A 233,482-nucleotide genomic window follows, 5' to 3' on the forward strand; every position below is an offset into this window, starting at 1 on the left:
CACATGGACCCGGACCTGAGCACAGCCGTTCTCACTCCACAAGAGTCGTCTTTAAATCGCTTCTAAAGCCGAACAAAACTCGACGGGGCGCAAATTAAAACACGCTAATTTTCCCCCAACAAGTTAAGAATTAATGGAGTTGCATCAGTCTCGGACACAGGGAAAAAAACGCTCGTCATTTCATTTCCGACAAGGAAGTGATTCTACAAAAAAAATGTTCGGTTGCCCTAAAAATAATCCACGTTCGTCGGCGCAGAGAAAAAGCGCCGAGTTGTCCTTTTACAATCCAAAAAAAAAGAGGAAAGCTGCAACACCAAACCCGAAAATATTGTTGAGGGGTCGATTTTAGTGAATAAAAGTGGCGCCAAAAAGTCTCCGTCAAACCGTCGCCAAACTGTTTTTTTTGGAAACGTTTTACATAAAATCTTGATTATTTTTCAACGAGGAAAAATCGAGGGGAGGAAAGAGGGAGGCGAAACCTTCGGGGGTCGGGCACAAGGAGGGGATGGTCGAGGGCTGGGAGCTCGGTCACCCTCTCTTCCTTCCACGACCCTTCCTCCCTTCACTACCCTTCCTTTACTATCCCTTCTTTTACCACTCTCTCCCAGCTTTACTATCCTCAGCCCCTTCATTTACTACCTTCTCCCTCCCCTACCCCCTTTACTACCTTCTCCCTCCCCTTCCTTTTCTACCCTTTCCCCTTCCTTTTCTACCTTCTCTCTCCCTCCTTTACTACCCTCACCCCCTTCCTTTACTAACCTCCACCCCCTTCCTTTAACCTCTTCCTTTACTACTTCCCTCTTTTCTTACCCCTGCTCCTTCCCCTCAGCTCCCCCCTTCCCTGCATTACTATATTTCAACCTTCTTTCCTTTACTCCCCTTCCCTCACTACCTCCCTCCTCTCCCCGCCCGCTCTTCCCTTCCCTCCATCTTCCCAGTTAGGCCCTTGATGGCGGACTTTTAACCCCAATATTTCTCTCTCTCTCTATCTCTGTGTCACACACACACGCACCGGGCCGAGGCCACTCTCTCGGCCCCACTGCCTGGGCCTGGGCCTGTCGGCGGCTGTGTCGGGCCTGTAGCCCCGGCTGTGTTTCATCGCCGCTCTGCTTCTCGTCCCCATCCCGGGCCCGGGCGGCGCGGCCTCCATTTTACCTCCAGGCCCCGATCAACAACAACCCCCCTCCCTCATCCGCAACACCTCAACTTTCTTCTCGAAATTTCTCTTCACCCACAACACCTCTTACCTTGCTGCTTTTTCCAAAATAAAATGGGTTTTTTCTCCAATACACACACACAACACACGCAGGATATATATATTTTTTTTTTGTAGTCCCTTTTTTTCTTCTAGCCCGTTTTTCTTTCTCTCTTTCTCTGTGTCTGTCTGTCCGCCCGCGGTGTTTATTTGTATGTCCGTGGCCGTGGCCGGGTTTGATTTGACGGATGGGTTAGTTTGTCGGGGGGGAAGCGACGCTCGGTGCCGCTCCGACTGAAGGTGAAGCCGCCATCTGGCGGACAAAGGGCAGCGCCGCCGCCGCGACCCCTAGCGGCCGGGAGGAGGCGAGGCGCTAGCTAGCATCGCTCTTCTCTCCCTCTGGCCACACCATGCCTTGCGCTCCCCCTGCCGCCCGGAGGCCACCCATCCCGCTTGAAAACAAGCAACCTTCAGTCTGAAGAAGGGTTTCGGCCCGAAACGTTGCCTATTTCCTTGGCTCCATAGATGCTGCTGCACCCGCTGAGTTTCTCCAGCATTTTTGTGTACCTTCGATTTTCCAGCATCTGCAGTTCCTTCTTGAACAACCGCAGATGCTGGTTAACCAAGGGAATAGTCAAGTCACACCATGGTATAAATATACCATACATAACTAGGACATCTTTTGCAGTTCTTTTTGCATTAACCTTGATCATTTTAATCTTATATTCAATTTTGGAATAATTTGCGAATAGAAACATAGAAAATAGGTGCAGGAGTAGGCCATTCGGCCCTTCGAGCCTGCACCGCCATTCAATGTGATCATGGCTGATCATATATGATCCACCATAATGAACCACCTATTGAGTTTCCCCGCAAAGTTTCTCCAGCATTTCTGTGTACCTTCGATTCTCCAGCATCTGCAGTTCCTTCTTGAACACAAATAGTCAAGTCAAGTGAGTTTATTGTCATGTGTCCCAGATAGGACAATGAAATTCTTGCTTTGCTTCAGCATAACAGAATATAATAGGCATGAATACACAACAGATCAGTGAGTCCATATACCAATATATAAATATATACACACATCAATAAATAAGCAGGTAAAGTGGAAATAAACAGATAATGGTCTATTAATGTTCAGAGATTTGTTTCAGTTGAGTTTAATAGCCTGATGGCTGTGGGGAAGTAGCTATTTCTGAACCTGGACGTTGCTGTCTTCAGGCTCCTGTACCTTCTACCTGAAGGTAACGGGGAGATGAGTGTGTGGCCAGGATGGTGTGGGTCCTTGATGATGCTGCCAGCCTTTTTGAGGCAGCGACTACGATAGATCCCCTCGATGGTAGGGAGGTCAGAGCTGATGATGGACTGGGCAGTGTTTACCACTTTAACGGGTGAGATTATGTGTAGGAAGGAACTGCAGATGCTGGTTTACACCGAAGATAGACACAAAATGCTGGATAACTCAGCGTGACAGGCAGCATCTTTGGAGAGAAGGAATGGACGATGTTTCAGTTGAGACCCTTCCTCAGATTGGTAGAGAGGCAAATTATTCCAAAATTGAATATAAGATTAAAATGATCAATGTTAATGCAAAAAGAATTGCAAAAGATGTCCTAGTTATGTATGGTATATTTATATACTGTAATATATCAATATTACTGTAATATAAATGTAATATAAATCAATATTACTATAAATAAATATATTACTATATAGAAACATAGAAATTAGGTGCAGGAGTAGGCCATTCGGCCCTTCGAGCCTGCACCGCCATTCAATATGATCATGGCTGATCAGGATACTGAGTTGGATGATCAGACATGATCATATTGAATGGCGGTGCAGGCTCGAAGGGCCGAATGGCCTACTCCTGCACCTAATTTCTATGTTTCTATGTTTCTATATAGTAATATATTTATTTATAGTAATATCGACTCCACAGTCAATAAGGCACAAGAGAGGATGTACTTCCTACGGCAGCTGAGGAAGCACACTCTGCCACAGGCAATGATGGTCCAATTCTACATGGCCATCGTAGAGTCTGTTCTCACCTTCTCCATCATGGTCTGGTTTGGCTGAGCCACCAAGCAGCAACCTGCAAGGGCCAGGAAGCGAGCGGGCAAGATCATCTCTGACCCCTCTCACCCTGGCCACAAACTCTTTGAATCACTTCTCTCTGGAAGGCGACTCCGGATTGTCAAAGCTGCCACAGCCAGACATAAAAACAGTTTCATCCACGAGTAGTTGCTCTACTCAACAGCCACAAATCTGTAACCTCCCTTTGATCTGGTATTTTGTTGGTTCACATGCTTGATAAATGGTGTTTTATCATTAATGTTTTATTATTATTAATATTTAGTGTTTTCTGAGTCATTCATAACTGTCATTGTATGTCATGTTGTTTCTTGTGGGCGGAGCACCAAGTCAAATTCCTTGTATGTGAATACTTGGCCAATAAACGTACTTACTTATATTTATCTTTCGTAGATCTGAAGAAGGGTCTCGACCTGAAACGTCACCTATTCCTTTTCTCCCGAGATGCTGCCTTGTCCCACTGAGTTACTCCAACATTTTGTGTCTATTCACAGTGTAAACCAGCATCTGCAGTTCCTTCCTATACATTTTGTCTGGAGAGAAGGAATGCGTGACATTACGGGTCGGGACCCTTCTTCAGGTTGAAAAAGAATTTCATTGGGCAGCATGGTAGCGAGCGGTAGAGTTGCTCGGCCCGTCCTGTCCCTCCCCCTCTGCCAGGTCCCCGTTTGTTCTTGGCACCTCTTCCTCCCCCCACCGGGTCCCCTTCCATTCCCAGCACCCCAGTTCACTGTCACAGTCCACAAACAGGCCACTGAGAACTCATGCAAGAGGCGGCAGGTTATGGGGCCACTTTCAACGTCTAGTCTGCGCTCTCGTTACTAGCCTTTTAGCTGACAGGCAACAAAAAAGCTTTTCGCTCTAGCTCGATACACGTGACAATATTGAACTAAACTACGGATGCTGGAGTAACTCAGCGGGTCAGCCAGCATTCTTGGAAAACATGGATGGGCGACGTTTTGACGCAGGACTTTTGAGGAGAGAAAGCTGGAAAAGAGGTGGGACGGGACAAAATGTAGAAACAATGAACTGCAGATGCTGGCTTATACTGCCAATCTGCCATTAAACCACCCACACCCATTACAATCAATCTGAAGAGGGGTCCAGACCTAAGCATCACCTATTAAAGTCCTCCAGAGATGCTGCCTGATCTGTGGAGATTCTCCAGCAGTTTGGGTTAGTTGTTTTGTTGCCAATTGCAGATCAGCAATAGACACGAGCCAATGCTATTAATTAGTAATCTGTAAATGGTATGGAACAGTAGAGTACTGAAACAAGCTCTTCAACCCACAATATCAGTGCAACCCTCAATATCATGGTGTCAAGAAAAACTAATCTGCCTGCACTCGACCCATATCCCTCCATTCCCTACATATCCATGTGCCTATCGAAAAATGCCATGATTGTATCTGCCTCCACCACCAACCCTGGCAGCACATAATTATGGGCCAACACAGGTGGCACAATAAAACATCCTACTTCAATAATTGTGATCATCAATGCCATCTTCAAATACAGAATTATTAATACACACTTCATATACACACAAATATCGCAATTATCAAAATGCTAGTAAATGCACAATTCAATCGTTTGATAAGAATATTAAAAATTAAGATTATTAACCATCTGTAAGAATTAATGAGCATGCTATTTTAAAAATGCCCAGAGGCATCTTTTGTTGTGATTGAACAAAAAACAGATGGTGCAAAATGGCAGTTAAAAACTAACATCCAAATTCTTTCCTTTCTGTCGAATGGCCCTCATTCTTTTTGCAAATTTACCTAATCTGAATATTTTCAGCATTTGCTTTTCTGATCACCAATTATGAGTTTCTTTCCCCAAATGGAAAATGCAAACCAATCAATATAATCAAAACAACTTAATTCACCTTGCACCATACAGGTTAATATGTCCCACTTGTTGATTCCTTAAAAAATATCAGTTTAAAATTTAATGAAGAAGATGTTTAAAAAATTGAAATTAACATTTATATCTAATGTTGGGAATATGCTAATGGAGGAAGATGATACTTCCAGCTTGTTCAAACAATCCAAAATATTTTGCAGGACAAAATGGAAATATGAAATTGGAGCAGGAAAAGGCGAAATGCACATTCAAATCTGTCCTGTTCCATAATTATAAGTTATCAGCATAATTAGGCCAATCGGCCCATCAAGTCTATTCCGCCATTCAATCACAGCCTTAAATTTTCGAAATAGTGCAATGAAATCTTTTACATTAATTGTGTGAAGTTCTGGTCGCCCCATTCCAAAAAGCATGTGGAGGTTTTGGAGATGGTGCAGAAGAGGTTTACCAGAATGCTGCCTGGATAAGAAGGTATTAGCTGTAAGCAGATTCATAGAGTCTTACATTGTGGAATCAGTCCCTTCGACCAACTTGCCCACACCGGCCAACATGTCCCACCTACCCGCGTTTGGCCCATATCCCTCCAAACCTAACCTAAACCTGTCTTATGCAAGGCAGAGGTAGGACAAACTTGAATCGTTTTCTCTGGTGTCAGAGATTGAGGCGAGACCAGATAGACGTTTATAAAATTATGAGAGGCATAGATAAATTAGCCAGTCAGAACCTGTGTCGCAGTTTAAAGTAGTAGTACAGTACAAGTTATTTTTAATACAGAACGTGGTGAATGCCTGGAATGTGCTGACAGGGGTGATGGTGGAAACAGATATGCAACTGGCATTGAAGAGGCTTTTAGATTGCCGCATGGATGCAGTGAATGGAAGGATATGGATCACATGCAGGCAGTGGAGATTAATGGTTAATGATTAATGGCATCACGTGGGCACGGACTTAGCGTGCCAAAAGTTTTTTTTGTTTAGAGATACAATACGGAAACAGGCCCTTAGACTGACCGACTCGACCAGCAATCCCCATACACTAGCACTATCCTACACACTAGAACCAATTTACAATTTACAATTCTTACTGAAGCCAATTAACCTACAAACCTGTATGTACTTGGAACGTGGGAGGAATGTAGGCTCAAGTCCCACTCCGGAGACTGGAGGTCAAAGCTCCAGACTGACAGTGCCGTGTATCAGAAGAACGATGATACCTGGAGGACCTGGAGAAAATCTACATGGTCACGGGGAGAATGTACAAACTCCGTACAGACAGTACAGAGGATTGAACCCCGGGTCTCTGGCACTGTAATGCCCCTGTCCCACTTAGGAAACCTGAACGGAAACCTCTGGAGACTTTGTGCCCCACCCAAGGTTTCCGTGCAGTTCCCGGAGGTTTTTTTAAAATATTTTATTTTATTAGAAGTAAGTACAATCAAATGGCACCAAAGTGCCTAATATATATTTTCATAATACATTTTATGTACAGCTTCTTATTTTTTTTGTTATAATAAAGAAGAATAAGAATAAGAAAAATAAATTAGAGAGTAAAGGATAGAAAGATGTGAGATATATAGTGTGTGAAGAAAAAGAAAAAAGAAGAATGAATGAAGAAAGTTGAAGATAAGAAAATAGTAAAAAGAGAATAAGACATAAAGAAAAGTTTCCCATTTAGGAAACCTGAATGGAAACCTCTGAAGACTTTGCGCCCAACCCAAGGTTTCCGTGCAGTTCCCAGAGGTTTTTGTCAGTCTCCCAACCTGCTTCCACTATCTGCAACCTCCGGCAACCACCTGCAACCTCCGCAAAGTCTCCAGAGGTTTCCGTTCAGGTTTCCTAAGTGGGACAGGGGCATAAAAGGCAGCAACACTACTGCTGCACCACCGTGCCACCTGCCTCGCAAAAGACCTGTTGCTGTGCCGTACTATTCTATGCTCAACGCTCTACTTGAGAAAGCATTCAGGAACCTAACTGTACATCTCATCGTTCTACTGATACATAGCACTGTCAGTTTGGAGCTTTGACCTCCAGTCTCCGGAGTGGGACTTGAACTTACAACCTTTTTTGTGAGAGGGAAGGGTGCCACAAACTGAGTCAAGCCACATCTGCATGAATAATAACATCGTTGCTGTTTTTCCAGCCAGCCCGGAAAGTTATCTTCTGGTGTTGTCGTTTGAAACTCTATCCCTGTTTTGCATTAGTTCAGTTAACTGTAAATTTTTTAACCGGTCTTTTGCGCTGTGCGGCTTATTTTATTGGTTCCCAAGACGATTGCTTCAGAATTACCCTTACACCTGAAAAAAAAAGCGTCTCACCGGAGACAGCAAGAGACGATCCTTGTTAAATATCCCAATCTGTAAACCAATCAGAAATATACACTGTTGAGACTAATGCGGGTGTACCCAAGTCAAATAGCTTGCAAGCTATAATATTCCAAACTCTCAAGGTTATATTCGAAACTGTATTTTCTCCTGTATGTTTATAAGAAACCAAAATGGCAAAATGCAATCAATAAATTCTTTAAAAAAGGTGTAGTCACATTCTGTGGAGAGTTTGCAGCCCAGCAAGTATGTTTGTTAACCAACCAATAAAATAGATAACATTTCAATGGTGAATTTTCACTTTGAGTTGACTTACTGTTTTTTTTCCACTGCGTGGCGGCAGAAAAGCAAGGTCTGGCCTCTCTTTCTCCGATGAGGGAGGAAAACAAAAGATACTCAACGAGAGAACTCTTCAATAGGCTTTTAGAAGGCTGTGGGTGCCCTCAGAGATGCATTCCCGCAAGGCTAATCTTGAAAGATGTGGAGGTAAAATGGCAGAAAATTGGCAAAACTCCAAATCCCTTCATCATTGCCCTTAAAATCAATTCAGTCCATGCACAAGGTTTGCCGGTTTAAGCCAGAGGAGGTTTGACTCGGGAAATATCCTTAGAGACTGCATTTGCACGTAGAGAGTTTGGGGAATTCCAACTTGTAAGAGAGAGTGAATGTTGACATTATTACCTCACTGGGGACATCCTTAACCGTATGTTCCTACCTGTACCACTGGCTTCCATTCCCCAGGCACGGTGTATTATTGTACATTAGCCTGGCTCAAAGAGCTACCTGACAAGTATGATGCACCCCAGCTCTATTTGTTTACTACTAGACCAGGTCATAAGAATTTGAAACTTTAACCAAAAATCCATTTATTGAAATGGGGTTACACAAAATTTGTTTCCAGCTCCAACCAAACTAAATCCCAGATTTGTTCGTGCCTCAGATTTTTTTTCCAAAATCAAACATTAAGCATGCAATTAATGCTGCTTCTTTAAAACAAATGCACAGCTTCGTAGATCTGGGAGCAAGAACCTGGGAGCTAAGAGGTAGAATTTAAATGATAGCAATTGAGGCATGCAGCACACAAACAGTCTTTGGCCCAACTTGCCCATGCCGACCAAGATGCCCGATCTGCACAGGGCTCTCCAGCCAACATTTGGCCCATGTTTAAATGTCTTTTAAATTGTTCAATGGTTCTTTATTGTCACGCTCAGTGAAACTCTTTTGCATAACCCACAAATGCATCGTCGCCATATTTTGGCATAGTTTACAAATGGTGCTATAGTCCCTGCCTCAACTCCCTCCTCTGGCAGCACGCTCCATACACCCACCACCGTCTGTGCGAAAAGGCTGCCCCATCAGGTTCTGGCTAAATCTTGCCCCTCGAACCTTAAAAATCTCGATCTATTCAACTTTACAAAAATAAAAAGTTGCCAACAATGTCAGAATCTATACGGGGTTTCATTGAGAAATTCCCAGCCTGCATAGTGAAAAGACAGCCTACACATTTAATTATGATGTATAAACATCACAGCAGAGCTGATTCTATTTTAATCAGGTTACAAAACCCCCCACAAACCTCAAAAGGCAACGAGGGCCCCCATCTTCATGTAACTCAACAGATCACCAAGTTGTTGCTGTGTGCATTGAGCTGACCCATGGTTCACGGTCCATTATGACAACAGCATTTACAGCACTTGGGCAATTTCTGCACGACTCAAATACACTCATTGTGAGCATCGTAAAATCCTTTCAGATTTGGGGCAGCACAGCGGCGCAGCATTAGCGGTCGTAAGGAATAAGAGTAGTATTAGGCCATTCAGCCCATCATGTCTACTCCGCCATTCAATCATGGCTGATCTATCACTCCTAATTTCTCTAATAATAATAATAAACTCAAGGTCCAGGCAAGGGGCAACATTACATAAAAATGCATTGCATATTTAAAAAAATCATAAAGTGCATATAAAACCTTAGTATATCACTTATAAAAGCATTATAAAGTATATATTTAAAAACCCCCCACAATACATGAATTAAAATACAGAATAAAAGAATGATCAATGTCGTACAACGAGACGATACCAGTGTCTCCACAACTGGGATTTGTAGCATGTAGTGCTAAAGCTTATGTTTGACAAGGCCACAATCATTACATTTTTTTGAGTCATTTATCCATATATAACTTCAAGTAACCCTTGCTTTCTCTCTCTCTCTCTCTCCATCCCTCCCTCACCCCAGTTCTGACCAATTTCACTGTCCTCCTGATTAATATTTCTGTTTGCATGGCTCGTTGTCACCTTCCCCATAGCTAACAATGAAACATACTACATTTCCTGAAACATCGTCTGCTTTGATTTGCTGTTTTCACACCTTACCTTTCCATATCTCTAGGCTCCCTCTCCCCTGACTCAGTCTGAAGGAGGGTCCCAACCTGAAACATCTCCCATTCCTTCTCTCCAGAGATGCTGCCTGTCCCGCTGAGTTACTCCAGCATTTTGTGTCTATCTTTAGAATACGCACACTTTATGCAGTTGGGGACAAATTAACAATGAATTTGGAAGATTCTCCAAGTTTTTCTGTCAGGAATATTTGGAAAATAAATATTATTTTTCCTTAATGTACGCTGTTAAACTCACTTTTGATGCCCATTATAATATTATAATGTGAGAAAGGAAAAAGGGAGCAATTCTGCAGAGGAAGTTCATCAAAATAAATTGCTTCAAAAGACAGCAAGAAAACATCAATATTAATGTTAAGCCTTTTGACATCATTAAATTTCATGAGGTATCGTGGGATGAATCTCCATGGATGGCTCTGTGTCATCTGTTGTGGAAGAGCCGGAAATCTCTGTAAAGGAACATTAATAATAATATTTGCTTAATTTTCAGGGGAAAAATTTGCGATTTTGCTGCCAAAGTACTTTTGCTCAATCGGGAGAAATTACTCATTAGTTCAATCTCCCTTCCCATATCCACTATTCACAGTTTTACAGGGTGACTGCATGTTTTTGGTTTAGTTTAGTTTAGAGATACAGCACGGCAACAGACCCTTCAGCCCACCGAGTCCATGCCGACCAGTGATCCCCACAAGCTAACGCTATCCTGTACACACACTAGGGCCAATTTACAATGTTACCAAGCCAATTAGCCTACAAGCCTGTACATCTTTCGAGTGTGGGAGGAAACCAGATCACCCGGTGAAAACCCATGCAGGTCACGGGGAGAACGTACAAATTCCGTACGGATAGCACTTGTACTTCCGGTGGCGCTGGTGCCAGCAGCCTCCACCTTCAGCCCGGTATCTTTTTGTTTTTTTGTTTTTTTAATTATGTTAAAGTGTGTTTTTTATGTTTTTTTAAATGTCTTTATGTGGGGGAAGAGGGCACGGTGCGGGGGATACCGTCCTTCCGTCGCTTCCTGGAGAGGACGCGACTATTATTCGAGTCGCGTCCTCACCCCCCCAGCGGCCTACCTACTGGATTGGCGCGGCCTTTCCTGCCGGGATCGACCAGAGCTCCAGCAGCGGCGGGACAGCGCTGTAACATCGTGGGGCTGGTGATGCCTTACTGGGGATCGCCGTCTGGAGCCCGGAGTGCTGGACCTGCGGCACCGACATCATGGAGCTGCGGTTTGCGGAGCTCCCAACGCGGGCGGCGCTGATGGACAGCGCAGGGTCCTGCGACTCTGCCCGGCTCGGCTTGCGGACTCGGGAGCTGCGGACTCCGGCTGCGGGAGGCGGCTGATCAGGAGGTCCGGGACGCTGAGGAGGAGGATGTTCACCGTCCGGGGTCGGCGTTCCACCAGCCCGGCGTGAGGGCCTGAACATCGGGCCGCCCGGTGCGGCGACTGCGGGTGCTCGGAAGGCCCAGACCACGGATGAACATCTGGGAAGATCGGAGGGGAGGCTGGCTGGACTATGGTGCCTTCCTCACCTTGGTGCCACTGTGTTATGTTGTGTCGTGGACTTTCTGTGTTTGTGCTTTTCTTTTTTTAATTCAATTTTATTTTTAATATGTTTTATTATTTATTATTTATTTATTTTTATGATACTGCCTGTGAGGAAAATTCATTTCGTTGTCTCTAATTGAGACAATGACAATAAATTTGAATACAATACAATACAATACAATACAACCCGGGTCTCTGGCTCTGCAAGGCAGCAACTCTACCGCTGCACCACCGTGCCACCCAACAAGTCCTCCTCAATCACTGTAGGGACCTTCTACCAAATAAATAAAGTTAGTTAAATAAAGTACATTGAGAAACATTCAATTAAAGAATTCCAATTAATCCAAACACCACAAAGAAAGACTGCTTTGAAAAGTGTGAACTGTGACTTGTTGATGCTCAGTCTGCAGGGAATAGATCAGCACAGCTGCTTCTGGTCTCTCATCTTGTTCTTTAAAACATTCCTTCTCAAGAAGCCTGACAGTTATGAAATTTACTCCTTGACATCGACGACTGTTCAAAGCACAATTTGCAAATGCTCAGACAGCTGAGTGACGAATCTTTCACAGATGAGGTCAGCGAGGTGGATGCTTTTCTCGGGCGAAGAATATGCAAGCATTCAACTCTCATGAGTGGTCACCCACTTGTGCAACAGCTAACTACCTCAAGCTTTTCTCACAAATATTGACAAGGCAGCCTTTCACTGTACCTCGGTGCACGTGACAGTAAACTAAAAAATTCAAAAAGAAAACACATGAAGCTGGTGAACAAAACTAGAACTTTTATAACCTGACGGTTACGGCAACATTGCCCCCCCTCATATCACGTATTTTGGAAATTGTATGAGAATATATACTTACTTGGCAGGGGACAGACCATGATCAAAAAAGCACGAGGCTATCCCATTGCACTTCGGGTGTGCTGACGCCTGCCTTGTCACCAAATGCAGGATATCCGACTGCTAAATTTGTGGTAGTGGGGGACTGCGTTCGTGCTAATCGGGAGGCGCAATGTCGCAGCTGTAGAGTTGCTGCCTCACAGCCCCAGAGACCCGAGTTCGATCCTGACCACGGGAGCCTGTCTGTATGAAGTTTGCACATTCTCCCTGTGACCGCATGGGTTTTCTCCGGATGCTCCGGTTTCCTCCCACACGCCGAAGAGGTGGAGGTTTGTAGGTTAATTGGCTTAGGTAAAAATTGTAAATTGTCCCTAGTGTGTATAGGATAGTGTTAGTGTGCGCGGATCACTGGTCGGCACGGACTCGGTGGGCCGAAGGACATCTTTCCACGCTGTACCTCTAAAATTAAAACTAAATATACAATAAATTATATAACTTCAAAATGAGTAAGAGAGCATTATAGATGTATATATTGCAAACATTGGATGTTAAAGATGCTAAAAACACAACAAATTGAAGGCCAAATGCAAATTTATATAAATGACTATTTGACTCATATTCAAATTATTGTGTCCGGAACAAGGAAGGATGTGGATATTGTTTAAATGTTGGAGAAGATTGTCAGTTAACATTATGTCTTTCATTATGATGAATTATGAGAAAAACGGGTTGAATTCAGTTGGTAACAAGCAAAAATCTGATGGAGGTAATCAAGGCTGAGGCTTTTAAATAAAGCATACAGAAAATCTATTTCCGTTAGGTGCAGTAATCGGATTTAAATACAAGATCAATGCAGAAAAGCGAAATGTTCAGTGTTTTATAAGGATACTGTGTTTAGAGATACAGCGTGGAAACAGGCCTTTTGGCCCCCCTAGTCCGTGCCAACCAACGATCACGCATACACCAGTTCTATTCTCCACTCCAAGGCAGCACGGTGGCGCAGCGGTAGAGTTGCTGCCTCATCGCACTTTCAACGCCAGAAATGTTTTCTCCCAGATCTTCGCTTTCCTCCCACAGAGAATTTAATTGTCCTATCTGGGATACATGACAATAAAACTCTCTTGACTTGACTCTTGACTCCAGAGACTTACAGGTTTGTAGGTTAATTGGCTTGGTATAAATGTAAATTGTCGCGTGCGTGCGTGTGGGTGTGTGTGTGTGTGTGTGTGCGCGCGTGCGTGTGTGTAGGATAGTGTTAATATGCGGGATCGCCGATCGGTGTGGACTCGGTGGGCCAAAGGGCCTGTTTCTGCGCTGTATCTCTAAACTAAATAAAACTAAACCCCAGGGACAATGTTACAGAAGCCAATTAACCTTCAAACCTGCAAAGGCTTTAAAGTGTGGGAGGAAACCGGAGCACCCGGAGAAAATCTGTGGTCATGATCCAACTCGGATCTCTGGCACCATAAGGCAGCAACTCAACCGCCGCGCCACCGTGCCTCCCCTGTGTGTCATCTCCTGAAGTAATTAAAGTAGAAACCACAGTGCCTTACAATAGGGAAGTGGTAAAATATCATAGTATTCTTGCAAGGGCAGAGTAACAGTACAAGTTGGAGAGCTCTTCTGCAGAGCTGCAGAAAGATATCCACATCATACAAAGATCTTTCACAATGACTAAGACACACGTGTTTAAAGAGCAGGCAACATCTGAAGGATGTCCCTAAAGCTGCTTTGAATTTGCTTGAAAACAACAAAACCTGCAGCAGGTGTTAACTGCTTCAGTACTTCTGTTGTGGTACAGATAACACTTGTGGATTTGCTTCAGTAATCTAACATTGTGCAAAATGAACTCTTGGGTAAATACCTGTTTACCGAAAGTGCTTCAAGTCCCAAGTGGAATTGCAACATGTTTTGACATGCAGTCATATGATGTGGTAATGGTCAGAAACTGATTACTAATAACATGGGGCTGTGATGTTAAAACAACCAACGTAGATTCAGATTCTGATTAGTTTACTGTCATATAGATGCAGTGAAATTCACTAATTTACAAGTTCACAAGTTTATAGCGGAGTCAGGGGATATGGGGAGAAGGCAGGAACGGGGTACTGATTGGGGATGATCATGCATGAATGGCTGATTGGGGATGATCAGCCATGAATGGCGGTGCTGGCTCGAAGGGCCAAATGGCCTACTCCTGCACCTAGTGTCTATTGTCTATTTATAGGAGTAGAATTAGGCCATTTGGCCCATATGTCCACTCCGCCATTCAATCATGGCTGATCTCTGCTTCCTAAACCCATTTTCCTGCTGTTACGACTCCCGAATGCAAGTACTTCAGAGCCACGTAACACGTCAAAAACCAGGTTCAGGTTCAAAAAACAGTTTTAATTATTCATTGGAACACAAAACTCAAACCTGATTTAAACAACCCAGTCAGGGATATGGATAAACCGACAAACAATTTAACAATGCTCCAGCCAGCCACGCCATGGGCCGTCGAACCGGAGATTCCAAAACCTGCCCAAAGAGATACAACCCTGAAACCAAAATACACGAAAACTCTAAGGTCAGCCCTTATCCGTCCCAATTCAATATCTGTTAACAAGGAATGGTGAAAATACACAAAGTTCTATGCCATGTGGTCAGGCTTCCTCGGCCCCCACCAACAGTCTGCTCATCAGTCAGAGTCTACGACGAAGAGAAGAGAATCCTGGGAAGCTCTGGTATTTATACTTCAGATGAGTCACCCGTCACCTGACGCAGCTTGGCCAATCGGGTACAGGAGCCTTTAACCCCTCGATTCCAGACTCACAGCCACGAGGCCTGTACTTGGGAGAGAAACAGAGAGGTAAGTACATAGCATTCACCAGGGGGGGGGGGGGAGCGCCTAACACCCCCACCCAAAGATACTGAATAAGTTTCTGAAAATGAACTAAAAAAAACACCACCAAATTTCAGCAACTATTCAGTAGCGGACATCACTGGCGCGACAATGCATCAGCCAATACATTATCTTTGCCACGGATATGTCTGATCTCCAAGTTGTAATCTTGCAGCTGCAAACTCCAGCTCATTAACCGCCGGTTCTTATTCCGCATATTCTGCAAGAATACCAAAGGATTATGATCCGTGAGTACGATGACAGGGACATTCGAAGAGCCAACATAAACCTCGAAATGAGTCAGAGACATTACAACCGCAAGGGTTTCTTTCTCAATGGTGGAGTACCACTTCTGATGACGATTAAACTTCTTAGAGAAGTACAAAACTGGATGCTCCACCCCATCTGAATCATCCTGTAGAAGAACTCCACCAACCCCACGATCACTAGCATCTACTGCCAGCTTAAATGGACGCTCAAAATCAGGTGCCGCAAGCACAGGTGCGCGCACCAGAAGACTTTTGGTCTGATCAAAGGCTTGTTGACACTCTGCGGACCACACAAAAGCTACCTTCGGACTCAGCAAATCCGTCAAAGGGGCAGCCACCGCAGAGAAGTTTGGACAGAATCCTCTATAGTACCCAACCATAGCCAGATACCTACGGAGTTCAGTCCTAGAGGTTGGAGCAGGAAATGCGACAATATGCCCCACCTTTTCCTTGAGAGTGCGAACCTGACCCCGGCCCACTACCTTACCCAGATACGTTACCGTGGCCTGGCCAAACTCACACTTCCCCAGATTGATCGTCAGGTTTGCCTCCGCTAGACGATGAAATACCTCCTTCAGATGACCGATGTGTTCGAACCACGACCTGGAGCACACAACCAAATCATCAAGGTATGCCTCACAGAAGGACAAACCAGACAATACAATGTTCACCAACCGTTGGAAGGTTGCCGGCGCATTGCGCATCCCAAATGCCATTACCGTGTACTGAAGAAAGTCATCAGGCGTAACGAACGCAGAGATCTCCCTCGCCCGCCTAGTCAAAGGGACTTGCCAATAGCCTTTTAACAAGTCCAACTTAGACACAAAAGATGCACTTCCCACACGATCCACGCAATCCTCCATCCGTGGAAGAGGATAGCAATCCGGCTTAGTTACACTATTTAATTTCCGATAGTCCGTGCAAAACCTGTCCTCCCCATTAGCCTTCGTCGCCAGTAGACACGGAGAACTCCACGGGCTACAGCTAGGTTCAGCAATGCCATGCCGCCGCATATAGTCAACCTGACTTCTTAGACGATTACGCTTGTCAGGGTTGACCCGATACGGATGCTGTTTAATTGGCGTAGCACCGGCCACGTCAATGTCATGCTGCAGCACAGACGTCTGAGAAGGCACATCCGAGAACAGTGACACATTTGACTTCACCAAAGCAAGCAGGTCACCCCGCTGACTTCCAGTCAAATGAGCCAACCGCAAGGGAAGCGTCTCCAAAGCCTCAGAGTTACACAGCTTTCCCTGCGTCTCTGCCACAGACAACCGTGCCTCCCCCACATCACCACCCGTGTCAGGGGGCAGCACCACTGCAGCCAAAACAGGCTTAGAAGGACATAGCTCCGACCCATCAACCTCCACAGGCTCCTGCTCATGGTACTGTTTCATCATGTTAACATGACAGAGCTGAGTCTTACGCCTCCGATCAGGGGTACCAATAACGTAATCCCTCTCACCAACCTCCTTAACCACCTGATAGGGACCGCTATACCGAGCCTGCAGACTGGAACCAGGAATAGGCAACAACACCAGGACCTTGTCACCTGGAGAAAAATTCCTACTAGAAGCCTTCCTGTCGAACCAGTCCTTCATCCTAGACTGAGCAGAGGCAAGATTACCCATTGCCAGTTCGCATGCCCTCCTCAGTCTAGAGCGAAAGGTACAGACGTGGTCTAAAATACTTTGTTTTGTATCCTCCTGCAACCATTTCTCCTTCAGGACCCTCAACGGACCACGTACAGTATGCGCGAACACCAGGTCAGCAGGACTGAACCCTAAAGACTCCTGCACGACTTCACGCACCGCAAACATAACTAGATGAACTCCCTCATCCCAGTCTTTTTCAAACTCCAGGCAGTAAGTCCTCAACATAGATTTCAAAGTCTGGTGAAACCTCTCGAGAGCTCCCTGGCTCTCAGGATGATACGCACTGGAGTAACAATGCTTAATATCTAACAACTTCATTACCTGACCAAAAACCTTCGACATGAAGTTGGTACCTTGATCACTCTGCACAACCTTGGGCAAACCGAACAACGAAAAAAACTTAGTGAGAGACTTAACAATTGCAGGGGCAGTAATTCTACGCAAAGGGACCACCTCCGGAAAGCGGGTAGTCGCACACATAATTGTTAATAAAAACTTGTTGCCCACCCTTGTCCGAGGTAGAGGGCCCACACAATCAACTAGAATCCGCTCAAACGGCTCACCGACCACAGGGATTGGATATAAAGGCGCAGGAACAATCGATTGGTTCGGCTTTCCTGCCACCTGGCAAATGTGACAACACCTGCAGTGCTGTTTCACGTCCTTTTTCAACCCTGGCCAAAAAAAATTCCGTAAGATGCGTTCATACGTCTTATTGACCCCCAAATGTCCACCCAGAGGACCATCATGAGCCAAACAGAGTATCTCGTCCCTATACCGACGAGGCATCACAATCTGATCAACCACGCTCCAATCATCATGCCCAGATATATCCAAGGGAGACCACTTTCGCATCAGTAAGCCATCCCTTAGAAAATACCCCTTTGCTGTGGAATCCATATCCCCCTCAGGCACTGCGCAGTCGAACAGATCAGATAAACCTGGATCACTCTTTTGCTCCTCAACCAGCCGGTCACGTGACAGTGACACCGGCACATTTCCAGACACTATCCCATCTTGAGATGGACAAACACCCTTCACCACACAGGATCTATCATCCTGATCCCCAAAAATGCTCTCACTCAGGTCCACCACATCCTCAAACTTCGCCTGGCTCTTAGCCATAGCCCTCGTGACAGCACAAGCTGCGAAGACCTTTGGATGCTGCATAGCCAATCTATCAGGACTCTGCACCATCGGAACAGCCGTCACCTCAGGAGTGACTAAAACTCTACCTCCTGCCAAGTCATTCCCCAAAATCACAGAAACTCCCCCAACGGGAAAACACGGCCGTAACCCAACAGTTACCCGGCCTGAAACCAACTCGGACTCGAGACGCACGGTATGCAAAGGCACTAACATGTCATCCATCCCGAATCCTACCACTGGGACACTTGACCCAACCGATGATTCCCCAGAAAACGGCAGTACACCATCCAATATAAAGGACTGAGTAGCACCAGTATCACGCAAGATGGATACTGGAACTCTATCACCCCCATCCTCTAGAGAAACAAAACCATTCATGATGAACGCAGAATAATTCCTACACTCATCAGACTCAGGCACCTCAGGTACGACAGGTGCCTTCTGTGCACCCACCAAAGCCACAGGCTTTGCATTTTTCTGCTTCAGAACGGGACATGACTTTAACATGTGCCCTCTCCTTCTACAATAGTAGCACACAGGACCTTCATTAGTCCTCACATTTCCGTCAACCTTATCCGCTCGGACCTCCCCCTGTATCAACGTGCTGCCACTTGCAGGCACAGAAACAGCTTTGACACTGCCCCCGGCGACACCACCACGATCAACCGGCCGTGCACCAAAACTATAGGATCGCCCAACAAAATCAGATTTATGAGTCAATACATACTCCATCTGCCAACACCGCAGCCTTAGACACCTCATTCACATTCTGCTCATTAAGGTAAATAGTAACCCTCTCAGGGAGACAGTTCTTAAAGTCTTCCATAATCATCAAGGCCCGCAGTAGCTCAAAATCCTTCACTCCTTGAGAAGCGCACCACCTGTCAAAAAGTGCCTCCTTCTCCCTAGCAAACTCCACATAAGTCTGACTATCAAACTTCCTAAAGTGCCGGAACTTCTGCCGGTACGCCTCTGGAACTAATTCATAAGCCCTTAATACTGTAGACTTCACACACTCATAGTCCAGACTGCTTTCAACAGATAAAGACGAGTACACCTCCCGTGCTTTACCCACAAGGACACACTGCAATAGCAAGGTCCACACGTCCCTAGGCCACTTCAAGGACAAAGCCACCCGTTCAAACACTGTGAAATACTTGTCCACATCCTCCTCACGAAACGGGGGAACCAGGCGGATGTTCTTCCTCATATCAAACTCCCGTTCCCTAGAAGAAACCCGGGAATTATCTATTTCTTTTTCCCGCAGCTGAAATTCAGCCCTTTTGGTTTCCTCCTCAAGCTCAAGCCGTTTCATTTCAAGAACATGCATGAGCTCTTTCTCTTTTAACAAAGAGGCAATTCTCTGTGACTCAAGCTCCATCTCCTTCAGTTTAATGACGGCCTCCATGTTCTGAACTGGCTGAACAGAAGGTGGGGGACTGTCTGCACCACCAGGCAAAACCCCACCCTCCACCAACGCAGCCCACAACTCCGATTTAATGGAGTGTTTCTTTGAATGCTTGTCAATAGTCACGGCATAGTTCTCAGCCAGCAAAATCAAATGCTCCTTCGTACATCTATCAAACAACTCCTGACTAGGAGCCTCAACAAATTCTTTCACCTTAAATTCCATTTCTAATGTAGCACCAAACCTCCAGCTAAAACTTGGGCACTAATGCTACCACAAACAGGGAAGAAAAAATTCCCTCCCAACACACAGACTTCCTCAGTCCAGAAGCTTACCAAAAAAAACCCCCCTAAAACGTCTAGGGTCCTCAAAACGTAGGACGAGCCCCCATTTTGTTACGACTCCCGAATGCAAGTACTTCAGAGCCACGTAACACAAGTCAAAAACCAGGTTCAGGTTCAAAAAACAGTTTTAATTATTCATTGGAACACAAAACTCAAACCTGATTTAAACAACCCAGTCAGGGATATGGATAAACCGACAAACAATTTAACAATGCTCCAGCCAGCCACGCCATGGGCCGTCGAACCGGAGATTCCAAAACCTGCCCAAAGAGATACAACCCTGAAACCAAAATACACGAAAACTCTAAGGTCAGCCCTTATCCGTCCCAATTCAATATCTGTTAACAAGGAATGGTGAAAATACACAAAGTTCTATGCCATGTGGTCAGGCTTCCTCGGCCCCCACCAACAGTCTGCTCATCAGTCAGAGTCTACGACGAAGAGAAGAGAATCCTGGGAAGCTCTGGTATTTATACTTCAGATGAGTCACCCGTCACCTGACGCAGCTTGGCCAATCGGGTACAGGAGCCTTTAACCCCTCGATTCCAGACTCACAGCCACGAGGCCTGTACTTGGGAGAGAAACAGAGAGGTAAGTACATAGCATTCACCAGGGGGGGGGAGCGCCTAACACCTGCCTTCTCCCAGTAACCCTTGACACCCGTTCGAATCAAAATTTTGTCCATCTCTGCCTTAAAAAAATATCCACTGACTTCTCCTCCACAGCCCTCTGTGGAAATTAGTTCCACAGATTAACTACCATCTGACTAAAACTGCAGCTTACACAGTTAACAATATCCATACAGTGGTATAAGGACCACTACAAATGCAATGAGGGCAAACAGCAGAATGGTGTACAATCATAGTATAATCTGAAGTGGTGCAAGAAAAATATTTATAAAATAATGGAATAAGTGAATAAGGTAGAGCACCTCTGGGAAAGGGGGAGTGAGAGAGGCGAGTAGTTCAAGAGACTGGTCGAGGTGGGAAAGAAGCTTGGATGTCTGAGGATTCCATCTCCTGTAACTTCTCCCAGAAAAGTAGGAGACAGAAATGAAAATGGCCAGGCTGGCAGGCATTCTTGACGATAAATTCCAGTCTTCCTGATGTAACACGCTGCGAATACGAACTGGATGGAAGGAAGGGGTGAGCCTGTGATGGGTTGGGCTGTGTTCACCACTCTCTGCAGGTTCTGGCAGTCAAGAGCAGAGCAGTTATCATTCCAGGTGCAGAAGCATCCCGTCAGTAAACTTTCTAAAGTGCATCTTTCAGATAGTGCATCACATCTGTGTGAAGGGACCAGGTTAGATTGCTGGTGATGCTGATGCTGATGAAGCTGAAGGTGTCGACCATCTCTACATCAGCTGTTGATGAGGATCACTACCTTCAGTCGACAACCAGCTCTCAGGCTTTGCTGACGTTAAGGGCTAGGTTGTTGTCCAGACACCATGACACAAAGCTCCCGCTCTCTCTCCTGGACTTCATCTCATCATTGTTGACGATTTGGCTGACAACAGTGGGATCATCGGTGAACTTAAAGGTTGCATTGGGGTTGTGGACAAAATTGCTGGAGAAACTCAGCGGGTGCGGCAGCATCTCTGGAGCGAAGGAAATAGGCAACGTTTCGGGGCCGAAACCTTTCTTCAGACTGATGCAGGGTGGGGGGGGGGGGGGGGGGGGGGGGGCAGGAAGAAGAAACGAAGAGGAGAAGGGAGAAAGCTGAGGGAGAGCTGAGAAGGGGAGGAGACACCCCTTTCTTCTTCCCACGCCCCCCCCCCCCCCCAGCCTGCATCAGTCTGAAGAAGGGTTTTGGCCCGAAACGTTGCCTATTTCCTTCGCTCCATAGATGCTGCCGCACCCGCTGAGTTTCTCCAGCAATTTTGTCTACCTTCCAGCATCTGCAGTTCCTTCTTGAGCATTGGTGTTGTACGTGGCTACACAGCCTGTTTGTTTAGATTAGAGATACTGCGCGGAAACATGCCCTTTGTCCCACTGAGTTCGCACCGACCAGCAATCCCCGCACATTAGCACTATCCAACACACACTAGGGACAATTTACATTTACACCAAGCGAATTAACCTACAAACCTTTGGACTGTGGGAGGAAACGAAAGGTCCCAGAGAAAACCCATACAGGTCACGGATTAAGTCAAGAGAGTTTGTTGTCATGTGTCCCGGATAGGACAATGAAATTCTTGCTTGCTGCAGCACAACAGAATATAGTAGGCATAAATACAGAACAGTTCAGTGTGTCTATATAGCATAGACCACACATAAATAAACAGATAAAGTGCAATAGGCTGTTATAGTTTAGAGTCTATTTGATGGCGAGTTTAATAGCCTGATGGCTGTGGGGAAGAAGCTGTTCATGAATCTGGATGTACCACATTTCAGGCTCCTGTACCTCTACCTGATGGCAGCAGAGAGATGAGTGTGCGGCCAGGATGGTGTGGGGTCTCTGGGGCTGTAAGGCAGCAACTCTACCACTGTGCCAACATGACGCCCTCAAAGTCATCAGTGTAGAGAGTCAAGCAAGAGACTGCGCACTCAATCCTGAGAGGCATCGGTGATGAGGTTCAGGGTGGAGGGAATGTTATGAACAATTCCAACCAACTGAGGCCTGCCAAGGAGGAGGCACAGAAGCCAGTTGCAGGTGGAGGTCCCAAGACAAGCTCCAGAGGTTGAGTGATGAGCTTATTCTGCATCACGCTGTTGTAGATTGAGCCGCAGTCAACAAATAGCATCTGGACAGAGGTGCCCTTATCACAATGATCCAAAGCTGAATGTAATGCAAAAGGGATGGTATCTTCCATTGACCTATTTTCCAGGATGCAAACACAAAAGTTTCTGAAGAAAGGTCCTGACCCAAAACGTCACCTATCCATGTTCTCCAGAGATAGACATAAAATGCTGGAGTAACTCAGTGATCAAGCAGCATCTGAAGAAAATAAATAGGTGATGTTTTGAGTTGGGACCCTTCTTCAGACCGAAACATCACCTATTCCTTTTCTCCAGAGATGTTGACTGACCTGAAGAGTTACTGTAGCTTTTTGTGTCTATCTTTGGTGTAAACCAGCATCTGCAGTTCCTTCCTCCACATATTCTCCAGGGATACTGCCTGACTCACCAAGCTACTCCAGCACTTTGTATCCATTTTTTTTTTGTAAACCAGTATCTGCAGTTCCTTGTTTCTGCAAAGGTTCCAGATCGTTCAGAAGGCTGGTGTAGATGTCGGCCGATGACAATCTATCAAAGCACTTCATTATGGTCGATGTTAGAGCCACTGTAAGAGCCGAATACTCAACTCATTCTCTTACCTATCAAGAGGATGGAGTAATGGCTCGTGAAGAGACGATAAAACAGATCCAAAATTTTGCCAGGATATTACTGTATACCAGGCGCAACTATTAAATATTAAACTGGGAACAGTTTACATTCAGCCAAGAGTTGTGTTACAATTGAATGAGGAAATAAGTTCCAAAAAGTGTGATCGTTCACCCGAGTAGAACTTACAGTATTTGAATCGATCCTTATTTGTCCACTTTAATTTTATACTCGGGAGATTTTGTTGCATGGCTCATGACAGACAGATGCATTTTTGCAACAGAGGAGCATTTACAATTGTAAGAGCACACTGCGTCATGCTGAGTTATTGCACACAGTAATCCTTTAAACATTCTTCTCTATGGGCACCGCTGTGGTGCATTGCTCCTGTCACTATCATTTGCTCTGTAAGCCACGGTTTCCCTTGTTTTCTTTAGCTTTTTGTCTGCGTGTTCTGCCCAATGTATTTATTCATTGTATCCCTTGGTCAGCACCCTTCTGTTAGGATTTCCTGTTTACTGTCATTTGTGCCATTGTCAGTTCAGTGTCACCCCCATGCTCCCATTCTTCCTCTCATCATCTGCTTCTGTCCTTTGTTCTACCTCGGTCGGCCGGTTCACGTACTGCATTGTTCTCTCCCCTACTCCATCCTTTCCGAGTGCTTCACTTTCACTTCGCACCGTGTGCATGTTTACTCCTGAATCTTCTGCATTTTTCACCTCATTTTAGTCCTGTGTTCCATGTCCCATTTCATCACTTCCTGTCCCACTTCCTCAATGTGGTAAAAAGTGAACTAATTGTTTACTCATGTGACTGGTTGGTTGCTAAGTAGCAGAAGGCAAGAATGGTTAAATATAAATAAGCTTTCAATACTATTGAGATACAGACCTATCTATCCATCTTCAGTGGCACAGGGGTAGAGTTGCTGCCTCACAGCGCCAGAGACCCTGGTTCAATCCTGACTACGGGTGCTGTCTGTCCATTCTCATCATGACCTGCGTGGATTTTCTTTGGGTGCTCGGGTTTCTCCCCCACACTCCACGACGTACAGGTTCGTAGGATGAATGGCTTCTGCAAATAATGTGTAAGCTAGTGCTACTGTACAGGGTGATCGCAGGTCAGCGTGGACTCGGTGGGCCGAAGGGCCCGTTTCTCTGCTGTGTCTCTAAACCTAACTAAATCAAACTTCTGCTCATTAGAATTGGCTATCTTTCTCCTCCTGGAAGCCTCCCCACTCATTTTTCTATTAACAAATTTGAAATCTTCTCATATTCCTTGAAGGTGGTGATCTCCATTTAATTATAATTAGTTGAATCACAAAGTAATTTAAGTACTGTGATTATTGTAGTTCAAAGCAATCTTTCAAAAATATTCACTGTGTAATGAGCAAGGTACAATAATCAAAAATGCTGGAGAAACTCAGCGGGTGAGGCAGCGTCTATGGAGCGAAGGAAGGGTTCAGAAGGGTTTCGACCTGAAACGTCGCCTATTTCCTTCGCTCCATAGATGCTGCCTCACCCGTTGAGTTTCTCCAGCATTTTTGTCTACCTTTGATTTTCCAGCATCTGTTCTTTCTTAAACAAGGTACAATAATCAATTCTGTCCACTGCAAAGGACTCGATTATAATCATGTATTGTCTTTCCGCTGAATAATTAGCACGCAACTAAAGCTTTTCACTGTACCTCAGAACAGATGACAATAAATAAATTAAACTAAACTAAACTTAACTAGCCCTTCGGAGTCTGAAGAAGGGTTTCGGCCCGAAACGTCGCCTATTTCCTTCGCTCCATAGATGCTGCTGCACCCGCTGAGTTTCCCCAGCAATTTTGTGTACCTTTAACTAGCTCTTCAATCACTTTCAGTAGGCAAGAAAATAAAGAGCATTCCCTTATGCAAAACACTTAGTGCTGGGGGAACTATGCAGGTCAGGCAGAATCTTTGGAGGGAATGGACAGGCGATGTTTTGAGTCAGGATCCTTCTTCAGACTGGTTGTAGCAGGGGAGGGGAAAGATGGAAAGAGAGGTGGAGGCAGAACAAAGAAAGACAAGTGATAGATGGAGCCACAAAGAATTGTTGATGCTGTGTTACGAAAAAGACAGTGCTGGAGAAACACAACGGGTCAAGCAGCATCTCTGGGGAACGTGGATAGGTGGCATTTTGGATCAGGGCCCTTTCTTAAGACTGATTATAGTTGGGAGGAGTGGAGGAAGCTGGAAGAGATGTGGGGGCGGGACAAAGTCTGGCAAGTGATAAGAAGGAACTGCAGACGCTGGTCTAAACCAAAGATAAGACACAAAATGCTGGAGTAACTCAGCGGGTCAGACAACATCTCTGGAGAAAAGGTATAGGTGACGTATCAGATCAGGGCCCTTCTTCAGACAGAGTCAGGAGACAACCTGCAGAAGGGTCTCAAGCCAAAACATTACCTATTCTTTTTCTCCAGATATGCTGCCTCACGCACCCTATCTTCTGGAAAGTGATGGGTGGATACAGGCGGGGGCAGGGGGTTATGGCTGAGCGGTGGAGTAACTGATAAAGGAGACCAAAGAGTGTCACACTAGGTGAGAGGAGGGGGGGAAATGAAAAGCCAGAGGGAGCTTTCTCCAATACCTTGCTGAATAGTAATGCTCTACCTGCAAGATATTCATTTAGCTCTTTCTGTGGGGTGCTGCAAACTTTGATGCAATTGACAAAAATGTACTTGCAAAAACTTGAAGGTAGACAAAAGTGCTTGAGAAACTCAGTGGGTGCAGCAGCATCTATGGAGCGAAGGAAATAGGCAACGTTTCGGGCCGAAACCCTTCTTCAGACTGATCAAAACCTTGATATCTTAAGAATAAAAAAAGTTTAAAATTGCCAACACAAACAATGGACAATAGGCCATTCGGCCCCTCGAGCCAGCACCTCCATTCAATGTGATCATGGCTGATCATTTCAATTCCTCTTAACCGAGTGAATGGAATAGTTACCCGCGTCCAGGTGACAATGCGTCACATCTCTACACATGGGATCCGTGCAAAGAAACATTTCAGCAACAGGATTTAAATTTTGCACAGTTGTCTTCAGTGTCACTTAAAGAACTTGTCCCAATTTAAGAAAATGTAAATCCAAACAAAATTTGTACGCTGAATACGGAACAAGTGCACAAAAGAACATTCTCGTGCTGAACAAACTATGCTCACGTGTCTGATGTCAGCACCAACAGGTTCAGTCAAGACACTGGGAACTGCAGATGCTGGCAATGGGGGCGGCCGAGAACCTAAAATTTGGTACGTGAATGGGAAGGGGGGAGTTAAAATTGTGAGTAACCAGGAGATCCAGCAGACCTTTCTGGGCTGGGTACAAGTGTTCAGCTTGTTGAACATTTTAACTCTCCTTCCCATTCCCACACTGACATTTCTGTCCTGTCCTCCTCCACTGCCAGAGTGAGGCCACACACAAATTGGAGGAACAACAAGAAGGGTTTCGGCCCGAAACGTCGCCTATTTCCTTCGCTCCATAGATGCTGCTGCACCCGCTGAGTTCCTCCAGCAATTTTGTGTACCTTCGATATTCCAGCATCTGCAGTTCCCTTTTGAACACAACATCTCATATTTAGCTTGGACAGCTTAAATCCCAGCGGTATGAATGTTGATTTCTCAAACTTCATGCAACTCCTGCATTTCGTTCTCCCCCTCCCTCCCCCTCCTTCGCCATTCTACTAGTTCCACTGTTCGTATCCTTGTCGCCTTGTCGTTAGCATATCTTCCCCAGCCTACAATGGGCCATTACAGACTCCACCCTTCATGAGGTGTGTAGGAAAGAACCGCTGGTTTAAACCGAAGATAGACGCAAAAACAGTAAGTCGGCGGGACACGCAGCATCGCTAGAGAGAAGGAATGGGTGACGTTTCAGGGGGTGGTGATCCTTCTTCAGATTAGGGTGGTATGTGATTTTGTAAATAGCTGGTTCGAAGCTTCCCCCCAGTCTAGTTTCCGTCAATAAAATACTGAGTCAAGCGCTTGCGCATCTAAACTTTATTTTGGAAAAACACAATAACAGTTCCCCACTACTATAACTAACCACCGCGGGTTCGATCCTTGCATCTGCCTGGCCAAGCCCTCCTGGCCTGGTGCAAGCAGACACTCCAAAAGGTCATGCAGTCCCAAGCGTTCTTCCAGAAGATCGACACAGGTCCTCGTGGGAGCTACCTTTTATAGGTCCCCGAACCTTGAGGGGCCTAACCATATGGGGGTGCTCTCTATACTGTCCAATAACACATATCAATTAACACAGTACATGATAGACATTTCCCTAACCCAATAATATAGTAACCAATACATTGTATTCAAACGGAGCTTCTGGAAGGAAGCAAACATAGCAACATTTGCCCAGATATTCAAGAAACCCAGACAAGACTCAACACTTAACCCAATTAACATCTAGCAAAGTAAAGCTTTGCAACAATATTTACAATGCGTATGTCTGGTTTGCATTCACCCAATCCGTTTCATGCAATTTACACCTAATTGTAAGAATCTGTAGATGTCCCATTCTTTCCCTGCAACTCTTATCTAGGCTCTAGACAAACTGGCATCATTCTGCAGCTTGCCCCATTACTGCAGAAGGCACATTTAAATTGACCAAATGGCCTAGCAGCCCAGAAGCCATTACTCAATTTTAGTGTCCTGACATCTCCAATTTGGCCAGAATTAACAATTTCAGACTAGTCTGAAGGGTCTGTACCCGAAACGTCGCCCATTCTTGCTCTCCAGAGATGCTGCCTGTCCCGCTGAGTTACCATTCATGAGGTCATCTGCTGCCGGCCCTGATTTGTTCTGGCCTTCTCTACCTTTCAGTCCGAAGAAGAATTCCAACCCAAACATCACCGATTTCTTTTCTCCAGAGATGCTGTCAGACCCATTGAGTTTCTCCAGCATTTTGTGTCTATCTTCAGTATAGAAACATAGAAAATAGGTGCAGGAATAGGCCAGTTGGCCCTTCTAGTCAGCACCGCCATTCAATATGATCATGGCTGATCATCCTAAATCAGGACCCCTTTCCTGCTTTCTCCTAATATCCCTTGATTCCATTAGCCCCAAGAGCTATATCTAACTCGCTCTTGAAAACATCCAGTGAATTGGCCTCCACTGCCTGCTGTGGCAGCGAATTCCACTGAACCAGTACCTGCAGTTCCTTCCGACACGGTTCGTTCTGCGTTTGGTCTCGCCGATGTAAAGGAGGCCTCAATTTGAGAGTACCGACAGTTCCACAACAGGTGGCTGAGCATTATACACCAAATAATTTTTTGGTTCCACTCCAATTGATTTGGCAAAAAAGATCACAGACATTCATATCACCATAATTCAATCATCAACTTTTATTATAAAATTTTCAATTATAATTTAAAAATATTTACCAAGAAGTGTCAAATCAGAACAACTCCCAAAAAAAGTACAGGTTAACACAATTCTTAAAAAATATGTAATTAATATATTTTACTCATTTGGTCCATCACAAGTGCTTTACTGAAAAACTGATCAAACCCAGTTTGTACATGATCCAGAATCTATTTCATCTGCAGACTGATCCCGGTCAAAAGTTAATCAGCATTGATTTCTACATTCACTCCTTCCCCATCCACTTTAAAAAGGGACTTTCAACTTCGACATCCCATTTTGCAAATGGTAACTGAATAAAGTCTTTAGCATTTAAAAAAGTATTTCATGACATATCCTCAAAGCTTTGGCCCACTTTGGCAAAGCAGCAATGTCATTCTGATGATCGACACAAAAAGCTGGAGTAATAGGTGACGTTTCAGGTCAAGACCCATCTACAGACTCAGAAGGAATCTGAGGAAGAGTCTCGACCCAAAATATCACCTCTTTCTTTTCTCCAGAGATGCTGCCTGACCCACTGAGTTTCTCCAGCTTTTTGTGTCTATCTTCAGTTTAAACCAGCAGTTCCTTCCTGTACGTTGTCAGGTTTGCCAGAGTGTTACCATCCCTAATGGCCTTGGACAGATGACAGCTGTAATGATTTGCTCAGAACAGTTGCTGTTGTACAATCCAAGATTGAACATCAGATACAACTCTCGTAACACCGGCCATTGTTACCACAGTTGGCCCGTCTGCTGTTTCTCCATTGTTGCATTTAAATTCAACCCCTTTATACTTAATGTTTAAGAAGGAACTGTAGATGATGGAAAATCTGCCTACCTTTGTCTACCTTTATACTTAAAGTACTTTGAGCTCTGCTTTACTAAACAACAGTTCATTCTCAGCGCTAATCCTGAACAAAGATTTCACTATATTGTTATTAACCGGGGACGGAGCTGAGAATTCCTGTTTTTTTCACCCTCAGTTTGTTTTAATAGCATCTTCTTTAACTAAATGAAAGCATTTTGAAATATAGATCAGAATATGCACAGTGGATCGAACATCACAAAGTCACCACATGGCAATTCCACCACCACCTCTTTGTTACAAGCAGAGTTGCTGCATGACTACAGGTAACATGACCAGAACTGAATATTTTGTGAGGTTCTATAAAGTAACTCTTTAGTTCAATGCAGTTCTTCACCCCGAGTGTCCAAATGTCAATTTCCATTATATTAAAATTACATGCGTTGAATATTCCAAACTTCCAAGATCTCAGAAGTCCTTTCAAAATATTCCACTTCTTAAAGGACACCACTGCAAAAATCCTCTAACACATGTTTCATTAAAATATCAAAGCATCTGATCAATGGTCTTTTCAAACCAAAGTCAAATTTTACTTTAAATTGTACATATTGCTTAGATAGCCAAGTATTATTGTTACAATTAATTTGAATACCATTAAATCTATAATATAATGATTTGAATCCATCACTGCATAAAATATGTTAAACAGGGAATGTCAAAGTCATTTTCTTTTAAATCTAAATGTTTTCAGAACTTGCTTATTCAAGTTGCTCCTGTATTTATTAAGCCATGTATATTCTAACTCGCTCCAGAATTTTGGAACAACAAATTGGACAAGTCTTTACAGAGGAACATTCTTTGCACGTGGCGATATGGCCACAAGGCAGAAAGACAATGCAAACATCTCGATCCCAGCAAATTTTACAGGCCTTCTCTTCCTTCAGTTTTTTCAGTTGTTCTTCAACATTTGTCGCTATGAAAACAGACAGAAAAAAAACATCAAAAACTGAAGACACATATCCTGAAGATACTCTTGCTACTTCTGATAGAGCATCTTTGGTTTGAAATGTTAACCGTTTCACTTCCCATGGATGTGGCCTGACCTGCTGAATGTTTCCAGCATTTACTGCTTGTATTTTAGACAAAGTCGTGTTAACATATGGGTTTCAAGTGGAGAAGAGAGTGGGTAAATTCATTAAAAAAAAATCCTTGATGCAGTGATCTCTAAATTAGTGCCAGCATGACAAGCAAAATGAAAATGGAAATAGGAAGGCAAGGCAGATTAAACGTGGGACAAGAGATGTGTCAGGATGGAGGAAGTTGGTCTTTTCATCCTTGTGAGTTTGAGTAGTTTATTGTCACATGTACCGAGGTACAGTGAAGAGCTTGTGTTGCGTGCTAGCCAGCCAGTGGAAAGACAATACACGATTACAATCGAGCCATCCACAGTATACAGATACATGCTGCTGTTGGAGTAGAGATTAAAAAGAGTGGAACAATTATAATGCGTGATTACAGATTCACCACTGTGACCAGCACACACACACACACACACACATTTGCCTGGCGTGGGCGCCATCTTGGATGCATGGAATTTAGAGTGGGGATGAGTTTAAGATGGACATGTTTTGGGACTGAGAACTTGTGGGGAAGTGACGATGGTTGAGGCGCACTTTAAGTTGGCTGACTGCAGGGTAATAGAATGTAGTGGTGAAAAAAAGTACATTTAGCAATACGAATCCCAGTTGTGGAGACACTGGTATCGCTGTCTCGTTGTAGGGCATTGATCATTCTTTTTTATTCTGGATTTTAATTCATGTATTGTGTTTTTTTTAGTATATAACTTATGATGCTTTGTAAGTGATATACTAAGATTTTATATGTATTTTATGATGTTTTTATATGCAATGTATTTTTATGTAATATTGCCCCTTGTCTGGAACTTACGTCTGAAATAAAGTTTATTATTGTTATTAATAATAATATAAAAATAATTCAAGAATAAAAAGTAAATCATTTGCGAGTGGGAATAGAATAAGGACTAACATCATGACAGAAGATTCAAGATTCATGAGAGTTTATTGTCATGTGTCCCAGATAGGACAATGAAATTCTTATTCTGTTGTGCTGAACAGAATATAGTAGGCAAGAATACAGAACAGATCAGTGTGAGAATGAAGATGTGTGAACATCAAAAGAGTGGTGGGGAAGGTTGGCAATAAATGTATGCATAACTTGTAAGCATAAATCACATGGGATTAGTTTAGTTTATTGTCATGGGTACCGAGGTACAGTGAAAAGCTTTGCAATAAAGTGATAGCAAATGGCAATACAAGGCAGAACTGTGTTCTTGGTAATCCTGGATGGAAGAGCGTTCTCCTCTACAATGTGAAAATCAGAGTTGCACTTCAATTTGAAATGAGTTACCAAAGAGTGAAGATTATAGAGCAGATTCACAGGGAAATGACAGAGGTCGTGACATGGTCGTCACTCAAACCAATTATCTGTTAGTTGCACTTTATCAGTTTATTTATTCATGTGTGTATATATTTATATTATGGTATATGGATACACTGATCTGTTTTGTAGTAAATGCCTACTATGTTCTGTGTGCTGAAGCAAAGCAAGAATTTCTTTGTCCTATCAGGGACACATGACAATAAACTCACTTGAACTTGAACATTGGGGAGGGGAAGGAAAGTGTTAAGAGAAGCACGTGAAGAAGAGGAGCTCAGAGATGGAATGAGAGGGGGAGGTTAGATCTCCGGGATGACTGTGAAAAGAGAAAAGGAAAACTGAAAAAGGATGCGGAGTAGTTCCAATATTTAAAAATAAAGGGAGACAAGTGATTCGGAGAAACAAAGCTGAGCTCAAATAATTTAATAGAATCCATTTGGATGGCGCTAAAAAAATAGCAAGGGCAAGAACGGGGAGAAAAAAAAGTTGATAAACTGCACTGGCTGGAAATCTGAATTTAAATGAAAATGCTGGAAATACTCAACAAGCAAGGCATCACTTGGAAAGAGGATAAGAGAAACGCTGACAATATTAATGGCCTACAGAACCATGACCAGGCCCAACGATCATGCGTAACAAGTACCAATGCAGGAATTAGAGGTGCATGTAAGAAGCAGAGTAGGGTCGTCTTGAGAAGCATCCATCTATGCAGGTTGGGCCATTACATTGATGGGGTGGGGGTGGGGGGGGGGGGGGGGGGGGGGAAGAGATGGTCTCAATGAACAAGAAATACTTTGATTGCTTGGATTAAGGAAACAATAGGTGAGCAAGCTGTTTGGGATGCTGTGGGCAAATTGATAATTAAGGGGCATTAAGGCAACACAGATTGAATCATGAATAATTTCATGTCAAAAAATCAATAAAGGAGTTAAATACAAAAAGTCGTGGCCTTAACTGTTAATAAAACAAACTGAAAAGCCACGGTAGTATGACTGATAGATTGTCCCAGCCATTTTATGATACAGGTCTGCTACCGATTTTCCAGCATCTGATGATCCAGCACCTTTAATCCGGACAAAATTATGAGAGCACAGATGGAATCCCCCTGGAAATCCCCCCGAAAATGTGGCACCCAGGCCAGGTGACACATCCAATCTTGACCTCATCGGGACTTCCGTGGCCAACCAGCTAGTCGAATTGGTCCCCGTGACCAGGCCTCTGGAGCCGGCAGATCCGTTCCCGTAGCTAACATTGGGGGCTGATATCGCGGCACATTGGCACCTGAGGTAGATCCTTTAGGCAGTGACCTCTGATGGTCCGGCAGAACGGATAATCCAGAAAGGGTCAGGAAACAAGCAGGCCGGATGTCAGTGGTGGACCTGTGTCTTGAACATTTTAAGGCATTTAGGGATCTGCGTATTGTTGCGTGATGAAATCCCCTCTCTGGAAATCCCCACAAAACTGTGGTGCCCAGGCCAGGTGAGTGGCAAATTGGCCTAGATGGCCTGAACGACCACATCCTGCCTCCATTGATCTTGCATCACAGGAAATCAAATACAAAGAAACCAACCCTACACATGCCAGGTGAATAATTCCACTGCGAACAAGAACTAACATCATGAGCCAAGTGAAGAGGTGAACAATAGAACAGGCACTGAGAAGTAAACAAAATGGCATAGGATATGAAGGACACATTGATACTTTGAAGGACACTGGATTATTGGATTCTTATCAAATGAATTTAGAGAAACTATGTTCATGGTCTGAAAGAGGAGACACAGATGTCTTCGAAAACATCCCCTGACTCTCAGTCTGAAGCAGGGTCTCAACCCAAAACGTCACCCATTCCTTCTCTCAAGAGATGCTGCTGGTCCTGCTGAGTTACTCCAGCATTTCATGTCTGTCTCATGATTTCATAGATGAGGCTCATCAGTTGCAGGACTAAAATAGAAGTCAAATTGTTCTCTTTTAGTCAAGGAACAGGTCAAGGAGAGATTTGATCGATGTGTCCAAGGTCATTGTGTTTAGTGAGAGTCAGAGGAAGCTGTCACCTTCAGCGAGTACTTCCTGGGCAAGATGGACGGACATGAAGTGAGGAGAACAGATCCACGGGAGATTGGGAAATTCTCCAAACGGATAGGTGCATGTCTGTCAGGCTGGTGGAAACAGTCAGAGAGTCGTAGACTGATACAACGTGGAAACAGGCCCTTCACCCCAACATGGCCACACTGACCAACATGTCCCAGCTACACCAGTCCCACCTGCCTGCATTTGGCCCATATCCCTCCAAACCTGTCCGATCCATGAACCCATCTAACTGCTTCTCAAAAAACATTGGGATAGTCCCTGCCTCAACTACCTCCTCTGGCAGCTTGTTCCATACACCCCCAACCCTTAGTGTGAAAAGGTTATCACTCAGATTCCAATTAAATCTATTCTCCTTCAACTTAAAACTATGTCCTCTGGTCTTCGATTCACTTACTCTGGCCAAGAGACTCTGCGCATCTACACGATCTACTGTGAGTACGGAGGACGTCAGAAGAACACTCCTCAGGGTCAACCCCAGGAAGGCTGCTGGCCCAGATGGCATCCCAGGGAGAGTATTGCGGGACTGTGCAGACCAGTTAGCGGAGGTTTTCAGCGACATCTTCAACCTCTCTCTGTCAACGTGCACTGTCCCTAAATGCTTTAAGACTGCTACCATCGTGCCTGTACCCAAAAAAACAGCCATTACCAGCTTGAATGACTATAGACCTGTTGCTCTCACTTCAACGGTGATGAAGTGTTTTGAATGGCTGGCCCTGGCCCACATTAAGTCCTCACTCCCATCCACCCTGGATCAGCATCAGTTTGCATATAGAGCTAATAGGTCAACGGAGGATGCCATCAACACAGCTCTACATTCTGCACTGACACATCTGGAGCGTCCTGGCTCATATGGGAGGATGTTATTTGTAGATTTTAGTTCTGCATTTAATAGATCATCCCCAGCAGAATGGTGGACAAACTGTCTGATCTGGGTGTTAATGCAAACACATGCGGATGGATTAAGGACTTTTTAACAGATCGCCCACAGACTGTCAGGATGGGGTCTAATTACTCCCCAGTCCTGACGTTCAGCACAGGAGCACCACAAGGTTGTGTGCTGAGTCCCATCTTGTATACAATATACACTTATGACTGTATACCAACACACAGTACAAACAGGATCATCAAGTTTGCGGACGACACGACTGTGGTGGGACTGATAAACAACAACGACGAGTCTGCCTACAGGGATGAAGTCCAAAAACTGACCGGCTGGTGTACCAAAAACAACCTGGTACTCAACCCATCAAAGACAAAAGAGCTGGTCGTTGACTTCAGAAGGAAGAGGAGAGAGGAACCTGCTCCCTTATACATCAAAGGAGACATGGTGGACAGAGTCACTGGCTTTAAGTTCCTGGGAATAAACATCTCCCAGGACCTCAAATGGCAAATGAACACCGTCACTCTCGTGAAGAAGTCACATCAGCGGCTGTATTTCCTGAGGTCTCTGCGGAGAGCAAACGTCTCACAGCCGCTGCTGTTGTCCTTCTACCGATGCGCCGTGGAGAGTATCCTCTCCTATGGAATCCTGGTGTGGTTTGCCAGCTGTACTGTGGCTGAGAGGAGGGCGTTGCAGGGAATTATAAAAACTGCGCAGAACATTACAAACGCCCAACTGCCCTCCTTGGATGACATATATAGGGCCCGATGCTTGCGCCGGGCCACAAATATCAAGCAGGACACATCCCACCCTGCCAACCACCTTTTTACTCTGCTACCCTCTGGGAGGCGATTCAGGACTCTGAAGGCTCGCACCGGTAGACTAAAAAATAGTTTCAACCCATGTGCGATAAAAGAGCTAAATTCCAACAGAGAATGCTGGGGAAGCAAAATGTAATTCCAAGAAATGCCGCCAAATTCTTTTAAATTCTTTTAAATTCTTATAAAATACCTATTTATTATTTACTAATAAGTGTACATATGTGTTAATGGTTGTCGTGTTTGTATTTTTTTTAACCGGAGGAGATGTAATGGAATTTCGTTGCACAGTATTGTGCAATGACAATAAACGTATTCATTCATTCATTCATTCATTCATATTCATCATTTAGAATATTGTGTTCTGTTCTGGGCACCATGTTAGAGGAAAGACATTGTCAAGCTTGAAAGGTTTCAGAGAAGATTTATGAGAATGTTGCCAGGACTAGAGGGTGTGAGTTATAGGGAGAGGTTGAGTAGGCTGGGTCTCTAGTCCATGGGGCACAGGAGGATGAGAGGTGATCTTATAGAGGTGAACAAAATCACAAGAGGAATTGATCGGATAGATGCGCAGTCTCTTGCCCAGAGAACATATGTTCAAGGTGAAGGAGAAAAGATTGAATAGGAATCGGAAGGGTAACCTTTTCACACAGTGGGTGCTGGGTGTATGGAACAAGCTGCCGGAGGAGGTAGTTGAGGCTGGGACTATCCCCTCCTTTAAGAAACAGTGAAGACATGTACATGGATAGGACAGGTTGGGAGGGATATGGACCAAGCGCAGGCAGGTGGGACTAGTGTAGCTGGGACATTGTTGGCCGGTGTGGGCGAGTTGGGCCGAATGGGCCTGTTTCCACTATGTATCACTCTATGACTCTCCTGATTGTATACACCTCTAGAAGATCACCTCATCCTCCTGCGTTCCAAGGAATAGAGTCCCAGCCTACTCAACCTCTCCCTTCACCTCAGACCCCCAAGTCCTGGCTACATCCTCGTAAATCTTTTCTGTACCCTTTCCGGCTTGACAACATCTTTTCTATAACACGAGAGATTTTCCTCGTAACGGGACTGAAGTACTTGAGAGCAATGTGAAAAGAATCAGAGAATGGGATGATTGGATTGTTCTACAATTGAGGTCAATAGTCATTGAACTAAATTGTTCATCAATAGGTTAAATGGCCTGAGCACTAACCGTGCCATGAAGCAAATAAACCCATTTTAACTAATCAAGGCATTTTCAATCAGAATGCCAAGTACCTCCTAATTCAAAAAGGGGAATCAAATTTAATTCTAATATAGAAAGACATGCACCAAGCATGTATTAGTATTTAATACAATGAATAATATCAGACCAGGACATTTATAGGAACACATTTCAATGTTAAAAATGCATATTTTTATCAGCAAGTGTGAAGTTCTTGCACTTAATTGAAAAAATAAGCTACAAATTATTTAATTGTGCAAAAGAAGGGTCAGCTGCTGGGGAATGCTGCTTATTCAAAGCATTAATCAAATTTCACAACAGCTCCTCTGTTGTTATGCATACATCTTTGCTCAGTTAGATACTACACGACAACAGGTAAATAATATCCGTGTTTCAAACTGAAAGCAGAGTCCAGTTATGGATTTGGTTTTAGTCAAGTTTTGGAGCACGGGAACAGGCCGTGAGTTACACGTGACACTCAGTCACACGTGACAATAAACGCGCCGACCAGCGATCCCCACACACTAACACAAACCTACATGTACTGAGGACAATTTAGATTCATACCGAGCCAATTAACCCTCAAACCTGTACGTCTTTGGAGTGTGGGAGGAAACCGGAGATCAACCTACGCATGTCATGGGGAGAAGGTACAACCTCCATACAGACAGCGCCCGTAGTCAGGATCGAACCCGGGTCTCTGGCGCGGTGAAGCAGCAACTCTATTGCTGCACCGTGCCACCGTTGACTTAATGAAATTTTGCAACAATTTTGCCAAGTCCAAGATAACACAATAAAAGAGCGCACCTAATCCTCACGTGCCATAAAATCCACAGGCCAAATCCGTGAATAAACCACATGTAAATCACATGAAGAGGAATGGATGCCAGGGCTCAGAAGCCTGCACTCTTGACCTTATAGTTGGTGCAGTGCCATTGAAGTCACGTTCTTCATTAAAATTCTAGGAAGAGATTTAAAAAAAAAACTCTGGTACTTGGAATAATGCCACCTTCCCTCAGGACGTGCTAGATTTGAACACATGCATGACATCAGTATCGCATGCGTGGAAGTTTTGTATTAAGATTACAGATTTACTCTGGATATTGAGATTGCTCAAGTCAAAGGTAAAATAGGTTTCATTTGAAGCTGAAAGATCTCATCAATTTGCAGTTGAATTTGGAGATGTTCCAAAGCAGGATGACATTTCCCAATGCACCAGATCATTCCTAGTCCCTCTGCTAAAGGTCCAGCACTGGGAGAACGGAGCGTGTGATGGAGGAGAAAGGAATGAGCAAATTAAATGCGATCAAGAAAGCTTGGGGTACCTAAACAATGCTTGGACTAACGTATGTAGAAATGGGCCATTTCATTTTGGTTTAAAGTGCTGTCCCTTGATTAATTCTACTCGAGGAGGTTTGATGTGGGATGACCAAGTGGTGTATTACCTTCTTTCTGCCCATAGTGTTCCTGATCTTGTGGTTTTACCTCGGGAGCCAGAAGATCTCCAACCAGGGAATCCACAGACTTGTACGTATCACGCGCCACTTCAATTTTCTTTTTCACCAGTTGCATTATCAGCATCTTGTCAAATCCCATCTCAAGAGCACCCAAAACGGCGGGACTCTGCATCAATGAGCTTTCTGAAAAAGCTAATGCAAAGAGGACAAAGATCTATTACATTGATCTATTGCTCCAAGAATAAAGAATATTGAATGGGCTAAATAGTGCATGCTGAGGGATGCAAAGGAATCTTTATTTCATTAATATTCTAGCGGATAATCATACCAAAAATTAATGGTTCAACATATTGCCGATGTCAATGTTATAATATTGCATCTCAACATATGCTACGCATTAGGGCGGCACTGTAGCGCAGTGATAGATTTGCTGCCTTACATCGCTAGAGACCTGGGTTCATAGAAACATAGACAATAGGTGCAGGAGTAGGCCATTCAGCCCCTCGAGCCAGCACCGCCATTTAATATGATCATGGCTGATCATCCAAAATCAGTACCCCGTTCCTGCTTTTTCCCCCATGTCCCTTGACTCCGTAGTTCGATCGCGACTACGCGTCCTTGTCTGTACGTTCTCCCCGTGACCCGTGTGGGTTTTCTCTGGGATCTCTGGATTCCTCCCACACTCCAAAGAGGTACGGGTTTGTAGGTTAATTGGCCCGGTATAAACGTAAATTTTCCCAAGTATGTGTTGCATCGTGTTAGTGCAGTGATCGCTGGTCGGCACGGACTCAGTGGGCCGAAGGGCCTGTTTCCGCGCTGTATCTCTAACCTAAACCAAACTAAACAAAAATACCAACCGGATTCAGAATGAGGAGAAAGCCCATCTTGTGGCAGAGCTCGATTCTGAAACAAAAACAGTTACATTTAAGTTATGGTCAGTAGCAAACTAAGTTTGAACTTCACACACACTCAAACATCAGAACAAGCAGAGTAACAACAAGCATAATGCTCCTCACAGCAACAAAAACCCTTTACAGACAGGTCTCTTGCCAACATAATTCCTCAAAGCTTAAATGAGGAGTCAAACTGAAGGTTAATTACATGAAGACATGAGGTAATTGGTAACTGAGTTAGGTCGAGCTAGCATTAGCCAGTATATTAAAAGGCATATTTTGTGATATTGATTTGTCATCATTTCTGCTAGATATGCAACTCAGTTATATCCCCACTGATGGTTGAAGAATATCTTGAAAATATCAATCTGAAGAAGGGCCTCGACCCGAAACAACACCCATTCCTTCTCCCCAGAGATGTTGCCTGCCCTGCCGAGTTACTCCAGCATTTTGCATCTTTCTTTGAAAAATTACAAACTGCATACTGCTTCAGTGAGGCATTAACATTACTGGTCTGATATAAGTGACCAAAGTTAAACCATTCCAGGGGGAAAAAACAGGGATGAACAAAATATATTACTCTATGTAGATTATTTTGAAAGATAACACCATCATATTGATTAAAAAATGCATGACATTGTTCAAGTACTAGCTAAAGGCAACAAAATAAAAAAATTCACGACTATTAAAACTGGTGACCATATTTTTAATCGTTTGACACAGATCCTTTTTACTAAGTTAAGTTTTTAAAGATATTTATGGTTGTTTGGAGAAGGAAGCGACCATTTAAAATGTTATAACTCTGCTTCTCAAAGATCATGCTCTGCATTATATATCCAATAGTTTTCAGAATAAATCTGTACTGTCAAGGATGCAAGGGAGAGAATAAAGTTGAAAGTATCGACCTGCACGGATATTTTTGATTCAATTAGGGCGGCATGGTGGTGCAGCGGTAGAGTTGCTGCCTTACAGCAAATGCAGCACCGGAGACCCGGGTTCGATCCCGACCACGGGTGCTGTCTGTACGGAGTTTGCACATTCTCCCTGTGACCTGCATGGGTTTTCTCCGAGATCTTCGGTTTCCATCCACGTTCCAAAGACGTACAGGTTTGTAGGTTAATTGGCTTGGTAAAAAAATTATTAATTGTCCTTAGTGGATATAGGATAGTGTTGCTATGCGGGGATCGCTGGTCGGCACAGACCCGGTGGGCCGAAGGGCCTGTTTCCGTGCTTTACCTCGAAACTAAACTAAAATTACCTCAGTTGACTATTGTTGAATATTTGAAACCATGGATTAAGAATAACATTTGTTTCTGGCTCTGGAAATGAACCCAACAGTTAAACAATTCAACTCGTAGATGAGATTACTTGTGGTATTCTCCAAAGAATTTAACACTAAACTTTCAACACTGTCTAAATTAATCATGTGGACAATGAGAACGTTAATTAGATTTGAAGTTGACCTTTGTGCAGGCAGATGTGGAGAGGTTTCACATGTGACCAAGGAATCAATCACACAATGGAAAATAAGTAATTTGATTTAGATAAATGTACAACCAGCTGATTACATGCATCGGCTGCAAAGAACAAGACTGAATAAGAATGAGAACAAGATGTTGCACACGCACGATTGAAGAATGATTAGTTTATTTTATTTTATTGCCGCTTGAAAGGCCTGGATAGAGTGGATGTGGAGAGGATGTTTCCACTAGTGGGAGAGTCCGGGACCAGAGGTCATAGCCTCAGAATTAAAGGACCTTCCTTTAGGAAGGAAATTAAGAGGAATTTCTTCAGTCAGAGGGTGGTGAATCTGTGGAATTCTTTGCCACAGAAGGTTGTGGAGGCCAATTGATGTTTTTTAAGGCATAGTTAGATTCTCGATTAGTGTGGGTGTCATGGGGAGAAGGCAGGGGAATGAGGTAAAGAAGGGAAGATTAATCAGCCATGATTGAATGGCAAAGTAGACTTGATGTGAAGAATGGCCTAATTCTGCTCCAGTCGCCTATGACCTGAAGACTCTTGGATCTCAAGATGGGGGATGATGCGGTGTTCTTGGGAAAGATCCTGAAGTTTTCACTAACTGCTTAACTGAAGAATTGTATCTGCTGGATAGGACAGGTTTGGAGGGATATGGACCAAACACGGGCAGGTGGGACGAGTGTAGCTGGGACATGTTGGCAGGTGTGGGCAAGTTGGGTCGAAAGGCCTGTTTTCATCACTCGATGACTCTATGTTCAAAGTCAATAGTCCTGGTCGATTTTACTCAAAGCAACATAAACCTCGGTGACCCGATAAGAATGCAAACAAAGTATGAAGGGTGAAGGTGTCATTATTAATTATTTGAACAAGTTGAAGATATCTGGGAGCCCATTTTAAACCCTGCAAGTGTTGGAATACCATAGATGTTAGTTCCCCTCTAAGGTTTTCAATTTTCTGGAATACATTACTCCCTGCTGCAGTAGCTACCAACTCAAATACAGCCACATTTGTTGTGAGTTTAGGCCAGTGGTTCCCAACGTGGGGCATACGCCCCACAGGGGGGCAATTTGATTTTTAAGGGGGACAATTTGATTTTTCTTTTTTTTAACAATTTTTTAGTAATTTCTTGCTCAGAACTTTAACTGTCTTTTGTTTATTTCATTTTTCTTTTTCATGGATGCCATGTTCTTTTGAAGCTTGTTTAAACCAAGGTATTGGCGTTTTAAGCTTCTTCAGCTGAAACGGAGTTCACTTTTTAAATGATAAGAATTATATATCACCGCATGGGGGGGGGGGGGGGGGGGGGGGGGGGGGGGGATATCAGGATTTTAGAGGTAATTAGGTGGGGCATGGCCAAAAAAAGGTTGGGAACCACTGGTTTAGGCAAACATTATGAATAAAAGAACATTGCTCTTTTAGATAATATTTGCACCGTTTTGTCCATCAAAAGAATTGGTGTTGACTGATCGAACATGGAGAGCTCTGGAGAGCTCTTGCCTCAAAGAGATTACAAAGTTCTGTATCTAGCGTAATCATTGTGATCCAGGCATCACTGTGTGATTTGAAGCTGAAAGGAAAAGCTGAAGAAGGGTCTCAGCCCAAAATGTCATCCATTCCTTCTCTCCAGAGATGCTGCCTGTCCCGCTGAGTTACTCCACCTTTTTTTGTCTATCTTAGGAATAGCAGCTGTTTTGCTTTCCACTGGTTTCATTTATTCTTCAGCAAGATCACATTAACTTCAGAAATGGCATTCTTCTTCTTCTGTCCTATGTCTATTAGACCTCGTTCACCATTCGGTGGTCAGTGTTTGGGGCAACTAGTGACCATGTGCTCCACTGTCTGTGTTGGGTCCCCACACTCGCAGGAGGCGCTGTCCATCTCTTCATCGCTGCTCCATAGCGTCCGATGCCTGTCCTCAAGCGGTTGAGGGTTGTCCACTGCTTTCGGGGCAGGTCCTGGCCAGGAACGTCCATGGGGTCATTGATGTACTGGTGTAGCCTAGATGGTTCCGCTGACTTCCATTGGTCTATCCATCTCGTCTTGACCCAGGAGGCCTTAGAAGCGTCAGCCAGTGTTGAGGAGACAAAGACTTACAGGCTCATAAGCCCACAAAGCGAAACCAATGTCTTTACCGCGTCTGCAGCCCCTGAGGTGCAGGGAGTGGATGAGAAAGTGGGATAACATAGAACAAGTGTGAATAGGTGAGCCATGGTCAGCATGTACTCGGAGGGCCACAGAGCCCATTTCCACGTTGTATCTCTGAACTACACGGAAAAATATGGCTTAAACTTGCTGCTGCAGACGACAGATGGCACAATGGGCTAAGTGTTCGGCTGGCAACCGGAAGGTAGCCGGTTCGAATCCCGCTTGGAGTGCATACTGTCGTTGTGTCCTTGGGCAAGACACTTCACCCACCTTTGCCTGTGTGTGAATGTGTGTGAGTGATCGGTGGTGGTCGGAGGGGCCGTAGGCGCAGATTGGCAGCCACGCTTCCGTCAGTCTGCCCCAGGGCAGCTGTGGCTACAGAAGTAGCTTACCACCACCGAGTGTGACTGAGGAGTGAATGAATAATGCGATGTAAAGCGCCTTGAGTATTAGAAAGGCGCTATATAAATCACATCCATTATTATTATTATTACTAAAGTGCAGAGAAAAATCTTTATTCCAGGATAAAGGTTATGTTAGTTCATTAAATGTGGAACAGATGATCAAAAACCTGCAATTCACTCTAACCACTCGCATCCAATCCCCTCCCATCTCACACAAAGATGAGAATGTAAGGATAAGGGGGGGGGGGGGGGGGGGCGACTCTTGTGCACTGCTGAGGTGAGGTCGGCAGTATGATTTTACTAGGATGCATGCAAGACAAAGCATTTCACTGGATGTAAAACAAACTATTTCACTGTACCGAGGAACACGTGGCCATAACATATCATCGAATTGATTAGAATCGTTGAACAAATCTGGAACAAAAGTCTAAGGATGCAACTTACCGTGGAATGCTCATTGATTTTCTTCAAGTGAACATCATTAATAAAGTCTTGGCCCTTCTGTTGAAGCAGGAAATCACACCTATTTGGAAGAAAGACAAACATGTTCTTGGAATTTCTTTGCAAAAAACCATGCACTCCAAGCTAGAAGGGATTTTCTATGAGCACCAAATATTTCCCTTTAGTTTTTAAAATAGCCATCTTTTTACAGCTTGGCGGGACGACATGCTCTAACTGCAAACAGGTCTGGCTAACTGATTACAAAAAATGTGAACCATTTTGAGGCACCCAGTATACGAAGAGGAGGAAAAGTTACTATCCAAGGAAGTTTATGCGTGTAACATCAAGTACTGTCTCACATCCAGTGTTGTTGCAGAGATTATGATACTAATAACCTTTCACCTTTTAACCTGGTCTCCAAACGCTTATTTGAACTTGATAAGCCACTTTCATGAACCACGAGTCTTTCTTGGTAATTTTCCAGTGCTGATGAGCAAAGTTCCAGAGCCAAAGTAACAAAGAAATTAAAATATTAAGGGGAAAACTCAAGGGGAAATTTATGAGGCAGCATTCAATGAAACCTCTTAGCCCAGAGGCGATTCGGAGGATGCGTCACAGGTTCAGCCTGGTGTTGAAGCCTCTGCAGATTGCTGCAAGGCGTCTTGCACCAGTGGAGAAGGGGAAGGAGTGGCTGCTGATTGCAGTGAAGCTAAGTGCTCAATAATGGATGGTGAGCTTCTATTGTACAGTCATCCAAAACTGGATTTTTTTTTCATTCTTCTGGCCAGCAAGCTTTGAGGCTCCGCGTCAGATAGTAAGTGATTCACCATGAACAACTCCATCCCTGATTTGGTCTTGAAGCCACTGTGTTTAAAAGGCTGTTCTCCAAGCTTTTAGTCATTTGTTATTCTCAATATGCTTTGGTTTACTTTAGTTCATCAGTGCATAAGTGATTGGAGCAGCATTAGGCCATTCTGCCCATCAAGTCCACTCTGCTATTGAATCATGGCTGATCTATCTTTCCCTCTCAACCCCATAATCCCTGTCAGTTATAAATCAAGAATGTGTCTATCTCTGCCTCAGATATACAGCATGAAAACAGGCCCTTCAGCCCACCAAATCCGCACCAACCAGCGATAACTCTATACACTAGTACCATCCTGGGGACAATTTACAATTTACAGAAGTCAATTTACATACAAACATACGTGTTTGGAGTGTGGGAGGAAATCAAAGCACGCGGAGAAACCCCACGCGGTCATAGGGAGAACGTACAAACTCCGTACAGACAGCACCCGAAGACAGGATCGAACCGGGGTCTCTGGCGCTGTAAAGCAGCAACTCCAACGCCGCGTCACTGTGCAGCTCTTCCCTTCTCAAGATCCAGGCACCCAAACAGTCCTCCTCGTTGAAACCGCAATTCAGTTGCACTATTCCAGTGTTTTAGATTTGGTGTTAAGTTAAGAGTTAAGAGCGTTTTATTGTCATGTGTCCCAGATAGAACAATGAAATTCTTACTTGCTGCAGCACAACAGAATATGAAAACATAGTTACTGTAAACAATATGATAAACGAGGGCGAAAAAAAGTTCAATGTGTATATATACACACACACACATACTCACAAGTACAAGTGCACGTGCACACACACACACACGCACACGCACTCAAAAAACAAACAGTAGTGCAATAATAATGATAGTCTGTTGTAGTTCAGAGCCTCTTTGAGATTGTCGTGTTTAATAGCGTGATGGCTGTAGGGAAGAAGCTGTTCCTGAACCTGGACGTTACAGTTTTCAGGCTCCTGTACCTTCTTCCTGATGGCAACGGTGAAATGAGTGTGTGGCCAGGATGGTGTGGGTCTCTGATGATGCCGGCTGCCTTTGAGGCAGCGACTTCAATAAATTCCTTGGCAGGAAGGTCAGAGCCTGTGATGGACTGGGCAATAGTCACAACTTTTTGCAGTCTTTTCCACTCCTGGACATTCAAGATGCCAAACCAGGCCACAATGCAACCAATCAACATGCTCTATACTGTGCACCTGTAGAGGTTCAAGACAATCCTCTTTGACATACCGAATCTCCTAATTATTCACAGGAAGTAGAGGCGTTGATGTGCTTTATTTATAATTGCATCAGTGTGCTGGGTCCAGGAAAGCTCTTCGGAAATATGCACGTATAGGAATTTTAAGTTTTTGACTCTCCTCAATCAGTCGATATAAACAGGACCTCATCCTTCCTCTTACAGCATCAATAGACAATAGACAATAGGTGCAGGAGTTGGTAATTTTGCCCTTCGAGCCAGCACTGCAATTCACTGTGATCATCCACAATCAATACCCCATTCCTGCCTTCTCCCCATATCCCCGGTCTTTAAGAGCTCGGTCTAACTCTCTCTTGAAAGCATCCAGAGAATCGGCCTCCACTGCCTTCTGAGGCAGAGAATTCCACAGATTCACATCTCTCTGGGTGAAAACTTTTTCCTCAGTTCTAAATGGCCTACCACTTATTCTTACCCTGGTTCTGTATACCCCCCCCCCCCTCATAGTTCACACTGCCACCCAGTTTTGTGTCATCTTCAAATTTGCTAATGTTACTTTTAATCCCTTCATCTAAATCATTAATGTATATTGTAAATAGCTGCGGTCCCAGCACTGAGCATTGTGGCTCCCCACTAGTCACTGCCTGCCATTCTGAAAGGGATCCGTTAATCCCTACTCTGTTTCCTGTCTCCCAACCAATTTTCTATCCATGTCAATACCCTATCCCCAATACCATGTGTTCTAATTTTGCCCACTAATCTCCTATGTGGGACCTTATCAAATGCTTTCTGAAAGTCCAGGTACACTACACCCACTGGCTCTCCCTTGTCCCTTGTCCATTTTCCTAGTTACATCCTCAAAAAAAATCATGATTTCCTCTTCGTAAATCCATGCTGACTCGGACCAATCCTGTTACTGCTATCCAAATGTGCCACTATTTCATCTTTTATACGACCAGCATCTTCCCCACCACCGATGTCAGGTTAACTGGTCTATACTTCCCTGTTTTCTCTCTCCCTCCTTCGTTAAAAAGTGGGAGAGCATTAGCTACCCTCCAATCCACAGGAACTGATCCTGAATCTATAGAACACTGGAAAATGATCACCAATGCGTCCACAATTTCTGGAGCCACCTCCTTAAGTACCATGGGATGCACACCATCAGGCCCTGGGGATTTATCAACCTTCAGTCTCATCAGTCTACCTTACACCATTTCCTGCCTAATGTGAATTTCCTTCAGTTCCTTCAGTCACCCGAGGTCCTCTGGCAACTAGTACATCTGGGAGATTGTTTGTGTCTTCCTTAGTAAAGACAGATCCAAAGTACCTGTTCAACTCATCTGCCATTTCCTTGTTTCCCATAATAAATTCACCTGTTTCTGTCTTCAAGGGACCCACATTTGTCTAAACTATTTTTTTCATCTTCACATACCTAAAGAAGCTTTTACTACCCTCTTGGCTAGCTGACTTTCATACCTCATCTCTTCTCCCCGTATTGCCTTTTTAATTACCTTCTGTTGCTCTTTAAAAGTTTCTAAATCCTCTGGTTTCCCACTCATCTTTGCTATGTTATACTTCTCTTTTATTTTTATTCTGTCCTTGACTTCCCTTGTTAGCCACGGTCTCCTCTTACTCCCCTTAGAATCTTTCTTCTTCTTTGGAATGAACTGATCCTGCACCTTCTGTATTATTCCCGGAAATACCTGCCATTGTTGTTCCATTGTCATCCCTGCAAGGGTCTCTTTCCAGTCAACTTTGGCCAGCTCGTCCCTCATGCCTCTATAGTCCCCTTTGCTCAACAATAATACTTACACTTCCGTTTTTCCCTTCTCCCTCTCAAATTGTAGATTAAAACATCATATTATGGTCACTACCTCCTAATGGCTTCTTTACCTTGAGTTCCCTTATCAAATCTGGTTCATTACACAACACTAAATCCTGAATTGCCTTCTCCCTGGTAGGCTCCAGTAAAAGCTATTCTAAGAATCCATCTCAGAGGCACTCCACAAACTCCCTCTTGGGGTCCAGTACCAACCTGATTTCCCCAGTCTACCTGCATGTTGAAATCTCCCATAACCACCGTAGCATTACCTTTGCGACAGGCCAATTTTAACTCTTGATTCAACGTACCCTATATCCAGGCTACTGTTTGGGGGCCTATAGATAACTCCTATTAGGGTCTTTGTACTCTTACAATTCCTCAGCTCTATCCATACTGACTCTGCATCTCCTGATTCTATGTCACCCCTCATAAAGGGCCTGTCCCACTTTCACGATCTAATTCACGACCTCTGCCGAGTTTGCCCTTGACTCATACTCGCAGCATAGTCGTCACGAGGTCGCAGGTAGGTCGTGATGCTAGTCGTAGGTACTCGTGGCATCAAGTAGGTCGGGCATTTTTTCAACATTTATGAAAAATGTCCACGAGTAAAAAAGGTTGTGAATTAGGTCGTGAAAGTGGGACAGGCCCTTCAGGGACTTAATTTAATTCCTCACCAACAGAGCTACCCCACCTCCTCTGCCCACCTGTCTATCTTTTCGATAGGACATATACCCCTGAATATTCAGTTCCCAGCCCTAGTCCTCCTGCAGCCATGTCTCTGTAATTCCAACAACATCAAAGTTGCCAATCTCTAACTGAGCCTCAAGCTCGTCCACTTTATTTCTTATACTTCGCGCATTCATATACAACACTTTAACTTCGGTATTCACCTCCCCTCTCACACCAGTCACTATTGGCCATGACCTTACTCTCTTATCCATTCTCGAACTTTCTTTCCCATTAATTCGGGAGTCTTTTGTAACTGTTCCTGTGCTCACTTCCCCTATAACTCCATCTTTATACTCCCAATTTGTCAACCCCTCCTCCCCCCCCCCTTATTTAGTTTAAACCCACACGTGTAGCACTAGCAAACCTGCCTGCCAGAACATTGGTCCCCCTCCAGTTAAGGTGTAACCTGTCCCTTTTGTACAGGTCACCCCTACCCCAGAAGAGATCCCAGTGATCTATACATCTAAATCCTTGTTCCCTGCTCCAGCCCCTTAGCCACACATTCAGATCCCCTATCTCCCTGTTCCTGCCATCACCAGCACGAGGTACTGGAAGCAATCCAGAGATAACCACCCTAGAAGTCGTGCTTTTCAGTCTCCTTCACAACTCTCTAAACTCACGTTGCAGAACTTCCTTCCTCCTCTTCTCGACGTCGTTTGTGCCCAAATGCACAACTACTTCCGGCTGCTCACCTTCCCTCTCGAGGACGTTCTGAAGTTGGTTTGAGACATCAAGCAGCATCTCTGGAGAAAAGGAATAGGTGATGTTGCGGGTCGAGACTCTTCTTCGGTTCTGCAGTTCCTTGTAACACCTCATATTCTGTTAGTCTTGTTTCACCTTTCCTAACTCCGCGTTAAACTCCTGGGCCTCGGTCTCAGCGCCCTCCCATACAACTGGGTCTTTGACTTCATGACCCACGGACCTCAATCAGGAAAGACAGGCAACACAACATATTCCACGATAATTCCCGACACCGGTGCACGGCAAGGTGCAATTTCTCAGTGGCCAAAATACACCACGTTCCTACTCTGGAACACTAACAATAAAAATGAACACTTAAAACAACATGGTGGTGGGCAAATTGGAGAGATCACAATTGAAGGCAAAGGTGAAATGAATAGGAGGAACAACAAAAAGGCTTCACTAACATTTCTCTGGTTTAACCAATTTTATCCAGGTTGTTAATCAAGTTGGAGAAAATGCATTATTATTCTCTTTAGGCAGTTTGGAATAAAGTGATCACCGTACCAACCTGTTGCAGGAAATATCTGCACATTCTGTGGGAGCACATTAGTTTGGACTCGAGACATTCACTTCTTTTGTCCTACATTTGTTTGACGGGAAAAAGGGGCGACATGGTGGCACAGCAGTCGAGTTGCTGCCTTACAGCGCCAGAGACCCGGGTTCGATCCTGACTATGGGTGTTGTCTGTGAGGAGTTTGTACTTTCCCCCCCGTGACCATGTGGGTTTTCCCCGGGAGCTCCGGTTTCCCCCAAAGTAGGTTTGTAGGTTAAATGGCTTCGGTAAAAAGAGTAAATTGTTCCGAGTGTGTATAGGATCGTGCTAGTGTGCGGGGATCGCTGGTCGGTGCTGACTCGGTTTGGTGGAAGGGCCTGTTTCCATGCTGTATCTCTAAACTAAATTAGTGGACTACAAAACTGACTACATTGAAACTTTACCAACAGACACAAGGCCTGTCGGAACATTAGAATTCTACTCCAGAAAGGAACAACAGCTTGCATTCTGAGATAAATGCAATTAAATGAACCCAAACTAAACCGAAAACAGACATTAAGTGAATGATTTACATGGAAATAATACAAATAGTTGACAATGTTGAGCAGTTACCCTGGAAACCATTTTGCATGCTGCTCCCAGGCCTTGTCACCATGTTCCCAATTTCTAAGGCCTCCATCGCAGTGAAAACATTTCACGTTGTCACCGTCACCTGAAATTTAACAACAAAATTTAATATTTACCGTCAAAATTAACTGCATCATCATCTTTACTAAGATATGCAAATCAAATTTAATATATTCATTTTTTTCCCCCTCAAGTATGGCGCAGCGGTGGAGTTGCTGCCTCACAGCGCCAGAGACACGGGTTCGATCCCAACTACGGGTGCTGCCTGTACGGACTTTGTACATTCCCCACGTGAGTATTCCCCAAGTGCTTCGGTTTCCTCCCACATTTCAAATACGTACAGGTTTGTAGGTTAATTGGCTTTGGTAAAAATAGTAAATTGTCCCGAGCGTGTGTAGCATAGTGTAGGTGTACAGGGATTCACTGGTCGGTGTGGACTCTGTGGATAGAAGGGCCAGGTTCGCAGGTTAATTGGCTTTGGTTAAGATTGTAAATTGTGGGATAATGTAGGATATTGTTAGAATACACGATCGCTGGTCGGAGCGGACTGGGTGGGCTAAAGGGCCCGTTTCAGCGCTGTATTACTAAACTAAACACTAAAGTCAGACTCCCTTGTCAGAGCTCCCTTGAACAGTCCACCAGCAAGACTGGAAGGTCGGTTCAGACACCTGATACCAGACCATAGTTTTGTTTCCCAATCTGTCAGTGACCAACGACCGCAGTGGTGCATAGTAAATTGTTCAAAAATCCCCCGTCTTCATTACAAGAAATGAGCATGACAATAAAATTGAATTCAATGCTGTGGGTGTGAGAGAAATGTCATCCTTTTCCAGTCAAACAAACATCAGTCAAGTAACCTTTTAGCTTAGTGGGTCACAACTGGAATCAGTCATGCTGGATGTGAACTTTCTCTTCAAATAACAGTTCAGCCCAGTACAACTGTGTTAGTACGTTAGGTTTAAGGCGAGGGGGATGAATTTACCAGCAACCTGAGGGGCAACTTCACTTTTACACAAAGGGTGGTAAGGTATATGGAACAAGCTGACAGAGGAGGCAGGTACTATCACAATATTTAAGAAACATTTTGATGGGTACATGGATAAGTTTAAAGGGATATGGGCCAAACACAGGCAGATGGGACTAGTGTAGATGGGGCATGTTGGTCGGCGAATATACAACCACAATAATGGAATACCCGAATGAGGTATAGTTAAGATTAAGAGCACTGGTGGTGGTGGTGGTGGGGGGGAAAGAGATAAGAGGTTTAGATTTATCATTATCACATGTACCAAAGTATAGCGAAAAGCTTTGTTTTGCATGCTATCCAATTAACTCAGATATACAGTTTAGGGAACTGCAGATACTGGTTCAAACCAAAGATAGACACAAAATGTTGTAGTCACTCAGCGGGACAGGCAACATCTCTGGAGAGAAGGAATGGGTGACGTTTCGGGGCGAACTCAGCTATACCATACATTGATACAATCAGATCAGACTCAAGTGCAATAGATAGAGCAAAGGGGAAGAGTAACATTTCCAGCATTGCAGTTCCTTAGACAAAGTCCAATATCCACAATGGCATCGAGGTGAATCAAACAGTACCCGAGCTCATGGAAACACGGTCCACACATCTGATACCAGAGTAGGAAAAGCTGTTTTTGAGTCTGGTGGTGCACACTTTCAAGATTCCAATCCTTCAGAGAGGGAGGAATGACCAGGGTGGGACTAGTCTTTGGTTATGTTGCCTGCTTCTCCGAGGTAGCGTGAAGCGTGATTCAATGGTGAGATGTCTGATGGACTGGGCTGCATCTGCAACTTACTGTAAATTCTTGCAATCTTGGGCAGAGCCGTTCCCAAACCAAGCTGGGATGCAACCCAACAGAACGCTTTCTGCGGTGTATTTGCAGAGGTTTGTTAGTTTCATATGAAAGTGACTGGTTCAGGAGTCTGAAAGCAGTGGGGGAAGAAGCTGTTCCTAATTCTCGATGCCCGAGCTTTCAAGTTCCCGATTCCTCTCCCATAAGGTAGAAGAGAGAAAAGGGAAGAGAGAAAAAAGAATGGTCAATGTGACAAGTGTCAGATTGGCTTCGAGAGTGAACCTGCATTTAGATTCTGGCCCAGATCGAAAGCTGACTGCGTCTTCAGGAATTGAGCAGTCAGGGGTATTGACGGAAATCTGGAAGAGAAGTGAGAAGTGGAGGCAGGACAAATTATGGCAACTGATAGAGGGATAGAGGGGAGGAGATATATTGATTACAAGATGGCTGGACAAAATGCCAGAGATGAAAAGATGAAAAGTGAGAGATAAGGTGTGCCAATTGTGAAGCCAGAGGAAGGAATATTAGTGGAAGGGGACGGAGGAGGGGATGTTGCCAGGACTAGAGGGTCTGAGCTATAGGGAGAGGTTGAGAAGGCTGGGACTCTATTCCTTGAAGTGCAGGAGGATGAGGGGTAATCTTATGGAGGGGGAGGGGGGAGGGAGCGAGGGCTACTTGAAATTAGAGAAATCAATATTTCTACATTGCGGTTGGGAATCTTAAAAAAATAATTCCTGGGCTAATTTGGAAGATGGTACCTCTGCCAGTGTCACAGCTGAGCATGCACATCAGTCATAGGTGATAGGAGTAGAATTAGACCATTCGGCCCAACAAGTCTACTCCACTATTCAATCATGGCTGATCTATCTCTTTACCCCCATTCTTCTGCCTTCTCCCCATAACCCCTGACACCCGTACTAATCAAAAATTTATCTATCTCCGCCTTAAAAATATCCACTGACTTGGCCTCCACAGCCTTCTGTGGCAAAGAATTCCACAGATTCACCACCCTCTGACTAAAAACATTTCTCCTCATCTCCTTCCTGACAGAATGTCCTTCAATTCCGAGTCGGATGCCACATTAGAACCAATTCTGCGCGTTATTGCCAAGTGCCAATGCAAAGTTTTTTAATATAAAGTAGCTTTCCTTTCTTATACCACAGAGAGAGTACATTGGTGGTACTCCTTCTTATCGTTGCTCATCTGTTTGCATTACAACAGTGATTGTATGAAGTGAATTTAAAAGCTGACTATCCAAGTGCATGTTATCAGAAAGCCTTTATGTTAATTTGCCACAAGACAATACTCGCAGAACAAATTAAATTTCCATTCCACAAGTTAAAACTGACCAAGCCCATTTACTTCTGACAGCATGGTACCGGCTTTGAAGTTCTGGTTTCAGGCCTTGTATTTAGGGCTACATCCTTTCTCAACTAAAATAACATAATTTAAATTAATTGATAAAAAATAGCTACTGCCATTTATGAAAAGCCCAAACTTGAATCATCTATTACACATTTTGTCAAAATACTTTGCGGTAATGGTTAGGCTGATTCACCAATCCACCCCACCCTCCTCAACCGGTCGAATTAGCTTCTTGACTAACTTTGGTTTCCCATGGCAGCCTGTAAACTTAAATCAAATCACTCTCAATCGTCACATTCTCCCTAAATTTAACCCTTGGAACCCACTGCTGGTAAATCAAGGGAGATATCGTTCTCAATGTGGAGAAGTCCTTATTGTCCAATTTTCTTCAATGTGATCATTTTATTTAACTATCAATAAGATTATAATCAAGCTCTTGGATGCACAGATTTCCCCAGTCCTCGAAAATTTCTAGCATTTAGTTATTGATTATGCTTCAGAGTTGAAGAAAATCAGTCTTTTCTCACACTTACACCAATTCCTTTAACAATAGTATGTACCTTCCACCCGTGACCTGCATGGGTTTACTCTTGGGTGCTCTGGGTTCCTCCCACACTCCAAAGACCTACAGGTTTGGAGGCTAATTGGCTTAGATAACATTGTAAATTGTCCCTAGTTTGTGTTGGATAGTGCTCGTGTGTGGGGATCACTTGTCGGCACGGACTCGGCTGAAGGGCCTGTTTCCGTACTGTATCTCTAAACTAAACGGGGAGAAGCTTTGTCCATATGTTGCTTCAGTGACATTTTTCAATACTACTCATTATCGGTGGCATAGGTCCAGAGTTGACATTGAGATTAATTTAGCATTATTTGGCTTCCTCCATAATACTATTTACAATGCCATGTCAGCAAATTTCAACTCAAGGCTCTAGACTGTTCGAGAAAAGTAAAATTTAGGAATCATGAGCGGATTGTTTGAGACTTCATACCTGTACGTGTTGCAGGTAGAATTATTTCAACACACATACAGGTATGAAGTCTCAAACAATCCACTCCAGTTTCCTGAATTTTACTTTTCTCGAGCAGACACGAGTCTGGAGTTGAAATTTGCTGACGTGGCATTGTAAATAGTATTCCAGAGCAAGCAAATTAATGCCAAATTCTTTCAAAACACATGTCTGCCTTTTATCCCATCATTATTTCCAGGTATAAAAATTAACTTTTCAGCCAAGCCAATGATTTATCAATTCCAAGAGCCTCACCATTTTTACTGGCACTCTGTCAGGGAAGCTTTCGACAATGCCTATGGTTTAGTTTGGCTTAGAGATCCAGTGTGGAAACAGGCCATTCAGCCCATCGAGTCCGTGCCGACCAACGATCACTCCTACGCTGGTTCTACGTTTTCCCACGTTTGCATCCTAGACACTAGGGACACTTTACGGAAGCCGATTAATCTACAGACCTTGGAATGTGGGAGGAGAACTCCGCACCTGGAGAAACCCTACAGACGCAGAGAGAATGTGCACCATCGGTATCAACCGCCCGCACAGTCAGGATCAAACCTGGGTCACTGGTTTGACAACTCTACTGGTTTGGCAACTCTACCTCTGTGCCGCATTATAGAATTACATATAAATTAATAAAGGTATTTATTTCCTTGTGGTTCAAGTCATATCTTTGAAAAGCTCCACGAGCTGTGTCATGGGTAGGGTTGCCAACTGTCCCGTATTAGACAGGACATCCCGTATTAGACTGCTGAGTAAGGGACTGCCCTTGTTCCGTATTTGACTGCTGCTACTCAGGACGAAGGGACTGTCGGATCGGAGCGCCGCGCCCAGCCCCGCGGCACTGCAGCCCATGGAGTGCAGCTGCAGCGCTTCGCCCGTGGCCCCGTCGGTCTGCAGCCCGGCCCGCTGTCTGACCTTTGGACCTTCACTAACCACCGACACCACCACCACTCCTTCTCGTGGCCGATCATCGGTTCATGAGTTGGATGGGGTGCCGTACTTTTGCATGCGGGCAAAACTCCTCAGCTGGCCCGCCGGCTGGGCTTTAGACAATAGACAATAGGTGCAGGAGTAGGGCATTCGGCCCTTCGAGCCAGCACCGCCATTCCATGTGATCATGGCTGATCATCCCCATCCCCGTTCCTGCCTTTCCCCATATCCGCTGACCCCGCTATCTTTAAGAGCCCTATCCAGCTCTCTCTAGAAAGCATCCAGAGAACCTGCCTCCACCGCCCTCTGAGGCAGAGAATTCCACACTCACTCACCACTCTCTGTGAGAAAAAGTGCAGTGTGCTTTGTGTGCAGTATTTTGCTATAAACCAGCATCTGAATTCCTTATGTCTATCAAATTATTTAAAGTGTCCATTTCATTAATGCTGCATGAAAATCACATTTATGTTGTATAATTTACCAATGGAGTGAAACAATTGCTCCAGTTAGACAAACAGAATTAGATATTGATTAATCAATGAATTACGCAATGAGATTTCTAGTACCTGTGTTGTAAAATCCAGCTCCTGCAAGATCTTCAGCATTAAGCGGGAACTGCATTTGGTTTCGGAACGTTTGAAGCCGAGAATCAAAGGACTGTTTCTCTGGGTGTTTGGGGAGATGAAAGGGGCTCGCTCTTGGCTCATCTTTAACGTGCTGGTGAACGTCCGTGGTGCCACAATTCAAATCAATTGGTACATTTCCAACCGAGAGGTCAGAAACAAAAGAGCAGCCGGGAAAATGCCTCTTGTGCTCAGACATGGCACGATCCCCTGGTTCCCAATTTTTCATTAAGCCACCGCAACAAAAGCACTGAACATGGTCGTCTTTGCCAATGTAGTATAGTCCCGCCTTGGCCAAGTCTCTTGGGGTTACAATGCCATAACTGGGCCAGTTGGTGAAGGTCTTCAGTCTTGCCGCCTCACTGCACATGGTGGGATTTCTCGGCCGCAGGTGGGACATGTCTTCAATGCCTCCGCTTCTCACGGGATCGCCGGGAAACTGGTGGTTGCCGTTGGGATGCCTGGAGGGGCCGTTTATGGAAGAACATTGATTTTCACCCCGAGACGCGACTGAACAACTGGAGTTTGACACTTGTTCGTTTAACCACAGGCCGTTAATGAACGGACAAGCTGGGAAACGCTGCCTGTGCTTCCTCACAGCAGAATCGCCATGTTGCCAGTTTTCTATTGTCCCACCACAGCTGAAACATTTAACCTGGTCCTTGTAGCCGGTGTAGAAAAAGCCCGCTCTGGCTAATGTCCTGTCACTCACTGGAACAGCTGATGGAAAGTTTTCAAATGTTTCAAGTCGGTAAATCTCATTCGAGAGATTCTGTTTGCAATCTGTTACGATGTCCATTCTGAAGAAAAATTAATATGGTGGTCCTTCGTGTTGTTGACGTTGCAGCCTCCTGGACAACACTACTTTGTTCTCACAAGTCTGTCGGTCCAAAATGGCATCCAACAATAATGCAATCAGCTCCTTGCAACTGTAGTTCCACTCTGTATCTATGAAAGAACAAGAGGTCATCATAGCACACGATTCCTTAAAGATTCAATCCATATAGAAACTTTAAACCACATCTTGAGATATTAATATCCAATTTCACATTCTGCGTTAACTTAAACACGTAATGGTGAGAACAGCCCTGAGAAACATTTGAGGCAAACATACACTTTTGTTTTTTAGTTAATTGGCAAGAATTGGGTGAGAAATATCACATAGATAGCCATATTCAGCATTTCCACATCAATAGCAAGCTCTCAGCTTGAGGACAGTTCTGCATACCCACACTTAGTGATAAGCACGGGAACAAGCTCTCCGGCCCAAATATGAACATAGGTATGAACATTGACTTCTCTAACTTCAGATAGCCCTTGCTTTCTCTCTCCATCCCCTTAACCTTCCCAGTTCTCCCACTAGTCTTACTGTCTCTGCCTACATTCTATCCTTGTCCTGCCCCCTCCCCGGACACGAGTCTGAAGAAGGGTCTCGACCCGAAACGCGCCCATTCCTTCTCTCCAGAGGTGTTGCCTCACCCGCTGAGTTACTCCAGCTTTTTGCGTCTACCCAAATCGTCCATGCCGACCAATGTGCTCTATATGAGCTAGTCCCATTCGTTCGTATTTGGTCCCAACCTGAACCTTTCTAATCCACGCAACTTGGATGTGTGTGTATTTATTTGTATATTTGTTTCTTCGTCTGCGTTTCACATCTCCTCGAAAACACGATGCGCTAACGGTGAAATGTTTACATATTCCGATAGAGATTTACACCATGATGTCCAAAATCACCTCATCTGAAAATTTGATGCATTATTTCCCGAGTTATTTATGAAAATGTTTACAATTGTGCAGAAACCTGGAAAAAATAACTGCTTTTTCCCTGCACTTAGCCTTGTTTGCATCATTGCTGCTATCCATCAAGTACACCGAGTTCTGCCCACCCCAGCAAGTGCATTTTTTTTTTTTTTTAAGTTGAGGGAGGCTGAATAAGGCGAAATGAGCAGCCCCTGCGCAGTTGCCGGCTATGGGTGAGTGCTGAAATAAGGGGAATGGCCTCCCGTGTGACAAGGACCCAACGGGTCCCAGTTGGTTTGTTAACTATAATGCACAAGCACCACCATGATCTTCTTCTTTCGTGTGGCATGCACAGCTTAAAGTTGTAGGACAATTTGTTCTATTTGATCTTCTGTTTGTGCACGTCTAGTTGATTGCATTAGTCGAAACAGGGCGGACCACGTGAAGGTTGCAATCTTCCACCCAACCACCATGATGAATCCATATGTTATTCAAGACCACTTATGTTCATCCCGTTTAGAATACATGGCTAAAGAAGGGTTTTGGCCCAAAACGTTGCCCATTTCCTTCGCTCCATAGATGCTGCTGCACCCGCTGAGTTTCTCCAGCACTTTTGTCTACCTTCGATTTTCCTGCAGTTCCTTCTTAAACACTTTGTCAACTACACTGCGAAATCTCCTCAAGGTATGCCTACTTTGAAGAAGTTCTCCTCCTCCCTCCGAAGACAGTTTTACAACCACCTCTCTAACTGTTCGCCCTCTGTGATTCCCTCTTCCCTCCAACTCTACCACCACATCCTAACCCAGACCCGATACCACAGCCACATTTAGCTGAACGGTTTTGACCCAAATCGTTGCCCATTTCCTTCACTCCATAGATGCTGCTGCACCCGCTGAGTTTCTCCAGCACTTTTGTCCACATTAGAATACACGTTAATTGTTTAATTGATGACTAATATTTGGTATTTGTGGATGATTCAAAATATCAAAAACAGATTTTTGGCCGGTGGGGTAATACCTTTTTTTCCCCCCATTTGTGAAACTCCATGGTCGTGATGGTCGATCTTGCCTCTGTGGATACAGGCACTAATCTGAAGTCACTGAACTGTTTTAGTTCATTACTATCTGAAGGAGATTACTTGTTATCTCCAATCTGCTGGATTAGGCAGGGCTTCCTAAATCTGATGGTCTCGACCCAAAACATCACCTACACTGTACCTTTTCTCCAGAGATGCTGCCTGACCCACTGAGATATTCCAGCATTTTGTTTCTATTTTCGGATTAGGCAGGTACTTGGCAGCAGATTAAAAACAGCACAACAAAAAGGCAAGTTCATATAAATACCAGGGAAAGAGTAAATGTAACATTAAAAACTCTGATGAAAGTTACTTCAGACAATAATGGACTAAAGTTGTTCAGAGACTTCAGGGTAGATTCCATTTCCCCAGGAACCAAGACAGATCACCATCACCATGGACTTGTACAATAAAGGTTCCATTGCAATAAGTATTGGCCACATAGGTTTGTGAATCCACAGCAAGTGGGAAGAAACAATGGCAGTGGAAATTTCAAAAACATTTCTGGGGCAAGAAAGGGGAAATCCCTTCCACACATTAGTCAAACATTACTGAAAAGAGAACTAGGCCACGGTTTTGAAATTAAAGGGTATTGGTGACCAGTGTAAATGACTGCACAGATTGCACACATGGTCACATGCACTTTGGCCCACTAAGATTGTGTACACACACACACAGCAAAAGGTATTTATGCAATCCAATTATTTCCACTGGAATTGGAATGGAAAATGTATTGGAAAGGACAAGTAGACTAAACTATTTAACACAGGACTCCAGAGATACAGCGTGGAAATAAGCTCTTTGGCCCACTGAGCACACACCACCAGCGATCACCCCTGTACACTAGCACCATCCAATACACACTACGGACAATTTACAGAAGCCAATTAACCTATGAACCGGCTAGTCTTTGGAGGGTGGGAGGAATCTGGAGCACCCGAAGAAAACCCACACGGTCACGGGGAGAACGTACAAACTCTGAACAGACAGCACTCGTAGTCAGGATCAAACCCGGGTCTCTGGTGCTGTGAGGCAGCAACTCTACTGCTGCACCACTGGGCCACCCCACCACAATAGGAATGCCTACTTTTCCTGGTTGCGATGATTATCACATGGTCAGGGTGTCCAAGAGCAGAAGGTATAGTTTAAGGTGAGAGGGAATAAGAGGGGAATGTTTTTCCCACACAGCGTGCGAGTGATGTCTGGAATATGTTGCCTGAGATTGTAATGGAGAAAGACACAATCACAACATTTAACAGATACCTATACTGGTACTCAAATAGCGAAGACACATTGGGCCATGATCTAACATGGGCAAATGGGACTACTATAGATAGGCCAAATAGTGTCGTGGATTTGATGGACCAAAGTGACTGTTTTGTGCTATGATTCTACAATCAACTGAAAAGTATATATATATCCAGAGGACATAGAAACATAGAAAATAGGTGCAGGAGTAGGCCATTCGGCCCTTCGAGCCTGCACCGCCATTCAATATGATCATGGCTGATCATCCAACTCAGTATCCTGTACCTGCCTTCTCTCCATACCCCCTGATCCCTTTAGCCACAAGGGCCACATCTAACTCCCTCTTAAATATAGCCAATGAACTGGCCTCAACTACCTTCTGTGGCAGAGAATTCCACAGATTCACTACTCTCTGTGTGAAAGACATAGGTTTAAGGTGAAGGGGAAAAGACTTAATAGGAATCTGAGGGGTAGCTTTTTCACACAAAGGGTGGTGGATGTATGGAACAAACTGCTAGAAGAGGTAGTTGAGGTTGAGAATATCCCAACATTTAAAAAAAAGTTACAGACAGGTACATGGATAGGTTTGGAGGGATATGGACCAAATGCTGGCAGGTGGGATTAGTATATCTGAGACATGTGTGGGCAAATTGGGCCGAAGGGCCTGTTTCCACATTGTATCAGTCTATGACTACATATAAAGAGACTAGAGGTTTGATCAATGATCATTACCTGGAAACAAACACCCTCATTCTCTCTCTCTCTGCAGACATCCAGTCACATAAATATTTAATTAATTAGACCAATCCACAACCACAAATTGGGACAGTCTATCTTATTCACTATCAAGTAAGTGATTACCAGCTGTAAGTTTAAAAACATACCTCCTTCAGACCAAAATATAATAGAAACGCAATGAGGCAGTGAAACTGTCAAAGCACAAAGTGACATTTTAATTCCAAATACATACCAGCAATACATGCTTAGGGCTCACAATAATCCTGTAAAAGCTTGGAAACAAAACGAATTCACAATCTCTTCCCTATAGAAGAGGTGTACTATATATTTTGTTAATACTCACTCTGCATCCACTGTATACCAGTATATTCAGCATATGGCAGTGCTGGCTGGAAGGGCCGAATGGCCAACTCCTGCACCTATTGTCTATATCTTATCGATAGTCGCATTGCAGTTAATTATAAATGCTTATATTGCCTTGGCAATTAAGCCAACAACATTGCAAGTCCAAAAGAACTTCTGCGGCCTTTCGCCATTACAGTACTGAAAGTGAGAGGCAAATTCTTTAGCAAGGCGTGGCTCAATATATATATACATACATAAATAAGAGTCTGATTAGTTTAACTGAAAGGCTGATTGCAGGCAGCAAGTGACGACCTGATGCCAATGAAATCAGACACAACAGATAGACGCAAAAAGCTGGAGTAACTCAGCGGTTCAGGCAGCACCTCTGGATGGAAGGAAAGGGTCACACTGAAGAAGGGTCTCCTATTCTTTTTCTCCGGAGATGCTGCCTGTCCCGCTTAATGACTCCAGTATTTTGTGTCATATCTTCGGTGTAAACCGACCCGATCAAACACAGCAGTTTACCTTAATCTTGCAGGTGCTCCCACGGCATTTTTGAAAGTGTCTCTCGGCGCTGACAAGGGCGGCTTGATGGCTGGTCTCCTTGCCCTGCACTACACAGCGCTCTCTCACTCACACACACACACACCGTGGGAACAGCAGCAACAACTCGCTCTGTATCCAGTCACAGGCCCAAGTTGCGACAATGTCTGGCCGCGTCACGTGGTGCAGGCTCCCGCCCCCATCCAGCTCCGATTAGGCGGAGACCTCAGAGGTCAGCAACACCATTGGTGAACGTTCACGTCTATCAACCCCCCCTCCTCCTCCTCCTGATTGGTCCCAGCCTCCATGCACGACTCTCCTTGAGGTGCAAGTTGTTCCCCAACAAAGGTCATCCAAGATGCACACAAAGTGCTGGAGTCCCTGTCCCACTTAGGAAACCTGAACGGAAACCTCTGGAGACTGCGCCCCATCCAAGGTTTCCGTGCGGTTCCCGGAGTTTTTTGTCAGTCTCCCCACCAGCTTCCACTACCTGCAACCTCCGTCAACCACCTGCAACCTCCGGGAACTGCACGGAAACCTTGGGTGGGGCGCAACGTCTCCAGAGGTTTCCGTTCAGGTTTCCTAAGTGGGACAGGGGCGTAACTCAGCATCGGGGCAGGCAGCATCTCTGCAGAGAGGAATGGGTCGAGACCAACTAGTATCTTTGGTCGAGACCCTTCTTCAAAGTCGGGTGCCTCGACCCTAAACGTCCCTCATTCCTTCACTCCAGAGATGCCGAGTTACTCCAGCATTTTGTGGCTATCTTCTGTTTGAACCGGCATCTGCAGTTCCTTGCTATAACCCTTATCCAACAAAACGCCTTAATTCCTACACTCCCCTCTCATCATACTGCTTACCCTTCAACTCGCACATCATTCAGTCCACAAATAATAACAATAACCCCCGTTTAATTTAGGGTTGTGATTCATCGACCGCCAAATTATTTTGGACAGTGCCAGTGCCAGGAAACGCCCCCGTTCCTCTTATCTGAACAAGAAACTGTTGTAATAGAGGGATTCGGCCCCATTTGCCTACACCGGCCAACATGTCCCATCTACATTAGTCCCACCTGCCCACGTTTGGCCCATGTCCCTCAAAATCTGTCCTATCCATGTACCTGTCTAATTGCTTCTTAAATGTTGTGCTGGTCCATGACTCAACGACCTCCTCCGGCAGACAAAAGTGCTGGAGAAACTCAGCGGGTGCGGCAGCATCTATAAGCGAAGGAAATAGGCAACGTTTTGGGCCGAAACCCTTCTTCAGACTGATGTAGGGTTGGGGGAGGGGGAAGAAGACCTCCTGCGGCAGCTCGTTCCATACACCCACCACGCTTTGCATGAACATGTTAGTAGCCAGAATATATATTAATGATCTGGATGAGGGAATTGAAGGCAATATCTCCAAGTTTGCGGATGACACTAAGCTGGGGGGCAATGTTAGCTGTGAGGAGGATGCTAGGAGACTGCAAGGTGACTTGGATAGGCTGGGTGAGTGGGCAAATGTTTGGCAGATGCAGTATAATGTGGATAAATGTGAGGTTATCCATTTTGGTGGCAAAAACAGGAAAGCAGACTATTATCTAAATGGTGGCCGACTAGGAAAAGGGGAGATGCAGCGAGACCTGGGTGTCATGGTACACTAGTCATTGAAAGTAGGCATGCAGGTGCAGCAGGCAGTGAAGAAAGCGAATGGTATGTTAGCTTTCATAGCAAAAGGATTTGAGTATAGGAGCAGGGAGGTTCTACTGCAGTTGTGCAGGGTCTTGGTGAGACCACACCTGGAGTATTGCGTACAGTTTTGGTCTCCAAATCTGAGGAAGGACATTATTGCCCTAGAGGGAGTGCAGAGAAGGTTCACCAGACTGATTCCTGGGATGTCAGGACTGTCTTATGAAGAAAGACTGGATAGACTTGGTTTATACTCTCTAGAATTTAGGAGATTGAGAGGGGATCTTATAGAAACTTATAAAATTCTTAAGGGGTTGGACAGGCTAGATGCAGGAAGATTGCTCCCGATGTTGGGGAAGTCCAGGACAAGGGGTCACAGCTTAAGGATAAGGGGGAAATCCTTTAAAACCGAGATGAGAAGAACTTTTTTCACACAGAGAGTGGTGAATCTCTGGAACTCTCTGCCACAGAGGGTAGTCGAGGCCAGTTCATTGGCTATATTTAAGAGGGAGTTAGATGTGGCCCTTGTGGCTAAGGGGATCAGAGGGTATGGAGAGAAGGCAGGTACGGGATACTGAGTTGGATGATCAGCCATGATCATATTGAATGGCGGTGCAGGCTCGAAGGGCCGAATGGCCTACTCCTGCACCTAATTTCTATGTTTCTATGTTTCTTATCTGAACAAAAAACATGCATCTTCAGTCGATCTGTCAAAACAGAGAGTTTTCTGATCACTGGAGAGAAAGAATGGGTGACGTTTTGGGTTGAGACCCTTCTTCAGACTGAAGAAGGATTTCGACCTGATATGTCACTCATTCCTTCTCTCCAGAGATGCTGCATGTCTCGCTGAGTTACTCCAGCATTTTGTGTTTACCTTCGATTTAAACCAGCATCTGCAGCTCTTTCCCACATTAGTTTTCTGATCAAATGGGCACAGTTAGCAGGTGCAAAATCGACATGGGGTGGATTTGTACTTTCCTTTGCTTTTTTAATGATTAATTTGTTCTGTCTTTAAAAAAACTTTATGAACATTAAATTCTCTAATTTCAAGTCAAACCCCTCTCACCTCACCTCCTCTCATTCCAAAGAAAACCCACGTGGTCACAGGGAGAATGTGCAAACCCCACACAGACAGCACCTGTAGTCAGGATCGAACCCGGGTCTCTGGTGCTGTAAGGCAGCAACTCGACCGCTGCGCCACTGTGCCGCCCAAAATTACTTCCACCATTTCTCACCACCCAAATTACCCTGCTTTTTCCCCCCTCCTCTGTATGCTCATCTCCTGTCCCCATGTGCCCTATTTACCTTTTACCACACCTTAGTTACACCTTCCCACTTTTTCTTGCCACCTATATCCTTCTCTCAGGGTTTACATTTTACTCCTTTTTGTTACATTGAACACCTTTTTGTCTCGTTTGTTACTTACTGCACCCATCTGCCAATCAAACCCTTCCGCTTGTATCCACCTATCACTCCTCGTCTTTGCCCCATGTCCCATTTCCAGCTTTCTCGACTCAATTTAACCAAAGAAAGATGCTGCCTGAGCTGCTGAGTTCCTCCAGCACTATTTTTTGTCCCTCAAGATTCCAGTATATGCAGTCTCCTGTGCCTCCATGTTAACATTAGAAAATTTGCCTTGTCGGTTTCCTAAGCAAATCCCTTAAGTGACCTCTCAGTGTGAACTGTGATTAAAATGAAGAACGTGTGCAAAGGGAGTTGGGAGTGCTGGTGCAGGATTACCAAAAAGTTAATCTGCAAGTCGAATGGGTGGCAAAGAAAGCAAACTCAATGCTAGCATTTATTTCAACAGGGCTTGTATACAAAAACAGGGATGTAATGCTGAGGCTCTATAAGGTACTGGTAAGGCTGCATTTGGAATATTATGAGCAATTTTGGGCACCATTTCTGAGGAAGGGTCCAGAGGAGGTTTACAAGAATGATCCCAGGAATGAGTAGGTTAACCAATCATGAGCATTTGTCGGCACTGGGCCTGCACTCGCTGAAGTTTAGAAGAATGAGGGGGGACCTCATTGAAACGTACAGAATAGTGAAAGGCTTGGATAGAGTGGATGTGGAGAGGATGTTTCCACAAGTGGGAATGTCTAGGATTATAGGTCATAGCCTCAGAATTAAAGGACGTTCTTTTAGGAAGGAGATGAGGAGAAGTTTCTTTAGTCAGAGGGTGGTGAATCTGTGAAATTATTTGCCACGGAAGGCTGTGGAGGCTTTCAGTGGATATTTTTAAGGTGCAGATAGACAGATTCTTGCTTAGTACAGGTGTCAGAGGTTATGGGGTAAAGGCAGGAGAATGGGGTTAGGATGGAGAGATAGATCAGCCACGATTGAATGGCAGACTAGACTTGATGGGCCAAAAGGCCTAGCTCTACTCCTATCCTATCACTTATGAACATGATCCCATTGTCCTTTTGTAGTACTGGTGGCCGCAGGTTTAAGGTTTTGGTTAAGGGGAGAGAGCAGATGCAAGGAAGAGCCCCACATGCAGAAAATGAAGATGATGTGGAATGACAAGGAATGACCTACTTACAAGGGTGTTGGGAGCAGAAATGGTAGTAAGATGACTGAGGTCAGCTGGGAATGAAAAGATGGGGAGATGTCAAGGGGGAAACCCAAAGCTTTGATAGGTGGCATGTTTAACCCTCGGATTATCTTTGATCGGACTTTACTGGATTTATCTTGCACAAAACGGTATTCCCTTATTATGTATCTGTACACGGTGAACAGCTCGATTGTAATAATGTATTGTCTTTCTGCTGGCTAGTTATTGCGCAACAAAAGCTTTTACCTGTACCTCGGTACGCGTGACGATAAACTAAACTGGTAAAACTACATTTCTAAAACTAAATGGCCATTACAGGGTCACACCTACCTTTGGAACATTTCAGAGTTGGAGGAGATTTTTTTTTTAAAGGCAAAATTGCAATTGAATTTTGAAACAGGGGGGGTGGGACTTTGAATGTCAGAAGTGTTGCAGGAAAACAATGTCATCAAATACACAGGGTAAAACAGTGAGTGGAATTAGGACAGGCAATAGAGATGTTGACAGTGTCATATTTACAAGGTAGAACAAAGAAAGCAGGTAGCAGTGTGGTGAAGTGGTGTTGTTATAAATAAGCAAGGCATCATTAAGAATTTAGGCAGTCGATGGCTAGGTGTCAGCAGACAGTATCAAGGATATGAAAGAAGCAGTCTTTATAACAAGAATGGATATGTGGTAATGATGCTAATAGTATGAGAGGTAACTCCAAGAATGCAAAGCTGGGGTGACCTATTTGTATTGATCGTTAAATTATAGTTAATTAACCTTCAATGGTATCGATTTAATATTGTGAGGTCTAACAAGAAACGGTGCAAAGTTTTGTCTGTGTGCTATCCGGTCAGATGATACTATACACGACTAGGAAGCAATCGTACACAAGTACAACGGAGAGCAAAGAGAACAGAGATTTTAGAAAGTGCAGCAGTTGTAGTGAATGATAATAGATCCACTTCTTGGAGCAGCACCCAAAGAGTATCCGCACTCTAGTGCCATCTTGGTGCTTGGTGGACATTGGTGTATTTTTATATGTGTCATTCCTTTAAAAAAAATAGAAGGCCTGCATTCCTTTCATGCATTTAAAAACTTCCAAAAAGGGCTCTTTAGACATGAGGTGCTTTTGAGATTGTAGTCACAATTGCAGGAAAAGTATGGAAGATGGTTACAAATTGAATGACACCGTGAAGCAGACAAGTGCATTGACAGTGTTGATTGCATCTAGCAACAGGGGCAATGATTTCCCCAGCTTGATCTTGCCTGCACATAAAATGCTTAAAGGAAGGATAATATCAAGAAATGTATGCCAACACTTAAATGAAATGGAGGAACAGTCGGACTTTGGTCATCAGACGTACAGGTCCTTAAAGATGGCATTCTTTCAGGATGCATTTAGTGACGTACACTACTAAAGCTGCTTAGTTTGACCTTGGTTCAACTTCAGCTGCAAGGTTGTATATAGTCTTGAATTGCACCCGAGCAGGAAGGGTATGTGCAGTCAATACAAACTCGTTTTTTTTAAAAGGAGAGTAAATTCCTGTGGAGGAGTCCTGAGATATTCCATTCTGTCAGTTTTACAGAATCTGCAATTTAAACGTAATTAATTAATCTCGCTGCCTTCTGCTTTGCTATTAAGAAGCACATTCTCCGCTCTATCTCCTTATACTTCAGCCAGAAAGCTGATTTGGTGGTTTGCAGCATGAAGGTTCACAGACAACTACATGTGTCCCTGATACCCTGGTGAATATGAATGAACAAAAATCTGTTCTGTTTAGTTTAGAGATACAGCGTGGAAACAGGCCCTTCGGCCCACCACGCTGACCAACGATCTCCGCACACTAAAACTAACCTATATACTAGGGACAAGTTACAATTTTTACCAAAGCCAATTAACCTACAAAGTGGAGGAAAGAACTGCAGATGCTGGTTCAAATCAAAGGTAGACACAAAATGCTGGAGTAACTCAGCGGGACAGGCAGCATCTCTGGAGAGAAGGAATGGGTGACGTTTCAGCTCGAGACCCTTCTTCAGACTGATGTCAGGGGCGTGGGCGGGACCAACAGTAGCCTACAAATCTATTTGTCTTTGGAGTGTGGGCGGAAACCGGAGCTCCCAGAGAAAACCCTTACCGGTCACGGGGAGAACATACAAACTCCGTACAGATAGCACCCGTCATCAGGATCGAACCCGGGTCTCTGGCGCTGTAAGGCAGTTACTCTACCGCTGAGCCACTCTGCTGCAGCAGTTGTTATATAATTTCCTTATATGACTTTGCACAACAGTTTATTTAATATTACTCGTGTGAAATACTTAGGATAAAATTGAATTGTTATTTTCGTTCATTGAAATTTATTACACCCCGGATAATTTTATCTTTTGCTGATCTCCACTTCTGCCGTTCAATCTGCCATTTTTGCAAAGGTGACCTTGAACTTCCAGCTGTTGTCAGTTTAATTCACATTCTTTTTCCTTCTCTGAACTGTAGGGGCAGCACAGTGCACAGCGGTAGAGCTGCTGCTTTACAAGCATCAGAGACCCGGGGCTGATCCTGACTATGTGTGCTGTCTGTACGTAGTTTGTACGTTCTCCCTGTGACCATGTGGGTTTTCTCTGGTGCTCTGGTTTCCCACCACACTCCGAAGACGTACAGGTTTGTAGGTTAATTGGCTTTGGTAAAATTATAAATTGTCTCTAGTGTGTAGGATAGTGTTAGTGTGTGGAGATCGCTGGTCGCCGCAGACTAGTGGGCTGAAGTGTCTGTTCCCACACTGCATCTCTGAAGTAAAGAAAATCGTATTTGGCCTCCAACGGGTGTTCCAATGAAACGCAACAGAAACCTGAGAAATACTTTATCTTTCTACTTGGCATCATAAATCTTTTTGGACAGTGTTCAACAATTTAAGACAATTAGTATTTCACATTACTGGCATTTTTAAGCGTTTTCCTCAAATTTAATTCTTCTCTACATCTCTCCTCTCTGATTGCAACATCCTACATTCTTTCTTAAACTTAAAACAACTTATACTTTGTCTCAGGTACACAAAATTGCTGGGGAAACTCAGCGGGTGCAGCAGCATCTATGGAGCGAAGGAAATAGGCGACGTTTCGGGCCGAAACCCTTCTTCAGACTTTGTTTCGCTGTTTTGTTGAATAGTCGTCGGAACATTGATTGTTTCTTGTGCCGATCACAAATTGCTGGAGGAACTCAGATAGTCAGGCAGTATCTCTGTAGAACATGGGTAGGTGACATTTTGGGTCGTGACCCTTCTTCGGACTGAAAGTAGGGAATGAAAGAAATCTGTGAGGGGCAGGATAAAGCATGGCAGGTAAGAGGTAGACACAGGCAAAGGGGGGGGGGGATTGGAACAAAGGTTAGAGATTAAAATAGAATGTGTAAGACAGAATAATTGAAGAGTTACAAATTGTTAAACCAGAAGGAATGTAGTAGGAGGAAGAAGGGGAAAGGAGAAATAATCTCAGGTGGGGCACAGGGAAGATGAGAGGGATAGGGGGGGGAGATAGACACAAAATACTGGAGTAACTCAGTGGGTCATGCAGCATCTCTGGGGAAAATAGGTGACGTTTTGGGTCGAGACCCTCTCTTCGGTGTCTATCTAAAGTCTAATTAAAGATAGTTCCAAGGTCTCAAAATGAGGTAGATATGAAGGATGCATAGGAGGGAACTGCAGATGCTGGTTTATTCCTAAGATAGATTCAAAGTCCATTCTAACTCAGCGGGTCAAGCAACATCTCTGGAGAAAAAGGATGTTTCGGGTCAGAACCCTTCTTCAGACTGTAATTAGAGGGGAGGTCAGGACCGCACTCTAGTTGATGAGGGGACAGTCAGTTGCCTGTCCATATAATGGGATTTGACACAGGACAGGTATCATTTCTGGATATGAAATGGGTGACATTTTGGGTCGAGACCCTTCTTCAAACTGAGAATCAGGGGCGAGGGATGTAGAAGGGTAAGGTGTGAAAAAACAAGAGTTCAAAGGGGACAGTGATCAAGGAACAAGTACAATGGTACATTGTATGCCTCGTTGTCACCTTTCCCTTAGCTAACAATCAGGAAAATTAATCAGGACAGTGAAACTAGTTGGAGAACTAGGGTGGGGGAGGGACGGAGAATGAGGGACCGCTAGGGTTACATGAAGTTAGGGAAATCTAAATTCATACCGTTGAGTTGAAAGCTGCCCAAGCGAACTATGAGATGCTGTTCCTCCAATTTGCCTCACAGAGTGTGGCCTCACCCAGACAATGGAGGAGGCCCAGGATAGAAAGGTCAGTGTGGGAATGGGAGGGGGAGTTCGAGTGTCAGAGTGGGAATGGGAGGGGGAGTTCGAGTGTCAGTGTGGGAATGGGAGGGGGAGTTCGAGTGTCAGTGTGGGAATGGGAGGGGGAGTTGAAGTGTCGGTATGGGAATGGGGGAGTTGAAGTGTCAGAGTGGGAATGGGAGGGGGAGTTAGGAATAGGGCAGTTGAAGTGGGAATGGGAGGTGAGTTAAAGTGTCAGTATAGGAATATTGAAGTGAAGTGAAGGAATGGGAGAGGAGTTAAAGTGTAAATATGGGAATAGGAGGGGGATAATTAAAGTGTAAATATGGGAATTGGGGGGTGGGTGGTAGTTGTAGGCCTGGGCGACCTTCCTGACATGGCGGTGTCGGGTGCCGGGACCGGGTATGAGACGCAGGCACTGCCCCACCTCCCAGCGCGCACCGCGCGGCACGGTGGTGATCTCCGACCCCGGGCTGGCGGCGCATGCGGGCTGGGCGCGCAGGATGGTGTGCAGCTAAGATGGCGGCGATGGTCTTCCCTGGCGACTGGCTGAGGAACTGGGAGAAAGGAGGCCGCGCCGACTTGTAAGTCGGCCGATCGGAAAGGAGGGAAAAAACACTCAGCCCGGGGGGGAGGGGGGGGCTTGTTAAGCGCCGTTTGGTTGCAGGTCAAGCTCGGCGAGGAGCCGATATCGGATCAGCTCCCGAGCTCAGCTTTTGTGTCTTCTCTCCTGCAGCTTGTGGGGAGGTGGTGCGTCCAGGCCCCGGCAAGAGGCCCTCCCCCTCCCTCCCACTCTCTTCCTCTCCCCTCCTCCTTCTTTCTCCCCTCCTCCTCCTTCTTTCTCCCCTCCTCCTCCTTCTTTCTCCCCTCCTCCTCCTCTCTTCCCCCTCCTCCTCCTCTCTTCCCCTCCTCCTTCATCCCCCTCCCTCTTCCCCCCTCCCTCTTCCCCCCCTCCCTCTCCCATCCTCCTCTCCCCCCCCTCCCTCTCCCCCCCTCCCTCTCCCCCCCTCCTCCCTCTCCTCCCTCTCCCTCTCCCTCCCTCTCCCCCCTCCCTCTTCTCCCCCCCCCTCCCTCTCCCCCCCCCTCTTTCCCTCTTCCCCCCCCTCCCTCTTCCCCCCCTCCCTCTTCCCCCCCTCCCTCTTCCCCCCTCCCTCTTCCCCCCTTCCCCCCCCTCCCTCTTCCCCCCCCCCCCCCCCTCTTCCCCCCCTCCCTCTTCCCCCCCTCCCTCTTCCCCCCCCCTCCCTCTTCCCCCCCCTCCCTCTCCCCCCCCCTCCCTCTTCCCCCCCCCCCCCCTCTTCCCCCCTCCCCCCGGTCCGAGCCAGCATGGATTTACGAAGGGGAAATCAGGCTTGACTAATCTTCTGGAATTTTTTGAAGATATAACTAGGAAAATGGACAAGGGAAGGCCAGTGGATGTAGTGTACCTGGACTTTCAGAAAGCATTTGATAAGGTCACACATTGGAGATTAGTGGGCAAAATTAGGGCACATAGTATTGGGGGTAGAGTGCTGACATGGATAGAGAAGTGGTTGGCAGACAGGAAACAAAGAGTAGGGATTAACGGGTCCCTTTCAGAATGGCAGGCAGTGACTAGTGGGATACCGTAAGGCTCGGTGCTAGGACCGCAGCTATTTACAATATACAGCAATGATTTGGATGAAGGGATTCAAAGTAACATTGGCAAATTTGCAGATGACACAAAGCTGGGTGGCAGTGTGAACTGTGAGGAGGATGCTATGAGAATGCAGGCTGAGTTGGACAGGTTGGGGAGATGCATGGCAGATGAAGTTTAATGCGGATAAATGTGAGATTATCCACTTTGGTAGCAAAAACAGGAAGGCAGATGATTCAATGGCGTCAAGTTGGGAAAAGGGGATGTACAACAGGATCTGGGGGTCCTTGTACATCAGTCTATGAAAGTAAGCATGCAGGTACAGCAGGTAGTGAAGAAAGCGAATGGCATGTTGGCCTTTATAACAAGAGGAATCGAATATAGGAGCAAAGAGGTCCTTCTGCAGTTGTACAGAGCCCTAGTGAGACCACACCTGGAGTATTGTGTGCAGTTTTGGTCCCATAATTTGAGGAAGGACATTCTTGCTATTGAGGGAGTGCAGCGTAGGTTTACAAAGTTATTTCCCAGGATGGCAGGACTGTCATATGCTGAGAGAATGGAGCAGCTGGGCTTGTACATTCTGGAGTTTAGAAGGATGAGAGGCGATCTTATTGAAACATATAAGATTGTTAAGGGCTTGGACATGCTAGAGGCAGGAAACATGTTCCCGATGTTGGAACCAGGGGCCACAGTTTAAGAATAAGGAGTAAGCCATTTAGAACGGAGACGAGGAAACAGTTTTTATCACAGTGGTGAGTGTGGAATTCTCTGCCTCGGAGGGCAGTGGAGGCAGGTTCTCTGGATGCTTTCAAGAGAGAGCTAGATAGGGCTCTTAAAAATAGTGGAGGCAGGGGATATGGGGAGAAGGCAGAAACGGGGTACTGATTGGGGATGATCAGCCATGATCACATTGAATGGCGGTGCTGGCTCGAAGGGCCGAATGGCCTACTCCTGCACCTATTGTCTCCCTCCCTCTCCCCTCCCTGTCCTGCCCTCCCCTCCCTGTCGCTCCCTGTCCCCCCTCTCCCACCCTGTCCCCCTCCTTCCCTGTCACCCCTCCCCCCCTGTCACCCCTCCCCCCCTCCTTTCTCCCTCCTCCTCCCCCCATCCTCCCATCCCCCCCCTCCTCCCCTCCCCCCCCCCTTCCTGCTGAGTTACTCCAGCATTTTGTGCCTATCTTCGGTGTAAACCAGCATCTGCAGTTGCTATGTGTAGGAAGGAACTGTGTGGAATATGTGTAGGTTGGAGAAAATCCATGCATGTTCGCTTGGCAAGAAGTTAGAAAATCTAATATATTAAAGGGTAAATTAGTAGCAAGAGGCCCTGTTCCAACCTTGTTTTATTTACAAGCAAAAAATGCTTGTAGGTACAAAAAATGCTTGTATTACCCATAAAGTAAAATTGGGCTGAGAGTGTAATATGCCAGCAACAGGCCATGATGATGCCTGACCCGCTGTGTTACTCCAACATTTTGTGTCTACGGTGTAAACCAGCATCTGCAGTGCCTTCCTACACATAGAGAATGATGATAGAATATGTGAAGGTTGGGGAAAAGCCTTGCATGTTCGCTTGGCAAGAAGTTAGAAAAGCTACTATATTATAGGGTGAATTAGTAAAACTTCATATAATTAGCAAGAGGCCCTCTTCCAACTTTTTTTCCTGTGCTGTTTTCAAGCAAACATGCTTGTATTACCTGTAAAGTAAAATTGGGTTGAATGTGTCAGAGTTTTGAACAATTGTACCCAAGCTTCCCAATCCTCTAGCTTCTAGCGTAATACATTTTAATGATGAAGAGAAATTGGTAAGATGTTAATATTTAGATTACTGGAAATTATTTTTAAACAAATGGTAGAAAAATGTAATTTTAACTTCGATTGAAATGTTCTCTTCTCGCACCTAAAATACAAATTAAACAGAGCTATCTCTCTTGTCAAAAATATAAATGTATTGATTAACCTTACTGTGAACTCATTGCTACAACCATGAAGCTAAAATTACCTTCGCCATTATTTGAAACAAAATGAATTAAAAATTGGCTGAAGTGTCTTCATATCTGTTCATTTTATCTCCAATATTTGTGATTTTTATTAATACTGATTTGTAGATTTTTGATCAGTTGATAATTGTTTGTTGTCAAACTGGCTGAACTGGACACCTTAATAATGGGATAATCCTAAATGTAATGATAGAACAATCAACAAGGTGAGCTACAAGAACTCTAAATATTTGTTTTGGTATGTGCTGTCTGGTTTCACTTGCATAGATACTGGATTTTGGACAGAACCTCTTGCTTAAAAAACAGGCTTTGAGGATATTAAATTCCATGCTTCCTTGACTTCTCTAAGAAAAAGTTCATAGATTGTATCTGTAGATAACAACCAGTGAAAGGCTTTACCTATTAGCAATGACCAATAAAGCGTTGACCACGAGATTTACCGATATCCTCTTTATAAACACCGCACAAGTTGACAGGACCAATGTTCTTGAAGGGGCTGAATGTGCCTTTTTTTCCAGTTCATTTTGACGTGTGAAGCCCCTTGCAGTGAATTTTAGCTGGCACAACTGGCGTGGTTCACTCAAAAGTTTTTTTTTTTTAACTCTCACACATTCAACCCAATTCACACAAAGGCAATGCCTTTTTTTAATCCTTGAGGCAGTGAGCCAACTGCGATGAACTGAACTGAAAATATTCTGAAGATATTCCCACTATGCCATTGGTGAGGTCATCCCACATCTAGACCCAATGATGTAAGAGCAGTGGTACATTGAGGGGAACCTTCAATGCTGGTCCCTCAGGGAGTTAATGGTGGTTAAGCCACTGAATGTGGGTAATATTTCCAGTATTGCAGGTTTTTATTGCATATTTCCAGTATGTATGCTAGTACACCTTTGGAATGTCAAGGGTAGGTGATTCGACTCTCTTGTTAAGGAAGTCAATGCCTGGTGTTTTTGTAGCGCAAATGTTGCTGTCACTTCTTTGCCCGTGGCTGAATATCGTGCAAGTCTTACTTCATTTTCTGTTGATTCGCAATTAGAGATGAGCATTGTACAATCTTGAGTGAACGTTCGCACTTCTGACCTTGCACTGCATGCTGAAAGGAGGCCTTTAATGAAGCAGCTGGAACGCCTGTGAAAGACCTGGAATGATCGATTGCCATGTACCATACCAATATGTCTTCACGGCACCGTTTTCTCCTAAATGCCTATTCACTTTAGTTTTACTGTGGCTGCTTGATGTCACACTTGGCCCAATGCTTTCTCGAGAATGTGATGAAACTGCAGTTGAATGGTCAAGGTGAAACGTTAACCGGATCTTTGTTGGCAAGTTATTGGAGAGTAGATGCTTCTTGAAAGCGTTATTGAGCACATCTACATCACTTTACTTGTGGCTGAGGGGAGATCTGACGAAAATATATAAAATGATGAGATGCATCGATAAGGTAGACAAACCCTTTTTTTTCCCCTTGGGTGGAGATGTCAAATACTGGAAGCATAGCTTTAAGGTTAGAGGGTAAAGTCTAAAGGAGATAAACAGAGTAAGTTTTTTTTCGATAGAGTGGTAGGTGCCTGGAATGCACTTTCAGGTGTTATGGTAGGAGCAAATATGACATTGGCATTTAAGAGACTTTTATATAGACACATGATAGGCGAGGAATGGAGGGATACTGATCAAGTGCAGGCAGAGGCGATTGGTTTAATTTGGCATCATGTTCGACACGGACATTGTGGGTGAAGGGCCTGTTCCTGTGCTGTACTGTTCTATGTTCTCTATGTTCCATTAAGTGTTGTCGATCCTCGAAGTGTAAACTGATTAGCACAGATCTGCTGAGCAGGATTTGTTCTGTTCTTTTGTGAACAGGACATCCCGTGGTAATTTCCACCTTGGCCAGAGGCATGGCTGAAGACGCCGCACAAATCTTTAGAGTTACAAATGAGTCTTTGTCTGGACCCATGGCTATGGCTGTGCTATAGTACAGGTGCTCCGAACTATTTTTTTTGATTATGTACAGAATTAATTCAGTTGGCTAAAAATTGGCTTCTATAATGGTTGTAGTGTGAGCTGTGAGGCTTGGCTTCTATCTGGGTCAACAGGGATCATCTATATTTGGCATTTATGGCTAAATGCGGATGCAATGTGTCAGCATCTGGCATGTATGGTGTAAAAATTCTCGCAATTTTCAAGTGTTACCTAATTTGAAAATTCTCTTTGAAAATCCCGACAAGTCACGGATGTAATAATCGGTCTGTTTGCCCATAGCTGGATCCATATAGGGCCTCTTCATACTGGACCAGCCTCTCTAACCCAGCAGGCCTACATTCAATAGATTGGATGTGGGGGCATGATCCTGATAGCCCTCCTTGCCTCAGTGTGAGTGGTGAACTCCCCACAGTAAATAGGTTGCATCGTGTGAAGGCCGAGAACACGATTTACAAGCTTTGAACAAATACCCAGCTGTCACACGTAAAAGGCTTAAAGAATTTAGTTTTTTAAATGTCCATTATAAACAGGAAATCAGTTCAACTTGAATAGTTTTTAAGTGATAAAAAAAAAAAAGTTGTTAAAGCACAGATGTAAAGTATAGCAAATTAAAAAAAAAAATCTTGCTTTCCTCATTGTTTTAGATCCACAGACCTGGAATCCAATAAAAATAAATGATGTCTCCAATATTGCAGGACTAGTTTGCTGAGTATCTAAATGATTTCTCCACGGTACTACTGCTCAGTTCTGTGGATCCAAATTCGTTCTCAATATTTTAATCCATCACAGGAAGTGCCAAAGGACTTTTATATTAGATTAACTTGATTCCCCCCAAAATTTGGTGGTTGTATTGCTTTATATTTATTAAGATGTAGGATACCTGGAATTTTGTTCCATGTTTGGTCTGAATGTAGAATTAGAATGTGGAAGATGCTTGTTTTTAATGTTGGTGTTCAATTCATCATTTTTTAAGTCAATAATTTGCAGATTAATTACTTATTTGGTGTGTAAACTCCACCGGGTGGCGCCGCGAGCCGGCAGCCTCACCAGCAGCGTGTTTGTCCTTTCGACTATTTGTGTTATTTATTATGTCTAAATATATGTCTAAATGTATGTTTTAGTGTGGTGGGCAGGGAGGGGGGGGGGGAATAGGTGGAAACCGTTTTCAGTCACTTACCTCGATGGAGATGTGACTTTTCTCTTTGTCGCATCTTCGCCTCCCTCGCTGCCTAACAACTGGATTGATGCGACCGTTCTCGGAGACCGGTCCACAGCTTCAGCAGCAGGTGCGGCGTGGACTTTAACATCACGGGGCGGGGCGATCCCTTGCCAGGGATTGCCAGAAGAAGTGCTCCGACCGCCGTCCTGCGGACTATAACATCGTCTGCGGAGCTTCTAGCCATGGGCGCGGCGTGGACATTCCATTGCGGAGCGGGGCGTTCCCTTGCCAGGGATCGCCAGAAAAGAGCACCAACTGCCGGCCTGCGGCGTATAACATCGTGAAGCCGCGGCCTCCGGTAAGAAAGTGGCCGATTCGGGAACTCCAAGCTGCAGAGTGTGTGTTCCGATCCGTCTCGACGTCGGAGTTTCGATCATTCCGACAAGTGGGCTTGTACATCGGGCCGTCCATAGCGGCGACTACGGAGGGTTCATGACCCCGACCACTGTGAACAAAGGAGGAAGACTGACTGAACGTTATTGCCTTCCATCGCAGTGAAGAATGTTGATTCCACTGTGGTGGATGTTTATGTTAAATTTTTATTGTATATCGTTTTCTTTTTGATTGTATGGCTGCATGGTAACACAATTTCACTGTACCTTAATTGGTGCATGTGACAAATAAATGTGAACTTGAACTTGTATGAAGCAACTGCAGATGCTGGTTATAACCAAAGATAGACACAAAATGGCAGCGCATCTCTGGAGAGAAGGAATGCATTGTTTCAAATTATCTGCTTCACTCTGGTTTATTTCATCAGTTTTATGGTTGTAACTGCTAGTGGTTTCTATCCAAAGCCTTGTGGATCCATATTATTTTTGGTTTTATTAACCTAATTATTTTGGAGGTTCAGATCTTGCATTTGCAAGAAGAGCACAGCACTTTGTAGAACTGCTGCCACTCGGCTCCAATGATCCGGGATCAGTGCTGAGCTCCAATCTTGACTATGTGGAGTTTGTATGTTTTCACGGTGATTGTCAGCTTCCCTAGAGTACATGGCATTTTGAGAAGTTGAATTAATTTAAAAATCTGGTCACAGGCTGAAAGAGAAAGGGAAAATGCTGGAAGTTCTCATGGGCTCAGAGTGCAGCTCTGAGCAAAACATTAAATGTTCTCAGAATTTGGACAGAAAAATGAAGTAAGAAAGAAATGAGAAGCTCTGGACCCACCTGCCAATTAAACCCTCCTCATCTATATCCTTCTTTCATTTAGATAGACACAAAGTGCTGGAGTAACTCAGTGGGTCAGGCAACATGTCTGGTGAAAAAGGATAGTTAACATTTTGGGTTGGGACCCTTCAGGGAGTCTAAAGAAGGGTCACCTATTCCTTTTCTCCAGACGTGTTGTCTGACCCCCTGAGTTACTTCAACACTTTGTGTCTATCTTTGGTAGAAACCAGCATCTGCAATTTTTTTGTTTCTCCACCTATCACTTGCCAGGCTTTGACCTGCACCTATCTCTTTTTTCCAGCTTTCTCATCCCAACTCCTATCAGTGTGAAGAAGGATCTTATCCCTAAGCGTCATCTGTTCATTTCCTCCACAGATGCTGCCCGATTTCTGTTTAAGAAAGAACTGCAGATGCTGGTAGGATCGAAGGTAGACACCAAATGCTAGAGAAACTTAGTGGGTGAGGCAGTATCTATGGAGAGAAGGAATTGGCGATGTTTCGGGTCGAGACCCTTCTACAGACTTCTGCCTCGCCCGCTGAGTTTCTCCAGCATTTTGTGTCTATCTGCTGCCTGAGTTCCTCCAGCACTGTTTTTTGAGAATCACTGGAAGGCTGGTTTGGTTACATTTTCGAAAGGTTAATTATGTAAAGCAACAGAGGTTGACAATGGCATGAGATGAAACTAAATATGGCTTCAAGCATGTTTATTTGGTAATATCATTGTCAACATCTCATTGTTCAACTACACGTTGAGTGCAGAGGCTGTAATGTGCCTTGTTAAAAGAGGTGTTCTATAACTCGTGAAGTAAGAGCAAGAGAAGGGCACATTGTTCAGCCAGCTGAATTGCTGTTAAGGGGATCATGGTTCCAGTTCCTTGTTCCAGTTTGTACTCTGCAACCCTGGGCTCACACAAGGCAATTTCTACGTCCTGGGAATCAATCAAATCAGCCTTCTCCAAACTTTGTTTGGACCCAAACTATACACAATAGGTCAGAGTGGGCTAGCTACAAAAGTGGCACACTTCCAAAGTTGGATAACATAGAACTAGTGTGAATGGGTGATTGATGTTCAGTTTGGCCTTGGTGGGCTGAAGAGCCTGTTTCCATGCTGTATCTCTAAATTAAACTACACATTTAGTTGGCTGCAACCTTCCTCCATTGACAAACTGTACACTGCAAGGGCCAGGAAGCAAGCGGGTAAGATCATCTCTGACCTCTCTCACCCTGGCCACAAACTCTTTGAATCACTTCCTTCTGGAAGGCGACTCGGACCGTCAAAGCTGACACAGCCAGACATAAAAACAGCTTTTTTTCACGATTAGTAGCTCTACTCAATAACCAAAAATCTGTAGCCTCCTTTTGGTCTGGTATTTTATGTAATTCACATGTTTAATCAATGTTTTATCATTAATGTTTAATGTTTTATGTGTCATTCCTAACTGTCATTATGTCACGTTGTCACTTGCGGGCGGAGCACCAAGGCAAATTCCTTGTATGTGAATTCTTGGCCAATAAACTTATTCATTCATTTACAAAGCATGATCTGAACAACACCTTGTACAGTTGCATCAAGAATTATGACTTTTATCTTCCAGTTCTTTTGAAATAAACCCTAATAGCATTGAGGGATCCTGAGAGGTGTTACACTTTGGGGGATAAAATTTAAGGGGGAAATATACAATTAATGGCAGACCCTAATAGCATTGATGTACAGAGGGATCTTGAGATCCAAGTCGGGCAGTGCAGCGGTAGACTTGCTGTCTTGCAGTTCTTGCAGCGCCAGAGCCCCGGGTCAAATCCCGACTACAAGTGCTTGTCTGTATGGAGTTTATACGTTCTCCCCGTGTGGGTTTTCTCAGAGATCTTTGGTTTCCTCCCACACTCCAAAGAAGTACAGGTATGTAGGTAATTTGGCTTGGTAAATGTAAAAATTGTCCTTGGTGTGTGTAGGATTGTGTTAATATGCGGGGGATTGCTGGTTGGCCTGGACCTAGTGGGCCGAAGGGCCTGTTTCCACGCTATCTCTAAACTAAACTGGTCCATAACTTCTAGAAAGTGGCAACACAAGTTGATACAAAGGTAAAACTGGCATATCATATGCTTCCTTTCATAGGTTGGGGTATTGAATATAGGAATCAGGACGGCATGATGCAGCTTTATAGGATTCTATGGTTAGGTCACATTTAGAATTTTGTGTGCAGTTTTGATCACCCCATTACAGGAAAGATGTGGAGGCTTTGGAAAGGGTACGGAGGAGGTTTACAAAATGATACCTGGATTAGGGTGTATTAACTGCAGGGAGATTTGGGATAGACTTTGATTGTTTTCTCTGGCATGCTGGAGGATGCATGAGACCTGTTGAAGTATATAAAATTATGAGAGGCATAGATAGGATAGACAGTCAGAATCTGTTTCCCAGGATGGAAATATCAAATACTAGAGGGCATAACTATAAGGTGAGATGGGCAAAGTTTAAAGATTGGTGACTCATTTGTCCTGTATGTCAGTTCCACTCCAGTGATAAGCCCTGTTTGTCGTTTGTGGTGGTTACATAGCCAAGACGAATGACATGACTTTCCGGTGATGATAGACACAAAAGGCTAGAGTAACTCAGCTGGTAAAGCACCATTTGGGGGGGGGAAAGAATAGGTTACGTTTTGGGTTGAGAGTCTGAAGAAGGGTATCTGCCTGAAATGTCACCTATTCCTTTTCTCCAGCGATGCTGCCTGACCCGCTGAGTTACTCCAGTTTTAGTGTCTATCTTTGCTTTGAACCAGCATCTGCAGTTCCTTCCTACACAAGACTTTCAGGTTGTTTATATGAAGATGTGAGTTCACATTCTCCCATTCAGCTCTGAAATCTAAACTTCAAATAAACCAGGTTTACAAGAATGATCCCATGAATGAGTAGGTTAACCTATGATGTGCATTTGTCGGTACTGGGCCTGTACTCGCTGGAGTTTAGAAGAATGAGAGGGGACCTCATTGAAACATACAGAATAGTGAAAGGTTTGGATAGAGTGGATGGTACACACAATTGCTGGGGAAACTCAGCGGGTGCAGCAGCATCTATGGAGCGAAGGAAATAGGCGATGTTTCGGGCCGAAACCCTTCTTCAGACTGATGGGGGGTGGGGAAAGAAAGAAGGAAAAGGGGAGGAGGAGGAGGAGCCCGAGGGCGGGAGGATGGGAGGGTGGGAGGAGACAGCTAGAGGGTTAAGGAAGGGGAGGAGACAGCACGGGCTAGCCAAATTGGGAGAATTCAATGTTAATGCCACTTGGATAGAGTGGATGTTGGGAGGATGTTTCCACTTGTGGGAGAGTCTGGGACTAAAGGTCATCGCTACAAAATTAAAGGACATTCTTTAGGAATGAGATGAGGAGAAATTTCTTTAGTCAGAGGGTGGTGAATCTGTGGAATTCCTTGTCGCAGAAGGCTGTAGAGACCAAGTCAGTGGATATATTTAAGGCAGAGATAGATAGATTCTTGATTAGTACAGGTTCAGAGGTTATGGGGGGAAGACAGGAGAAAGGGGTTAGGAAGGAGAGATTGATCAGCCATGATTGAATGGTGGAGTAGACTTGATGGCCTAATTCTACTCCTATCGCTTATGACCTTATGAAAATACCAGATTTTTAAATAAGAATCTGCTTCTGTAGCAAGACTGCAGGGTTACTGTATAAACTCTATTGGTTTACCAATGTCCTTCGGGGATGGTAATCTACCATCCGTAAACTTGGTTTGTGTATCTCCATAAGAACTCACGTATGTAAGAAATAGTTACAAGAGAAGGACCGTCTGCCTCTTGATGTTCAATCAGATCATGTCTAATCTTTTATATCATCGTTACCTCCCTATATGTGCCCCACGTCCCATTTCTTCCCTCAATATCCAAAAATCCTGAATACACTCAGCAAATGAATCTTCACTGTCCTCTTATATAGACAATTCCAACGATTCACCACCCTGTAGCGAAGAAGTTCCATAATCCTCGTATTTTGGGACGATGATGCCTGCTTTATGGCACTCAGCCAGGGTAAATACCATGCCAGCTTCTAGCTGTAAAGCCTTCATAAGTATTTTGTGTGTTTCAATGAGATCACCCTTTGTTATTTTAAACTGGAGTGTGCATAGGTCCAGTCTACCTAATCTCACCTCTTGGAACCTCTGCCCTGTAAATCTCAGGAATGAATCTGGTAATCCTTCACTGTAATCCCCTTTATTAAAGTACAATTTTCCTTCAGGAGGGAGACCAGTTGTATGTGCACTGTTCCAGATATGCTCTTTCAGTGGGTCTTTGTGCATGATCTATGACATCTTTATCCTTGCACTCAAATCCTCTTTCAACGAAAGCTACCATACCAAATGCCTTCATAATTGCTTGTAGTAGGAGCACATTAACCTGGAGTGATTCATGTACAACTAGTTCCGCTTTAACAAATATTTACATAACGAGAAATTAATACAAGATGATCAGTGCATTAGGTAATATTATTTCTGTTATGCAGGCTGAATTGGTTACCAACGTGATTTTGATTGGGTATTAGGCGGCTACTTCAACGTTACTTTTTAAATTGGCAAGCAGAAAAAAAGCTGTCTGGAACATAAAACTGTTTCCAAGTAACCTTGCAGTGATCAGACACCATTGTCTCCTTGGAACACAGCTGTTACTTTCACCCTGTAAAATTGACAAACCATAATTATTCAATTGATGCTTGTGCAATATTACTGTATTAAACAATGTAACAGGCAGCTTTTAGTATTTTTAGCCTGCCGTATCAAAAATAAACGTATTTATTAATAATATATATTTGAAAATCTTAAAGGAAAATTAACTTTTATTGCCAGTCTGAAACTTTCAAGCCCCTATCTCCCCCCCCCCCCCTTTTGCCTATTAATACATTTATTATTATATTGCGATATTCTATAATATAAATTTTCTTATGAGCACAATTTTGTTATTGCAGAGCTACCTGTACAAGAACACCCTACCCTAGTCCTTCTGAACAGTTGTATTTTTCAACCTAGTCGATCCATTACTGTTTCTGTTGAGGGCAATTATCAATGGAAAATAAATGTCAGTATTGCTGTAGATCCACATCCCATGAAGGAATAAAGAGTTCAACATGTTATTCCCATGTAATTCCCATAAAAGTTGAAATGGATAAAATTGCATTTGATTGATGCATGGTCTCTCAACGACACCTATTTTTCAATTAATTTCTTTGAGTTTCTTCTCACCGTGTTTCTTTGTTAAATGAAAACACTGAGCTGGATGATTTCAATGAAACCTTTGATCTGCTTTTGCGCCAGCTTGTTTAACCTCTTGGCAAGTTTAAAAAAAAATTCAATAGGCAACATTGAATTTTAAAAGGCAACATTGAATACAACGGCGGTAACATTTTTTTTAGCACTTGGTCTTCAGACAGTAATAGCCTTTCAAGGTTTCTTTCTTCCGGTCGCTGATGTTTGGAATTCCTGTACAATTTTTTTTGCGTACAATAACATGTCAGCATGTGTCACCAGCAGGATTTCTGGATTGGCTTGCTTGGGTGTTTTTTTTACTAAGCAATGTTGCCTATTGATGAGACTGTATTCTCCATAGATGATAATATTTCATTATCTTCTTGACTTTATATGCTCTTTTTAATTAAAACAAATCCTAGAATATATTTGAAGCAGCCTCGTCGATTACATTACTTCCCTCAGATTTTTATCTCATTTCTGCAGCTTAATTGCAGGCACTCCGCTCCATATTGTGGCCGTTCAGGTTACAGAAATTCACCTCTGCAGAATCCGCAAAGCATTATCCAGATATTTGAGATACTGAAGAAAACAAGTAAGGGCATCAAAGGTTACAGGGAGTAGGCAGGAGAATGTAGTTGAGAGTGAATAATGGATCAGTTATGATCGAATGGCGGAGCAGATTCGATGGGCTGAGTGGTCTCATTCTGCTCTGAAGTCTGATGAACATGAAAATTCATGTTTGAAAAGTAGTAAATCAATCAACATGTTTAAGAAAGAACTGCAGAAGGTAGACAAAAATGCTGAAGAAACTCAGCGGGTGCAGCAGCATCTATAGAGCGAAGGAATAGGTGACGTTTCAGGTCGAGACCCTTCAAAGTCATTCCTTGACAAATGTGTAGATGATGTGGGCAATGTGGTCAGTTTCCTTGGAACGCAAGCCCATGTAATGCAGAAGCCTGCATGTATTGTATTGTAATTAATATATCAGCCAAATATGTAAAAACATACAAAGAATTTGATTTGCCATACAGTCGTACCAAAAAAGCAACAAGACACACAACCACATAAAAATGAACATAAACATCCACCACAATGCACTGTGATGGAAGGCAATAACGTATTATCTTCTTCCCACCCGCGTCGGGGCGATCGGAGATCCCGCGATCGGGGCGGGCGAAGCTCCTGCGGCTTGGAGCTCCCCAAGTCTGTCCCTAACCAAGGGATTGCAAGCTCCACAATGTTAAAGTCCGCAGGCTCACACGGTTGGAGCTCCCGAAGTCAATCCCCAGCAAGAGGCCGCCAGCTCCTCGATGTTAGGCCACAGTGCGGACGGAGATACGATATGGAAAAGTTGCTTCTCCGTCGAGGAAGGAGATTAAGTTGCTTCTCCGTCGAGGAAGTTTCCCCCACCCCCTCACATGATACTAAACTAAAGATACATTAAAACATACATTTAACTATACTAAAAAATCTAAAGAAGAAAAGGACGAGACAGAACGTTGGCGAGGCTGCCATCGTACGGCGCCACCATAGAGCGATGCCTTGCAATTGAACCCGGTATCTCTACCATTCTGGCCAGTTTTACACATCACTTTATAATGACGGCTTCCATTATTTTTTCTGGAGTGAAACACACTAAATATGATGACATGTCTGTGTATTAAATCTAATACAAGGATGCATTTCAGTTGATAGGGAACCTTTTGGACAAACAAGCTGATCAAAATAATTCCTAAAATAGTCTGTAATGTTATCACTAAATGATTGGCACTTGTTTTCTGACAACACCATTTGGTCAAGCTTGTTATTTTAAATGATTATCAAATCAGTTACAGGATTATTGGTACAATTTGCTTGCCCCAATACTTTTGGAGTTGTTAAATATTTTGCAATTTAGCAGTATCCATATTATTTTAATGAAAAGTATGCCTTGCAGCAATAATTCAACTTGGTTTATAAATAATTGTAATTGTGTTTATATAATAATGGTGGGTCATTCTATTCATGACAAGTATTTTATTTTGCAGTGTACAATTATGCCGCAATCTCAGTGAAAATCGAGGTTACAATGATGTCACATTTAAAGGTAAGAGTTTCTCATTGTGTTTATGTAAAGAGAGCAATTGTACCGTGTACAGTGTGAACTGAATCATGTAATTATTTGGCTAATAATTGCGTTTGACCTTGTTTCAAAACCACTTAGAGGCCCATGTTTATCATATGCTGCACATTGTGTAACAGCAATCGTTTTTGTTCAAGTTTTTGTGTTGGATGTAAGACATGATGTAGAATCTGAACTTTAAAATGTTGATTTTAAAACAATTCTATTTCTGTTGGGTGACTCATTTAATTGCCCTTGCAGTAGTTTGAAGTGCAGTTCTTGTTTTCATTGAATGTAAAAGGGCAGCACAATGGCACAGCTGGTAGAGCCGCTGCCTCACTGCGCCAGCGTCCTGGGTTCCATCCTGACCTCGTGTGCTATCTGTGTGGAGTATACACGTTCTCACTGTGTCTGCGTGGGTTTCTTCCAGGTTCTCCGGTTTCCTCCAAGATCCGAAAGATGTGCAGATTTGCAGATTAATTTGTCTTTGTAAAATTATAAAAGGACTGGACAAGCTAGATGCAGGAAAAATGTTCCCAATGTTGGGCGAGTCCAGAACCAGAGGCCACAGTCTTAGAATAAAGGTGTAGGTAATTTAAGACTCTTTCACCCAGAGTTGTGAATTTATGGAATTCCCTGCCACAGAGGGCAGTGGAGGCCAAGTCACTGGATGAATTTAAGAGAAAGTTAGATAGAGCTCTAGGGGCTAGTGGAGTCGAGGGATATGGGGAGAAGGCAGGCACGGGTTAATGATAGGGGACGATCAGCCATGATCACAATGAATGGCGGTGCTGGCTCGAAGGGCCGAATGGCCTCCTCCTGCACCTATTTTTTATGTTTCTATGTTAAAATTGCCCCTGGTGTGTGATGAGGAAGTGGAATAACACAGAACTACTGTGACTGGGTGATCAATAGCGAAAGGCCTTATTTTCATGTTGGATCTCTAAACTCTAAAAACCAGGATGATTTTTCCTTCTTTTGTTTCTCGGTGAAGAAGAATTTTGTGGCCAATTGAACACTTCTTCGGGTTTATTTTAGTTTAGCGATACAGCGCGGAGACAGGCCCTTTGGCTCACCGTGTCCATGCCGACCATCGATCCCCGCACACTAACACTATCCTACACGCACTAGGGACAGTTTACAATTTTACCAATCCAATTAACCTACAAACCTGTGCATGTTTGGAGTGTGGGAGGAAACCAAAGATCTCGGAGTAAACCCGCACAGGTCACAGGGAGAACGTACAAACTATACAGACACCGCCCGTAGTCAGGATCGAACCGGGGTCTCTGGTGCTGTCAGGCCGTAGCTCTACTGCTACGCCACCTGTTTGTAAAGTTGTATGAGAAGGCATCAAATCCATCAAAGCAGCTGCTGTATTAGGTGTTTGTCATTTTGAGGAGAGCAGTGATGCATCACAATAATTACAAGAATGAAATTCTTCTTTGCTTCCTTGATGTGAATTACACTCTTATCTAAGATACTTGCACAAGCATAGGCACTGATTACAACATCGAAATCTGCTCGACTCAAACATCCAAGTTTGAAGAAAATACATGGTTGGTTATGAATCTTGCAGTCTTTTTTCCACTGTCTTGCAGAATTTGTCATTTATGTATAATGTTTTCATGTGTTGTCTGTATTTGTGCTTGTAATATTGCTGCAATCAAAATTGTAATTGCACATGTAGCTCACTACTTGTGCACATGGCAATAACCTCAACTTGACACATTGACATCATCCTCTTAAACCTTATCATCAACATCATTTCCTGTCTTTGCATATGTTAAGAATAGTTTCAAGGTCAGTTTATTGTCACATATACCAGTTAAGGTACAGTGAAAATTGAGTTACCATGCAGCCATACTAAGTGAAAAGCAACAAGACACACAACCATGTAAAATAAAAGTTAACATAAACATCCATCACAGTGGATTCCCCATTCCTCACTGTGATGGAAGGCAATAAAGTTCCAGCTTCTTCCTCTTTATTCATACTCTTTATCATAAGTCCTCTCGGTTTTCTGTTCACAAAAGCATTTCCCCATTTGTGAATTTTGTTCTATTTACTTACTTACTTACTTTATTAATTTATTGAACATGTTAAAAAAAATACAAACACAAATAAACTTGTAAGCAATAAAAAAAAGAAAATAAAACACAAAGGAAAACAAACAAATAAGTAACTCAAATAATACAAATAACATTGTTCATGTTCAAAAGGGGTAAGAAGAAGTTCGAAAACTTTTCTGGTCCTACCCCCTCTTATTTTCTATACATTTTCATGGAAAAACAAAATAATGGGAACAAATGGACCCAAAACCTGTTGAACAGTCCACAAACAAGAAATAACCAAACAGAAAAGAAAATCACTGGTCATAACCAGCTCATAACCATTCATTCTTTTGCTTCTCAAGATTTCAGTGGTTTATGAATAGAGATGAATGAAGAATCTGTTTCTTTTCTGTATTGGTGCTTCTTCAGCTTCGAACATTTCTTTAGATTCCTTTTGCTGTGATGGAAAATTCAATATGTGAAATTGAAGCTTCAGCTGGAGTTTGGATACTTTGTTAGTTTTCAGATGCCATCAGGCTGCCTCTGGTAATTGAACAGAAAATGTAGAATTTTCATGGATGGTTTTCTTCTCCCATGTAATTTTATCGACTTTAATGTGAGATGAGAAAATACGAATCTACCAAAACATTTTTAGTTGTCAGCAGTTTCCATGGTTGATTTGTTTTGTTTATACGGGATATTAGAGAAAGCCTCTGGAAATTTAACTCGTCAACTCCAGAGAAATGAACGTATAACCACATTTGTAACAAAATGTTTATGGGCTGAAGAATAGAAAGCTGTTCTGATGAATTAAGATTGATTGTATCGCTGTTCCCATGAAGAGATTTTCTTGAAAGTGCATTCTATTTGATTTTGGTCAGAAACTTCTCCAATCCAGTGTGCATTCAAAGGGAATATCTTCAGTCATTGAAACTTGAGTCAATTAGGTTGTTTATTATCGTCACACATAGAGGTGCAGTGAAAAGCTTTGTTTTGCATGCTATCCAAACCGATCAGATGGACCATACATTGATACAATCAGTTCAATCTCGTGCAATCGACAGAATAAAGAAGAAGATACAGAGTGCAGAGTACAGTTCTATACTTACAGATAGATAAGAGATGTAAAAAAGGAGAGCAATGTATCGGATGGTATTCAGATCCTTCTCTGTAAAGTGTCTCCACGCTCCGGTGCCATTCTATCTGGAGCAGATTCAAATTTATCATCTTGCTCTTTCTTCGTATTCCTTTATTAACATTAATTTAATTTAATTGTAAAACAGATATCCAACAAGCTGTGTATGAGTTGGCGTGGCATGTAATAAAAGGAAATCTAAGACAAGAACAAGCTGCCAGTGCTCTGAGTGATGTGATGGTAAGTGATTCAATCTTTAAAAACCTGATTTTGCTTTGAATATAGAGTTCAGGAATTTGTAATTTGTAAATTAGTATTATTTTCTTGGTAGAATTTGGCTTTTAAAACATTAAAGTGAAATATTTAAAGCAGCTAATTACATTATTCAAGTCTTGCTTCCGAAAGGCAAGACCTATTTAAAATATATTATTTCCTCCAAGGAGCTTTTCTAACGAACTACAATTAGACAGTCTCTCTGCATCTTCTGCAGGAAGGTTTACCTGAGATCATTGTTATTAAGTTTAGCTATTTTATATTTAGCCGTTAAGTCAAACTTCTCCACAAGAGCCAGGGTGAATTTGCTCATCTTTTCCCACAAGCTTTTTTATGGCAGCTCTGCCAGATGTAAGGCTGAGTGTTTGTTGCAATGTACATCCTCATCCCTTCATCAGGGCATCACCACTCTGCTGCGAAATCCAGTGTTAAATCCAGCAACTGAACTGTTGTCCCGATGTGCTAGTATCTGATCTTTGACACAACTTGGAAATACATTTATCTGTGCTTTCCTGATGTGTACAGAGCTGATAGCCGGTAGATCCCTTAGCCATATGTTTGGCCACACTGTTTTGACACATTCACATGTCCTGTAATATAATAATAATACATTTTATTTATGGGCGCCTTTCAAGAGTCTCAAGGACACCTTACAAAAATTGAGCATGTATAGGAAAAACATGTAAGGGGAATGAAATAAATAGTAGAGACATGACTAGTACACAAAGTAAAGACAGAATTCAATACAAAACACAGCATGAGGCAATTAATGCACAGATGAAAAGGGACGGGGACGTGGGGCTAAGGATAGGCAGAGGTGAAGAGATGGGTCTTGAGGCGGGACTGGAAGATGGGGAGGGACACGGAATTGCGGATCAGTTGGGGGAGGGAGTTCCAGAGCCTGGGAGCTGCCCTGGAGAAGGCTCTGTCCCCAAAACTGCGGAGGTTGGACTTGTGGATGGAGAGGAGACCGGCTGATGTGGATCTGAGGGACCGTGAGGGTTGGTAGGGGGAGAGGAGGTCAATGAGATATGTGGGGGCCAGATGGTGGAGGGCTTTGTAGGTGAGGACCAGGATTTTGTAGGTGATCCGGTGGGAGATGGGAAGCCAGTGAAGTTTTTTGAGGACAGGAGTGATGTGATGCCAGGATTTGGTGTGGGTGATGAGTCGGGCGGCTGCGTTCTGGACCAGTTGGAGTCGGTTGATGTTGGTGGAGCTGATGCCAAGGAGAAGTGAGTTGCAATAGTCCAGTCGGGAGGAGATGAAGGCATGGATGTAGATGACCCTTTTTGCTAAACTTGCAAAATAATTGAGTTTGGAATAATTGCTCACAATTTTCTTGACTTCAAGTTCTCTTTGGTAATAAATTGTGAATCATTCTCTCAGTGACTTTATTGGATGACGTGTTCATGCCATTTCCTCACTCTCACCCCTCCATGCTTCCCCTGCCATAATTATGTGCTCTGTTTTTTATTTTGGATGCTTTTTTTGGCCTTGAATGTAGAGTCTATTATTACCATCTCTCTTCACTGGCAACTACATGCTTCTGCTGAGAATAAAGTGACAAAAAATGCAGGTCACCGTACATAATAATTATTGCACCCGGAGGGAAATTTGTTCTTTCATCCTGTAGGCAATGAGATGAGTTATTTGCAGGAAAGCGCTTTTTTTGTGATGAGAGTAAGAGAAGTTTTGTATGAAAGTACTTCTCATCTTTATTTTTATGGACAAGAATAATCTTTTAAACCATATTCCATTGCATGTAACCACCTTTTAAATTTGGAAAATAGTCAAGGAAAATCTATTTTTCTCTGAAGCTGAGAATCATTCCTATTTCATTCCTGTGGAGAACTATGCTGGAAAATACACCATTTGTGTAAAGACATAACCACAGTGAAATGTGAACACCTCAGTATCCAACTTCAAGCCCTGCATTTTGGAATGAAGACAACTGCAACCAACTCAATAAAGGCTGAAGTAAAACACAGTGCTGGGAGAAATCAGCACGTCAGGCAGTTACTGTGGAGGGAATGCTTTTTTGGGTCGGGACCATTATTCAAACTGAAGATCTGGGTTCAGCTCAGTCTGACGAAGAGTCCTGACCTCAAACATCATCTGCCCATTCCCTCTGCAGATGCAGCCTGACCCACTGAGTTTATCCAGCACTTTATGTTTTTGCACTGGATTCCAACATATTTGTGTCAACGTTTTAATGCTGAACCAACCCTACATAAAAAGCTATAATATATTGCACTTCTAAAACAGATGAAGAGATTTTGGTGAGGTTTTATTGCTGGGCTGCAAGTATGTATTTGGCCCTTAATGAATGTGTATCAGACATTATGATGCAAAATTATTGGGATTCTTGTGGCATTACAGTTGCTCTGTTGACTTCATAGAATACAGGGTCTCAACCTTGGAAACCTGCACAAATGAGTGATTCGAATTATCCTGTCATTGTTCATAAGAGTGATACAGTGTGGAAACAGGTCCTACGGCCCAACTCTACATGTGATGGGGGCAGAATTAGACCATTCAACCCATCAAGCCTGCTCCACCATTCAATCATGGCTTATCGATCTTACCCTCGCAATCCCATTCTCCTGCCTTCTCTCCATAACTCATGACACCATTACTAATCAAGAATCTGTCTCATCATTAAAAAATATCAATTGACTTGGCCTCCAGCCTTCTGTGGCAATGAATTCCACATATTCACCACCCTCTGAGTAAATACATTCTTCTTTGTCTCCTTCCTAAAGGAACAGCCTCTAATTTTGAGGCTTTGTCCTCTGGCCCTGGACTCTCTCACTAGTGGAAACACCCTTTCTGCATCCACTCATTGGATCACTATCCATTGCCCAGATATATACTTTTTAATTATTGCACCTTGCTTCAAAATGCCATGGATATATACATTTTCTGAAGATATAAAGTCCAAATCTAATATTTTCCACATGACGTACATTTGGCTGTTTGCTGTGTATGCTGGTATTTTTAGTTTCATACCTCAACGCTCACTTATTTCCCTTTTCTCTCAAATGGCTTCAACCCCCCCCTCCCACCACCACCAATTCTCCTGTCATTCAGTTGCACAAATGATCATGTACAGTAGCCAATTAACCTATGAATATCTTGGGAATCGTGAAGTAACTGGAGCAGTTAGAGTAAATCCATAGGAAGAATGTGCATGTTAACAGTACCAAAGGTTTTTTTTAAAATCATTTTTTATCATTTAGTATAGTCTATTGTCACATGTACCGAGATGCAGTGAAAATCTTTTGTTGCGTGCTGACCAGTCAGCGAAAAGACAATACTTGATTAGTCGGGCCATCAACAGTGTACAGTAACTGTGTCACTGATGTAGTGTAGCAGTATCACAAACAGCCATGCTGCCAAGTGGTTATCTTATCTTATATGAGGTGCAGATGGGATTTCTTAAGAATCTAGGAGAAAGTTTTATGAAATTAAGAAGCAGGTTTCATGCAAGCTGCTGTAATCCTTGTGGTGGGAATGTATATTTGCCATGTGTAATTTTAAAATGCCTCATTGCAAATGTTGCATTATCCATATATTAAATGAATATATGATCTTGGTCTTTGAGTGAAATTTAGTGAACATACCATTATCAAGATATTTTTGCTTTGCAAACACCATGGAGTGATATCTGAAAGCATGATTTCTGTCAACGATCAAAAATATGAAATTGAACTTTAGAAATGCAATCAATCTGTGCCAGTGAAAGTGTTAATGGAATTTTCTCCATTTTAGACTGACATGGAGCAAAGAGACATAGCTTAATTTAATAAAAGACAGATTGAAGTTTAATCTCAGAAAATGCTCAGGAAAAAGAATCAACATGATACGAGTTCCAAATAGAGCAACAGAAGAGGAAACCTGGGAATTACTAACTAATGAATTCTAGATTGAGTAACCTCGGGGCATTTTGAAATGAAAGACTGAGTTCCTCAGCCTAGTTAACCTATAATTATCATGTGATCTTGCATCTTATATTTATTTGGTCAAACTTGGCTCGTGAATAAAGGGAATAATTAATTAGGTTTTGGTTCCATCTATTTATTACTAGCTTCTTTAAATTGGTAACACTACATCTTAAAAAGCATTTGAATTATTTGCCCTGTTTATGGACGCATTGCTATAACAAGATTTTAGAGATAAAGCACGAAAACAGGCTCTTGAGATCACAGATTCCGCACCGACCAGCAATCCCCGCACACCAGCACTATCCTACACACTCGGGACAATTTCCAATTTTCCAAAGCTGTACGTCTTTGGAGTGCATGAGGAAACCGGAGCACCTGGAGTAAACCCACACAGTCACAGGGAGAACGTAAAACTCCATAAAGACACATCAGTAGTTGGGATCAAACCCCTAGTTTTAACTCGAGGAATAGTTTCATATCAAGGAACTAATTTCATCTCAAGGAATTTTGAGTAACTCTTTGTGGTATTCAGTTCACACATAACCGCAAATATTTTACTATTAAAATTAATTTTCTAGCCCTGGCAGAATTTGGCTTTGGAGTTCCCAGACGAGTCAAAGCACCTGCCTTCTCATGAAACTTTCATGTAGAAGAATACTTTTCAACAGGTAAACCTGCAACAAGTCTAATAATTAGAGTTTTTCACTTTTTGTTTTTGTACAGGATCTGCGGGATGATATGTCATCAATCTTGGCCGATGTTTTCTGTGTTCTTGGTGAGAGAAAAACAAACTTTTTTGCAGTTTTTGATGAATTTCAATTTTATACATTCTGAGTTAAGAGCAAGGATTAACCATATGTTACATACAGATTGTTTTGTCTAATTGTAGTCCTATAGGTCTGTGTCCAAGATGGCTGCCGTGAAGAGAGAGTGGACGCTGGCGCGCTTTGGCTGCCGCTGCTCCCTCTTCACACTGTGTTTTTGATTTTCTGTTTTTGGATTGAATTCTGTTTTTAATTTGTGTCTCTGTGATGTCTTTATTACTTGTTATATTCCGATTACTATGTAAGGTGTCCTTGAGATGTCTGAAAGGCGCCCATTAAATAAAATTTATTATTATATGTTCATTTCAGATATTGAGACAAGTTGCATAGAAGAAAAAAATAAGAGAGATCTTTTTACTCAACTGGTTTTAGCATGTTTGGTGAGTATCTTTCATACGTTTTTTTCCAACTTAGAAAATCAATTGTGTCAAATTTACTTTCATTATGGGGTACCCTGACTTACCCCGTTGATTGGGGAACACTAACACAACTGTGCTGCACAGTAGGGGCAGCGAGGAGTTGGGTACTTGATCTTTCAGTGTCAGAAAGGGAGAGTTTAGTTTATCGCCAGGTGTACAGTGAAAAGATTTTGTTGCGTGCTAAACAGTCAGCGGAAAGACAAGCGGAATTAACACCCAAGCTGTGGAAGCCACAGCTGTGGCCAAGAACATTTTCTATGCCTACCCTGGAAAATAAAGCTCATTCCAGAGGGATTCAATTTAGAACTTAACTTGATGCAAAAATAAGAGTGAATTGGCAAGATAGTTCTGGTTACAACTTTGTAACAAGTTTCTAGCCTATCTGATGAATGATTTTCAGCAAGGGCTGTATCTGAAAGAATTGAGCGGAGTTAGTATGGATTTATGAAAGGAAAATCATGTTTGATCAATCTTTTTGAGTTCTTTTGAGGTTGCGACTGGTAGAACGGATCAGGGGGACCAGTGGATTTTTTGTATTTGTGTTTTCAATGGTCTTTCAATAAGAGCCTTCACACAAGGTGAGTGCATATCAAATTGGAGGGAAAGAGTTGGGCAAACAAAGGAGAGCAATTGACGTAACCCGGGATCAGACAAGATATGAAGAGGGAAATAGACAGTTGACCATTCAGTTGAGTGAATGGGCAAGAATGTAAGAAGTGTATTGTGTCGAAAGGCCCGTTGCACCAAACAAATTCAAAGTCTTTGGGAATCTCTCCAATCCAATCCTCTTGAAATTCCATCTCGGATGGAAACTCCTCCACTTGTGCTGATCTTTGGAAAAGTGTATCTCCCAATATATTGATTTCCCATTCTCTTTCCTGTTTCTCCCATCAATCATTTTCTCTTCTATCCATCCCAGAATAAATTCACTTAAATGCAATTCAAAGTGAATTCCAATTGTTTTGGTTTTGTGATCTGGGGGTCACCATAATATTTCTGTAACTAACCCATGAGTTCAACTACATCCACACATTTGATCTCTTCCCCATTGAGACAGCAACGTATCCTCTCTATTCGCTGTCGGAGTAGACCAGGCATCAAAGTACCCCTCCTTTACTTCCCAAGAACTGGGTGTATTTTTGGGACTTCTTGTTCAACAATATTCCACCACTTCCATTGTACACAGAGCCATACATCCCTCTTGTTCCCATGTGGTAGCTCAAACACTCAATTCTGTCAATTATTTCTATCATCATGCTCTCAGTACCACATCTTGACTATGGATACTAGTAATGAATTGTTGACTGCCCAGTTCCAAATCTTTTGCCAAAAACTCTACGGTTAGAATGATTATTGTCACATGTACTGAGGTACAGTGAAAAGATTTGTTTTGACTTCAATCCAACCACACCTACAATACAATACAATACAAATTTATTGTCATTTGAGCCCCAGTGAGACTCAAACGAAATTTTGGATGATTTATAACTCGGCCACCATTTCAATGAACACTTGGGCTTGGTGCACCGAGGCCTGCTGGATCTCCTGGTTGCCAACCATTTTAATACCCCTACCCATTCCCATACTGACCTTTCTGTCCTGGGCCTCCTCCATTGCCAGAGTGAGGCCACACGCAAATTGGAGAAATAGCACCTCATATTTTGGTTAGGTTTCTAACAACTCAGTGATATGAATGTTGAATTCTCTAATTTTATGTGCCTACACTGCCCCCCCCCCAGAATCATTTAACCAGTTCCACACCTCTCCACTTTGTATCTCTCTTGAGATCACACCTTCCAGAGCCAATAATGGGCCCACCAGGCACCACCCTGCCTGAGGTCAGTTGTGGCTGGCACTGATTGGTTCTGGTATTTTCTCGCCTCCAGCTCTTCGCACATCATCCTTCTCACCCCCCCCCCCCCCCCCCCCCCACCGTCTACATTCAGTCTGAAGAAGGGTCCTGACCCAAAACATCACCTGTCCTTCTCCTCCAGAGATACTGCCTGACCAGCTAAATTACTCCAGTCCTTTGTGCCTTTCTTCAGATAATCCCTTGTACTGGCATCTGCCAAGGCCTGACTGACAATTAGCAATTTAACATAGAAACATGGAAAAATAGGGGCAGGAGTAGGCCATTCGGTCCTTTGAGCCAGCACGCCATTCAATATGATCATGGCTGATCATCTAAAATCAGTACCCTGTTCCTGCTTTTCCCCCATATTCCTTGAATCCTTTAGGCCTAACAGCTAAATCTAACTCGCGCTTGAAAACATCCAGTGAATTGACCTCCACTGCCTTCCGTGGCAGAGAATTTCACAGATTCACAACTCTCTGGGTGAAGAATGTTTTTCCCCATCTCAGTCCTAAATGGCCTACCCATTATTCTTAAACTGTGACCCCTAGTTCTGGACTCCCCCAACATTGGGAACATTTTTTCTGTATCCAGCCTGTTCAATCCTTTTAGAATGTTTTATCTTTCTATAAGATGCCGCTATCATCCTTCTAAATTCCAGTGAATACCAGCCCAGTTGACCCATTCTTTCATCACATAGTGCCCTCCATAATGTTTGGGACAAAGAACCATCATTTATTTATTTGCCCCTGTACTCCACAATTTGAGATTTGTAATAGAAAAAATCACATGTGGTTAATGTGCACATTGTCAGATTTTATTAAAGGCCATTTTTATACATTTTGGTTTCACCATGTAGAAAGTACAAGCACACCCAGGTCTCGCTGCACCTCCACTTTTCCTAATCTGACACCATCCAGATAATAATCTGCCTTCTTGTTCTTGCCACCAAAGTGGATAACCTCACATTTATCTACATTATACTGCATCTGCCATGCACCTGCCCACTCACCCAACCTATCCAAGGCACCCTACAGCCTTATAGCATCCTCATCACAGCTCACATTGCGGATGACACAAAGCTGGGTGGCAAACATGGAGATGTTGCGTTTAATTCCCTCGTCTAAATCGTTAATCTATATTACTAAAAGTCTGTTCCTGACCGGTTTTGGCCATCTGTGCTGCGATTTCCGAGAGAACGCCGCCACCTATGGCCGTCATTTTTGGCCATCTCGCTCAGAGCCCCCCTCCGCCGCATGTGTGCCGAGGATTTTTCCCGTCGATGAAAAATGACAGAGATATTAATGATTTTACAAAATTCCCCATTCTCTCTGCTGCCCCCGCTGGCGGCAGGGGGGATGGACTATAAAACCAGAAAGTGGTGTGCCTCAATTAGTCTGCAAGCTGGAGGAAGGCAGAGGGTCACGTTTCTCTGAGCTGTGAATAACACTGAACACATGTCCACACAACTGTGAGTAAGTACCCTTAATGTGGTTTGAAAATGAAATTATGGTTAAAGTAAAAAAGCACTGCCTGCAAATGGTTGTTTGGGGGGTTTGGGTTGAAATAAAAAGGCACTCTCTCTCCCCCCCTCTCCTCTCCCCCCCCCCCCCCTCCTCTCCCCCCCCTCTCCTCTCCCCCCCCTTCTTTCCTCTCCCCCCTCTCTCCTCTCTCCCCCCCTCCTCTCCCCCCTCTCCTCTCCCCCCCTCTCCTCTCCCCCTCTCCTCTCCCCCCCTCTCCTCTCCCCCCCTCTCCTCTCACCCTCTCTCCTCTCCCCCTCTCCTCTCCCCCCTCTCCTCTCCCCCCCCTCTCCTCCCCCCCCCCTCCTCTCCTCCCCTCTCCTCTCCCCCCCTCTCCCCTCCCCCCCATCTCCTCCCCCCTCTCTTCCACCCCTCCCCCCCTCCTCTCTCCCCTCCACCCTCTCTCCCCTCCCTCCCTCTCCCCTCCCCCCCCTCTCCCTTCTCCCCCCCCCCTCTCCTCTCCCCCCCCCCTCTCCTCCCCCTCTCCTCTCCTCTCCCCCCACCCTCTCCTCTCCCCCCCCCCTCTCCTCTCCCCCCCAGCTCCTCTCCCCCCATCTCCTCTTAGTAATTAGCGTGAGTGCGGGGGGTGGGGATAGTTAGTGTGTGTGATGCTGCATGCCGCCTCCCCCCCCCACAACCGCACGTTGGGGGAACAGACCCAACGGGTCTGCACTTGGTCTAGTATATATTGTAAATAACTGGGGTCCTCGCACTGAGCCTTGTGGCATCTCACTAGTCATTCTGAAAAGGACCCGTTAATTCTTACTCTTTGCTTCCTGTCTGCCAACCAGTTCTCATTCATGCTTCTGTACCTTTTCAACAGTCCTGGTGAAGCATGCCAGGCTAATTTTCACATTCAAACTACTGGAAACAATGCCATTCCAAATTTGGCTGCCTTTTTCTTGATAAGCTTGTTCACATACATCCTTCACTTCCATTTTGCTCAATGACATTGGCTCCGCAGTGCTGCAATTTAAAAATTCTTAACCTTGTTTTTAAATCCCTCCATGGGTCTTTGTTTGCTTTTTTCCCCTCATCCTCTGAAATCCTACATATTCCTGAAATAACCATGCTGCTCCAGTACTGCCATTCTGAGCATCCCTGATATCAATCAAAGCTCCACTCGTCAGGTGCCATAAGTTATTGTATTTAGTTTCGTTTTAAGATACAGTGTGGGAACAAGCCCTTCGGGCCACCGACTCTGCGCTGACCAGCACTATCCCACACACTCAGGACAATTTATGATTTTTACTGAAGCCAATTAACCTACAAACCTGCATGTCTTTGGAGTGTGGGAGGAAACCGGAGCGCCCGGGGAAAACCCACACGGTCATGGGGAGAACGTACAAACTCCGTACAGACGCACCCGTAGTCAGGATTCAACCTGGGTCTTTGGCGCTGTAAAGCAGCAACTCTTCCGCTGTGCCATCCTTGAACATTTTTGCAAAGGAAAAAAGAGTTCCAGGCCACATTCCAGCATCATAAATCGCATGTTGTTAGGACCCAGACCAGTCTTCACTTGTACCTCCACCAGCCTCATCTACTATATGTGCGGTTCCAGGTGTGGACTCCTATATATCGGTGAGACTAAGTGCAGGCTCGGCGATCGTTTTGCTGAACACCTCCGCTCAGTCCGCCTAAACCTACCCGATCTCCCGGTTGCTCAACACTTTAACTCCCCCTCCCATTCCCAACACTGACCTTTCTGTTCTGGGCCTCCTCCAATGTCAGAGTGAGACTCAGCACAAATCGAAGGAACAGCATCTCATATTTCGCTTGGGCAACTTGCACCCCAGCAGTATGAACATTGACTTCTCTATCTTCAAGTAACCCTTGCTTTCCTCCATCTCCATCCCTCCCCCTTCCCAGTCCTCCAAGCAGTCTGACTGTCTCAGACTGCATATTAATCTGGTACACAAAAATGCTGGAGAAACTCAGCGGGTGCAGCAGCATCTATGGAGCGAAGGAAATAGGCAACGTTTTGCTCCGAAACCCTGCATATTATCTCTTTGCTTTGTTGTTCCCTACTCCCAGCTAACAATGATCTATTCTACATTCTCCTTGATCTCCATCCCCTTTGTTTCGCTTTCACACCTTACACTTCCTTATCTGTGCATCTCCCTCTTCCCTGACTTCAGTCTGAAGAAGGGTCTCGACCCAAAACATCACCCTTTCCTTCTCTCCTGAGGTGCTACATGTCCCGCTGAGTTACTCCTGTATTTTTTGTCTATCTTCACCCATCTCATCTATTTCTTCACATCAAATAGAATTAACTGAATTGGCTGAAATTCGCCATTGTGCCACATCATTTCCTTTGCTTCACACCTTTTCTTCCTTTTACTTCCTTTAATATATTAAAACATAGTTTTCCTCATAAATCTTCTCATGTGTCTCTTTGTCAATTACTTTTGCTCATGTAAAGTCTCTTTGGCCATTTTATATGTCACAACAAAATACTACTACTCACTCTTGCCATGCAACAACAAATCTGACTTTGAAACGGTACAATCAGCAGAACTATTGAAAACCATTTGTGTGTGAGCAAAGCCTGCCATTATTTGGATACAAATCACCCACTGTATGTGTGGCGAAGACAAGTTTTTTTTGTGTGAATGCCGCATGACCAGTTTATTTTAGAAAGTGCTACAGAAAGTTCTGTGAAAACAGTAGCCGAACATTAAATTTACCAGGTTTCAAGATGGGTTTCAATTATTCACATGCAACCTAATAAACTTGCCATAAAACTCACACATTTGTTATTGGAATGAGACAAGAGCGTCCAAAAGGTGACTAATCAACCTCTAGTTTTTTGAAAGTTGATATTTCTATGCATGGATTCTCCATTCTTTCAGACCATGAACTCTTGGAGTTCTTAACATCAGTTTGTCCATTTTTTTAGCTTATGATTTTTTTTTCCTTGCTTGTGTACTTGATTTTGGCAGTGAATTCACAGATTCCTAGCAGCTTCACAATTTATTTTTCCAGTTTTAAAATAATGCAAAAATTTGGTAAAAACATTTTAATTCTCCATTTCCCCATGATCTCACATGTTTTGTTGTCCTTGCCATCGTGTTGCTAATCTAGCCTTTCACCATCTTACAGAGCGATATATTTTTGGAGTGGCAAGTGGAGATACGATAGATCACAGATAACACAGCCTTCAGAGTGTTATCAGCCAGTGTCCCTGTCTTTTATCAGTTAACCATATAACCATATAACAATTACAGCACGGAAACAGGCCATCCCGGCCCGACAAGTCCGTGCCGAACAACTTTAGGAAGGAACTCCAATTAGCTGCGTAACATTATGAGACCACAAGAGGGCACGGTTGTTCAAATGTTCAGTTTGTGTTTTTTATTTCATGTTCAGTTTGTGTGATTTATTAAGTGCAGAAGAACAATCGGATTAAAAAGGTTACGGTGAAGTGGAAAACGGGGACTGGGTCACTCAGCAGACCAGGCAGCCACTGTGTAGGGAATGGATAAGTGACATTTCGAATCGGGATCCTTCTTCAGACAAGACATTGTCTGTCCATTCCCTCTATAGATGCTGCCTGACTTGCTAAGTCCCTCCAGCAGTTTGTCGTTTTGCTCAAGATTTGCTCTGCAGTTCCTTTTGTCTCAAATTTGAAGGGGAGCTGGCAGGTTTGAGTTGATCATTGCACCTGTGTTTGATTTAATCAACAACTTCAGTCTGAAGAAGGGTCCCCTCTTGACAACATCACCTATCCATGTTCTACAGAGATGCTGCCTGACCCGTTGTGTTACTCCAGCACTTGGTGTCTTTTTATGTAAACCAGCATTTGCGGTTCCTTGTTCCGTCATTGATAATGGCTTACTTCAAAGCTCCTGGTGATGTAGCCTTATTCTACGAATTATTTGTTTGCAAAAGAGGAATCTGCCTTTTAAAAGGAACAATCAACCTGACACTTTCCTTGCATAAATTATGGTTTATATTTGAGGTTGAGATCCAATGATAAGACAGAGCTGAGGATTCATTGTAGCTTTTGGAAATGGAAGGCTCTTCGGTACAAAGCCGTGGATCACGTGATCAAATTGGACAATATTATGTCTTGAGCTGCAAAAGGCATATTTTGTTAGGAATATTGATTCGCATCCGATTGTGCAAAATTGATCACGGCATAAAACATGGCGCGTAGATGACAGGCACGTGAGGTTATTATGGTGGCTGCTTTGGAACTGCCGACTTTGAGCTGTTCCCAGGTAATGAAGTCCTGTATTTACAATGGACTCTCCATGTCTGGAGCATGCTTTGTTAGTGGACTCCATGTGCAGTTGAGTGGCAGAACCTAACAGCGCTGGGAGAGGTGACTTTCTCCAGAACTGTGTAAATGAATAACCCCTTTACTTACTTCACAAGTGGAAACCTTGGTTATGTGAATATAGACTCCAGGCTTATTCACACAATAATTTATGTTGTCTGAAGAAGGGTCTCGACCCGAAACGTCGCTTATTTCCTTCGCTCCATGGATGCTGCCTCACCCGCTGAGTTTCTCCAGCATTTTTGTATACCTTAGACGCCAGGCTTGATCAATCTGAGGAGATGGGTTTTATTTTCAATTTTATCTCAACGTATTCCTTGATGTTAGAGATTGGTGTTACAGTGTAGAAACAGGATCTTCGGCTTACCGAGTCCATACCTACCATCGATCACCCACACACTATGTTCTGTGTTATCCCACTTTCGCATCTTATGCTCTAGGAGAAATTTGCAAATTAACCTTGCACGTCTCTGGAATGAAAAACATGCAGGTTTGAAATGTCTTTGATTAATTATTTTATTGTTTAAACAATCTTAATAGATTTTAATTACCACCCATGTTGGAAATGTTTATAAACTATTCAAAATTTTAAACAGAGGGTGAGGCCCATGCCCCAGGCTCACCAAAGGGTTTTAGGGCATTCGAGATCAGCACTGCATTGCTTGGTGGTAATCGGCTTCATGAAGCCCTTGTAAGTGAAGATTCTATAGACAGTAACTAAGTACAAATCTACCAGGGCTGGTATCAGCTTGATTTAGCATCATGACTCTGGAATGTAGAAGCCTGTACCTGATGTGGAGATATGCAGATAGAGCTGTTCAAATCTCAGTAAATAAACGAAGGAATATTTTATAAATAGAAAATGGCGCAAGACTTAAATTGTCTCAGGCAGTGATTGGGTTCAGGTTAATGTAAAAAAACATTGAAAATCTTAAACCATACCAAAAAAAATGGTTTTGAGGATAAATTTGACATGGACTAATGTTGTAAAACTCAGAAAGTGAGGGGAAGAGTTAAAAATAATATGCTGGGAATTTTGGATGAATTGAAAAATATTGTGCTCTGGAAAAAGGGAGATTTAGATTACTTTTACAGACCCGGCTATTGAGTATGCGTGGCTCAGGCAGAGCTCTTGTCATATTTTAGATACCATTAAATAGATTATAAACACTTTGGCACAGTGGGATTAAAATTGAGGAAGCCTTTGAATGATTCAACATGTGCAATCTTCTCCATACGATAGGTTGCATGATCCAACTGTTGTGGAACTGTTGGCAGGATTTACAGACCACTATTTAGTGGCAGTAGCAAAGAGTGCTGGTTTATTACAATATTGGCATACAGACAACTGTGAAGAGTTTACCTTGTGTTGACTGCTGTGTGAAATGGATTATAAGATTTGATTTGTTGGCTAATTAGATTGAGCAGGATCAAGGGCTATGGCAATACTAAAGAGCGACATTTCTTTGAAATGGCGTATATGGAATGATGTCTTTTGAGGTTAATTGTGTACTGATGTGGTTTAGAACATAGACATAGAACAGGACATCACAAGAACAGGCCCTTTGGTCTACAATGTCTTTGCTGAACATCATGCCCAGACCAACTCTTATCCCCCAGTGGTTTGTTCCACTGAAGTCATCATCAGAACATCTTGCATTCTCAGAGGAGCAAGTTGACCAGCATTATAGGAATTATGCGGTATACATTGACACTTTTATCACTCGTCCTGAGACGGGATCTGTTTGACAACCTGGCAGTCTTAAAGTAGGCAATGAAGTTTGCTGGTTGTGGGGCTGGGCAGGGAGCTGCACCATGGGGAAGGGTGTACTGAACACTGAGTTCCTGTCATTTTGAGTGGGTGAGCGTGACAGCCTACAGATGAGGCAATTGCATTCCATCTGCATTATGCCCTCTGCCCAGATTTGGAATTGAAGTTGTTTATCAAGCACCTGTTGCATGCAGAGGCTGGTGAGTTGCAATGGGAGGACAAGGGAATCCTTTTCCAAATCTGGGTGGAAGTACAGGGCTGAGAGTAAAGTTTCAAGCAGTGGAACAGATGCAGTTGAGAAGCCTGTCAGCCATGGTGGAAGGATACCATGGATGAGAAAGATCCATACCATGGATGAGGATACATGATGCATTGGTATGGATATTGAACAGGGTTTGTTTTTGCAATATTAGTCTGCATTGTGAATGAATTGATATATTGGTCATTTAAGCCGTGAGTTTCACCTATGTCGTATTGCCTTGTGTGGATAGTTTGTCCCAAAATCTAACTTGATTCCTTTTTCTTTGTTGCAGTGTTTGGTTTCAGATACAGTTCTCAAGGAGCGCCTGGATCCAGAGACATTAGAATCTCTTGGGCTTGTAAAACAATCTCAGCAGTTCAACCAGAAATCTGTTAAGATCAAAACCAAACTATTGTGAGTTATTGAAGATTTCATTTTACTGTCGGAATGAAACAATTTGAACTGTGCTTATAATACCGGGGATTGGATTCTCTTGAATTTTCAAACGGTGAACTTGTTCTTAATATGAATTCATACTGCTACCGCGGCATTTGCAATGTGCAGTGTCCATACAGCATTTGTATCATGTAAAGGCATACGGAAAGACACAGTCATGTTGAGAACAAGTAGTCTGCAACTGGTATTAGTTTAAAGCTTTACCTGCCTAATTGCTTGAGTGTTTTGCGTCGATCTTCATGTTTACATATTGTGCTGCAGCAAGTAAGAATTTAATTGTTCCGTTTCAGGACATTTGACTATAAAACATCTTGAAGTGGAAATACAAGCTTGGGATTCCAGATGTTTTTTAGTTCTTACTGCTCAACTATATTAGATTGTCATGTTTTGCAATTATAAATTCTCTTGTCTGGAACATATTGCATTAGGACAAGGAAATGTTTAAGTATTAAAATAAATTAAGAGAGTTAGACAGAAGTAGGCAGCAAAGAAATGTAACTAATTAAATCATTAAACAGTCATTTAAAATGTCATATACATTGTTATTGTTAATAATGTAATACATTATTACATTGGTTAATACATTTGAAGCGCTTTTTTAAACATTTTTATTTTAACGATCTGTGAAATAGCATACAATTTCCAATATGCTAGTGTTGTACTAGCTGGATAAGAGATGAGTTAAGTAACCTGTTCTTCATGTTAAGTATTGAGATGGATATTGAGTGCAATTGAAAGGAACCAGAGGATTCCTTGTTCAAATAATTGATGTGCATCTAGCAAGCAGATATTAACAGTAGTGAAGTTAGGATATTAACTGGTCATGACTAAGTTAGTGGTGCATGAGGTTATTTACATACCCTATGGTAGTGCCTTTTCTTTTTAAAGAAAAATATGAAAATAAGAAGGTAAAGACAAAGGTAAATATGAAATTGTAGCTCCAATTGGCTTGTGAATGACGTACATTCGCGTGTGCATTTCTATAATCCATAATCTACCTATCCACATTGTTTGTCACACTGCTCATATATTTCCCTTTACCTCCCCTGCCATCAAATTATTCAAAGACCCTTGTTCCCGTCCTGCTGTACATTAGATGTAGTGTTGTATAACAGTGAACATTCTTTTGTCTTGCACCTCGCCATCAGTGTCTCCCCATTTTGACTTGGAACCCCTTTGTCCCTTCTCTGACTTTGTAAAAATTAATTCAAGTTTCAAACATGCCTCTGCTATGTATTACTCCACTCGATACATGTGCATTTACCTCAAAGCTGTGCCTTGTCATCCTACGTAGCTTCTTGACCCTATGTAGGATTGCTACTTGTCTCTTCACCATCCAACTTCAATGACATGTTCCATCCATATTCTGCACCTTGGTTTGCAATATTTTTGGAAGCACTCATTTGCGCAAGAATTACAAATACCACCAAGTAGTATTTGTAATTCTTTCAGCCCTAAGAAAAATTAATTTTGCAGGTATTGGCGAATTCCATTTGATGAATCGGAAGGATAGGGTAGGTACCTCAACATTTTGTTTTTGAACAGTTGAAGTAGTCATCCATCATCGTTGAAGACATTAGCGAGGCAGTGGTGCTGGTTTCCAATGGGAACGGTGACGGATGCACCACACATCTCTGTCCTCCAGTTCCTGCGGACTTCCGCCGCTGGAAGTAAAGGATTTTGGTGTGTGTGCTTTATCATCATTCCTTATAATGCTATATACGACAGTGATCGCTACTTCTACTGAAGTGTGGATGGCCGTTGGCTCGCTAGGAGTTCATCCGCCCTTTGACAGGTCTTGTGTTTGGTCCTGCTGGGGGTCCACAGCCCCCTCCTCACCTGACAAACCAGATGGAGAGAGACAGTTTAGTCACCGACTATCCGAACATGGAGCAGGTAGCACGGGATTACTTGGTACCCGTGGCGGGGGGAACTCCCCCCGACCTACCAAGTTAGTGATAATAAAAGATGCACAATAAGTGAAGTAAAACTAAATTGTTTAAGTCTAGATAATATAATATGAAAATTAAACCAGTACTTTCCGAAGAAAGATAGTCCAAACCTTGCAGAAGTTGCAACCATCTAACTTGTTAAGAATTTATAACTAAGTTTCACAGTGAAGGTAAATTCTTCAGAAAAAAATCTTCACAACACAGTTTGTGCATTTGATTCTGGCAATAAATTATCATCTTATATTAAATTTTTGTTTGAAGGTGAGCAATGTAAAATTATCTTGCGGCTTATTCTGGCGATTTTATCCATGACGATTTTGGAGAAAGGGGGGAAAATCTGGGGGGGAAATGCTCTTCTAATGTGTTGTACACATTGTGAAAGATTGAAATCTCAGTACTGGTTTGTCATGTAATATTGCATGCTTGCCTATTGCATAAGGAAGAACAGAATACTTGCTTAAGTTTACAATTTATGTATAATTTGTGTCAATGAAAGTGATTAATGTTCATGTGTAATAATGTATGACTTGAAGTATCCTGGTGCATTGTCAGTGTGAAAAATGGTTTCCCTCTTCTCTCCCATATGCTGTGTTTTTAACTTGAGTTCATTTTAAGGATGTGCTAGTACTAGATAAAATTGAAATGTTTTTCCATAGAACGGGGAGGGTAATAACAGAGTCTGACTGTGCACCATTCACCAACCAATTGCAGATTAAATACAGCAATGTCACACACAAGTAGGTAGTGATCTGTGTATGCATGTACAATTGTAAATTAAGGAAAATGCCTATGACAACATAAGCAACTTTAAGATAATTCATTCATGCAATCTTTCATTCGTAGTTATAAGCAGCAGAAATTTAATTTGTTACGAGAAGAAAATGAAGGTTATGGAAAGCTTTTTACTGAGCTTGGCCAAGACTTATCTGGAAACCTCACAAGTGACCTAATACTAGAAAACATCAAATCACTTATCGGTAATGTACTGTGACAAAAATACAGCATAGACATTGGTGGCTAAATGTGATGTTGCTCATGATTATTTGACATGCAACCCATTGCATTTTCGACGTGGATTAAATTTATTTTAGTTTTCGCTGCAGAGATGGAAGCACTATATATTTAATACCTAAAGTTTGACATCTATAATTATCTGAGAACGTGTATGTCTATTATTGTGAAGAAGAATAATTGAGGATTTGCCAGATAATATGGCAGATAGTTATTTTGTTTCTAATATTATTAATCTAAAATATATTTTGAAAAATGAGCCCCACTGCAGTCACTAAGATTCATAAATTATTCTGTTACGGTAAAATATATTCTGATACTAATAGCCTTACTGTTAAGGTTTAGATAACTTTCCTCGCCCCATAGTAACTGGCTCACTTGGAGTGAAGTCGCAAGTTAATGTTGGAAGATGTGATTGAGTCGAGTAGCTTCAGTTTTAATTTTTGGCTTTGCCCATGAGCAGATCTGGAACGTTTTGTGTTGAGTAACTGAAATTATTTTGTATTATCACCATATTGATTTGAAAGCAAATTCTGCCGAGCGTTAATAAGTAACAACGTTATATGAAGCTTTTGTTAAATTAATGAGATTTGTTTTTGTTTTGAAGGTTGCTTCAACCTGGATCCAAACCGAGTTTTGGATATTATCCTGGAAGTTTACGAATGTAGGCCCGATCACGATGACTTTTTTGTACCTTTGATAGAGTCCTATATGTGCATGTGCGAGTTGCAGACTCTATGTCACATCTTGGGCTTCAAATTTAAGTTTTATCAGGTACTATTTTTTTTAAAACACCAAAATTCCTCTGTGAAATGTTATCACTTTTGCTCTTGAGTTTTGTTATTTCGATTGAGATCTTCGTTGACTTGAAGCAAGGGTAATGAATAGTGATTAACATTTGCCCATGGTAAGCCTTCTATATGAACTTTTCTTGGTTCAACTTGCATGGTTTTGTAATTATGACGTTAAAAAAAAAGACGATGACTGGAGGTACTTAGTTTTGATAGTATATTCTCTCGCCTCCCTCCTGCACTGTAGAACTGCTCAGCTGGTGCCTTTTAGTTCTAGACTGTGGGAAAAGGTGTTGAGAAGACAGCCTCTCAAAACCAAGGTAAGATTCAACAATGTAATCTTATCTGGTTAAAAGGTTGAGCAGAATCCACCTCCCCCACCTTGTTTCAAGAAGGGCAATTAAATTATTTGCATGATGCCAATAGTTTGAAGAAGTTCCATGGCTTAATTAGGCAAAATATATTTTTAATCGGTTCACTTAAAAGGACCAATTCATGGACCTTGTCTCAATTCCACGCTCAATCTGGAATTTTAGCAACAGGGCGTTTCCTCACTTTCAGCTATTTAATAATCATAATCATACTTTATTAGCCAAGTATGTTTTGCAACATATACGAGGAATTTGATTTATCATAGTCATACGAATAAAAAGCAACAGAACACATAAAATCCATTTTAACATACACATCCACCACAGTGACTCCTCCATATTCGTCACTGTGATGGAAGGCGAAAAAAAGTTGGATCTCTCCCTTCTTTGTCCTCCAGCGGTCGGGGGGCCTCTAACCTTCCGTTGACGGGACGATCTTACTCTCGTAGCCGGCGGTGGGCCTCCTAGTTGGGGCGATTAAGCTTCTGCATCGGTGGGGGGGAATCTCAGCTCCCCCACACCGGTCGATCTATCCCGGTTTGGGGCTAGTCGAACTTTGTGCGGTTTTGGAGTTCCCGACGTCGGTTTCTTACCCGAGACTCCGAGCTCCTTGTTGTTGAAGTTTGCAGGCGTCGAAGTTTGCAGGCGTTGAAGTTGGAGCGTCGATCCAAGTAAGGAATCGGCTCCGATAGTAAGCCCACGCCTTACTCAAAGTGGGGCTCAAAGTCAGTCCCGAGCAAGGCTTCCAACTCCACAATGTTAGGCCGCAGAGCGACCTGAGATACGATCCAGAAAACAATCACATCTCCGGCAAGGTAAGAGATTTAAAAAAAAGTTTCCCCCAACTCCCCCGCCCACCCCCCACATAAAACAAACCAGAGAACATTAACACAAACTTTTTAAACACGCTAAAAATAACAAAACAAAAGACGAAAAGGACAGACAGACTGCAGGCGAGGCTGCCATTGAAGCGCCACCCGGTGGTTTAATGCTGGCAGTGGCTAGCAGGTGAAGGTAGCGTCTGTTAAGAGAGAAACAGAGTTCAAGTTGTCATCTTTCATCAGATGCTACCCGACCTGCCGAATGCTTCCAGCAATTTGAAACCTATGGCCTTCAACTCCGTACTTTTTTATTCATTCACTATATGCGTCCAGAAAAATAACGCATATTACGAAAGAATAAAGGAAAACCAAAATAGTCATGAGCATTCTTCTTCAAGGATATAATGATGGAATTTGCAGTTCATGTTTAGTGGTTTTAATAATCAAGGTGTTAAGTTTCCGCGTGCTCTTTTGCAACTGAATGAAAGAAGACTTGAATGTTGCTGATATTTTACTGCATATTAATGTAGAGAAGAAAGATTATACAAATAGTTTTGTCATTTATTGGCTTCAGTCCTGTAAAGAAAGATTTTGCTGCTTAATCAAAAATAATTCTTTGAAATTTCAGGAACCAAATGGAGAGACGCCATCTTCACTTTATCGGGTCGCTGCGATCCTACTGCAGAGCAACTTGATAGAGCTTGATGACCTTTACGTCCATGTAGGTGAACTAAATATTAGAGTTGTGTTGGAAGGAACTGCGGATGCTGGTTTAAATCAAAAATAGACACAAAATGCTGGAGCAACTCAGGCAGCATCTCTGGAGAGGAGGAATGGGTGATGTTTTGGGTCGAGACCCTTCTTTAGAATCGATCCGCTGTCCCGCTGAGTTAATCCTGCATTTTGTGTAAATATTAGGGTTGATTGTCATGAGTGTAATTTCCACAAAATGAATCTGTTAGGATAAAGGGGAAATCCTTTAGGACCAAGATGAGAAAAACATTTTTCACACAGAGAGTGGTGAATCTCTGGAACTCTCTGCCACAGAAGGTAGTTGAGGCCAGTTCACTGGCTATATTTAAGAGGGAGTTAGATGTGGCCCTTGTGGCTGAAGGGATCAGGGGGTATGGAGAGAAGGCAGGTACAGGATATTGAGTTGGATGATCAGCCATGATCATATTGAATGGCGTTGCAGGCTTGAAGGGCCGAATGGCCTACTCCTGCACCTATTTTCTATGTTTCTATGACCTGAACTACAACAACAAAAGCACTGCTGGTTTGAAAGCAAATGGCAAACGTGTAGATGCTGGAAATATAAAATGGAATCTGAACGTTTTGGCATCTGTTAAGAGAGAAACAGAGTTCATGTTGTCATCTTTCAACAGATGCTACTCCACCTGCTGAATGCTTCCAGCGATTTGAAAAACCTATGGCCTTCCACTCTTAAGTTGAGCTTCAAGACAGTTACCAATTGAATTTTCACCACCCAAGTAGATAGAGTGTTAAAGAAGGCATATGGGCATCAAATATAATGTTCAGGAAATCATGGTGTAGCTCGATAAGACTTGGGTTTGGAATATTGTGTGCAGTTCTGGTCAACCCCATGACAGGAATGATGTGGAGGTTTACCAGAATGGTACCTGGATGAAAGGGTTAGCTGTAAGGAGGTTCGACAAACTTGGATTGCTTTCTCTGGAGTGCTGAAGGTAGAGGGGAGTCATGATAGTAATATGATATTATGAGAGGCATAGATAAAGTTGGTTGTCAGAACCCTCTGAATGTAATAATGTGATGGTGGACAAAAGTGCTGGAGAAACTCAGCGGGTACAGCAGCATCTATGGAGCGAAGGAAATAGGCAACGTTTCGGGCCGAAACCCTTCTTCAGACTATGATGTCATGTTATCCATTTATTTTATTTTGTGTTTTATCAATGTCCTCTTAAATGCATCAAGAGCCAAGAATTTCCTCCTGTCATTAAGTCTGCACTTTATACAAGTGGGTCCCTTGACTTGTCACAACGTGTTATGAATCTGATCGTCATTGCTGAGACTTTGTGGACCAGAAGGGCACTGCATGTGTAAATGCTGTTGGGGGTTTGGCAAAACAGACCTGACCCACAAAGCTGAACATAAATGGACAGCCTGCTAAGCTTAGCCAGCTGTCAAATCTGTTTATCTTTCCGAATATCTACTGACGTCCAATTGCTCCACAATAAAAAACTGGGCAATTAGATTTCAGAAATTGCATACAGCAAATTGCTTAACATTTGGCTGAATTAGTTTTATTTCCAAGAAAAAATAAATAAAACTTGCTGCAGCACCTCACAGGCACTGTTTTTTCCCCCCTTGTTATCAGCTGAAGTTGTTGAGGTAATATAGTGGTCCACAGTGGTTTTAATAAATGGACTGGTGATGGAGTGCCAGCAGGATAACAGTGGGGAACAAGAGACAGCAAATTTGGCACGTAGTTTTCATGTACGCATGTGCTAATTTGCTGTCTCTTGTTCCCCAATGTTCTGGCATTCTGTCGCAAGTTCACATTAAAACTACAGCAGAGAGATATCCAGAACTTGGTGGCATTTGACCTGGGGAGTGTGGGCAGCTCCAAGTCGATAAATTACTAGTTCCCGCTCTTGGCCTGTCTTCCTTCATCTTCCTTTGGACCGTGTATATTTCTTCAATTAAATTTCCTTTAGCTTTCATTGTGCCAATCCTCCTGGTGATCAGCTTGTGACACTGTGGAGAGCTTCCATCGAGCTGCAGTGTGCAGGTCTGCACGGTCTTCTGTACCTGCAGGCACTCTGAAGTGTGAATGGGTTTGACAAGTTATTTCCTTGAAAATGATGAGGTGATGAAGGCCCCCTGAAATGGGTTGTCTGTGCGATGATTGGGATTTGCTAATTATGCCAGATGTCAATTCAGCAAGGGTAGTTTCCTGGCGGGTTTCAATAAAAACTCAATTAGCCTGCTGCTATTGAAAGCTGCACAGTCCACGACCTCCAACTGATAATTGTCATTCGCGCTGACTTGTTCTTTCAGCTCCTCCCGTTGGATTCAAACATTCTTGAACAACATAAACGTGAAATAGTTGAAGCTAAGCAAATTGCACGAAAGCTCACTCTGGTGGTACTTTCTGCTGACAAACCAGATGAGAAAGAGAAGGAGAAGGAGAAAGAAGAGGAGAAAAATGAAAAGGTATGTTAAGATTATATGCGTAACAAAGAACTGCAGATGCTGGTTTAAATCGAAGATAGACACACAATGCTGGAGTAACACAGCGGGTGAGGCAGCATCTCTGGAGAGAAGGAATGGGCGACGTTTTGGGTCGAGACCCTTCTTCAGACCCAAAACGTCGCCCATTCCTTCTCTCCAGAGATGCTGCCTCACCCGCTGAGTTACACCTGTTAAGATTATATGTCAGGAAAGGGGTAAGGTATATCTACTGGGATCCTTTGGATCTAGGTATTGTCGATGAAAATGAATATTTTCAGCAAAGTATTTTTAATTTGGATAATGATGACAATGGAAAGGGCATGTATGGTTAACTCCACTTGAGCGCTTGCATGACATCAGTATGAGTTGGTTGTTGTTTTCTTCTCATTTCCGAGGCAATATCGGACAATTAGTTTCTAATTTGTCAGCTTCCGTGTCTTTCCTTGGGTTGTTAATTGAAGTTGATGTTCACAGCCTCCTGACAATCAGAAGCTCGGATTATTAGAAGCTCTGCTGAAGATTGGTGACTGGTATCATGCGCAGTGCGTCATGGATCAGATACCTCCATTCTATGCCACCTCACATAAGCCAATAGCACTTGCTCTCTGCCGGTTGATTCATATCATCACAGAACCCTTATACAGAAGGTAAGTAATGTCATGATTCCATTGAGCAGATTGTTCTGGTCTGCCCTTTTGAGTTTTGCATTATTTATATTTGTTAATGTGTATTCACTTGGAGAACTGGTTGAAAATAGGGAGTATTGAGTCCAGGTAAACTAGGAAACAAAGTTATGAAGTCCAAGATTCTATATGTTTGTATTCATAGAGTCATAGAGTGATACAGTGTGGAAACAGGTCCTTCGGCCCAACTTGCCCACACCGGCCAACAATGTCCCAGCTACACTAGTCCCACCTGCCAGCATTTGGTCCATATCCCTCCAAACCTGTCCTATCAATGTACCCGTCTAACTGCTTCTTAAACGTTGAGATAGTCCCTGCCTCAACTTCCTCTTCTGGCAGCTTGTTCCATACACCCACCACCCTTTGTGTGAAAAAGTTACCCCTCAGATTCTGATTCAATTTTTCCATTTCACCTTAAACCTATGTCCTCTGGTCCTCGACTCACCTACTCTGCATAAGAGACTCTGTGCATTTACCCGATCTATTCCTCTCATCATATTATGCACCTCTAAAATCACCCCTCATCCAAGGAATAGAGTCCCAGTCCCAGAATCTCAACTTCTGCCTGTAGCTCAGACCATCTAGTCCTGGCAACATCCTCGTAAATCTTCTGTGTACCCTTTCCAGCTTGACTACATCTTTCCCATAACACGGTGCCCAGAACACACTGGAACACGCTGAGGAGTTCACTACTCTTGCAATACACCATCTCCCAAGATCAATATCCGACTTTCATATCTGAAATAAAAAGGGTGAAAATGTTTAATTTTGTTTTTAAAGGAACTGTAGGATCGGGAAACTAATGTGATAAGATCTTGAAAGAGTAATGAGCGCAAACATCTGGGGTCTTGGGCTTTATAATTAAAGGTATTGGCATAAAAACAGGTGATTTATTAGCCTTCGATTTGGTTTGGCTCGAAGCATTGAGTTTAATTTTGATGAGCACACTAAGAAGGTTGTGAGGATCCTTGAAGAAATCCAGAGATTTATTACTAGATGAATTTATAGATGATCTACAAATGATCTATAGATGATTATAATCAAGCTGTCCACAGTGTACAGGATAAAGGGAATAGTTTCATGCAAGACCTCATGCTAAGGTCTCCAATGAGGTAGATGGGGTGGTGGGGGGTGGGGGGGGGGGGGGGGGGGGGGGGGCTGGGTAGATCAGGACTGCATCTAGCTTGTGAGAGGACGGTTCACTTGCCGGTGACAGTTGGGAAGAAACTCTTCCTGAATCTGGAGGTGTGCACCTTCAAACTTCTGGCCCTCTTACCTGAGGGGAGCAGACGGGGTGACCGGGGTGAGACCATGATTATGCTGATGGCCTTGCCGAGGCAGCATGAAGTGTAGATAGAGTCAATGGAAGGGAGGTTGAATTGCGTGATGTTCTGGGCTACGTCAACAACTCTGAAATTTCCTGCGGTCTTGGATGGAGTTGTTCCTAAAACCTTGCTGTGAGGTGTTCCAATTAAATGCTTTTTGTCTAACTCCGTTGAATTTTATTTTCAGAGTTGGTGTACCGAAAGGTGCCAAAGGAACGGTAATTAGATCGCTTAGGAATGAAAGGGCTCCGAAACCAGTAGAAACGTTTGAAGACTTGAGGAAGGAAGTCTTCAGCATGCTGTGTTACCTTGGTCCTCACCTTTGGCATGACCCCATCTTATTTGCTAAAGTGGTTCGCATAGGAAAGGCTTTTATGAAAGAGGTTGGTGTGACCAAATTTCCTACCATCAACTTCGGGTGATGGGCATGTGTCTGGCAGTTCTCGTATACCACAGAAACAAGTCCCACAACCCAATCCGTCCCTGCCGACCCAAGATGTCTGTTCAAGTCTGTCCCATTTGCCCGAAAATGGCCTCTATCCCTGTAAACGCATGCTATCTTAATTGCTGTCCACTTAATTGTAACTGCACCCACCTTTTCAGCTTCCTTTGGAAATGTTTGCATACGCCCATCAACCTCTGTGTGGAAAAAGCTGTCCCTCTGGTCCCTTTTAAATCTTACCTTTCTCACCTCAAATCTGTCTTCTGGTTTGAGACTTCCTAAAACCTGGGAAAGATCTGTGACCCTCCACCCTATTTATGACCCTCTTTATACTTTTTACCTTCATGAGCCTCCTGCATTCCAGCAAAAAAAAACCCGGCCTATTCAGGCTCTCTTTATAACTGAAGCCCTCCAGTCCCAGTAACATCCCTGTGAATCTGTTTTGCACCTTTTCAGCTTAGTGATATACTTCCTATAACTGGGTGACCATGCTCGAACTGTGATATGGCTAGTTGTGACATACTTGCGCTAATATAGCTGTAAAGGGCTGCCTTTTCTTTGATTTGCTGAATTTTATTATATTGGAAGAATTCAGCCTATTGTGATCATTTAAATCTCTGGCCTCTCACGAAGCTCCCTCTCATCCTTTCCTCTCTTCCTTCCTTCCAACCTCCTCGCCCGCAACTCTGGTCTCTGCTGCCCTCTTGTCTTCCCTCCCCTAGTGGTGTTGACGAACGTCATTCTAATTCACTGTTTGAAATTATTGTATCATCAATTGGCATCCAGCACTTGACCTGTTCAGTTGCTGTTGGGATTGAATAGAACATTTTCTTTGAAGTCTTCATTTAATTCTTGTCTTGTACTGCATTTACAGCATTCGTCAGATGGAAACAAATCAGATGACAAGGAACGGACGGTAAGTTTCCATAGTTTAATGGAGATAAGGTCAGTGGATACATTCTACACTGTAAGGATTATATTAGTCTAGACTTTGCCTAATGTGGCTGGCCATCCACATTTGCACTTGGGTGGATCTTGGCTTGGTGTTAACCTTGGGCTTATCCAGAAAGAAACAAATCTGAATTATTGCCTCCTGGATTTGTTTGCCAAGCCTCTGCGTGCAATTAGGACAACTTGGAATGTGTTCGGATCAAGACAGGCCAAGACATGTTCCACACACAAAACACGTGAGCAAGAAATTGGGCTTATGCATCCAGCTTTCCTGTTGACCCTTTTTTTTTTACTGAATGTCCCAATGGAAATGGACAGGCTTCACAAGAAGATTCCAAAATGAAAAATATCGGCAGCTTCCGTTGGAACCCAGCAATGGAGTATGTGCCAAGTTTGTGAGAAGGAAACTAAAAAATATGAGCATGCCCGTAAATGTCAGTAGGCCAGGCAACCTGGCCAGAGAAGCAGTTTCAGTGTCTCAAGCCGATTTCCCTTTATCAGAAGTGTTCAATCTCTGCGGTTGTTGCTTTCCACAGGGTTTTAGTATGAGGGAATTGGTTTATATTTGACTTTAATTCAATGTTACTTTATTGTCACATGTACATCGGTACAGTGAAATGCTTTGTTTTGCGTAAACCCGGTAAAATCGTTCAGCAGACCTCACCTAGGCAGTGCATGCGTCGCCATGTTTTGTCGCCTACGAAGTAACAAAAGTTCACCGAACAGTCCTATCAACTGCCTGCCGCAGCCACCAACCCCCACCCTTTCCGTTCACGTTGCCCCAACTCGCTCTCCGACAAAATTAATTCAGCAAAAATTAAAATAGCTGGAGATGCTGGAGATGGTCAAGCAGAGAGAGCAACAGAGTTAATGGTAAAGGACCTTTTACCAGATTTGCTTTCCTTTCTCAACAGAAGCTGCCCAACCTCCACCTATTTGTGTTTCTCTTTATAATGTGCACTTTTTTTTGCTATCCATTTGGCAAACTGATGGGATATTCTGCATCTCCCCAGAAGGCAACTTTAATGTCCCATTCAGTGGAAGCATTTGTGGATGGTGCTAATTCGTGATCCGTTCACAAAAAGAAACACAATCCTTTAATTTGCAATCAATATTAAACTTGTCTAATACCTGCAGCTTATTAAAAAAAAATCACTTTTAAATTCACAATGGATTACTCGAGCATGGAGCTGTTGCTTTACAGTGCCAGAGACCCAGGTTTAATTCTGATCTTGGGTGCTGTCTATAGAGTTCGCCCTTTCTCCTTGTGACCATGTGGGTTTCCTCCACTTGGTAGGTTAATTTTGCATAGTCAATGGTCAAATAGTACAGAATGTGTCGGGAGTGGATGTGAAAGTGGGATAACTCGTGTGTTCGGATAATGGGTGTTTGGCGTGGATTGGGTGGGCCAAAGGGCTTGTTTCCATGCATTCAATCTATCAACGAGCATTAAAACATTGCCACTTGAAATAATTAACTTTGCTGTTGTAATTGTGAAATGGCAGCTTGTATCTGGGCTGCGTTCATGGTTGGGTGAGCAAGGCATGAACTCTATTTAAATTGTTAAATATCAAGGCTTAACTTTGTAATTGTCTTGATCTCTCCAGGAGTCTCTTGTGAGCGGTTTTCTCAGTATTGCAGATCAGGTGCTGTTGCCTTCTCTTACTCTAATGGACTCCAACGCATGCATGTCAGAAGAGCTTTGGGGAATGTTGAAAGCGTTCCCGTACCAGCATAGGTGAATATCTTGGAGTAACATTCATATTAATTTATTCTTTTCTGTGCACCTGGGTTGTGGTTACCTAATACTATAACATGGTGTTTTCAGATATCGTTTGTACGGACAGTGGAAGAATGACACCTATAATAATCATCCTCTGCTGGTTAAAGTCAAAGCTCAGACGATTGATAGAGCGAAGTACATTATGAAGTAAGTATCTATATTTCATATTGAATAAGAAATCTATTGGAGCAAAACCCAGTTCAGATTTTTCTGATTCTATTCTGTGTTAATAATGGAGAAAATGAATGGGTTCAACTTGTTGAAAATCTCATCTTTGTTCAATCCATGAATTATTGCAAAGCCTTGCAAGTACATCATATGTGTGCTTTTTTGAAAAGCTAATTACCAGAATATAGATATTGAGCTGCTCTGCATTTTTGCACTCTGTCAAAATTCAAACTAATTGAAATATCTTGGCTTTCCGATGTAATTTTAAGATTTGTGAGGCATCATTTAAAAACACATAATATCAAGTTTCTTACTAATCTGCGCACGATTTCTGTGTTGATTTTCAATAATTTCAAATAATAATCTCGCAATCATGAATTGTGCTATACTCTAGGTCAAGAGCACTTGAAACTGCAGTAAATCCTTTCTTGCCAGCGACATCCAAACACTACACCCATTTGTAATATGAAATATTGTACAATAATAGTTGGTCAGAAGTTCCAAAATGAAGAAAGAGAAATGTGATAAATACTCAGCAAACTGGGCAGTAGCTGTGGAGAAAGTAGTGGTAAACATCTCGGGAGGAGGGTTTTAATCGGAGCTGAGAATAGATTCGGTCATGGAGGAGAAACCAGAAGGGAAAGGTTGTGATAAAGTAGAAGGCACTAGAATTTAAATAACTGGTCGTCTCCATTTTGGGATACAGTTATTTAAATTCCCTGCCTTCCACCTTATTGTTTGGATGACTGCTAGCTTGATCCTAAATGTGATGGAAGGAACTGCAGATGCTGGTTTAAATCGAAGATAGACACAAATTGCTGAAGTAACTCATCACTGGAGATTTGGAATGTGTGATGTTTCAGGTTGAGACCCTTCTTCAGACTTCTTGCATCTTTGATTTTTCATCTCAAATTGACTGCTCTATTTTTGGCTTGCTGCACCTTCCATTCAAGATTTAGGAAATGATCCTCATCTTCTGAGAAGGCCCATTACAGCTCTCGTGTTGAGAACAATTTCGTATCATGAGCTATTTCTGGGAATCTTATTTAAGATTTACGGGCTGTCTACTGAATTGCTTTGGTAATTTAAGACTCTCATTCTGTACACCTTTTTGGATTTGGTTAATTTTCAATGTCAAATCTTATGCATTTTATTTCTCCTGCTTTCCAGGCAATCACCACCCTTTGTTTTTGCTCGTGGAATCATCCTCATGGAAACGGCCCCTTCGGCTCAATTTGCCCATGCCAACCATGACGCCCCATCTCCTCCAGTCCCAGCTGCCTGCATTAGGCCCATATTCCTCTAAACCTTTCGTCTTCCCAATTCCTCCAATTATTCCTCTGGGTTATTTTTGCATCTTCTTGCATTTGAGGCAGCAGAAGTCTGCAGCAGGGTGATGCCATCCGGTTCGACATCCGTAGGTGCCCGACCTAAAAAGGGCGTATGCTCCGGGTTGGCGCCAAGCTGCGGCGACTGAGGTTACATTTCTGCTGCTGTCTCGGTTTGTTGACGTTCGCCTGACCGAGGTCAGTTGACATGGCGGGGAGGTCGACAACATGAGCCCCATTTTTTCATCTAAAAAAACTGTTCTCTTGGTCCTGATAAAAGGTGATCAAATTAAAAATTAACTCTCCTCACTCTGTGCTTGCTGACCAACTAAGTATTTCCATATATTTTTCTTATTCTATTTCCGACAACACCAGCATCATCTGCTGTTGTATTTTTGAAGCCAAATTCGTCTGCAATTCCAGCCTGAATTTCTCTCTTTTCCAGTTTATCAAAGCATTTTGGAGCTGAAACTTTGACTGTTTCTTTTTCCACAGATGCTGCTTGACTTGCTGAGTGAATTTTGGCATTTTCTGTTTTTATTCCAGCTTGGAGAGAAGGTTGGATTGGCACGGTGAAAGCTTTGAACCTGGCTTTGATTCTCTCCGCAACCATTTTTACATTAATACCTCTTTAGGTGTTATCTTCCGATGCATTACTGCAATCCCTTGGAAAAATCACTTTTAGCTAGTATTAGTTTTTTTGATAGTATCAGGGGTTTTATCATGTGGTAGATATTAGGGGTTATGGGGAGAAAGTGTGAGAATGGAGTTAGGAGGGAGTGATAGAACAGCCTTGATTTAATGGCGGAGTAGACTTGATGGACCAAATGACCTAATTCTGTTCCAATTACTTATATGATGACTTAAGAGCTGAAGAATATTACCACCTGATACACCAACAAAAGCTTGAGTTTGCTGAGGCGGGTTCTCTGGATGCTTTCAAGAGAGAGCTAGATAGGGCTCTTAAAAATAGCGGAGTCAGGGGATATGGGGAGAAGGCAGGAACGGGGTACTGATTGGGGATGATCAGCCATGATCACATTGAATGGCGGTGCTAGCTCGAAGGGCCGAATGGCCTACTCCAGCGTCTATTATCTATAGTCTAAAATTCGCATTATAACACTGTTTAGAAGTGGGAGAAGTATCATTACTCAAACAAATCACCTCCATCAGAATTAAACTACATATGGAATTGTGAAACCTCATAACTAATACCTCAGGATGAGTACTGTAGAGTTTGCTTTCTTGTGGTGTTGGTGTTTCTTCATTTAATTTTATTCATTGGCAATGCATCAGTCTTTCATGCCCGCGAGTTAGTTTGACAGCTGCTTACTCATGAATTATGAAAGAGTAATTTCTTTCTTAATGCGTATCCCTTTGCTTCAAGTCATTAGGTCTGTCGTGCACACTGGTTTCGCTGATGGATAAACTTCAAATTTGTTTTAATTGCTGATATGCAACTTGTACGTGCAATGTGCAACTGTACATTTTGCAGGATCTGTCAGCTACATATTCACTTTTCATTGTTCTTTCATTCCAGGCGCCTAACCAAGGAAAATGTAAAACCTTCTGGAAGGCAAATTGGCAAGTTGAGTCACAGTAATCCAACCATCCTTTTTGATTATGTAAGTATTAATCTTTGATGACCTTTGCCAGTGGAGATTTGGTCCAACTTGGAATTAAGTCTGTTAATTAAAATATGGAATTAATAAATTGAATTAAAATAAGTCTGGTATTGGGAAATCGAATGTATGCTGATTAAAAATAATATTAATTTCCACTGGGGCCAAAACCTAAATCTTGGCTTCACCCCCTCTCTGTTTTGGAGACTTGACCAATTTGTTAGTTTAGTTTATTGTTACATGTACCAAGGTACAGTGAAAAGCTCTTGTTGCGTGCTAATCAGTGAGCGGAAAGATAATACATGATTACAACTGAGCTATTTACAGTGTACAGATACATGATAAGGGAATAAGGTTTAGTGCTAGGTAAAGCCAGCAATGTCCGATCAAGGATAGTCAGAGGGTCACCAAAGTGATAGATGGTAGTTCACAACTGCTCCCTAGTTGTGGTAGGATGATGCAGTTGCTTGATAACAGCTGGGAACAAACTGTCCCTGAATCTGGGGGTGTGTTTTTTTCATACTGCTATACCTTTTGCCTGATGGGAGAGGGGAGAAGAGGGAGTGGCTGCGACACGTCCTTGGTTAAGCTGCTGGCCTTGCAGAGGCAGCGTGTGGTATAAATGGAGTCAATAGAAGGGAGGTTGGTTTGTGTGATGGTCTGGGCTGTGTCCACAATGCACTGTGGCAAGTTCAGGCATTATGGAACAAGAATTATCCTTCAAATATTTGATGGTTCTATGACCGCACCAGTTTGAAATATTTTCATTCCACAGTGGTAATGTTTTATAACTAGACAATATGAGAATTTGTGAGTAAGTGCTTAATAGGTAATGTTCACTGACAATTTGGGTATTTCAGAATTTAGTTTTAAGGGAGGATCTTATTATTGTTGCATTCAATTCACTGATTAAATTTCGGACAACTGATATTTTCAATACACAAATTTAATGTTAAGAATGGCAAACAAAAGCTTCTTAGTAAGTAATGTGCCTGTCCCACTTGGCGATTTTTTTAGGCAACTGCCGGTGACTGTCATAGTCGTAGCAGGTCGCCGAAAAACCGGCGACGACCTACGTCATCCTGGCGACAACCTACGACAGCACCTATGCCAGGAAAAGTCAAGCTACGACCATTGGCGTCAAGCACACTGTCGCCGCTAAACTTTCAACATGTTGAAAATTTAGCGCTGACCAGAAAGACTTTTTGCACGACTGAGGAGACAACTCGACCACCGGCGAACATATGGCGACAAACTAGTCGCCTGTAGTTGCTTAAAAAGTCGCCTAAGTGGGACAGGCCCATAACTAACTTTTAATTCTCATTCAAATCCTGTACACTTTATTAAACCTTGGATGTCGTCAGAAAATAATTAAATGAACAGAGATGTTTGTGCATTGGCAAGAGTAAGTGACAAACTGTTCAACCTTCAATTACACCCCAGAAGAAAGATTAGCAAAACTTGTCTCGTTCAGTTACAGACAATGCTTGCATTACACACACTGACACTGAGCCATTGTTGACACTTTCACTGAAGCATAGAAGAGGATAGACTTTCTCAAAATGTCCTTGCTTTATCACATTGTTCTCTAAAAATAAAGATTTATCTCAAGATCATGGAAAACATGGACCATGTCCCATATATCAGGAACTAACTCTTGGCAGAGTCAGATGTTGATGGTGAAAATCGCTTTGCCTTCAATGTGCTTTGAAGACCTCCAATCTGGCATTGAACTTGTAGTCTGTCAGGCAGCAGCAATCCTTGACCACCTTGACTATGCTTCAGAATTGTGGATAACCTTCAGCAGAATGTCAAAGCATCGGAAAAAGATCACAAACTCTGCCTCTGCAAAAATCCTCCATATTCACTGAAACAAGTGAGCCAATGCAATTGTCTTCTTCCTGGCCAACATATCCATTATTGAGGCCCTTCTTATACTTGGCTGGCGATAGTCGGCATACCAAGTTATGTGCATACCTGACGCCAGATTTAAGGAATGAATTACATTCTCTGCACTCTATTTGGGGAAGAGATTATCAGACAGGCAAAGGGAATGATTTAAAGCCTCCAAGGAAAAAAATGCTATTTTCTTCCACTGACTCCTTTGAATCTTTGGCTCATCAAACTCAAAGTGAACCATTTGGATGACATTTAAGGTCTGCATCAGGAGCACTGAGAAGCTGCATAAGGGGCTCAAGGCGCCCACCACTTGTCAAACTACCCAGTTGCTGGAGTAAAAACGTATTGCAGATGCTGGTTCATCCCGAAGATAGGCACAACATGCTGGAGAAGCTCATCATATGCTAACCCACTCATTCCTGGAATCATTCTTGTAAACCTTTGGACCCTCTCCAGAGCCAGCACATCCTTCCTCAGATCTGTGGCCCAAATTTGCTCACAGTACTCCAAATGCGGCCTGACCAGCGCCTTATAGAGCCTCAGAGTTTCATCTCTGTTTTGGTATTCTAGTCCTTTTGGTATAAATGTTACCATTTAATTTGCCTTCCTTACTACCGATTCGACTTGCAAATTAACTTTTTGGGAATCCTGCACCAGCGCTCCCAAGTACCTTTGCACCTCCAATTTCTGGATTTTCTCTCTCCATTTGGAAAATAATCTACGCCTTTTTTCTTATTACCAAAATGCATGACTCCACACTCTGCTATACTAAATTTCATGTGAGATGTGAGTGATCCTGATTATATTGGCTGCATTCCCGAGGCTGCATGTAATGGAGACGGAGTTGATTGATGGGGGGGAAGACTGGTTTGCATGATGGACTGGAATGCGTTCACAACTCTGCAGTTTCTTGTGGTCATAAGCAGAGTAGTTGCCATACGAACCTGTGAAGCACTCTGATAGGATGCTTTCAGTGGTGCATCTGTGGATATTGGGAAGGGGTTAAGAACAAAATCTACATGTTCTGGTTCTTCTCGACCAGTATTATCAAAAGTGGAATATTTAACCTCATTTTTGCAGCTTCCTTTGTAACCCAGTGTTGCATGAACCTTTTTCCCAGCAGTGTCTTTCTTTAAAAATATCCAATTGTCTTTGAGGATTACGGTTCCAGCAGGTGTATGAAAAATAATAAACATGCTTATTTATTGGTTTTTGTATCCTCCGAACTATCCGGTTTTCATGCATAATTTTTACACTTGTACAAGGCACTGAGTTCACGTTTAGTTGCTCACTTGTAAATTCATTTACCTTCATAAATCACAGCTAAATTAAAGCAAGCTTTCCTTGTGTTGAAGAATCTTGGTTGCTAACAGCCCAAATGTATAATTTTACAAACATATAAATATCTTAATTGAGAATTTGACCTCTTATTGTAATAGGTGACATTCTTTTTTACTTGTAAGTAGAATTAATCTTTATTTATATTTTTGTCCATTATAGATTTTGTCACAGATTCAGAAGTATGACAACCTAATTATTCCAGTTGTGGATTCTTTGAAATACCTCACTTCCTTGAACTACGATGTCTTGGCTTGTATCCTTAAAAAGCAGCTGAAAGTAATAATTATCTATCAGTGATGAATTGGAGATTTATGTATTATGTGTGGAAAATATTGTGGGATGGAGTGTAGATTACCTTCCAACTTATCATAATACTCTGCAGATAAGACCTTAAAAATGGAGGCCATCAATAAAATTGGTAAAATAAAAAATGTCATTCATTAACGGACTTGAATATTTTAAACTCTTTCAAATCAACATTGAATCATCAAGTTGCTTACTAAATTGAGGTGTTTAGTTTCGAGATACAATAAGGAAACATGCCCTTTGGCCCAGTGAGTCCATATTTGTACCGGTTATCTCAATTTGAGGAGTCCAGTGTACAACTGAATAAAGTAGGTGTGCGTTTAGTTACAGGGCGAGGCGGGGGGAATGCTTCAAGATGGAATATGTTGGTTCTCTGAGTTCAAAAAAGAGGAATGATTTAAGTTTGTAGTTTAAAGTAAACTGCAGATGCTAGTTTACACCGAAGATAGACACAAAATGCTGGAGTAACTCAGCGGGTCAGGCAGCATCTATGGAGAAAAGGAATGGGTGACGTTTCGGGTCAAGACCTTTCATCCGACTCTGTTTAGATTTGACACCTTTAAATTTGTGTCGTATTCAGACAAAATAAGTTACTGCTTCATTTGAAATTTCCAATTTTCATTTAACCTGTGAGAAGATTGCATCATTGAGGCCTTGGCCAACCCGGAAAAGGAAAGGATGAAGCACGACGACACCACCATCTCAACCTGGTTGCAGAGTCAGTAAGATTTTTGTTTCGTTTTGCAAATGTCACTTCCATTGAAATAACAGTTTCCAGGAGCTTCAAATGACAGCTTTTCAGTCCAGAGCACAATAAACTTGATGAATTGTGTACAAAATTCTAGAGAGATTTGTCCTGTTTTAATGCCAAAAAGAGAAGAAAGCAGTTTGATGAATGACTAGATGTTGACAAGATTACTATAAATGCATGAGTGTAACTTAAGGTCTAATTAAAATGACATTAATATGTTAGGTTTTTATTCTGTGAACTGCATGGAAATAAATGGGAAGGGGAAAAATAATAATAATGTAAGAATGCATTGGGTATGTAGAGTTATTGTTTACAACAGCATTTCCTGAAGTCCAGCTAATAAATTTTGTGAAGTTTAACTGCATCATTTATTTAGTTACTGTATGTAAAAAAAATTTTTTTTAAGGTTAATGGACTCGATTTATTTAATGAAGTATTTTGTCCTTTTGAAATGTATTTGAGACTGGAGTTTCTTTTTCTGAACAGGTCTGGCAAGTTTTTGTGGTGCAATATTCAGAAAATATCCGATAGAGCTCACTGGTCTTCTGCAATACGTTGCAAATCAACTAAAAGCTGGGAAAAGGTGGAGTTTTATTTGTTTGGGGGCTTTAGCATGTACTAATATAAGCATCTTAAAGTATGGTTTAGAGATACGGAATGGAATCAGGCCCTTCAGCCCACCGTGTCCGCGCCAACCATCGATCACCCATTCGCACTCGTTCCTTGTTATCCCAGTTTTGTATCCACTCCCTACACACGAAGGGCAATTACACAAGCCAATTAACCTGTAAACCTGCATGTCTCTGGAATGTGGGAGGAAACACTTGGAGAAACCCCACGCGGTCACAGGGGAAATGTACAAACACCACACGACAGGACGTTGTTTTAGAATGGCGATGAGGAGGAATTTATTTCGCCAAAGGATGGTGAATCTGTGGAATTCATTGCCACAGATGGCTGTGGAGGCCAAGTCACTGGGAATTTTTAAAGTGGAAATTCATCTGCTTCTGAGCTAATATCTTGTTCTCCAGCTTGTAATTTAGGAGACTCACAGCGCCAGAGCCCCGGATTTGTGTCTGAACTCTGGTCTGTTATCTGTGCGTTCTCCCTGTGACCATGTGGGTTTCCTCCGGGTTCCTCTCTCATCCCAAAGACGTGGATTTATAGGGTAATTGCCCTCTGTAAATTGTTCCTTGTGTAAGCAGATTGGATGAGAAAATGGGATAATATAGAACTAGTGTGAACGGGTGATCGATGGTCAGCATGGACTTGGTGGGTTGAAGGGCCTGATTCCATCTCTCAGCTACAATGCTACAATTGGTTTATTTTTTGTCATTGTAACGGTAATAATCTGTGGTACCAACTTCAGTTGGAATAACCAAATCTTCTAAATACAGATCTGCGGCTTGCTATTTTTGTGTGTGAATGTGTTTTCGTAAGTGGCTTGATTTCATTTTTAACGGGCAGCTCCAAGAAGACTAAATTGACATCAGGAAACTGAGGCACATATTTAATAGATAAACACAAAATGCTGGAGATACTCAATGGGTCAGGCAGCATCTCTGGAGGAAATGATTGAGTGATATTTCGGATTGTGACCCTTCCTCAGACTGCTTCCTCATCACCTTTTCACCAGAGATGCTGCCCGACCCGCTGAGTTACTCCAGCATTTGTGTCTATATCTTTGGTGTAAAGATGCCCAACCCGCGAAGTTACGCCGATATTTTGTGTCTATCTTCGGTGTAAACCAGCATCTGCAGCTCCTTCCTGCACTCTTTATATCCTCCTTGCTATGTATTTTGTTGGTAGACACAAGAAGCTGGAGTAACTCAGTGGGACCGGCAGCATCTCGGGAGAGAAGGAGTGGATGACGTTTCGGGTCAAGACCCTTCTTTCAGACTGAAGAAGGGTCTCGACCCGAAACATCACCCATTGCTTCTCTCCAGAGATGCTGCTGGTCCCACTGAGTTACTGCTGCATTTTGTGTCCATCTTCAAATGAGGTCACACGCTCCAGGCGGCTGTGCGGACGCATGAAGACACGCGGGATCGTCGCACCTCAACGCGACGACGAGGTCGAGTAATTAGCGTGCCAAGGGCACGTAAGTGGGACAGGGGCTTAAGGGAAATTAGAGATTTCGACGATGATGTAGAGAGATAAAGAACATTGAATGAAAGATATGCAAAAAAGTGACGATAAAGGAAACAGGCCATTAGCTGTTTGGTGAAAAGGACAAGCTGGTGCGAGGGACAGAGAGAGAGGGAATGACGGGGTTACTCGGTTAGAGAAATCAATATTCTGAATTTGTTGCTCATCAGTGAACATGTACATACTTGCTCAATTTCACTCAATTTTTGTTACATTGCTCACTAATTTGATATGATGTTAACAGTCGGCAATAAAGCTGATGCTTTTTTAATTGAGGTCAATGTTTTTGTGTAAAATATTTATCATTGAATTTGTTTAATCAAGTTTTGACCTGCTGATCCTGAAAGAAGTGGTGCAGAAGATGGCTGGTATTGAAATTACAGAGGAAATGACGACCGAGCAATTGGAAGCTATGACTGGTGGAGAACAGTTAAAAGCAGAGGCAAGTCATTCTTGCATAACTTTTTCAGATAAATTGATTGACCAAATATTGGCAAAGTCACTGTAAACACTTGTGTAACCGGTTTGATTGAAATGGCGACATTGTGTGTCAATTTTTATAATTCTGCGCACTGCATTGAATTAGACACACGATGCTGGAGTAACTCAGCGGCTCAGGCACCGTCTCTGGAGAAAAGGAATAGGCGACGCTTCGGGTCGAGACCTTCCTCAGATTCAGTCTCGACCCGAAACACCACCTATTCCTTTTCTTCAGAGATGCTGCCTGACCCACTGAGTTACTCAAGCATTTTATGTCTATATCTTTGGTGTAAACCAGCGTTTGCAGTTCCTTCCTACACATTTTTACTGCAGTGAATTAGCTGGCGGAGAAACATTTGTTAAATATTTAAGGCAAAGAGGTAAAGCTTCACATGTATGCAGTTATTACAATGGCATTTCTTCCGAAGTTAAACTAATTTACAAACTTGTATCTCAATGCGTAGGCTACATATATAACCTGATTTGTATGTCTAAGTGATTATATCAAAGAACAGTCATATCATAGTTTTTAAAATAACCAGTAGAAGAACGAAGAATAATAATAATGTAGGATAGTCTTTTCGTGCCTATCTTGTTACAAACGCTGGTCTCGCTGACATCATCCGCCCTGAAAAGGACGCAGACTTCCGGCGACAATCAGTGGGAGCCATCACTTGTCGCAGTAGATGATGGTGGTGGCAGACTTAGCTCAGGATATTTCCAGTTTCCTGCCCCGCGACGTGGGCGCTTCTGCTATGGGGCCATGTAGGATAGTGTGGAGGTTGAGATGTTTCTACTTGTGCGGAAAGCTCTGTAGATAAAAGGACGATCATTAGACAATAGTGGCACAGCAATTTCTGTTCACAGGAGGAGTGAATCTGGAATTGTTTTCCTTGGAGGGTTATGGAGGCTAGATCACCAAGTAAAGATTTCAGGAGTTTTTTAAGGGTCGTATTCACCGGATATGAACCTGCTGCAGCGTTACACATTTTTTTTGATAGTTGAGGGCCACGGAGAATTGCCAAAAATGAGTTGTGGCCTGTTTCCAATAAATTGTGGCACAGATTTGAAGGGTCAGGTGGCCTACTACACTGCAATCTTTTTTTAATTGTAATTTGAATTTGTTTTCTTTTATGGGCATTTATTTTCACAATGCAAGGGATATCTGTATCATTATTTTGTTGCTTTTGTTTACAGGGTGGATACTTTGGACAAATTAGGAACACAAAGAAGTCATCCCAGCGATTAAAAGATGCACTACTTGATCACGACCTGGCTCTTCCCCTTTGCCTCCTCATGGCCCAACAGAGGAACGGTGTTATCTTCCAGGAGGGGGGAGAGAAACATCTGAAATTAGTTGGGAAATTGTACGATCAGGTAAGAATTAAAATATGCAATTAATGAACCAATTAATTAATCAACCATGTACTGTAGTTTAGTTTAGGGACACAGAGCGGAAACAGGCCCTTCGACCCACCGGGTCCGCGCTGACCAACAATCCCCGCATCTTAACATTATCCTACACACACTAGGGACAATTTTTACATTAACCAAGCCAATTAACCTACAAACCTGTTCGTCTTTGGTGTGTGGGAGGAAACTGAAGACCTCTGAGAAAGCCCACTCGGTCACGGGGTGAACGTACAAACTCCGTACAGACAGCACCCGAGGTCGGGTTCGAACCCGGGTCTCCAGCGCTGCAAGGGCTGTAAGGCAGCAACTTTACCACTGTGTCACCGTGCCGATTTAATTTAGAGATTCCGTGTCTGCAATCCCCGTACACCAGCACTACCCGACACACGAGACAATTTACAATCTTTACCGAAGCCAGTTAACCTACAAACCTGTACATATTTGGTCGTAGTCTGAAGACTATTTCAGCTGGAAAAAATGTGTTTTGCAGCTGAAGGCATCTTGATCTATGATGAAGGTGTCACTGCCAAATTAATATTGTTTCTTGTCACATTGCTGGTCATTGTATCACTCTATGACTCTATCATCATCATCATCATCATCATCATCGTTGAAAATATTAGCGACGCAGTGGTGCTGCTTTCCAACGGGCACGGTGACGGACGCACCACACATCTCTGTCCTCCGTGCAGCTGACAAGCTCCTCTTTTGTCTCTCTAAGACATCTGTAAATGCTGTTTGTAGATGCAAACTCAATCTGCCCTGTTTACTTTTGCAGTGCCACGATACACTGGTGCAGTTTGGAGGATTTTTAGCTTCAAATCTAAGTACGGAAGATTACATCAGACGAGTGCCTTCAATTGATGTTCTTTGCAATCAGTTTCACACACCTCACGATGCTGCATTTTTCTTGTCTCGTCCTATGTATGCTCATCACATTTCGGTAGGTGTGCTGCTTTATATGCAGTTTGTTTATTTGTATTGCGGAATGGAATGTAGATGACCTTTTTTTCCAATTTATCAGTATATTTTGCAGACAAGTAGTCTTTAAATATGAAGACTTTCATCGATAAAACTGGTAAAAGAAAAATTCCTGAACTGGCTTGAATATTTTAAACTCTCATCGAGTTGGTTTCCATATTGAGCTGAATAGTTCAGAGAAGGCAACAGGCCCTTTGGCCCAGTTTTCCCGCCTTTGCATCCACTCCATCCAGAGGCCAATTAACCTCCAAACCCATGGGATGCGGGAAGAAATTAGAGCACCTGGAGGAAACCCACACGGTCGTAGGCAGAACATGCAAACTCCCCACAGGCAGCACCTGAGGTCAGGATGGAACCAGTGTTTCTTGCACTATGAGGCAGCAGTTCTACCAGCTGCAATACTGTGATGGTATTTTGTCATGGCCGGGGAATGTCATTATGTTGGAGAGCCCTTTTTTTCTTCTTTTTTTTCCTTTTGCCATGTGAGTAATTGTTCAGGTAACCAATGGACAGAACCTTGGACCAAGTCTATCTTACTTTTGAATACCTCAATACATTTCATTTCACTGGCAGGGGGAATACAGCATGAAGTATAAGTACAAATGAGGAAGGGACGACTTTGGCCACATCAATTGATTGTACATGAGTAAAATTTGATAGTCTCGGAGAAGTTTGGATTGTAACAAATTAAATGGGGCTAGATTCAAAAGCCCATGAAGAATCTAAGCCTGGGCTTTTCAGCTGCAGAGCAGTTTAAATTTGTTATAAAACGATTTATGTTTTCGGAAATTTTTCAGTTTGGGTGTTTTCTGCACGTTAGTTGTGTGCTAATGAATAAACAAAAACTGTGAAAAATGTTGTCAAATTAAGTTGCTTGGATATTGGATGTATTACCACAGCTATTAAGAGTTTTGACACTTCAGGAGAAATTGTATGCATGACTTTACAGGATGCCAGTTGGGCGTCAGTCAGCTGGGCTACCTGAGTTCACTCATCCATCTGTGGTGGTGATTGCTGGAATGATGACATTGGGCCCAAATATCTTTTCATCTGTTTCAACCAGTACTTTATTAAAATGTTGAGATTTATTTTAATACAAGTTATTTTATTTGCACCATTTACCAGAAGGATCCCTCTTGTATGCCTTTGGATTCATTAAGATCCCAAATTTGATTTTTGTACATAAACTGTTCCTTAATAATTTGATTCTTAAATACTGTTAGCAAGAAGTTTGTTTGCTCATTGAATCTCCCTCTACATAAAATAACCTTTTACACCCTTGGCTACCTCTGTCTTAAATGGTAGTGGAAGTAGTCTTTGAATACTTTTGTGGAAGGAGGGTTGTCTGATATGTGGCAGGATCCAAGTCTTTAAGTGCATGAGGCACAGAAGGTGAAATATAATCACAGCAAGTATTGAGGCAATGTTTTTGTGCTGAGGCCTGAGAGCCTTTGGATCTGTCTTCCTCAAAGCTTGACGGAAACAATGTCCATGAATATCATGGAGACAGAGGCAGACATAGCCTTGATTAAACAAGGGACTGAAAAATTACCACAGCTAGAGGAGATGCTCAGTTGAAGTTATAATCAGTCAATAAGGCATTATTTGTATGGCTGTATGGTAACCCCAAATTTCCCTGTACCAATTGGTGCATGTGACAATAAATGTCTCTTGAATCTTAAGGTTATCCTTTAATGACAGGACAGACTTGTGGGATCAAGTGACCACGTCTTCAATATATACAGTGCATATATTTGTAATTGAACTTAATCTCATTAAATGCAACAAGCATGAAATGGCGCCCATATGGATAGCTGTGGCGATGGATAGAGACAGATCTTGTGGACAATAATTACATTTTAATGAAATATTAACTTTTCTTCCAGTCAAAATATGATGAATTGAAGAAAGCTGAAAAAGGAAACAAGCAACAACAAAAAGTCCACAAATACATCAATGCATGTGAAATCGTAATGGCACCTGTACATGATGCTGTGGTTTCGCTTCACCCTACCAAAGTGTGGGATGATATCAGCCCGCAGTTCTACGCCACATTTTGGTCTCTCTGCATGTATGATCTTGCAGTCCCCAATACGAGTTATGACCGTGAAGTGAACAAATTGAAGATCCAAATGAAAGCTATTGATGACAATCAGGAAATGGTAAGGCTGCAGCAAGCACACCGTACATTTTCACACCCCTACCCCTCCCTGAGATATTGTTAAATGCTTGAAAGCATCGCTCTCATCAAAGCTGTACCTGCAACTTGCGTACCACGTGAATGACTGTTGAAAATTGAGATTTTAATTGATTATTGAGATGACTAATTCACTTATGTATTTGTGGAATCAAGGAACTGCAGATGCTGCTTTACAAAAAAATGGACGCACTATGCTTGAGTAGTTCAGCAGGTCAGGCAGCATCTCTGGAGAACATGAATAGGTGACTTTTCGGATGGGACCCTACTTTGGACGGAAATTTCAAGAATGGCCCAATCCAAAGCAACACCTATCCATGTTTTCCAGCGATGCCACGTGACCTGCTGAGTTACTCCAGCTCTTTGTAGAAACATGGAAAAACAGGTGCAGGAGTAAGCCATTCGAGCCAGCACCGCCATTCAATATGATCGTGGCTGATCATCTAAAATCAGTACCCCGTTCCTGCTTTCCCCCCATATCCCTTGATTCCTTCAGCCCTAAGCTAAATCTAACTCTCTTGAAAACATCCAGTGTCCTTTATTTTATTTTTTTCTTATGCATTTGAACAATTGAATGTTGAGATGCACTAGTTGCAATCTTAAAATAGCTATTTTAATTTAAAAAAAACTGTGCATAGATAATCCTGTGCATAATCAGTTGCAGTACATGTGAACAACTTTGACAGTTTATATTGAAGTATTTTGTTACTTGACACTCGTGTTTAAGTAACTTTAAAGTGCAAGTTACTTTGAATGTTTTCAACGTTTTGTTGCATGACCACGTTAAATGTTCTCGATTTATTTATTTTTTAACAAGCCCCTGAATAAAAAGAAAAAGGAAAAGGAACGCTGTACAGCATTACAGGATAAGCTTCAGGAGGAAGAAAAGAAGCAACTGGAGCATTCTCATAGAGTTGTGCAGAGATTAAAATTGGAGAAAGATAACTGGTTACTTGCCAGTGAGTATTTGAATTCAACATGTGGTTACTGTTAGTCATAGAGCTGTACAGCACGGAATTAGGTTCTTCAGCCCACCTTGTCCATGCCATCCAGATTGACATTATGGGCTTGTCTCATGGACTTGCATTAGGCCCATTGCCCTCCAAATCCTTTCTATCCATATATCTGTCCAAATGTCTTTTTTTAATTCATATTTGTACCCATATCAATAGCTTCCTCGGGCAACTCATTCCAGATATGAACTGCTCTGAGTGAAAAATGTGCCCTGGAGATCTTAAATCTCTCCACCTTTACCTTAAGTCCATGCCCTTAAATTCTAAAATCCCCTGCCATTAGTGGGAAAAAGAGTCAGCATACCATCACCTAAATAATCTTGTATCCATAAGACATTGGACCAGAATTAGGCCATTTGGCCCATCGAGTCTTCTCTGTCATTCAATCTCGTCCCCATTTTCCTGTTTTCTCCCTGTAACCTTTGACATCCTTACTAATCTAGAGCCTATCAATCCCTGCTTTAAAAATACCCAATGTCTTGACCTCCACAGCCGTCTGCGGCAGAGGATTCCACAGATTCACCACCCTCTGGATAAAGAAATATCTCCTGCACTCCATTCTAATCTCCATCATTCACCATCCATTCCCTGATATGGCCTCATCATTGACCACACCATGTCGCCCGTTTCAAAATCATGGATCCATTGATGGCAATCCTCGGTTGGGTAAATTACTTAGTCGTGCTTTATCTGCTTATTTGTGTTTTAATTCCCTCAGAATCTACCAAAAATGAGACCATTACCAAGTTCCTCCAACTGTGCATCTTCCCAAGATGCATCTTCTCGGCCATAGACGCGGTTTACTGTGCAAAGTTTGTGGAATTAGTTCATCAGTTGAAGACACCTAATTTTTCCACACTTCTGTGTTACGATCGGGTAATCCATTTTATTTTTTTTAAAAGATATATATATATGTATAGTCGGTCTCTTTGTCCTTTTGATTGTAAAGTCTGTTCATTTTGTTCTTAGGTATTTTCTGACATTATATATACTGTGGCAAGCTGCACAGAGAATGAGGCTAGTCGCTATGGCAGGTTTCTCTGTAGTATGTTGGAGACGGTTACTAAGTGGCACAGTGACAGAACTATCTACGACAAGGTAATATTGTTTTGGACGCAACAAGTTGTTGAAATTTGGTTCTTGTTTCATTCAAGTCATTTGCATAAGGATTTTCAGTGCAAACCAGCCGGGTCTCCCGTTTCCTTAACGTCCATCTTCTTCTCCCTCAGGAATGTGGCAATTACCCAGGGTTTCTCACGATTCTGCGAGCAAGTGGATTCGACGGAGGAAATAAGGCTGACCAGTTAGATTATGAGAATTTCAGACATGTTGTACATAAGTGGCATTACAAACTGACCAAAGTAAGCTTTGATTTTGTCATCGCTTTTTCTTTACTGGCAGAAATAGACTGCTGCAGTCAAAGTTTGGGGTGTGGGAGATGGTGTTGGTGTGTTAAAAGAGAGGGACAGAGACTGAAGTCGATCACATTTGCGAGGTGTACCGGAAGCTGCAGATTTTACAGCTATCAGTTCAATGTTCTGTCCAACTTAGGTTTAATGTTTTTTCAAAGGCAGTTGTGGGAAGCCAGTTGCATTATAGTGTAATTTAGCCATCTTGTTAGTAACTAAGGTGAGTTAGTTGGCCATTTTGAGAGTCAACTTCCTCATAGCTGTTCAGTTTAAAGAAACGGGTCCTTCAGACCCGGTTCCGCGCCGACCAGCAATTCCCGCACACTAACGCTATCCTGCAAACACTTGCGACGATTTGCAATTATAACAAGCCAATTATCCAACAAACCTGTATGTCTTTGGAGTGTAAGAAGAAACCGGAGAAAGCCCGTGCAGGTCAAGGGGAGAACATGCAAACTCCGTACAGACAAGCACCCGTAGTCAGGATCGAACTGGGGTCTCTTGCGCTCTAGGCTGCAACTCTACCGCTGCACCACCATGCTGTGGTTTGATGCTTTCCTTCATGTGGTTATTCAACAACCCATGCAATTTCCTGGGAAAGCTACTCTTAATGAGAGCTGAAAAATTGACAGCGAATCATTGTTTTAATGTGAAGAATGGGTGATTAACCTTTCGCAAGGATGAGATCAAATGGCCTAATTAACATTGCTCAAAGCTCTGGGATTTAAAAAGAAAAGCCACGTGGCTTTGGACTGAGTTTTACATGAGCTCTCAGTTGAAAGTTTAAAGGGTTAGCCTGTTTTGACCATGCACAGACGTTTCAACACTCTGTTAGTTTGTCTATTGCCACAGTTGAGATCAAGGCGATAGGAAGTTTGTGGGATCAATTGTTGACCGTTATACACAGAACTATTTTTCCCAGTGTTGGGGCAGGAGTTCTGTTAAAATATTTGTTGGATTTAAGGCTGTGGATTGTATTGTTGCAAAGATAGATCTGTGATGCATTGTATTGGTAAATTTTAAGTTTGGTTAGTCTGGTTGTGTGATTGCCTCATTTAGTGATTATGATGTGAAATTTCAGGTTTGTTTTGTATTGATGGTGAATGAAAATTAAGTGAGCGTTTGTACCTTTGTAAACGTACCTTTATTTCACGTGTGCTTAGCTATGAATACAAGGAGCAGGATACTTGTTCAGTCATGCCTTGTGAGAAGGAGATGGGAAAAGACAGGATTGGCAGAGTTTCATGACCTTTTAGTACGTTGGCGACAATATGTAACTGAGACATGCAGAATAGAAAGGCCAACATTTTTTATTTGTCTACACTTGTTTTCCGGCTGACAGTAGGTACAGACATGACTAAACTCTTAATAGATATAAATATAAATAGATGCCATCAAAAACGGAATGTAAACCTGGTTATAGGATAAATATATCGAAATGCTACCATGTCTTGTTTATGGGGAATAGCAGCTATTTTATGAAGTTGATGGTCTTATTTTTCCCATTCTCTCTCAGGCGTCTGTGCACTGCCTTGAAACTGGCGAGTATGTCCACATCCGGAATATATTGATCGTATTGACGAAGGTCCTCCCTTGGTATCCCAAAGTACTGAATTTAGGTCAAGCATTGGAGCGAAGAGTGCACAAAATTTGCCAAGAAGAAAAAGAGAAGAGACCCGATCTCTATGCTCTGGCTATGGGGTAACAAAGTGAAACAAATGAATGTGATTTTAGTGCAAAGTAATTTAATGGAAAACATCTGAGCTTTGGTGTTGGTTTATCATCATTGGCCTCGCTGCATTTGTTTTGGGTTTATATTTATAATAAACACATTATTGGTAGTATTAAAATACCATCAGAAAATCAAGTACAAAGGCCCGAACAATTGCTGTCAAAATATCTGATGTTAATGGGTGTCACCATTATAAATGTGACAATACAGCAGTGGCCTTGAGTGGAATAGTTGCACAACTAAATGTAATATTGAATATGTTGTAAATACACTGCTCCGCTATTGCATATATTCATCTGTATCAATCAAAGGCACTGTGCAATGTGAATTTCTTCTATTAGCAAGTTTTCACCTGATTTCGCATTGAAATGCTCTTCTAACCACTGCAAGTGAACCTATCTACCACTGAATATTATCTTTTGAAAATATGATGTCCCAAACCGTTGCATTTTAATTGTGGTAGTTATATATTTTTTAAATAGATCTTTTGCCCTTTAGTTTGGAGATTCAGTGCAGAAACAGGCCCTTCGGCCCAACAATCCCAGCACATTAACACTATCCTGTACACACTAAGGACAATTTACAATTTTACCAAGCCAATTAACCTACAAACCCGTATGTCTTAGGAGTGTGGGAGGAAACAGGAGGTCCTGAGGAAAACCCATGCCGATCACAGGAAAAATGTACAAACAAGCACTCGTAGTCGGGATCGAAACTGGCGCTGCCAGGCAGAAACTCGACCACTGGGCCACCACTCTTAATCTCTCTTAATGCAAATGTTTTCTCACATTACATTCTATATCTCATTGGATACTGAATTCATTCACTGTAATCTCTCCTCAGTCCTTGTGTCGTAAATTTGAGCACTTCAATTTGGTTGTTTAAATAAATATTTAGTTGTGGAGATAAAAGAAGACTGCACATGCTGGAATCTGAAACAGAAAAACAAGTGCTGGAAGAACTCAGCGGGGTCAAGCAGCATCTTTGAAGGCAACTGGACGGTTGGTGTTTCAGGTCGAGACAGCCTGAAAGTAGAGTGCTGACCAGAAATGTCGACCGTCCCTTTGTCTCCACAGTTGCTGCTTGACCTGCTGAATTCTTCCAAATATCTAATTAGATTTAAATAGTACAATCCTAAATAACCTGCAGAGGGTGCTGCACCATTTTCCATCTCCCACTTTTAGTCACTTGCGGCATAATCAAAAATCAATGCATGAGTTAACCTGAATGACCATGCACCGTTTTCTAACTTGTTGCAGCAATTTTTACACCACTATCTTCAGTGTTATTTAAAACTGTAATTTTAAATGAGAAGCTGAAGCTCCATTACTTACCTAGAAAAATGTGTATTTTATTGTAAACCCGCAATTAAGTGTGAAATTTAAGCTCTTAAATAATGACTAAATTCTGTTATTTTTAAAATAATTTTTTACATGGTCAAGAAACTGTACATAATTAGTAATGGAAATGCGGGCTGTGGTTCAGTTATTGGTGCTCTCGTCCTTTCAGTCAAGTGCTATGCTCACTCCAGCAATCTGAGCCCACAAATCGATGCAGGCAATCTAGTGTGGTGCCAGATGAATGTTATGTTGGTATCTTTTGGACTGGGCATTAATTTGGAGTACCCTTAGCACTCGGGAGGAAGTACTCCACTGCACCATTTTTAAAGCAAAGCAGGGAAGTTATTTATCCCTGGTGTCTGGCTCATAATTATTCCCAATCAATACTACCAAGAAACAAATTATGCGGTCATTTTCACACTGCTGCCTGTGAAAGTTGCAGTGCCCCAATTTTGCTGCAATTCCTGCATTTAAAATGGTGACTGTGCTCTTTAAAATGTGCTTAATTGCCTGCAAGGCAATTGGATGCTCTGAAAGAAACAAAGGCTCCTTATAAACGCAAATCTATCTTTAATGGAATTATTGATCTGGTCCACACAGTGAATTGGAAACGCAATTTTGACCTGATAGCAATGTGAAATTGCTGCTTAACATTGTGTAACCAAATTCACTAAGTATTGAATTTGGAAAGAAAAATATTTGCGCATTACCTTTTTATTATTCATTGGATGCCAAAACAAATTAAATTTAAAAAACGCTTATCTGTTAACCAAGGGCTAAAGATTTAAATCTGGAACCAATACACAGAAACATTGGAAGAACTGCAGCAAATGTGTCTCTTGACGCTTTACTGATTTGAATAGTCCTTTCCTTTTTTCGAAAGGGCAATGTGCTGGAGGGGTCACAGTTTAAGGATAAGGGGGAAATCTTTTAGGACCGAGATGAGAAAAACATTTTTCACCCAGAGAGTGGTGAATCTGTGGAATTCTCTGCCACAGAAGGTAGTTGAGGCCAGTTCATTGGCTATATTTAAGAGGGAGTTAGATGTGGCCCTTGTGGCTAAAGGGATCAGGGGGTATGGAGAGAAGGCAGGGATGAGATACTGAGTTGGATGATCAGCCATGATCATATTGAATGGCGGTGCAGGCTCGAAGGGCCAAATGGCCTACTCCTGCACTATTTTCTATGTTTCTATCCCCGCGGGAGAGGCAACATCTGCAGAGGGAGTGGACAGATGACGTTTCAGGTAAATTGCGACCCCTTCTGGCCTTTTGCCACCATCTCTACCCATCTGCCAATCATCACCTCTCACTTGTATTCACTTAACAGGTTTTAGTCCACCCCTACCTCTCTTCCAGCTTTCTCTACCCTGCTCCATTAGTTTGAAGAATGGTCCCGACACGAAACATCATCCGTCCATTTCCATCCACAGATGTTACCCGAGCCTCTGTGTCCGTCCAGCACAGTTTTTTATTGCTCAAGGTTCCAGCATCTGCAGTTTTTTGTCTCCTTTCATTTTTCAGTATGATTAGTTCACCTTTCAGTTTGTCAAGGGATCTATTAATCTTAATTGGTGGCCCAGAAACTAAAAACAGTATTTAAGCAGTATTTTGTATTTATTAAAATTTGAAGATTGAGAAAAGGATGTTTTTTGGCCCAGCCAAATTACAAGTAGAAGCTGTATTCTAAAAAAACCTTCCAAAGAAAGGTTAGTAGATTATTATAAATGTGTAGAATACCCCTGATTACCGTTGGTTATCCCAAAGGAGTCCACAGTGCCATTGTTAGCTCCACTGTAAGCCACGTGGCAAAGTCCCTTGATGTTAAAAAGTAGTACAACGTTTAATACGCAGCTTTCACAATTTCTGCTTGCGACATGATTGCAATGCTTCTGGCACGAATGCACGGTGGAATTATTCTGCATAAAGGCAAACAAGCCAAAAGAGGCTGTACTTGATTTCTGGTTGAAATTCAGGTGGGACTAGCTCTTGAAAGGGATTGTGGTTAGCTGATATTTCTCCGAGCCCACAAATAATGGCAACTTTCCTGAAATATTGGAGAACTGATATTAAATATTGATATAAAATCTTTTTCTGTGAGATTGGCCAGTAGCTACAGTTTGGGTGAGTAGCTACAGTTTGGTTTCTAATTGAGGTGGGAGTAGGCAGAAAGCAATATATTATTTTTATTTAAACATACAAATTATTTGCAATGTTTGCTGCCTCATAATTTTTATTAACCATTTTGCTTTAGTATTAATTATAGTTTTGCACATGTTTTAGTTCAACCTTCCCCACATGTCTCTCTTTTATTTATATGCTGTGGTGACTTTGGGCCAGTTAATAATATTATTGATCCATTTTGTAGCCAATGAGTGAACTGTGATTATTTTAATCATTTTTGGCCAAATCGTGTCTAATCTGCTCCAGTCCTGAATTACTTAATCTGGAAATTAGTTTCAGTTGACTTCTGGTTTTAAACTGGTTGTCTGAAGACGTGTTAGTGGGCAAATGATCATTGCCGTGTAATGAATGGTAGTGTGGGTAGAATAGAGTTCTAGTGGATAGCAAGAATGAGATTGCTGTGTAAGGTATACTTGGGAATAATACAACTGACGAATAGCTACACTGCAGAGCCATTGAAAATTTGGGAAAGATTGAAAGCTGTTTCATTATCATTTAAATGACCTTTTTGTTTTGCTTATTCTTTTAAATGCCAATTGAAAATCCATTATCAACGCTCAAAATATTTAGTTTTCACATTAACTCTTCTGTTCACTTTACCTGATGCACTGTAATAGTCTTCCGAGCGTTCTTTTCTCTGCTTAACACTTTGTGCGACTTGCAGCTACTCTGGCCAGTTGAAAAGTAGGAAAGCACACATGGTCCCTGAAAATGAATTCCATCACAAGGATCCGCCTGCAAGGAGTGCAACACCTGCAACCGTTCAAAATGGACCAGGCACAGTCGCGCAACCTGCTGCAGCAACCACCAATGCAGCTAAAGCTGATGAAAGCACAAACGAAGATACTGGTGAGAAAAATAACTTCAAAAATTTCTAACATTTGTAGCAACCTATCACCTTTTGCAGGCTCTTTGAGATTCACAGTGGAAGAATTCAGCAAATGTGCAGTGATTTATTGGTCAAGGCTGCTAGTGGCCCTGTGGACAATTCATCATCTGCATGTGATTTGATGACCTCAATGATAAAGAATGGATCGACTGGGCTTGTATTCACTGGAATTTAGAAGGATGAGAGGCGATCTTATGTAAACATATACAATTATTAAGGGATTGGACAGGCTAGATGCAGGAAAAATGTTCCTGATGTTGGGGGAGTCCAGAACCAGGGGGTCACAGTTTAAGAATAAGGGGTAGGCCATTTAAGACTGAGATGAGGAAAAACTTTTTCACCCAGAGAGTTGTGAATCTGTGGAATTCTCTCACAGAAGGCCAATTGACTGGATGTTTTCAAGAGAGAGTTAGATATATTTCTTCCTGTAGGCCCCCCTCGGTCATGACTGACCATGGGTGATGCATCCTAGTTGTTGGCTGCTTGCTCCAAACCTCGGCTGGAGCAGTGTCGCTTGTGTCTGAAGAGACTGATACGGGAGTGACAGTCCCTGTGGCAAAGGTCATATTTGTGTGAGGTCTCTGGTTTGTTGAAGTTGCTGCGCTCCTTTCTGTGTGCCCGCTTGTCTGCCGCTGCGTTCAACGGTTTCTCTTCCCCCGTTTTGTGATGTTGGGTCAGGGTACCTCACCACCTCGTGCGGTCTGCTGCAAGGCTCTCCCAGGACTCCACATCGATGTCGAGCGCCTTCATATCTCTCTTGCAGCCATCCTTGTAATGTAGCTGGGGGCGGCCGATGGTTCTCCTCCCAGATGTCAGCTCTCCATAGAGATGTCTTTTGGAATACGGCCATCCTTTATGCGGTGGTCATGGCCCAGCCACTGCAGTCTGCGCTGCCTGAGTAGAGTGTACATACTGGGGAGGCCAGCGCGAGACAGGATCTCGGCGTTGGACACTCTGTCTTGCCAGGATATGCCCAGGATACGGCGGATGCTTCTGAGATGGAAGGTGTTGAGTCTTCTCTCCTGCCTGGCATATGTAGTCCATGTCTCACTGCCGTACAGCAGCGTGCTGATGACACGGGCGTTGTCGACCGCTATCTTTGTCTTCACTGTCAGCTTTGGGTCGGTCCACATTCGAGTTGTGAAGCGAGTGAGAGTTGTAGCTGCCTTCCCGATCCTCTTATCAATCTCTGTGTCCAAGAAATTTCCTTCAGACCGTAAGGTCTGAATGACAATAAAGGTATTCAATTCAATTCAAGGAGAGGTTGTCGGTGACGGTGGAGCCGAGCTACGTGAACTGATGGACGGCATCAAGTTTGTAGCCGTCGATGGTGATGACAGGCGGCGCCTCTGTATTCTGCCCCAAGACATTCGTCTTCTTGCGTGCCCGATAGAAGCGGTCCATCAGTGACTGTAGTTCCTGCTGGGTGTGGGACACAACTGCAGCATCATCGGCAAACAACATGTCTCTGATGAAAGCTTCACATACTTTTGTCTTTGCTGTGAGGCGGGTGAGCTTGAAGAGCCTGCTATCTGATCTAGTACGCAGGTAGATCCCCTCTGTTGCAGTGCCGAAGGCATGTTTCAGGAGCAGAGCAAAGAAAATCCCAAAGAGTGTGGGAGTGAGGACACAGACTTGTTTGACACCACTGCGGATGTCGAAGGGCTCAGAGAAGCTGCCATTGAACTGCACTGTCCCATCCGTATTGATGTAAAATGATTCTATCATGCTCTGCAGTTTTGGTGGGCAGCCGATCTTTGCCAGACCCTTAAATAGGCCATCTCTGCTGACGAGGTCGAACGCCTTGGTGAGGTCAATGAAAGCAACAAACAGGGGCATCTGCTGTTCTCTGCACTTCTCCTGGAGCGAAGGGAGAAGAGCATGTCTACTGTTGACCTTCCAGCTCAGAAACCGCACCGTGACTCTGGGTAGACATGTTCTGCCAGCTTCTGCAGGCGGATCAAGGTGACCCAAGCAAAGACCTTGCCAACGATGTTGAGGAGGGAGACGCCTCTGTAGTTGTTGCAGTCGCTTCTCTCGCCCTTGTTCCTGTAGAGGGTAATGATGGTGGCATCCCTCATGTCCTGCAGTACAGCTCCTTGCCAGCACTGGCAGAGGACTTCATACAAAGGAAGCAGTAAAGTAGTCTTGCAATGCTTGATCAGGTCAGGGGGAATCCTGTCGCTGCCTGGGGCCTTGCCTGAGGCTGGGCTGTCAATGGCCTTGCTGAGCTCTTCTACCGTCGGCTCTGCGTCTGACTCATCCATGGTCGGCAGGCACTCGATGGCATCAAGGGCTGAGGGGGATACAGTGTTCTCTCTCTCGAGTAGAGGTCGGAGTAGTGTTCCACCCATCAGTGAGATATATCTCATAGGGCTAATGGAATCAAAGGATATGGGGAGAAAGCAGGAACGGGGTACTGATTTTGGATGATCAGCCATGATCATATTGAATGGCGGTGCTGGCTCGAAGGGCTGAATGGCCTACTCCTGCACCTATTTTCTATGTTTCTATAAGCAGTCTGAAGAAGGGTCTCCACCTGAAATGTCACCTTTTCCTTTTCTCCGGAGATGCCAGCCTGTCCTGCTGAGTTACCTCAACATTTTGTGTCTATCTTTGGTGTAAACCAGCATCTGCAGTTCCTTCCTACACTCAATGATAATAGAATTGGAAATGCATTTGACCGTGGTGCTGATAGATTATTGAGGGAGGTGGGAATCAAGTAGGCTTTTGATTCTTATCCAGCAATGCTGTGCGTCTTTGGAGTGCAAGAGGAAACTGGAGTACCCAGTGATAAACCCACACGGTCACAGGGAGAACATGCAAACTCCGCACAGACAGCACCCAACATCAGGATTGAACCCGGGCTTCTGGCGCTGTCAGGTAGCAGCTTTACTGCTGTGCCACTGTGCTGCCCTTATGTCATACGGGTATTCTCAATATCTAGAGAAGTGAACTCCAGCAAAATTCAATGCTGTCTCAAGGAGAAAGTAATAAATATGTTTAAATAAGAAATGCTTTGAGTTTAAATTTAATTAGTTGTATCGTAATTTCTTTGTGCTGGCGGTGAACAACTAAGAGGACCTAGACAAGTAATGTTGCAGATTAGTCTTGTTCCAGGGACTCAATTGGTTTCTCCCTCTCATGATTGTCATCATATATATCTTTTCTGTCTATGATTGTCATCATTTATATGATTGGCATCATATAAACATTTGTCAGATTTAAAATATTTCTTAAATTCATATTTTCCATTCTTGTGTCCCTTCACTGTCTGTAAGCATTCTTTAAAGTGATTATTTGCTCAACCAAATGCAAAGCAACTTTGCTGAGAGCAAGTGGTTCTTGAATCTGATGGAGAGTTAAAAATGGAGCTTCATTGTCACAGATCAGCGAACCTTTGCAGACGGCATTTTAAGTGGTTAGCTGGAAGTGCCATTGCCTTGTCACTGAACACCAAGTCCATCTCATAGACCCTATGTAAAATTCCAAATTGTTTTAATTGTCATGATTGTTATATGCATTAGTATTGCTTAAGTATTTATTATTTTAAATAGATGAGTGGATAATACATTTATTAAGTATTTATTGTATTAAATAGATGAGTGGCAGCTCGTTTACACAGCGGATGCTGATTTATAGAGGGTGTTTTTTTTAATTGCCAGAGGGTGGTGGGTGCCTGGAATGCATTGGGCTGGGTGGTGGAGGCAGTTGCAATTGTGTCATTGAAGAGACTATTTTTGCAGGCAAAAAGTGTGCTGTACAGTTCGATGTTCATTTTTTTCAATGGAGTGAGTCTAAAAAGTCTGTTCTGTTCTTTTTAACAGATAAACTGACGAAGGAGAAATCTCAGAGTGCCATTAAAAGTACTAACAAAACAGCTAATACCACACCCAAAGTTACAGCCAGTAATGGGACTAATTCTATAAACAGGTAAGTTTGTTTTATTTACCTGTTGAAATGTCTAATTGTTCCATGGATGGGAAGTCAAGTGAATTATATCATTTGTACAGTAAGGGAAGAGTCCATTTGACGCATCAGGCCCTTGTCGGCTCAGAGTAAAACGGTCTCCCCCATTTTATGTTGTGACTATTGCCCAGTCCATCACCGGGTTTGACCTCCCCACCTTCGAAGGGATCTATCGAAGTCGTTGCCTCAAAAAGGCAGCCAACATCATCAAAGACCCGCATCGTCCTGGCCACACACTCATCTCACCGCTACCATCAGGAAGAAGGTACAGGAGCCTGAAAACTGTAACGTCCAGGTTCAGGAACAGCTTCTTTCTCACAGCAATCAGGCTATTAAACACAACGACAAATAAGTTCTGAACTGCAACAGACTATTATTATTATTGCACTATATTTGTTATTTATTGAGTATGTGTGTATGTGTCTATATACACAGTGAACTATTTTTTTCTCCTGTTATGTACCATGTTTACATATTCTGTTGTGCTGCAGCAATGAAGAATTTAATTGTCCTATCTGGGACATATGACAATAAAACACTCTTGACTTATTAGACATTCCCATTGTCCTGCAAACTATTTCCCCTCAAGTCCTTATCCAATTCTTGACGCTACTTGACGGTTGGCAAATTCCAGATCATAACTGTTTCGTGGGTAAAGAATCTGAAGTCAATCAGTCTGAAGAAGGGTCCCGACCCGAAATGTCATCTGTTCATTCCCTCCCCAGATGTGCCTGACCCGCTGAGTTTCTCCACAACAAAAAAATTTCTTTTTACTCCCTTCCCCCTTGGACATTGTTTCCCTCCACCTTGGATTATTTGCTCATTGGTGCTGTTTCTTTTTGCTTAACTTATCCAAACCAGTCAAAATCATCATCATCTCCATGACCCACTGTCAAATTTCTTTGATGCAATGAGAATTACTTAGTTTCTGCATTGTTATTTTAAATGAAATTGCAGCTTACCCAGTGTTTCACATGGATTCAATGCAGCCCTCCATGGACTGAATCTCAGGATTCAATTGCTTTACTCCCCCTCTCAGCCCATCCTATCACTTTCATAAAAATGTTCCCGATGTTGCGGGAGTCCAGAGCCAGGGGTTTAAGAACAAGGGGTAGGCCAGTTAGGACTGAGATGAGAAACCATCTTTTCACCCACAGAGTTGTAAATCTGTGGAATTCTCTGCCACAGAAGGCAGTGGAGGCCAATTCACTGGATGTTTTCAAGAGTTAAATTTTGCTCTTTGGGCTAAAGGAATCAAGGGATATGGGGGGGAAAGCAGAGATGGAGTACTGATTGTGGATGATCAGCCATGATCATATTGAATGGCTTGGCTTGAAGGGCTGAATGGCCTACTCCTGCACCTATTTTTCTATGTTTAAAGAGGCTAATGCAGATTTGATTGACCTCGTTAAAAATCTAACGTATCTAATCACGAACATCACTTGGCGATGCTGATAAAAGCTTGAGAAATAACTCAATTTATTAATCATTTGCCTGCCTCCCACTCAAATGTTGGGAAATTTGAATACCTTTCCTGGCTGGCATAGTATAAGATAAAATCCTTTTTGTTTCTATTTAAAGTTTATATTGGACAGTGCTCTTCGTGAATGACACTATACTTTGGGATGAGTTTTTCCAAAAGAACCTTATCTTGCTTAATTATGAAGAAAACAAAATGTTATGGGTTTTCTATTTTTTTTTTTCCAGCATCAAAATCACAAAAGAGAAGGAAGAGAAAGAAAAAAGTGGGAAAGAAAAAGACAAAGACAAGAAAGATAAGACGACCTCAGCCGTTCCTCCAGAGGCTAAAGCATCCGCGAAAGAAGTAAAGGAGAAAGCAAAAGAAGAACGAACGAATAAAGATGAAAAAACACGGGAGGCGAAGGAGAAGACACCAAAGGCAGACAAAGAGAAGGAGAAGATCAGAAAGGATGAAAAGACACCAAAAGAAGAAAAATCCAGGCAGACGTCGAGCAGTGCTGAAGCAAAATCGCATTCGGAAAAGGAGAAAGAGAAGGATACATCCAAGGATAGAGATGCACTAAAGGAAGCCAAATCCAAAGAAAGTCACTCAGGCACTAAAGGAGACAAAACGGTCTCTGCTGGGTCCTTGAAGTCCCCGGTTCCACGATCAGAATCTTCAGAATCTGATAGGGGTAAGTCAATAAGATGCTATGTTCTCCCTCATTTTTATAGTTATTTGATGAACTTGAATGATTAATGAGGATGACTCCCTCCTGATTCAAGCAGTAAAATGCTTCTGAATGTTTAGTGGACATTTGAGAAAGGAATAAGCATAGTTGACCAAAGTGAGGTTTTTCTCTTGGGTAATTACATCAATAAATTCCAGAAACTTTTTGGAGTTGCATTAAATATCTTGGAAGCTATTTCAACGTCTTGATAAGCAGAAGTTTTATTTAGTTTATTGTCACGTCTGCTGTGGTACAGTGAAAAAGATTTGTTGCGTGCAAGCCAGTCAGCGGAAAGGCAATACATGATTGTAATTGAACCATTCACAGTGTACAGATACATGATATGTATTTATGAATTAAAAACTAAACTGGTGAAAATCGGTTTTCCATTTGGTTGAGGCAGATGCAAGTGCAACAACAGCAATAAGAAATGACACAAAAATTAAGAAAACCTTGTCCATAAGTTGGCAAATTCTGTCTGTCATCTCCCCTTATATTAAACGTAAAGATTTCATATCTCCCGCCCTACTCCTCCACATCTGTGTACGTGCTGATGAACATTGACCTGGCCTCATGCTGACAGTTCCAATATAGATCTTTTAATTAAAACTGCTGTTAGCTGATGTTTGAACTCCAATCTCTGGGCTGCTGCTTCCAGTTACGGCCATCAGATTCAAAGCCATGAATACACTGACTGACCCAATTCTCATTCGAGACCTCCCGGGAGAAGCTCAAAACGCAATTGTTTAATTTGTTAAAAACAAAAAATTTGATCAGACAGTAAAGCAACGTATGCTACGTTCTCCTCTCTATTTAGATCTCTACTAACCCATTTGAAATGTTAATGAAACGTATATTTTGTTACATTGTATCGCACAATGTAAAAATCGCCAAATTCTTTTGTATTCCATATTCTTCAAATAATTGCGCCAATATTAGAACCATCAGCTTTTAATCAACCACATTCCTGTTCATATTTCTTCATATGTAGGGGGGGGGGGGGAAGCAATGATCCACACCTTGTTTTTGATTGATGTTAGTGACATTAATTATATTCTAAATTGCCTAATTCTAAAGAGAATTATATATGATTTTGATCTTTTTGTATTTTTGCAATATAAAAATCCACAATCTACAAGACTTAAAATTTTTATATTACAGAACAAAAACGACGCAAGCTTGATTCCCACACTTCACCATCACATTCCACTACAGTAAAGGTTAGTATAGCCTAAGGAAGGCATCGTCAGTATTAGGCTGTCCTGTTTGGAATGCCAGTGTTCTGGAAATATTCATCTTCCTTCAAGTGATACAAGGTGCCCACTGGAGCCTCTGGAGGTTTCTTTTAAATGGAAAATCCATTCATTTTCTTTATTGGACTATTTTGTAAGCAAATTTTGTATTTAAAAAAAAAAAAAAAAGCTTCAAGGACCTAGCGAAAATTGTAAATAGTAAGAGGAAAATGCAAGAAGTTTTTTCTTCGAAGTGCCTCAAATTATATTAAGTGGTCAGTTTTTGAAGTGCAGTAATGCTACAAGCAAAATAGCTTCAAGGTGGCGTCGCAAAAAGGTGGCAGCGCTGAGAGTGAAGAGCGTTTCAGCACTGAAGAATGGTGGAGCTGTTCAGAATAACCGGATACCTCTGGATTCATCAGGCCCGCTGATGAGCATGCTACCAATTCGTGCCTTCTAGGAAGGAAGTAATGGAGAGAATTCCATAAAAGTCTTTAATATCCGCTTGGTGATCTGATCTCCTGTAGTTGGTGTAAATTCTGGCAGCGTGCAGCTGTTATTAGTATCCTCCCTTCATTGGTTTGTTTTCCTTTGGGTGTGCCAGCCTTTTGAATCCTGCCTTAGGAAAAAGCAAGTATGGCAGCCATGCCCATCTTCCAGCCGAGAGGGCCGATGAATGGTGTTCTACGCAGCACGAAACCCGGGTGTTTCCTAATAGAAGAATCAGGGCAGATGCTTCCTTGCACCGTTTGCTGTATTTATTTTAATATAGATGAACCCCCCCACGAACCCTTGAGTTTGCTGTGGGTTGAAACTTGGAGCTGTAAGTGCCAATTCCTGGATGCATTGCACTGGAAGGGAGGTTAAGGAGCCTACTGTGGTTTGTTGAGCTGCACCTCTTTACAAGATTAACATTTTTCTCATTGAAGTTAATTGTTCTCTTAGTTTACTCACACGGGATACAGTATTCCATAACATCACATATAAAGATTTAATTTACATTTTTATGTATATTTGATAAAAAGTAACATTTTCTATTTAGTGTTAAAAGTAATTATGCATTTTAGGGGAGTTTTATTCCTTAACTGGTTTGTAAATTAATGCTAAGTTGTAAAGTTGTTAACACTAAAATTGTGAACAACAGCAGCATCAGACAGATTTAAGTAATACATCTAATTAAGTTTGAGAAACCATTTCTATCAAAGTAAACTGTTTCCTTATACACAAACTTAAATGCACTATTATTGTTATCATGTTCAGTCAGCATTAACAATTCCCAAAAGCCTAGTTCCTAAAGGTGTAACTGCATGTCAGAAGCAAGACATTAGAGTGGTCGTCAACTTGCATCCCAAAGTCCTCTGGTATCTGAGAAGCGCTGCAGCTCATCTGTCATCTCCATTCATTCTTACAGGATGGTCTCGGTGATCACAAAGAATCATCAGCAAAGGTTTGACATTTGAGCCTTATTTAGACATCTTTTATAGGTGAACTTTTGTAATCCTCACATTGATTGGAGTTTCAAAAAAATTGTTTCTGTGGGTTAACAGTTTACAAATATGTACTGGTGTTCCAGAAATGCTTTGACCCAATTTTACATTTTTTGTCTTTTTTTGCTTCTTGAAGTTTTAGCTACTCCTGTTAAAAGTGAGCCCACATCTTCTGGTTGCGGACTGATTTAACATTATGCACATAGGATAAAATTTGAATTTGTACAGTTAACAGTCTGATAATACTTCACATCTCAAGCGGGCTGAGCTTTGAGAAGAGAGAATATTGGCAGAGTTTTAGCTCTGATTCCTAACCTGCGGTTTTTGCATGACTGCAGATTGTCAGAAGAGGTACACAAGCCATGATGAAGATACATACCAGTGCAGTTTGAACTCACTTGTTATGGATATTCTTGTGGTCAGATGGCACCGTAATAACATCTTGTATTTATTGAGGAAGGTTAACAAGTGTGGCGGGTGGGAAATTGATGGTAGTAATAACCTAAGCAAAAAGTCATCGATTAATTCAAATTTCACCCGATTAACTGCTTGCTTTTAATAACACATTGTATTTAAAATTGAGTCAAAATCTTTCTGGATTTATAGTATGACAAGGTTGTGAAATATGATTCCGGATACAAAGGAGATTTGTTTACTGTTTTAACTGTTCTTGATGCAGTTTTGGCAAAATACAATCCTTTGCAATGATAACATTGAGAAAATGTAATTCATTTGCAATTTGTGTGGTTAACTTTATCAATGCAAGTTCTGATGCTATGCCATTTTAGTTTCTGTTCATAGTGTAAAATATTTAGATTAAATAAGATGTCATTGTGGTTTAGTGTAATCTTATTTTGGGTGATGAAGTACACTTGCTTGTTAGCTTGAATTAAAATTGAAAGCACACATGAACTTTGTAACCAATGTCCATGGCAAATACCCTTGAGTGGATTTTTAAAACTGGGTTTCCTCTACATAATGATTTAATGGGATTGACAGTAAAATTAACACATCTTTCTGAATCAAATTTATCTATTCTGGTTACTGTTTGTGATCTTAACAGCTGCCATCACTTTTCAAAAAGTAACTCACATTTCGTAACAGTATTTTAGTTCGGCTATCTTTTTGGTCTGTTGCTCAATGTGGGTTTGTGCGTGGAAATCTGTTGGATTGATGACTTTATTGAAAACCTATGGCTGATTTTTCTTCCCTTGATCTACCCAAGTCATTTGGATCAGTATGTTTGAGTAGATCGGTCAAGGGGAGGAAAATCATCCATAGGTTATCAATAAAATAGCCTCTGGAAATGAACCATTTTTCACCAGTTTGTTAAAAGGTAAAATATTTTCCTTTGTAAGTCACATTTGTAACAATTTATATTTAATAACCAATTTGCTTCAGTATGTTTGTATTTATATGCTGAGGCTTAAATAATCACGAGGGAGTTCTTCTTAGTGATCATTTTAATATTATCAGCATTTTAATCTGGTACATTTAATTTATAAATTCTTCAGCTTTCCTGTGTTACTGGTCACACACAGCAGGGCTGCCTGGTGTAAGCAGCATTTGGACCCATATGTATATTCAATGGACATTTTAAAAACTAAAGCAGAAAATTTCACAGATGCTCACTGTGCAGGTCACACAGCATCTGTAGCAAGAGAAACGGTTAGCGTTTCATCTCAGATCCTTCATCAGATCTGCAATATTCACCCCGCTTCTCCCCCAACAGAATCAGACTGACCTGTTGAGTGTTTCTTACAATTTCTGTTTTTATGTTTAATTTCCAGCATCTGGTGTTTAAAAAAAAATAAAAATAAAAAAAAGTAAGAATTCACTGCAGATTTATGTTTGTTTATCCGTTCTATTTATGGTTTGATAAATATAGCTTGCTTGAAACCTTTTGATTAATATAAGTGCAATTCATGACTAACAATTTCAATTGGTGTAATTGGTATAATTTTCTAGTCTTTTCTCTTTGTTGGATTTCAATAACAAGAGAAGTGATTGTTTACCTCAAATGCCGCTTCCGGATCTTCAAGCAATAAGACTAGAAGAACAGTGGAATACTATTTAATTTAAGGAAGGCTTTTAATCGCCTAAAAATGCTATATGTTGGATTGCACAGGCTTCCATGGAGACTCGTTAGCTACTGCAGTGAGCGACTAAGTGTGTTCTGGGCTTGCATTCCAATGCACAGCACTGCATTATAGCACAGTGCAGTGCAGCACTGCAGTATAGAACGCCCTGGAGGTCAGAGATAAGCACATCTGAATCCTTGTTCCACCCCTGGATTCTCCATTGAGTATAACGACTTTTGGTAACTGATATGCTTGTGCCGGTTACTATTAGTAAACCAGCCAAATATGTTGAGCCCAGCCCAGCCCCATTCACTTTAATGGGGTTTCCAACCTTTGTTTCTCAAATTTAAGTTTAGCTTAGTTTTTGTTTCTTATTTTTGTAAGGTTATATATTAACTATAGTTTAATATGTATCTAAATTTTATTTTTAAATCAGTGCAATATTTTCAATGTCTCTAATTGAACGCAGTAACTCCATACACACAGCACCCGTAGTCAGGATCGAACCCGGGTCTCTGGCGCAGTAACGGCAGCAACTCTACCATTTCGCCACCATGCCGCCCAATAGTTAAAGAGTGCTGAGACTGGTGTAAGCAGCATCTGCTGTTCCATCCCACACATTTGGTGTTTTTATGTTGGACAACATGGTCTATATTAAATCCTGTGCAATCCTGTTGCCTGGAGATGCAACATCAGTTTGAGTTTTTGATCTGACTGTCATTCCACATAATTTTTAACATTCTTTGCATTTATTCCCATGGATCCCTTACAAAATGTGCTTACTTGATTGGCACTGTTTAATTTTGTATTTAAAAATCTTCAAGTTTCATTAATCTCCCAAATTAAATTTGGATCATGTGTCTTTGTTTGGTCTTACCAAAATCTCATCCAATATTAGTATGAAACTCCATTCTTGACGACTCTTCCATATGTTTGCAATGACATATTTAGAGTAAAATGTTATTTTGTTTTGTATTTCCATGGATGGTTAAGACATCTGAAAATTTACTTTTTATTTCTTCTTATTAGAATTTGTATATGATTTATCTGTAGTGGAATATGTTTGCAAGAAGGCTTTTTTTGGTCTCAGTAAATATTTGTAAATTAATATAAATTACATTCAGGGATTGTGGGCGGGTTATTGAGGATGAAGATGCATTAACGTTCCAAAACGTGAATGAGTCTTGTTTCTGTTTGAACAGTTGACCACAATATTAAGAGCTTCCAAATACACCATGAATTTCAAACTGAAAATTACTACCTTGCCCAACTTTGTAAAAGTGTTCTAAATCTGAGTGAAGTTCCATCTTAAGTACCGGCTGTTTCATTATTTCGTCACAGCAGTTTCTTTTTAAAAAGAGAAAAACCTAAAAGCAGCATTGTTCCATCATTGATATTGTTTATTTATCTTTGTTTTGTTCATTCAGCTTTTAATCATATAGCACATTGTGAGAACAAATCACAAAAGTGATGGCACAATTGGTTAGGTTGCACCTTGGGACTCCCCAAAGTGCCACAAGAGTGTGGCAAAGGTTTTATCAAGGTTCAGTGTTTGCTTTTTGGTCATCCAGATTTTATTTATAGAAGGGTTGCTAAATGTGGCACTAAATCATCTGTAAGGTTTCAGTCTGCATTGCATTTCCCTGAATTAAACTAATGCACTATACTATCTTGCAATCCTTCCACCCCTACTCTGCCACCCAGCACTCTTCTATCTCTGGACACTTGAAGGGGGAAATCAGCCATTTTTCTTTGTGGAGAGGGCAGATCTGCAAACTTCTCAGATCATATAGTCACACAGCATGGAGACAGGCTCTTTGCCCCATCCGGGCAACTATCTGCTAAATTTTTGCCTTCCCCACCATCCTATCTACTTTGCTGCCACTTGTATGTATATACTTGTACTGCTAGGGTCTTGTGTTCAACAACACTCTCCAGTGCCCTATCTTTCACCATGGTTTAACTTGCCAAAATGTAACACATCACACCTACCCGAATTTAATGCCATTTACCATTCTTGGGCAAATTGAACTAGGTGATCCGCCTACAATTTCTGGTAACTACCTTCACGATACAATTCCAGATATTTTAGTGTCTTCTGTAGATTTACTCAACATTCCTTGTATATTCTCATCCAAATTGTTAAACAGCAATGGGACCACCACTGATCCTTGTGACAACCCAACACCCAGTTCAAAATGCAATCTTCCATCGTCACCTGCTATGAGAATGCAGGGTGACTCGGAAGGTTGGGGGAGTGGGCAGATGCAGGGCAGATGCAGTTCAATGTGGATTATCCACTTTGGTAGCAAAAACAGGAAGGCAGATTACTATCTAAATGGCGTCAAGTTGGGAAAAGGGAAAGTACAATGGGATCTGGGGGTTCTTGTTCATCAGTCAATGAAAGTAAGCATGCAGGTACAGCAGGCAGTGAAGAATGCAAATGGCATGTTGGCCTTTATAACAAGAGGAGTTGAGTATAGGAGCAAAGAGGTCCTTCTGCAGTTGTATAGGGCCCTAGTGAGACCATACCTGGAGTATTGTGTGCAGTTTTGGTCCCCTAATTTGAGGGAGGACATTCTTGCTATTGAGGGAGTGCAGCGTAGGTTTACAAGGTTAATTCCCGGGATGGCGGGACTGTCATATGCTGAGAGAATGGAGCGGCTGGGCTTGTATACTCTGGAGTTTAGAAGGATGAGAGGATATCTTATTGAAACATATAAGATTATTAAGGGTTTAGAAACATAGAAAATAGGTGCAGGGGTAGGCCATTCGGCCCTTCGAGCCTGCACCGCCATTCAATATGATCATGGCTGATCATCCAACTCAGTATCCTGTACCTGCCTTCTCTGGAGTACCCCTTGGACACTCTAGAGGCAGGAAACATGTTCCTGATGTTGGAATCCAGAACCAGGGGCCACAGTTTAAGAATAAGGAGTAAGCCATTTAGAACAGAGGTGAGGAAACATTTTTTCTCCCAGAGAGTTGTGAAGCTGTGGAATTCTCTGCCTCAAAGGGCGGTGGAGGCCGGTTCTCTGGATAATTTCAAGAGAGAGCAAGATAGGGCTCTTAAAGATAGTGGAGTCAGGGGATATGGGGAGAAGACAGGTACGGGGTACTGATTGGGAATGATCAGCCATGATCACACTGAATGGCGGTGCTGGCTCAAAGGGCCGATGGACTACTCCTGCACCTATTGTCGATTGTCACCCGCTGCTGCCTACCATCAACCCAATTCTGTATCCAGTTAGCTAGCCCTCATTTCTATGCAATTCGTCCTTCAGACTAGCCTACCGTACTGGACACTGGCAAAGGCCATTTAGAAGTCAATATCAAGGAAGTTGAAATCGTCTACTAACACTACCCTATTATTCTTAACGCTATCTGCAATCTCCTGCTCTTCGAATTCATGCTAACTATTGTGGGACCTATAACAGTCCCATCAAAGTGATCATCTTTTGTTCCCAAGTTCTATCCAAAAAGCCTCTTAGGTGATTCCCCAAGTATACCCCCCCCCCCCCCCCCTCTCTCTCTCTCTCTCTCTCTCTCTCTCTCTCTCTCTCTCTCTCTCTCTCTCTCTCTCAAAGCACTGATACTGAGTTCTTCTGAATCAAATGGTGATCCCCAGTCTCACAAGTTTTGGAGTAGAATTAGGCCATTTGGCCCAGTGGGTCTACTCTGCCATTCAATCATGGCTGATCTCTGCCTCCTAATCTCATTTTCCTGCCTTCTCCCCATAACCCTTGACACAGCTCTAATCAAGAATTTGTCTATGTCTGCCGTAAAATTATCCACTGACGGCCTTCACAGCCCTCTGTGGCAATGAGTTCCACAGATTGCCTACCCTCTGACTACAAAAATTCCTCCTTGCCTCCTTTCTAAAAGAGTGCCTTTTAATTCTGAGGCTATAACCTCTGGTCCTAGACTCTCCCACCAGTGGAAACATCCTTACCACATTCACTCTATCTATGGCTTTCATTATTCTGTAAGTTCCAATGAGGTTCCCCCCTCAACCTTCTAAACTCCAGTGAGTAGAGGCCCAGTACTGCCAAACGTTCTTTTTGACCTGTACCACGGTCATGCCTGTAGCATCTGTACCTGGAACATTGAGCTGCCAATCCTGCCTTTCTCACAGCTACTTTTTCCTATATAGCTGTAATATCCCAGTACTCTGAGCTAATACGTACCCTGTGTTTGTCCACCTTGCTTGTCGAGCCTCTTGTAGACAATAGGTGCAGGAGGAGGCTGTTGGGGGCAGCACTGCCATTCATTGTGATCGTGGCTGATCATCCACAATCAGTACCCCGTTCCGGCCTTCTCCCCATATCCCTTGACTCTGCTATCTTCAAGAGCTCTATGAAAACATACAGAGAATTGGCCTCCATTGGCTTCTGAGGCAGAGAATTCCACAGATATATGGTACAATCCTGTGTGAAAATCTTGTGCTGGAGGATTCTGTACAGTGAAACACTACTGTGAAGAGCTATCAAATCTCCTTCCCAGGATACTGACCCTCCTCCAGTTCAGGTGCAGCCCACCCCTCGCACTGGTCATCTCTGCTCCAGAAGTAACTGGACTCCCAATGCCTCAAGACCTGTATCCCTGTCCCCCGCACCACTTCCTGAGCCACACATTCATGTCCCTTATCCTGTATGTCTACTCACCAGCACATGGCAGTGGGAGTAATCCAGAGATCATTATCCTTGATGTCCAACTGTTTAAAGCTAATTCTTTCTATTCACTACAGAGGAGTTATTCCCTTTTCTATTTATGCCGTCGATACCATTGTGCACAGCAATCTTTGGATGCATCCAAAACTTTACTGCACTCGTGCACTTGGACCATCTCTGATATCTCCCTCCCGTTTCTTATTCTCACCATCTCCATCACATGAGATAGACTATCGACTGACATCTATTATATACCTACTGACTCCCACAGCTATCGAGTACACTTCCTCCCTCCCTGCCTCCTGCAAAGACCCTATCCCCTACTCCCAATTCCTCCATCTGCACCCAAGAAGAGGTGTTCCACATCTGGGATGTCCTCACTTTTTAGGGAATGGGGGATTCCCCTCTTCCATCATAGATGTGGCACTCACTAGGGTCGCCTCGATATCCCGCAATTCCACTCCTCCCCCCAGTTGCAATAGGGACAAAGTCCCCCTAGTCCTCACCTTTCAACCCATCAACGTCGCATACAGCACATAATCCTCCAACATTTTCGCCACCTCCAACGGGAACCCACCACTATCCAAATCTTCCCATATCCACTCCATTCCGCAGAGGCCGTTCCCTCTGCAACTCCCTGGTTAACTCGTCCCTGTATCCGCTGTTCCAGGTGTGACATCGGTGAGACCACGAGCAGGCTCGGCGATCGTTTCGCTGAAGACCTCCGCTCAGCCCGCCTAAACCTACCTGATCTCCTAGTTGCTAAACACTTTAACTCCCCCTCCCATTCCCACACTGATTTTCTGTCATGGACCTCCTCCATTGTCCAGTGAGTGAGGCCCAGTGCAAATGGGAGAAACAGCACCTCATATTTTGCTTGAGCAGCTTACACCCCACCCCACCACCCCATTGACTTCCCTAACTTCAAGTCACCCTCGCTTTCCCTCTCTCTCCATCCCACCCCCTTCCCAGTTCTCCGAATAGTCTGTCTGTCTCTGACATTTTATCTCCGTTGTGCTTTGTTGTTACCTTCTCCTAGCTAACAATGATCTATTCTACATTCTCCTTGATATCCACCAGCTTTGATATCCCATTCTCACACCTCACATTTCCTTATCTCTGTATCTCGCCGTCCCCTGACTCAACCTGAAGAAGGGTCTCGACCCAAAACGTCACCCATTCCTTCTCTATAGAGATGCTGCCTGTCCCGCTGTGTTAGTCCAGCATTTTGTGTCTATAAACTAAACTAAAGCTTTGTCTCACCTGTACCAGCTTTCTGTCCCCTACTACAATCAGTCTGAGGAAAGGTCCCAGCCAAAGTTTTCCAACCCATCTGAGACACTCTTGACCCAGGCACCTAAGAGACTAAACACCATCCTGGCATCTCGTTTGCGGCCACAGTGTTTCCTCACTCTCCCCCTAACTAATGAGCCTCCTGCCACTAACGCTCTGTCTAACTCTGAGGCACCTCGGAGGCAGTCATGGTGCAACTAACCTGGCGGCTGCAGCTGCTGCCCTCCGAAAGGCCACTTCCTCCAACCTTATCCAAAGCAGTATACTTGCTAGTGAGGGGAATAGCCACATGGGAACCCTGCATTCTTTACCTGCTTCCTTTACCTTTCCTGGCAGTCACCCAATTACCTGCTGTCCACACCTTTCATGCACTCACCTAACTAAAACTCTACAATGCTCTCAGCGTCCCAGTTGACCCAGAGTGTGTCCCACTCCAGCTCCAGGTCCTAGACACTGCATTTTTGGACACACTTTGCAGGGATGGAGTTACCAAGGGCACCGACCCCCCTCGTCCTCCAGAGATTGACTCCAGCATTTACGTAAACCAACATCTGCAGTTCCTTCCTACACAACTTGTTCTTTTCCTCTGTTCTGCCTCCCCACCAAAGCCTCAGCATTTCCTATGTAAACATTACATTTAGTCTTCTAATAATGCAAAAACATCAAATGGATGGCTACCTGATAAAAGTAAATATTTCTAAATATGCTCAGTTACTAATTGCATTCAAATTTCATGACGCACAGGTTGTATAAATGATGTGACATGCCTTCCAGTGATGAACACATTCCTGGGCATGCAAATAAGGAAAGCCCAGAAGAGCAATTATCTTTTAATTTTCAAGACCGTTGATTTTATCAAACTGCACTGCAATCCATAGTGCATGTTAAAAGTTCTTGGAATCCCATAGTGTATCAATGCAATTACACCAAAATTGTTATATTTCAATCAGAAATTTCCTCAGGCTAAATTGAGTGAGCTTTCCACTAACATAATGTACACGACCTTATTCTGAATTTGGAGACACAAGGAACTGAAGATGCTAGAATCTTGAGTAAAGTATAAAGTGCTGGAATAACTCAGCGGGTCAGGCAGCATCTTTGAAGGAACACATATAAACGATGTTTTGGATCGCGACCCATAGTCAGTCCAGACTCGAAACGTCGCCCGTCCATGTCGTTCAGAGCCTGACCCACTGAGTTACTCCAGCACTTTGTTTTTTACTCTTATTCCAGATTTCCCTTTTAACCACATCCAAGTTCAAAATGTAAATTGATAAAGACAGCCCCAAAGAAATGTAAGGACTCCATTCCTGAAAACGGTCCATCTGCCAATTTCTCCGGCAGTCAGAATGTTTTTTTTTATATAGTGACCCATTTCCTAGCACTCGACATACACTTGCTCCCATCTTATTTCAGTGAATATTCACCCACACACTATCCATAATTAAACATGGGATATATAGACACAAAGAACTGCAGATGCTGGTTTATACCAAAGAGACATAGAAACATAGAAAATAGATGCAGGAGTAGGCCATTCGGCCCTTCGAGCCTGCACCGCCATTCAATATGATCATGGCTGATCATCCAACTCAGTATCCTGTACCTGCCTTCTCTCCATACCCCCTGATCCCTTTAGCCACAAGGGCCACATCTAACTCCCTCTTAAATATAGCCAATGAACTGGCCTCAACTACCTTCTGTGGCAGAGAATTCCAGAGATTCACCACTCTCTGTGTGAAAAATGTTTTCCTTATCTCGGTCCAAAAAGATTTCCCCCTTATCCTTAAACTGTGACAAAAAGTACTGGAACAACTCAGCGGGTCAGGCAACATCACTGGAGAAAAAAAATTGGGTGAGGTTTAGGGCCAGGACCCTTTTTTCAGTTGTGTGTGTGTATATGTTGTATCCAATTATTAATGAATACTGCAAAATGTATATTTGTTATTAATATCTTAAAATGCTTTAACAGTGTGTGGGAGAACTTGTGTAAGAGCAGATTTCCATAAGTCAGGTCATCTGTAACCCGGGGACCCCATGTACAATCAAAATTGAAATAAATCCTCGTGAATTGGTGGCACATCTGAAATCTCAATGTTGACTCTTGGAAGGTTGGGAGATTCTGGAATTTGGTTGTGGCTGTTAATTGGTCATGGAAAGTTCTGCCTTTTCTCTGGCAGGTTAACAAGTGACTTAAGTTTTGAAATGGAATATATTTTCATACATTTAAAGAAATTCTACATTTTCAAATTTTTAATTCAACTATCAATTGCAACATTAATCTCCAGACTTCAATGACTGACGTTCATTCTACATACTTTTAAAGCTTTTCTGTGAAGACCTGAGAGAAATTGGCCTTGTTTTCAACTGTGTATTTACACCATAAAGCCAGCTAGCAAGCAAATGTACTATTGCATTGACGTTGTCACAGTGTGAAAGTGGGTATTTTGTTTGACCTTCATGGAACGTGTTGTTTAGTCCCATTGAGATGGTGTCATCATAAGTGTGCCTTGCATCATTTTTAACAGCATCATAGCCCGCATCAAACCAACCATAGTACAGGCACGCAGTCAAAGAGTAAAGAAAGGGAGGTGGAGAAGAAAGAAGTGGAAAAGTTAAGGGATCGATCAAGAGAGAGGGAAAAGAAAGAAGATAAAGAACGAAAAGAGCGCAAAAGGGTGAGCTTGATAGTGGATCAGATATAAGCCAGAACTAATTCACATTTTTACACCTTGTGGGGGTTTCTGCCATTGACATGTATTGTCATGTTCAATATTATATTGAGCAATAATGGCTTGCTACCGTTTTTGCCAAGCGTTATTCTCTTCTGTCTTTTGACCTATCTTGGCTTGTATTAATGTATTGGAAGAAGCTTGGAGTGATATTAAATATATTTCTTGCATTTGATTTGATTAATCTGGGACTTGAGGATATAAAATCATGTATGTAGCATCTGCAAATATATTTCAGCAGGAATTCCCTCTTGAATGTTCTTTTGTTATTCTAGGTAGGATTTTTTGTTTTTTCTTCTCAGGATCATTCAAATAGTGAACGAGAGAGCATACAAGAATCAAAACGACGTAAAGATGAAAATGGAACGGGTAAGAATTCATATCAAATATTGTTAGAGTTATGAAGATTGGTGAACAGATCCAAATCAGTTTAGATTTAGATCATGTTCGGGTTTATTATTGTCAAGTGTACTGAGGTATAGTCAAATGCTTTGCTTTGTATGCAATCAGATCAGCAAAAATGTCATTGTCCTATCTGGGACACATGACAATAAAACTCTCTTGACGCTTGAGATAGTAGAATACAGAAATGCAACCAAGTCAAACTCATGTACAATAGATAGAACAAAGGGGAAGATAGAGTGCAGAACACAGTTCTCAGCATTGTAGAGCATCGGTTCCATAGACAAAGACCAATGTCTACAATGGGGTAGAGGTGAATGGGGCAGTACCCTGGTTTATGCAAGCCCAATAACCAAGGAGAAGAAGCTGTTGGTGCACAGGTGGAAATAGGAAAGACCGGGGTGGATAACTCCATTCGATGGCTGTCGAACATACAGTGCCCTCCATAATGTTTGGGACAAAGATTGAGATTTGTGATTTTTTTTTAAATCACTTGTGGTTAAAGTGCACATTGTCAGAGCTTATTAAAGGATATTTATATACATTTTGGTTTCACCATGTAGAAATTACAACTGTGTTTATACATCGTCCCCCCCATTTGAGGGCACCATAATGTTTGGGACACATGGCTTCACAGGCATTTGTAATTGCTCAGGTGTGTTTAATTGCCTCCTTAATGCAGGTACAAGAGAGCTCTCAGCACCTAGTCTTTCCTCCAGTCTTTCCATCACCTTTGGAAACTTTTATTGCTGTTTATCAACATGAGAACCAAAGTTGAGCCAGTGAAAGTCAAAGAAGCCATTATGAGTTTAAGAAGGAACTGCAGATGCTGGAAAATCGAAGGTACACAAAAATGCTGGAGAAACTCTGCGGGTACAGCAGCATCTATGGAGCGAAGGAGAATACCATTCGGGCCGAAACCCTTCTTCAGTCTGAGAAACAAGAATAAAACGGTTTGAGACATCAGCCAAACCTTAGGCTTACCAAAATCAACTGTTTGGAACATCATTAAGAAGAAAGAGAGCACTAGCAAGCTTACGAATTGCAAAGGGACTGGCAGGCCAAGGAGACCTCCACAGCTGATGATAGAAGAATTCTCTATAATAAAGAAAAAAACCCCAAACACCTGTCTGACAGATCAGAAACACTCTTCAGGAGTCAGGTGTGGATTTGTCTATGACCACTGTCCACAGAAGACTTCATGAACAGAAATACAGAGGTTACACTGCAAGATGCAAACCACTGGTTAGCTGCAAAAATAGGATGGCCAGGTTACAGTTTGCCAAGAAGTACTTAAAAGAGCAACCACAGTTCTGGAAAAAGGTCTTGTGGGCAGATGAGATGAAGATTAACTTGTATCAGAGTGATAGAGTATAGAGGAGAGAAGGAACTGCCCAAGATCCAAAGCATACCACCTCATCTGTGAAACACGGTGGTGGGGGTGTTATGACCTGGGCATGTATGGCTGCTGAAGGTACTGACTCACTTATCTTCATTGATGATACAACTGCTGATGGTAGTAGCATAATTAATTCTGAAGTGTTTAGACTCATCCTTTCTGCTCAAGTTCAAACAAATGCCTCAAAAGTCATTGGCCGGCGGTTCATTCTGCAGCAAGACTAGGATCGCAAACATACTGCTAAAGCAACAAAGGAGTTTTTCAAAACGAAAAAATTGTCAATTCTTGAGTGGCCAAGTCAATCAGCGAATCTGAACCCAATTGAGCATGTCTTTTATATGCTGAAGAGAACACTGAAGGGGGCTAGCCCCCAAAACAAGCATAAGCTAAAGATGGCTGCAATACAGGCCTAGCAGAGCATCATCAGAAAAGACACCCAGCAACTGGTGATGTCCATGAATCGCAGACTTCAAGCAGTCATTGCATGCAAAGGATATGCAACAAAATACTAAACATGACATTTACCTGCCATTGCTGTGTCCCAAACATTGTGGTGCCCTAAAATGGGGGGACTATGTATAAACACTGCTGTAATATCTACATGGTGAAACCAAAATGTATAAAAATGGCCTTTATTAAAATCTGTCAATGTGCACTTTAACCACATGTGATTTTATTTCTATTACAAATCTCAAATTGTGGCGTACAGAGGCAAATAAATAAATGATGGGTCTTTGTCCCAAACATTATGGAGGGCCCTGTAGCGAGCATAGATAAATGGTTTGTAGAGCGGAAAATGATCACGGAGTTTCATTGGGAGATACGATAAAAGACTGATCCAGTGGATAACCCAAAATCTTTCATAATTAAATGTAGTGTCTTATTGACCCTGATATGACCAATCTCAAATGAAAGATTTATGGGCACTTTCTCGGCAGATACGTTTTTAAGCTAAAATCTGGAGCATTTTGTTATGATTAAGTGCTCCACTTCTTTTTACTTAAAATCTGTTAATGGACACATTTTATCATCTGGCTCTGCAGCTCTCTCAACATTTACATGATTATTATGAATTAATAAAATGGAGACCGGATATATTTTTAAGCAATGCATTGTTTGGCTGTTAGTCAAACGATAAGCTGTCATGATAGTGTATAAGGTGGGCTGGATCATGCTGGACTTGGCCTGCAGCCTGGTATCTGGTTTATGCACGGCAATGTGAGCTGACTGATCTTACTGACCCTCCACAGCCCCAAACCCAGTAGTGTGGGCTGCCTACAGCTTAGTGTAGAGACCCCAGAACAATCCCTGACTTGACTGGCCATCTTTACCAGAAACAAAGCTGAGGGCAAGCTTTGCATGGGTCAAAGCTATTGATGATTTTAATTGTTTTTATTTTAACTATTTGTCAATCGAAGTGAAGCAATTAAATTTGAAGCAAATAAACAATTAAAAAAAAAGTAAATTAATAAGGAAATCAAAGGATATAAAATTAATTAATCATTAATTTAAAGCTAAGTATTTTTAGAAAGCTCACCTCCTTTGCCCTCTAAACCCTCCCAAGGTGGGTCTCAGTCGGCCTGAGTCGGCCAAAACCTCACCTATTCCTTTTCTCCAGAGATACTGCTTGATTCTCTGAGTTACTCCAGCATTTTGTGTCTGGCTTGCGTGTCTCGAATCGTTGAGGAGTCAATGATAGAGTTTTTTGACAGATTCATCCTGTGGAAAATGAGGTTTCTCCGCTAATGCACAAATTGGCTATGTCATGAATTGCCGAATGCCAGGAGTTCTGTTAGAAACTGCGGCTTGCATAATTTAGCATGCATCGTGCACCAGGCTGTGCCAACCTCTTCTCTCATGGTATGGGCTTCATTGCTCTCAGGTGACACCACCCATGTATAACCCAGAACATGTTGCCATCTTGCAGCATGTCATTGTCCCAATGGTAATTGTAAGTCATTCAGAAAAAGAGGAAGAAATTACCCCTATGAAGAGATGAGAGAGCGTATAAAGCATTGGAGTATCTGCAGGTCAGGCAGCATCTCACGAGAACAGGGATAGGTGATGGTTCGGGTTGAGACCCTACTTCAGACTGAAGACTGGCCCTGACGCGAAACATCACCTACCCTTTCTCCATAGATGCTGCCCGACCTGCTGAGTTACTCCCAACACTTTGTGTCCTATTGTGCATTCACCAACGACTGCAGTTCCTTATTTCTACAAGAGATGAGGGAATATTTATTAAGGTTGCTTGTACTGCTCTAAATATGAGTTTATCCCTACATTTATTTTCTCGTAGTTCTTTCAACCTAGAAATTAATTGTTTAAATAAAAAACTGAGCGATGTTTAAGATTTACATTTTTTATTTTGAATAACATACAGAAACATAGAACAAATCGTCATTAATGATGTTTTTTGAAAAAGTTAATTTCAACTTGGACCACTGTGGCCCTATGAACATTAGCCTTAAATCAAAATATTGAACTATAGGGAGTCGTGTACTGAAGTTGAATAGCTAAATCATATTAAGTGCCTGCTTTGTTTTGCCACTGCACTGCAAGGGGATTCAAAAGAGAAGATGCTATTTTCATTTTGTTGGCTTTTTTTTAATGATGCCATGGAGCTTCATTAATTTATTGAGGAGAAGGTTCATCTGTTTATTGACACCTCTATACATGTCAATATTGCATTGAAGCAGCCTACATTTTTGTGCTTGACTCAATCAAGCCTGTTACCACTTAGTCTGAAGAAGGGTCTCAACCCGAATCGTCACACATTCCTTCAATCCAGAGATGCTGCCTGTCCTGCTGAGTTACGCTAGCAATTTTTGTCTTATCTGCCACTTAAAGCAAGCCAGGTTGTTGGATTTTTAATGTTGTGTTCACTAAAAATTGAATTTTTGACAGGTGGCTCAGGGAAACGGAGCAAAAGTGAAAGTCCTGTGGATTCCCCACGCTCAAGTGAGAAGGATAAAAATAAGAGTTCAAAATCTGCCTCTGGCAAAGACAGAGATAAAAATGACTCCATCAAATTAGAAAAAATAGAGAAAAGTTCAACAGGCAGCAAAAAGGTACAGTTCTATGAATAATTTGTTTTTTGACAAGAAACTGCAAAGTTAAGAAAACATATTGCAAAATTTACGAGTTTATAATACTCTATTGTAAAGCAAAATCTCGCATTTGGCTTCGAACGTTGGCAGAATTAGCAGCTTCAGTCATGAAGCACTTGCTTTCTTCTGCTGGTACGGTTCAAATAAATGCAATTCCCAGAAACTAGATTAAAATTATATCTTCTACCTGCCTATAGCAGATCCATTGGTATCTGAAAAGAAATCGGATTATTGTTTCAGCTGTATATTTTTCAGTTCCATGATTATTATCCTTTTTGCTCTTGTCTTTAAATATGCAGCTGAACTATTGTATACTTTTTAATGTCCTGTACATATTGACACTGAAAAAAATAAAATTGAAGATCAATTGTATAGATTAGCCCTCTTATTTTCATGGTGTAATGTATTCAGTACACTTATCTGTACATTATATTAGAAATGTATATACGCAAAGAATTTGTCAGTCATAATAGTACATTTCCAGTTTATAATATGTGATAAGAAAAGTTACAGGGAATAATTTATAATTTAACATGCAACAGCCATTCAGCAAAGCATTTGACAAGGTTCTGCATGGTAGGCTGCTCTGGAAGGTTAGATCGCATGGGATCCAATGAGAGATAGCTGAATGGATAGAAAATTAGCTTCATGAAGGAAGCAGAGGATGATGGTGGAAGGTTGCTTCCTGGACTGGAGGCCTGTGACTAGTGGTGTGCCTCAGGGTTCGACGTTATTGTTAGTCACCAATAGCAATGATTTGGAGGAGAACATACACGACAAGATTAGTAAATTTGCAGATGATACAAAAGTAGGTGGTTATGCAGATAGTGAAGATGGTTGTGAAAAATTGCAGCAGCATCTTGATCGATTGGCCAGTTGGACTGAGGAATGGTTGATGAAATTTAAAACGGAGAAATGTGAGTTGCTGCATGTTGGGAAGTCTAACATGGGCAGGACCTACACAGTGAAGGGTAATGCTCTGGGTAGTGTTGTTGAGCAGAGGGATCCAGGAGTACAGGTGCATGGTTCCTTGAAGGTGAAGTTGCAGGGAGATCACGTGGTCAAAAAGACTTTTGGCACATTGGCCTTCATCAGCCAGAGTATTGAGTATAGGAGTTGGGAGGTCATGTCATGAAGGGCCTGTTGGGCCGAAGTTGTGCCGAAGGGCCTGTTTCCACACTGTATCACTCTATGACTCTATCATTAGTTGCTCCAACAAATAAGGACTGGAAATTGGAACCCGCTTTAAAGCTTGTTATCCCCCAACGAGCATGCCAGCATTCCAGCCGCCTTTCTATTTCCATCCCTTCATTAAATTTTACTCTGGAGATTCTGGGAAACGTCATCCCCTCAAATTTGTTCCCTACTTTTGCAACCACTTCCCAAGTCCGAGGCAAAAGCGGGGTTGCTTCATACCGAAAGGCCAGCCTCATCCCAATTCACCTTTGGCAGGTCAGGCAATACGCTGGGCTTCACCGTTTCTGTTTTTAAAGATTTGTTATTTCCTTCAAGTGGAGAAATGCAGAGAAAACAAGTTTAAAAAAAAAAAAAAAGATAATATGAAATGCCACAATGGAATGAACAAACCTGGTACATCAATTACTGTTTAATGGCAGGAGTGCTGGCTGAATACATGCATACTTGTTTGGCGTGTCAGAAATTGGGCACAATATGTTCTTGACAATGCAAAACATAGACCATAAAGCAGTACAGCACTGGAACAGGTCCTTTGGCCCACAATGTCTGCCCTGAACATGTACCCCATATAAACTAATCGTATCTGTCTGCATGTGACCCATATCCCCCCCCATTCCCTGCACATCCATGTGCCTGTCTAAAAGTCTCCTAAATACCTGACAGAGTATTCCAGGTACCCGCCACCCTCTTTGTAAAAGAAAAACTTTAAGCTTTGCCCCTCCCAGCTTAAAGTTGCGCTCTCAGTCTTTGACTCGAGTCTAGAGGGTATGAGGAGTAAAATGGAGTTTGTGAGAATAACCCACCAAAAGGGAACATGGACTGACTGATCAGAGCGGCTAAATGCCGTAGCTACGTTTGATGCTTGTGTATAAAAAATCTTCATATTCAGCAATTCTTTGCTTTTTTTCTTCTTGGAGGATGCAGTAAGTGTGGCCGAGATCAGTGTAACCTGTCAAGATTTGTAACATGTTTAATATGTATGAATTTCTAACATTTATTTAATATGCTTAACAGGAGTCCAGACATGATAAAGGCGAGAAGAAAGAGAAACGTGATAGTGGAGGATTGAAAGATGACAAAAAACAATATCCTTTTAATTGATTTTATGCTTGTGGAAATTGGCAGTTCAGCCAACACTAGATTTATTGACCTTTCTTTGAAATGTAAAATCTTTAACTTGTCTACATACAACAACTCCGAGACATCATAAATTATTTTGTTTGCATTTGAAGTCTCACCTCGCAGAGCAAGTTGATTGTGTCCCCTGGTCATGTATAGCAAACTCATGGACAGGTTGCACAATAGCTTCAGTTTTATAATGATGTTGTTTTCTTTCTGAGGTTTACAATAAACGTCAAGTGGTCCAGAAATTTTTCTTAACAATCTTACTCATAAATCCTCAGAAAAGCACAGATAATGAAGAATGACACAACTCATGGTAAGATATTGAGTTTGGTGTAAAATAGTCAATTTAGTTAAGATTATTATTTTTTTTTTTTGCATTAATGGGAAAGCAGGTCATTGCCAGTTTATTCCTGCACTTTTTGTTCTAACGTGATCAAAACTTGGTAAGCACAATGTTAAGTGAATCTGCCCAATCATTGTGCAGAAGGCAAAGCATCACTAAATGTATGTGATGAGATGTTGGGAAATATTTTTGTCCGAAAAGAGAATTGCATGCAGCGTTAAATGGAGTAAAGGTTGCATCATCGTAAATTATCAAACAGAAGCGAACATGGGGCTGTCGGGTGCTTGAGTCGGAAAATAGTGAAAGGCTTGGTTAGAGTGGATGTGGAGAGGATGCTTCCACTCGTGGGAGAGTCTAGGACTAGCGGCCATAGCCTTAGAATTAAAGGACGTTTTTTAGGAAGGAGATGAGGAGAAATTTCTTTAGTCAGTGAGTGGTGAATCTGTGGAATTCTTTGCCACGGAAGACTGTGGAGGCCGTCAGTGGATATTTTTAAGGCAGTGATAGATAGATTCTTGAGTAGTATAGGTGTCAGCGGTTATGCGGAGAAGGGAAGAGAATGGGGTTCAGAGGGAGAGATAGATCAGCCATGATTGAATGGCGGAGTAGACGTGATGGGCCGAATGGCCTAACTGCTCCTATCACGTGAACTTATGATGCCAGAATTTTGCGTATCACAAGGATGCCCCATGTATACTTGTAGAAATTCCACCTGTTGCTTTGGCGCAAGGTTAAGAATTCTGAGCCTGAATGACTCGTGTTTGCAGATTTGCGGATGACACAAAGCTGGGGGGCAGTATGAACTGTGAGGAGGATGCTATGAGAATGCAGGGTGACTTGGACAGGTTGGGGGAATGGGCAGATGCATGGCAAATGAAGTTTAATGCGGATAAATGTGAGGTTACCACTTTGGTAGCAAAAACAGGAAGGCAGATTACTATCTAAATGGCGTCAAATTGGGAAAAGGGGAAGTACAACGGGATCTGGGGGTCCTTGTACATCAGTCTATGAAAGTAAGCATGCAGGTACAGCAGGCAGTGAAGAAAGCAAATGGCATGTTGGCCTTTATAACAAGAGGAATCGAATATAGGAACAAAGAGGTCCTTCAGTTGTACAGAGCCCTGGTGAGACCACACCTGGAGTATTGTGTGCAGTTTTGGTCCCCTAATTTGAGGAAGGACATTCTTGCTATTGAGGGAGTGTAGCGTAGGTTTACAAGGTTAATTCCCGGGATGGCGGGACTATCATATGCTGAGAGAATGTAGCAGCTGGGCTTGTACACTCCGGAGTTTAGAAGGATGAGAGGGAATTCTCATTGAAACATATAAGAGTGTTAAGGGTTTGGACACGCTAGAGGCAGAAAACATGTTCCCGATGTTGGGGAGTCCAGAACCAGGGGCCACAGATTCACAGGAACGGGGTACTGATTGGGGGTGATCAGCCATGATTACATTGAAAGGCGGTGCTGGCTCGAAGGGCCGAATGGCCTACTCCTGCACCTATTGTCTATTGAGTCACTGCAGGAGGCTGTGAATTTCGTGCCATGCACCATCCAGGAACCACAGTGTTTATTATGATCGTAAATGGGCAGTCCCCAAAGTAAGGTAGACACAAAATGCTGGTGTAACTCAGCGGGACAGGCAGCATCTCTGGAGAGAAGGGATGGGTGACGTTTCGGGTCGAGACCCTTCTTTACAAGTCCCCAAAGTAAGCTGATCCAGGGCAATGGGAATCACTTTAAAGGAATGTAACTACCTGGGAATAATGCCATCAAGGATATCTAGAGTGAAGTGGGGTAAATGGCTGTTTGTGGGGTTGTAGACTGCACAAAAGGGAATGGTGTTGGGTCATTGACATGCAACTCTGCGATTGTCAGGAACTGCTACACTGCATTTTGCCAGTGCCAGGTGCTGGATGCTTTGTGTGCGTGTGGGAGAAAGGAACTTGCCAGGCGTAGTGATTATAATATAACCATAACAGAAAACGGACTAAAGATCTTAGCAACAGTGTTGGTAGGAAATTCAGGGACAGGAACTCCAAGATTGTAACCTCTGGATTGCGTTCGGTGTCCTGTGCTGGTGAACATTGGAATAGTTTGATAAACACAGGTTAAGACATGGTTGGAAAAAATGGTTATAAGAGGGCTTCAGGGCAAGGGACTAACTGGGCTGTATGAGACCAAAAGGACAAGTTGCAGGTCAACAAAGGTCACTGAAAGATTAATGAATGCAGTGAGATAAGGCTTCAAATCCCTGAAGGGTAAAGGCTAAACCTTATAAAGCAGTGTGTTCCAAATACCCACTACCCTCTGTGTAGAAATTGCCCCATCGGGTTCTATTAAATCTTTCCCCTCTCATCTTAAGGCTGTGTCCTGTGATTTTTTTTTTTTTTTTAATTCAATAGATCACTTGATTTAAATTGGGATTAAGCACTCCAAATCACAGTTTTACTTAAGGAATGTATCCCATCACATTTGAATAGAACTAGCTATGTTGTATATTTTGTTTTATTGTCAGAGGTTTCGTGAGTAGTAACTTGCCATTGGTGTCAATTATTACATATGCTGTCAATTCCTGTCAAGTGGTATTAAATAGAATAGCAGTTGACTCTACATGCGTGGAAACTTGTCAAAACGAGGTGTTTTAATTATTTTTTTGTAAATAGGCAATGTGACAACAAAGTTGTGAACAGAATTTTTCTTTGGAGTCATAGTGATACAGTGTGGAAACAGGCTCTTCGGCCCAACTCGCCCACACCGGCCAACAATGTCCCAGCTACACTAGTCCCACTTACCTACGCTTGGTCCATATTCCTCCAAACCTGTCCTATCCATGTGCCTGTCTAACTGTTCCTTAAACGATGCGTTAATCCCAGCCTCAACTATCTCATCTGGCACCTTGTTCCATAAACCCACCACCCGTTGTGTGAAAAAGTTACCCCTAGGATTTCTGTTAAATCTTTTCCCCTTCACCTTCAACCTATGTCCTTTGGTCCTCGATTCCCCTACTCTGGGGAAAAGACTCTGTGCATCTACCCGATGTATTCCTCTCATGATTTTGTATACCTCTACGATGAGATATCCCTCTCATCCTCCTACGCTCCATGGAATAGAGACGCAGCCTACTCAACCTCTCCCCATAGCTCACACCCTCTAGTCCTGGCAACATCCCCGTAAATCTTTTCTGAACCCTTTCAACCCTTTCAAGCCCAGAACTGAACACAATATTCTAAATGCGATCTCACCAACGTCTTGTACAACTGCAACATGACCTATTCCTTTTCTCCAGAGATGCTGCCTGACCTGTTGAGTTACTCCAGCATTTTGTATCCATCTTCGGTATAAACCAGCATCTGCAGTTCACTTCCTTTTTAAAAGAGCGCTCTTTCAAGATGTGTCTGTCTTCTGAAACATGAGCCTTTTCTTCAATATTTGCAGGTTTTTATTTCCATTGGACTACAAGCTGCTGCCGTGGATTAATTTGTGCTACTGAATTTGGAAGGCAAAGACTTCATTTGTGAGGATGGCAAATCAAGAGAGCGGAGCTAACCGAAGCCTATTAAAACCATTCTGTTGAATTCCTTTCACTCCTTTTCTGTTGGCCATCGTTTAAAAGTTAAGTTGTGTTGTCCTTTTTCACTTGCTGTTTTGTCTGTATGCATGTCATTTTCAGTATACAAGTGGTTTGCCATGAAATATAAGCACAATGTGCTATACGCTGCAAACCCACAACATGCATTTTGTAGTCATTTTGAGTGCAGGCTCATGCCTGCTACAGGCTGTCAACAACCTTCCATCTTCACCTTTACGGCAACGAAGATATTTGTATATTATGTATACAATAGTATAGTGATTGAGTGTAATTAAAATCAGCCATTGTTTAGTTTACTGATTAAAACTATCCCGTGCAGCATCTTGTGTTTATTTCATGAAGATTTTAAAACAAATTGCAAGTATTGTCCTCGAGAGATGAAATTAGGTTAAAATTGTACAACCAGAGGAGATTTCTATTTCCATGAATACCTATGTTTGGTCATAAATTTTCAAAATTACATTTGAATTTTTTATCTGCTGTATTCTACCAGTGTAATCTTTTTCTAAATAAATGGATAGTTTTCTCAGTCGGTCATATGTTGTGAAAGTTCTGCTCATTCTCTTGCTACCCTGCTTTTGAATTTAGCGCCAACTTTTCATGTTTGTCGGTTCAGAGACAAACGACATCAAATGAAAGTGGTCGAGTCTGAAGAGGTTCCCGACCTAAAATGTCACCCATCCTTTTTCTCCAGAGATGCTGCCTGACCCGCTGAGTTACTCCCAGCACTTTGTGCCAATCTTCGGTATAAACCAGCGTCTGAAATTCCTTTCTACACATTTAGACTGCTTTACGGTTTGTTCAACACAAACGTTTTGGTGCACGATACGATAGAACTTTATTCATCCCCGGAGGGAAATTGTTCTGCCAACAGTCACAACACACAACAAGGCACACGAAAACTTGAAATTAAAATTGAATTAAAAGTGGGGAAAAAAATAAGAAAGACAAGCGACTCTTGGCTGGTTGCTGTGTGCACGGCGCCTTCACCAGAACGAACGAATAAACAAACAAACACAGGCTTATCCCCTGGGCAGAGGATTCTAAATCTAGAGTGCCACCCCCCCCCCCCCCCCCCCCATTGTTCTCCCACCGTCCCTCACGGAGGTCCCCCAATGCCGGGTCCCCATTGTCTTCTCAAGCTCATCGGCCGCTGTTTGCGGGGACGAAGCGAAGGCCCCACCCACCGCCACCGAGGCCTCACTGCCGCTGCCGAGGCTCCAGCCGCCGCCAAGGCCTCATTGCCGCCGAGGCTCCTGTTGCTGCTGAGGGTCACGCTGCCACCGAGGATCACGCTGCCGCCACTACAGGAACATCATTGATTTTCCGGCACCCAATTTCACTCTTTGGTTGTGAACAAAACATTATTAAGTTTAAAAAGCGTTGGAGTGAGTCACTGGATCAGACAGCATCTCTGGAGAAAATTAATAAGTAACATTTCGTGTTGGGACTCTTCTGCTTATAAAGTGAAGTGCAGGGCCCTTAGATATCCTGTCAGTATTAGATGATCCAAAATGCAAATAGGGCAGTAGAGTTGCTGCCATATAGTGCCAGAGTCCCGGGTTCGGTCCTGACTACGGGTGCTGTCTGTACAGAGTTTGTGTGTTTTCCCGGTGACACCGTGGGTTTTCTCCAGGTGCACTGATTCCCTCCCATTCTCCAAAGACGTACAGGTTTGTCGGGTAATTGGCTTCAGTAAAATTGTAAATTGTCCCAAGTGTGTGTGCAGGACAGTGCAAGTATATGGGGTGATCATAGGTCGGCACGGACTCGTTGGGCCAAAGGGCCATTTTCCACGCAGTATCTCTGAAGTCTAAAAAGTATAGCATTCACTCACTCTTGTCTGGATTATATTCCACCTCCCATTGTTCTGTCCAACCTCCCAATTTATTGATGTCCCGCTGTGTCTTTAAGCAACCATCCTTGCTATCTATAATTCTGCTAATCTTTATGTCATAAGCAAAGTTACTTAAAAGATCACAGACGTTTACATCCAAGTTGGTTGCTTATATATTTATGGACTTTGATGACCTTCAATGCACCAGTGTAGATGTTAGTAAAACAATATTTGGTACAAACTGAACAGCACCTTACCTGGAGTTTACACATGAGTACACACTGCATGTTATCACTGAATGATTAGACGCATGTCTAGCAAGGTAGGTTTAATGACGGGTTATCTAAATATTAAAACATGTGAAAATAATCCAGTAAATGTATTTGGTATAAAACAAGAACTATGCGATACCTTATGGCAGCATGTTATTGCTTATTTTTTCATAGTGTTCTATGCTTGAAAGAAGCAGTAATATCAGTAATATATATTTTCCACACTATTGCAATACTTAATGATGCAATGACTCCATTAAACCAATCGGCCAAACGAAAATGTATGTAAAATATTTGCAGGATGTAGAAATACTGCAGACGAGGTGTTACTAGTAATAAACATTTTACAGTGCATTCAGAAAGTATTCAGACCCCTTCACTTTTTCCACCTTTTGCTATGTTACAGCCTTATTACAAAATGGATTAAATTCATTTTTATTATCATCAATCTACACACAATACCCCATAGTAAAGAAGCGAAAACAAGTGTTTAGAAATTTTTGCAAAGTAATTAAAAAGAAATAACTGAAATATTACATTTGCATAAGTATTCGGACCCTTTACTCAGTACTTTGTTGAGGCACCTTACAGCCTCAAGTCTTCTTGGGTATGACGCTACAAGCTTGGCACATCTGTATTTGGGTAATTTCTCTCATTCTTCTCTGCAGATCCTCTCAAGCTCTGTCAGGTTGGATGGGGAGCGTTGATGCACAGCTATTTTCAGGGCCCTACAGAGATATTCGATCGGGTTCAAGTCCGGGCTCTGGCTGGGCCACTCAAGGACATTCACAGACTTGTCACGAAGCCACTCCTGCGTTGTCTTGGCTGTGTGCTTAGGGCCGTTGTCCTGTTGGAAGGTGAACTTCTGCCCCAGTCTGAGGTCCAGAACGCTCTGGAGCAGGTTTTCATCAAGGATCTCTCTGTACTTTGCTCCGTTCATCTCTCCCTCGATCCTGACTAGTCTCCCAGTTCCTGCCACTGAAAAACATCCGCACAGCATGATGCTGCCACCACCATGCTTCACCGTGGTTATGGTATTGGCCAGGTGATGAGCGGTGCCTGGTTTCCTCCAGACGTGACGCTTGGCATTCAGGCCAAAGAGTCCAATCTTGGTTTCATCAGACTAGAGAATCTTGTTTCTCATGCCTTTTGGCAAACTCAAAGCGGGCTATCATGTGCCTTTTAATGAGTGGCTTCCGTCTGGCCACTCTATCATAAAGGCCTGATTGGTGAAGTACTTCAGATATAGTTGTCCTTCTGGAAGGTTCTCCCATCTCTACAGAGGAACTCTGGAGCTCTGTCAGAGTGACCGTCAGGTTCTTGTTCACCTCCAAGGCCCTTCTCCCCCGATTGCTCAGTTTGGCCGGGCAGCGAGCTCTATGAAGAGTACTGGTGGCCCCAAAGCTCTTCCATTTAAGAATGATGGAGGCCGCTATACTCTTCGGGATCTGCAATGCTGCAGAAATTGTTTTATACCCTTCCCCAGGTCTGTATCTCGACGCAATCCTCTCGCGGAGGTCTAAGGGCAATTCCTTCATCACATTGTCAACTGTGGGACCTTATATAGACAGGTGTGTGTCTTTCCAAATCATGTCTAATCAATTTAATTTATCACTGGTGGACTCCAATCAAGTTGGAGAAACATCTCAAGGATAATCAATGGAAATAGGATGAAACTAAGCTCAAACTTGAGTGTCACAACAAAGGGTCTGAATACTTATGTAAATGTGATATTTCAGTTATTTATATTTAATTTCTTAGCAAAAATTTCTAAACACCTGTTTTCGCTTCTTCATTTAGGGGTATTTTGATGGGTGTAGAGTGTGTAGATGGATCATTAAAAAAAAAATGTAATCCATTTAAAATAAGGCTGTAGTGTAACAAAATATGGAAAAAGTGAAGGGGTCTGAATACTTTCTGAATGCACTGTATGTCAACTCGGCTACAAAGGGACAAAAACAATTTGTCATCTTGGTTATTGCTGTATACCTGGGTGTGAAACAGATTAATGCTGAACCTTATTATATCAGTGATGTTCTGACTGGTATTAATAACCTAAATATAATCATGAAGGCCATTTGATAGGTGCACGGATATGCAGGGAATAGAGGGATATGGATCAAGTGTAGGCAAAATGAGATTAATTTAACATGACATTATGAGTGACATAAACTGCACTCCAGGTGTGGTGTCACTGGGGCTCTGTACAACTGCAGAAGGACCTCTTTGCTCCTATATTCGATTCCTCTTGTTATAAAGGCCAACATGCCATTCGCTTTCTTCACTGCCTGCTGTACCTGCATGCTTACTTTCATAGACTGATGTACAAAGACCCCCAGATCCCGTTGTCCTTCCCCTTTTCCCAACTTGACGCCATTTAGATAGTAATATGCCTTCCTGTTTTTGCTACCAAAGTGGATAACCTCACATTTATCCAAGGTCAAAATGAATCCAACAAAATAATCTTCAACAGCTCCCCATACTTTCCAGGGTTTTATTTATTTATAACTGCAGTCTGTTAGTTTCTTTCTCATATGTACGTGATAATTTATTCCATCTCAATATTTATTTGATTGAATAATATTAGGCAGCACTTTGGAAGGCAAAAGTTGCTCGAATCCAGGTCTTATTTGGCAACATCAGTTGACATCAATAGTGTAAAGGGTTGTCTCTATCATATCCAGTTTATTCCCAGGTTATCCAATGCCAAAAAAACTATTACAAAATTGTTTTTTATTTCCCGTTCATCCTGATTCCTTTTCATCCCTTGGGCTCCATTCATCAACGTTTGAGAGATTTTGCTGCATTGCATTTTATTCACGAATATTGTGAGCTTCATTTCAATCTATTATCAATTTTATTACTATCCAATTTACTAAGTACCATCCAATTCGTAAAATATCCTCAAAATGACTTGAAAATTGTGAATTTTGAGTTCAGTTTATGTCACGTATACTAAGGTAAAGCTTTTCACCTCTGCACGTGACGATAAACTAAACTCAAGATTCATGACTTCCAAGGCATTTGGAAGTTACCACAGATTGGATGGTACTTAAGTACTAAATTGAATATTTGGTATTTTCAAACCATTTAAAAAAAAAATTATGTCTGTAATACAGCATTTGTTCATTAGATTTCTGGAGGGCACTTCCTCATAACACCATAATTCAGCGCACTGCACGTTCGTGGTGTACACATTATTCTACGTAGATGTCTCTGCCATTAAGTGAGAAATTGAGATATCGATTTATAGATAGATGCTTTATAGATAGATAGATAGATACTTTATTGACACATGTACAGTGAAATCCTTTGTTTTTGCATGCACAGTACACAAATGAGTTGCCACTCTTTCCAAGTATTTCGCTTGGGCAGCTTACAGCTCAGTGCTATGAATCTTGATTTCTCTCACTTCAGCTAGCCCCAGCATCCCTTCTCTCTCTCTTTCTATCCTTCCCCCACCCAAGTCGCACCAGCTTCTCCTTTTCACCCAACAAAACAGCTAACAACAGCCAGTTTCCTTTATCATTACTTTTTTACATATCTTTCATTCATTGTTCTTTATCTCTCTACATCATTGTCTGTATATAGGGGTTGTCCCACTGCGGCGACCTAATTGGCGAGTTTAGGAGAGTTTGAAAAAGAGTCATGTAGAAGACCTCCTTCAACTATATTGAAGACTAGCTTTGACTAGCTTCGGGAAAATTGGACACCAAATAGTGGAGAGTGAAGACTACCTCCTTCGACTTCCCTTCGACTATGTTGAAGACTACCTTCGATTACCCTCGATTACCTATGAATAACATGCCGACCTACTTCGACTACACCTACGAGTAAAAGAAATATAGATTTATTTCCATGGCGACCTTTTTTTACACACGGGCATTTTTCAGCATGTTGTAAAATACGCCGCGACCTAGCTGAGGCCTCGAGTACGCGGGGACTACTCTCGAGCATGAAGGAGAGTTACAAAGACCTAGGACCTCGCGTCGACCATGCTGCGAGTATGAGTCGAGGGCAAACTCTTCTAAACTCGCCAATTAGGTCACCGCGGTGGGACAGCCCCTTAACTCTCGTTTCCCTTATCCCCAACCAGTCTGAAGAAGGGTCCCGACCCGAAACCTCACCCATTCCTTCTCTCCAGAAATGCTGCCTGCCCCCCTGAGTTACTCCAGCTTTTTGTGTCTATCTTCGGTTTAAACCAGCAAGTGCAGTTCCTTCCTACAGAGTACATTTAAATATTGTTGGTCCCTTCTAAGTTCCCCCCCTCAATCCCCGGATCCTCGTGTTCTTGGCAGCCCCGCCACATCGAGTCCCCTTTGTTCTCCTTGAAAGAACAAAGAATAGAACGTAATGGAAGTTATTCTACCAGCAAGATTTCAGTGATGCTTGTAGTTTAGTGTTATTTTAAGACTCTTTGCCGCTGGTTCATGCCCACTATGATCAGGCCAAGATATTTTCATGCACGTCTGTCCGAATCTGCGACAGAGAAGACTTCAAGTGTATAATTTTGGGATGCAATTGGAACTTGGGTGTCATGGTGATGAAAATGTATCTAACATGTTGCGCCAACAAGCTCTGAACATGTCGATCATTTTGGAGTCTAAAATCCTCTCTGTTCTTTTGGCTGTCAGCATGCATGTCTAGAAACAGCAGGTTCATCCTAAACAGATCATTGAAGCATCTCAAGTGATTCAGTAAACTGATAAAGCACTTCTGGTACTCTGGAAAAGCTCCAATGCGCAAACCATATTTGGAGATGACTATAGATAGACGCAAAATGCTGGAGTAACTCAACGGGTCAGGCAGCCACTCCGGACAGAAGGAATGGGAGATGTTTTGGGTTGAGCCCCTTCTTCGGACTGAGAGTCGGAGGGTGTGGGGAGGGGTGGGGAGGTGGGGAGTTAGACACAAATATGGAAGGGTAAAGTGTGAAAACGAGACATCAAAGAGGACAAAGTTCAAGGAAAATGTAGAACAGATCATTGTTAGCCAGGGGAAGGTCAGATTCAGCTTCAGATTCAAACTTTATTGTCATTGTGCAGTGTGCAGCACAGAGACAACAAAATGCAGTTAGCAAGGTGACAAGGCATACAAAGATAATGTTTAATTAGGTCTCATTCATAGCCAAGCCAAACTACTGAGAACGATAAGATATATTCAATTAGTGTACCAGTTCTACATTTTAACATGCATTTTTTCTTAGTTTATTGTCACGAGTACCGAGGTACAGTGAAAATCTTTTGTAGTGTGCTAACCAGTCAGCGGAAAGACTATCCATGGTTATAATCGAGCCATCTACAGTGTACAGATGCACGATAAAGGAGATTGCATTTCTTCCATATATTTATACATCATCTATAAATGCTCTACACCCATGCAAATGTTACGATGAAGAGACGCAAGGAACAGTGGCACAGCGGTAGAGTTGCTGCCTTTTAGTGCTAGAGACCTGGGTTTGATCCTGACTACAGGTGCTGTCTGTGTGGAGTTTGTGCGTTCCACATTCCAAAGAAATGCAGGTTTGTAGGTTTATCGACTCATTAGTCCCTTAGAACTAATGTACAGGGATCGCTGGTTGGTGTGGACTCGGTGGGACGAAGGGACTATTTCCACGCTGTATCAACTAAACTAAAGGAATTACAGGCACTGGAATTGTGAAATACCCAAGGAACTGCAGATGCTGGAACCTTGAAATATATCTTCAGGAAATGTACACCTGTGTGTGGATTTTTACATTGGCAAAATAATATTAACTGATAATTTCATGATTACATTATTATTGAATATTCATCTTGAATATATAGCTCAAAGTAGTGGTAAAGTGAATAATATAATCTCTGATGCCTGGTAAAACTTAAGAGATCATTTGCAATCTTTAATTGAAAACTTTAAAATATTGTTTTAAGATAGTGCGGTGTTTAAGTTGAAAGATAGTACAGTGGGCCAAAGGGCCTGTTTCCTATTACATTTTCCCCCTACCTTCAACCGATGTCGTCTGGCTCTCTATTCTCCTACTCTGGGCACGAGACTCTGTGCGTCTGCCCAATCTATCCCTCATGGTTTTACACACTTCTATAAGATCTTTGAAACTAATAATATATCAGCAGAATTAATGGAGGTGAACCTGCAGATGTGTATTTGGTTTTTCCAGAAGACATTCAATAAAATCCTACGTAAAAGGACTTTTACACAAGGCAGGATCTCAGTGAGAGAAGTTTATTAATGTGGATTATCACATAGAAAACACAGTTAGAATAAATGAATCTTTCAGATTGAAAGGATGTAGTTAGTTGTCTGTTTCAAGGATCAGTGCTTGGTCCTAGGTTATGTACTATTTATATTATATTAATTATGGTACATCATATTACTTCTCCGTGGTTTGTCACCTTGTCGTGGTGGAGAAGCTTGTGTGGTCCTGAGATCCTGAGAGCGATGCCGTCTGGAGCTATGCTCCTGGTAGGGCCACCCATGGCGGTAAGGTCGAGGGGGAGGTCTCTGACAAAGAGCAATCCAACCAAGACCTCAACGGTGGAGCAGGCGGAGGACGATGGCTGACCTTAGTGGAGCGTCACAACGGCTGGGAAGGCGGATGAAGGCTGCAGCAGAAAAGGGTCTCCGGTCGTCTTGGACTCCATGCCACTGGATCCTGACCCAGATCTGTCAAGGACCGTGGGGTGGCTGTCTGTGCACCAGTCTCCCCACGTTAAACAAAGTCACGCACAGGCGTCCTCCATGAGAGGATAGTCATACTCGTTTCGAGTGACCGCCGATTATATCATATTAATGATTTGGAAAAGGGGAGCAAACTAAAGTATCCATGTTTGCTGATAATCAGTGGAGAGCATGTTGCAGTGTGGATATTTAGACTCTGCAAACTGAATGTACAGTAGATAGTTGGAACGGTCAAAATCTTGACACATGGAACTTAATGTGGTAAAGTACAAGGTGATGCGCTTCAATTGGAGAACAAAAGGTCGACTATTCTCTCGATGGAGAGATGCTGCATATAAGAGGCCAACACCGGGATGTGGCTGTTTTTATGCACGCTACACAAACGTTTAGCATTCAGGTGCAGTAGGTAATTAGAGTCCTAGTCACACAGCGTACAAACAGGCCCTTCGGCCCAACTTGCCCACGCCGACCAACATGCCCCATCTACACTAGTCCCACCTGCCTGTGTTTGGCCCGTATCCCTCTACGCCAGAGTGAATTTTGAAGGCGGAGATTGACAGATCCTTGATTATGACGGGTTTCAGAGGTTATGGGGAGAAGGCATGAGAAAGAGGTTGAGAGGGGAAGATAGATCAGCCATGATTGAGTGACGGAGTAGATTTGATGGGCCGAATGGCTTAATTCGGCTCCTGGCACTTATGAATGTATGTGTTTTGAAATAACGCGCTTGTTCCTTTAATACTAGTGCTTGATTTTTTTTGGTATTGCTGGTATTTTGGAATAACACGTTCAAGTTTGCTGCTGACAGCTGACAGCGTACTTGAATATAGGTTAAATTTACACATTTCTGAACTTTCCCCTTGCTTTTTAGGCACGTAACTCCTGCGTACAATGTGAGGTGCCTTCACGCAATCTCTTCTTTATGCCCCTGGCTCCCTTAAGCGATTTTTTAATGGTCGTGAGATTTTTGTATGGTCGTGAGTCGTCCCCTCAGCCGCCCAAAGAATCGTAGCTTTTTTTTCTGGTCGCCGTTGGATTTTTAGATGTTCCAAACTTTTCGGCGACAATGGGTTTGACGCCAATGAGCGTAGCTTGACTTCTCCTGACGTAGGCGCTGTTGTAGGTTGTCGCCGGTGCTGACTTCGTTTTTTTAATGTTGTTAAAGTAATGAGTCTATTTCAAATTTTATGTCGAAGGGGGGTCCAGTCGCCGTTTTTTTCGGCGTCCTGCTACGACTATGACAGTCGCCGGCAGTCGCCTAACAATAGCCTCAGTGGGACAGGCCCTTTACAGTCGACTAACGCTGATTGATTCCACGTAATGTAATAGGTTTGAAACAAAGTGGCTGCAGATATAATGGTGCATTTGTAGTCTCTAGATGAGTCGTCTGCAGAGTTAAAGCTTTATTTTTGTTGTAGAGCATTATGAGCATTGAATAATGCTCCGTGCATCTACAGATAAAAGCTCCACGCTTACAAAAATCCTTCATATTAAATCTGCCTCTTTGTCAGCACATTTAGAAAAAGTACTTCTTAACCATCTTTGCACTTAGTGAAATGCCTGTTGCCACTTGCTGCTCATTAAAAAAATCCTTCACCTGCTGCTTAGTTGCTTATATGAAACATAGAAACATAGAAAATAGGTGCAGGAGTAGGCCATTCAGCCTTCGAGCCTGCACCGCCATTCAATATGATCATGGCTAATCATCCAACTCAGTATCCTGTACCTGCCATCTCCATACCCCCAGATCCCTTTAGCCACAAGGGCCACATCAAACTCCCTCTTAAATATAGCCAATGAACTGGCTTCAACTTCCTTCTGTGGCAGAGAATTCCAGAGAGTCACCACTCTCTGTGTGAAAAATGTTTTTCTCATCTCGGTCCTAAAAGATTTCCCCCTTATCCTTAAACTGTGACCCCTTGTTCTGGACTTCCCAAACATCGGGAACAATCTTCCTACATCTAGCCTGTCCAACCCCTTAAGAATTTTGTAAGTTTCTATAAGATACCCCCTCAATTTTCTAAATTCTAGCGAGTACAAGGCGAGTCTATCCAGTCTTTCTTCATATGAAAGTCCTGACATCCCAGGAACCATGGTGTTAAAAGTACAAGGCTCCGAAAATTCACATTGATTATAGTGTAAGTACATAAAGCACCACTAGTAGCAATGTTACAAAATTTTGAGATTTTAAAAATCAAGTCTGTAATTTATCCCATCAGATAAAGCATAAAAATAAGTTTAATTTGACACCTAATTCACTTTCATATCTCAAGTATTTAAACAGTTATGGCCATTTTCATACTCGGAAATGAGCATCTTGTTCCCTATTGATTTTCTATGGACATAACAAAAAAGTTGTGATCGTGAACAGTCAAAAGCCCATAACTTTCTTAAAAATTAAGAGAACTGAATGAAATTTTCAGTTATCATAGATTGAAGCATTCTGAAACAAATATAAAATAATCTTACTTGGATGACCTGAAATTAAAGCATATAATTAGTTAGTTACCTAATTGTAGCTAATTTCAGACTTCAATTACTAGATCTAAACATCTATCCATTTCTTAATAAATGATTAACATTTTTAAATAGCCTAAATGTCCAAATAATATTCACAAATAATTCACAATAAAACATGATTTTTAAATCTCATTTACATTAATTTATAGGCCAAATGGAAGGAATTCAGTGTTCAATTGCTGTAAATAAATGCCCATTTAAATCAGCTTTCCAGTGGGTCCCTGTGGAACGTGCTGGTTTAGAACGTTCACATTGCGGTAGATTTGTGCCCCAAATGCCGAGAAAAATACTGCGCGATATAATGGGCCCAAATTGAGCTACTCGCAATATTAAACTTTGTATAACGGGTTCTTTAGAAGCCCTTTTTAATGTAAAAATATACAACCTTCCTTCAGTTGTCTGCTTTATGAGACCCTGCGGTTGCTGGCGGTCGCGGGTTTAGAGATTGATTTTTAAACTACTATAACTATTATTCAAGGCCTTTAAACCTAATAATAGCTTTTGCGACGGGGTCTTCCAGCGATTTTTCGTTAATAATTAACTAGGCTGAACATCTTCGATTTGAACAGCCTAGAGAAAATCGCGTTTTAAACCCGCCCCCTCTAAACGGCGCCAAAATCGCGCACACCCGCACCGGCAGATTTTCAAAGACGCTTCAGGTAGGCTTTGCAACATACCTACCACTAGAGATACAGACTGCAAAAGTACTGAATATTTGTTCAATTTGCAATGTCACGTATTGGTGAATGTGCAATATTAACACTTGGAGTCATACAGCATCGTAACCGGCCCTTCGGCCCAACTTGCCCATGCTGACCCATCTCCACTCATCCCACCTGTGTTCATTTGGCACATATCCTGCTAAATATTTTCCCATTGTTTACAACTTTAACATAACATCCCAACATCTATACTCGGTATGTGTGGGAAGGAACTGCAGATGCTGGTCAACACCGAAGATAGACCTAAAATACTGGAGTAACTCAGCGGGTCGGGAAGCATCTGTGGAGAAAAAGAATAGGTGACGTTTCAGCCTGGAACCCTTCCATACTCAATAATGTGATTGATGAAGGCCAATGTGCCGAAAGCTTTCTTGACCGCCCTATCCTTGCAGAAGGTGCATTTATAACTGCAATGAAAGCAGCTGTACGTTTTTGTCAAGCATAGCTTGCTGTGCATGCATTCAACCGAACAATGTCTTATTATAAATCTCTGTATCTGTAGTTATAATACTGTAATACAATGATCAGTCAGAGTGTAATTGGACTGAGTTGTTTGTGTAGGTGGTTTCCATTAAAGGTGCAGATGGGGAGAACTTATAACGCCAGAAATAATGACTTTAAAATGCAAACTAAATTACATGTAAACAATCTGTTTCATTTGTATCATCCTGTCACCTTTAATCTGAGGACTACATATGAAAAGTGATGGGTTTAAAATCTTGTGGCTGCCTGCATTTCCTGTCAACATTTATCTGCCAAAAGTTGCCTGCCAAACTACAGTTGAAGATAGGCACAAAACGCTGGAGCATCTCAGCGGGTCAGGCAGCGTCTCTGGAGAAAAGGAATAGGTGATGATTCAGGTCGAGACCCCTCATCCGAGTGAGAGTCGGGGGAGAGGGAAACTAGGTATGAAAAGATACAAAGAACAAAAGAATGAACGGTATGAAAAGAACAAATCAAATGCAGAAAGAATGACTGAGGAAAGGTGGAGCCCACACTGGTCCATTGTTGGCTGTGAAGGAGGTGATGACGAAGGGGTATGATCAGTGGAACTAAGCAGGATGACAGTGAAACTAGCAGAACGACTAGGATGGGGGGGGGGGGGGGTGAGGGACAGAGGGAGTGCAAGGGTTACTTAACATTTGAGAAATCAATACTCATACCGCTGATATGCAAGCTGCACAAGTGAAATATGAGGTGCTGTTCCTCCAATTTGCATGTGGGCTCTGACAGTGGAGGAGGCCCAGGACAGAAAGGTCAGCATGGGAATGGGAGGGGGAGTTAAAGGGTTTGGTAACTGGGAGATCGCGTACTCCAAGGTGTTCTTGTAACTGTCACGTTGCAATTAAAAGTCCGTACAGACAAGAACCCGTGGCCAGGATCGAACCCGGGACTCTGGTGCTGTAAAAGGCCTGTCCCACCAGCATGCGACCTGCATGCGGCAAGCGCGACCTAAAGAGCCGGTCCCACCAGCATGCGCCTGCATGCGGCAAGCGCGACCTAACATGGTTGCTTGAGCCGTACGGCATGCGGCAAGCGCGACCAAACCAGAAGCGGGAGCCGCGCGGAGGTCGAGTGAGTGACATGGCGTCGAGGCGGCTGCGGGCCGGCAGGCCATTGCCGCGTGGAATTTTTAAACACGGTCAGTTTTTCGGAGCCCCGCGCGATGTCGGGACCAGCTCCGCACAACTCCATACGGCTCCGGCGATCGAAGTGGGACCGTCCCCGCGAGGCCGTACGACTCAAGCGACCACATTAGGTCGCGCTTGCCGCATGCAGGCGCATGCTGGTGAGACCGGCCCTTTAGGTCGCGCTTGCTGCATGGAGTCGCATGCTCGTGGGACAGGCCCTTTAGGCAGCAACTCTACCGCTGCGCCTCTGTACCGCCCTATATTCTAAATATGGATGATTATTTATGTCAGAATGAGCTATTATTGGCCAACCAGTCTTTTATCTGTGGTTGTTCCGTGATACACTGACATATTAATAATCTCTTTGGTGCTTTTATTTCACAGCCAAATGTAACCTTGCATTGATTATTAAAAATATCGGTTTGCATATTAAATAAAGAACATTAGCGCTGATCTATAAGAATTAATTGCAATCATGTTGGCTGTAATTTACATTGAATATTTTATTACCTGACAGCATTTTTAATCTGCTTGCTGTTAAATTATGAAGAAGCCTATGATTTACGGGATAATTGCTTTAAATTATATTTCCCCCCAATTTTTTGCAGATGAGTTATCACAGATTATAACATACTTTTAATATTTGAACTACTTTTCTCTAGACTGAGATCAGTACTTCAGACTTTAGAGATACAGAGCGGAAACAGGCCCTTCAGCCCACCGGGTCCGTGCCAACCAGTAATCGCCCCATACACTAGCACTATCCTACACACTTGGGACAGTTTACACAAGCCAATTCACCTACAAACCTGTACGTCTTTGAAGTGTGGGAAGAAACCGGAGCACCCAAAGGAAACCCACGCGGTCACAGTGAGAACGTACAAACTCTGTACAGACAGCACCCGTAGTCAGGATCGAACCCGGGTCTCCGGCGCTGCAAGACAATATAAATTCTCTAATGATAGGTGCAGATTTTCTCATTAGTGTGCTTTGTGCATTGACTTAGAAACACTTTATGGGCCTGTCCCACTTACGCGACTTTTTCGGCAACTGCCGGCACCCGTCATAGGTCGTTGCAGGTCGCCGAAAATTTTCAGCGTTGAAAATCCAGCGGCGAGCAGAACAAGGTACGAGTCTTCGGGCGACTACTCACGACCATACAGGCTTCACCCCGTGACATGTCGCCTGTACGGTCGTGAGTAGTTTCCTCAGTCGCCCAAAGAGGCGTAGCGTCTTTCTGGTCGCCGCTGGATTTTCAACGTTGAAAATTTTCGGCGACCTGCAACGACCTATGACGGGTGCCGGCAGTCGCCGAAAAAGTCGCGTAAGTGGGACAGGCTCATTACTCCTCAAAAGTGATTCTGTTCTCAATTGCGTGTAATCATATTATCGCAGATTAAATCTGCAGCTGAGATTGACACAACAAGTGACAAGGAACACAATTTCTATCCTGGCATTTCTTCAATTATATTCTCTAATGCGTGTGTACATCAGAATTAATTTGCTTGCAGTCTGAATCCAGTTTCTTTTAGCACCTGTTACCAGCATGAGTTATTTTCCAAGTCAGTACTGGCAATGAATTGATTGCTGTGTTCCAGCTCCAGCTCCCGTATCTTTTCTAGCTCTAGATTCAAGAGACCATTCCAGTGTATATGAAAAAGTAAACTTTTTAAAAAAATATATTTTATTTTATTAGAAGTAAGTACAGTACAGTCATATGGCACCAAAGTGCCTAATATATATTTTCATAATACATTTTATGTACAACTTCTTTTTTTTTTTTTGTTACATTGAAAAAAGATTAGAATAAGAAAAAGAAGTTAGATAGTAAAGGATAGAAAGATGTGAAATATATAGTGTGTGAAAAAAGAAAACGAGTAAATGAAGAAAGTTGAGAGAGAAAATAGAGAAAATAAAATAAAATTAAAAAGAAAAGGAGATCATTATTTATAATCTTGACCAACCCTCGTCCAGTCCTGAAACAGTTATTTTTTACAATTGTGTTGCACCATATGATTCCAAAAAACGACGAACTCGTTATGAATTGGTCTGATTTATCCATTAGGAGGAATCGCATTTCCTCACGATGAAAAAGTAAACTTGATTTGACTTAAGTTTAGTTTTAGTTTAGCGATACAGCATGGAAACACACCCTTCGGCCCATCGAGTCCATGCCGACCATCAATCTCCTTCCCACACTAGTTCTATGTTTTCCCACTTTTGCATCCCATGCACTCGGGGGGAAATTGACACAAGCCAATTAACCTACAAAACCGCACGTCTTTGGAGTGTGGGAGGAAACCTCCTTCTTCTGTCGTATGTCTTTTAGACCTTGAGGCGAGCCAGGCCAACGTGTCATCGTCCAGGTCAATCAGACCTCGTTCACCATTCGGTGGCCGGTGTTTGGGGCAACTGGTGACCATGTGCTACACTGTCTGTGTTGGGTCCCCACATTCGCAGGAGGCGCTGACCACTCTTCATCGTTGCTCCATACTGAGGAAACCGAAGCACTCGGAGAAAAATCCCACGCGGGTAACAGGAAGTACAAACTCCATACAAACAAGGTCATAAGTGACAGGAGTAGAATTAGGCCATTCGGCCCATCAAGTCTACACCGCCATCCAATCATGGCTGATCTATCTTCCCCTCTTAACACCATTCTCCTGCCTTCTCCGCGAAACCCCTGATACCTGTCCTAATCAAGAACCCGCAGTAAGGATCGAACCCGGGTCACTGGCGCTGTAAGGCAGCAACTCTACTGCTGCACCACCGTGCCGCCACTATTAACTTGACTGAACTTATCCTGACATGTGTTTAAAAAGGAACTGTAGATGCTGGAAAATTGAAGGTAGACAAAAATGCTGGAGGAACTCAGCGGGTGCAGCAGCATCTATGGAGCGAAGGAAATAGGCAACGTTTCGGGCCGAAACCCTTCTTCAGACCTGACTTATCCTGACTTATTATTCTTATCCTATTTACTGGGTTGTAAATCTCATTTCACCATTGGAATTTGTCTGCAAGATTTGGAAGTCTGCACTTAGATTCGCAGGTGACCGAATCTCATACTAACTGGCATTTAGTGGATTAAACGGCTGCACCAACAATTGCCAACAATAAGCTAATTCTTCACCTTCCACTTTATTTACAAAGAGTGGTTTAAAGAGCATTAGAATGTCTGCATGTCAGCCCTTTATATTTTGAAGCAGTCTGAAGCAGGAATAGGGTTAGATCTACAGTGGCAGTTATGCACAGAATCTGTGATTTGCTGTAATAACGTATTAATGCTGAGATCTCTGAGCATGTTGAAAAGACGATTCATTTTAAAAGGACATTTTACTTTTTATGTTGGATGGATTCTGTTGAAAGAGAAGCAACGTGTTCGGTGTAGTTTTTGCAACAGTTGTTCCGAAGTTAGATACACAGTGCTGGTGTAACTCAGCGGGTCAGGCAGCATCTCTGGAGAAAGAGGATGCATGACCGTTTCGAGTCGGGGACCTTGAGCTTTTCCTGGGCTTCTCCCGTCTCCAGCTCTTCATCCCCTCCTCTCCCCAATCCCCTACTCTCAGTCTGAAGAAGCGTCCCGACTCAAATCGTCACCCTTCCCTTTTCTCCAGAGATGCTGCCTGACCCACTGAGTTACTCCAGCACTTTGTGTCTATCTGTGGTATAAACCAGCAACTGCAGTTCTTTGTATAGGAAGGAACTGCAGATGCTGGTTTACACTGATGCTGCCTGACCCGCTGAGTTGCTCCAGCGCTTTGTGTCTTTCTGCAGTTCTATGTTTCTACAGTTAATCTGATATTGTGGAATAAGGATTGGAAATGCTGTCAATATTTTCCTCCATTATTCTACATTACCAACACATTCTCTACGCAATCAATTGTGAATTCTAAACTCCTTCACTTTCTTTGTTCAGGCAAAGTAAGTCAAGAGGCTTCATTCCCTTGCAAGTCTGAAGAAGTCAAGTCAAGTCACTTTTATTTCTATAGCACATTTAAAAAACAACTCTCGTTGACCAAAGTGCTTTACATTGGTGGAGGTACTAACGTTACACAACATTTGTTCATAGATTAAGTAGATACATAAATACATACATATAGCCCTCCCTCAGAGGACGTCAAGAAAGGCCTAGAAACATAGAATCATAGAAACATAGACAATAGGTGCAGGAGTAGGCCATTCGGCCCTTCGAGCCTGCACTGCCATTCAATATGATCATGGCTGATCATCCAACTCAGTATCCTGTACCTGCCTTCTCTCCATACCCCCTGATCCCTTTAGCCACAAGGGCCACATCTAACCCTCTTAAATATAGCCAATGAACTGGCCTCAACTACCTTCTGTGGCAGAGATTTCCACAGATTCACCACTCTCTGTGTGAAAAATGTTTTTCTCATCTCGGTCCTAAAGGATTTCCCCTTTATCCTTAAACTGTGACCCCTTGTCCTGGACTTCCCCAACATCGGGAACAATCTTCCTGCATCTAGCCTGTCCAACCCCTTAAGAATATTGTAAGTTTCTATACGATCCCCCCTCAATCTTCTAAATTCTAGCGAGTACAAGCCGAGTCTATCCAGTCTTTCTTCATATGAAAGTCCTGACATCCCAGGAATCAGTCTGGTGAACCTTCTCTGTACTCCCTCTATGGCAGGAATGTCTTTCCTCAGATTTGGAGACCAAAACTGTACACAAGAGCTTGAGAATAAAGACTAGTTTTAAGTCTCGACTTAAAAGAGTCGATGGAGGGGGCAGTTCTAATGGGAAGAGGGATGCTGTTCTACAGTCTAGGAGCTGCAAGAAGGGTCTCGACCCCGAAACGTCATCCATTCCTTCTCTCCAGAGAAGCTGCTGGTCCCGCTGAGTTACTCCAGCTTTTTGTGTCTATCTTCGGCTTCATTGCCTTGTTGGATTCCTGCTGGGAATTATCTGGTGTGGTCTCGGAATCTGAGGTAAACTCTTTAAGACTTTACTTTAGACTTTAGAGATACAGCGCAGACATGGGCCCTTCGGCCCACGGGGTCCGCGCCGACCAGCGATCACCCCGTACACATTAACACTACCCTACACACACACACTAAGGAAAATTTACAATTTTACCAAAGCCAATTAACCTACAAACCTGCACGTCTTTGGAGTGTGGGAGGAAACCGGAGCACCCGGAGAAAACCCACGCGGTTACCGGGAGAACGTACAAACTGCGTACAGACAGCATCAGAGGTCAGGATCGAACCCGGATCCCTGGAGTTCTAATGCCCCAGCCCCACTTAGGAAACCTGAACGGAAACCTCTGGAGACTTTGTGCCCCACCCAAGGTTTCCATGCGGTTCCCGGAGGTTCCCGGAGGTTTTTGTCAGTCTCCCTACCTGCTTCCACTACCTGCAACCTCCGGCAACCACCTGCAACCTCCGGGAATCGCACAGAATCCTTGGGTGGGGCGCAAAGTCTCCAGAGGTTTCTGTTCAGGTTTCCTAAGTGGGACAGGGGCATTAGGCAGCAACTCTACCGCTGCACCACCGTGCTGCCCTTCTGTATCTGAAACACTCACCCATTTGGGAATTGTGTGCCAGGTGAGAGGTGTGGATGAATGGGTGAGAACAGCTATAAGAAATCAGATAGAAGACTTGTGAGAATTTTGATTCTTGTGTCTCAGGTGCCAGCGATCCAGGAAGGCAGAGACCAACTTTAACATGCCAGCAAAGACCCCTTTTGATGAAGGAAAAGTCTATTTGAAGATCAAAAACTCAAAGACGGCTACCACAGCCTTCCACTTCTTTAGGACAGTAGGACTTCCTACAACATTTTAAGAGCGGCCCAGTGGCCCTGATGGTCGAGCCATGGCCTCACAGTCCCAGAGCCCCTGGTTTGATCCCGATTTCAGGTACAGTCTGTGTGGAGTTTGCACGTTCTCCCTGTGACCGTGTGAGTTTCCTCCGGGTGCTCCCGTTTCCTCCAACATCCCAAAAGACGTGTGGGTTTGTAGGTCAATCGGCCTCTGTAGATTGCCCCGGGAGTATTGTGAGTGGATGTAAAAGTGGGATAACACAATACTAGCATGAACAGTGATTGATGGTCAGCATGGACTCAGTGGGTCGAATGGCCTGTTTCCATGCTCTGTATTTCAATCCACCCACCCACCCATCCACCCATCCACCCATCCATCCAAGACCTGGACCACCAGTGCATCTCCACAAACTCTTGTGACAGAAGATGAAGGTCGCATCCCAAATATAATAACATTTAACAGGCTTAAGGTCAACCCTATCATTCACACTAACAAAATAACGATAATGGAGTGAGTGATAGTATGCTGTGCTATACTGTTATATGGTCATACAGCATGGAAACAGGCCATTCGGCCCAAGTTGCCCACGCCGACCAACATGTCAGGATGGCGGAACTGACAAATGATGAAAGAATGGATCGACTGGGCTTATATTCACTGGAATTTAGAAGGATGAGAAGGGATCTTGTAGAAACATAAAAATCTTCAGGGATTGGACAGGCTGGATGCAGGAAAAATGTTCCAGATGTTGGGGGAGTCCGGAACCAGGAGTCACAGTGCAGGAATAAGATGACTGAGATGAGGAAAACGAATTTCACCCAGAGAGTTGCAAATCTGTGGAATTCTCTGCCACAGAAGGCAGTGGAGGCCAATTCACTGGATGTTTGCAAGACAGAGTTGGATATAGCTCTTTGGGCTAATGGAATCAAGGAATATGGGGAAGAAAGCAGGAGTGGGTGATCAGCCTGTATCATATTGAATGTCAGTGCTGGCTCGAAGGGCCGAATGGCCTACTCCTGCACCTATCGTCTATGTTTCTATGTTTCTATCTTTCTATGTCCCATCTGCACTAGTCCCACCTGCCTGGGTTTGTCTCATATCCCTCTAACCCTGTCCTATCCATGTGCCTGTGCCAATGTTTTTTAAACATGAGAGTCCCTGCCTCAGCTGCCTGCTCGAGCTGCTCATTCCATACACCCACCAAACTCTGTGTGAAAAAGGTTACCACTCAGGTTCCTGGAGATCAGTGCCACTCATGTTATGAGTCATATGTTGTGGCTCCGCCCACTAGTTTAACAGGAAGCTTCTCTTCCCTTTCTTTCTTCCTCAGTCTTGAGTTATTTGTTAAGATGAAGTTACCTCTGCTGTTATGCCAATAAAGTCTTTGGATCTTAAGGGCCTGTCCCACCAGCATGCGTTTGCATGCGTCTAGCGCAATCAAATGTGGTCGCTTGAGGCGTACGGCCTCGCGGGGCCGGTTCCACTTCGGAGGTGTATGGAGTTGTGCGGGGCTGGTCCCGACATTGCGCGGGGCTCCGAAAAACTGACACTGTCCAAAAATCCCACGCGACAACGGCCTGTCGGCCCGCAGCCGCATTGAGGCCGTACGCAGCGCCTCAACGGGCTTACGTAACGTCTCGACGTCGTACGCAGCGTCTTGACGGCTTATGCCTAGCGCGTAGCGTTGCGCGATGACGTCACCGCCAGGCATGTCGTTGCGTGATGATGTCATCGCCCGACGCCGTGCAACGTCCAAATTCAGTCGGCCCGCCTCCTGCCCAGCTGATTGGTGAGTATGATGTCGGGACCAGCCCCGCACAACTCCATACGTCTCCGCGGTTGGAAGTGGGACCGGCCCCGCGAGGCCGTACGCCTCAAGCCACTACATTTGGTCGCGCTAGACGCATGCAATCGCATGCTGGTGGTCGCGCTAGACGCATGCAATCGCATGCTGGTGGGACAGGCCCTTAAATCGCTGTGCGTGATCTAAGTTATTTCAATAGCAGAGCTCAACAGTTCCTATTAAATCTTTCCCCCTCACTTTAAACCTATGCCCTCTGGTTCTTGATTCCTAAGTTCTTAAGTTGTCGGAGCAAAATGAGGCCATTCGACCCATCGAGTCTACTCCACCGTTCAATCATGGCCGATCTATCTTTCCCTCTCCTGCCTTCTCCTCATAAACTTTGACACCTTTACTAATCAAGAATCTGTCAAACTTGGCCCCTAAAATACTCAATGACATGGTCAGTGGCAATGAATTCCACAGATTCACCACCCTGTGACTCAAGAAATTCATCCTCAGCTCGGAATCAATTCCCCGACTCTAGGCAAGGATTATGTGCGTTTACCCGATGCATTCATCTCGTGATCTTATCTTGTTCTATGTTCTGTTCTATTAAGAGTAATATATCCTCAAAGTCAGATTGTTTAAGGGCGGCACGGTGGCGCAGCGGTAGAGTTGGTGCCTTACAGCGAATGCAGCGCCGGAGACCCAGGTTCGATCCCGACTAAGGGTGCTGTCTGTACGGAGTTTGTACGTTCTCCCCGTGACTTGCGTGGGTTTTCTCCGAGATCTTCAGTTTCCTCCCACACTCCAAAGGCGTACAGGTTTGTAGGTTAATTGGCTTGGTAAATGTAAAAATTGTCCTTAGTGTGTGTAGGATAGTGTTAATGTGCGGGGATCGCTGGTCGGCGCGGACCCAGTGGGCCAAAGGGCCTGATTCTGTGCTGTATCTCTAAACTAAACTAAAGTCCCAGAAGTGGAGGACAGTCGTGAGAAACTGATAGAACCCTTCCAATGTTTTTTTTAAATTCAGAGAAACTTACTTTAGATTGGGGAGTAATGCACCGCACTCCATAATGTTAAATAGCCGAGGGGGTAAAATTAGAAGTTAATGAATCATTTGGCTTAACATCTGTTGTCAGGAAATTATTAAAATCTATAATTAAGATCACGATGAATGAATATCCATGTGGATTTGTCTAACTGAATACATAACGATGATATGGGCCAAAGGCAGGCAGGTGGGACTGGTGTAGATGGGACATGTTGGCCGACATGGGCAAGTTGAGCCAAAGGGAGGGCCTGTTTCCATGTTGTGTGACTCTATGACTATGAACTCCACAAGGAGGTAAGAGAGTTAAGCAGATTGGAGTCAGAATCCTTAATTAAATATTTCTCAGAAAAAAAAGATGTCTTGTTCTAAAGCAAAAGGAAAATAAGCTCTCAAAGCCTTGGCTGGATTATAGAGTATTACAAGGAAGGCTCACAGTGCATCAGCTAGCTACAGGCCGAGATATCACTTCATACATATTCAGGCAGTTGTTAAACCTCAGAAAAAAATTATGATCCTGTGAATTTCAGCAGAAATTCACAATACATTTGTTGCTTGCATTATGTCCCCTTGCTGTTGTATTAAAATGTAATGTATTCACTTTCTCTGCAGGCTGTTTAGTTTAGTTTAGTTTATTGTCACGTGTATTGAGGTACAGTGAAAAGCTCTTTGTTGCGTGCTATCCAGTCAGCGGAAAGTCCATACTTGATCACAATCGAGCCGTCCACAGTGTAAAGATACAGGATAAAGGGAATAACATTTGTCGCAAGATAAAACCCAGTAATGTCCGATTAAAGATAGTCCGAGTGTCCCCAATGGGGTGGATGGGAGGTCAGGACCACTCTCTGGTTGGTGATAGGATGGTTCAGTTACCTTATAACAGCTGGGAAGAAACTGTCCCTGAATCTGGAGGTGTGCGTTTTCACACTTTACCTCTTGCCTGATGCGAGAGGGGAGAATAGACAAAAGACAAAAGGTGCAGGAGTAGGCCATTCGGCCCTTCGAGCAATTCACTGTGATCATGGCTGATCATCCACAATCAGTACCCCGTTCCTGCCTCCTTCCCACATCCCTTGACTCTGCTATCTTTAAGAGCTCTATCTGACTCTCTCTTAAATTGGCCTCCACTGCCTTCTGAGGCAGAGAATTCATAGAAACATAGAAAATAGGTGCAGGAGTAGGCCATTCGGCCCTTCGAGCCTGCACCGCCATTCAATATGATCATGGCTGATCATCCAACTCAGTATCCTGTACCTGCCTTCTCTCCATACCCCCTGATCCCTTTAGCCACAAGGGCCACATCTAACTCCCTCTTAAATATAGCCAATGAACTGGCCTCAACTACCACAGAATCACAACTCTCTGGGGTGAGACTGGTCCTTGATTATGCTGCTGGCCTTGCCGAGGCAGCGTGAAGAGGAGATGGAGTCAATGGAAGGGAGGTTGGTTTGTGTGATTATCTGGGCTGCGACCACAACTCTCTGCAATATCTTGTGGTCTTGAATGGAGCTGTTCCCAAACCGTGCTGTGATACATCGTGATAAAATAATTTCATCTGCGCATCTAAAACTAGATTATCTGGCTTTGGTATTTTGAAATAATTTTGATCCACCATATGTGTGTTCCACCCTTAAATGGCTCCTTCCTTCCTGTGATGAATTGACATCTACTGTGCAAAGCTTTCATCCTACATCCCACTAGAATCACATGAAATCTCACTGATGTGGTATATCAACCATCATAGACTCATAGAGCAGAAACAGGCTCCTTGGCCCATCTTTCCCACACCAACCAACATGTCCCCCCTACACCAGCCCTCATTCTTCAAGGAACAGGGGTTCCCCTCTTCTACCATAGATGAGGCTCTCACCAGGGTCTCTTCTATACCCTGTGACTCTGCTCTCACTCCCCATCCCCCCACTCGCAACAAGGTCAGAGTCCCCCTTGTCCTCACCTTCCACCCTACCAGCCGTCACATACAACAAATAATCCTCCGACATTTTCGCCACCTCCAACGTGATCCCATCGCTTGCCACATCTTCCCATCTCCTCCCCTGTCTGCTTTCTGCAGAGACCGCTCCCTTCTTAACTCCCTGGTCAATTCGTCCCTTCCCACCTGAACCACCCCCTCTCCGGGCACTTTCCCTTGCAACAGCAAAAAACATGTCGCTTTACCTCCCCCCTTGACTCCATTCAAGGACCCAAGCAGTCTTTCCAGGTGCGGCAGAGGTTCACCTGCACCTCCTCCAACCTCATCTATTGCATCAGCTGCTCTAGGTGTCAGCTGCTCTACATCAGTGAGACCAAGCGTAGGCTTGGCAATTGCTTCACCCAACACCTCCGCTCGGTCCGCAATAACCTCCCGGTGACTCAGCACTTCAACTCCCCCTCCCATTCCGAATCCGACCTTTCTGTCCTGGGCCTCCTCCATGGCCAGAGTGAGGACCACCATAAATTGGAGGAGCAGCACCTCATATTTTGTTTGGGCAGTTTACACCCCAGCGGGATGAACATTGACCTCTCTAATTTTTGGTAGTCCTTACTTTCTCCTCCCCTTCCCAGCTCTCCCTCAGACCACTGGCTCCACCTCTTCCTTTCTTCTTCCCACCCCCCCCACCAACACATCAGTCTGAAGAAGTGTTTCAAAACGTTGCCTATTTCCTTTGCTCCATAGATGCTGCCTCAACCGCTGAGTTTCTCCATCATTTTTGTCCACCTTCGAGTTTCCAGCATCTGCAGTTCCTTAAACACTAGTCCCACCTGCCTGCGTTTGGCCCATATCCCTCCAAACCTGTCCTATCCATGTACCTGTCTAAATGTTTCTTAAACGTTGTGATAGTCCCAGCCTCAACTACCTCCTCTGACAGCTTGTTCCATACATCCACCACCCTTTGTGAAAACGTATCCTTCAGGTTCGTATTAAATCTTCCCCCCTTCACCTTAAACTCATCAACTTGTTCTTGATTCGCCTACTCTGGGCAAAATCTACCCGATCTATTCCTCTCATGATTTTGTACGCCTCAAAAAGATCACCCCTCATCCTCCTGCTCTCCAAGGAATAGAATCCTTGCCTGCTCAACCTCTCCCTACAGCTCAGGCCCCTCTAGGCCTGGCAACATCCTCGTAAATCCCCTCTGCACCCTTTCCAGCTTGACAAAATCTTTCCTGTAACACGATGCCCAGCACTGAACACAATACTCCAAATGCAGCCTCACCAATGTATTATATATCGAAACATGAACACTACCCTACACACTAGGGACAATTTATATTTTTACACCAAGCCAATTAGCCTACAAAGCTGCACGTCTTTGGAGTGTGGGAGGAATCCGAAGATCTCGGAGAAAACCCCCGCGGGTTACGGGGAGAACGCACGAACTCCGCACAGACAGCACCTGTAGTCGGGATAGAACCCGGGTCCCTGGCGCTGTGAGCTCTTCCCACGATGTCCCAAAGTCCCTCTCTCCCACCTCTCCGCATCTCTGTAATTGATTGCCTCAGATTTTCTTGATCTATTAATATTTAATTCGCTTCTGCTGCGTAAATTAATGAGCTCCCTACTCGTGAATGTAGTCAAAGCACATGCAGTGGAAAATAAATTGAATGAAGTACTTCTGTCATCTGAATATGATAAACGGGCGAATGTATTGTAGATCATGAGTCTCGCATCTGTTCCCGTATTATACTGAATCATGATAAAAAATAGGCAGAAGATCTGGTGTAACATGTCCCCGACTAATTCATTGATGTCACCTTTCCATTGAAAAATCAACAGAATGACAGCAAATCCAGGGGCAGTAATATTTTCATTACGATGTTTAAAATTGCTTTTTTTTTTAGTCAAGGTGAAAACAAGAAGCTTAATGGACAAAAACTATTTCAATTTAAGAGAAGGGATTTAAGCTAATGTCACCTCGCCTGATTTACATGTTTTTCATGGATAATATATTTTCTTTCTAATAATAGTGTTTCGAGCGTGTTTTGAATTTAATAGATTGAGTGGATTTGGATTAATATATTTTTGTGATTGAGGCATTAATTTTCGGACGTGATTTTTCTGCTTTTGAACTGATTTAACAAGAAGCAGGTATCTAGGGACTGCAGTGAGCAGAAGGTCGTGATGAGAGGCAGCGTTGTACTCCCAGTGTTGTGTGACTGGCCGGTACTATAAAGGTCAGGGACTATTTGTTCACTGCTCTCTGCCCAATGACGACCTTGGTGAGCAGCGAGCGGCTATAAACGATCAAACCCTTCAGCTACCAGGCCAACTGAAACTCGGCAATAATAAACGTTGCTCCTCCCAAGAGGATGAGAGAAGGGGATGGGCAGCCGTAGAGTTGCTGCCTCACGGCGCCAGAAACCCGCGTTCGATCCTGACCGCGGGCGCTGACCGTATGGGATTTGTACTTTCTCCCTGTGACCGCGTGGGTTTTCTCCAGGTGTCCTGGCTTCCCCCCACACTCCAAAGACGCACGGGTTTGTAGGTTAATTGTCTTGGTATAAATTTAAATTGCCCCTAGTGTGTGTAGGATAGTGCTAATGTGTGGGGATCGCTGGTTGGCGCTGACTCGATGGGCTGAAGGGCCTGTTTCTGCATTGTATCTCTAAACTAAACTAAACTCCAACTGACCGGCCTATAACATCCTGAAGCCGCGGTCTGCGGAGCTTCTAGCCGCGGGTGCGGCGCGGCGCGGCGTGGCCTTAACATGCGGAGCGGGATCCCTCGCCGGGGATAGCCAGAGAAGAGCTCCGACTGCCGGCCAGCGGCCTACAACATCCTGAAGCCACGGTCTCCGGTAAGGAAGCGCCGATTCAGGACCTCCAAGCCACGGAGTGTGTTCGACCGTCCCGACGAGAGGGCCTGTACATCCGGCTGTCCGTAGCGGCGACTGCGGAGGTTTATGGCCCCGACCACGGGTGAACAAGGAGGAGGAATGACTGAACTGTGTACCTTCCACCACAGTGAAGAATGCTGTGGGTGATGTTTGTGTTAAATCTAATCGTGTATTGTGTGTTCCTTTTCAAGTGTATCGCTGCTGGCAAATTTATTTCACTGCACCTTCGGGCGTATATGACGAATAAAATTGACTATTGACTATTGACTAAAGGAGAGAACGATTTGATTGTTTTTAAGAACAATTTGACTGTGGAACTAGAAACAAAAATCTGAATAAGGCTGCCGTCATGAATATGTTAATGAAAAATATTATGTGTACATTACCCATCTACAAATCACCCTCCCCTGCCCCGTACCCCTCCCCTGTATCCCCTGCAACACTTGCCAGGTTTTGCCCACCCCTGCCTCGCTTTTCCAGCTTTCTCCCCCCTACTCCAACAGTCCAAATAAGGGATACAATATGAAACTCTGTCTGCCCGCTGATCATGCCTGACCCGCTGGGTTTCTCCTGCATGTTGTCTTGTCTTGGAGGAAATGATTATTGAACTGTTTTCCCCATGCCTAGATAAATCTTTAGATGTAAATAATTCATAAAAACTAAATGAATGCAATCAATAACACAACTGTTGCATAACTAAGCTACATAGCAATGAATCACCTTTCTATCCAGCCCAAATTCAATCGGCTAGGCAGAGGTTCACTTGCACCTCCACCAACTTCATCTACTGTATCCGTTGTTCAAGATGTGGGCTCTTATACATTGGCGAGACCAAACGCAGACTGGGCGATCGTTTCGCTGAACACCTTCACTCAGTCCGCCTGGAACTACCTGATCTCCCGGTTGCTGAACACTTTAATTCTCTTTCCCATTCCCACACTGACCTTTCTGTCCTCGGTCTCCTCCATTGTCAGTGAGGCTAAACGCAAATTGGAGGAACAGCATCTCATATATTTCGCTTGGGTGATGCTGTCTGTCCTGCATTTTTTATTCATTTATCTTCAGTGTAAACCAGCATCTGCAGTTCCTCCCTACTGGATCTGTAGGGATTAGGTTAAGTGTATATTCTAATTATAATTTCGTGAGGCAGGATGGCCTAGTCAGAATGAGTCTGATGAAGGGTCCCGACCCAAAACGTCACGTGTCCATTCCCTCCACGGATGCTGCCTGAGCTGCTGAGTTCCTCCAGCACTTTGCATTCTGCTCAACTTTCCAGCACCTGCAGTTCCTTGTGTAGCCATTTTATATCCAGTTTCTAATGACTGACTTGGTCTAGTTACACATGTCCTTTGTTCTTGATGAATAGAACTAACTGTTGAAACTTCCTGAGGTGTTGTGAGCCTGAAGGGCCTGTCTCACTTGGGCGTCATTTGCGCGTCATTTACGCGACATCATTTACGCGTCACAACACACGACGCACGTGATGGGCGCATGGTGCGCATTACGCGTGCATGGTGCATGGTGACGTAGGCAGTGACGCGTGGCTGTGCCAGGAGTTTGGGATGTACAAAATCTTCGAGTGCCACCTGCGTGACACGCAAATGACTCCCAAGTGGGACAGGCCCTTAACTCAATGAAACACCTGTGAAGGGAGGTGTCCACTTGATAACCCCAATGATATACTTACATCTACATGATCACTTTTTTTTTAATGTGCTTGTTAACATGTAGGTAATTGTTTTAATTGCATATGGAGTTATTGTCCTTAGCTTGAGTTGGTATAATCAGTTTAGATAGTACTTTGGCTTTGTACTTGGTCTTCTTGGTTCAGCACTTATCCTGGTGTTACAGCTCGTGCAAAGGTACTTTGTGCTTTAATAGTGGTTTATGCCAGCGATGTTTTTCCCCCCCTACTTTTCTGTAAATGACTCCTAGACCGATCACACCAGCAACGAATCATAAGCATTTAAGGCTGTGTTCAGATGGGCCACGATTGAGTTCGTTCATGTAGGCTTGTAATCTTTTGATCTGAGCAAACCCTTATTTCTGTTCATGTAAACAACATCCTGTTAGCACTTTTAATTTTAAATAATAGCATATTATTACACTAACATAACATTATCTCTCGCCCTCAAAACATATGAAGGGGTGTCGACCCGAAATGTCACCATTTCCTTTTCTCCAGAGGTGTTGTCTGACCCACTGAGTTACTCCAGCTTTTTGTGTCCATCTTCGGTTTAAACCAGCATCGGCAGCTCCTTCCTACACATATGTATTGACTAGTTGGAATAGAATTGCGAAATACAACTAAGAAAATATGAAACTCGCTTTGTTAGATTAGATATACAAGAGGGAGGAGTGCAGCACAAAAACAGGCCCTTCGGCTTCCAATGTCTGAGCTGAACATGGTGCCAAGACACACACTTATCCCTGACTCTCAGTCTGCAGGAGGGTCTCAACCCAAAACGTCACCTATTCCTTCTCTCCGGAGATGCTGCCTGACCCGCTGAGCTACTCCAGCACTTTGTGTCTGCCTGAGGTGTGTTGTATCGGCTGGCTCCACTTTCAAGGGATACTGCGACAAAGCTGTGGAGTAGAAACAAGGAACTGCAGATGCTGGTTTACACAAAAGGACATAAAGTGTGTGACTCAGTGTCTACCTGCAGCCTGCCTGCTTGTGATCCATACCCATGTGCCTACCCAAAACCTCTTGCAAGCCATTATCGTGTCTAACAGATATACCATTATCCTTTGTGGCACGATGGCGGAGTGGTAGAGTTGCTGCCTTACAGCGCCAGCGATCCAGGTTCGATCCTGACTAGGGGTGCTGTCTGTACAGAGTTTGCACGTTCTCCCCGTGACCTGCGTGGGTTTTCTACGCGATCTTCGGTTTCCTTGCACACTCTAAATGCGTACAGGTATGTAGGTTAATTGCTTGGTATAAATATTAAAAAATATCCCTGATGTGTGTAGGGTAGTGTTAGTGTGCAGGGATCACTGGTCGGCAGAGACATGGTGGGCCTGTTTTTGTGCTGGATCTCCAAACTAAACATTCGTACAAACTCAATTGTAGCCATATTACCAACTAAATCTGACAATAAGACAGCTTACAAGTTAACTTAACAATTGAGCTGAATAAACAAGGATTCAAGTACAAAATCCCAAGGATGTCAGAGAGATTGTACCCAGAATAGAATCACCAGGATTTAATGTTATTATGTACCAAACATGCAAATTAATTCTTGTGAATTACTCATCAAAACTAAAATATATTTTTCTGTGTAAACTTAACATTTTTACATGTTACAAAACATGGTGATTAATCTGTTGTCTTGACTGAGATGACATTTAATTCTCTAATCGATGCAGGCATTAGCAATTTAAAACAGAAAGCTATTTTTTTCATAGGGACACAGGGAGCTCTGATTTTAACCTTCAAACAGCTGTGCACAATCAGCTCTTAACACTTCTATTAATTTATAAAGTCCCAGTTGAGTTTCACTATATCTCTGGTATAATTTGGCTATGTTATTGGCCCAGTAATCTGGGACCTTATTCCTTATAGCGCAGTAGGATGAGGGGTGATCTTATAGAGGTGTACAAAATCATGAGAGGAATAGAGTCTCTTGCCCAGAGTAGGGGAATTGAGAACCAGAGGACATAGGTTTAAGGTGAGGGGGAAAAGATTTAATAGGACCTTGAGGGGTAACTTTTTCACGCAAACGGCGGTGGGGGTATGGAACGAGCTGCAGGAGGAGGGGTAGTTGAGGCAGGGTCTACGCACCATTCAAGAAACGATTGGACAGGTACATGGATAGGACAGGTTTGGTGGGATATGGGCCAAATTCAGGCAGGTGAGACTAGTGTGGGCCAACCTATGTTGTCAAGCTGGAAAGGGTACTGAGAAGATTTATGAGGATGTTGCCAGGACTCTGAGGGTCTGAGCTACAGGGAGAGGTTGAGCAGGCTGGTACTCTATTCCTTGGAGCATAGGAGGATGAGGATGATCATATATTAGTGTATAAAATCATGAGAAGAATAGATCAGGTACATGCACAGAGTACCATTTGATAGGTACATGGATAGGACAGCTTTTGAAGGATATGAGCCAAATGCAGGCAGGTGGGACTAGCGTAGCTGGGACATTTTGGTTGATGTGGGCAAGTTGGGCTGAAGGGCCTGTTTCCATGCTGTATGACTCTATGACTAAGACTCTACGGCTCAAAGTACTGAAAAGGACTCTGTCAGTTATCCAACAATAACATCTTTGTTCTCATGCTCAATTCCACGTCCCTATAAGTCCCTCCAGTTGATCATCACACAGGTGCTGAAGGGATAGTTCCTTCAACCAGCCACGTGTCTGAATAGCATTTCCTACTGAACATTGAACATGAAAATGTAGACACATGGAACTGCAGATGCTGGTTGACAAAAAAAAAGACACAAAGTGCTGGAGTAACTCAGTAGTTCAGGCAGCGTCATGGGCAGGCAAGTTAATATTAAGATGCAAGGAATAATTTCATGGTCCCAATTCAGTACATATGATAATAAAACACTCGTGACTCCTGATACTCTCTCTAGTGAAATTGCAGGGCAGGACCCTCATTGGACCCATTGGAGTTGGGGGAGAAAGCTGGAAGAGAGGTCGGTGGGAGTGGAGGAAGGGGGGGGGGGGGGGTCAGGACTGTGCCTGGGGAGTGATAGGTGGGGACAGTTGAGGGGGTTATCAATTGGCAGATTGTTAAACAAAGGTCAGAGATTCAAAGACAAAAGGTGTGAGATAAAGAAATAAGGATAGACATGGCGTAAAAACAAGAGAAGGAATATAAGCAATAGACAACAGGTGCAGGAGTAGGCCATTCGGCCCTTCGAGCCAGCACCGCCATTCAATGTGATCATGGCTGATCATCACCAATCAGTACCCCGTTCCTGCCTTCTCCCCATATCCCCTGACTCTGCTATTTTTAAGAGACCTCTCTAGCTCTTTCTTGAAGGCATCCAGAGAACCCGCCTCCACCGCCCTCTGAGGCAGAGAATTCCACAGACTCGCCACTCTCTGTGAGAAAAAGTGTTTCCTCGGCTCCGTTCTAAATGGACAGTTATATCAATCCAGATTAATCTAAATTAATTGTGCCAAAGCAAATTGGTAATAGAGTCATCAGAGTCTATAATTCCCCTGTCCCACTTAGGAGACCTGAACAGAAACCTCTGGAGACTTTGGGCCCCACCCAAGGTTTCCGTGCGGTTCCCGGAGGTTCCCAGAGGTTTTTGTCAGTCTCCCTACCTGCTTCCACTACCTGCAACCTCCGGCAACCACCTGCAACCTCCGGGAACCGCACGGAAACCTTGGGTGGAGCCCAAAGTCTCCAGAGGTTTCCGTTCAGGTCTCCTAAGTGGGACAGGGGCATTACAGCATGGAAACAGCCCCTTCGGCTCTCTTTGCCCACACCAAGCAACATGTCCCATCTACACTAGTCCCACCTGCCTGCGTTTGACCCACATCCTACCCTGTCCTATCCATGTACCCATCTAAATGTTCCTCAAGCATTGTGATGGCAAATCACCAGCAGTGATGATTACAAGCTTGGTGGTGGCATTAACATCAGAATGTGCGGCAATGTTAATATCTTGACATTTTTATATCAGAAACAGGAAGGCATAAATTTTACTTTGCAAGAAAATCAGGCTTTAAATTTGTGTTTAAGTCTGAAGGACAGAGAGGAGTGTGATTGCCGAAGGGCTGGAGTGTTTTACTTCAAATTCCAGATGGTCGGGAGCTAGAGCTTCTGACACTTCTCTGCCTCAGGTGGTTTTTCTACCGCTATCAGACGGGCTGCTACTCAACAGTAAAGAGCTCATCTTCAGAGGACTAAAAATAGGAGGCGCATTCATCTTGCTAGGTTATTCAAGACTTCACGTACGCCACGGATTGATGATGATGAAACATTATCGGCGCAGTGGCGCAGCGGTAGAGTTGCTGCCTCACAGCGCCAGAGACCCGGGTTTGATCCTGACTGAGGGTGCTGTCTGTACAGAGTTTGTACGTTCTCCCCGTGAACTGCGTGGGTTTACTCCGGGTGCTCCGGTTTCCTCCCACATTCCAAAGACGTGCAGGTTAATTGGCTTGGTATAAATTTAAATTGTCCCGAATAGACAATAGACAATAAACAATAGGTGTAGGACATTCGGCCCTTTGAGCCAGCACCACCAATTCATGGCTGATCATCCCCAATCAGTACCCCGTTCCTGCCTTCTCCCCATAGCCCCTGACTCCGCTATCTTTAAGAGCCCTATCTAGCTCTCCCTTGAAAGTATCCAGAGAACCGGCCTCCACCGCCCTCTGAGGCAGAGAATTCCACAAATGTGAGTAGGATAGTGTTAATGTGCGGGGGTCGCTGGTTGGGGCGGATTTGGTGCCCGTTTCTGCTCTGTATCTCGAAACTAAACGAAACTAAACTAAACCAGAACTGGGTTCTTGTTTTCAATTATCATCCAGTGCAAAGTAAACACAAAGTGCTGGAGGAAGTTGGTGTGTCAGGCAGCATCTGTGGAGGGAATGGACAGGCCTGTGCTTATTTTCATTTTACAGCATCTGCAGTTGCCTGTGTCTCGACGATTGGTACAAAATGTGCTGGAGTGGACATCGTAAAATGACATGGTGCGGAGACAGGGGAAATGGAGCAAATAGAAAGGGAGAAAAGACAAAACAGGTCCCCCCTAACTAGTCAACACTATCCAACGCTCCCTGAATAAATTATTAATCCCTCAAGCTAATGAGGGAGCAAATGAAAATTAAATAAAACTGCAGGTGCTGGAAATCTGAAATAAAATCACCAGTTCCATAGAGCATAGGACAGTATAGCATAGGAACAGGCCCTTCGGCCCACAATGTTTGCGCTGGACAATATGCCAAGATATACACATCAGCTTTGCCTGTACATGTTCCATATCCCACTGTTCCCTATCTAAAAGCCACTTGCACATCTAATGATCGATCCTGGTCCTGGATCTCTGATTACAGACACTGCCTTACCTGTTGAGTGTTTCCAAAATGTTCCATTCTTTAATATTAATAATAGACTAAGATTTGAAATATATTTACAAAATGGGTTTCTGTAGTTTAGTTTAAGTTCAGAGATAGATAGATTCTTGATTAGTGCGGGTGTCAGGGGTTATGGGGAGAAGGCAGGAGAATGGGGTTAGGAGGGAGAGATAGATCAGCCACGATTAAATAGAAGAGTAGACTTGATGGGCCAAATGGCCTAATTCTACTCCCATTCATTGTGACCTTATGACCCTATTCAGCGCGGAAACAGTCCCTTCGGCCCACCGATTCCGCGCCGAACAGCGATCCCCGCACACTTACACTATCCTACACACACACACACACACAAGGGACAAGTTACAATTTTTACCATGCCGATTAACGTACAAACCTGTACGTCTTTGGAGTGTGGGAGGAAACCAGAGATCCCGGAGAAAACCCACGCAGTCAGGATCGAACCCGGGTCTCCGGCGCTGTGAGGCAGCAACTCTACCTCTGCGCCACCGTGCCACCTCTGTAGTTTTTAAATGGAAGGAAAAGTTGCCTTTAATCAGTGGCCAGGATGAATCGTTGGTACCTCAGAGAGACTTGTATGTGCCTATTTGTAGAAGATAGACAGAAAATGCTGGAGTAATTCAGCGGGACAGGCAGCATCTCTGGAGGGAAGGAATGGGTGACGTTTCGGGTCAAGACCCTTCTTCAGACTGAGTCAGGGGAAAGGGAGACTAGAGCTATGGAAGGGTACGGTGTGAAAATGAAAATGAAACATCTTCTGTAATGTTTAATATTCTGAAGGACATGTGTATGAAACAAATCCTTGCTTGATGCATCCCTGTGAAAGGCAATTGTGAATTATGTTTGAAAACCAAAGGACAAGTAAATTAATCAAAAACAGGGAATTCAAATTCAGATGCTGATTTATCATGGAGGAAGCGGTTTGTGTTGATGGATTCATGTATTGAGTAACTTTGAATTTTCCCATAATGAAACTCATTACCTGGGAAGTTGAGAGCACAGTGAAGCAAGTGGCAGGTTGAAAGATGGCAGAGTGTATAGAATATATATAATATACTGTATATTGAGGCTCTTGTTAACTGCAAGATGTTGAAGCTTGCCTTTGGAGTTATCTCCGGCTCTCAAATCAAGAAGGCTTGACATTAGTCAAGTTCGATTTCACAGTTAATTTAACTGTTTTTGTGCTAAATAATCGCTTTCATCTGAATTTTACTGCGGTTATTTAGTTCCACTTACTCTGCCGCAAAACGGATCAAATTCATATCCTGCTTTTCAAAGAGATTTTCGAAAATAGCTAGAACTGCAAGTTTGGTCAGGATAAATAGCCTTTTGTACACTTTAGAGAAGCAGCGCGGAAACAGGCCCTTCGGCCCACCGGGTCCGTGGCGCCGTCCAGCGATCGCCCTGCGCACCAGCACTGTCCTACCACTGGGGGGCGATTTTCAATTGACTGAAACCGATTGACCTGCAAACCTGCACGTCTTTGGGGCCTGGGAGGGAAACCAGAGCAACCGGAGAAAACCCACGCGGGCACAGGGAGAAAACGTACAAAGTCCGTACAGACAGCACCCGGAGTCAGGATTGAACCAGGGTCTCGTGCGCTGTAAGGCAGCAGCTCTAATGTTGAGCCAACGTGCCACCACATAGTCACACTAATGCAGATAGGATCTAAAGAAAAAAAATCTAAATCCACAAGAGAGCAAGCATTAAAGAGTTTCTACCCATAACTTCAATACAGCACTGGGTAGAATTCTATTGGTTTTTCTACCTTGTGTGAAAATGTCCTTTATCTTGGGCTGGGCTAGGCTGGGCTGGGCTGGGCTGGGCTGGGCTGGGCTGGGCTGGGCTGGGCTGGGCTGGGCTGGGCTGGGCTGGGCTGGGCTGGGCTGGGCTAGGGCTGGGCTGGGCTAGGGATATTGCAGGTAATGCAGGGACATGGAACACGTGCAGGCAGATGAGATTGTCATTAATGTCAGCATGGACATTGTGGGCTGAAGGGCCTGTTGCTGTGCTGTGCTGTTCTATGTTGTACGTTCTATAGGGGTTAACAGTTTCAGATTTTAGTTTAATGATTTAGGGGCCAACTTGCAATGGATTTGGGATCGGACAGACTGATGCATAATGACTCAGCGGCACGGTGGCGCAGTGGTAGAGTTGCTGCCTTACAGCGCCAGGGAACCGTATCGATTTTGTACCGTCTCCCCGTGACTTTGCATGAGTCCTCCAGTTTCCTCCCACACTCCATAGAAGTACAGGTTTGTAGGTGAATTGACTTTGGTAAAGATTGTAAATTGTCCCTGGAGTGTAGGATAGGGCTAGTGTACAGGGTGATCGTTGGTCAGCGTGGACTTGGTGGGTCGAAGGGCCAGGTTCTGTGCTGTATCTTAGATTAGATTAGATATAATTTATTGCCACACAGCCAGGCTGGTGGAAATTTGGGTTGTCTGCAGCGATACAATAATAAAGAACACACAACCACAATAAAACTGTAACACAAACATCCACCACAGCATTCATCACTGTGGTGGAAGGCACAAAATTTGACCAGTCCTCCTCCATTTCCCCTCTAAGCTAAAGTAGACTGAACTGTTGGAGATATACAGGATAATGGTGACAATACGTGATATAGTTACTTCATGATAGGATGTGTGATCTGGGGCAACTAGAGATGGTTTAGTTTAGTTTAGTTTAGAGATACAGAGCGGAAATAGGCCCTTTGGCCCATCGAGTCCGTGCCGAACAAGCGATCCCTGTACACTAACTCTATCCGGTTCACATACTCGGGCCAGTTTACATTTACACCAAGCCAATTTCCTACAAACCTGGACGTCTTTGGAGTGTGGGAGGAAAGCGGAAATCACAGAGAAAACCCACGCAGGTCACGGGGAGATCAGACAGCACCCGTAGTCAGGATTGAACCCGGGTCTCTGGCGCTGTGAGGCAGCAACTCTACCGCTGCGCCACCGTGCCGTTTGTCACAGGGTCTGACTCACCCAAGGAAGGCAAGCTGGAACTAATTGACTTAACCGATAATCCTGGCTCTGCAAGCAAGATTTTCATTGCCCCATGTACCTCATTGTTCTGGTGCACAGGACAATAGACATGACTTGACTTGACTTAGTTTTTGTGGCATGCACGGTGGCGCAGCGGTAGAGTTGCTGCCTTACAGCACTTGCAGCACCAGAGACCCTGGTTCAATCCCGACTAAGGGGTCGTCTGTGTGGCGATTGTACGCCTCCCCCCCCCCCCCCGTGACCTGCGTGGGATTTCTCCGAGATCTTTGGTTTCCTCCCACCTATTCGTACAGGTTTGTAGGTTAATTGACTTGGTGTAAACGCAAATTGTCCCTAGTGTGTGCAGGATAGTGTTAATTTAAGATAGGGATCGCTGGTCGGTGGGCCGAAGGGCCTGTTTCCGTGCTGTGTCTCAAAACTAATCTAAACTAAACTAAATCTATTAGAGTTTTGGGACACTCTATCTTTAACATACTGCCACCGACAGCTGCCTCAGCTTTTGCCAAATTCAAAAAATGTCACTATAGCTATTATTAATTTATTTCCAGCTTACTGTAATGGAATAACTCGACTGTTCTCTCTGTTACATTCCTGCAATAAGTTATTTACAAATAATCATCAGAAAAATACATCACAGACTCGGCTTGTACTCGCTAGAATTTAGAAGATTGAGGGGGGGATCTTATAGAATCTTACAAAATTCTTAAGGGGTTGGACAGGCTAGATGCAGGAAGATTATTCCCGATGTTGGGGAAGTCCAGAACAAGGGGTCACAGTTTAAGGATAAGGGGGATGTCTTTTAGGACCGAGATGAGAAAAACATTTTTTACACGGAGTGTGGTGAATCTCTGGAGGTAGTTAAGGCCAGTTCATTGGCTATATTTAAGAGGGAGTTAGATGTGGCCCTTGTGGCTAAAGGGATCAGGGGGTATGGAGAGAAGGCAGGTACAGGATACTGAGTTGGATGATCAGCCATGATCATATTGAATGGCGGTGCAGGCTCGAAGGACCGAATGGCCTACTCCTGCACCTATTTTCTATGTTTCTATGTTTCTATGAGGGAGGCATCAATTTAAACAAAAAACTTTTTTTCCCATCCCTCTCCAACCCGAGTCGTCTTGCTAGTTTCACTGTTCTTATGCCTTTGTTTTCACCTTCTCCTCAGCCAACAATGGACCATTGTGGGCTCTTTGACCATCAGTGCCATCTGCTTTGTTCTGGACCTTTTCATACCTCTAGATTCCCTCGTCCCTGATTCTCAGTCTGAAGAAGGGTCTCGACCCAAAGCGTCACCTGCTCTGTTTTTCCGGAGATGCTACCTGACCCCGCTGCACCTTTTTGTGTCTATCTTCGGTGTAAACCAGCATCTGCAGTTCTTCCCTTCTCAAAAAGACATATTTGTGTTGCTAAGACACTTAGGGCTGGAGTGACTCGGCGAATCGGGCAACATCTCTGGAGAACGTGGATGGATGGGTGATGTTCTGACCACATCTCTTTATCTCTCCGCCTTTTGTCTTCGCCCCATCTTTGGCCTTTGTTCACCCATTTGCTAATCAAAGTGCCCCCCCCCCCCTGCAGAACGGAGACGAGGTAACACTTTTTCTCACAGAGAGTTGTCGGTCTGTGGAACCGGTGGGAGCCGGTTCTCTGGATGCGTTCAAGAGAGAGCTAGATAGGGCTCTTATAAATAGCGGAGTCAGGGGATATGGGGAGAAGGCAGGAACGGGGTACTGATTGTGGATGATCAACCATGATCACATTGAATGGCGGTGCTGCCTCGAAGGGCCGAATGGCCTACTCCTGCACCTATTGTCTATTGTCTATTGTCTATTGTCTATTGTCACCTGTCAGTTGCCAGGCTTTGTCCCACCCTCACCTCTCTTCCAGCTTTCATCTCCCTTACTCCAGTCAATCCGAAACGTCGCCCATCCAGTCCCTCCAGGGATGCTGCCTGACCTTCTGAGTTTAGTTTAGTTTGGAGATACAGCGCAGAAACGGGTCCCTTTTGCCCACTGAATCCATGCCGACCAGCGACCCCCGTGCACTAACACTATCCTACACACTAGGGGACAATTTACAATTTTTACCGAAGCCAATTAACCTACAAACCTGCATGTCTTTGAGGTGTGGGAGGAAACCGGAGCACCCGGGGAAAATCCACGTGGTCACGGGGAGAACGTGCAAACTCCGCGCAGTCAGCATCCTAAAAGTCAGGGTTGAACCTGAGTCTCTGGTGCTGTAAGGCAGCAAGTCTACCGGCGCACCACTGAGTTACTCCAGGATTTTGAGTCTTTTTTTGTAAACCAGTTTCTTGTGCCTTTTTATTTGTGCTAAGATTGTCTTCCAAAATGAAATAGGAGGCATCAGATTCATGGCAATTAAATCACACCCCACAACTAAATAGTAATCCGTGCATAACTAGCAGCTTACAATGTTTGTTCACTGTTAGCTTCTGTTTAATAGTGTTACCGTTAACAATGTCTCTGCTCTTCAGCAGACAAAACGAGTTGGAAGGATGCTGGTTTAAATCGAAGATAGACATGCTGGAGTAACTCAGCGGGACAGGCAGCAACTCTGGAGAGAAGGAATGGGTGATGTTTCAGGTTGAGGCCCTTCTTTAGACTGAAGGAGGAGCAGACAGTCTGGCAGCATAGTTGACTGCTTCTAATGTCAATAGAATTGTAATGTCCACAGTACATTCGCAAATCAGACCGATTGTACAGAGTGTATTAGCTGAACTGAAATATGATTTCATTTACCACACAGAAGGTTAATGGACAATTTGGATTTCTCTGCTTTGCACAGTGGAGGATCCACCTCTGCAGCATTCTACTGAACCACAACACGGCAGATGGATGTGGGCTTGATACATTTGAAGCAGAAACTGGATAGGTACAGGGCACAGAAAATCCACTGGAGCTTTACAATATGTGGGTGGCACAGTAGAGCAGCTGCCTCACAGCGCCGGAGACACGGGTTTGATCCTGTCTGTCCGGGGTTTGTACGTTTTCCCCGTGACCAAGTGGGTTTTCACCAGGCGCGCCGGATTCCTCCCACAGTCCAAAGACGTGCAGGTTTGTAGGTTAATTCGCTTGTTAAAATGGTAAATTGTTCCCAGTGTAGGACAGTGTTTATGTGCGGGGATCGCTGGTCGGCATGGACTCGGTGGGCCGAAGGGCCGGTTTCCACGCTGTATCTCCAAACTAAACTAAAGGTGGACAAAATTGCTGGAGAAACTCGGCGGGTGGGGCAGCATCTACAGAGCGAAGGAAATAGCCAACGTTTCGGGCCTAAACCCTTCTTCAGACAACCTTCTATTTTGTCTACCTTCGATTCTCCAGCATCTGCAGTTCTTTCTTAAACTAAACTAAAGGGACCTGACACAGAAAATACACTGAAACATGACACCTTGTCGGTGGCACAGTGGCGCAGCTGGTAGAGCTGCTGCCTCACAGCGCCAGAGACCCAGGTTCGATCCTGACATCTGGTGCTGTCTGTGTGGAGTTTGCATGTTCTCCCTGTGGCCGGGTGGGTTTTCTCCGGGTGCTCCGGTTTCCTCTCACATGCCAAAGACGTATGTGTTTATAGGTTAATCGTCCCTCTGTAAATTGCCCCCTAGCGTGTAGGGAGTGGATGAGAAAGTGGGACAACATAGAACTAGCGTGAACGGGTGATCGATGGTCGGCGTGGACTCGGTGGGACACAGGGCCCGATTACATGCTGTATCTTTCTATAATGAAAGGTATAATGGGTTGGAGCAATGGACCAGTCTCTTATTATCCTGTACATTTCAATTTGTCTAGTTGTTAAGTTATTGAACTAATGATACCAAGGCAGAATTCGAAGATTCCGTTGTATGCCACCCCCTTGTCCACACACATACATACTCGCGAGCCGAGGGTTTTAAATTGTATTAATTAAATATTAGAACATAGAAAAATGAACAGTACAATGAGTGCAGGAAGATGAGGGGTGATCTTATAGAGGAGTACAAAATCATGAGAGGAATAGATCGGGTAGACGCACAGTCTCTTGCCCAGAGGAGGGGAATCAAGAGCCAGAGGGCATGGTGTAAGGTGAGGTGGGAAAGATTTAATAAGAACCTGAGGGGCAACTTTTTTACACAAAGTGTGGTGGGTGAATGAAATGAGCTGCCGGAGGAGGTAGTTGAGGCAGGTACTATCGCAACATTTAAGAAGCATTTAGACAGGTTTAGAGGGATATAGGCCAAATGCAGGCAGATAGCACTAATGCAGATGGGACATGTTGGTGGGTGTGGGCAAGTTGGGCTGAAGGCCCTGTTTCCACGCTATATGACTGTATGACTCTATAACACAGGAACAGGCCCTTCGGTCAAACACGATGCCCAGTTAAACTAATCCATTCTGCCTGTACACGATCACTACCCCTCTAATCCCCGTAGAGCCACGATCCTATCTATAGGCCTCCTGAAATCTACTGTTGTGTATCTGCCTCCACCACTACCACTGGCAGGCAGCACGTTCCAGGCACCCACCACCCTCTGAGTAAAATGAACTAAATGAACAAGATATAATCAGTAAGAGTGTTGATAAGTCTGAAGAAGTTTTTTCGGCCCGAAACGTTGCCAATTTCCTTCGCTCCATAGATGCTGCCGCACCCTCTGAGTTTCTCCAGCACTTTTGTCCACCTTCGATTTTCCAGCATCTGCAGTTCCTTCTGAAACACACCAGTGTTGATTAAGCTGCCATTTTGCTGTGAGATCTTCAATGTTCATATTTGGGTGAACCTTTGGAGACTTTAGACCACATGATATGTTTAGTGTGGAACAGTAGCTTGGAACTAAAGCAACCAATGTTCTTGGCTGAGAAGTCCATAAGTTCATGAGTCATAGGAGTAGAATTAGGCCATTTGGCCCATCGAGTCTACTCTGCCATTCAATCGTGGCTGATCATTCTTCCCATCTTAACCCCATTCTCCTGACTTCTCACCATAACATTTGACACCCTTACATAGAAACATAGAAAATAGGTGCAGGAGGCCATTTGGCCCTTCGAGCCAGCACCGCCATTCATTGTGATCATGGCTGATCATCCCCTATCAATAACCCGTGCCTGCCTTCTCCCCATATCCCTTGATTCCACTAGCCCCTAGAGCTCTATCTAACTCTCTCTTAAATCCATCCAGTGACTTGGCCTCCACTGCCCTCTGTGGCAGGGAATTCCATAAATTCACAACTCTCTGGGTGAAAACGTTTTTTCTCACCTCAGTCTTAAATGTCCTTCCCTTTATTCTAAGACTGTGGCCCCTGTTTCTGGACTCGCCCAACATTGGGAAAATGTTTCCTGCATCTAGCTTGTCCAGTCCTTTTATAATTTTATATGTTTCTATAATATATCAAGAACCGGCCAATCTCTGCTTTAAATGACTTGGCCTCCACAGCTGCCTGTGGCAATGAATTCCACAGATTCACCATCCTGTTACTAAAACAAAATCCTCCTAAAGATACGTCCTTTAATTCTGAGGCTGCGGCCTCTGGTCCTAGACTCTCCCTCTAGTGGAAACATCTTTTCCGCATCCACTCTGCCCGGGCATTTCACTATTCGACAAATTTCAATGAGGTCCTTCCTCATCCTCCTAAACCCCAGCGAGTAGAGACCCAGTGTGTCAAACGCTCATCATACATTTACCCAATCATCCCCAGGATCACTCTCGTGAAGCTAATTGTGATGTTGTGGGGAGCTGGAAACGTTGTTGACTTTGGGCCATTCGAAGACTGGATTAGGACCGTGGTGGAATTTTGTCAGATGTAGCGGAACCTCTGATGCCGTCACATCAGTGACTAAGAAAGGGAATGGAATTTGGGCAATTATGCGGCAGAAATCACAGCCGAGGAGGTGCCTTGATTACTTCACGATGCAATGGTATGAATGATGATGTGGGAGCTATTGATAACCATGTCACGGATGCTTATTGAGAAACAAGAACTGTGTTTTGGGCGGCACTGTGTCGCAGCGGTAGAGTTGCTGCTTACAGCGCCAGAGACCCAGGTTTGATCCCGACTACGGGTGCTATTTGTACAGAGTTTGTTCTTTCTCCCTGTGACCGCGTGGGTTTTCTCCGAGATCTCCGGTTTCCGAACTTCGCACTCCAAAGACGTCCAGGTTTGTAGGTTAATTGGCTTGGGTGTAACTGTAAATTGCCCCGAGTGTGTGTAGGACGGTGATAATGTGCGAGGGATTGCTGGTCGGTGTGGACTCGGTGGGCCTGCTTCCGCGCTGAATCTCTAAACTAAACTAAACTGCACCATGTTTATGGACTAAAATGAAAGAAACTTCTCAGGTTCACAAGGAGCCATTTACAAATTGCGCTCGAAGTGAAAAACCCTCAAACAAAACACACTGCCTGTCGAGCAGCATCTGTGTGGATAAAGGAATTGTCAACCATTAGTGGCGGCACGGTGGCGCAGCGGTGGAGCTGCTGGCTTCCTGCGCCAGAGACCCGGGTTCGATCCTGACCATGGGTGCTGTCTGTATGGAGTTTGTACGTTCTGCCCTGCCCTTCGTACGTGGCTGATTTATTTTCTTCCTCTCAGTCCCATTTTCCTGCCTTTCCCCTGTAATGCAGGGCATGAGGATGACTGGTTGTTTGTACCTTGTGCTATAGTGAGTGATTATAATTTCATCTTGTACATTCTCTGTAGATCCAGCTTGTTTTATTGGAAGCTTGGGTATTTGTTCACAAGGTCATAAGGAATAGTAGTAGAATTAGGCCATTCGGCCCATCAAGTCTACTCCGCCATTCAATCGTGGCTGATCTATCTCTCCCTCCTAACCCCATTCCCCTGCCTTCTCCCCATATCCTCTGACACCCGTACTAATCAAGAACCTATCTATGTTTAGGAAAGAACCGCAGATGCTGGTTTAAATCAAAGATAGACACAACATGCTGGAGTAACTCAGCGGGACAGGCAGCATCTCTGGAGACAAGGAATGGATGATGTTTCGGGTCGACACCCTTCTTCAGACTCGTCTTCAGATTCAGTCTGAAGAAGGGTCTTGACCCGAAACGTCACCGATTCCTTCTCTCCAGAGATGCTGCCTGTCCCGCTGAGTTACTCCAGCAATTTGTCTCAGAATCTATCTATCTCTGCCTTAAATATATCCACTGATTCGGCCTCCACAGCCTTCTGTGGCAAATAACTCCACAGATTCAGCACCCTCTGACTAAAGAAATTTCTCCTCATCTCCTTCCTAAAAGAACGTCCTTTAATTCTGAGGCTGTGACCTCTAGTCCTAGACTCTCCTAGTGGAAACATCCCCTCCATATCAGTAGGTGCAAAAAGCCACGCATTCCATTCGTACTTTAAGATTGCTGCTTTAATTATCTGAAATTTATTGTCAGCATGCCTGGGAATTCTCTGGGTTTGGCCCGGGCTCTCTGGCCATTTGCAACGATGCACAGAGCATCAGAGGTTTTGGAGCAAGCCTCCGGGTCATTAACTGGATCTGTCACACTCCCCAGGGCCGCAAGAAATCGCAGCGAATTGTAGACGCAGCCCGGACCATCAATGGAAACCTCCCTTCCGTTGACTCCATTTACACCCCACGCTGCCTCGGCAAGGCCAGCAGCATAATCAAGGACAAGTCGCACTCCCTCTTCTCCCCTCTCCCATCGGGCAAAAGGTACAGAAGTGTGAAAACGCACACCTCCAGATTCAGGGACAGTTACTTCCCAGCAGTTACCAGGCAACTGAATCATCCTACCACAACCAGGGAGCAGTGCTGAACTACTATCTACCTCATTGGTGACCCTCGGACTATCCTTGATCAGAATTTCCTGGCTTTACCTTGCACTAAACGTTCCATATAATGTGTCTGTACACTGGAAAAAGGCTCGATTGTAATCATGTATTGTCTTTCCGCTGACTGGTTAGCATGCAACAAAAGCTTTTCGCTGTACCTCAGTACATGTGACAACAAACAAAACTAAATGTGTTGGGGTTTTCTGTGCATTTATTTGCAATTGGGGTCCTGAGACGTCTCAGTTAGTTCAAAGCTAAATTTCCTCATGACACTAATTTTTATTCCTTCTTATTGGAATGACAGAAGTCAAACTGGGATGAGGGACGATGGATGGAAGGCAGACCGACCTCTCATGGCATGTTCTTCGGCTAATGAATGTCAATTATGGGTGGCACAGCGGTAGAGTTGCTGCCTTACAGCGCTTGCAGTGCCGGAGACCCGGGTTCGATCCTGACCACGGGTGCTGTCTGCACGGAGTTTGCACGTTCTCCCCGTGACCCGTGTGGGTTTTACTCCGAGATCTTTCGTTTCTTCCCACACTCCAAAGACGTACAGGTTTGTAGGTTAATTGGCTTGGTGTATGGGTGAATTGTCCCTAGTGTGTGTAAGATAATGTGTGCGGGGATCGCTGGTCGGCACGGACTCGGTGGGCCAATGGGCATGTTTCCGCGCTGTATCTCTAAACTAAATTAAACTAAATGTCCTTGTATTTCATGTACAATGGAAATGAGGTCAGTCCACTTGCTGTGAGATCCCATGGCGGAGATATTTCTGTGCTCAGTTGAGTCCAATTAATCTGCTCATGTCCTGGGGGTAATTGACTTGAGTTTTTTGTGGAGATCTGTAAAATCATTCTGGAAACTAAAAGGAAGAATAAAGTGACTTACTTAACAAATGCATCACATGGCTGTCAGGATCACAATAGAAATCCATAATCGACACAATTCTTCAGCGGCCAAATAGTCAGGAACCGGACTAGCTCAAACTATCAATGTCAGGTGGAATCAAGAACCAGAGGACATCGGTTTAAGGTGAGAGGGGGAAAGATTTAACTGGAATTTGAGAGGTAACTTTTTCACACAAAGGGTGGTGGGTGTATGGAGCGAGCTGCCGGTGGAGGTAGTTGAGGCAGGGACTATCCCAACGTATAAGAAACAATTAAACAGGTACATGGATAGAAACATAGAAACATAGAAAATAGGCGCAGGAGTAGGCCATTCGGCCATTTGAGCCTGCACCGCCATTCAATATGATCATAGCTGATCATCCAACTCAGTATCCTGTACCTGCCTTCTCTCCATACCCCCTGATACCTTTAGCCACAAGGGCCACATCTAATTCCCTGTTAAATATAGCCAATGAACTGGCCTCAACTACCTTCTGTGGCAGAGAGTTCCACAGATTCACCACTCTCTGTGTGAAAAATGTTTTTCTCATCTCATAGAAACATAGAAATTAGGTGCAGGAGTAGGCCATTCGGCCCTTCGAGCCTGATCATTCAATATGATCTAACAGGGAACTAATTCCCTGTTAAATATAGCCAATGAACTGGCCTCACCTACCTTCTGTGGCAGAGAATTCCACAGATTCATCACTCTCTGTGTGAAAAATGTTTTTCTCATCTCGGTCCTAAAAAATTTCCCCCTTATCCTTAAACTGTGACCCCTTGTTCTGGACTTCCCCAACATCGGGAATAATCTTCCTACATCTAGCCTGTCCAACCCCTTAAGAATTTTGTAAGTTTCTATAAGATCCCCCCTCAATCTTCTAAATTCTAGCGAGTACAAGCCGAGTGTATCCAGTCTTTCTTCATATGAAAGTCCTGCCATCCCAGGAATCAGTCTGGTGAACCTTCTCTGTACTCCCTCGATGGCAAGAATGTCTTTCCTCAGATTAGGAGACCAAAACTGTACGCAATACTCCAGGTGTGGTCTCACCAAGACCATGTACAACTGCAGTAGAACCTCCCTGCTCCTATACTCAAATCCTTTTGCTATGAATGCTAACATACCATTCGTTTTCTTCACTGCCTGCTGCACCTGCATGCCTACTTTCAATGACTGGTGTACCATGACACCTGGTCTCGTTGCATCTCCCCTTTTCCTGATAGGACAGATTTTGAGGGTATGGGCCAAACTCAGGCAGGTGGGACTAGTATAGTTGTCTGTCTTTTCACCGTTTTATTTTTATTTTTAGTAAGTTAAAGTGTTTTGTTTGGAGGTCTAGACTTTTTTGTGTGGGGGGTGGGGGGGTGGGGGGGGGAAGGGGGAAACTACCTTTCAGGGTCCCTACCTGGTCGGAGAGGCAGCTTTTCTCCGGGCTGCAGCTTCGACCCGTCCTCGCGGCCTACCAGCGGGCCTGGAGCGGCGTTTCCTGTCGCGGACCGCCAGAACCTCAGCTTCGGTGGCGGCACAGCGCTGGAGCGCTATCGTGGAGCGGGCGATGCCTTGCCTGGGTCGCCGCGCTGGAGCTCCGGAAAGCTGAGACCGCCGGGAACAACATAGCGGAGCTGCGGGACTGTGGAGCGGCCAGCTGCGGGCGGCGGCGCCGAACTTTACACCGGGAGCCTGGGATCTCGCGACGAGATCGGCAGTTGTGGAGCTCCATCCGGCGCGGCCTTGTCGGCTGCGGAAGCCGCGGCCTCCAGTACGGAAGCGGCCGTTCCAGGGTTCCCAAGCCGCTGTGAATACTCTCCCGACGCCGGAGCAACATCACCCGGCGAGAACGGCCAGGAACATCGGGCCTCCGTAGAGGCAACTGTGGAGGCCTCAATAGGCCCGACTATGGGTGAACTGGGGTTGGGGTCTGGACTTTGTGCCTTCCCTCATGGTGGGAGCCATTGTGGGGGATGTTCTTTGTGTTAAAGACTCTCATTGGTGTTATGTCTGTATTCTTTTGTGTACTGCAAAATGGCAAGAAGCATTTCACTTCATTACACCTCGGTGTATGTGAATGTGACTAATAAAAACCTTTGAAAACCTTTGAATACTTTGAGATGGGACATAGATGGGACTATTCATGGGTCTATATAAATTCCTCTTAAGCAACGCTATTATATCTAGGGGAAGAACTGTAGCTTTGACCTCTTCCCATAGCAGTGAAACCCACACACATACCACAGCTTCAGAAAAAACTTGCCTAATAAAACATCTAAACTTGTCCCCTCTCATCTTAAAGTTAGATAAATGAGATATAAAGTTGGATACAGTTAGGTATAGGTCTTGGGGCTAACGGAATCAAGGGATTTTGGGAGAAAGCAGGAGATTTTGGATGATCAGCCATGATCATATTGAATGGCGGTGCTAGTCGAAGGGCCGAATGGCCTACTCCTGCACCTATATTCTATGTTTTCTATGTTGGTTGGTGTGGGCAAGTTGGGCCGAAGGGCCTGTTTCCACGCTGAATGACTCTTATGACTCTAAAGTTTAAAAATACACATACTAAACATAACCGCATCAAACTTTGTGTACAGGTTATTATAATCGGTGAGGGATACAGCATAGAAACAGTATTGGTAGGAAATGCAGATGCTGGTTTACACAGAAGCTAGACACAAAATGCTGGAGTAACTCAGCGGGTCAGGAGAAAAGGAATAGGTGCGTGTACTGGGTCTGAAGAAGGGTTTCGACTGAAGAAGGGTTTCATCCCTCTTGGACCAGACATGTCGAAGCAATGTCCAAAAAGCACACTGTTGCCTCCGCTTCCTTAGAGGGCTTATAAAGTTCGGCATGTCCCCAACAACTCTCACCAACTTCTACAGATGCACCGCAGAAGAAAACACTTTATCGGGATGCACCACAGCTTGGTTTGGGGACAGCTCCATCCAAGACCGCGAGGAATCGCAGGGAATTGTGGACGCAGCCCAGACCATCACGCAAACCCACCTCCCTTTCATCTACACTTCACGCTGCCTCGGCAAGGCCACCAGCATAATCAAGGACAACTCATCAGGAGAGAGGTACAGAAGTGTGAAAACGCACACCTCCAGATTCAGGGACAGTTTCTTCCCAACTGTTATCAGGTAACTGAAACCACGCCATCAACAAATAGAGTGCGGTCCTGATCTACCATCTGCCTCATTGGAGACCTTTGGATTATGAACAAGGGGCAGGCCATTTAGGACTGAGACGAGGAAAAACCCTTTCACCCAGAGAATTGTGAATCTGTGGAATTCTCTGCCACAGAAGTCAGTGGAGGCCAATTTACTGAATGTTTTCTTGAGAGAGATTTAGCTCTTAGGGCTAACAGAATCCAGAACAAGGGGTCACAGTTTAAGGATAAGGGGGAAATCTTTTTGGACCGAGATGAGAAAAACATTTATTCACACAGAGAGTGGTGAATCTCTGGAATTCTCTGCCACAGAAGTTAGTTGAGGCCAGTTCATTGCCTATATTTAAGAGGGAGTTAGATGTGGCCCTTGCGGCTAAAGGGATCAGGGGGTATGGAGAGAAGGCAGGTACAGGATACTGAGTTGGATGATCAGCCATGATCATATTGAATGGCGGTGCTGGCTCGAAGGGCCGAATGGCCTACTCCTGCACCTATTTTCTATGTTTCTATCTTTAACCAGACTTTACTGGACTTTCTCTTGCACTAAATGTTGTCCCTATTATCCTGTATCTCTGCGCTGTGGATGGCTTGATTGTAATCTTGTATTGTCTTTCACCTGACTGGATAGCACGCAACAAAAGCTTTCCACTGTACCTCGGTACACTTGACAATAAACTTATCTAAACATAAACTAAACTAATAAAGTAAACTGAACTAACATTACAGTAACAGATCCACATTTAAAGAGCTTCAAAATCTAAACATCTTTACAATTCCACCACTGGGTCAGTTTTGCCTCTGTAGCTGAAACATTGCTAGAATTGAAATGCAGACATCTTCGACAGAAGGTAGACACAAAATGCTGGAGTTAAAGGGCTGTCCCACTGCGGTGACCTAATCTGCGAGTTTAGACGAGTTTGCCCTCGACTCAAACACGCAGCATGGTCGACACGAGGTCCTAGGAGGTCACTGGAACTCTCCTTCATGCTCGAGGGAAGTTCCCGTATACTCGCAGCCTCAGCCGGGTCGCGGAAATTTTTTCAGCATGTTGAAAAATTTTCCACGAGTAGAATTTGGTTGGGTTAGTTCTTTTTGACTCGTTGTGCAGTGGAGTGGGGTCGCTATGTAGTTACAGGCAGTCGAGGGCAGCTGTAGGCAATCTCCTTCGCTGACCGGGCATTTTAATTGGCTCATTGGAGTTTTCAGGACCAAGGAAAACCGACCGGTAGGTAAAATGTCCTCGAAACTTTATTAAACTTCTTAAAAGAGTCTCCACTCCTGCTCCCCCCCCTCCTCTCCCCCTCTCTCGCCTCCTCTCCGCCCCCCCACCCTCCGTGCTCTCTAAAGGACTTACCGTACATACACTGTGACAGCCGTTTACCTTCCTGTTCATTGCGGGTGTGAATTTCAGACAGCGCTTTCCCTGGCCCCCGTCTTTGCGATGTGTGCGTGTGCGTGTGCGTGTGCGTGTGCGTGTGTGTGTGTCTGTGTGTGTGTGTGTGTCTGTGTGGTTGGTCGATCCAGCTCGCGGTTTTGACGCGGACGGTCGATCCAGCTCGAGGTTTTCCAGGCGAGTGCCCTCGAGCTTGAAGGTCGAAGGCACTCTTCTAAACTCGTGGATTAGGTCGCCGCAGTGGGACAGCCCCTTAACTCAGCGGGACAGGCAGCATCTCTGAAGGGAAGAAATGGGTGACGTTTCGGGCAGAGACCCTTCTTCAGACTATTCCACAATGGGGGTACACATGTCACGTTGTGCTTCGTGATGGAGTGTGACCTTTAAAAAGGGTGACCACTGCGTAATCCAGATTGTGAGTTTATTTTTCCTTTCACAAATTAGAATCGATTCACTTGGGCCACTTTAGATTTTTTCTTACCACCCGCCATTTAATCTTAACACACCGATAACATTAAAATCAGGCCATTATACATGATTCTGTTACAAACCTAGAAAACAAATTCAGTTAACACAGTCAAAGGGAATTTTACCAAACTAGGCGGCAACAAGAAAAACAGAAGCGGTCTTTTCTAAATGTGAGTAAAAACGTCATTCTTGTATCCGCTAGATGATGCCAAGTTCTGTTCAAAGGCTACAACCGCTTGGAAAGAGAATGTCATGGGGACAAACACCTTTGATCTTCTAGAGTGCAGCAAATAAATTAAAATTAAATTTAATGGAATTTTATTCTACAGCATATATATATATTGGCGAATGAAATGCAGGTCGCTCAGTGTCCAGTGGAAAGGACTATAGCAAATACGACATTGTGTATTCTCACAAGATTTTCATGAAAATACATGAGTGTTTCAAATGATCAAATAATAAACTTCAAAGCCGCCCGTGGTGTTCCTCCAAATATTTCCATTCTAAAAGCAAGTTGCTTGGGGCAGTGCTATTAAGATGTGTAATCGTGCAACAGCAATGTTATGGTCACACCCTTGTCAAGCTGAATTTGTGCTCCTTCAGAATAATAGTTTTATACCTTGTTTAGTTTAATTTACTTTAGAGGTACAGCGCGGAAACAGGCCCTTCGGCCCAACGCGTCCTCGCTGACCAGTGATCTCCCGCACACTAGTATAAAGGGGCTGTCCCACTGTGGCGACCTAATTACGAGTTTAGAAGAGTTTAGGAGAGTTTGAAAAAATGTCATGTTGAAGACCTTCGACTATGTTGAAGACCTCCTTCAACCTCCTTCAACTATGTTGAAGACCAGCTTCGGGAAAATTGGACACCGAATAGTGGAGAGTGAAGACACCCTCCTTCGACCTCCCTTCGACTATGATGAAGACTATCTACGACTACCTTCGACTACCCTCGATTACGTATGAATAACATGCCGATCTACTACGACCTACTACAATTAAACCTACGAGTAAAAACAGTGTTGATTTTTTCCATGGCGACCTTTATTTACTCGCGGGCATTTTTCAAAATGTTGAAAAATACGTCGCGACCTAGCTGAGGCCTCGAGTACGCGGGGACTACTCTCGAGCATGAAGCAGAGTTACAAAGGACCTTGTGTCGACCATGCTGCGAGTATGAGTCGAGGGCAAACTCGCCAGAACTCGTGGATTAGGTCACCGCAGTGGGACAGCCCCTTAACATTAACCTACACACACTAGGGACAATTTACAATTTTGCCAAGCCAATTAATCTGCAAACCTGTACGTCTTTGGAGCAAGGGGGGAAACCAGAGCTCCTGGAGAAAACCCACGCATGTCACCGGGACATGGTACAATCTCCACACAGACAGCACCCATAGTCTAGATCGAACCTGGGTCTCTGGCGCTGTAAGGCAGCAACTCTACCCCTGTGCCACCATGCAGCCCCCCAAAACAGTGTTTCGAATCCCAATAGCTACCCAAAACTGACAATAGACAATAGGTGCAGGAGTAGGCCATTCGGTCCTTCGAGCCAGCACCGCCATTCAATGTGATCATGGCTGATCATCCCCAATCAGTACCCCGTTCCTGCCTTCTCCCCATATCCCCTGACTCCGCTATTTTTAAGAGCCCTATCTAGCTCTCTCTTGAAAGAGTGACTGGACTGCACATCACTAGTCACCCTCTGCATACAGAATGCTCCTAACATCTGTAAAGCTATGCTTCATATCTTGTTTACCTTTATATCAATCAATCAATCATGGCTCTAGTGTATTGGTGAAGGTGCCAATGAAAATAACAAATGGATTCTTCAGCCGAGCACAATATTTCTCTATTTGCAAATGTGCAATGGTACTTGTTTGGGGAGATCTCAACATTGTAGTTGTGGGATGTTGGAGTCATAGCGTCATAGAGTGATACAGTGTGGAAACAGGCCCTTTGGCCCAACTCACCCACACCTGCCAACAATGTGAAGTGGTAGAGGTAAGATTTGCCTATTGTGCAGGAAGGAACCACAGATGTTGATTTAAACCGAAGATAGACACATAAAGCTGGAGTAACTCAGCGGGTCAGGAAGCATCTCTGGAGAAAAGGGATTGATGACATTTCGGGTGGAGACAATCTGAAGAACATCAATCACCTGTTCCCTCTAGTTCTATGCTATCCCACTTTCTCATCCACTCTCTACATATTAGGGGTCATTTTACAAAAGGGTAATTAACCTACAAACCTCCACGTCTTTGGGAAGTGGGCGGAAACCCACGAGGTCACGGGGAAAACGTATAAACTCCACACATACAACATCCAAGTTCAGGATCAAGCCCGGGTCTCTGGCGCTGTGAGCCAGTAGCTCTGTCTCTGCCTGACTGTACTGTCTTCTGTGACAAATGTTAAATTTCACCCAAATTAGTGATATATCACAGTTACCACGTTACATTGTAAGAGTAAGCATTGTAGAAAAGCTTTTGAATGTGTCAAACTGAAAAACCAATAGGAAGAATGGAGGTATGGAGAGAAGGTAGGTACAGGATACTGAGTTGGATGATCAGCCATGATCATATTGAATGGCGGCGCAGGCTCGAAGGGCCGAATGGCCTACTGCTGCACCTATTTTCTATGTTTCTATGTTTCTAAGAAGGACAAATGCTTCTGTATTTTCTTTTGGATAAAGGGTAGGTACATTGGGCTGTGTTATTCTGTAGAGCCAGATATCTACAAATGCATGGGGCCATTTACTTAACTGAAGCAAGCTATTTTATCCAGACAACTACATCCTACGCCACATCGAGAAGACATTGAGATAAAGAGGAGAGGCCAACAGCTTGAAGAGGGACTGAAGGAAGCAGGCTAGTGTAATGCTCCTGTCCCACTTAGGGAACCTGAACAGAACCCTCTGGAGACTTTGCGCCCCACCCAAGGTTTCCGTGGGGTTCCCAGAGGTTGCCGAAGGTTTTTGTCAGTCTCCCTACCTGCTTCCACTACCTGCAACCTCCGGCAACCACCTGCAACCTCCGGGAACCGCACGGAAACCTTGGGTGGGGCGCAAAGTCTCCAGAGGTTTCCGTTCAGGTTTCCTAAGTGGGAATTACATTGTACAACGATTACACCAACAAGAAGGGCAAAAGGCGATCCAAGATGGCGTCCAAGCCAGGTGACTCTATGAGTGCAGGTCACCGAAGTGTTTAGTTTAGTTTCGAGATGCAAAACAGGAACAAGTCCTTTGGCCTGCCAAGTCAGTGCCAACCAGCGATCCCCGTACACTTGCACCATCCTACACACTGGGGACAAATTACAATTTTTACCAAAGACCAAATTAACCCACAAACCTGTACGTCTTTGGAGTGTTGGGGGAAACCGGAGCACCCGGGTAAAACCCGCACAGGTCACGGGGAGAACGTACAAACTCCGTACAGACGGTACCCGTAGCCAGGATCGAACCCGGGTCTCTGGCGCTGCAAAGCAGCAACTCTACCGCTGCGCCACCGCGGTGATGCATGGAACTGCAATCACGCATTACAATCGCTCCCCTCATTTAAAACTCTATTCCAACAGCAGCATTTCTTACTTTCCATGCATCTGTACACTGTGGACGGCTCGATTGTAATCATGTATTGCCTTTCCGCTGACTGGCCCCCAGCACGTAACAAAGCTTTTCACTGTACCTCGTGTACACGTGACAATAAACTAAACTAAAACTCGGCTCACGTGACAAAAATAAAAGCACTTAGCGAGAAATATTAGACCTCAATGTACCGAAAATATGACAAATGTACCAATCATAGAACTATTAAGAAAAACAAAATGGAGTCATACTCTGTTTGGTAAGACATTTGCAAATTCCTTTTTTTTCTATACAGTTTATTTACAAAATGTATTAAAACTCCTTTCTTTTACAATACCTCATTTCTGAGGCTCTGTAACGGTTGTCCCATCACTCATGCATCTTTATGCTTTTAAATATTTGTTATTTTAATCATTAACATTTCTGTGTTTGGCGATGTGCAGTTTTAACAAAAAAAAAAGTATTTGTGACTAACAGCTTGACATTAAAAGCGGGAGGTGGCGGCAATTACTTTTGTACATGCAAGTTTGTTGAAAAGAACGAAAATTAACTCAAATCCTTCACCTCTGTGAAGGCTTCAACCTTGAAAACTGACAGGCCGATAAATCTACATCACCTCTGTTCATATAGTCCTTTAAAAAGATCATTTTGTTTTCTATAGACACTTTGTGTGTAGAACTCGGAATAACCCCTTCTCACCTGATCAGGTCTCTATAGATTCACATCTTCCTAGTGATCAGGCTCTTGAGAGTATTCGGAGAGGAAAAGGTTAAACATGTTTGGGCCTATGTAAAAGTAGGCCATTTCATCGGATGTGACCGTTCACATTCTGTTTGATATCCTGACAATCATCTCCTCCACAGACTGGATGTTAACCCACTGAATCCCCAACATGTTGTATTATTAACTTAATATATAGGTACGTTACTGAATAGCTTGGGTTGTATTAAAAAAAAATTAGAATTATGCTCTCTTCCCTCCACGGAAAAGATGTCATGTAGAATTTTGCCACTGTACTTTGCGATGAACATAAGTTAAATAGCTGCTATTTCTGTTAATCAGTTATTGAAGGAACCGTTTTAGATTTCATTTTATTTGCCTACGTCTTGAGCCCTTTGAGTGCGTTGCCAATTTCTGACTTAAATAACACATTGGCACTCAAAGTTAATACTTCCTAATGTTAATGTTCAGATATTTTAATACATGAAACCTTTCCTCTGCAAAACTTGTGTTATCAAATGATGGCTAAATTGTTTTTATTCCAGTATATAATTTCACAGAGAAGCTTGACTCTTTTTGTTTTAGACTCTGCCCTGTATTTTCAAGCAAGCTAGATGCTTATTGTGATTCTGAATGAGTTGCATTGTTGTAATTCTCCATGTTGTTCCATAAGGCACTGAAGGAGTATTCAGTTATTTATGAAAGGGTTGGTGCACCATCAGCCCCTCTGGTACCATGTCTGACACCTGGTACAGCGTGCAGTGATCACAGGTAGTCAGGGGTCATGGCACTGCCATTCTCTCCAATGCTCCCAAATACCGATAGTATTCCTTTGTTTCGCAGGGCATCAGCATAGGTCAGCTGTGTCACAAAGAGAGGAGAAACAAAAATGAGAAAGAGCACCTGTTATTAAAAGCATTACCTACTAGAGAGAGAGGGAGAGAGGGAGAGAGGGAGAGAGAGAGTGAAGGAGAGAGAGAGATAGAGAGAGAGAGTGTGAGAGAGTGAGAGAGAGAGTCAGAGAGAGAGAGACTGAGTGAGAGAGAGAGTCAGAGGGAGAGAGAGAGACTGAGTGAGAGTCAGAGAGAGTCAGAGCGAGAGAGATGTACAGGGACATATCTATCCATGCACTGTATACTTGTATTTATACTTATGTATTTTAAACATGTATGTCATGTTTTATACTTTGGCAATATAACAATGTTTTTATCATGCCAATAAAGTTTTTAAATTGAAATTGAATTGAAATTGACTGAGTGAGAGAGAGTCAGAGAGAGAGAGAGTCAGATGAGAGAAAGAGAGAGGGAGAGGGAGAGGGAGAGGGAGAGGGAGAGGGAGAGGGAGAGGGAGAGGGAGAGGGAGAGGGAGAGGGAGAGGGAGAGGGAGAGGGAGAGGGAGAGGGAGAGGGAGAGGGAGAGGGAGAGGGAGAGGGAGAGAGAGAGAGAGGCACAACAACTGCAGATGCTGGTTTACAAGAAAGACGCAAAAGCGCTGGAGTAACTCAGAGGGTCAGGCAGCATCTCCGGGGAACAAGGGATGGTGATGTTTTGGGTTGGGACCCTTCTGCTCCCCAAGAACTCCCCCACAATCAAGGACGTGTCACACCCTGGTCACTCCCTCTTCTCACCTCTCCCATCTGGCAAAAGGTATAAAAGTGTGAAAATGTACACCACCAGGTTTAGGGACAGTTTCTTCCCAGCTGTTATCAGGCAACTGAATCATCCTACCACAACCAGAGAGCAGTGCTGAACTACAAGCTACCTTATCGGTGACCCTCGGACTATCTTTGATCAGACTTTACTGGCTTTATCTTGCACTAAACGCTGTCATGTATCTGTACACTGTGCCTGGCTTGACTGTAAATCATGTATTGTCTTTCCGCTGACTGGTTAGTCTGCAACAAAAGCTTTTCACTGTACCTCGGTATGCGTGACAATAAGCTGACTTAAACCGATCTAAGCCGTTCTTCAGACGACTTCCTCCCTCCCACCACAATCAGTCTGAAGTAGGGTTCCCAACCCAAAATGTCACCTATTTACTCTCTCCAGAGATGCTGCCGGACCCGCTGAGTTGTGTCTTTTTATGATTCATGCTTTGGCTGGCAAATTAAATGCTAACGCTTGCCACTGAATTGTTGAACAGTGATACGCTTCCCAGCATTGCAGTGTCAAAATAGCTGATACAAAGCACTGAAAATGAGTCAAATTATATGAGCATGATGACTGAATAAAAATAGTATACTTCCGAGCATGAATTGTAACATTGACAATAGTTATATCCCTTTTCATGATTCATATACAGACACAAGGCATTGCAGATGCTGTTTTCTTGTGTGGAGCAATCTACTGGAGTAACACAGGGGGTCAGGCAGCATCTATGGAAAACATGGATAGGCGTCTTTTTGGGTCGCAACCCTTCTTCAGATACAGATTTCAGATCGGGACTCTTCTTCTGGAACCCTTCTTGATCTGGAACATGACCTGTCCATATCCTCCTTTGATGCCCCCCTGACCCACTGAGTTACTCCAGCAGTATTTGTTTTATCCACGATTCAATAACTGTATTAAAACAAATACAATAAACACTATAGAATTTAGTTTGGTTTAGTTTAAAGATAGAGCATGGAAACAGGCCCTTCGGCCCACCGATCGTCCATTTCATGCTGATTCCATGTTATCCCATTTTTGTATCCACTCCCTACATATTAAGGGGAAATTCACCAAGGGGCGATTAAGCCACAAGCCCACTTGTCTTTGGGATGCGAATGGAAACAGGAGCACCCAAAGAAAAACCCACGCAGTCACAGGGAGAACATGCAGACTCCACACAGACAGCACCCGAGGTCAGGATCGAATCCAGGTCTCTGGCGCCGTGAGGCAGCAGCTCTACCAGCTGCGCCGCCGTGCCGACTATGTAGGATAAGATATAGGAGCTGGAAAGCTCGGAAATTGGTTGGAACTTACAAATGCTGGAAATATTATATCTAAACAGATGCAAGTAGTTTAATTAAATTAAATTAAAAAATTAATTAAATAATTAAAAATCTTGCAATGCTTTATATCATACCTTAATGTTATTTGTTGTTAATCTTTTGTAAGAGTTTGAAACACTTATATTTTTAGGACTTTACAGCAATTCTAATAGTCTGAATGTCACGTAGAATAGCATAGTCACTTAGGAAAGGTTCTATCAATATCCTCCCAACAGTTGAAGTACAGAATTTATTCATGGAGTGATCTAATATGTCTTAGGGAAAAGGCTGGGAACTACAGGCCAGTGAGTTTAACATCTGTGGTCGGAAAGTTATTAGGGAGTAACTTTCTGAAGGATAGGATATTCATGCATTTAGATGGATAAGGACTGATTAGGGACAGTCAGCATGGTTTTGTACACGGGAGGTCGTGTCTCACAAAACTGATTGAGTTTTTTGATGATGTGACCAAAAAGGTTGATGAGGGCAGAGCTGAAGATGTTGTATACATGGGCTTCAGTAACGCATTCAACAAGGTTCAGCATGGCAGGCTGCTCTGGAAGGTTAGATTGCATGGGATCCAAGGAGAGAGAGCTGAATGGATTGAAAATTGTCTTCATGGATAGAAGCAGAGGGTGATGGTGGAAGGTTGCTTCTCGGACTGGAGGCCTGTGACTAGTGGTGTGCCTCGGGGTTCGGTGCTGAGCCCGGTTACTGTTCGTCATCTACATCAATGATTTGGAAGAGAACATACAAGGCATGATGGATAAGTTTGCATTATTAGCAAGTTTGCAGATTAAACAAAATGGGGTGGTATTGTAGATAGTGAAGATGGTTGTAAAGAATTGCAAATGTATTTGACTTGTGATACTTGGACTATTTTTATTGCAGTAGAAAAAAATATATATATATATAATGCCAAACGAACCCACACCCTCTCTGATGCTGGGGTACTGAAGACAAGAATGATCCCAGGAATGAGTGGGTTAGCATATGATGAGCGTTTGACAGCACTGGGCCTGTACTCGCTGGAGTTTAGAAGGTTGAGGGGGGACCTCATTGAAACTTACAGAATAATGAAAGGCCTAGATAGAGTGGATGTGGGAAGGATGTTTCCACTGGTGGGAGAGACTAGCCTCACAGCCTCAGAATTAAAGGACGCCCTTTTAGAAAGGAGTTGAGGAGGAACTTCTTTAGTCAGAGGGTGGTGAATCTGTGGAACTCATTCCCACAGAGGGCTTCTGGAGGCCAAGTCAGTCGATATGTTTAAGGAAGAGATAGACAAACTCCTGATCTCTCATCCGGGGTGTCAAGGGTTATGGGGAGAAGGCAGGAAAATTGGATGAGGAGGCGGAGATCAGCCATGGGTGAATGGCGGAGTGGACTCGATGGGCCGAATGGCCTAATTCTACTCTTATAACTTGTGAACTTGTGAACAATTGCAGACCTGCTCCCAATGTTCAGTAAGAGTCCAGCTGACTTAGCCCAGACCTGTGAAGGTTGGATTGGATGTGGCTGTACCACTGGAAGAATAAGCAGGATGAGTGCTCAGGTTAGCCAGGTAGTAATTGGCATGTGATACGAGACGCTTCCATTGTGACGATCAGCCAATGTCGGTGAAATCAGAAAGAGTTGCCAATGCTCTTGGATACAGTAGCCTGGATTGAACTGGTTTGGAGGGATGTGGACCTAATGCAGTTCTCTACCTAACTGAATACATGTATTAAAGTATATTCTGATGAAAGTGTCCCAAATCATGAGAGGAATAGAGTCTCTTGTCCAGGGTATGGGAATCGAGAACCAATGGGCATAGGTTTAAGGTGAGGTGGGAAAGATTTAGTAGGAATCTGAGGGGAAACCTTTTCACACAAAGGATTATCGGGTGTATGGAACGAGCTGCTGGAGGGAGTAGTTGAGGCCGATACTGTTAAGAAACATTTGGACAGGTACATGGATAGGACAGGTTTGGGGGGATATGGACCAAACGCGGTCAGGTGGGACTAGTGTAGCTGGGACATGTTGGCCGATATGGGCAAGTTGGGCCTGTTTCCATGCTGTATAACTCTATGACCCTAATGTACATCAGATCAACGGGAAGAGGCAAGGACAGGATTAAAGTTAGGATGGAGGACCTTTGTCAGAATATTCTAACTCAGGGCCTCCACCTAAAACATTCCCATGATTTTCCTCTCACTCTGCATCTCTAAGTCTTTTTGAATTCATTTCAAAACCCTGGGTCACAAAGCGTTTTAACCAACTACTTATTTTAAAGAATGTGTAGATGAGAAATTCTACCTTCAACCACATTTGAAAACAATCGATTAAGAGGTGTAATACAGTAAACCCTCGCTATCACCGACCTCTGTACATTGTGCATTTCGGTAATAGCGGATTGAGCAGTAAGTTCGTGGTGGTGGTAGTCGGGCAGTGGTCTGGGCAGCGCTGGTGGTGGGGAGAGAGGGCGAGTGGTAAAGCACTCGCGCAGAGCGTTGCATCAGGCAGCTGCAACAATGCAGGCTTCTGGAATGCTGGATGCAGACACAGTGCGCGCCACTGCAGCTGGTTCACCCTGGCAATGCATGGCGCATCGATCGCCTGGTAACAGCGCCAGGCTCCCCTTACACTGCACCCGATCTTTACTACCGCCAGCTCCAAGATGCAGGACAGAACGCCACAGGAGTTCCTTCTTCCCTGGGGATATCAAACTGTACAGCTCCCCCCCCTTCTGTCGTGGGGTAGACTGAGACTGACTCCCCCCCCCCCCCCACAATCTTTACATATCCCCCCTCCTTTCCACTCGTCATGTTAATTTCATGTTTCATGTATTTTGTGTTTTTATGACTGTTGGCGGATCAATTTGGAGCGGCTGGGCTTGTACACTCTGGAGTTTAGAAGGATGAGAGGATATCTTTGAAACATATAAGATTGTTAAGGGCTTGGACACACTAGAGGCAGGAAACATGTTCCCCAATGTTGGGGGAGTCCAGAACCAGGGGCCACAGTTTAAGAATAAGGAGTAAGCCATTTAGAACGGAGACGAGGAAACACTTTTTCTCACAGAGAGTGGTGAGTCTGTGGAATTCTCTGCCTCAGAGGGCGGTGGAGGCCGGTTCTCTGGATGCTTTCAAGAGAGAGCTAGATAGGGCTCTTAAAGATAGCGGAGTCAGTGGATATGGGGAGAAGGCAGGAACGGGGTACTGATTGGGGATGATCAGCCATGATCACATTGAATGGCGGTGCTGGCTCGAAGGGCCAAATGGCCTACTCCTGCACCTATTGTCTATAGTCTATTGTCTAATTTCCCTCCTGGGATAAATAAAGTTCTCCAATATCGTAGCATCGTATCGTATCGTTACCCAGAGAGCTGGTGCCTCGTGGCAGGAGCGCATTTGGTTGAGGGAGTGGAGAGAGGGGGGGGGGGGGGGCAGCATGAAGGAGGTGTGAGTACCGGGCCCCACCCCGGTGCACTGCATGTGGGGCCTGGGGCCCTGTGGCTCCCCGGCCCATGAATTCCCACTTGTTTAATCCCTGTCTGAAGAAGGGTCTCGACCCGAAACGTCACCCATTCCTTCTATCTTGAGTTGTTGCCTGTCCCGCTGAGTTACTCCAGCATTTTGTCTCTATCCCACATTTCTTTAGTTTAGTTTAGTGCTCTCAAATCAAGAAGGCTTGACATTATTCAAGTTCAATTTCACAGTTAATTTAACGTTTTTGTGCTAAATAACCTCTTTCATCTGAATTTTATTGAGGCATTTATTTTCCA

General features: G+C 43.4%; 3 protein-coding genes and 1 pseudogene across 13 annotated transcripts in view; 2 read left to right on the plus strand and 2 right to left on the minus strand.

Moving 5' to 3' along the window:
* Positions 1–12,277: 12,277 nt before the first annotated feature.
* Positions 12,278–12,429, plus strand: LOC116979455 (annotated as a pseudogene).
* A 16,720-nt stretch (positions 12,430–29,149) lies between these two features.
* On the minus strand, positions 29,150–69,101 carry LOC116979190 (X-linked inhibitor of apoptosis). Of its 5 annotated transcripts, XR_004413642.1 has the most exons (8): positions 61,595–61,793; positions 55,867–56,871; positions 50,167–50,266; positions 43,731–43,809; positions 39,223–39,268; positions 38,354–38,557; positions 29,508–30,437; positions 29,150–29,445 (listed from the first exon to the last, which is right to left on the minus strand). XR_004413642.1 is itself a non-coding variant. In XM_033030742.1 (7 exons), the coding sequence occupies exons 2-7, from the start codon at positions 56,720–56,722 to the stop codon at positions 30,247–30,249; spliced, it is 1,476 nt and encodes a 491-aa protein (XP_032886633.1). In that variant the 5' UTR covers positions 56,723–56,871; positions 68,960–69,101; the 3' UTR covers positions 29,150–30,246. The 5 variants fall into 5 exon arrangements, 4 of the variants coding, with proteins under 4 accessions (XP_032886633.1, XP_032886632.1, XP_032886634.1 ...); XM_033030742.1 differs by lacking the exon at positions 61,595–61,793 and adding an exon at positions 68,960–69,101 and having other exon boundaries at positions 29,150–30,437; XM_033030741.1 differs by having other exon boundaries at positions 29,150–30,437.
* A 1,479-nt stretch (positions 69,102–70,580) lies between these two features.
* On the plus strand, positions 70,581–172,106 carry thoc2 (THO complex 2). 5 transcript variants are annotated; one of them, XM_033030745.1, is made up of 40 exons: positions 70,584–70,691; positions 85,360–85,418; positions 88,771–88,862; positions 93,563–93,614; positions 93,973–94,043; positions 104,041–104,162; positions 106,813–106,893; positions 107,000–107,133; positions 107,775–107,941; positions 109,779–109,871; positions 112,190–112,345; positions 112,838–113,010; positions 114,559–114,754; positions 115,688–115,729; positions 117,372–117,502; positions 117,593–117,694; positions 120,584–120,668; positions 124,065–124,158; positions 124,849–124,929; positions 125,449–125,545; positions 127,435–127,552; positions 128,788–128,967; positions 129,782–129,946; positions 131,871–132,146; positions 132,999–133,140; positions 133,913–134,070; positions 134,164–134,292; positions 134,424–134,555; positions 136,120–136,304; positions 140,523–140,707; positions 144,575–144,680; positions 146,424–146,872; positions 148,070–148,128; positions 149,552–149,587; positions 160,200–160,349; positions 160,679–160,772; positions 165,112–165,275; positions 167,526–167,596; positions 167,901–167,949; positions 171,416–172,106. In XM_033030745.1, the coding sequence occupies exons 1-39, from the start codon at positions 70,591–70,593 to the stop codon at positions 167,926–167,928; spliced, it is 4,956 nt and encodes a 1,651-aa protein (XP_032886636.1). In that variant the 5' UTR covers positions 70,584–70,590; the 3' UTR covers positions 167,929–167,949; positions 171,416–172,106. The 5 variants fall into 5 exon arrangements, with proteins under 5 accessions (XP_032886641.1, XP_032886636.1, XP_032886637.1 ...); XM_033030746.1 differs by having other exon boundaries at positions 160,706–160,772; XM_033030750.1 differs by lacking the exon at positions 106,813–106,893 and having other exon boundaries at positions 70,581–70,691; positions 160,706–160,772.
* Positions 172,107–226,283: 54,177 nt separating this feature from the next.
* gria3 (glutamate ionotropic receptor AMPA type subunit 3) overlaps positions 226,284–233,482 on the minus strand; it is a 310,941-nt gene continuing 303,742 nt past the window's right edge. For all 3 annotated transcript variants that reach the window (XM_033030754.1, XM_033030753.1, XM_033030751.1), the window contains exon 16: positions 226,284–227,609. The gene's annotated coding sequence lies outside the window, so the exon portion shown is untranslated. The remainder of the gene's footprint in view (positions 227,610–233,482) is intronic.

Source organism: Amblyraja radiata, chromosome 12 (genome assembly GCF_010909765.2).
Source record: "Amblyraja radiata isolate CabotCenter1 chromosome 12, sAmbRad1.1.pri, whole genome shotgun sequence".
Classification (NCBI taxonomy): Eukaryota; Metazoa; Chordata; class Chondrichthyes; order Rajiformes; family Rajidae; genus Amblyraja; species Amblyraja radiata.

Excerpts from the sequence above, each read along its gene's own strand:
- thoc2 (XM_033030745.1), top strand. The coding sequence starts at position 70,591 with ATGCGGGCTGGGCGCGCAGGATGGTGTGCAGCTAAGATGGCGGCGATG. Across the intron at positions 127,553-128,787 it reads GAGAACAGTTAAAAGCAGAG|GGTGGATACTTTGGACAAAT; the intron begins GCAAGTCATTCT and ends TTTTGTTTACAG. Across the intron at positions 129,947-131,870 it reads TGTATGCTCATCACATTTCG|TCAAAATATGATGAATTGAA; the intron begins GTAGGTGTGCTG and ends CTTTTCTTCCAG.
- LOC116979190 (XM_033030742.1), bottom strand. The coding sequence starts at position 56,722 with ATGGACATCGTAACAGATTGCAAACAGAATCTCTCGAATGAGATTTAC. Across the intron at positions 50,267-55,866 it reads AGCTGGATTTTACAACACAG|GTGACGGTGACAACGTGAAA; the intron begins GTACTAGAAATC and ends GTTAAATTTCAG. Across the intron at positions 30,438-38,353 it reads ACACTATGGGCAGAAAGAAG|CGACAAATGTTGAAGAACAA; the intron begins GTAATACACCAC and ends CTGTTTTCATAG.